Source organism: Oncorhynchus kisutch, linkage group LG27 (assembly GCF_002021735.2).
Source record: "Oncorhynchus kisutch isolate 150728-3 linkage group LG27, Okis_V2, whole genome shotgun sequence".
Classification (NCBI taxonomy): Eukaryota; Metazoa; Chordata; class Actinopteri; order Salmoniformes; family Salmonidae; genus Oncorhynchus; species Oncorhynchus kisutch.
This window is the reverse complement of record NC_034200.2, coordinates 10,910,236-11,198,593: the sequence shown is the minus strand read 5'-3', so window position 1 is coordinate 11,198,593 and position 288,358 is coordinate 10,910,236. Positions and strand designations below refer to the sequence as shown.

At 44.0% G+C, this 288,358-nt stretch overlaps 5 protein-coding genes and 1 long non-coding RNA gene across 8 annotated transcripts in view; 2 read left to right on the top strand and 4 right to left on the bottom strand.

The window, feature by feature from the left end:
• LOC109872227 (zona pellucida sperm-binding protein 3) overlaps nucleotides 1-123 on the bottom strand; it is a 2,055-nt gene extending 1,932 nt beyond the window's left edge. Inside the window, exon 1 of the mRNA XM_020463388.2 lies at nucleotides 1-123. This exon is cut by the window's left edge and continues 11 nt beyond it. Within this exon, the coding sequence (XP_020318977.1) occupies nucleotides 1-59 (59 nt within the window). The 5' untranslated portion in view covers nucleotides 60-123.
• A 14,280-nt stretch (nucleotides 124-14,403) lies between these two features.
• Nucleotides 14,404-18,047, top strand: LOC109871719 (NEDD8-like). The gene is made up of 4 exons (XM_020462686.2): nucleotides 14,404-14,577; nucleotides 14,877-14,924; nucleotides 15,070-15,152; nucleotides 17,781-18,047. Exons 1-4 carry the CDS (start codon nucleotides 14,560-14,562, stop codon nucleotides 17,896-17,898), a joined length of 267 nt encoding a protein of 88 aa, XP_020318275.1. The 5' UTR covers nucleotides 14,404-14,559; the 3' UTR covers nucleotides 17,899-18,047.
• Nucleotides 18,048-18,167: 120 nt separating this feature from the next.
• Nucleotides 18,168-30,561, bottom strand: ap1g2 (adaptor related protein complex 1 subunit gamma 2). Its single transcript, XM_020462685.2, has 22 exons — nucleotides 30,352-30,561; nucleotides 29,611-29,816; nucleotides 29,394-29,518; nucleotides 26,212-26,353; nucleotides 25,872-25,968; nucleotides 25,569-25,645; nucleotides 25,262-25,357; nucleotides 23,885-23,965; nucleotides 23,377-23,475; nucleotides 23,121-23,176; nucleotides 22,290-22,403; nucleotides 22,015-22,155; nucleotides 21,662-21,716; nucleotides 21,300-21,422; nucleotides 21,068-21,157; nucleotides 20,819-20,946; nucleotides 20,523-20,627; nucleotides 20,191-20,335; nucleotides 19,899-20,043; nucleotides 19,525-19,679; nucleotides 19,254-19,352; nucleotides 18,168-19,180 (listed from the first exon to the last, which is right to left on the bottom strand). The coding sequence occupies exons 2-22, from the start codon at nucleotides 29,809-29,811 to the stop codon at nucleotides 19,082-19,084; spliced, it is 2,373 nt and encodes a 790-aa protein (XP_020318274.1). The 5' UTR covers nucleotides 29,812-29,816; nucleotides 30,352-30,561; the 3' UTR covers nucleotides 18,168-19,081.
• A 9,545-nt stretch (nucleotides 30,562-40,106) lies between these two features.
• LOC116357813 (uncharacterized) lies at nucleotides 40,107-42,494 on the bottom strand. The gene is made up of 3 exons (XR_004205829.1): nucleotides 42,000-42,494; nucleotides 41,723-41,914; nucleotides 40,107-40,872 (listed from the first exon to the last, which is right to left on the bottom strand). It is a non-coding gene; the product is annotated as an uncharacterized LOC116357813 (long non-coding RNA).
• A 3,713-nt stretch (nucleotides 42,495-46,207) lies between these two features.
• On the bottom strand, nucleotides 46,208-55,880 carry prmt5 (protein arginine methyltransferase 5). 2 transcript variants are annotated; one of them, XM_031807095.1, is made up of 17 exons: nucleotides 55,681-55,880; nucleotides 51,746-51,864; nucleotides 51,498-51,583; nucleotides 51,097-51,231; nucleotides 50,843-50,955; nucleotides 50,711-50,760; nucleotides 50,440-50,603; nucleotides 50,175-50,336; nucleotides 49,128-49,205; nucleotides 48,948-49,006; nucleotides 48,708-48,830; nucleotides 48,286-48,461; nucleotides 47,747-47,950; nucleotides 47,487-47,597; nucleotides 47,330-47,400; nucleotides 47,056-47,232; nucleotides 46,208-47,025 (listed from the first exon to the last, which is right to left on the bottom strand). In XM_031807095.1, the coding sequence occupies exons 1-16, from the start codon at nucleotides 55,776-55,778 to the stop codon at nucleotides 47,080-47,082; spliced, it is 1,902 nt and encodes a 633-aa protein (XP_031662955.1). In that variant the 5' UTR covers nucleotides 55,779-55,880; the 3' UTR covers nucleotides 46,208-47,025; nucleotides 47,056-47,079. The 2 variants fall into 2 exon arrangements, with proteins under 2 accessions (XP_031662955.1, XP_020318564.2); XM_020462975.2 differs by having other exon boundaries at nucleotides 47,330-47,394; nucleotides 55,681-55,879.
• Nucleotides 55,881-121,659: 65,779 nt separating this feature from the next.
• On the top strand, nucleotides 121,660-259,175 carry cdh24b (cadherin 24, type 2b). 2 transcript variants are annotated; one of them, XM_031807197.1, is made up of 14 exons: nucleotides 121,660-122,041; nucleotides 172,519-174,336; nucleotides 186,510-186,804; nucleotides 188,353-188,472; nucleotides 203,729-203,896; nucleotides 225,512-225,693; nucleotides 240,279-240,535; nucleotides 248,034-248,170; nucleotides 249,530-249,651; nucleotides 251,521-251,638; nucleotides 252,051-252,374; nucleotides 252,767-252,971; nucleotides 253,306-253,771; nucleotides 253,985-254,499. In XM_031807197.1, exons 2-14 carry the CDS (start codon nucleotides 172,783-172,785, stop codon nucleotides 254,003-254,005), a joined length of 3,969 nt encoding a protein of 1,322 aa, XP_031663057.1. In that variant the 5' UTR covers nucleotides 121,660-122,041; nucleotides 172,519-172,782; the 3' UTR covers nucleotides 254,006-254,499. The 2 variants fall into 2 exon arrangements, with proteins under 2 accessions (XP_031663057.1, XP_020318060.2); XM_020462471.2 differs by having other exon boundaries at nucleotides 121,661-122,041; nucleotides 254,382-259,175.
• Nucleotides 259,176-288,358: the final 29,183 nt, after the last annotated feature.

Below are 288,358 nucleotides of genomic sequence, written 5' to 3'. Positions count from 1 at the left end.
ACAATGGTCACAACAGCCATGCCTAGGAGGACCGCACTGGGCCAAAAGTAAGCCTTCATGACAAAATTGTATTCATTGAATGACAATGTTCAGTTGAAGAGACATATTTATACCAGCCAGCAAGTGCTCAAGTTAATCACTGTCATCAGTGTGTTCGCTGTTAACAACCTCCAGCTGCAGGCGATCAATCCCTGATTTGAAACTCATCCCATTATCCTCATTTATTTCTTATCAGATAAGCTGCATTTACACAGGCAACCCAATTCTGATCTTTTTTTCCACCTGTTTGTCTTTTGACCAATATGATCAGCAATGAAAAAGAGCTACTGTGAAAAGATCTAATGTGATTGGTCAAAACACCAATTACTGGAAAAAAATATCAGAATTGGGCTGCCTGTGCAAAACAGCCATAGTTCCTAAAGCAAAAGGATCAGATGGTTTTCATTGCAACGTGTGTTGCACGTTGCAAAGCCAAAAATACTTTTTTACCGAAACTAAAATAAACAAACAAAAGTATATACGTTTATACATGTAGATTTTTTCGTTAACGAGAACGGTAGAAGATGAACGTGGTACTACTTCCGAACTAGTGTGTTGGGCCAATGTGTCGGGTGGAGATTATAACAGAACATGGCCAAGATGTTCAAATGTTCATAGATGACCAGCATGGTCAAATAATAATAATCACAGTAGTTGTCGAGGATGCAGCAAGTCAGCACCTCAGGAGTAAATGTCAGTTGGCTTTTCATAGCCGATCATTCAGAGTATCTCTACCGCTCCTGCTGTTTCTAAAGAGTTGAAAACAGCAGGTCTGGGACAGGTAGCACGTCCGGTGAACAGGTCAGGGTTCCATAGCCGCAGGCAGAACAGTTGAAACCCGAGCAGCAGCATGGCCAGGTGGACTGGGGACAGCAAGGAGTCATCATGCCAGGTAGTCCTGAGGCATAGTCCTAGGGCTCAGGTCCTCCGAGAGAGAGAAAGAAAGAGAGAAAGATAATTAGAGAGAGCATACTTAAATTCACACAGGACAACGGATAAGGCAGGAGACGTACTACAGATATAACAAACTGACCCTAGCCCCCCGACACAGTGACTCAACCCACTCAAGTGACGCACCCCTCCTAGGGACGGCATGAAAGAGCACCACTAAGCCAGTGACTCAGGCCCTGTAATAGTGTTAGAGGCAGAGAATCCCAGTGGAGAGAGGGGAACCGGCCAGGCAGAAACTGCAAGGGCGGTTCATTGCTCCAGACCCTTTCTGTTCACCTTCACACTCCTGGGCCTGACTACACTCAATCATATGACCCACTGAAGAAATGAGTCTTCAGTAAAGACAAAGGTTGAGACCAAGTCTGCGTCTCTCACATGGGTAGGCAGACCATTCCATAAAAATGGAGCTTTATAGGACAAAGCCCTGCCTCCAGCTGTTTGCTTAGAAATTCTAGGGACAATTAGGAGGCCTGCGTCTTGTGACCATAGCGTACGTGTAGGTATGTACTGCAGGACCAAATCAGAAAGATAAGTAGGAGCAAGCCCATGTAATGCTTTGTAGGTTAGCAGTAAAACCTTGAAATCAGCCCTTGCCTTAACAGGAAGCCAGTGTAGGGAGGCTAGCACTGGAGTAATATGATCAAATGTTTTGGTTCTAGTCAGGATTCTAGCAGCCGTATTTAGCACTAACTGAAGTTTATTTAGTGCTTTATCCGGGTAGCCGGAGAGTAAAGCATTGCAGTAGTCTAACCTAGAAGTAACAAAAGCATGGATACATTTTTCTGCACCGTTTTTGGACAGAAAGTTTCAGATTTTTGCAATGTTACGTAGATGGAAAAACCTGTCCTTGAAAAAGTCTTGATATGTTTGTCAAAAGAGAGATTAGGGTCTTGAGGACGATAAACGAGGTGTGTTATAGGTTACAGCTTCCTTCTTACTACCGTATTAACCCCTCGTTTCATGTGTCTCTCCTCAGGCCAGTGGTTGCTTGTCCCCTGCAGGAAGGTGAGGTGCCGGATGTCCCTCCACCCCCTCTGGACATCGAGGGGTCCCCGACGTACACTGTACGTTCCATTCTGGACACGAGACGCCGGGTGAGGGGCCTACAGTACCTTGTGGACTGGGAGGGGTACGGTCCGGAGGAGAGGTGCTGGGAACCGGTGGAGGACATCACTACTGAGGGAGTTCCACCACCTCCATCCGGATCGCCCTTCGCCTCGCCCTTCGCGCGTCGGGGGGTACTGTCACAACTCCCACCGAAGGTGGCTCCCCTGCCTGTTCGGGCGGCGCCAGTCGTCACCGGTCTACTAGCTGCCACCGATCCTCTTTTCCTTTTCTGTTTGTTATGTCTTATTGGTTGCACATGTTTTGTGTTTGAGTTTTTGATTCAGGACTATTTAAGCCTGTTAGGCCCGCCTGCTTTTGTGCGGGCTTGTTTTCTGTTAGTCGAGATTTGTTGCGTGTTGTGTTCCCTGTCTGTTTGTGCCCAGATTTGGGTTGGACACTTTTGATTATTTGCCTGTTATTTTGGGACTTAATATTGGAGGCCAAAATCAAGTCCGGTGTCACGACTTCCTCCGAAGTTGGCTCTCCTGCCTGTTCGGGCGGTGCTCGGTGGTCGTTGTCACCATCCTACTAGCCACTACCGATCCCTTTTTCGTTTGTGTGTTGGTTTTGTCTTATTAGTATCACCTGTGTGTATTTTAGTTTAATTAACGTCCTTATATGTAGTAGGTTGTCCCGCCCTTGTTTTGTGCGGGATTGTTTTTGTATTCATGTCATTTGGTGTAGTACTTGTGTTTTATTCTCCGGTCTATTTTGATCCTGTGTTGGATTATTCACCCTGTGTGTTGGGTTGACCGTGTTTTTTGTGCGCTGGAATCACTGAAACCTGCTCTCTGCGCCTGATTCCACCCACCTTGATAAAACGTGACATCCGGTTTCCCCATTATCCTCTGCTCTCTGTGCTTGACTCCGCACCCACCACTCCTGGCTATGTGACAGTTGGATTACTTCACGGAGCCAAACATTTATTTAATTTAATAATGTAGCATTTAAGTCAGGAATTGAGAAAGTGTATCGCCAAGTAAAAGTTGGTCAAATTCTTTGTGCTATGCTTTACAACCCCTCAAACTAAACGCTGGACCTCGAAGCCAGTTCCAATAAGTTTTTTATTGTTTAGAGACCTGGGACACCAGGTGGGTGCATTTAATTATCAGGTAGAACAAAAAACGAGCAGGTTTCAGACGGTTTCAATGGTAAGAGTTGAATAGCCATGCTTTACACTACCAAAGTCAAATCAAATCAAATTTTATTTGTCACATGCCCATGGTTAGCAGATGTTAATGCGAGTGTAGCGAAATGCTTGTGCTTCTAGTTCCGACAATGCAGTAATAACCAACAAGTAATCTAGCTAACAATTCCAAAACTACTACCTTATAGACACAAGTGTAAGGGGATAAAGAATATGTACATAAAGATATATGAATGAGTGATGGTACAGAGCGGCATAGGCAAGATACAGTAGATGGTATTGAGTATAGTATATACATATGAGATGAGTATGTAAACAAAGTGGCATAGTTAAAGTGGCTAGTGATACATGTATTACATAAAGATGCAGTAGATGATATAGAGTACAGTATATACGTATACATATGAGATGAATAATGTAGGGTATGTAAACATTATATTAGGTAGCACTGTTTAAAGTGGTTAGTGATATATTTTACATCATTTCCCATCAATTCCCATTATTAAAGTGGCTGGAGTTGAGTCAGTGTGTTGGCAGCAGCCACTCAATGTTAGTGGTGGCTGTTTAACAGTCTGATGGCCTTGAGATAGAAGCTGTTTTTCAGTCTCTCGGTCCCAGCTTTGATGCACCTGTACTGACCTCGCCTTCTGGATGATAGTGGGGTGAACAGGCAGTGGCTCGGGTGGTTGTTGTCCTTGATTTTCTTTATGGCCTTCCTGTGACATCAGGTGGTGTAGGTGTCCTGGAGGGCAGGTAGTTTGCCCCCGGTGATTCGTTGTGCAGACCTCACTACTCTCTGGAGAGCCTTACGGTTGTGGGCGGAGCAGTTGCCGTACCAGGCGGTGATACAGCCCGACAGGATGCTCTCGATTGTGCATCTGTAGAAGTTTGTGAGTGCTTTTGGTGACAAGCCGAATTTCTTCAGCCTCCTGAGGTTGAAGAGGCGCTGCTGCGCCTTCTTCACGATGCTGTCTGTGTGGGTGGACCAATTCAGTTTGTCTGTGATGTGTATGCCGAGTAACGGCTACCAGCCAGCTGGAACAGTTGTAATGGTCTCACTAGCCCAGGGTTCCCCAACTGGTGGCCCACAGTTGATTTTCTCAGCCTCCAGTATTTATGCTGCAGTAGTTTATGTGTCGGGGGGCTGGGGTCAGTTTGTTATATCTGGAGTACTTCTCCTGTCCTATTCGGTGTCCTGTGTGAATCTAAGTGTGCGTTCTCTAATTCTCTCCTTCTCTCTTTCTTTCTCTCTCTCGGAGGACCTGAGCCCTAGGACCATGCCCCAGGACTACCTGACATGATGACTCCTTGCTGTCCCCAGTCCACCTGGCCATGCTGCTGTTCCAGTTTCAACTGACCTGAGCCCTAGGACCATGCCCCAGGACTACCTGACATGATGACTCCTTGCTGTCCCCAGTCCACCTGGCCATGCTGCTGCTCCAGTTTCAACTTCCACCTGACTGTGCTGCTGCTCCAGTTTCAACTGTTCTGCCTTATTATTATTCGACCATGCTGGTCATTTATGAACATTTGAACATCTTGGCCATGTTCTGTTATAATCTCCACCCGGCACAGCCAGAAGAGGACTGGCCACCCCACATAGCCTGGTTCCTCTCTAGGTTTCTTCCTGGGTATTGGCCTTTCTAGGGAGTTTTTCCTAGCCACCGTGCTTCTACACCTGCATTGCTTGCTGTTTGGGGTTTTAGGCTGGGTTTCTGTACAGCACTTTGAGATATCAGCTGATGTACGAAGGGCTATATAAATAAATTTGATTTGATTTGATTTGATCTTATGTTGCCCCCCCAAGTTTCTGTGCAAAATAAGTAGATTTTTGAAAATTATTTTTTATTATTGTTGGACATAAAATACATAAAAGTAGGTAAAAAAAACCTGAAAATCAGCTTTTGGAAATCTGTTACAAAGTATTCTCACACATAGAGAAATATACAGTATGTGAGTGTATACAAATGTAAGCAAGGTTTGGAGTTATTCTGTTTTATCTGTATGTGCTTCTTGCTGTCAATTTGCAGTTTGCAAATGATTTGTAATTATGTTACTGCAGTACAACTGCAGTTAGAGTGCAGTATGACTGCAATATGTTGCAAATACCATCCACTCAAGAAAAATTGTCTTGAGGCTGAATCTAGTTAATGATCCCTGCACTAGACGATGTTTTGATCCCTGCACTAGACGATCCAGAAGGCGAAGTCAGTACAGGTGCATCAAAGCTAGGACTGAGAGACTGAAAAATAGCTTCTATCTCAAGGCCATCAGACTGTTAAATAGCCATCACTAGCACATTAGAGGGTGCTGCCTATATACACAGACTTGAAATCATTGGCCACTTTAATGAATGGAACACTAGTCACTTTAATAATGTACTCATCTCATATGCATCTGCTGTATTGTTTTCCATTCTACTGCATTTTAGTCTATGCCGCTCTGACATTGCTCATCCATATATTTATATATTCTTAATTCATCATTCTTTTACTTAGATTTGTGTGTATTGGGTATATGTTGTGAAATTGTTAGATATTACTTGTTAGATATTACTGTACTGTCGGAACTAGAAATATAAGCCTTTCGCTACATCTGCTAAACACGTGTATGTGACCAATACAATTTGATTTGAGTTAATTAATCAATTAACATCTTATCATGCTTAGGGTCATGTATAAAAATGCTGGGCAGGCCATTATTTTGGCTCCCATGGCTATGCTCCCATAGGATGAAGATGCCCCCATTCACAGGGCACGCGTGGTCACTGAATGGTTTGATGAGCATGAAAACGATGTAAACCATAAGCAATGGCCATCTTAGTCACCAGCTCTCAACCCAATTGAACACTTGGTTTCTGGAGTGGCGCATGGGACTGTGTTTTCCGACACAGTCAATTAACATAAAATCATGGAATTTCTAGGATAGGGTCTGTTTGGCATAGCACCGAATTTACGACCAACCTTAACTTGGCGATACTATCTTCGTTCTCGATACAGCCAAACATGTATCTTCTAAAATGTCAGTGTCCAGTTGCAAGTGGTTTGTTTGAATTTTGAAAATGCTCCAGTATTAAAATACTGTAAATGATTGTTTTGCTCCTTGAAGGAATCCAACAATGTGTATGCCTCCATTGCCGCCATTCAAATCTTCTGTCATTGATCGAGACAGGCGAGAGTCATCATGACATGAGGCACTTTGGGGTGGACTCACCTGTCTTAATTAATTAAGAGAAGATTTGAAAAAGACAAGATGGGGGTGCACACATTGTCTGATTACTTCATGGAGCAATGAAAAAATATAGATTTTCATAACATGCATCTTCTGAAATGTCCGTGTCCACAGTTTAAAAGATGCGTGTTTGGCTGAATCGAGAACGAAGATAGTATCGCTTAAATAATCTTGGTCAAAAATTCTCTGTGCTACGCCAAACAGTACCTATCCTGTAATGACTAATGGAGCATCAATCCGCTATCTAGATTTGAACCAGCTGTGTGCAGCATCTCCTTTTCTAGGGTATCTGAGTCACACTCACCATTAAGGATTGCAATGTAAACAACCAATCCTCCATGAGCCTCGGTACTACCAGATGCAGGGATAGGTAGCAAGGGCATCCACCCCTCTGGTCTATAAACAAGGGGGAATGTTTGGATGTATTATTTGAGTTGAAAAGGTGACAAATGCTAAACTGGATCAACACTGCACCCCATACATAGTTACCTTTTGTAAGCACACAATTGGGTGATTCAATAGCAGCAGGTTTAGGCCTAAAGTCAGGTCTGTTAGTCAGGTTGGTTGAATATATATGTTTATTTCCAGTCATCTGGGGAATAGGAGGAACAGTCTTTGAGGGATCCAAGATAGCATACATTGGGTCAATATACAGTGCCCTTTACTTTTTCCACATGTTGTTAGGTTACAGCCTTTTTCTAAAACTGAGCAAATAGTTTTTTTCCCTCATTAATTTACACACAATACCCCATAATGACAAAGTAAAAATGGGTTTAAAGAAATTTTAGAAATGTACAGAAATGTATTCAGGCCCTCGAGTCTTCTTGGGTATGACTCTACAAACTTGGGACAACCGGTATTTGGGGAGTTTCTCCCATTCTTCTCTGCAGATCCTCTCAAGCTCTGTCAAGTTGGATGGGGAGCGTTGCTGCACAGCTATTTTCAGGTCACTCCAGAGATGTTCGATTGGGTTCAAGTCTGGGCTCTGGCTGGGCCACTCAAGGACATTTAGAGACTTGTCCCAAATCATAGACAGGTGTGTGCCTTTCCAAAATAATGTCCAATCAATTGAATTTACCACACATGGACTCAAATCAAGTTGTAGAAACATCTCAAGGAAGATCAATGGAAACAGGATGCACCTGAGCTCAATTTCGAGTCTCACAGCAAAGGGTCTGAATACTTATGTAAATAAGGTATTTCTGTTTTTAATACATTTGCAAAAATGTCCAAAAATTCTGTTTTTGCTTTTTCAGTATGGGGTATTGTGTGTAGATTGCTGAGGAAATTGTTTTATTTAATACATTTTAGAATAAGGCTGTAATGTAACAAAATGTGGAAAAAGTCAGGGGGTCTGAATAGTTTCCAAAGGCACTGTAGAGTTGGGGACACAAACTTCCCGTTTCTGGATGGTGCAGTCATGGAGGTTGTAGTGTAATGTTGACTCCCCTTCGCTATTGGGCAGAACATTAAAGAGTAAAGGAAGGTAATAAACAACTTATCTTGTAGATAACGGCCTATGTGGCATCGATATTAGTCAGAAACATTCTAGTGTCAAAATTTACTACAAAGTGTAAATAGGATTATTTTGGTGATAAAGTCAGTCTCGTCCAAAATTGAGATTTGAGAGATAATTAGGGGGGAAAATGGTATGTCATGGAATGAAGGGTACCGTAAAAGGTTTATTTTAATCCTGCCCACATGCCCACAGCTGACAGCACCAAAGTAATCATCAATTTGGAGCGTCGCTGCACGCGACCCGATGGTAATGCCCATGGTAAATTTGGTTTGACATTCAATATCCCGAATGGGCTAGTTAGGGACCATTAGTAAATAACACATTTGTGCCCCAAAAACAAGAAGCTAGCTTTGCAGTGGGACCGGTTTGTCTGGATGAAACATGCGGATTGGAGATTGGGAGGTATGCGCAGGTCTACTATATACAGTGCTAATTTCATCCCAGAAAACTTTGGTTGGCTTAGTATAACTAGTGGAAGGCAGGATTCAGAATGAACAGAGCGTGAATGTGAAGCCTGCAACCTCTATATCCTACCAACCTACCGGTACATCGCAAGTGTCATCGCGAGTGGTGAAACGGCCTCTCCCTCTGAAGACCTCTCCTTGGCTCTTCTTTGATTTTGGTAGGTAACTCAGCCATCAATTAGTAAGTCTCCGCTCTCTCTACTTCATATCCCCTTACAAAAAAAGATTGCCGTTTTGATACTGCAGTAAAAGGGCAGTAACTGCAGTCAACTGTGGTATTTTGGCGCAGTAATTGAAGAATAACTACAGTGTACTGCAGTTGACCTGCCGTTATACTGCACTAAAACTGCAATTATTTTGGATGCAGTATTTGCAACATACTGTAGTTATACTGCACTCTAACTGCAGTTGCAGTATACTGCAGTGTACTGCAGTTATACTGCACTCTGACTGCAATAGTGTTTTGTAAGGATGCTGGTTTTGTTGTTGTTCTGTGGGTTCCTGCCTGTGCTAGACTAGTTATTCTCTGGCTTAACGTTACTACTTAGCTATGTTGACCGTAGTGGCTGGCTGGCTAGGCAAGCTGACAGACTAAAATAACTCATTTTAGCTGGCTGGCTTGCTGGCTAGGATAACTGCATATACCGGTAACATTATTTGATAACTGGTTAGATTGCGTATTTCCAAAACTTTAGTTTACATTAATGTAGCTGTAAGCTATTGTGTTGATAGCAACTGGCTAACTCACGCAGTGCTAACATAACATTATCGGGCTGGTAGGGCTAACTTTAGCAGGCTTGTAGGGCTAACACTAGCAGTCTAGTTGGCTAGCAACCTTGCAAGGAGATTTGTAATAATAAATTCATTAAGTATTTACTTGTATGTTGGCTGAAAATGTAATTGAAACAAATAGTCATGAGTGCAAATTATTTGGTTTAATTTGAAGTTATTTCTGTTGGAGTTTACATTATAGGGAATAGGCTGGCTTGACGGGTACTCCATATTACGTCACACCCCCCAAATGTTTTTTCCGGTGTGACATAGGCATTCTTTGGAATTCGGATCAGTTTTATGTAGTAACTAAAAAAATATAAAAGTGAAGTGTAACTTTGCATTGGGACTTTTGATTCTTATGAAAATCCATATGTTACATGTGGTTAAGTTTATTAAATATATTTTGTTATCATCACTGTATGTCTAATAAATCAATGTGTGTGTTTATTTCATGAAATTAATTCAAAATACATTTGTAATCATTTATTTCCCTGAGCCTCCTTTTGTCATTGAAATGCTCAGTCTGATCGTGTGGGCGTGTTGATAAAAATGTTTATATATTTACATAAATAGCCCTGATTGGCGGATAGGATCATCTAGACTCTAGCAAGCCTAATCCATTTCTCCTTTAAAGTAGAAGGATAAAAATGCAAATAAAAATGACTGGTTCTTGGTCAGAATAATCAGATCAGATTGTGGGCCAAAAACTCCCATCTGAAGAGGCTGAAATTCCAGGCACATTTTCCAAAAAGATCGGGCTTTTTCTTCATTCTCACAATTTCACAATGTTATTTCGATCTCATAGTATGGAAATATCTCTTTTCTTCTTTTTTTTTTTTTTTTACAGCAAAATCACGTTTTTGACTGCACTGCCCCTGTAACAAAAAGCACATCTCAATAGGTGGTCCAGGTCAGACATGACATGGCACAAGTGGTGGGGTGGGCCTTTCCTCTTTTGTTCTCCTCAAGGGCGAGGCTGATGACATCACATTCGACCATCAGATCAACTCCTTGAATGCCTACTCCTTGAAGTTTGGAGTTGTTTTAAAAAAACACTATTTGGCTCAAAACATTTGTGTGTGTGTGTGTGTGTGTGTGTGTGTGTGTGTGTGTGTGTGTACTTTACTGTATTTATGCCAGCATTGGGCTCAATTAGAATTAGGCAGTCAATTCAGGAAATAATCTAAAATTCTAATTAAATTATAAAAAAAGAGCATTTATTTTCAATGACTTCTCAATAACCTGAAAAGTATAAGCTATTTGTTTCAAAACAGGGCCGGCTCCAGGCATAAGCGACATAATTGGTCACTTAGGGCCCCATAAAAACCCCATAAATGGAACTCAGTCAGGGTCTCAATTTACCGTTGTGAGTTCAAATAGTAGAATACACAAGGTGCAAATTCTAAATTTGGTTTTGCATCAGCAGTTTTTCTCTTGTTTTGTCCATCACTGACAGTCACTCAATTAGCCATGTTAGCTAACAATTTTTAGATTGATAAGTTAGTCTAGCCGGTTATCTAAACGTGGGGCACATGCCCAGGGGCCCTGATCTCCAGGGTGACCCTATTGATTTTGTTAGTCACTCTCACTCAGATATCCTTATCGTGGCATACTGTAAGTCATGGCAAAATTTGTAAAGTTGTAGAAAACTTTCTTTAAAACTGCACACATTTCTCTCTGCCCCATGGCAAAATGAGTAGAATTGCAGGCAATTTGCTTTAAATGACCAAGAACCCGATGGTCACTCTGACAGAGCTCCAGAGTTCCTCTATGGAGATGGGAGAAACTTCAAGAAGGACAACCATCTCTGCAGCACTCCACCAATCAGCCCTTTAAGGTAGAGTGGCCAGACGGAAGCCACTCCTCAGTAAAAGGCACATGACAGCCCGCTTAAAGTTTGCCAAAAGGCACCTTAAGACTCTCAGACTATGAGAAACAAGATTCTCTGGTCTGTTGAAAGATTGAACTCTTTGGCCTGAATGCCAAGCATCACGTCTGAAGGAAACCTGGCACCATCCGTATGGTGAAGCATGGTGGTGACAGCATCGTGCTGTGGGGATGTTTTTCAGCGGCAGGGACTGGGAGACTAGTCAGGATCGAGGGAAAGATGAACGGAGCAAAGTACAGAGAGATCCTTGATGAAAACCTACTACAGAGCACTTAGGACCTCACACTGTGGCGAAGGTTCACCTTCCAAAGGGACAACGACCCTAAGCACACAGCCAAAACAATGCAGGAGTGGCTTCAGGACAAGTCTCTGAATGTCCTTGAATGGCCCAGCCAGAGCCCGGACTTGAACCCGATCGAACATCTGTATAGAGACCTGAAAATAGCTGTGCAGCAACTGTCCACATCCAACCTGACAGAGCTTGAGAAGATTTGCAGAGAAGAATGGGAGAAACTCCCCAAATACAGGTGTGCCAAGCTTGTAGCGTCATACCCAAGAAAACTCGAGTATGTAATCACTGCCAAAGGTGCTTCAACAAAGTACTGAGTAAAGGGTCTGAATACTTATGCATATGTGATATTTAAAAAATATATAATTTACATTTGCAAAAATAATATATAGATTTTTGCTTTGTCATGATGGGATATTGTGCGTAGATTGATGAGGAAAACATTTTTACATTTACTCCATTTTAGAATAAGGCTGTAAAGTAACAAAATGTTGGAAAGGTCAAGGGGTCTGAATACTTTCCGAATGCACTGTATGTGAAAACGGCAAATTCCTATGTTTTGAAGAAATATATACAAAGTTAAAAAGTTCTAACCAATGAAGTCATCAAAACTCTAGAAACTTGTTACACGTTTTGAAAATCAACGTTTTTTATTTTAATCCAACCAAGTGATGTTACAAAGAAGCATTGTTTTAGGACCATATCTTTTTTAACCATAGATCATAGAAATGTCTCTGCCTGGCCGATTCCCCTCTCTCCACTGGGATTCTCTGCCTCTAACCCTATTACGGGGGTGAGTCACTGGCTTACTGGTGCTCTTCCATGCTGTCCCTAGGAGGGGTGCGTCACTTGAGTGGGTTGAGTCACTGACGTGATCTTCCTGTCTGGGTTGGCACCTCCCCTTGGGTTGTGCCGTGGCAGAGATCTTTGTGGGCTATACTCGGCCTTGTCTCAGGACGGTAAGTTGGTGGTTGAAGATATCCCTCTAGTGGTGTGGGGGCTGTGCTTTGGCAAAGTGGGTGGGGTTATATTCTGCCTGTTTGGCCCTGTCTGGGGGTATCATCGGATGGGTCCACAGTGTCTCCCGACCCATCCTGTCTCAGCCTCCAGTATTTATGCTGCAGTAGTTTATGTGTCAGGGGGCTAGGGTCAGTCTGTTATATCTGGAGTATTTCTCCTGTCTTATCCAGTGTCCTGTGTGCATTTAAGTATGCTCTCTCTAATTCTATCTCTTTCTCTCTCTCTCTCTTTCTTCCTTTCTTTCTTTCTCTTGAGGACCTGAACCCTAGGACCATGCCTCGGGACTACCTGGCCTGATGACTCCTTGCTGTCCCCAGTCCACCTGGCTGTAGTGCTGCTCCAGTTTCAACTGTTCTGCCTGCGGCTATGGAACCCTGACATGTTCACAGGACTTGCTATCTGTCCCAGACCTGCTGTTTTCAACTCTCTAGAGACAGCAGGAGCGGTAGAGATACTCTGAATGATCGGCTATGAAAAGCCAACTGACATTTACTCCTGAGGTGCTGACTTGCTGCATCCTCGACAACTACTGTGATTATTATTATTTGACCATGCTGGTCAATTATGAACATTTGAACATCTTGGCCATGTTCTGTTATAATCTCCACCCGGCACAGCTAGAAGAGGACTGGCCACCCCTCATAGCCTGGTTCCTCTCTAGATTTCTTCCTAGGTTCTGGCCTTTCTAAGGAGTTTTTCCTAGCCACTGTACTTCTACACCTGCATTGCTTGCTGTTTGGGGTTTTAGGCTGGGTTTCTGTACAGCACTTTGAGATATCAGCTGATGTAAGAAGGGCTTTATAAATACATTTGATTTGATAGAAATGCAATGTTTTTACGTATGTAGACGCTGGTTTGGTGCGGAAGATGATGAATATGAGGTTGAAAAGTGGTGGAATTGCCCTTTAAAACTGCAATAATTACTCTACACCCCATGGCAAAAAGTGTAGAACTGCATGAAAACATTTTTTTAAACTGCAAAAATTTCTCTCCACCCTATGGCAAAATTAGGAGCATTGCATGAAATTTGTTATAGAATTTCTAAATGTTCTCTCCGCCGCATGGCAAACTGTGTAGAACTGCAGAAATGTGCTTTAAAACTGAAAACGTTTCTCCCTGCCCCATGTCCAAATGAGTAGAATTGCTTGAAATGTGTTATAGAATTTCTAAATGTTCTCTCCGCCGCATGGCAAACTGTGTAGAACTGCAGAAATGTGCTTTAAAACTGAAAACGTTTCTCCCTGCCCCATGTCCAAATGAGTAGAATTGCTTGAAATGTGTTATAAAACTGCAAAATTATCTCTCCGCCCCATGGCAAAATGAGTAGAATTGCAAATTCCCTTTAAAACGTAAATACTTCTCTCCGCCATCAAGATGGGGCCACAAAAAATGTTTGCCTGCTTGGTGGAGGGGGGGCCTCTGTCCTCAGTTGCAACACTCACTACCGAGTTTCAAACTGCCTCTGGAAGTAACGTCAGCACAAGAAACGTTAGTCGGGAGCTCCATTAAATGGGTTTCCAAGGCCGACCAGCCACACAAAAGCCTAAGATCACCATGCGCAATGCCAGTGGTGTAAAGTTCACAGCAATTGGACTCTGGAGTGATGAATCACGCTTCACCATCCAACGGACAAATCTGGATTTTTCTGGATGCCAGGAGAACGCTATCTGCCCGAATGCAATAGTGCCAACTGTAAGGTTTGGTGGAGGAGGAATAATGTTCTGGGTCTGTTTTTCATGGTTTGGGCTAGGCCCCTTGGTTCCAGTGAAGGGAAATCTTTAACGCTACAGCATACAATGACATTCTAGACAATTCTGTGCTTCCAACTTTGTGGCAATAGTTTGGGGAAGGCCCTTTCATGTAACAACATGACAATGCCCCCATGCACAACGTTTTTTAAAGTTAACTTTATAACGGTCACATACAGTATTTTCCCATAAAGTAATTATTTGCAAAGCGGAACCTATGTCTCACAAAAATACGGTAGATGGACAACGGACAAAACAGTGACTTACACAGGAAGTACATTTTAATCAGAAGGTTTGCTCAGTTTGACAACAATACCACAACACTATACTTGTGGATTAGATATTTCATCTTAAATTGATTCAAAACGTATTTAAATTCAAAATGCTGATCAAGGTTAAGGTAAGACCAGCCATTTAATTTGTGGCCATGCCCTCTAGTTTACAGACTGTATGGTCGTATTTCACCATCGTCGGGCTAACGTTAGTTGGATTGTAATATTAGACGTCATTTACATGTTATTTATACATATATTTGGGAAATGTATTGATCTGAACAGCGCTAGTTATATAGTGGACATTACAGATTTTGAACCGTCATCCCCGTATAGCTACAATGCTGTAACAACAGCCATGTTAGTTAACTAGCTAGCTATCTAACATAACGTTAGTTAGATAGTTAACGTACTTTTTCTGTTTCAGACTCTCACTGGCAAAGAAATAGAGATCGACATTGAGCCCACAGACAAGGTATGAAACATCATTACTCTGAAGGTTGATTTTAATCTAATGCATTTTATTTCTATGTGTAATATAAGGATCAAGTTGCTCATGTCAGTAATACATTGGAGAGTCATGTCCAGTAATGCTTATATCCTCTCTTGTACGTATGAAGGTGGAGAGAATTAAAGAAAGGGTGGAGGAGAAAGAGGGGATTCCACCTCAACAACAAAGACTAATCTACAGTGGGAAACAGATGTAAGTGATAAACCCTTTAACACCAGAAGCGCCTGGCCTTTCTGCCTATAAGTAGAGCAGTTGTTCCCAAACTTTTGATAGTCCCATACCCCTTCAAACATTCAACCTCTGCTGCGTACCCCCTCTAGCACCAGGGTCAGCGCACTCTCAAATTAGTTTTTTTTGCCATCATTGTAAGCCTGCCACACACACACACCATACGATACATTTATTAAATATAAGAATGAGTGTGAGTTTTTGTCACAACCCGGCTCGTGGGAAGTGACAAAGAGCTCTTATAGGACCATGGCACAAATAATAATAATAAATAACTTAGCTCTTTATTTAACCATCTTACATATAAAACCATTTGTTCATTGAAAATTGTGAATAACTCACCACAGGTTAATGAGAAGGGTGTGCTTGAAAGGATGCACATAACTCTGCAATGTTGGATTGTATTGGAGAGAGTCTGTTTTAAATTATTTTCCACACACAGTCTGTGCCTGTATTTAGTTTTCATGCTAGTGAGGGCCGAGAATCCACTCTGACATAGGTACGTGGTTGCAAAGGGCATCAGTGTCTGAACAGGGTGATTGCCAAGGCAGGATACTCTGAGCGCAGCCCAATCCAGAAATCTGGGAGTGGCTTCTGATTATATTCCATTTCCACAGAACCGCTTGTTGCAATTTCGACGAGGCTCTCTTGTTCAGATGTCAGTAAGTGGACTGGAGGCAGGGCATGAAATGGATAACGAATCCAGTTGTTTGTGTCATCCGTTTTGGGAAAGTACCTGCGTAATTGGGCACCCAACTCACTCCGGTGCTTCGCTATATCACATTTGACATTGTCTGTAAGCTTGAGTTCATTTGCACACACAAAAATCATACAATGACGGAAAGACCTGTGTGTTGTCCTTGTTGATGCAGACAGAGAAGAGCTCCAACTTCTTAATCATAGCCTCAATATCCATGTATAAATATAACATCAATAGTTATTTGTTAGTCGTGGATATGTTTTAAATTATTCTACGACGTCCTCGTGAAAAACGTAGGCCTAAAGCCAATTTTCGACACTTCCAGCCAATGACCCATCAGCATTATAACAGTCTAATAAATGCATTTAATATATGCAATCTGAAGAATAATCATTTGGTTGTGTTTATAAAAGTCTTAGCTAACATTAGAATACTAAACAATTATTTCAAAGAGCATAATAGCATTTTCATTAGTTTGTCAAAACTAAAAACACTAGTTCAAGTCCATCACAAATAAGTCCTTTTATAATTTAGTTTTGGCAGGTCTACAGAAAATGGAAATAAGAAAATGTATTTAAACTTAAACAGAATACCATATTTTAAGTTTATTATGTTACTCATCTTGTCTTAGTAGCCAGAGAAATGCTGCCTCCGAGTGGGCATGTGCTGAGTGCATGGGCAGCAGATATTCTTTTAAAAAGTGACATTTGGAAATAGAGCTGCACCTCTTGAATTTTGAGTTATTTGACAAATGTAAGTGTCATAGAAACTGCACAATATGATCTTTCTGATACTATATAGCAATCCAAACGTTTTACCTGCATGTGATGAAGTAATGCTTCTTTCCCTGCATCTGTCAATTACAAAATGTGCCCGTCTCTTCGTGTGCAATTCGACAACTGATAATATTGTCACTCAGACTGTCAATTTAATCTTGTCTCTAGGCTGTGTGAAATTAGTTTCGGTGTAGTTTCGATGGGCCGGCTACGTAGGCTGACTGGCATAGTTTCTTTCTTTCCCCTCGCTGATCATCTTGGATAGAGTCAAGGATGTGTTTTGCATTATTCTAAAGGCCTAATGCAACACGTAGCATGTTTTAGTTGCCCTTACAATAAATATGATTTTAATAATAGTTATCGTAAATAAAACAGTCCCGTATCAACCAGCAAATTATTAACATGAGAGCCAACGCTGATTAAATAGGCATAACACGAACTCATCATTACACTGTTGTTCTAAATTAAATCAACCTGTTCACCCTCCTTATCATTTAGTTAGGCCTATTTTAAATTCCATTGTGAAGGACTGTGCAATTATCGCCCATTCATTCAGTGGGCTGGCATCGTTTGAGTCCCTTGGCTCAACAACTTAGAATAATGCCAAACATATCCTTGAATATCCAAGGACCTACTGCAACACATAGCATGTTTTCCGTTCTAGTAAATAAATCAGTACTGTAACAGCTTCTTTTTACAAAGTAAAACGTGAAAGAATGATATACCCCGCAAGGAGCACGGTCAATTTAAATTCAGTTGTGAAAGTGCACAATTATTGTCCATTCATTGTTAATTTAGTCAGGAGAGTGACACGCATCAGCACCTGGCTGGGTACCAACGTCTTACAGAGCATTGTCTAGGCAGGTTAAGTTGGGAATACGTGTGAAAAGAAATGTGTGTTTGTGATTTTTTTTTTATGGACAAATGAGTAATGTAAAATACAACAGGAAAATGTCAGGGAAGGAGCAGGACATAGCTATGGGGAGGTGGATTTATTTTATTTACAATATCAAACACTGTTGGTTTAGGGTGGTTCTAGTGTTAATCAAGTGGCAGCATTACATCTTGGATGCAACACTTGTTTTATCTGCTCTGACTTAATCCCGTCCCTCTCAGGAACGATGAGAAGACAGCTGCGGACTACAAGATCCAGGGAGGCTCAGTGCTGCATCTGGTCCTGGCGCTAAGAGGGGGGCTAGTCTGCCACTGTTCCAGCATACACCTCATCTCCTAGTGGGCAGAGTTTGTCATCGTCACACCATGTTGCAACACAGAGCAGCAATGTTGACGGCTGTAATTCCTCTGTTTTTGTAACCACTGTTGGAATTTAAGCAAGTGGGACACTGAGTTTTTTTTGGGCTTGTGAATAAAAGGTGAAATGTACTGTTTTCCTTTTGAAGTACATGCATGGCTGCTATTGCGCGAGTGTGTAATTTAGCAGTAAAGTGTAAAAACAACTTTCCATATAGGCAGTTATGAACTCTGAACATAATGCATTCACAATTCAATTTGATAACCTTTAATTACAAATGTCAAAGGCAATGCACACAAACTGAATTCTCTTTCCCGGTACTACACGTCGTTCACAGATATAACAGCAACTCCCACCTCAAAATAAAGTCTATATACACACATAGGTGATAATACCTCAGCTCCAAAAGGGGTTCTGAGTGACAGGCACAGGGGAAGAGAGGAGCAGTTGGTAAATAGAGGTAGGGAGGAGGAGAGTACACCAATGGAAGGCATGTACCGTTAAGTATGGATAAGGCGTAGTGTTAGTGGATGCTAATCACACGGCTCAGATTGACGAGAGGGAACTGTAACAGTGAGCCACAACAGGTAGGTAAGGTAAGTAGTCCTGGGGTGAAAGAAAAGTTGTCGCGGTTGCACGGGTCAAGACTTCAAGGGACTCTCTTAAATGACTATCCCGACAGACGCCTTTCAGGGGGACAGTCTTGGTTGCACAGTTCTCAGGATAGATTTATCTTCTGATTGGACAAGTCCCACAGGGCCAGGCAGACAGCTGCATATTACTATTGTTGGTTGATGTGACACCAAATACACACTAAAGATAGTGCCATTAATACTGTTGGTTATGCTACGGGAAATGTAATACCGGTAGTCCAATCAGAAGCTGAAAAGGTAATGGTGACAATGGCTTTTAGGGTGACAGTATCAAGAGTTTATCTACATAAATCCCTGCCAACTGTAGGGGGACATTTTCCACAGTTCTTGAGGGTCAGCCATTTAGAAAAATAAAGAAGAGTCATTTGGAAAAAACATCAGGTTGTACTGTAGAATAGTTGATTGACAGGCAGCTGTCAGGTATAATGGATGACCACTCCTGGGCCTGGTCAGTTGTCGATCCTTCCATGGTCTGATGTCAGTGTTGATGGACAGGTTGATTTCAGCTGTCATTACCAGGCGGGGCTAGGAAATGAGTCGATCTGCACCGTGTCCTGGCAGACAAAGTCCTGGCTGGTGTAGCACACGCGCACCCTCATTTTCAGACTCACCTAGTTGGGAAGGAAGTGAATGTTTAGCTCATTGTGAGTGTGGCAACCACGGACTGACTGAACGAAGACCCACCTTGTTGGGGTTGTTGAGGAGCACAGTCTGGGTCACCTGACCTAAGCCGTGTGCGGGGATGACGTCACCACTCGGAGCCTTCATCTGTAACTGGACACTCTGAGGTGGATGGGAGTGAGAGACAAAGGTCATGAATAACCTATAATTAGGGCCCAGGGTTTTTCCTGGTCTGGTCACATGGTCTAGAGGGGCCTACTCATAACGTACAAGTTTGGAATACCAAATAAGGTAAGGTAGCCTGACAAGCGGACCCAAAGACAGACAGACAGACCTTGGGTACTGCTGCTTGCAGGGTGAGGCTGGTGATCTCCCTGTCAGTAGAGTTGGTGGCAGTGAGGGTAATGGTCATGCCCGTGTCTGTCTGTCTGTCAGTCTGTAGTTTCAGTGTCACGCCGTTCTTCTCGTACACTATAACACTAGGTGGCACTATGGAAACACAAAGAAACATCGGTCACACTGGGGGCCCATGAAATTCAGCACCACAAAACAGACCATCACTAAATACATTATGAAGATGTGGTGCATCTTTCGCATGTGTTCATTCAAGTACATCTTCATAATGTATTTCTGATGGCTTTGTCCATCTCTCTGAAAAGCCCCATCTCCGTTTCTCGTTCACTCTCACTCAGCAGCTCCGTGTCTCACCAGGTGTGACGTCCAGGCCTCCCAGCAGGTCCAGTAAGTCTCCCCCAGCCGTGCTGCTAACAGGGCCTAGCGCTGTAGTGGACAGGGCGGGGCTGGGTTGGGGAGGCTCCCCAGAACCACCTAGCAGGTCCAACAGATCACACACCTTGACAAGGGAAAATGAGGGAAATATTTCCAAATTTAGTTACTTTTGAGAGGTTTAGCTTGAGAAAGGACACTATACGTCAAGTCTATACTTCATATCCAGATAGCTGAACTACCAAAGTTTATTGTAGTCATTTTCATCCCTTACCTGGTTAGCAGGTTCCTGGGGTAATGCTACTTCCTGTGTCCGTTTGGTTGGCTCCATCTCTTTGATAGACCCCCCTGCTGATTCTCCATTGGTATGTCCCGGTGAGCTCTTGTCAATCACTGGCATTCTCTCCAGAACGGCAGCCCTGCGAACACAGAGCTCTCTTAGCAGTGTAATGGGCAAAGTAAAAGTGGCTACCATGACGAAGACCATAATTGAATCACCGAGGGGCTGCCATTTCCCCTCAGCATTGTATTCATAGATATAACAATATATGTATACATCATTGGCTATCACTGACAATACACTGTATGCATATGCATATGGACTACCTCATATGGTCGTATTTCTTAAACAGAGCGTTGTATTCCACTGCCCTCTGCTGGAGTTCCACGTCGATGCAGCTGCCGTAGATGCTGACGATGCTCCTAATGCGACTGCCGGACAGGGCCGAGGAGAGGAAAAGCAGCAGCAAACAAGAGCTATTTTAGTATTCTCTACATCAGCAATGAGAGTCACAAGTCCCAAGACCCCCACTCAGTGGGCAAAACTGACATACGCAGTTTTCAGTGGCTGCTGTCTAGCGGTTGAAGCTGTGTTCTGAGGGGTGCGAGATAATGATGCTTACTCCACGTTGTGTGTTATGCGTGTGCTGAGTTTCATTGTCGCTGTGAGAGCGAAGCCCCTGGTTGCCGGCGACGACATATGCGACTGTAGAACCGTTTCCAAGGCGTCCAGGACGTCATCCTCTGCCACCTAATGGCAAGACAGAGGACACAACAAGAACCGTCTCGGTTTTATGACAGTTAATATTGTATCGTCAATGGGTATTAACCATGCCGGTGTTAAAACGACCACAGCATCCTCCCTCATGTACCTGAACAGGTTCTGTCTCCTCACACTCGCCTCTCAGAAGCAGGTCTCCATACTCCCCAATACACCAGCATGCCACCTGTACCAGGGATTGCTGCACACACAAACCAACAATGTTGCACAGTTCCACAGCTGAGAATAGAGGTGAACCAGGGCATTGAGGTCTTCCGGACTGCTAACACAAATCCCATTTCGACAGAGCGTGGCACACAAACACATTCACACTAAAGCCATACCACTGAGATGTCTGCAATCAGGGCTCTGTACAGCTTGTGGACCGTGTAGCAGTGGAGTTCTGTCGCTGTGGTGATGAGCTGGATCAGGTTGGGAACCGTCTCGTCCCTCACGTCGCCCCCTGCCTAAACGAGATGGTACTACTGTCAAACACAGGAAAGGTCTCGACTAGTCCAGACAGGGCAAAAAGTGGCAATGTGTGCGTGGCCACCCAGACAGCTTGAAGTACAGCGGGGTCATATAAGTAGGATACATCTTGGGGTTATTTACAATAGCTGGTCATAGTTAACACAAGTCGTACGTTAGTTAAAACCAGTTGTGCAGTCACCAGGTGATTGTGGTGCAGTAGAGTGTCAGTATTTACCGTGGTGAGGACATGCAGGATGGTGTCAATGTGCCAGCGCTGAGAGGGAGCATACCTGACAGAGACACGAAGACAAGAGACTCAGTGGTGTTCAGTGCTGCGGCTCAGACACAAACACAGACAGTGACACGCAGCGAGGGCAGGCTACTGGCTAGGCCTGTGTGTGTTCAGTGGTAGAACAGCCCGATGGCAGTGAGACACATACAGACACAGAGAGCAAGACAGAAACACAGTACCACAACCTGACACAGGGACAGGGAAACATTCACATAGACAGAGATGCAAAATGAGACACCCAGATACGCAGAGACATTTAAAAGCCCCCTAGACAGATGACGGGGCCAGCCCAGTACCTCTCTGCAGCGTTGAAGATGCCTGAGGTGGTGTGTGCTCTGAGCTCTGGGGGACAGCTGGAGAGGAAGAGGAGCAGCTCTTTCATCAGAGAGCGGATGTTGACGGCTGACACCAGGGCCAGAGAAAGCTCCAGTGCCCGGCTGAGGGATAAACATAAAGAAGATGGTAACTAGATACTGTTACTCTCTACAGTCATATGCCACCGGCCATTGTCGCTCATAAATAGGTGACACGTGGCTAACTGGCAGTGCACGCTCAGAAATCAACACAGTACCGTTTGACAGAGGCATCCTGGTCCTTCAGGCAGTCCACTATGGTCCCTCTGTGACGCTGTACTGCATTGTGGTCCGTCTGAACAATCTTCTGTAGGGAAGTCATTGAGATGTACCTGTGCACAAACAAAAAAGGTTTTGGACATAGAAAGAGAAAAACGCGTTACATTTGTGTGTGTTTCTGGATGTGTAGAAGGGCTGTGATAGTTTATCAACACAACTGGTGCATGGACACATTTCACGGAACAAACTTTCCTTCTGCAACTATCATTTCCAAGGTCTCCCTCAATCACGCATCTTAAGGCAAACATTTTTAGCTGTGTGCTGCCTTCCCGGATGGGGAGCCTGACCGCTCTCCTCTTAAGCTTAAGGTCTTTGAAATGTATATCGGGTGTAGCGATCTGCGATCCCTCTGCATGCGGAGAGAATGGTCACATCTGCTCTGAGCCAGTCTAGCAGCGTTCCACCAGCCACAGGGAGGACGCGCTTTAAGCCTGGGACCAAGACCAGAATAACCTGCTGGGCCAGACAGGCCCCTACGGGAACAATCCCAACAGGAACAGACTGATAAAAAAAAGGAAACTTATATGTGATCGTTAGCCCACACAGGGTACAGACAGCCCCACAACCCTGTCTGTCACTGTCAGGCCTCTAGCTCAACAATCACAGGAATAGACATTACTGACTGTATTTAGATTCGTTAGAACGCACAGGTTTGTCTGCCTCGAGCAACAATAAGCTTCTAAGCAATGGGTTAGAAACCATGAAGAAGGACCAAATCAGGACCAGATGAGATAAAAGGGAGAGACAGAGGGAAGGAGGGGGGCACTAACCGGATGTTCCTATCGTTGTTCAGAAGAAATCGCCCCAGGATGTTCACAGCTAGGACCTGTCACACACACACACACACACACACACACACACACACACACACACACACACAGACAACAAAACACAACCTAGACATACGGCCTCTGATGTACATCCATGTTAGATACATTGGCCTCTACCACCTGTAGCACATTCAAAAAGATGTGAACACATACAAACAACAACTGACTTGATGATGGTATCACACGCGGCACTTACCCTCAAGCCACTTTCCGATTTGATGTCCATGACAGTGAGAACTGTTTCATACAACACAGCACTGCCTGCGGTCTTACTGCTGTCTGTGTTCGTGGCCACCTGTATAAAGAAGCAGTATATAAATATTGAATCATAAACTGGGAGGTTTGAGCTCTGAATGCTGATTGACTGACAGACGGTGCTATATCAGATTGTATACCACAGGTATGACAAAACATGTCTATTTTTACTGCTCTAATTACATTAGCGACCAGTTTATAATAGCAATAAGGCACCTCTGGGGTTTGTGGTATATGGCCAATATACCACGGCTGAGGGCTGTGTCTAGGCACTCCGCGTTGCGTCGTACATAAGAGCAGCCCTTAGCCGTGGTATATTGGCGATATACCACACCACCTCGGGCCTTTATTGCTTAAATAGAATCATTTCAACAACAACAACCCTGCAAGACTATTTACTGGTGAAAATCCTGCCGTGTGAATCCTTGTGTGTGGTTTCATTACTGTACCTGGGCCAGCAGGTCATTCACGGCATCACTAGCTGTTTCGTTATTACGACCCAGGATCCTCAGCAACCGAAGAATGCGCACCTAGTGATGGATAGACAGAAAGAGAAATACACTATATATACGTAAAAGTATGTGGGCACCACTTCAAATAGTGGATTCGGCTATTTCAGCCGTTGCTGACAGGTGAATAAAATCTAGCACACAGCCATGCAATCTCCAATAGACAAACATTGGCAGTAGAATGGCCTCGCTGAAGAGCTCAGTGACTTTCAACGTGGCAGCGTCATAGGATGCCACCTTTCCAACAAGTCAGTTTGTCAAATGTCTGCCCAGGTCAAGTGCTGTTATTGTGAAGTGGAAACATATAGGAGCAACAACAGCTCAGCCGCAAAGTGGTAGGTCACACAAGCTCACAGAACATGACCGCCGAGTGCTGAAGTGCCTAGCGTGTAAAACCCATCTGTCCTCGGTTGCAACACTCCCTACCGAGTCCCAAACTGCCTCTGGAAACTATGTCAGCACAATAACTGTTTGTCGGGATCTTCATGAAATGGGTTTCCATGGCCGAGCAGCCACAAACAATCCTAAGAGCACCATGCGCAGCAATGCCAAGTGTCGGCTGGAGTGGTGTAACTCTGGAGCAGTGGAAAGCAGTGGAAACACGTTCTCGGGAGTGATGAATCACACTTCACCATCTGGCAGTGCGATGGACGAATCTGGGTTTGGTGGATGCCAGGAGAAATCTACCTGCCCAAATACATGGTGCTAACTGTAAAGTTTGGTGGATGAGGAATAATGGTCTGGGGAAGTTTTTCATAGTTCAGACTCGGCCCCTTAGTTCCAGTGAAGAGAAATAATACCACTACAGCATAAAATGACATTCTAGACAATTCTGTGCTTCCAAATTTGTGGCAACAGTTTGGGGAAGGCCCTTTCCTGTAACAACATGACAATGTCCCTGTGCACAAAGCAAGGTCCATCCAAAAATGGTTTGTCGAGATCGTCTGTGGAAGAACTTGACTGGCCTGCACAGAGCCCTGACCTCAACCCCATCGAACACCTTTGGGATGAATTGGAAAGCCGACTGCGAGCCAGGCCTAATCGACCAACATCAGTTACTGACCTCACTAATGCTCATGGCTGAATGGAAGCAAGTCCCAGCAGCAATGTTCCAACATCTAGTGGAAAGCCTTCCTAGAAGAGTGGAGGCTGTTATAGCAGCAAAGAGCGGACCAACTCCATATTAATCCCCATGATTTTGGAACGAGATGTTTGAAGAGCAGGTGTCCACATACATTTGGTCATGTAGTGTATGTATGTTCAGTCACAAAAGTGACTCCAATTCACCTGGTAAAATAAATTATTTAAATCACTGACCTGTAGGAATGGGTCACTGATACCAGCCACGTTGTGTTCTGGAGAGTAACCAGACATCACCAGGCCTTTCATTATCTGGACCAGCTCCGGCACCGCCTAGTCCAAACACACACACACGGAGTCAAAATCACAGATGTGGGAGAATGTGCAACCGTGTACCATTTTTCACAAGTATCGATTTGGCATTTGTTACAGCGTATAACCAAATCTATACTTTTCAAGGGGCTGAAATGTAATGTCTCAAGTTGAGTGGATGTACTGGAATGGGGTGAGATGAGCTGTGTGAGTGTGTGTATGTGCATTTTACCTTGCGAAACTGCTCTAGTGTTTCTGGGTTGCGCTCACACAGCTCAGTGATCAGAACCACAGCTCCATGTAACACCCCTGCAATCAGACCAAACCACGAGGGGAATAATTGCCACACGGACACTGTTTACTAAGCTAAAAACATACATAGTAATGGCTAATCTGTCAAAATACAAGACTACATACTGTACTCAAACGTAACAGACTGTGAAACAGTTAGGCACAGATTGAAGATTGACAGAAAGGAGCAGACAGTGAACAGCCGGTAATATAAGAAGAGCTAAACAAATGACGACAGACTCACCGTGGTTCTTTTCAGAGAGCAGGGATCGAGATGCAGGGGTAAACAGCTCTCCTAGTTCTGGTACTTTCCTCACAATGTGCACCGCACAAAGAGCGGCCTGAAATGTCAGTGTCATCGCAATCAGCTTCGTAACAAAGATAACCTTCAATGTCAGCGCATCACTTTACGTCTCACCCTCAGTTCAGTCTGCATGACGGTTTCCCTTAGTCTGTTGCAATGCAGTGTTTTACAGTAGTGCTCAAGATGGATTGGTTTGGGTTTCTGCATTACCAAGGTCAGCCATGAAGGCGTGATGAAAGGAGTGGCATTGTGTGTGTGTGTGTCTACAGAGACTGCTCACCTTCTTTTTGATGTAGGAGTTAGAGGCTCTGAGGAGGCGGTCGATCTCTGGGGCCAGGTCTCGACACATCTCAGCTGAGCCCATACAGCCCAAAGTACACAGAGCCAGAGACTGGACATACTGACTGCTGTGGGACAGGTCACTGAGATGGGGGTTTAATGAGAATTCATCAATTGCTTTGTGCTCAGGTAGAGGTTACTAGACCACTAGTTCAATGTTTATGTATGGCAACATTGATCATACACAGACTAGACATGATCATGGAACTGTATGAGAATGCTGTCTGACTGTCTCAGCGTTTCGTCCGTCTGTGTCAGCATTCCGTCCGTCTGTCTGACTATGTTAGCGTTCCGTCCGACTGTCTCAGTGTTCCGTCCGTCTGTCTCAGCATTCCGTCCGTCAGTCCGGCTGACCGTCTCAGCGCTCCGTCCGTCCGGCTGACCGTCTCAGCATTCCGTCCGTCTATCCCGTCTCAGCGCTCCGTCCTTCCGACCGTCTCAGCGCTCCGTCCGTCTGTCTGACTGTGTTAGCGTTCCTTCCGTCTGACCGTGTCAGTGTTCCGTCCATCTGTCTGACCGTCTCAGCATTCCGTCCGTCTATCCCGTCTCAGCGCTCCGTCCTTCCGACCGTCTCAGCGCTCCGTCCGTCTGTCTGACCGTGTCAGCGTTCCGTCCGTCTGTCTGTCTGACCGTGTCAGCGTTTCGTCCGTCTGACCGTGTCAGCGTTCCGTCCGTCCGTCTGTCTGACCGTGTCAGCGTTCCGTCCGTCTGTCTGTCTGACCGTGTCAGCGTTCCGTCCGTCTGTCTGACCGTGTCAGCGTTCCGTCCGTCTGTCTGACCGTGTCAGCGTTCCGTCCGTCTGTCTGACCGTGTCAGCGTTCCGTCCGTCTGTCTGACCGTGTCAGCGTTCCGTCCGTCTGTCTGACCGTGTCAGCGTTCCGTCCGTCTGTCTGACCGTGTCAGCGTTCCGTCCGTCTGTCTGACCGTGTCAGCGTTCCGTCCGTCTGTCTGACCGTGTCAGCGTTCCGTCCGTCTGTGACTGTCAGCGTTCCGCCCATCTGTCTGACTATGTCAGCGTTCCGTCCGTCTGTCTAAGCAAGCGTTCCGTCCATCTGTGACTGTGTCAGCGTTCTGTCCGTCTGTCTGACTATGTTAGCGTTCCGGCCGTCTGTCTCAGCGTTCCGTCCGTCTGTCTCAGCGTTCCGTCCATCTGTCCGTCTCTGTCAGTGCTCCGTCCGTCCGACTCAGCGTTCCGTCCGTCCGACTCAGCGTTCCGTCCGTCCGACTCAGCGTTCGTTCCGTCCGACTCAGCGTTCCGTCCATCCCAGCGTTCGTTCCGTCTGTCCGACCGTCCCAGCGTTCGTTCCGTCCGCCCGTCCCAGCGTTCGTTCCGTCCGCCCGCCCCAGCGTTCGTTCCGTCCGCCCGCCCGTCCCAGCGTTCGTTCCGTCCGCCCGCCCGTCCCAGCGTTCGTTCCGTCAGTCCGCCGACCGTCCCAGCGTTCCGTCCGTCCGTCCATCCCAGCGTTCGTTCCGCCCGCCCCAGCGTTCGTTCTGTCCGCCCGCCCGACCGTTCGTTCCGTCCCCCCAGCGTTCGTTCCGTCCGCCCGCCCCAGCGTTCGTTCCGTCCGCCCGCCCCAGCGTTCGTTCCGTCCCCCCAGCGTTCGTTCCGTCCGCCTGCCCGTCACGGCCCAGCGTTCGTTCTGTCCGCCTGCCCGTCACGGCCCGTTCCGTCTGAACGAACGTCCCAGCGGCCCAGCGTCTGCCCGTCTCAACGTTCGTTCCGTCCGCCCGCCCCGGCGTTCGTTCCGTCCGCCCGCCCGTCCCGGCGTTCGTTCCGTCTGCCCGTCTCAACGTTCGTTCCGTCCGCCCGCCTGCCCCGGCATTCGTTCCGTCCGCCCGTCTCAACGTTCGTTCCGTCCGCTCGTCTCAACGTTCGTTCCGTCCGCTCGTCTCAACGTTCGTTCCGTCCGCCCGTCTCAACGTTCGTTCCGTCCGCCCGTCTCAACGTTCGTTCCGTCCGCCCGTCTCAACGTTCGTTCCGTCCGCCCGCCCGTCCCGGCGTTCGTTCCGTCCGCCCGTCCCGGCGTTCGTTCCGTCCGCCCGTCTCGGCGTTCGTTCCGTCCGCCCGTCTCGACGTTCGTTCCGTCCGCCCGTCTCGACGTTCGTTCCGTCCGCCCGTCTCGACGTTCGTTCCGTCCGCCCGTCTCGACGTTCGTTCCGTCCGCCCGTCTCGACGTTCGTTCCGTCCGCCCGACCATCCCGGCGTTCGTTCCGTCCGCCCGACCATCCCGGCGTTCGTTCCGTCCGCCCGACCATCCCGGCGTTCGTTCCGTCCGCCCGACCATCCCGGCGTTCGTTCCGTCCGCCCGACCATCCCGGCGTTCGTTCCGTCCGCCCGACCATCCCGGCGTTCGTTCCGTCCGCCCGACCATCCCGGCGTTCGTTCCGTCCGCCCGACCATCCCGGCGTTCGTTCCGTCCGCCCGACCATCCCGGCGTTCGTTCCGTCCGCCCGACCATCCCGGCGTTCGTTTCGTCCGCCCGACCATCCCGGCGTTCGTTCCGTCCGCCCGACCATCCCGGCGTTCGTTCCGTCCGCCCGACCATCCCGGCGTTCGTTCCTTCCGCCCGACCATCCCGGCGTTCGTTCCGTCCGCCCGTCTCAACGTTCGTTCCGTCCGCCCGTCTCAACGTTCGTTCCGTCCGCCCGTCTCAACGTTCGTTCCGTCCGCCCGTCTCAACGTTCGTTCCGTCCGCCCGTTCGTTCCGTCCGCCCGTCTCAACGTTCGTTCCGTCCGCCCGTCTCAACGTTCTTTCCGTCCGCCCGTTCGTTCCGTCCGCCCGTCTCAGCGTTCGTTCCGTCCGCCCGTCTCAGCGTTCGTTCCGTCCGCCCGTCTCAGCGTTCGTTCCGTCCGCCCGTCTCAGCGTTCGTTCCGTCCGCCCGTCTCAGCGTTCGTTCCGTCCGCCCGTCTCAGCGTTCGTTCCGTCTGACTTTTTCAGAGTCATGTCTCTCTGATTGTCGTAGTTACGTCTGTCTGTCTTATACAAGTTTCAAGATTTGTTTTCACGTTCATAAGTACAGTGAAATGACTTTCTTGCTAGCTCTTTCCAAACAATGCATTAATCACTTCAAATTTTCATACTTCCAATTTCATGGTAAAATTGCTGATAAAACTGTCCTTACTTCTTGATGGAGTTAGTGATGAGAAGGCTAGCATCCTGCTTCTCATCTAGAAGCATCATGGCACCCAGGTACCCAACACGCTTCTCATTGTACCGAGGGCTGGCAATCAGACGCACACACTCCATCTGAGATCAGAGAGGGAGTTGGGGAGTTGTTGGGATACAAATATAGTAAATATACCTACACTACAAACATCTTAAGAGACACTTTTCATTACCTGACCGAAGTGGGCGGGGTAACCCAGCATGTGCACATACAGCAGCTTTGCCAGATTGTGAGAGCGCGTCCCATTGTCAGCCTGTCTGAACTGCGCCCGGATTGCAGCACACTCCCTCTGGATCACACCACGCTCCTCTCCCTGTGTACGGGCTCCTCTGATCACCCTGATCATCTCCTGCAGGCGCACAGACGGAGACATGGCTCCTGTGTGTATGTGTTTGTGTGGGACAGAAAGAGGGAGGTTGCAGAATTAAAGATGTTCAACAGACATACAAAAAGACCCACACATACTAACCTGAATAAGAAAATGCATTGACTGCAACGTAGGACAACAAAGCAGGTAAAATAACGAATAAGTTATTCATGAGCACCTGTAAAAGCATTAACATTTACTGTACAGTCATTTGAATAGAGAGATAATACTCCTGAAGTGCAGGGGCTGTTAATAAATTACAATGAAAAGTGAAACACGAAACAACCATGTACAACCATAAACCTTATAAGATACAGGCAGCCGTGACGTCAATATTATCTTGATACAATGTATCGAATGAATTCACCTAGCATTGCTAGCCACAACACACCGCAGCAATTGCCTAGAAATGCAGTTCATTAGGCGATCTACTTTTACAACATGTTTAGGGTAAACCCTACCAAAGCGATGTCAACTATGCATTTATTTAGCCAATTAATGCTCGATAACCTCGGATTACATGAGAGCTCGATGCTAGTCGCTTACCTTCAGAAAGTGAAAACGCCCCTAGAAAAATACCAAGCAGTGTCTGGCCTCAATTAACAACGATGTTGTCAACATTAATTAAACTCTTCCCTCAGAAATGAATGGGCAACTAAAACTACTCGGCGGCTATCTTGGATGGACGCCTACTGTACGGTCCCCAAGCTTCATGTGAAAACCATAATGGCAGCATCACTTCCGCCATCTGATCTCTGACTAGACTTGAACTCCGCCCCTTAGGAAAACTGTAGGCGATCTACGTGGAGGTCGGTGTCCTTGACAACAGGTGGAAGATGGATGAGGTGGGGGTGCAGTTACTGATGGTGCATGGTCAGATAGAGAAGTGATCACCGGAATAATTACAATTAAGGTAAATGGTCTCCTTTACAATTATTTTCATACATAAAATGTGCGTGCCGTGTGTATATATATTTCAGTGTGTGCAAGAGCAGTGAGATGATTTTGTGATTTTTTTTTAAGTTTAAAAGTGTGCAAGCACGGACTTTTTCCGTCTGCTTCCCTGCCACTGCAGACATGTCAGAATATTCAATAAACACATTTATGTGGTGTGGGCCAAGAGCTCTATTACATCATGTTGTTTCAAAACAGTGGTGACACATCATATATTGCATAGTGTGATAACATGAAAGTGGTGCTGATTATCTAGGGCCTGTCCTGACTGTTCTGCAGCCCTAGGCAAGACAGAGGAAATGCCTTCTATGATTGGTTCGGACGGGACAACAACAAAAAACATCTGTGGATGTGGAAATCAAGACAAGTCTGGACAGGGTCGGGCCATGCTTACTGAGGTGTAGCCTACAGTGTCGCCTGAAAAACAAGCGGTTGGCTCTATTAGTCCTGATTCCTGTGACTATTCAATTTGGCTATTTAAGCTCTGCATATCAGCTACCCAACTTTATCAGGAGTTATCCTGAACCTATTTGCAATGTGTACACAGTGAGAAATCAGAAGATTTTTCCTTTTGACCATGATCAGCTCATAAAAAAATGGACAGATACAAACTTGAACCCACTGATCATGACAATTTACCCCACAGGGTGAAACTCCTGGACAGCAGTTGGGACCAGCCTCTTTAGGATACGTTGTTTGCTAACATGTCAGCACATTTTTTTTTGATTGGGCGCCATTTAAGTTAGGCTATTTGATCGGAGAAACATGCACGATGTAAAAAAGTGTCATTATTGTCATACATTTTATCTCCAGCCTGTAGGCTACAAAAAGGCCACATACTCTTTCTACCATATGGTGTATCCAGTGGGGAATGTATAATTCATTTCTTCCCAGTACGGAACCAAGCGCATGTACCAACATTTACATACACAATCCCTATTAATTCAATAGGATCCATGTGGGCCTAGTCGGACATCCATCCACTCGCAACATATGAGGTGAATGGAAAAAGACATCTGTTGCACAAAATGCTAAATTTGGCTGATGTTTCAGGTCAGAATTTATGCAATCCACTGGCGCATTTCAGTGTCGGCCATTCATCTCTGCCTTGGCAAAATTGGACTGTTCTCGTAGAACCACATCGCATTTGAGAGTAGTCTATACCACCCATTTTCAAGTCCATTCGCTCATGTTTCATGACTCTGACATGCAGTAATGATAAAAAGTGATGTAATGGCCTGAAGTTCTTGACATTTTGCTATAACTATTGTGAATGTTTTACCCTGGCTATATCTGCAACATGCTTTTTGATAGCTTATTTTTGGGACTCTCCAACATCACCCTGGAGAGGAGCACTGGGAATGGACAAGCAAATTATTTTGCTCATCTGCCTTTGACCAAGTGGGCACTGCTTATCACAGGGCGGCATCAGTGCTCACCTAAAAAGCCCATATGCCACTGGTTGAGAGAAATTGTAATTGTTTTGGGGCACAATTATGTGAGGTTTTATGTGTTGTTGGGAGGTGCATCTTGGTCAGTTTAGCTCAGAAAATGCTGCCCTCGTCAATCATCTTGGTCAGTTTAGCAACAGGCGGGAACCTATTCCTGCCTAATGAGCGTGAATATCATATGGAAAGTTAAGAAATGTCCTCTGGAGCATACACGTGACCACATAAATGGAGCAGAGGTAATTGTGTTTGTGGGAGGATTCTAATGTGAACTAAACTATCAGTATGGGGTTTCCCAGCATCACAAGGAGGCTGTGTGATTGGGCATGTTCATTTTCACATTGAGAGGTAATATTGTCATGGAGCAAGCTGCCTGTTTGTTGTTGCATTGCAAACTGGGTAACAAAGCATGTGAGATTCAGTGGCAGTTCACAGTGAGGGATTACTTCTATTTTTAAGTTACTGTGTGTTTCAGTGCAGGTTTGTATTGATATTTTTAGAATACAAAGAGGGTAATGAAACTCGAAAGTAAGTGTCAGGAAATAGCTAGAGTTCAGCACCACTGTAATACCAAAAATGCCAATCAATGCTAAATGTGTACAACCAAACAGAAATACATTATTATTAATCAATTATTTTTATTATTACATTCAGTGCATTGGTCATGCTCGCTCTCGAAAACTAGGCAGCATTCTGCCTTCTCACTACAGTTCTCAGGCATTAACGTCATCCGCGAATGCCTTATGTGAACTATAATTCCGAAGCGGAGTTATAACGTCAAGGTCAAATAATCATCTCTTGCGCTACAGCTTTTGAAACATATGGCATTATCTTTCATCAGCGAGGAAGAATCCTTCAAATAAAAAAAGATGCAGTTTTGCACAGATCCATACATCAATGGGTGCTTCCATCCAACGAAACTTCTGCTACACTTCCCGAGCATGCTGAATAGCTACTAGCACAGGTCTACCTCGTCTTCCATTTTCCGTAAACAAGCGCTGTAACATGGATATAGGGCCGTGTGGGAACCCTAACAAGGTGTATCAATTTAACCCTTTTTTGTATGATTATTTCTCGCTGATATGAAATATAAACATCCTTGTGCTTCCAAAACCGTACCGCAAGTGATGCATATTAATGTTCTGACTGAGCGTCGGGGATCTTAACAAAACTCCCCCCTCCAGAAGACTCCTTCGTCCAATGACTCTTATGTGTAATGTAATGGAACTGAGCATCCTGATCAAGGGCTAGTGGGTCATGCTATTTCTTTTGCAAGAGTGAAAAAATAAAATCTTGAACATCAATGCATAATGACAAGTTGTGGGAGAGAGAACTTTAAAGTGGCTTTATCATCACATAAAACGATGTGATCATTCAGGAGTTTTCCATACACCTGCCCTCTACAATACAGTATGTTGAAGAAGACTCCATAAAATATATTACACTCATGTATAACCATAACATAAGCCAATGAAAAGGGGTGATAACAAAAGAAACACAGTAAAACCAACACATTTAGGGAATTACAATTTCTTTGGTGTCTTGTGGTAGACAATACATTTTAATACCACTCTTAAACATAAGAACAACTTTGCCACAACTAACAGATACCAAAATAAAAATAAGACAAAACATAATTGACCCGCAAAAAATAATCGATTGGGACCCCAAGGGGTGCATGTTTTGATTTCTGCCCTACACAGCTGATTCAAATTATCAAAAAAAACTTGGTGATAAGTTGATTATTTGAATCAGCTGTGTAGTGCTAGGGCAAAAAAACAAAATGTGCACACCTTGGGTTCTTGAGGACTGAGTTAGGGAAACCTGTCCTACGGGAAATGATCGTTACATCTGAATATCTAAAAAAAATATATACATTTATCCGTCCAATATTGACCTTGCACCTCAGATTCCTGGGAATGGGAGGTAGAGTTGCACTGAGGCAGATGTGTAAAGTCTTAAAGCCAGTCAACATTTAAGAGAGAGCCCAGTGCTATAGCATATCTTGTCCATCTTTTGAAATCTCCCCCTCTCTCTCGGTACCCCATTACTAAATGTCTGTGTTTCGGTCTGTGCCATTGTTCATTCAGATGGGTCCAATGCCTTCCACAGTAGTAGTAGTACTTCTTCTCCCTGTTCCGATCGCTCATTCTGTACGTTTCTGCTTTCACCAATGTCTGGGTGCACCACCACACAGAACTTTTGACACACGTGGGTTATCTTTCTTGGGTGGGATAAGGAAGTGAGGAGATACAAAGAGAGCGAAAGAGAAGTGGTGTGTATTCATGGATGCCAAGGGAAGCTAGGCTTCCTCCAAAAATTTACACAAAAAAATGAATAAAATACTTCCAATAATATTTTCTTTCATCTCTGTGTTTCATAATTGTCCTTCAATTCACAAGAGGCTGAATGTATCTCACCGGAGAAAGCATCTGAACGAACAAAACAGTGCCCCTCTGTCTCTGTATGTGTAGGCCATTTATCGGATGCTGTCTGGTCCAAAAGAGTATGACATTGTTGCTGCCCATAGCATTGAATGCAAAGGAAGCCAGCGAGCATTTGGCCTCCCTTGATAGAAAAAAAGTATAAAATAATTTAAGCGAGCTCAACTGTGAACGGTCCTGGTTCCACCAAAAAAAAAAGTTTCAAGGGAAGCCCGTTTGGATTTGGCGTCACTCCTATCAAATCGCATCGAGAGCATACGTCATTGACAGAAACAACTTGAATTATTGCATGTCATTGTGTTGTTGTCCTCAAGGGGCTAGCTAGCTAGCAAAAATTTGCCCTCTCCTAAATTAGCCATGGATGGAGATAGAGATTTGGACTTGTGGTTTTACTTAATTCTCTGTACTGGCCAATGATTATAATGGCAATTCTTATCCAACCATTAATTCATACATTGTTGTGTCCCTGGCCCGAGAGGATGGAAGTTCAATATGTAGCTAGATGTAGAAGGTTAATGTTAACTAGCTAACGTTGCCCATGAACGGAAGTTAGGATACCTGGCTAAAATGCTTGCTCGCTAGCCTAAGACAACAAAAAATAAAATTGTGTACTGTATGACAGAGTGATAAACCGCTTCGTCAACATGAAAGAGAGGAGGATGGCATTGGCGTTTCTCTACAAGGCGAGTCAGAAACATGGACAGTCACATCATATTTAGCGTACATATATTGGACTAAATCATTTTTTAATCACTTTTAGTTGTCACTGTATTAGATTAAGCATTGGTGATTTGATGATGTTGAGATGTTGAAGTTGAAATGGTGCTGGAATAGTGGAGGCAGCTCCTGTTTTCTTTGTGACTTGCGGTAACTCTCCATGGTTCTAAGTCAATAGTTGTTTAGTAGTCTGAAAATGTCGGAAACATTAACAGCTTGACCATGCTGTAGGTCATGTAACTGTTTGTTACATGCAAAATGCTTTGTGGACTTCACCGGTTTTGCACTCCGGTTTTGTGATGAAATAAAAGGTGTGGTTTAATTTAGTCTGCCACTGTGTCTTCTTATTGTCTCAGCCTTCAGGCCTATATATCACGGTCGCAAGGCATTTCAACTAACAGGTTATAGAACAAACAACACAATTATCACAACACATAGGTTATAATATGGCTTTTTTTTTTTTACTTCCCCATTGATTATACCCACACAACAAGAGAGATTTAATATCAATGAAAATGTTATGAGCTACTTCACTAGGTTCTCAAGTTTTTCCTGACCACATGACCTGACCAGGGAGAACTCGGGGGTCCTAGTAATGAGCCTCATCAGTACTGAATATGGTTGTCATACCCATGAAGGTGTTGAAGCATTGGGGCTTGGACTCCAGATGGTGTCCAGGCCGATACCACACACCACCGGCTCAGAGTACAGCGAGAAGACAAGCAGGAAGGCCCAGAACAGCAGGTAGATGACTGGCCACACCGGGCTCACCCGATGACAGGACAGCCAACAATCTATACACAAACTATACACCATTCAGCCGCAGGCCGATTTTTGTCAGAGCGGATGGTTGGAGTCCGGAACATAATGATAATAATTTGTACATGGAAAGTTATCTCCCACAGGCAGCCTGTTGCAGACCCCTGCTATACGCAATCTTGTACGTCAATTAATTAATGAATCTATACATCTAACACACAAACATTCAATTAATTGTAATACAAACAAAGTACAGAGTACAATTGAAAAATGCACAGAGAACACAACACGCGCTTTGAACATGATGGCATCGTGCATGTGTCAGCGTGTACTTGTCATAAAACAAGAGTAGACCCATTACTCAATACTGTCCTGACCGCAGTCGGGATGATGAAACCAAGATTGAACTCTTTGGCCTAAATGCAAAGGGGATGTTTTTCAGTGGCAGGGACTGGGAGACGAGTCAGGATCGAGGCAAAGATGAACGGAGCAAAGTACAGAGGGATCCTTCATGAAAACCTACTCCAGAGCACACAGGACCTCAGACTGGGGCGAATGTTCACCTTCCAACAAGACAACGACCCTAAGCACACAGCCAAGACAACGCAGGAGTGGCTTCGGGATAAGTCTCTGAATGTCCTTGAGTGGCCCAGCCATAGCCCGGACATGAACCCGATCTAACATCTCTGGAGAAACTTGAAAATAGTTGTACAAAGAGATGCTCCCCATCCAACCTGACAGAGCATGAGAGGATCTGCAGAGAAGAATAGGATAAACTCCCCAAATACAGGTGTACCAAGCTTGTAGCGTCATACCCAAGAAGACTTGAGGCTGTAATCGCTGCCAAAGATGCTTCAACAAAGTACTGAGGAAAAGGTCTGAATTCTCATGTAAATGTGATATTTCCGTAAAAATAAAAAATAACCGTTTTTGCTTTGTCATTATGGGGTATTTTGTGTAGATTAATGAGGAAAACATTTTTTCTCATCAATTTTAGAATAAGGCCGTAACGTAACAAAATGTAGAAAAAGTCAAGGGGTCTGAATACATTCCGAAGGCACTGTACATATCACTGGTACACAGCAACAGTATGGTTGACATACACTGAAAATAAGATAGTGGAACAAAAAAGATCCATTCATTTCCCGGTCTAATTGGGCATTAAAAGTCTACCCTTGAGAGATCAAAGTACATAGAAAGAGAAGCACAGAGTGAACTGGTATGATATGTTTGATGATGTGTTAGTGTGTGTGAGAGACTGAGGAAGAGCGATGCATTGTTGTCAGGTAGAGTAAGTAGGACTGAACAGCAGGGCTGGGATCAGGGTGCAGCGTTTCAAATAAATCATGGCCAGGAGTCGAGGGAGATGGCCTTCAATTGCTCCAGCGAAAAACAGCCAGAGAGAGAGAGAGAGAGAATGAGAGAGAGAGAGAGAGAGAGAGAGAGAGAGAGAGAGAGAGAGAGAGAGAGAGAGAGAAACAACATTAACAAAGTCAGCACTGAGAAACTGGAAAAACAGTTGTTTCTTTTGGGCACACAAAGAATGAAGAAACAGTCCATTGATAAAATATACAGGTGATGACAAATTAGATATTAAAGTTTAGAATATTTGCATGAACAGATTTTCATGCAAATATTCTAAAAATCTGCATAAAAACAATATGCACATTTTCCCACCAGAGAGATGTTTCCATCAAACTGACTTGTCGCGGATAAAAGTCTGTGCGTGATGACATAGTGCACATCAAATTAACTTTTGCAGTTAAATTCCCATGTACCGAATAAAAATACAAGATAAATGGGTTTCCACCGCATTTTAAACTCTGCTGATTTGTCACCATAAATGTTTGCATTATATTGCGAATGTGCCCACTCTGGTCTTGGTACGTGTGCTCTAGCCAACAACTTGCAGATACAGTGCGGGTAGGTTACCTACAAAATGTGATTATTATGAACAAAAGAGCGAGATTATTTGTATTTGTCAAACGGCATGTCAGATTCATGTCACCAGAATAAGACTCTCGATATCTACTGGAAAGGAGCAGCAAGATCACTGTGCACTTTCACCACCCTGTGAAGTTCATTATAACTTATTTCATTTGTAGCCTTATAAACTGCATGATTCCCGAGTCGTAGTGGAAGGACCACACAACAGTATCATGGTTATTATATCAATATTTAATCATAAAGGCATTTCCACAGCCATGTCACATAATACATTTTACAGACACAAAAAGATCACCTTGTCTAGTGGAAATTTGTTTAGTTAACATTTGGAAAGTACACAGACAAATTTTCCGTTTTCATCAGGCCTGTCGTGACATTTCTTTTATCCGACATGTACTTTACTTGCATAAAAAGGTTGGATGGAAACCTGGTTATTAATGGATATAGTGGCACGGAGAAATGAAACACAAGGGACAGAAATTGAGAAAAGATTGCACAGGAAGTACAAGGAACTGAAATGTGACCATAAGGGTCATGTATTTTCGTCACATTGATTTCGGTCAAGTTGGGGTTCTAGCACACCTGTAGGGGTCGACAAGCTCCTCTGTGACATAGTTGAGGAAGATCCATCCCCCGCAAGCAAAGGAGCCCTGCAGGAAGGAAAGGGCTATCTGGCCAATGTCGTAGGGCTGGAAAGTCTCGAACGCATGCGCCGGCTCCAGACAGTAATACTTTCCTGGGTACACACACAACACAGAGTGGGTGGGTGGTGGAATCAGTGTGTGTGTGTGTGTATTAAGTTTGGCCGGATGTATGGAGCGTGGTCAGGGATTATGAGTGGGAAGAAGAGGTATGTGGATTTTAATCCTCTCTTTCACATCACGATAATGCAATCCCCCGGAAAGCACGAGTTAACAGTACTGTGGTGTTTTTGGCACTACATTAAGGTTCTTTAGCCATTTTTTCCCCCTCTCACATCTTGGGATTACTACTGAGCGTTTCATATTTTCTGGGTGAATTAGAGCCGACTAGCTGCTCAGTCTTAGTGGCCTCAGACATTTTGTCCAGCAGGGGGAGACAAAGATTAAGGCTGTAAAGTGTGTAAGTGGGCCCAGAGTCGACTTACAGATTAAATGTAAATGTGAAGTGAGTGATAAAACAAAAACAGTTAGAGATATGTAAAGTGAATGAGTGAGACAGTGACAGGGAAAGCCTACCTTTGCTGATCTGCACAAAGCCCATAGTGATGATAAGCCCCCAGGCCAGTAGCTTCCGATTATGGCGGCCCCCCCCTGCACCTCTCTGTTTCAGGTTGGGTTAAATGTGGAAGACACATTTCAGTTGAATGCATTTAGTTGTACAACTGACTAGGTATACCCCCTTTCCCAGTGGTGAAGACATCCTGAACACGCGTGGCCCAGTTCACCCATGTCAGCAAAAAAATGTGAGGAAGGGAGGAAGAGAGTCACATCTCACAAAAATAGCATTCAGCAACACATCACACGTTGCCTACAGTAACATCATACTAGATTGGGTAATATGAGAGTAATTCTGAGAAAGAGAGAACAAAACTGACATAAAAATAAAAAAATATCCTCATATCTTTATTGTCCATGTTACAGACAACAATGGAAATGTGTCTTCTGCTCGTTCTCAGAGCGCACTCGTTTACCTGAACTGTTTTTGTTTCTGACTGTTGGGTGATCTTCTGGTAGATAATTGCAATAATGACCTCTGATGCTGTAGTACTCTGAGGGACTCACGTAGACAGATGGGGGGAGGCCGCTCTCTGGGGGGGGGGGGGGGGGGGGGGGGGCAGCAGCAAGGCAAGTGTGGCTGCAGGACGTAGGTGGAGAAGGTGAGGGTGATTACAGTCTGGTTGGTGGGGTAGATCACAGTGGGTGGACAGACTAGAATTGTTTAAGGTCATCCTATTTTCCCAAGTAAAATGCTCACTAACAGGGATGTAAACACATTTGTGCACAGAATTGAAGTGAAATAAGCTTTTTGTGCATGTGGAAAATGTCTCTGATCTTTTATTTCAGCTCATGAAACCAACACTTTACATGTTGTGTTTATATTTTTGTTCAGTATACTTCACAAGAATGAGTAAATAGCATTATAAATGACAATATGTTCAGAATTGAATGTATTGATCAGACAGTTATTTGCTAATTTACAATAGGCCAACATAGCCAAAATATTGATCAAATTGAACACCCATGAGAAATAATGGTAAGACACAAATATAGTAGAGGCATAGAGCCTAATATAGGCACTTGGCACTTGGCCACCCTACAGTGTGCAGGATCTCATTCATTTGTACAATTTGTAACACTCATCTCCCATTCGAATACTTGAAAAAAACTATAAAAACTAACAAAAGGTAATATCTTATGACGTAAAAGTTCATTGCTTTAGCAAATGCAAACAACTACAGAGATTGATGGGAGGGGAGCGGGAGAGGAGGGGGACCCATGTACACTGCTTCAATTATGCAGGCTTCAGTCACACACTTGGCTTCAGTCATTCCCAAGATTGAAGCGGGAGACAAATCCAGCTAGGGCTTCCTCCTTGTCAGGCCTCTGTCGTGGAGGCCTCTCACACTGGGCACAGGGGTTCTGCGATGGACAGCTTGCACAGCTTCCCCACATACAGCGCTGGATCAAGGGTGACCTAGTTGAAGAGGAGGTCCAGGAGCCTGTTCTGCACAGCTTCCCAGGCAACCATCACAGCAGGAATGCCGTCATACAAAAATCAGCTTTCCCAAGGTAAAGAAGGGGGATATGCTGTGAAGCCTGTGAAGACGGACCCAACATGCTGTCAGTCATAATTTCAAATCAATTGAGCATTTCCAGGCACGCATATTCCAAATACAAACACTGCAATGTTTCACCCAAAAAATGCATGTCCAAATATTTTCTCAAAAATACCAGAAAACACATTGTAAAATGAGTAGATCACTGCACAAACAACTTGATAGCATTATATCTCAGAGCAGTAAATTAAAGGAGATTAAATTCACTAGCCATTTTAACAAACATTTCCCCTCTCAAAAACATTACAGGCTGTGCGCACACGTGACATGATTGTAATTTTCGGTGCAGCCCGTCCACCCATTATGAAAAGCAGCCACTAAACAGTTTGCTTTTTACGGCATGCTGGTAAGTAACGTGCTAGCTAAAAGTCACTACACAGATGAGAAGGGGTTTAGTTACCAGTATCGTTCTGCTTGCGCAATTTTTTCGGTTTGTAAACAAAGCCGTATGACGAGCACATGCGATGAGTGTTTTAAGGTGTTAACAATACATATTTAAATTAGTTCAGATTATAAAATGCTACCATTGGTGTATAAAATTACACGGGGGATGGGGGGGACTACTTGCTTTATGATAAACTGTGTAAATGTACCAGCTACAGTCATTTTTCATACTTGGGTCACCCAACTATGAACTGGATTCATCAAAATATCATCCAATGTGATGAAAAACATTATTTTCACTATTTGGGACCTTTAAGTTGGACATGTGCTCTTCATGACAGAATTGTCAAATAAAAAGTTCTCCCACCAAGTTACACTATCCAAAAATGGATTCATTTCGTGGAATGACCCACATGCATTATCTCATCACCGTGCATTTCTCTCACCTGACAAGTCCTCCTTATATATAAGTAGTCTCCTCCAGACTTGGGGATAGTGGCGCCCAGTTCAGCAAAGCAGTGCACCAATGGCTGTGATTACTCCGGTGACAATCCACACTACGAGAGCCAGCCCCACAGAGCTGGCATTCTCCATAACACCCTCTGGGCTCACAATGATCCCTGACACGATTATGTTACCTGAGACAAAGCCAAAGAGACAGGGAGGATTAGGAAGGTGGAAATGCTGCATCAATCTTTCAAAACGGGTGAGTAAAATACTCACTTTCCTCTTCCTCATTTATATCAGTATCAACAACTACATCTTCAGACTACTGGTTGTGATTCAGAAACATAAAATCAGGATTATCTGAAAGATTTTGGAGATCTCATTATCTGGGTTAATACGGTAGCTCAAAACAGGGCAGCGGCGTAAGACAACCAACTGCTGACCGTGATCAGGCCCCACGAACAGTCTGGGACATCACATTTTCTCTCGGGTTTATCTGACCGGCCCTTTGGCCACAAAGTCCCCCCATAGGCAAGCTCTCAGACTAAGACTGCAAGTCATTCTAAAAGATTAGCTCAACGTGCAGAGAGAATGGTTGTAGTTGTGAAGTTTCTGATTCTACAGCTATCCAGTAAAGAGCTTGGTTTTCCCCCCCAAAAAACCGTATCACCCATCGGTCTAGCCCAGGGCTCTCCAACCCCCGCACCTCTCTGATTCAGAGTGGTTGGGTTAAATGCAGGAAGACACATTTCAGTTGGACAACTGACTAGGTGCCCCCCTTTCCCTGAAGAGCTACTGCTCTGTAGGTTTTCGCTCCAACTTTAATCTAGTGCACCTGATTCTAATAATTAGCTTGTTGCTAAACGGAATCAGGTTAGTTACAACTGGGGAGAGGGGAAACCTACAGGGGGTAGCTCTCTAGGAACAGGGTGAGCGAGCCCTGGTCTAGCCTATTTTATAGAACTGAGTGAGGTTATTATCTTGTCTCGGTGCAGGAGATTTGCAGCATGCTTCTTGTGAATGGTGCGGCCTTGGCCACTATGCTGATGATGTAAAGTGCAGCCGCTACACGGGCCAAGCATTAGTGAGATGACTTTTTATCTACTTTTGTCTGCATGTGGGTGGGATGGCTGCTACTCTGTGACAGCCATTTAGAACAAATCCACATATTGGTGAAATAGACACGACTCACACGAGAACATAATGCGTTATGTTGGGCCCTGTGCATTTCCTTGCTATGACAAAAAAAAAAATGTCCGAAGGATGTTGTCTGGTCAATAAAGAACAGACTGGAAAAAGAGAGGTTTTGAAGATCCTGTTCAGATCAGCTGTGAAATGAGCACTGTTAACTGTGCAATCTGTGAAAGGTTCTTTACTCTGCTAGGTTCTGCAACAACAAAGAATCCATGTCAGAATCCATGACTTTTTAATTTTTTATGTGGGTCTATAGCAAAACAATACAAGTCTTAGCTCCTGGACTACTAAAAACACATTTCCAAATAGCAAGAGTCAGATTATTCTCTATATTCAACTAATAGAAGGCGTTCAGACGTGCCTTAATGCCTGCCCAGTAGCGTTTTCCTGCCAGTCAGAGTGTGTGTGGATTACACTGAATTACTGCAATTATTAGAAACTACATCACTTCGTAAATAAGGAATGCAACCAGCCAGCCCAGCTCCAACTAGCAGAAATAGGCCGCTGAAGACAATATTGTAAGCCTACTGTACTCACCAGCTGGTGCACATCGAAAATAACAATGGTAGGCTGGCAATGGCAAGCAATTTACACTATCAGTAAACTACTTATTTCCAAGAACGCATGTTGTGCCAGATCAATATAACTTGCCAATGATGAAGTTTATTTTCATTTGTCCCAAAGTGATTTGTTTAAAAAATATATGCATTATATAGCTTAGTTATGAGTGCGATTCAGATTGGATGTTAACAATATAGCCTACGCCATTGCAATCTTTGACAGCCTCAAATCAAAGTGCTTGACCCACATCATTCTCAGAGTTGCCGTGATTTTTAAAATGAAGAATCTCCAGCAACCTGTTGTCAGCACACTCGACAGCTGTTTTTTTCTGGCTAAATGAAAAAATGTAACACCATTTGCTTGAAATGCTAATTTCGAACCAATCAACATGCAGGAAATCAACAATGTATTATTTTATTGTAAGAATGCTTCTGCATTAACTCATTTTTGTTTCTATTAGTTTGGGAAAATTCAAGCGGAGGTAGAATGATAGAAAGTATTCTAATAAATGAAATAGGAGGGGATTAAGTAGCCACCACATTATAGCACTAACACTGAATAATGCCAGCGTTATCTGTGAGTTGTCTGGAAACTAGACTGATCTAATATACAAAACAGGTTCCTCTAAAACAGACAGCATGGAGTCAACCATGTCTTCTGGGTGGAGGCTACATATTACTCAACTAGAACACCACAGCTGGAGGTTTGTTTTTCTCACAGCAGGAGCCACTCAGTCATTACAAAACTCCTGCAAAAAACCTTATTACGGTCAACAACAAAAAAACATGCATCTTATACATGTCATTCTGACTGACTGCCATAATGACACTGATCATGTATGCACACTTTGCTTACACGCACCGAGTGACTACAGTCATTTTCAATCTCTCCCTATCCCAGTCTGCTGTCCTCACTTGCTTCAAGATGTCAAGGGGACAGATAGACATTTCACCTTGTCGAAATATATAAACTCAGCAAAAAAAGAAAAGTCCCTTTTTCAGGACCCTGTCTTTCAAAGATAATTTGTAAAAATCAAAGTAACCATAGATCTTCATTGTAAAGGGTTTAAACACGGTTTCCAATGCTTGTCAATGAACCATAAACAATTAATGAACATGCACCTGTGGAACAGTCATTAAGACACTAACAGCTTACAGACGGTAGGCAATTAAGGTCAGTTATGAAAACTTAGGACACTAAAGAGGCCTTTCTACTGACTCGGAAAAACACCAAAAGAAAGATGCACTGGGTTTCCTGCTCATCTGTGTGAACGTGACTTAGGCCTGCTGCTAGAAGGCATGAGGAGGGCAATAAATTGCAATGTCTGTGCTGAGACACCTAAGATAGTGCTACAGGGAGACAGGACGGACACCTGATTATCCTCGCAGACTGTAACAACTGCACAAGATCGGTACATCTGAACATCACACCTGCGGGACAGGTACAGGATGGAAGCAACAACTGCCTGAGTTACACCAGGAATGCAAAATCCCTCCATCAGTGCTCAGACTGTCCACAATAGGCTGAACTGGGGGCTTGTAGGCCTGTTGTAAGGCAGGTCCTCACCAGACATCACCGGCAACAACTTCGCCTATGGGCACAAACCTACCGTCGCTGGACCAGACAGGACTGGCAGAAAGTGCTCCTCACTGACGAGTTACGGTATTGTCTCACCAGGGGTGATGGTCAGATTCACGTTTATCGTCGAAGTAATGAGCGTTACACCGAGGCCTGTACTCTGGAGCGATTTGGAGTGTTCATGTTCTGGGGCGGTGTGTCACAGCATCATCGGACTGAGCTTGTTGTCATTGCAGACAATCTCAATGCTGTGCGTTACAGGGAAGACATCCTCCTCCCTCATATGGTACCCTTCCTGCAGGCTCACCCTGACATGACCCTCCAGACTGACAATGACACCAGCCATATGGCTCATGATTTCCTGCAAGGCAGGAATGTCAGTGTTCTGCCATAGCTAGCGAAGAGCCCGGATCTCAATCCTATTGAGCACGTCTGGGACCTGTTGGATCGGAGGGTGAGGGCTAGGGCCATTCCCCCCAGAAATGGCACCTGCAAGTTCCCGGACTTGGTGGAAGAGTGGGGTAACATCTCATAGCAAGAACTGGCAAATCTGGTGCAGTCCACGAGGTGGAAATGCACTGCAGTACTTAATGCAGCTGGTGGCCACACCAGAGACTGATTGTTTCTTTTGATTTTGACCCCCCTTTTGGACACATTATTCAAGGTCTGTGGAACTTGTGCAGTTTGTTATTGAATCTTATGTTCATACAAATATGTACACGTTAAGTTTACTGAAAATAAACACAGTTGACAGTGAGAGGACGTTTCTTTTGCAGAGTTTATATTAGCGGCCTTTCGGTTACTGGCACAACACTAACCGTTAGGCTACCTACTGCCCTTTTGATAGGTTTACCTCAATGCACATTACATTCAATGCCAATATGGCATCCTGCCCTCTCCTACTGGACACTAAACAAATCAGTATATCATTCAATGGTGGTCTGTTTAGACACTTTAGGATGAGGATATATTTTATAGACATACATGTGTACAAGCGTGCATTCAAGTTTGAAATTCCAAATGGCTTTTGATATATGCGTGGCAATGGAATAGGGACCTTGTCACAGCCTGCCATTTTACTCATGGAGGGGACATGCTAAATAAGTAAGTCAATGGAAGAAGCACATACAAACAGTGCAGAGACCAGCAAATATCTAGTAGTATTGTCTTTATTGACAACATGGCTCAGACAAAAACAAAAACAGAAAATGAACACCCGAAAAACATACATCCTGACAAGCCCGTCTCCTACACCCTGCAGTATCGGAGTTGTAACCAGGTAAGTGTTGAGTGACAATATAGAGCCATCTCATCCGAGTTGTAGCTTGGAATGTGTGCTCAGCGGACCTAGACCAAATAAATACTTGTTATATTTCAATTACTTGAGGTACGCTTGATTTAGCTTGCTCAGCATGCCAGAGTTCGTGTTTTTGGGACTATTCCATTGGCACCTAAAATATTAACCATAACAAAAACAAGTACATGTTTGACCCAGGTGTGGTTGTCAGTAAGGCTGAGGTCCTGTTGGCAAGTCTGTAACTGTGATGCCAGATGACTGAAACAATATATATAAAAAGAAAGATTCTCTTCAGAGGGAGGAACGGATGACGACCCACGTAGACAGAAAAGGCTGACAGTCTATGAGATCCACTCTCCTAAAGAGATCTTGACTGCCTGCTATACAAGTAACTTCATCTCAGTAAACATTGTATTTCAATGATGGTCCATGCCTGAAACTGACTCCTCTTAACAATACTGTAAAATACTCAAAATCAGTCCCATCTAAACCATTGATTGGATTCTCATTCGCAGATCTAAAGCGTCACCATGATCCTGGTTCGTATGTTTCATGGTATGAGCAGGCTCATTATTACAGGCCAATTGGTGAAATGCTGGACATTGTGAGAAACGACCTGCACTTCATTAGCAACAAAGTGCCTGTTTAATAATGTATGTGTGTGTATGTGTACATATATATATATATATATATATATATATATATATATGAGAGTGTGCGAGGTCTTCACAGGCCGATGGTGTAGGACCTTCCTGCTGGGTTGTGGATAGCGGAGCATGAGGGCTCTGTCACGGCCCACTCGTACCACACCTTCTTCCCATTGTTACACCTCCAGAACCTCACCACGACATCATCATCCCGCGTCACTGGGATCGGTTGCTGCAGGTGGAAGAAACGGGTCAATACACTACATTCTTTTGGGTAATAAAAATGTGCTAAATGTAAAGTATACATTTTACATGGACAGTCAACTGACTTTGAGAGGGAACAGGATGGGGAACCAGGAGAACATTCCGGGAGAGTGGGTCTCTGGCTTGATACCTTGACCAAACAGACACACACATTGATGTTAACGATATCCATCCATCTTATACTTCAAAACATCACCATTCCCACCCACTCTTGGTACTTACTGAGTGTGACGTCTCCGTAGAGAGTGGTCTCGAAGTATCCAGCAAAGCCATGCAGCACTGTGTTACATCCCACAGAGAATCTAAGGCACTGGTACCTATTGTTGTTCATATCTAAAAAAGGAAAGGAAAGTGCATTTATTACATATCTTGTGTGATCGTTACCCGGTGTACCTAGGGTGTGTGTATTACCTATGGCTGGATGTGTGAGGGTTGGTGTGCAAGCGTTAGCCATGCAAGGGGGTTTGAAGCGTGTATGTTACCTGTGGTGGGGTGTACAAAGGTGAAGCAGGCTTTGGGCTCAGCCAGCTGGTGGAAGTTGTGGAGTCTGACGACATAGGGGGTCTCAAAGTGGCACTCGGGGTCCTTGTCCCGCTCCCTGCACCCCCTAACCTCATTATACAGCTTGGAGGAGGAGAGGGGGGCAAGGAAAGAGGTGTAGGAACAGGGGATGCTAACCCCACCATCTGAGGAACGAGATAAATCAGGTTTGGATGAGAGAGTATAGTCAAAAAAAGTGCATTGAATGACATATCGTCACTGTCTGGTGAAAGCCTCTCATCTCCAAAACAGAAACTTTTCAATAAAATGTAGGGAAAAAAATTAATTCCATATTTTCCCCATTAACGAATATACAATGACATTTCAGAAGCAAGTTATTATCAACTTTGTTGGTCCTAGTCATGAAATGTTCAGAGTACAATGAGTGGAGTTACTGCTTACGAGGTTGTCATGCCCTTTCAGTAGTGTGACATTTCAATATCAACGAGGTGCACTGCAGAAGTGCAATATTTACACCTACCTTTGAGAAAGTGCTGTGCTCCATCTAGACACTCCGGGGAGAGCTCGTTGTCCCCGAAGGACCCGAGCAGCTCGCTGACGATGATGTCCGCCTTCTCAGGTGCCGCCCACTCCCTCATGTCACACGACACCACGGTGACCTGATCGCCCCACTCCTCAAACTTCCAGTTCTCAAGCCTGGGAGAGAGTGGCAGGATCAGTCTCACAGACAGAGGGTGGAGCTCAATGGAGATTAACGTTGCCAACCTTATATAGTCCTGTAATTTACCTGCCAGAAAGTATTAAACCTAACCAGGCGATTACTCGTAATACAGGAATTAAATGATTACATTAATGAAACTATGTTGAAGGAGTTCTATAATCTCCTTGAATGAGGTTGGTGAACAACGGAAACCCCATTAGAGGGTCAGAGAGTTCACTCACGTGACAACAGCGTTGGGGTTCTTTTCAACAGCGTAGATACGGAGCTTCCTGTCAGCCTGCTTGGCAGCACGCAGGGAGGCATTGACCAGAGGACCTCTCCCAGCCCCCAGCACCATCAAAACTCTAAGGTCACAGAGCATACATACTGTTATGCACCAGATACAGAGGGGGGGGGGGGTCATTGTCAGGAGAATAGATACTAAGAGAGATGACAGAGAGGTAGGTGTTGGAGCTACTCACTGTGTATTGGTCGCCTTCTGCTCCTCCGGGACTCTGTCAAGCAGACACTTGTACACAGCCTGCAGAAATATCAGGAGAACCCAATCAGTACTTCATTATATTACCCTACCAGCCACAGCACCATTGCTAGCTGTTACAGTGTATTAGAATGGGAAGAGATCTGTGTCAACGGCTCCTTACCTGCTGGTACTGGGAGTATTTGATGGGATCCTTCTCGAACACTTCATAGGTCTGAGACTCCAGATTGTCCATGAGCGGCTAATGGGAAGAGAACAATTAGAGACAAAGATTCCAATGCATACACACAAAATATAATAGGGGTGGGAATCGCGATACTGATACGAATTGCGATTCTATACTGCTTTATTTTGTTTTACCTTTATTTAACTAGGCAAGTCAGTTAAGAACAAATTCTTATTTTCAATGACGGCCTAGGAACAGTGGGTAAACTGCCTTGTTCAGGGGCAGAACAACAGATTTCCCCATTAACGAATATACAATGACATTTCAGAAGCAAGTTATCATCAACTTTGTTGGTCCTAGTCATGAAATGTCCATGACTAGTCCAACGCTCTAACCACTAGGCTACCCTGCCGCACTACGATTTGATGTTAAACATATTGCACTCTGTATGTCTGCTACTGAAATTAGAAAATTAGTTTTGATCACTCAGGGAAATAAGTGCTGAAAAGTTGGCTCACTAGTTAAAAAGAAGACAGAGCAAGCTATAGGATGAAAAATACCGGCGTTTTGGCGCAGGTACAGCCAACTAACGCTCGCTTATGCTACCTAGCTAAAATGAATACAAAAATACAATTTATTTTTTACTTGGTGTCAAAGTAACAATATAATATTGTCTAAAATTGGCAAACTATTAATTCCCCGCCCATCACTATAATATACAGTACCGGTCAAAAGTATGGACACCTACATTGTAGAATAATAGTGAAGACATGAAAACTATGAAATAACACATATGGAATCATGTAGTAACCAAAAGTGTTAAATCAAAATACATTTAATATTTGAGGTTCTACAAAGTAGACAACCTTTACCTAGATGACATCTTTGCACACACGTGGCATTATTTATTTCATAGTTTTGATGTCTTCACTATTATTCTACAATGTAGAACACAGTAAAAAAATAAAGGAAACCCCTTGAATGAGTAGGTGTGTCCAAACTGGTACTGTAGGTATGACTATTTGCAAGCCCCGACAAGCATACCTGGAGAGGAGACTGTAGGTAATCCTCGTAACCCTTGGCAAACAGTTCATAGGCATTGGGGGCAGGGCGGTTCTGGTTGAGGTATTCAAGGTACTGCAGGTAGGAGCGGAAGTCCTTCTCACTGTGACGACTGGTGCCAGTGAAGATGAACTGGGCCTCAAGCTGGGAGAAGAGAAAATGTTTTGTAAAATACATAATCAAGGACAGAGTGAAGATAATACTTTTATTTGCTATACCAATTGCTATAGCCTAGAATTTACAGTACCTTGAAGAGACGGAAGATGATTTTCTGGTGGGATTTTGAAAGGACTGGGAACCCTTTCTTGTTGGTCAAAAAGATGCTGGTGGGAAGGACGGCTGCTTTGATTGGCTCCCCAAGCCACTTGTCAATCACAGCGTCGGAGGGCATATTTTCTCCAACCTCAATGGCTTCAGCAAAAGGAAGGGAAGACAAATCAGGAACAATTGTGACCAAAACAATGACTTATCCGTTTGTCAACACCACCCCAACATGTTTCCCCATCCTGCTCCCTTACCTAAACAGATTCTCTTGTTGTAGTCACACAGAGTTCTGAATGAATGCCACCTGAAAAAGGAAAAACCAAAAAGGTACATTTAAAACTAAAACTAAAAAAATCTGCAGTTCCTGGTCACAGCACAAAACTTACCAGGCCCAGGTCTTCTCGTCATCACTTCCATCATCTGTGTGTTTCGTCGGCTCGTTCTCGATGATGTCATCACGCATGTCGTCAGCAGAAATCAGGGGGACCCGGATCCAAAACTGATATGAAACAATCCAGTTGCTTAGTTTTAAGTTAACCGATTTACCTTAACATTGCCCGTCACAATACAAGTCAAGGATTAAGAATGAATTATAATTCGTATATGCTATAGATAAGGAATGTTTGAGTGCTGTAGTCACCATGCAGGAGTGGTGTCCCGTCTGGATGTGGTTGAGCAGCACACGGGCCAGGTTGGCACAGTGAGGGCCCTTCAGAGGGACCATGAAGGCTGGCAGACCCAGATATGCTGAGAAGTTCAGCTCCTGTACCAGGGCCTGAGACAGGACAGAGGGATGGCAGGACAGAGCAACAATTAAACTTGTAGCTAAGATGTTTAAAACTTTCTGCTTGAACTTGTCTTAGTTTACGAACAAGGCCGGGGGTGTATTCACTAAACCAAACGGAAGAAAATGGGGAGGGATCCAAGATAACTTTTTCCAAAAGACAGTCGTTCTCATTGCAAAAAGTTATTTTGGGAAAAGTTTTGCAACGGTTTACTACGTTGGAAGTTAATGAACACACCCAAACTCTGTCAACTCACCGCTTCTGAATTCCTGCGTTCTGTCTCCACCTCTGAGTCGGTCTCGATCCATGGAGAAAGCTTTCCAACAACCAGAGTGTTCCAGTCTGGGTAAGGAAGAAGTGAAATTCAATATCCTGATACTTAATTAAATATACATACTATAGAGCCATTAGATGGCCCTGTAAGTAGACCCCTGTGCTCAGTGGAACTGGGGCATGTGCATGAGACTGAACTGTGGTCAGTATGAATACAGGTAGCCTACTCACCTCTCCCACAGAGCAGAAGGTCAGAGCGCGTATGTGCTCCTGATCGGACTTTGGCGGGGTCCAACTCAAACTCCCTCCTGAACCTCGGGTGGAAGAGGGGCATGCACAGGAAGTCAAACCTGAAAGAGACAAATGGGACATTAGTTGACACTTGATCTAACGTTAGTTCCGTTTGTTAGGATCCCCATTAGTTACTGCACATGCAGCAGCTACTTTTCCTGGGGTCCACATAAAAATGTACAAATACATGACAAAGTACAGGACAGTTAGACAAGAACAAAAGATATTGGATTTTAATGTAATAAAAAATAAAAACACTTGTTGAAAAGACAAATTACAGTTAAAGTCAGAGGTTTACATACACTTAGGTTGGAGTCATTAAAACTCGTTTTTCAACCACTCCAAAAATGTCTTGTTAATTTCTTATGGCTGGGGGGCAGTATTGAGTAGCTTGGATGAATAAGTTGCCCAAAGTAAACGGCCTGCTCCTCAGTCGCTAATATATGCATATTATTATTAGTATTGGATAGAAAACACTCTCAAGTTTCTAAAACTGTTTGAATGATGTATGTGAGTATAACAGAACTCATATGGCAGGCAAAATCCTGAGGACAAATTAACCGGAAGTGAGAAAACTGAGCTTTGTATGTATTCACCAGAGTCCCCAATGAAATCCCCTTGAGATATTAATGATGTTGCACTGCCCTGGGGTTCCACTAGATGTCAACCATCAATAGAAATTGTAATGAGACTTCTATGGTGTTGTGGGAGTGAATGATAGCAGAATGCATCAGGTGTCTATCAAGCAGCCCTTTTCTGATCACGCTTATTCCTCATGGTATTCACTTGCGTTCCATTGCTCACGAAGACAAGAAGGAATACTCCGGTTGGAACTTTATTGAAGCTATGTTAAAAACAGATGCTATGCAAGATCACTGGATGTTTTTGGAACTAGTGAATAATGCGCCAATGTAAACTCATATTTTGATAAATATGAACTTTATCAAACAAAACATACATGTATTGTGTAACATGAAGTCCTATTAGTAAAGATCAAAGGTTAGTGATACATTTTCTCTCTATTTGTGCTTTTTGAAACTATTTGGCTGGGGAAAAAAATGGCTGTGTTTTTCTGTGGCTATGTGGTGACCTAACAATCGTTTGTGGTGCTTTTGCTGTAAAGAATATTTGAAATCAGAAACCGTGGTGGAATGAACAACGAAAATAGCTTTAAAATGGTATGAGATACATGTATGTTTGAGGAATGTTAATTATGAGATTTGAGTTTTGAAAATGGCACCCTACACTGACTGGCTGTTGTCATATCGCTCCCGTTAACGGGATTGCAGCCATAAGAAGTTTTAACAAACTATAGTTTTGGCAAGTCGGTTAGGACATCTACTTTGTGCATGACAAGTCATTTTCCCAACAATTGTTTACAGACAGATTATTGCAATTATAATGCACTGTATCACAATTCCAGTGGGTCAGAAGTATTACATACACTAAATTGACTGTGCCTTTAAACAGCTTGGAAAATCCAGAAAAAATGTCATGGCTTTAGAAGCTTCTGATTGGCTAATTGACATTTCAGTCAATTGGAGGTGTACCTGTGGATGTATTTCAAGGCCTACCTTCAACCTCAGTGCCTTTGCTTGACATCATGGGAAAACCAAAATGAAATCAGTCAATACCTCAGAAAAAACATTGTAGACCTCCACAAGTCTGGTTCATCCTTGGGAGCAATTTCCAAATGCCTGGAAGGAGACACGTTCTGTCTCTTAGAGACGAACGTACTTTGGTGCGAAAAGTGCAAATCAATCCCAGAACAACAGCAAAGGACCTTTTGAAGATGCTGGAGGAAACCGGTACAAAAGTATCTATATCCACAGTAAAACAAACCCCATATTGACATAACCTGAAAGGCCGCTCAGCAAGGAAGAAGCCACTGCTCCAAAACCACCATAAAAAAGCCAGACTACAATTTGCAACTGCACATGGGGACAAAGACAGTACTTTTTGGAGAAATGTCCTCTGGTCTGATGAAACAAAAATGGAACTGTTTGGCCATAATGACCATCGTTATGTTTGAAGGGAAAAGGGGGAGGCTGCAAGCCGAAAAACACCATCCCAACCGTGAAGCACGGAGATGGCAGCATCATGTTGTGGGGTTGCTTTGCTGCAGGAGGGACTTGTGCACTTCACAAAATAGATGGCATCATGAGGCAGGAAAATTCTGTGGATATATTGAAGCAACATCTCAAGTCAGGAAGTTAATGCTTGGTTGCAAATGGGTCTTCCAAATGGACAATGACCCCAAGCATACAAAGTTGTGGCAAAATGGCTTAAGGACAACAAAGTCAAGGTATCGGAGTGGCCATCCCAAAGCCCTGATCTCAATCCCATAGAACATTTGTGGGCAGAACTGAAAAAGCGTGTGCGAGCAAGGAGGCCTACAAACCTGACTCAGTTACACCAGCTCTGTCAGGAGGAATGGGCCAAAATTCACCCAACTTATTGTGGGAAGCTTGTGGAAGGCTACCTGAAACATTTGACCCAAGTTAAACAATTTAAAGGCAATGCTACCAAATACTAATTGAGTGTATGGAAACTTCTGACCCACTGGGAATGTGATGAAAGAAAATAAAAGCAGAAATAAATCTCTATTATTCTGACATTTCACATTCTTACAATAAAGTGGTGATCCTAACTGACCTAAGACAGGGCATTTTTTTACTAGGATTAAATGTTAGGAATTGTGAAAAACTCAGTTTAAATGTATTTGGCTAATGTGTATGTAAACTTCAACTGTATATCTACACAATTAATATACAGAACCAGTCAAAAGTTGGACACACCTACTCACTCAAGGGTTTCTCATCCAAGAGTGTGTAAAGCTGTCATCAAGGCAAAGGGTGGCTACTTTGGATAATCTCCAATATATTTTGATTTGAACACTTTTTTGGTTACTACATGACTCCATGTGTCATTTCATAGCACATATACAGTACAGTTAAAACAGATATTTAGAAAGAGGATGACACTGATACAAGATGTTGTTTTAAAGCTAAACGTGCCTTTTGCCTGAGTAACCTCTGGTGGCAGAGCATTCCATGACGATATGGCTCTATACATAACTGAGCGAAATATTAAATCGGCTTTTGGTTTTGGGACAGTGAAGAAACCCATAGCGGCGGGGCCTGTTTGAAGTGTACGCAAATGTATTACTCAAGTTAAGCATTTAACACACAGATGTTTATTAAAAAGACTCGGAGAAGTAGTCCATTTCAGCTCAACCATGAATGACTATCATGTGTGTTGTTGATGTTAGTTTTGTGTGCAGTTAATATGGGCAAGGCATGCGGCTTTGTTTTCGGCCAGCTGCGGCTTTACACGGGCTTTCTTTGCTGCACCTGACCATTACTGGACAGTAAATCAAGATGATACAAAATTATAGCCTTAACAACTAGCACAGTTGATCTGTGTCAAAAAATATTTGTATAAAACATACATACCTCGCCCCATCTTTACAACAACTTAGTCAATGACTTGATAACGATTACTGGCCATTGAAATAACTTGACGCTCTTGCATAAAGTTGACTGTAGCTAGGCATATTGATGTAACTACAAACGTTTAGGGTTATTTACTTGGATGATACATTCAAGTAACGTCATGGCTCCACTGTCAAATGTATTCTCATCAAATCATATTGGGGTCGTGGTAAAGAGGATCATCTCGTTGTTAGCCATTGTGATGGTGCACGTGGTAATTCACCATCACCGGCAAATTCACCTAGCTAGCGAGCTACGAGTAAAATAGCTAGCAACATCACATGCAGAAATGAAGCCGAATGGTATATACTAGCCTTGTCGGCTCCTGTCTTGACCTCCACCTTCCTCCAAATAATTGCTGGAGCGAAACAGTTTACTTACCCAAGTTTAGCCACCGCCGCAAGTGTGTCAGCAACCTCGGGCACACAACTCAAATCTCTCCCGCAGGACACCCTGCCTCCTGTGTTGTGGGACGCCATCGTCAGCCGAGTGAATGGGAAAGAAGAGAGTTGCAGTTTAGTAAAAGGGAAACTGACGCCATTTTGGGTCGGGTCATGTATTTGCTATCATTGGAGCTGAGAGTCAAAATGACTTCCTCTGGAATGCAGTTTCATACGTTTCGAGAACTGTCGCGATACTTGCACGTCCAGTGAGATTATGGTAGTTTGAGGCTGTTGTTCGAAAAACACTTGGGATCATCTTGATCACGTTCAAAATAATTGGGAACTCGGCAATCTCCAACGTCAGTGCGTTCAACTCAACTGGGAATTCTGAAAAAAAGCTAGCTCCGACTGGAAAAATCTTTTGAATGGTCATCCAATTCGGGAATGTTTTTATTTAACCTTTCTTTAACAAGGCAAGGCAGTTCCTCCTTTGTTTTCCCCCCCTTATTATTTACAATGACGGCATACCACAGCCAAACGCTAACCCAGACGACGCTGGTTCAATTGTGTGCCGCCCTATGGGACTCCCAATCACGGCCAGTTGTGATACAGCCTGGAATCTAACCAGGGTCTGTAGTGACGCCTCTTGCACTATGATACAGTACCTCAGACTCCTGTGCCACTCTGGCCTCTTTCTAGAGAGCAGACCAATGACTGTATATATATATATATATATATATATATATATATACACACACAGAGTTCCCAAGCCGCGTTCAAAACAACTGGGAGCTCTGAAAAATACAAGGTCGGATCATGATGTCAGTGATCTTCAGGTCGGTAAGTTGGAGATCTAGAATGAGGCCAGAGTTCCTGAGTTGGAATTCTGAGTTGGATGATCGTTTAAATAATTTTTCCCGGTTTGAGTTGTTCCCAGTTGTTTTGAACGCACTGAAGACGGAAGTCAGAGATTTCCCAGTTCCCAGTTGTTTTGAACGTGGCACCAGTTGTCTTGAAAGCACCAATAGAGGGATTGGCTGACAATGTCACGAAAATGATGGGAGGCTTCAATAGGGCTAAATGGCTTGTGTTCGAGAGGATCAAAACTGCAATGTGTCATGGGTAAATTGTGACTGACTGACTGATCTACAAATAATAATGAGTCCTTATTTATGATACAAGGTGATTTGTTGATCAGTCAGCATGCACTCGTTTTGATGCTTTCAAACATGGCCGGTGTGTTATTGTGATTCTGGATGGAAATGTAGCTAGCAACAATGATAATAATTAGTTGATGTTGCTGTACGTGATCTAACACGTTCATAAAAGCGTAGTCAACAGAAGTCCAATGGCACTGTTAAAACAAGTAGATCACATGCATTTCACTGACTGGTCACAGTGCATTTGACTGACAGCTCACAGTGATCACTAGTTTTTTTCCACCTTTGAAATGTAGAATTACATTTATTGTGTTAGTGTGTTGAATGGATAAATGGTGCTGGAGGGAATAGCAGCTGTTTTACGGGCTCCTGACCAATTGTGGAATGTTTTGTGTTTTTCTTCTTCTTAAAGTTTTTTGTAATGTTTCCGCCATCACTTCCTATGACTAAAAAGAGCTTCTGGACATCAGAACAGGATTTCTACTTCAATGAGTCAGAGGTTGAAAATATATTGCTCATCCTGGACATGGCCCAAGTCCCCGATTCGCGGAAAAGGAAGAAGCGGCATTACAGAGGCCGGCGTGCGGGATACCTGATGAGACTTCGTCGGCGCGTTGATAAAACGCTTTTGCACTCCAATCTATTGGCGAACGTGCAATCACTGGAGAATAAACTGGACGAACTCCGTTCGAGACTATCCTTTCCTTGTGATCTGAAGACTGTAATATCCTATGTTCCTCCGATTCGTGGCTGAACAAGGACATGGAAAATATACATATTTTCTATACATCGGCAGGATGTATAGGGGTGGTGTTGTGTGTCTCTTTGTTAATCACAGCTGTCGCTCGATCTCAAATATTAAGGACTATTTTTATATTTTTATATATTATATTTATATAGTCAAGCTACTCCATGCAAGCATCTGCAAAACACTTGACCCTATGTATGTGTATGTTTGTGTGAGGGGAGGTGAAAAGGTTGCCTCAGTCTGTTGCAACTGAGTGAGGACAATAGGGGCCAGAATGACAGGAAGTCACTCCAGACATACCACCTCTAACAGTAGCTCAACGGTTCCCCCAAGTTGGGCAAGCAAGTGCCTTTGACTGTCGGCCCAGATTATGTATGGTCGTACTAGTCACACACACACACACACACACACACACACGCACACACATGAATCTGTGGCCCAGAAACAGGCTCCAAACAGAACAATAGCTTTATCATTAGTGTGCAGGAAATAACCTTTTCTCTGTCTCCAGTTAACTTAAGAGGAACCAGTGAGTTTCTGTCTTGGCTGAGTGCCCAGACATCATGGGGTCATTCCACACAGAAAGAACAGCTAGAACAGCCTTCACAGAAGTCTCCAGGTTCTGCTTGCCTGAGTTACAATTCCTCCCGATAAGCTGTAGACCATACTATTTATCAAGATAGTTTTCATAAATATTTTTTTTTGTAGCTGTCCATTTACCACAACAAACCAATGCTGGCGCTAAGATCGTACTCAACGTGCTGTATTGGGCCATAAGCAAACAAGAAAATGCTTACCCAGAGGCAGCGCTCCTAGTGGCCAGTGATTTTAATGCAGGAAAATTGAAATCCTTTTTACCAATTTCTAAGCAACTACAAGCAAAAACTCTAGATCACCTTATCTCCACACACAGAGACGTATACAAAGTCCTCCATTGGTAAATCTGACCATAACTTTCTCCTCCTGATTCCTGCTTACAAGCAAAACAGGATGTACCAGTGGCACACTCGATACAGAAGTGGTTCGATGAAGTGGACGGTAAGCCACAGGACTGTTTCACTAGCACAGACTGGAAAATGTTCCGGGATTCATCCAATGGCATTGAGGAGTTTACCACATCAGTCACTAGCTTCATTAATAAGTGCATTGACAATGTCATCCCCACATTGACCATATGTCCATATCCCAACCAGAAGCCATAAATTACAGGCAACATCTGCACTGGGCTAAAGGCTAGAGCTGCCACTTTCAAAGAGCAGGACACTAATCCAGACGCTTATAAGAAATCCCCCTACACCCTCCAATGAAACCATCAAACAGGCAAAGCGTCAATACAGAACCAAGATCGAATCCTACTACACCGGCTCTGACGCTCGTAGAATGTGGCAGGGCTTGTAAACTATGATGGATTACAAAGGGAAGCCCAACTGCGGGCTGCCCAGTAACGCGAGTCTACCAGATGAGCTAAATGCCTTCTATGCTCGCGTTGAGGCAAGTAACACTGAACCATGCATGAGAGCACCAGCTGTTCTGGATGATTGTGTGAACACGCTCTCAGTAGCCAACGCGAGTAAGACTTATAAACAGCTTAACATTAACTGCTTAAGGCTGCAGGGCCAGTGGTGGAAAAAATACCCAATTGTCATATTCATTAAATAGTACCCGCAAAACACCAGTCTCAACATCAACAGTGAAGAGGCGACTGCGGGATGCTGGCCTTCTAGGCAGAGTTGCAAAGAAAAAGACATATCTCAGACTGGCTAATAAAAAGAAAAGATTAAGATTTGCAAAATGACATAGACACTGGACAGAGGAACTCTGTCTAGAAGTCCAGCATCCCGGAGCATCCTCTTCACTGTTGACGTTGAGACTGGTGTTTTGCGGGTACTATTAAATGAAGCTGCCAGTTGAGGACTTGTGAGGCGTCTGTTTCTCAAACTAGACACCCTAATGTTCTTTTGCTCTTGCTCAGCACCAAAAAATATTCAATAAAAGTCCATATTGTATTCTGTCTCTGTTGTCATTCAGTTAAGCCTGTACTTGATTGAAGTGCCACGTGCAACTACTTCGAAGTTTGTAATTGTCACGCCCTGACCGTAGTTTGCTTTGTATGTTTATAGGTTTTGTTTGGTCAGGGTGTGATCTGAGTGGGCATTCTATGTTGTATGTCTAGTTTGTCTGTTTCTGTGTTTGGCCTGATATGGTTCTCAATCAGAGGCAGGTGTTAGTCGTTGTCTCTGATTGGGAACCATATTTAGGTAGCCTGTTTTGTCATTGTGGGTTGTGGGTGATTGTCTATGTGTAGTGTTTGTGTCAGCACATTTCGGCTATAGCGTCACGGCCGTTGTTCATTTTTTTGTTTTGTTCAGTTTACTTTGTGTTCTTGTCATCCATTAAAATTACATGCATTCACACCACGCTGCGCTTTGGTCCGCTTCTTACTACGATCGTGACAGTAATTGTCTGATGCGCATTTTAAGACAGAGGTCTAAGTTCAACCCTCTTTCTAATGTTCACAACAATGTGTTGTTGTTGTAGGTGCAGAAATGTAAGAATTGTCATGTGAAAAGAAAACAAACTTGGCCCCGGACCCTAGATGAGCTGTCAAGGACCCTGAATAATTCAGTCAAATGTTATTTGTCACATGCTTCGTAAACAACATGTGTTGACTAACAGTGAAATACTTCTTACTTATGGGCCCTTCCCAACAATGTAATATTTGTAACGTGAAAAAGTAAACAATCTAGGCCCCAGCCCCTAAATCAGTTGTCAAGGACCCTGAGAAATCAAATCTTATTTGTCACATGCTTCGTAAACAACATGTGTAGACTAACAGTGAAATGCTCACTTAAGGGTCCTTCCCAACAATGCAGAGAGATAAATAGCAAAATAATAGCAAACATAATAACACGAAATAAATCCACAATTCGTAACGATAACTTGGCTGTATACACATGTACCAGTACCGAGACGATGTGCAGGGGTGTCATGGAAATTCTTACACAGGGACACTCAAAGTCAATCTTAATGAATTATTGTTTATTGTCAGCACACCTGAGAGGTTCCAACCAACTCAATGCACCATAGTACACATGTCAATCAGGAGCTCTGCCGGGGCAGTCCCAGCAGTTGTCTTACGGCTATACACAGACAAGTTATATTTGCATGATTTAGCATAATTAATTAATCATTACCGTTTTGTTTCATTCATGTGACCGACCAATACGATTTCATAACATGTAACAGACCAATACCTCACGAGGCTTCTTCTCTTAAAGCTGAGACCTTGAAACTGAGATATCTTTAGTTCATTCTCAAATCAAGGTCTGGGCGTACTGCCAAATTGCAGATACTGATAAGTGAGGATTCGTTAAATCAGTCACTTGCATGAACACAGAAATTGGTTATTAGAACAGCACATAAATAGAATGCAGAAATTAGTTATCAGAAAAGCACAAACATAAAAAATCACATTACAGGGGTGAGAGGTAATTGAGAGTGGCAGAGTGGCTGATGTGTTGTTGCCTACCCTCACCACCAAGGAGCAGCCTGTCAGGAAGTCCAGGATCCAGTTGCAGAGGGAGGTGTTTAGTCACAGGGTCCTGAGCTTAGTGATGAGCTTCAAGAGCACTACAGTGTTCCACACTGTCAATAAACAGCACTATGACATAGGTGTCCCTCTTGTCCAGGTGGGGGATGACTGTGTGGAGTATGGTGGAAAAATTACAATATTATGTTATAATACTGTTTCTGCATCAACTAAGGTTTGATGAGTACTCTCTCATCTGTGTCTGTGGGACTGAGTTGGGCCTCTGGGGCTTCGGCGCTGGCAATTGATTTATGATTGGGTTGGTGATAGAACCTACAGCCTGCATTCCATAGACTGAGTTGGTGTGTGTGACCCGAGACAGAGATAGCCTGTTGGAGTAGAACAAACCCCTCTTTGTTTCTAATCAGCCTTGCATCTGGGAAACTAAGATGGGTTGGTGGTAAAACAACACTGGGTGCAGTTAACCACAAGATGAACCCAAGGTGGCTTATATGATGCCCTGATCTGCACGGGAGGTGTGGGACCAGCCATGACTAAGCCGTTTCTAGGTTTACTATATGTTTTTTCATTAGCGGGGAGCTCTCGGTCCAACACTCAAGAGTGTGGGATCGACCAGATTCATTACTGCAATAATGAGTCAATATTAAATAAAGATGATTGATTGAAGAAATTACAATGTCTCTCTCACTTGTTTAGAGTATTCCACAACAATATTTGGCGACAAGGAGAGAATGATAATCTTCATTTTGCTGATTGTTCCAGGGGGAATCCAGGTTAACTGTGCAACAGGAGTTGCATTAGATGCAGCCGGGAAAGCCATACTCCACTAGACGGAGCAGACTGGATCCCCGCCTGTCTGGGAGCGTCAGTGGAATGGATACGTCATTTCAAACAGAGACAGAGAAATAGGATGAGACTGACGTTTGTATGTGTGTGTGTGTGTGTGTGAGACACATGAAAGAGTAAGGCAGCAAAAGGCATCACTAAGAAATATTCAGTGCCTCATAAATCAGTGCTGTACTGGTGCATAGCTTGGAAACAATTATTAATTGTATTTAAAAAAAAAAAAGGGTTCTGAGTGAACTGCCATCTGACGTTTAACATCCAAACCTACCGGATGTATAACTAGAACCTGTGGGCAGATGACATCCAAAGCTGTGTGTACCGGATGTATAACTAAACCTTGTGAGGACTAGTTAAGGCCTAAAAGAGAAAGTCCTGTGTGGGCTAGAGACCTGTATGGACTCAAAAGCACTACAGAGATATTAGAGAATGTATTACAATGATATTCTATAAGATAATAAGGTGCACCTGTATTTGTTTTGAACCAAACCCCATTTTAGAAATAAGAGACACGGAGTCCTGAAGGCACTGCCATTTTAAGGTTATGATATCCTGATCATGATATCCTGTCATGATAAATAGGAAGTCGTGATCATACTGTGCTGAAGTAAGACATTATTTGGAGTCCTACATGGTATGGCCGTGATGCATTGCAGTAACATGGGTTAGTATTGTAAGATGCAAATGTATGAGTTGCTTATCCCAGGAAGTTACCCTGAGATAGAAACTAGAAAATATTTCTGCAGGTTATAAAAATATTGTACAAAAACAAGTAATTGATTAAGTGTGTTTTGGGAACCGTACTGTGTAAATTGTGATATGAGAGTTGTGTGAGTGTGGAAATAAGTGTGAATCTGAAGTTTGGATAATAAGATATAGGAATGTGTATAATAAGCTGATTTAAATTAGGATAATTAGTATCTTGGGGTTCCATCCATCACTGCCATTATTGAATATCTGCTTGGTGGCGTCGGAGAGTCGTTGAAAACGCACATGGAGTGGTTGAGTGGTTGACCTAAGAATTTCTTATGTTATATATGGATTCTGTGAAGATATGAAAACATGATGAATTGTATGTGTGTATAATCGATTACTAGAGATTTGATAAAGTAATAGTGGGAATAATTATGATATGCAACTTCAACAACCCATACGTAGACATACGTAAAGGGTGTACAAAGTTTTCTGAAAGGTTCAGAGTGTTCTCTTTATGGATCATTTGATAGAGATCAGGTTCAAGCATTATATGACTGTCTACAGGATCTGGGAGGTAAAGGTTGGCGTATGTCCACTTTTGGTACAAATATCGGGAATTGACTTGCCCAATGACATTATAAAGTTGATGGGATTTTCTCAGTCCGGGTAATACTGTACATTTGAAGAAAACTGCCCATAAGGCCTGATTTGTCTAAATAAACTATTTTTCCATACAGTTGGAGCGAATTAAGACGGAATGTAATGACGTTAAAAAAATGATTTAGTTTTTTCCATCAAATGAAGAATCATTGTGGAGCAAATGTGATGTAATAAAGGAATTTCATTATGTCACAAGTGAAAATATAATCTGCTTTTATTGACCTCACTAAATCAATGGAAACTCGATGACCGCTAAATCCCCTTTGCGCATGTTAAATCTTTGCAAAGAAAGACTTTTCTGGTAATTATGTCATTATTACGTGCCAGACGTTAAGACCGCAAACCATTATAATTGGGTTATTTGCAGGATTTACTTGTCATTTCAATAGCATTGGGTCTATGGTATTGACAAAAATCTGGGTTTCTGATTGTAATTCAACTATTGTCATGGTTTGCTTAGCTAGAAACAGCAGCCAGTGTTTATTTTACGATGTAAACTGAACGATTTAGCAGCTTGTTTAGTTCAAATTGAAAGGTTAATTTATTCAACATGAATAGCGAGGCGATTTCGAGGTAATACGTTTTTGTATTTGGTATTTCATTAGGATCCCCATTAGCTGTTGCAAAAGCAGCAGCTACTCTTCCTGGGGTTCACACAGAACATGAAACCTAATACAGAATGACATAATACAGAACATCATTAGACAAGAACAGATCAAGGTCAGAACTACATACATTTTTAAAAAGGCACACGTAGCCTACATATCAATGCATACACACAAACTATCTAGGTCAAATAAGGGAAAGGAGTTGTGCTGTGAGGTGTGGCTTTATCTGTTTTTGAAACCAGGTTTGCTGTTCATTTGAGCAATATGAGATGGAAGGAAGTTCCATGCAATAAGGGCTCTATATAATACTGTATGTTTTCTTGAATTTGTTCTGGATTTGGGGACTATGAAAAGACCCCTGGTGGCATGTCTGGTGGGATAAGTGTGTGTGTCAGTTGACTATGAAAACAATTTGGGATTTTCAACACTTTAATGTTTATTTTAAAAATAAGAAGTGAGGCAGTCAGTCTCTTTGCCCAGAGAGAATGGCATGCATAATATTTATATCAGCCCTCTGATTACAATTAAGAGCAAAACGTGCCGCTCCGTTCTGGGCCAGCTGCAGTTTAACTAGGTATTTATTTTTTATTTAACCTTTATTTAACCAGGTAGGCCAGTTGAGAACAAGTTCTCATTTACAACTGCGACCTGGCCAAGATAAAGCAAAGCAGTGCGACAAAAACAACAACACAGAGTTACACATGGAATAAACAAACGTACAGTCAAAAACACAATAGAAAAATCTGTTTACATTGTGTACAAATATCGTGAGGTGGTAAGGCAATAAATAGACCATAGTGACGAGGTAATTACAATTGAGCAATTAACACTGGAGTGATAGATGTGCAGATGACAAATATGTAGCGAGGGCCAGCCAACGAGAGCATACAAGTCGCAGTGGTGGGTAGTATATGGGGCTTTGGTGACAAAACAGATGGCACTGTGATAGACTGAATCCAATTTGCTGAGTAGAGTGTTGGAGGCTATTTTGTAAATTACATCGCCGAAGTCAAGGATCGGTAGAATAGTCAGTTTTACGAGGGTATGTTTGGCAGCATGAGTGAAGGAGGCTTTGTTGCGAAATAGGAAGCTGATTCTAGATTCAATTTTGGATTGGAGATGCATAAAATATGATTCTGGAAGGAGATTTTACAGTCTAGCCAGACACATAGAATATGTGGACAACTACAAATACCTAAGTCAGAACCGTCCAGAGTAGTGATGCTAGTCAGGAGGGTGGGTGCGGATAGCAATCGATTGAAGAGCATGCATTTAGTTTTACTAGCGTTTAAGAGCAGTTGGAGGCCACAGAAGGAGTGTTGTATGGCATTGAAGCTCGTTTGGAGGTTTGTTAACACAGTGTCCAAAGAAGGGCCAGATGTATACAGAATGGAGTCGTCTGCGTAAAGGTGGATCAAAGAATCACCCGCAGAAAGAGCAACATCATTGATATATACAGAGAAAAGAGTCGGCCCGAGAATTGAACCCTGTGGCACCCCCAAAGAGACTGCCAGACTGTCCGGACAACAGGCCCTCCGATTTGACACACTGAACTCTATCTGAGAAGTAGCTAGTGAACCAGGCGAGGAAGTTATTAGAGAAACCAAGGCTGTTGAGTCTGCCGATAAGAATACGGTGATTGACAGAGTCGAAAGCCTTGGCCAGGTTGATGAAGATGGCTGCACAGTACTGTCTTTTATCGATGGCGGTTATGATATCGTTTAGGACCTTGAGCGTGGCTGAGGTGCACCCGTGACCAGCTCGGAAACCAGATTGCATAGCGGAGAAGGTATGATAGGATTCGAAATGGTTGGTGATCTGTTTGTTCACTTGGCTTTCGAAGACTTTATAAAGGCAGGGCAGGATGTATATAGGTCTGTAACCGTTTGGGTGTAGTGTCTCCCCCTTTGAAGAGGGGGATGACCGCAGGCGCTTTCCAATCTTTAGGATTCTCTGACGATACGAAGAGAGGTTGAACAGACTAGTAATAGGGGCTGCGACAATGGCGGCGGATAATTTTAGGAAGAGAGGGTCCAGATAGTCTAGCCAAGCGGATTTGTAGGGATCCAGATTTTGCAGCTGATGAAGACATTGATAAGGAGGATTGATGTCAAATTGGTGAGGGTTGACAGTATGTGAATGGTAATGTGTTGTTAGTGTTTTTTTTGGATGACACTCTAATTATGCCATGTTTTAATAAATTGAAGAAGCTGAGGTTTCAACAGAAATGATGAGTAGAGGGATGGAGCCTTGAGATTGAAAAATAGATTAGCTGCGGTTGAAAGCAAGCGGGCTGTAAGGGACGCAGTGGGACATTTGGAGCAGAGGTATGAGACCAAGGTAAAGTTGGTTTTATATTCACACAACACAGACATTCAACAGACATTCATCATTTACAAGGCACAACAGTCATTTATTTATACGTCTCTAATTGAACAGCAAAGAGTCCCCTTCCAATCATTTTCTATTTTGGCTTTGTTGAAGTCCTTCTTTGTCATTCCAAGACAAGCTGAATGGTACCATCTCCTGAGGAAATAGATTCAACTGTTCAACACTTACAGTCAAATGTTTAATACCCCGGGTATTCCCAGAACACATTCTGGAAAGTCTATAGATCCAGTGGTCAGTGGTCACTTTATTAGGTACAACCCCCTTTGCATCTGGAACAGTGTGAATTCAAAACTGTTGATGAATCTGGGAAAGGAGAAAACATCATGACCCCTCCTATACACCCCCCCCCCCCCCCCCCCCCCCCCCCGTTTTATTATTGCATTGTGATACAAAAAGCGGCATTGGTGTGCTTTAGGACCATGCAGCCTCAGAGCGGTTGAGTTGAGTTAATAAGTAACAAACCCCTTTGTTATTGCAAGCCTAAATAAGATCAGGAGTAGAAATGTGCTTAAGAAGCCACAAAATAAGTTGCATGCACTCACTCTGTGTGCAATACTAGTGTTTAGCAGGGTTTTTGAATGACTACCTCATCTCTGTACCCCACACAATTATCTGTAAGGTCCCTTAATCGAGCAGTGAATTTCATACAGACTCAACCATAAAGATCAGGGAGGTTTCCTAATGCCTTGCAAAGAAGGGCACCTATTGGTAGATGGTGTATTCATACACCCAGTCACTACAAAGCTACAGGCGTCCTTGCCAGAAAGGAAGGAAACCACTCAGGGATTTCACCATGAGGTAAATTGTGACTTTAAAACAGTTACAGAGTTTAATTGATGTGATATGAGAAAACTGAGGCTGGATCAACAACATTGTATTTACTCTACAATACTAGCCTAATTGACAGAGTGAAAAGAAGTAAGCCTGTACAGAATACAAATATTCCAAAACATGCACCCTGTTCGCAATAAGACACTAAAGTAAAACTGCAAAAAATGTGGCAAAGTAAATCACTTTATGTCCTGAATACAAAGCATTATGTTTGGGGCAAATCGAACACAACACATCACTGAGTACCACTCTTTATAGTTTCAAGCATGGTGGTGGCTGCATCATGTTATGGGTATGCTTGTCATCGGCAAGGATTAGAGTGTTTTTTAAATAATAAAAATAAACGGAGTAGAGCTAAGCACAGGCAAAATTCTAGAGGAAAACCTGGTTCAAACATGGAAAAACCAGCAAGATGTATACTGAACAAAAATATAAACACAACATGCAAAAATGTATACGATTTTACTGAGTTACAGTTCATACTGTATAAGTAATCAGTCAATTTAAATGAATGAATTAGGCCTAATCTATGGATTTCAAATGACTGGGCAGGGGTGCAGCCATTGGTGGTCCTGGGAGGGCCACTTGGCAGCCAGTCCTACCCACTGGGGAGGGAAAGCCAATCAAAATGAGTTTTTCCCCACAAAAGGGCTTCATTATAGACAGAAATACTCTTCAGACAGAAAGACAACATTTGAGAGAAATAAGCTTTTTGTGCTTATGGAACATTTCTGGGATTTTTTATTTCAGCTCATGAAACATGGGACCAACACTTTACATGTTGCGTTTATATTTTTGTTCAATATATATTATCCATGACCTGGTTCACCCACGACTCCAATAAACATGGAAAATGACAGTTCTTCAGGCACTGTTGATTGAATAGTCTCGAGTGGAGCTCGTCCAGTTTGTTCCCTAGTGATCAGTAGTGTGCCGTGGTTCTGGGGCCTGGGTCTTCAGTGAAGTCCTACACAGTCCCACCCGAATTAATCCACCTCTTATTACCATCATTATGATGCCATGGCTCTAGACACTATACATTTAGACAGAAACGCAGTATAACCAGGCGTTGCGTCACCTTGAAATTGACATTTTTATTCGGGGGTATTGCAGGGGAAGAGTACAATACCTTTTCATTGTGCAGCTTCGTTGCCCTGCGTGCTTGTTCGTTGAGCTGTAGATCCACTCGGGTGTCCCCAAAAGTTTTCAAAAGCACCATTGTTTGTAAGTGCCCAGCCGTACTTTGGTGTCTCGTTGCTGCCTTGGTTAGACAACTCAGGTTTGCAAAGCCAGTGTGGCTCCAAACACCAAATCGATCACTTGCAAATAATAGGCATTCCCAGCAGTACAGTTTGCAGTGCTTCTCGGAGCCTGTGAGTCATTCATAGTTGAAAGTGGGGAACGAACCCCTTTCCCGCCTGTGACAGGCTTTGTAGCGTCTGCGTCTACCTCTCCTGACAACGTCTAACTTTTCTTGAAAAGTTTGTCTTGAGAATGCCGTTATAATTATATCTTCTCCTTCCGCCATTGTGGGTTGAAAAAACAGCTTAGTAGTACGCAAATTAATTTGTTGATCAATTTCAGTTTCACAGTTCTGAGACCTGCCCATATAGGACCTGCCTCTCAATATTGGTAATCCAATCAAAAGACGTGCACGCACTACGCCTGCTAGCTGGCTCCTGTGTAACACTGGAGCCAGCCAGCAGGCGTACAATAGCCAACTCTAAAGCTGATTAGTTGACACTACATTTTTATTTCCATTCACTTTAAGCTACAAGCGCCCGCACTGTTGATTCTGAAGGCCTGAGGGCAGATTTTAGACCCCTGGCAACACATGATGGCTGAATATGATTGGATAAAAGATCTAACATAAAGACCAGCCCTCCAAATCTCAACCTGGGGCTGGAAGCAGTGCAACCAAGAGGAAAGCTATGAAATGAAGAGTGTAACTCTTACTCTGGGGAATAATTTAATACATATTTGTGGGAAAATATATTTGAAAAAAAATTATATTCTGATCATGTTTAGGCCAGCAGAGAAGGCCTTGCTGGCCCTGACGGCCCACCACTGCTAGTGATTGAATGTTCGCCAATAGAACGGAGGGTAGAGACGGTTTATTTGATTGTCAGGATGACGGCTTGTTTGCCTCTCTTGCACTGTCACTTCCTCTTTCTGCTGATTCAGCAGAATAGACCCTGTAAGTTAGTGTTTGTAGAGTCGCTTCTCTGCATCATATTACTCACCATCAAAACAGAAGCACTATCATATATCGCTTATCAAGCGAAATGCTTGTAAAAACAGATTCTCTGTGTGTGTGTGTGTGTGTGTGTTTATGTCAGTCCCCTATATGAAAATACTTCAAGTTCACTGTCATTGTATTTGGGGAGAGTCAATACTAAGCAAGACTGTCATATACAAGGCCGTAAAAATGGATTCCACTGGGAGAAAAATAGAACAATCCTATGGACAGTTTCTCTGGTTTCTCTGAGCTGTTAAATTCTACTGCCCCTCTCCCTGTTAAGAGATTGCACTGAGCATCAACCTTTTACTCAAACTCAAGGGACAGCGAATCTGTTTTGTCGGGACATTGAGTCTGTTTTGTGATCAACGTTTATTGCACTGATGTCAACCACAATCCATCAGCCAGAGACAATCACAATGGCTTTACAAGACGTCTGTAGTTTTCAGGACACCCCTATGTCTCACAGGTGGAACACTCCTGCCTCACTCTCTAGACCTATGGGAGATACCACTCCTCTCCTGGACATGGCTGATGGAAAGGAGCCTTGGTTGGGGTAGATTTAAATCTGAGAGAGGTGGAGGGGTCCCTCTGCATTCTTTCATACCTACCCCTCAGAGCTCTGTTCCTTTCCGCTGTGACAACAGACACTCGTCCCTTTCCTCCCTGTCCACCTCTCCATCACCGCCCACCCGCCGCCCATTCCCTTTGTCTCACGGAACCACTACCCTGGCCTTTGTGTTCCAAGGAGGTGTTATAGCAGCGGCAGACACACGTGCCAGCTGCTCGGGGCTTGTCTCCTGTCCCTCTGTCCAGAAGATACTGCCCATCCACTCCCATTGACTGGTCACCACTTCAGGCAGTGGTGCAGACTGCATGCCATTGGAGAGAATCCTGGCTAGAGAGATCCGCACTTTACCAGCTACGCCACGGCTGCTGCTTGTCAATCACTAGCTCTGCCAAGCTCCTCTCTCATATATTGGAACCATTTAAGGGGACTGATGTGTGTGTGGCAGCCATTCTATCTGGCTCGGATGTAGAGGAGGTTAGGGTGTAGAAATTCAGGGAACAAAAAGTTGATAGGATAGGATCAGGCAGAGACAGCATCTCTCCAGCAAAAGTACCCCTTGAAGAGACAGGAATGTCTGCATGTGATTCTTGTAGTCAGGATGACTTGACTGGCAGGGCCAGTGACAGAACAAGACATGCAGTAACTGACGGGAACCCGACAATATCCCTTGCCAGTGATCGTTGTGGCCCAAAGCTCTTCTATGTGTGCAGTGACGGCACCCGTCTGCAGGGAGAGTTTTTCTCAGTGGGCTCAGGTTCGCCCTATGCCTATGCAGTACTGGATCGGTGGAGCCTGAGTGAGGAGGAGGCAATCTCATTGGCCAGAGAAATTGTGTACAGGTCCACACACAGGGATGCATATTCAGGGAATTGTGTGGACCTCTTTCACATCACTGCCCAAGGATATAGCCACAGAGACAGGGAGGATTTGAGAGAGGAGTACCACAGAGAGAAGGGAGAGGGTGCTGAAGATGGTGAAGGAATGAATGAAAGGAGGAGAGGGAGGGAGGGAAAAAGGACGTTTGAATAGGGAAAGATGCATGGGGAAAGGGAGAGATTAGGGCTGGGGAGAGCGTTGCCTGACAGACTGTGATACCTTTTGGTTGTTGTTTGGAACATTTCCTCTCACAAGCTCTTACAAGCCAGAATGTTGAATCAAAGGTCCTTTCAACTTACTCTACCAGTTGTCTGTGCGGTGGGTAGGAATTTGAGAAAAGATATCCACAGGAAAGTATTATTAAATCGACTTACCAAACACTGGTACTTACCGTTGAGATTTCGAGCACCTGGCACATGCACAAAACAATGTAAACACCTACATTACTTCAGTTAGTACGCATGCATTGCTTGCATGTACTTCCATCTTAGATGCCTTAGATGATGAGCAAAGAAATTGTGATAGCCACACACGGAGACCCGTGTTTTCAAGTCAGTTTAATAATACTTTTCTGTAGATATTTAGTCTCACATTTCTACTCACAAAAGGACAACGTCAGTGTAGAGTAAGTTCAAATGAAATTTGATTCAACATTCGTGACAGACAAGGGATGTCAAATACAAATGAACCTGACTATGTTGTCCAAGGGTCAGCATTGGAAAGTCAGGGCTAGGGAGAGGGTAGGTGTAGATTAGGGAAAAGAATTTGTGACAAAAGAGGATCAAGAAGATGGAAGAAGACTGGCCACTTTATGGGAGAGAGAAAGTCAGACGCCTGCATGTATGTCTGAGCACTGTGAATCGTAATGTAATGCGTGTCAAAAAATGTTTTTTCTGTTATGTAATATTATGCATAAAAGTACCATGCATGCAAACATTCATTTGTAACAATTCAGTACAGGGTGAGGGTAGGCAGGGATGTCATGCACCCATTATTTTAGAGGGGACACGAATTACGCGAGCATAGGGGGTGTCGGAGAATGTACCATTTTACTAACAAGTGAAACAGATTTTTCATACAATCTAAAATCATAATCATTATGCTTAATTCTTTGTAAAAAATAAATAATAATTCTGCGTAGGTTATCTAAGCATTCAATTGTCATTTTAATTAATAATGCACAAGACGTGCCAGACGTGTCCCCCTGCTTAAGCCAGTACATGTCCAGGCCCGTCTGAAGTTTGCTAGAGAGCATTTGGATGATCCAGAAAAAGATTGGGAGAATGTCATATGGTCAGATGAAACCAAAATATAACTTTTTGGTAAAAACTCAACTCGTCGTGTTTGGAGGACAAAGAATGCTGAGTTGCATCCAAAGAACACCATACCTACTGTGAAGCATGGGGGTGGAAACATCATGCTTTGGGTCTGTTTTTCTGCAAAGGGACCAGGACGACTGATCCGTGTAAAGGAAAGAATGAATGGAGCCATGTATCGTGAGATTTTGAGTGAAAACCTCCTTCCATCAGCAAGGGCATTGAAGATGAAACGTGGCTGGGTCTTTCAGCATGACAATGATCTCAAACACACCACCCGGGCAACGAAGGAGTGGCTTCGTAAGAAGCATTTCAAGGTCCTGGAGTGGCCTAGCCAGTCTCCAGATCTCAACCCCATAGAAAATCTTTGGAGGGAGTTGAAAGTCTGTGTTGCCCAGCAACAGCCCCAAAACATCACTGCTCTAGAGGAGATCTGCATGGAGGAATGGGCCAAAATACCAGCAACAGTGTGTGAAAACCTTGTGAAGACTTACAGAAAACGTTTGACCTCTGTCATTGCCAACAAACGGTTTATAACAAAGTATTGAGATAAACTTTTGTTATTGACCAAATACTTATTTTCCACCATAATTTGCAAATAAATTCATTAAAAATCCTACAATGTGATTTTCTGGATTTCTTTTTCAAATTTTGTCTGTCATAGTTGAAGTGTACCTATGATGAAAATTACAGGCCTCTCTCATCTTTTTAAGTGGGAGAACTTGCACAATTGGTGGCTGACTAAATACTTTTTTGCCCCACTGTATTTGTATCTCCCTATATAAACAGGTTTATTCAGGCAACTGAGCTGTTCCCCATTGTCATTTCTGACCATGGAGCTGTCCTGTATAGTATTTGACTTGATAGCTCCAAACAGAAAGGTGCCAGAAGATGGAGCTTTAACACAACATTGCTGCGGAATAAGGCTTTTTTTTTGCACAATTTAAGAATATTTATTGCTTAATTAATACAGATACAGCCACATCCCACCGGTCACTTTGGGAGATGACAAAATGTTTGAGGGGAAACAAGGCTTAAGCAAAGCGAGGCCTTTCATTGTATCAATACAATTCAAACACCATCTGGTAAGATATCACATGACCTGGCAGAAATTAATGATACATTTAGGTAGTTTTGTTCCCATCTATCAATCATGCATTAAAACATGGAGAATTCCATAGAGACCAAAACACCTCACTGATTATAGTTTTGTTAAAAAAGGGTAAATCTCCCCTAGACTGTAAAAGTTGTAGGCCTTTAAGCCTTATTACAACAGAGCTCAAGTTGTTTGCAAAGGTACTTGCCATCATATTGGAACTGTTTGTAGGAAATCTAATTAGCGATGATCAAACTGGGTTTATAAAGGGTCGTTTAGACTCAGACAATATTAGACGTCGCTTCCATATCATAAATGAAAACGACCCCTGACCCTGCTGCACTTTTTTTTAGTTTGGATGCAAAAAAAAAGCCTCCGATATGCTAGAATGGAACTATTTATGGTGTGTTTTGGAGGCCTTTGGTTTAGGTAAAGGATTTATCTCCATGTTAAAAATGTTGTATTCTGCATCCCAAGCAGTTGTGCAGACGGGAGACATTCTATCCAAGACTTTCTGTTTCCAACGTTCCACAAAACAAGGATGTCCATTATCACCAATGCTCTTTGCACTATCTTTGGAGCCCCTTACTCAATCAATTAGATTGGACCCACTTACTTCACCCATCAATATTAAAGGTACTCAGCATAAAGTGTCACTCTATGCCAATGACACCTTATAGTATTTTGCAGACTTCTCAATTTCCCTTCCACAGATTCTGAAATGATTGACTATTTTCGGTTCATTCTCTAGAGATAAACTGGGAAAATCTATACGGGTGCCCCTTAATAGCCCTGTGAAATGTTTAACTTTGCCTGCTGTATCACCAGTGCAGTGGCATAAGGCAGACTATTTATTTGGGGATATGCATACCCACCAAATTTTCCAAAGTTTGCAGAAGGAACTCTCTTAAAATATCATTACAAGGTAGGATTGCTATAGTAAAAATGAAAAGGACTCGTACTGTCTGTTAAATGCTCTACATTGGGTGTCACTCTAGTATGGAACCGTGTAATGCAGGGATTGGTGCACGACCTGAACTGGGATACAATTTGGGAATATGTATTTGTTACCTCTAAGAACCCACATTATAAGCTTATACATAGAAGTTATGCAACCCCATTTAGACGTTTTAAGATGAAGCTGATTCCTACTCCAGTATGTGATAGATGCCGTACGAATAGTGTTGGAACACTAATGCACATGTTTTGGGAATGTCCTGTGGTGTCCCAGTTCTGGTCACGTTTCAGATTTCCTTACAAAAATAATGGGTGTCCCTGTGAACAAAGATCCAACATTTATTTTTGTCGAATGATGACTCTTAATTTTTATTGCAACTGGTTCAGAAAATAATAATTTAAGCGAGGTTAACAGCAGCAAAAAAGGTTGTGCTTGGATTACCCCTACAATCTTCTCGACTCAAACATGATTACCATATTTTCAAGATATTGTTCGTATAGAGCGGTCAGTGGCCGTGATAAACAAAGCTCGGGCAAATCCAGTTGAGGCATGGAATGTATTATGCTAAACTCTATCAGATATCAACAACTCTTGACCAGGCAATGGACCTACATGGTAGGGGAGTGGGGGGGAATGTTCTTTTCTGAGAATAATATAGAATATTTTTTATTGTAAACTCTACTTACTTTCTGTAAATGTCATATTGTGCACTCAAATAATTGACTCCTGATAGTATGTGTCACATGTGCTCCCTCTCCAGGTCACCAGGCTGCTCATTATGGCGCACACCTGTCACCATCGTTACGCGAACCTGCGTGTCATCGCTCACCTGGACTGCATCACCTCCTTGATTACCTGCCCTATATATACCACTCCCTTTGGTTCCTTCGCCAGTTTCATGTTTGTGTGCTGTTCGTGTTTCTTGTTTTGTATTATGTTCTGTTTATTTTATTAAAACACTCACTCCCTGAACTTGCTCCCCAAACTCTCAGCGCACATCGTTACAGTATGTAAATAGTTGTATTTTATGTTAGTGTTGTCTTGTCGGCTAGTATTTGTAACGTGATCCTGCCTTGTGTGTTGTATATTGTGCAAAAAACATTTTGGGATAAAAATATATAGGTCTGTGTAATTGGACTGACTTGTTTAGTATTTACACCAGGGTAGTCCATCCGCCTTCCTGGATATCTACCCACTGGTAGGTCTGCTAATTTGAAGTGTAAACCGTCAAGAACATAGATAGAAAAGAAAACGATTTAGTAAATCATTCTAAAACCTTTCCAAAAGTACAATAAAGACTATAAAAGACTATAACATGTATTGTTTCTCAAGTTTGTTGCCCACACAAACTTCCCTTATTTATGTTTGGTTGTAGGTCCACCTCTTTCAACAACTATTCTGAGTACTCTAGGTTTTCACACGTCTGAAAACAGGGAAAGCTCCGATTCTTCCCAGCTCAAAGATGTGCTTACTGCACCCTGTGTTGCTTGGCGACTTGCCCTCAAAGTTGTAGCAGCTCAGGCGTTGGTGGTGGCACTTCAGGGAGTCTTGGGTCATCTGTTCTAAGGATCACTCTCTTAAGTAGCTCCATATAAGAGTCTTCTCAAAACTGCTCTCTGAAGTTCTGGGATGTCCGTGTAGTCCTTTGCAGTTTTCTATGCGTAGACGTAGACACTTTTGAGACTTATTGTCGAGTCTCCTTTAGCTGAAAGAGAGAAGAATATTTGGTGAGTATTTTGTCTATAGAATTAACTATCACACCTGATTAAAGTAAGTACATTCTAAACTGAAGACCATGATTAGTTGATGATTGGAGTCATGTGTTGGCTAGGGCTTGAAAACAATCAAAACAAGTAATCCTACATATTTACAACTAAATAGCAACATTTCACTTTATATCTAGCAATATACACTACCAGTCAAAGTTTTAGAACAACTACTCATTCAAGGGTTTTTCTTAATTTTTACTATTTTCTACATTGTAGAATAATAGTGAAGACATCAAAACTATGAAATAACACATATGGAATCATGTAGTAACCAAAATATGTTTTATATTTGAGATTCTTCTAAGTTGCCACCGTTTGCCTTGATGACAGCTTTACACACTCTTGGCATTATCTCAACCAGTTTCATGAGGTAGTCACCAGGAATGCATTTCAATTAACAGAATTTCCTTAACGCGTTTGAGCCAACCAGCTGTGTTGTGACAAGGTAGGGGTGGTATACAGATGATAGCCCTATTTGGTAAAAGACCATGTCCATTTTATGTCCAGAAAAGGTCAAATAAGCAAAGAGAAACAACAGTCCATCATTACTTTAAGGCATGAAGGTCAGCCAATCCAGTTCATTTCAAAAACGTTGAAAGTTTTTTAAAGTGCAGTCGCAAAAACCATCAAGCACTATGATGAAACTGGCTCTCATGAGGACCGCCACAGGAATGAAAGACCCTAACAGGCGCACCTCAACATCAACTGTTCAGAGGAGACTGTGTGAATCAGGCCTTCATGGTCGAATTGCTGTAAAGAAACCACTACTAAAGGACACCAATAAGAAGAAGAGACTTGCTTGGGCCAAGTAACAGAAGCAATGGACATTAGACCGGTGGAAATTTGTCCTTTGGTCTGGAGTCCAAACTGGAGATTTTTGGTTCCAACCACTGTGTCTTTGTGAGACACGATGTGGGTGAACAGATGATCTCTGCATGTGTATTTCCCAATGTAAATCATGGAGGAGGAGGTGTGATGGTGTGGGGGTGATTTGCTGGTAACACTGTCTGTGATTTATTTAGAATTCAAGGCACACTTAACCAGCATGGCTACAAAAGCATTCTGCAGCGATACGCCATCCCATCTGCTTTGTTTTTCAACAGGACAATGACCCAACACACCTCCAGGCTGTGTAAGGGCTATTTGACCAAGAAGGAGAGTGATGGAGTGCTGCATCAGATGACCTGGCCTCCACAATCAACCGACCTCAACCCAATTGAGATGGTTTGGGATGAGTCGGACCGCAGAGTGAAGGAAAAGCAGCCAACAAGTGCTTAGCACGTGGGAACTCCTTCAAGACTGTTGGAAAAGCATTCCTCGTGAAGCTGTTTGAGAGTATGAGTGTGCAAAGCTGTCATCAAGTCAAATGGTGGCTATGGTGGTTACTAAACTCAGCAAAAAAAGAAAAGTCCCCTTTTCAGGACCCTGTCTTTCAAAGATAATCCAAGATAATCCAAATAACTTCACAAATCTTCATTGTAACGGGTTTAAACACTGTTTCCCATGGTTGTTCAATGAACCATAAACAATTAATGAACATGCACCTGTGGAAAGGTCGATAGGACACTAACAACTTACAGACGGTAGGCAATTAAGGTCACAGTTATGAAAACGTAGGACACCAAAGAGGCCTTTCTGAAAAACACCAAAAGAAAGATTCCCAGGGTCCCTGATCATCTGCGTGAACATGCTTTAGGCATGCTGCAAGGAGGCATGAGGACTGCAGATGTACCAGGGCAATAAATTGCAATGTCTGTACTATGAGACGCCTAAAACAGTGCTACAGGGAGACAGGACGGATAGCTGATCGTCCTCGCAGTGGCAGACCACGCATAACAACACCTGCACAGGATCGGTACATCCGAACATCACACCTGCGGGACAGATACAGGATGGCAACAACAACTGCCCAAATTACACCAGGAACGCACAATCCCTCCATCAGTGCTCAGACTGTCCGCAGTAGGCTGAGAGAGGCTGGACTGAGGGCTTGTAGGCAGGTCCTCACCAGACATCACCGGCAACAACGTTGCCTATGGGCACAAACCCACCGTCGCTGGTCCAGACAGGACAGGCAAAAAGTGCTCTTCACTGACGAGTCATGGTTTTGTCTCACCAGGGGTGATGGTCGAATTCGCGTTCATCGTCGAAGGAATGAGCGTTACATTGATTTGGAGGTGGAGGGTCCGTCATGGTCTGGGGTGGTGTGTCACAGCATCACCGGACTGAGCTTGTTGCCATTACAGGAAATCTCAATGCTGTGTGTTACCGGGAAGACATCCTCCTCCCTCATGTGGTACCCTTCCGGCAGGCTCATCCTGACATGACCCTCCAGCATGACAATGCCACCAGCCATACTGCTCATTCTGTGCTTGATTGTCAGTGTTCTGCCATGGCCAGCGAAGAGCACGTCTGGGACCTGTTGGATCGGAGGGTGAGGGCTAGGGCCATTCCACCCAGAAATGTCCGGGAAATTGCAGGTGCCTTGGTGCAAGAGTGAGGAAACATCTCACAGCAAGAACTGGCAAATCTGGCACAGTCCATGAGGAGGAGATGCACTGCAGTACTTAATGCACCTGGTGGCCACATCAGATACTGACTGTTACTTTTGATTTTGACCCCCCCTTTGTTCAGGGACACATTATTCAATTTCTGCTAGTCACATGTGTATGGAACTTGTTCAGTTTATGTCTCAGTTGTTGAATCTTATTATGTTAATAGAAATATTTACACATGCTAAGTTTGCTGAAAATAAACGCAGAGTTCATATGATACAATATGTGTTATTTCATAGTTTGTCTTCACTATTATTCTACAATGTAGAAAAGTAAAAATAAATAAAAACTCTTGAATGAGTCGGTGTTCTAAAACTTTTGATCGATAGTATACATTATCTAGCTTGTGTGCATTCGACCCCTTCACTTGTTCCACATTTAATGTTACAGCCTTATTCTAAAATTGATTACATTTAAAAATGTTTTCTAATCAATCTGCACACAACACCCCATCATTACAAAGCAAAAACAGGTTTTTTATAAATGTTAGCACATTTATAAAAAAAAAACAGACCTTATTTACATGAGTATTCAGACTCTTTGATTTGAGACTCGGAATTGAGCTCAGGTGCATCCTGTTTCCATTGATCATCCTTGATGTTTTTACAACTTGATTAGAGTCCACCTGTGGTGAATTCAAATGATTGGACATGACTTGGAAAGGCACACACCTGTCTATATAAGGTCCCACAGTTGACAGTGCATGTAGAAGGAATTGTCCATAAGGAATTTACCCTAAGCACACAGCCAAGACAACGCAGGAGTGGCTTTGGGAATAGTCTCTGAATGTCCTTGGGTGGCCCAGCCAGAGCCCGGACTTGAACCCGATCTGACATCCTCTGGAGAGACCTGAAAATAGCTCTGCAGAGCTTGAGAGTAACTGCAGAGACGAATGGGAGAAACTCCCCAATATAGGTGTGCCAAGCTTGTAGCGTCATACCCCAAAAGACTCAAGGCTGTAATCGCTGCCAAAGGTGCTTCAACAAAGTACCGAGTAAAGGGTCTGAATACTTATGAAAATGTGATATTTCAGTTTTTTATTTGCTTTGTCATTATGGTGTATCGTGTGTAGATTGATGAGGAAAAACAATTCAATCTGTTTTAGAATAAGCCTGTAACGTATCAAAATGTGGAAAAAGCGAAGGTGTCTGAATAGTTTCCGAATGCACTGTATATCTTACCTTTTCAGCAGCAGAAAATGCTAATTCTGTGCCGGTTTTGAATCCCTTCAACTCCCTTCGTTCTCTCCACTGTTTGAGCGCAAATCCAAGAATTACTCTCGTCTTGGCCCGGGTTCTATCGCTTTCCCTTTTTTGCCTGTCTGCTCTTCAAATTTCTAGGTTTCTTTAGCTTAGATTGAGGAGTAGTTGCTGCTAGGTCAGGTCGTTTGCCCCTCACATCTGCAGGTGGAATGTAAGAATTTGAAAAAATGATTCCGTTATTAAATAAAAACTTGTTTTGCTCCATGATGTTATCCAACAATGTGTATGCCGCCATATTGTCCTTTTGAGATATTTTCTCATTGCTCGAGACCAGTGAGTGTCATTCAAAGCGATGCTTGATGTCTGAGTCGGGGTCATGATGTGCATCACTTTGGAGTGGATACCCACCTGTCTTGAGCAAGGAGAGAAGAAACAGACAATATGGCAGCGTGCGCATTGTTGGATTACCTCATGGAGCAAAAATGGCTGCACAGGCTTTACACTAAACTGTAATGGGTATGGAGCATTCACATATCATGATACTATTCTGTAGCTACATGGTCCTGTCCAGGGCTCATGTTAGTAAGTATACATTACATGCTGGCCTGCACTTTGTTCATGAGAATTTGTATCCTTCAAAAAGTGGATAAAACTCTGACGCTAGTAAGGCCACCATTCTCAAGTCAAGTGCAGCTCGCCCTCCCTAACTAACCTAAAATCCCATTTGTCATCATTCCACAGTTCCAACATGGCATCATCGTGGCAGTGGACTCTCGGGCCACAGCTGGTGCCTACATCGCCTCCCAGACAGTGAAGAAGGTGATAGAGTTCAACCCCTACCTGCTGGGCACCATAGTTGGAGGTGCAGCTGACTGCAGCTTCTGGGAGCGCTTGCTGTCGTGTCTACGAGCTCCGCAACAAGGAGTGCATCTCTGTGGGAGCCACCTCCAAGCTCTGGCTAACATGGTATACCAGTATAAAGGCATGGGCCTCAGCATGGGCACCATGGTGTGTGGCTGGAACAAGAGAGGCCAGGTTAATAGTTTCACACATTAGTAACCCCAATTGACTTGAATCCCATTCATGCATGTATATGTTTAAACCACCATCAGCTGAACTATGTACGCACTGTTTTTCACATACTCAGACCAAGGGTAGCAATATGAGCATGATTTAGAAGCTGCTCAGAGCGTAGGATATCTTTATTGTATCATATTTCCTAATAGGAGTAGTTAGCAGTGACTGAGCAAACCTCCCCTGTCTCTGCTAAACTCCGGATTAAGTACAGTTTTGTCGGCTGCCACTAGATGGCACTGCTGCCCCACTCTTGTTTACCTGTTGTGGATTTGACTTGTGCTATTGGATACTGTGCAGTAAGAGGCAGTACATCACTGGAGATGTGCTTAAAGAGGGCTGCACAGTGACACCGTAATGGGAAATCAATAGGGCTGGGACTGTGGGCCAGGGAGTGCCGGCGCGGTGATGGACGCAGGGTCTCGGCCCTTACAATTGGGTCGCATGCATAATGTTGTTCTGCTTGATCGATGAGCTTTGTTCATAGAGCGGGGGAGTATGTGTGGACAATAACTGGCCTCCAGACAGCCTGGGACCTAACTGACACGTGTTAAATCCTGCAGTCAATCAGGAGAATAATGATCTCAGTATTAGTTCAATAGGAACTGCGGCAGCTACAATGCCAGTGATTGAATGGTGAGGTAAATGTCATGTAAATTAAATTAATCTCGATTAAGAGAAGGCTCATTAGCGGCTACAATGATGTCAAGCACAGTTATTCTGGTGATTGGGTGTCTTAAGCGGCACGTGAAATAAATTGAATAAAGTACAGTTAAGAGCTTGACAAATATGTAATGCCATGATACTCATTTGGTGAAATGCTTAGTGCCTGGTTGCTAGGCAGCGAGTGCACGTACTCCACTCGAAACTAGAGAACGACCAATATGTTTGTTTTTTAAAGGGCCGACGCGGTCACTGATTTGTGGGTGTCAAGGAGGCCGGTGGCCTGTTATTGTTATGACACATATTCTCTTTTCATTTGAACGTTTTGATGATCCATTATCCCTGAGACCACCATGTATGGATTAACAAATACATTATACAACAACCATACAATAGATTGGACATGGTTTTTAACTACATCATGGTAATAACTTATTTGAATGGTAAACTGGGTAAATCAAGACGGTATAGGCCTACTCACAATACAGTTGAAATCATATTCTATAGGACTGTGTGCATGTCTTGAGTTATTGAGCTAATTTTGGTTGATTTCAGTGGTCTATGGGGCTACAGATGACATGACCTTCTTCCCTTTCAGTTGTAATCATGTTAGGCCTTCGTCTGGCTATCTTTTCAAATCTCTCTGGCCAACTGACATTTCTTTTCCACGACGAGTCTGGATGTCTTACATGCGAACACATTCAGTCCGTTCTGATTGGTCCCAGAAACCGCTGGGTCGAGCCAGAGCCACTCTACATGATGACGTTATCAACTTCTTATTTTGAAGTTGCACTAATGACTTCTAGGATGGCAGTTTCAGACGGAGTGTATGTAGCTAGACCAGCGGAATTAAATCCAGGGAAGTTAGCCTACTGATCAACATTTTCATAGAAGCAGCCTATGGTCTTCTAGAGAAAGACACTACTCGCAAGTCATGTAGCCAGGCAGTTCAGCAAGGGAAAGACAAGTCATTTAGCTAACAAGTACCAGTGAATTAACAACATTTATGTTGACATTCAGCTTTGAAAGGAGAATATCTAGACTATTAGCTATCACAAATAAAGTTCTAGAGTAGTGAACTGACATTCCAGTGCCTTCGGAAAGTATTCACACCCCTTGACTTATTCCACATTTTGTTGTTCAAAATGAAAACATGTTTTTAGTATTCACACCCCTTGGTATGACACTGCAAATTGAGTTCAAGTCCATCCATTGTGATGTCACAACAACTTTATTGAAGTTGACAGTGCATGTCAGAGCAGAAACTATACCATGAAGTACAATGAACTGTCCGTAGATATCCGAGAGAGAATTGAGCTGAAGCATATATCTGGGGAAGGGTATAAAACTATATAGATAGATAGTTTCCAAGAGCACAGAGGTCTCCATTATTGGAAAATTGAAAAAATATGGAACTACCCAGACTGCCTAGAGCTGGCCGTCCAACCAAAATGAGCAACCTTGGCAAGAAGGACCTTGGTCAGGGAGGTGACCAAGATCCCAATGACCACTCTGACAGAACGACAGAGTTCCTTGGCTGAGATGGAAGAACCTACGAGAGGGACAGCAGGCACCACCAATCTGGGCTTTATGGGAGAGTGGCTAGATGGAAGACACTCCCGAGAAAAAGGCACATGACAACACGATTGGAGTTTGCAAAAAGGCACGTGAAAGACTGAGAGCATAAGGCAAAAATATTCTGTGGTCTCATGACACAAAAAATGTAACTATCCAGTCTGAATGCAAAGTGCCATGTCCGGAGAAAAATGGGTACAGCTCATCACCCGTCTAACGCCATGCCAACCGTGAAGCATGGTGTTGGCAGCATCATGCTATGGGGATGCTTTTCAGCGGCAGGGACTGATCGAGGGAACAATGAATGGAGCCAAATACAGGCAAACCCTTGATGAGAAGCTGTTTGAGAGTGCAAATGACCTTCGACTGGGGTGAATATTTACATTCCAACAGAACAATGACTCCAAGCAAACTGTCAAAACGAATGCTGGAATGGCTTCAGAACAAGAATGTGAAAGTCCTTGAGTGGCCCAGCCAAAGCCCAGACTTGAATCCCATTGAATATCTGTGGAAAGACTTGAAGATTTCTGTTCACCTCGCCTCCCCATAGAACTTAACAAAGCTTGAGAAAATCTGCAAAGAATAAGGGGAGAAAATCCTAAAATCCCGATGTGAAAAGCTGATAGACACAACCAAGATGACTCAAAGTTGTCATCGCTGCCATAGGTGCTTCTACAAAGTATTGAATAAATATCTGAATGAGATTTCTGTTTTTCATTTTCAATAAACTTTTCTAATATCAGGTATTAGAGGGGTTTCCGGGCCCACGATTTTGATATTTGAACATTCTCACTACCCCAACCACCTGAGAGAAAAAGATTCAGTAATTCACAACCAAGATTTGTTCATTTCAAATCTAACAGTATTTCTGATTGTATTCTCCACTCACCATCATATACTTTTAATGTGGGGCTATAGCAGTCAATTACAAATGAGTCTGACATCATTTCTTATCTCACTAATGAGATGGGTGTGCTAGACGCATAGTCGTGTTGGGCGCTTTTCAATGTCAGGGGGTATAGTCGACAGTGCACTGTCACATCTCTCCTGTCACATCCAACCTGGATCGATATTTGTTTTTAATGCAGAGGAGAGCACTGAATCAGGACCGTGAGTTTTAATGCTCTGAGGGAGACTGCACAGTATTCCCTTTGAGTCAGGAACCAAAATTCCTCCATAGTGACCGTGAATGAGTTGCCTGCAGCATTCGGTCACATGACAGCTTGATAAACTGTGGATTTCACTTACCGGCATCTCAACTGAGCCAGGATCCCATTCAAATTGATTTCGCTGATTCGGTCACTCGTCTGTAAAAAATTCTAATATTTCCCTTAAAAGTCAACAGTCTGATTTTTACATCCATTGCGAATGACAACAGTTACTCTCTCAATTCAACAAAATATTTCCAATACTCCCCCTCGATAACCACCAAGCCTAAAATAGAACATTGTCATGCTCTGATCCCATTTCTCCACATAGTTTTGCGAACAGATGTGCGTGATGTAGTTTACAATCAAAGTTACCTGCTGCATATCTCCCGAGTTCTGAGCTCAGCTCTTTTGCCGCCAGTTGCTCTCGGTGTATCCATTATAGCCCAGTGGGTGTATCATACAATGCGTCCATATGGCAGAGGGAGACACATTCATAACTAGAGTGCAGAGGCCTGTCTGCCGTCCCGTGATAGATGGAGCCCCATCTGTGCAAAAGCCCACCATTCGATCCCATGGAATCTGTTATTCGTCAATATAGCCTTGCAGCACACTGAACATCCCATGTTCCGTTTCATGCTCAGGAATCGTGAGATGGAACAATATGTTCTTGTGAATAGCGTCCCCGAAGATGTAGCGAACAAAAGTCAACACATCTCGGCCCTTCGCAGCTAGCGTCCATTTAGAGAGCATATGGTGGGGTATGTTGAGTCATTCAGTCAGAGTTTCCTCCTGATTGCTAGCTATAGCATCAATTCTTAGTTTCACAGTGTTATCTGACAAAGGTATTGTGGAGAGTTTCTGTGCCTCTGCCTTCCCACACACTGTTTTCACTATCAATTGCGGCTGGTAATATCAAAGTCTCTGCAACAGTGTTTGGTTTCATCTTCGTGGGCTTAGCCATTCACCGTGGAAATGATTCAAGTGCAACCGTCAAGTGCGGACTTCTCCTGTGACCTAAGCACGCTCTCTGGTTGAATTTTGTCTTTTAGATTTGAATCATTTTCATTTTAGATTTTTTAATTAAGGGGTAACCACATTACAATGATTTTGAGAGACAAAAAAAGTACACTACATGACCAAAAGTATGTTGACAACTGCTCATCGAACATCTCATTCCAAAATCATGGGCATTAATATCGAGTTGGTCCCCCATTTGTTCAGCTATGGGCATTAGTGAGGTTGGGCGATTAGGCCTGGCTCGCAGTCGGCATTCCAATTCATCCCAAAGATGTTCAATGGGGTTGAGGCCAGGGCTCTGGGCATGTGGGGCATTGTCATGCTGAAACAGGAAAGGGCCTACCCCATACTGTTGCCACTAAGTTGGAAGCACAGAATCGTCCAGAATATGAGTATGCTGTAGAATTAAGATTTCCCTTCAGTGGAACTAAGGGGCCTAGCACGAACAATGAAAAACAGCCCCAGACCATTAATCCTCCACCAGAAAACTTTACAGTTTGCACTATGGATTGGGGCAGGTAGCGTTCTCCTGGCATCCGCCAAACCCAGATTCCTCTGTCTTACTGCCAGATGGAGAAGCGTGATTCATCACTCCAGAGAATGAATTTCCACTGCTCCAGAGTCCAATGGCAGCGAGCTTTACACCACTCCAGCCGACGCTTGGTATTGCGCATGGTGATCTGCTCGGCCATTGGAAACCCATTTCATGAAGCTCCAGACAGTTTCTGTGCTGACTTAGCTTTCCTGATGCCGTTTTGGAACTTGGTACTGAGTGTTGCAGACAATTTTAACACACTATGTACTTCAGCACTTGGCGGTCCCGTTCTGTGAGCTTGTGTAACCTACCACTTTGTGGCTGAGCCGTTGTTGCACTTAGACGTTTCCACTTCACAATAACATCACTTACAGTTGGCATACCATGACGGTGCCATGTTGAAAATCATTGAGCTCTTCATTAAGGCCATTCTACAGCCAATGTTTGTCTATGGAGATTGCATGGCTGTGTGCTCGATTTTTATTTTGTATTTTTGTATATATATTTTTACTTTTTATATGGTTACACTGTAAGAACAATGAAGCAACACTAATACATTTAGTTTACGTTACATTTTGTAACGTTACAGCCTATTTAGTGTTTACACTGTTCCAAATTGTCCAAAAATTCATATTTATAATAATAATATATTTTTTTTTTAAATCTCCTTTTTATTGTTGTTATTATGATCATCATTATAACAATAAGTATTATATTGTAATGTCATTATAATTAGTAAGCTTAGTATAGCAGTTTTGTATAACCACAATCGAACTGTAGGCCTAAGAGCACATTCTGTTTAGTCTTAATACCGTAACTTACTTAGGTCTATATTTCCGTAGTTATATATGCTTCTGTATCAATCAGCAATTTGTTTATGTCATCACACAGCATATGAGTCATTCATGATTTGAAATGCAATCAAGCATTTTAGTTTAATATAAAATAAAAATGCACACTTGAATAATTTGCGTAAATAATAATCCATTCTATTTCGGAAAACTGCATTCAGGAATGAATGAGACTTTTTTTAGTCTATGATGTAATAAAGTATTTTCCAAAAGAAAACTTTACAACAGACTCTCTAGTATGCTTCTCATTTATTTAGTGTTTACATTGTTCCAAACGCCCAGACAAATTATGTTGTAATCTAACAGCACCTGTTTGTCACACACAATATACACGCAGCACTTGCTCCTTACATGACCTTATTTTTCTTGATCTCCAGTACTTTCCAGGAATAGTCAAATGTATTCCACACATCTGACTTCCCCTTTAACTCCCGAGCAACCAGTTTAACATTTGCCTTTTTTAGTTGATTTGTCATGTCCTCTGCATCCATTTTGCTGTCATTGTGTTACGGTGTTCTGAGTTTGTTATAATCAATTTGTTGATGTGATTATAATAGGCTATAGGTCGTGTGTGCGATGCATACATGTCACGTAAAGAGAGCAAGGGCTGAGTGAATAAGGAATGCTTTTCGTAAACATATGAGGGTATTTCGGTGACCAAACTTTTTAGTCAGAAATGGCTGTAATTATGTTGCAGCTTCAGCAACACGGACAGCGGGATTAACACTGTTGATGTTCTGTGGAGGCTGCTGCAGCAGGGAGGAGAGACAGTGGGTGCTAGTCAACCGCTGCCATTTATTTTGTATTTTTTTACACAGTGCAGGAAGTCTGGGCCCTGCACAATCAAATCAATTGTGGTCGGACCCGCTCTTGTCATTTGTGTGTCTTCATTATTTAATCAAACAGTGCACTTAAAGCATCAGACAAGCTCAGCGCATAGAGATGATTTGATTTAAACACATAGGATGTCTATATATGGAAGAATACACTTAACATTTCGACCAATCGATTGGTCGAAAGAACAGACGACTCTCGGTCGACCTAGATTTATTTTTGCCCCTGTGGCTGTTACACAACAAAATGTAAGAGCCCGCTTGCAGTTTGCCAAAAGGCACCTAAAGGATTCTCAGACCATGAGAAACAAGATTCTCTTATCTGATGAAGATTGAACTCTTTGGCTTGAAAGCCAAGCCTCACGTTTGGAGGAAACCTGGCACCGCTCAGCACCTGGCCAATACCATCCCTATGGTGAAGCATGGTGGTGGCAGCATCATGCCTGGGTGATGTTTTTCAGTGGCAGGGACTGGGAGACTAGTCAGGATTGAGGGAAAGATGAACGGGGCAAAGTACAGAGTTCCTTGATGAAAACCTGATCCAGAGCGCTCAGGACCTCAGACTGGAGTGAATTTTTACCTTCCAACAGGACAACGACTCTAAACACACAGCCAAGACAACACAGCAGTGGCTTTGGGAAAGTCTCTGAACGTCCTTGAGTGGCCAAGCCAGAGCCCGGACTTGAACCCGATCAAACATCTCTGGAGAGACCTGAAAATAGCTGTGCAGCGACGCTCCCCATCCAACCTGACAGAGCTTGAGAAGGTCTGCAAAGGAGAATGGGAGAAACTCCCCAAATACAGGTGTGCCAAGCTTGTAGCGTCATACCCAATGAGACTCGAGGCTGTAATCGCTGCTAACAGTGCTTCAACAAAGTACTGACTAAAGGGCCTTTCCATCACAAGTCAAAAGTTTGGATTTACTTACAGTACTTACAGTACCAGTCAAACGTTTGGACACACCTACTCATTCCAGGGTTTTTCTTAATTTTCACTATTTTCTACATTGTAGAATAATAGTGAAGACATCAAAACTATGAAATAACACATGTGGAATCATGTAGTAACCAAAAACAAATGTATTTTTATATTTGAGATTCTTCAAAGTAGCCACAGTTTGCCTTGATGACAGCTTTGCACACGCTTGGCATTTTCTCAACCAGCTTCATGAGGTAGTCACCTGGAATTAATTTCAATTAACAGGGGTGCCTTGTTAAAAGTTAATTTGTGGAATTTCTTTCCTTATTTAATGCGTTTGAGCCAATCAGTTGTGTTGTGACAAGGTAGGGACAAGGCAGAAGATAGCCCTATTTGGTAAAATACCAAGTCCATATTATGACAAGAACAGCTCAAATAAGCAAAGAGAAACAACAGTCCATCGTTACTTTAAGAGATGAAGGTCAGTCATTCCGGAAAATTTCAAGAACTTTGAACTTTTCTTCAAGTGCAGTCGCAAAAACCATCAAGCGCTATAATGAAACTGGCTCTCATGAGTACCGCCACAGGAAAGGAAGACCCAGAGTTACCTCTGCTGCAGAGGACAAGTTAATTAGAGTTAACTGCAACTCAAATGGCAGCGCAAATAAATGCTTCACAGAGTCCAAGTAAAAAACACATCTCAACTAGGGATGCACTGATATGCCATTTTTGGCCACAACTGATATCCAATATTTTCCTTGCCAAAAAACACGCAACCAATATTTAAAATTTTAGCGGCCTTTTAAGCATTCTAGCACAGTTAAATAGTTGACACACTCACTCACTCACTCACCCAAAAGTTATTTTGTTGGCATTTACGTATGTCCCCATTACCAGTAAAATATAATCAAAACCGTCCGTTTCCATCTTGTCCAGCTGTGTCTGTAACACTTCACATAAACCTGTTTCTTGTCTGCATCGAAGTAGCGGTTCTTGTACCTAGCATCGAGCATGGTGGCGACACAGTAAAGAGGCTCAGAGAGAATGCCACCGACTCGCTTGTTCACAGCCTCTAGTAGAGTACTCTTGCAAGTTTTAACTCACGGTCTGTGTATAACCTGTGGTAAACTGTATCGTGTTCAGTACTCTCGTGAATAAAGGCTGCTATTTGACTTTAAGACTGGGCTCTGTCCATTTCTATAAAATCAGGGTCATACAAATTCTTATGAATGGACAGAGTGTTTGATTTTAATTGGGAATTAAAACAGAGGAATTAAATTCCTGCAACAATCTGTCATCAGTTTTGTTGAGCAGGTGTTTCAATGACATGACAGAGGGCATCATCACGTCTGCTGCAGACGCAGTTGATGAGCTTATTTCTCGAGTCAGTTGTTCAAATGGAGCTAGGAGTGTGTTCATGTCTCCAGGTTTCAAACATGTTCTCAAATGCCATTGAGATGGCAGCAGCGGTATGAGAACCAGCACATTCTTGAGCATGCAATACAACGTTCCTCTACGAAATCCTCATCGACCCACTGGGGGCTCACAACGCTGGTCCCAAATGTCAGTTGTGAAGCTAATAGCAGTGTATAGCAAGTAGCCCAAAGCAAGTAGCTCATGGATGTGAGTTTCAATGATACTCTGTAACTCCGGTAGGGCAACATCTGAAAAATATCCCCTACTTAGTAATGTGTACCGGGGCTCGAGGTGCTCAACCAGTCGGCGAAAGCCAACATCATCCACAACAGAGAATGGTTGATTGTCAAGGGCAATGAATTCCATTATCTTGGCGTTAATGGATTTCGCCTTTGAGTTGTCTCGCTGAAATTCTCTTACTCTTTCCAATGACTGCTCGACTTGAACTTGTTAGGTTGTTGGAAGTGTGCGTTTAGTTTTTCTGCTTTAGTTCTAAGTAGTCGCTGAATGTTTGGGGGTGATGCACTTTCAAATGAGTAATTAGATTAGTGGTATTGAAAGATTTCACTTTCTACCCTCCTCGGGAAATAATAGTAGCACAAACGCTGCATATGGTCCTTTTGTTATCTTCAATTTGAAACTTCAAAATAGATCCACATTGCAGACATTGTGGGCTAGGTTAGGAATGCTGCATTTTTCGTGCCGTCATTACGTCATCTACCTACGTTATATAGGTATGCACGTCAGCTTTGATATTGGTTTTGCACATCGGTGTTAAACTAGACATTGGGCCAATAGCGATGTTGGCTTTTGTAGCTAATATCGTCCGATTCAGATATGGTTACCAATATATCATGCATCCCTAATCTCAACATCAACTGTTCAGAGGAGACTGCATGAATCAGACCTTTGTGGTCGAGTTGCTGCAAAGAAACCACTACTAGACATCAATAAGAAGAGGAGACTTCCTTGGGCCAAGAAACAAGAGCAATGGACATTAGACTGGTGGAAACCTGTCCTTTGGTCTGATGAGTCCAAATTTGATATTTTTGGTTCCAACCACTGTCTTAGTGTGGCTCAGAGTAGGTGAACGAATGATCTCTGCAATATGTGGTTCCCACCGTGAAGCATGGAGGAGGAGGTGTGATGGTGCTTTGCTGGTGACACTGTCTGTGATTTATTTAGACTTCAAGGCACACTTAACCAGCATGGCAATGACAACATTCTGCAGCGATACGCCATCCTATCTGGTTTACGCTTAGTGGGGTCTATCATTTGTTTTTCAACAGGACAATGACCCAAAACACAACTCCAGTTTATTTGAAAAAATAATCCAGAAACCTGTTTTTGCTTTGTCATTACGGGGTATTGTGTGTAGATTGAGGGGAGGAAAAAAATCAATGTCATCCATTTTAGAATAAGGCTGTAACATAACAAAATGTGGAAAAAGTGAAGGGGAAATGTAAACTTAAGTAAGACGAGATAGTGTATTGACGGCCAAATACTGCACTTTCAAACCAAACCGCATAGGATTCTGGAGTGAGTCAGGGGATTTGCTCAGATAGCTGGCACTACAGTAAAGGCAAGCTGCTGCTCCCATGTGTGTGACGCTGTGCGTCTGTTTTTGAAGCATGTTCTTTTTTTCACTTTATTTTCCTCCTCGGAGCGGAGCCAGTGATGTGTTCTAGTGAGAAGGACAGACAGACATATTCAGACAGACAGAAACTGCTCATCTGTGATGCCAGCCTCTGCTCTTCTGAAGGCTGTCACTCTGACGCTCCTCAGCGTTGACGTGAAAAAGAGCTTAACCACCTGCCACCTGGCTGGTGGAGTGGAAGGCGAGGCGTTACGCCGGAACGTTCCGTTGCGCACAGCCCGCTGCCTTACTGCAGGTTTCTGTTGGCTCATGAACTTAAATTATTTTGTTCTGCCACGACAAGTGTCACCCTCATCTCCCCTCCTTATCTTCTATGCCGCTTCTCAGGGAGGCACTCTCCCTCCCTCTCTTTTTTTCATCCGATCCTGTTTTCTCTATATAGATTCCAGGTGTGATGTGAAAAAGTGTTGATGCTTTTATCCCTGCCTGGCCCAAAGAGCTGTCCTCCTCCTTCCTGTGTGCCTCTTAGCATAAGTGGTTGATTTTAGAAAAGTCTCCCCTATTACATTTTTAACAAGTCCTTCTCAGTCTTCCGAGTCGTAGCTCAAAAAACGGCAAATTATGCCAGCGCAAAGGTAGGAGCTCAGTGATTATCAGAGGGAGGAAGGGGCAATTTGCCAGTTGAAAGCAAATGTGACTTCCTAGAGCAGTTTCTTAAAGAACAGTTCTCCAATTGACTGGCCTTAACTGGCCTGGGAACTGTGCTCTGACCTGCCAGGAGGATTTGTATGAGAGATGTAAATCAAATCAAATTTTATTGGTCACATACACATTTTTAGCAGATGTTAATGTGAGTGTAGCAAAATGCTTGTGCTTCTAGTTCTGATCGTGCAGTGATATCTAACAAGTAATCTAACAATTTCACAACGACTACCTTATACACACAAGTGTAAAATAATTAATAAGAATATGTACATATAAATATAAGGATGAGCGATGGCCGTAGATGGTATAGAGTATAGTATATACATATGAGATAAGTAATGAAGGGTATGTAAACATTATATAAAGTGGCATTGTTTAATGTGACTAGTGATACATTTATTACATCCAATTTTTAATTATTAAAGTGGCTAGAAATTTGAGTCAGTATGTTGGCAGCAGCCACTCAATGTTAATGATGGCTGTTTAATAGTCTGATGGCCTTGAGATAGAAGCAGTTTTTCAGTCTCTCTGCCCCAGCTTAGATGTACCTGTACTGACCTCGCCTTCTGGATGATAGCAGGGTGAACAGGCAGTGGCTCGGGTGGTTGTTGTCCTTGATGATATTTTTGGCCTTCCTGTGACATCGGGTGGTGTAGGTGTCCTGGAGAGCAGGTAGTTTGCTTGTGATGCGTTGTGCAGACCTCACTACCCTCTGGAGAGCCTTACGGTTGTGGGCAGAGCAGTTGCCGTACCAGGAGGTGATACAGCCCGATAGGATGCTCTCGAATGTGCATCTGTAAAAGTTTGTTTTTGGTGACAAGCCAAATTTCTTCAGCCTCCTGAGATTGAAGAGGCGCTGTTGCGCCTTCTTCACCACGCTGTCTGTGTGGGTGGACCATTTCAGTTTGTCCGAGAGTCCAGGACCCTGTCAGAGAGTCCAGGACCCAGTTGCACAGGGTGGGGTCGAGACCCAGGGTCTCGAGTTTGGAGGTTACTATGGTGTTAAATGCTGAGCTGTAATCGGTGAACAGCATAGGTATACCTAGGTATTCCTCTTGTCCAGATAGAATACGGCAGTGTGCAGTGTGATTGCGATTGCGTCGTCTGTGGACCTATGGAGGCGGTAAGCAAATTGGAGTGGGTCTATGGTGTCAGGTAGGGTGGAGGGGATATGATCCTTGAAATCGATAGTTGTATTTTTGCTACATTATTTGTGGACGATCTATCAATATTTGACTCAAAGTATCAATAAAGAAGAAAGATTTACATACCGTAGGTAGCGTTAGCTGGCGCTAGCTGACTGTACCTGCGCCAAAACTCCAGTATTTTTCATCCTATAGCTTGTTCTCATCTTTTTAAATAGGGAGACAGCATTTCTTTAGCACTTCTATTTCCTTGACTGATCAAAATTCATTTTCTCATGTCATCTTGTCTCTTTGCAGCAGACGTAAGCTGAGTATTCAGTATACGCTGAGTATTCACGAACACCTTCCTAATATTGAGTTGCACTCACTTTTGTCTTCAGAACAGCCTCAATTTGTCAGGACATGGATTCTACAAGGTGTCAGAAGCGTTCCACAGGGATGCTGGCCCATGTTGACTCCAATGCTTTCCACAGTTGTCAAGTTGGCTGGATGTCCTTTGGGTGGAGGGCCATTCTTGATACACACAGTAAAATGATGAGCGTGAAAAACCCAACAGCATTGCAATTCTTGACAAACTCAAACCGGTTTGCCTGGCACCTACCACCATACCCTCTTTCAAAGGCACTTACATATTTTGTTTTGCCAATTCACCCTCTGAATGGCACACATAAAAAATCCATGTCTCTATTGTCTCAAGGCTTAAAAATCCTACTTTAACTTGTCTCTTCTCCTTCATCTACACTGATTGAAGTTGATTGTGTAATGACAACAATAAGGGATCATAGCATTCACCTGGTCAGTCTGTCATGGAAAGAGCAGGGGTTCCTAATGTTTTGTACCCTCGGTGTATAGCAAGCAAGACATTTTGAACATCAAATCGCAATAAAATTGCAGTATCGAAGCATATATACATATAGAATTGTGTGAATTGCAATACATATCTTATCGCACATAAGTATCGTGAGGTCCATGGCAATACTAAACCTGGCAATGGTTTATTTGTTAATTATCACGATACTCAATACCATCATGATCCTCAATGCCATCATAATACTCGATACTACGGCAAAAAAAAGCCTATTAGCCAAAGTCACAGAACAGCACATGATCCAGACAGAAATTCCGCTACTGATCTGTTCAGTCATTGGGCATCTTTTGAGATCATTATCATTAGATGTGCTTGCTGAAGGCAAAGCACAACTCTAGATTTCTCTTATAGTCTTATTATAGAGCTTCAATGATTTAAACTATTAACACGAAACCAACTTCCAAATGTCCAGACTGCCCCAGTTCGGATAGCTTGAGAAAATATTTTTGAAGAATTCAAACTTTTTAAGCTATCAACTCCAAACTAAAGTTGAGATGATCAGACTGCCCCTACTTAGATTTCTATGTATGCTTTTTAACTTTAACGATTTTACATTTGCAAAAATGAACATGTTTAAAAAATACAGAGATATATACACTACCGGTCAAAAGTTTTAGAACACCTTCTCATTCAAGGGTTTTTCTTTATTTGACTATTTTCTACATTGTAGAATAATAGTGAAGACATCAAAACTATGAAATAACACATATGGAATCATGTAGTAACCAGAAAAGTGGTAAACAAATCCAAATATATTTGAGATTTCTTCAAATAGCCATCCTTTGCATTGATGACAGCATTGCACACTCTTACCATTCTCTCAACCAACTTTGAGGTAGTCACCTGGAATGCATTTCAATTAACAGGTGTGCCTTGTTAAAAGGTCATTTGTGGAATTTCTTTCCTTCTTAATGCATTTTTAGCCAATCAGTTGTGTTGTGACAAGGTAGGGGGGTATTCAGAATATAGCCCTATTTGGTAAAAGACCAAATCCATTTTATGGCAAGAACAACTCAAAGAAGCAAAGAGAAACAACAGTCCATCATTACTTTAAGAGATGAAGGTCAGTCATTCTGGAAAATTTCAAGAACTTTGAACTTTTCTTCAAGTGCAGTCGCAAAAAACATAAAGCACAATGATGAAACTTGTTCTCACGAGGACCGCCATAAGAATGGAAGACCCAGAATTACCTCTGCTGCAGAGGATAAGTTCATTAGAGTTACCAGCATCAGATATTGCAGCCCATATAAATGTGTCACGCCTTGGTCTTAGTATTTTGTGTTTTCTTTAATTATTTGTTCAGGCCAGGGTGTGACATGGGCTTATTGTGTTGTGGTATTGGGGTTTTTGTAGGCATTGGGATTGTGGCTGATAAGGGGTGTGTCTAGCATAGGCTTGGCTGCCTGAGGCGGTTCTCAATCAGAGTCAGGTGATTCTCGTGGTCTCTGATTGGGAACCATATTTAGGTAGCCGGGGTTTCACTGTGTATTTTGTGGGTGATTGTTCCTGTCTCTGTGTAGTTTCACCAGATAGGCTGTAATAGGTTTTCTCGTTCCGTTTGTTGTTTTTGTTTATATATAGTTATTTCATGTATCGCTATTCTTCATTAAAGAACATGAGTAACCACCACGCTGCATTTCGGTCCGACTCTCCTTCAACAGACGAACGCCGTTACAAAATGCTTCACAAAGTTCAAGTAACAGACACATCTTAACATGAACTGTTCAGAGGAGAATCAGGCCTTCATGGCCGAATTGCTGCAAAAAAAAACACTACTCAAGGACACCAATAAGAAGTGTCTTGCTTGGGCCAAGAAACACGAGCAATGAACATTAGACCAGGGGAAATTTGTCCTTTGGTTGATGAGTCCAAATGTGATATTTTTGCTTCCCAACCACCGTATCTTTGTGAGACACAGTGTGGGTGAACGGATGATCTCTGCATGTGTATTTCCCACTGTAAAGCATGGAGGATGTGTTATGGTGTTGGGGTGCTTTGCTGGTGACACTGTGATTTATTTAGAACTCAAGACACACTTAACCAGCATGGCTACCACAGCATTCTGCAGCGATACACCATCCCATTTTGTTTGGGTTTAGTGGGACTATCATTTGTTTTTCAACTGGACAATGACCCACCACCAGGCTGTGTAAGGGCTATTTTACGAAGAAGGAGAGTAATGGAGTGCTGCATCAGATGACCTGGCCCCCACAATCCCCCGACCTCAACCAAATTGAGATGGTTTTGGATGAGTCAGAGGAAAAGCAGCCAACGAGTGCTCAGCATATGTGGGAACTCCTTCAGACTGTTGGAAAAGCATTCCAGGTGAAGCTGGTTGAGAGAATGCCAAGAGTGGGCAAAGCTGTCATCAAGGCAAAGGGTGGCTATTTGAAGAATCTCAAATATAAAATAAGTTTAACACTTTTCTGGTTACTACATGATTCCATATGTGTTATTTCATAGTTTGGATGTCTTCACTATTATTCTACAATGTAGAAAATAGTCAATATAAAGAAACCCTTGAATGAGTAGCTGTTCTAAAACTTTTGACCGGTAGTATATTTAACAGGGAAGATATACTGACATATTAAGTCTCTTATCCAAATGTGCCCTGTATAATGCAATATATATGTCACGTCCTGACCTCAGTTCCTTTTGTATGTTTCTATTTTAGGTTGGTCAGGGCGTGAGTTGGGGTGGGCATTCAATGTTTTTGTTCTATGTTTGGTATTTCTATGTGTTTGGCCTGGTATGGTTCCCAATCAGAGGCAGCTGTCAATTGTTGTCTCTGATTGAGAACCATACTTAGGTAGCCTGTTTTCCCACTCTTGTTTGTGGGTGGTTAGTTTCTGTTTAGTGTATATCACCTTACAGAACTGTTTTGTTTCTTCTATTTCACTTTGTTATTTTGTTTTGTGCGTTCAGTCAATAAATTATGACGGACACTTACCACGCTGCATATTGGTCTGATCCTTCTTACTCTTCCTCAGACGAAGAGGAGATTCGTTACAGAACCACCCACCACAACCGGACCAAGCAGCGTGATAACCAGGAGCAGAGGGTTCTTGACTCCTGGACTTGGGAGGAGATTTTGGACGGTAGGGGACCCTGGACACAGGCTGGGGAATATCGCCGCCCCAGGGAAGAGCTGGAGGCAGCCAAAGCCGAGCGGCGGCGATATGAGGAGTTAGCACGGCAGCACAACAGGGACGAGAGGCAGCCCCAAAAATTGCCAACTCCCTGTGCTTACCGTGGAGAGAACCGTGTTATGCCGAGGCGCATGGTGTCCCCAGTGCGCATAGCCCGGTGCGCTACATTGCAGCGCCTCGTATCGGCGGGCTAGAGTGGGCATTGAGCCAGGAGAAATGAGGCCGGCTCAGCGCATCTGGTCTCCAGTGCGTCTCCTCGGGCCGGGGTACATGGCACCAGCCCTACGCATGGTGTCCCCGGTTCGCCAGCACAGCCCAGTGCGGTCTGTTCCACCCCGCCACACTTGCCTGGCTACAGGGAGTGAGGCCTCCACAATCCGGTCCATCCGGTGCCTCCTCCACCGCACCAGGCCTCCTGTGGCAGCCCCATGCACCAGGCTGTCTCTCTGTCTCCTCCTGTCCAGGTGCTATATCTCACACACACTCTCACACATTAAAATCCAATAATACAGTCATGGTAAGCACAAATTGTCACACCCTGATCTGTTTCAACTGTCTTTGTGATTGTCTCCACCCCCCTCCAGGTGTCACCCATCTTCCCCATTATCCCCTGTGTATTTATACATGTGTTTGTTTGTCTGTTGCCAGTTTGTTTTGTTCGTAAAACCGACCAGCGTTTGTTTCCCTACTCCTGCCTGTTTCTTGCTCATGTTTTCTAGTCTTTCCTGGTTTTGACCGTTCTGCCTGCCCTGACCCTGAAACTGCCTGCTGTTTTGTACCTTACCCCACCTTACTGGATTATTGACCCCTGTCTGCCCTGACCCTGAGACTGCCTAAAGTCCTGTACCTTACTGGATTATTGACCCCTGTCTGCCCTGACCCTGAGACTGCCTAAAGTCCTGTACCTTACCCCACCTTACTGGATTACTGACCCCTGTCTGCCCTGACCCTGAAACTGCCTAAAGTCCTGTACCTTACCCCACCTTACTGGATTACTGACCCCTGTCTGCCCTGACCCTGAGAATGCCTAAAGTCCTGTACCTTACCCCACCTTACTGGATTACTGACCCCTGCCTGCCCTGACCCTGAGAATGCCTAAAGTCCTGTACCTTACTGGATTATTGACCCCTGTCTGCCCTGACCCTGAGACTGCCTAAAGTCCTGCACCATACCCCACTTTACTGGATTACTGACCCCTGTCTGCCCTGACCCTGAGACTGCCTAAAGTCCTGTACTTTACTGGATTATTGACCCCTGTCTGCCCTGACCCTGAGACTGCCTAAAGTCCTGTACCTTACCCCACCTTACTGGATTACTGACCCCTGTCTGCCCTGACCCTGAGACTGCCTGCCGTTCTGGACCTTTTACACCTTCTCTGGATTATTGACCCTGCCTGCCACTGTTGTAATAAACGTTTGTTACCTCGACACAGTGTGCATCTGGGTGTTACCTAAACATAAAACATCACAAATCACCCACACAGTTACATTCCTCCAAAAATAAGTTCCCAATAAATACTTTAAATTGCCCGAACGGTACCAGAACATCAAGATGAAATGTATTTAGAATTTTGTTCAGGAACACGGTACATGAAACTAAAAGCAGATTTGCGTAGTGTTGTCTGTAATAAAGCTCTTTTGTGAGGAAACTCATTCTGATTGGCTGGGCCTGGCTCCCAAGGCCCAGCCTTGACTGCGCCCCTGCCCAGTCAAGTGTAATCCATAGATTAGGGCCTAATTTATTTATTTCAATTGACTAGACTCCCAGCCCCTGCCACTAAAAAACAGCATGATGCTGCCACCACCATGCTTCACAATAGGGATGGTGCCAGGTTTCCTCTAGACATGACGCTTGGCATTCAGGCCAAAGAGTTCAATCGTGGATTCATCAGACCAGAGAATCTTATTTCTCATGGTCTGAGAGTCCTTTAAGTGCCTTTTGGCAAACTCCAAGCGAGCTGTTCTGCCTTTTTACTGAAGAGTGGCTTCCGTCTGGCCACTTTACCATAAAGGCCTGATTCTGCTTATTGTTCTCCCATCTCCACAGAGGAACTCTAGAGCTTTGTCAGAGTGACCAAGGCCCTTCTACCCTGATTGCTCAGAGGCATATGGTTTGAGTCTTTGATATTTATTGTAATCCAAAAGGTTAAAACCAGTTCAGAGTCCAGGAGGCACAGAGTGGCTGGCAGGCTTGAGGTCAAGGCATGCAGGCGGGTACAGAGTCCAGAAACAGGCAAGGGTCAAAACCGGAGGACTAGCAAAAAGAGAATAGCAAAAGCAGGAACACGGGAAAAACATGCTGGTTGACTTGAACATACAAGACGAACTGGCACAGAGAGACAGGAAACACAGGGATAAATACACTGGGGAAAATAAGCGACACCTGGAGGGGGTCGAGACAATCACAAGGACAGGTGAAACAGATCAGGGCATGACACTTGGTTGTTCCAAACTTCTTCCATTTTAAGAATGATGGAGACCACTGTGTTCTTGGGGACCACCAATACTGCAAAATTGTTTTTGTGGTACCCTTCCCCAGATCTGTCCCTCGACACAATCCTGTCTCGGCACTCTCCGGACAGTTCCTTCGACCCAATGGCTTGGTTTTTGCTCTGACATGCTCTGTCAACTGTGGGACCTTATATAGACAGGTGTGTGGTGGCTGGTGTGTTTACGGACATATTCAATCAATCGTTGGGCTAGTAACCGGAAGGTTGCAAGTTAAAATCCCCGAGCTGACAAGGTACAAATCTGTCGTCCTGCCCCTGAACAGGCAGTTAACCCACTGTTCCTAGGCCGTCATTGAAAATAAGAATTTGTTCTTAACTGACTTGTCTGGTTAAATCAAGGTAAAATAAAAAACAATCCTTATCCCAGTCTGCTGTTCCCACATGCTTCAAGAGGGCCACCATGGTTCCTGTTCCCAAGAAAGCTAAGGTAACTGAGCACTCACTTCCGTCATCATGAAGTGCTTTGAGAGACTAGTCAAGGACCATATCACCTCCACCCTACCTGACAGCCTAGACCCACTCCAATTTGCTTACCGCCCCAATAGGTCCACAGATGACGCAATCGCAACCACACTACACACTGCCCTAACCCATATGGACAAGAGGAATACCTATGTGAGAATGCTGTTCATCGACTACAGCTAAGCATTTAACACCATAGTACCCTCCAAACTCGTCATCAAGCTCGAGACCCTGGGTCTCGACCCCGCCCTGTGCAACTGGGTACTGGACTTCCTGACGGGCCGCCCCCAGGTGGTGAGGGTAGGTAACAACATCTCCACCCCACTGATCCTCAACACTGGGGCCCCACAAGGGTGCGTTCTGAGCCCTCTCCTGTACTCCCTGTTCACCCACGACTGCGTGGCCATGCACGCCTCCAACTCAATCATCAAGTTTGCGGACGACACTACAGTGGTAGGCTTGATTACCAACAAAGACGAGACGGTCTACAGGGAGGAGGTGAGGGCCCTCGGAGTGTGGTGTCAGGAAAATAACCTCACACTCAACGTCAACAAAACAAAGGAGATGATTGTGGACTTCAGGAAACAGCAGAAGAGGCACCTCCCTATCCACATCGACGGGACAGTAGTAGAGGGTAGTAAGTTATAAGTTCCTCAGCGTACACATCACGGACAAACTGAATTGGTCCACCCACACAGACAGCGTTGTGAAGAAGGCGCAGCAGCGCCTCTTCAACCTCAGGAGGCTGAAGAAATTTGGCTTATCACCAAAAGCACTCACAAACTTCTACAGATGCACGATCGAGAGCATCCTGTCGGGCTGTATCACCGCCTGGTACGGCAACTGCTCCGCCCACAACCGTAAGGCTCTCCAGAGGGTAGTGAGGTCTGCACAACGCATCACCGGGGGCAAACTACCTGCCCTCCAGGACACCTACACCACCCGATGTCACAGGAAGGCCATAAAGATCATCAAGGACAACAACCACCCGAGCCACTGCCTGTTCATCCCGCTATCATCCAGAAGGCGATGTCAGTACAGGTGCATCAAAGCAGGGACCGAGAGACTGAAAAACAGCTTCTATCTCAAGGCCATCAGACTGTTAAACAGCCACCACTAACATTGAGTGGCTGCTGCCAACATACTGACTCAACTCCAGCCACTTTAATAATGGAAATTGATGAGAATTGATGTAAAAATGTATCACTAGCCACTTTAAACAATGCCACTTAATATAATGTTTACATACCATACAGTACTCATCTCATATGTATATACTGTACTCTATCATCTACTGCATCTTGCCATCTTTATGTATACATGTATCACTAGACACTTTAAACTATGCCACTTTATGTTTATATACCCTACATTACTCATCTCATGTATATACTGTACTCTATACCATCTACTGCATCTTGCCTATGCCGTTCTGTACCATCACTCATTCATATATCTTTATGTATATATTCTTTATCCCTTTACACTTGTGTGTATAAGGTAGTAGTTGTGGAACAGGATGCACCTGAGCTCAATTTCGAGTCTCATAGCAAAGGGTCTGAATACTTACAGTAACCGTCAAAAGTTTGGAAACACCTACTCATTCAAGGGGTTTTCTTAATTGTTAGTATTTTCTATATTACAGAATAATAGTGAAGACATGAAAACTATGAAATGTCACATATGGAATCATGTAGTAAACAAAAAAGTATTCAACAAATTCAAATATATTTTAGATTCTTCAAATTAGCATAAAATAACCCACCAACCTGAACCGTTGAAGGTAGAGACACTAAACCAATGTTCAAATGTTCAGGCTATCCTGACTTCTCATTATTAAACATTTATCAAATCTAACTATATACATTTGCATTATCAGCATAAAATTGTCACACCCTGATCTTTTTCACCTGTCCTTGTGCTTGTCTCTACCCCCTCCAGGTGCCACCCATCTTCCCCATTATCCCCTGGGTATTTAAAGCTATGTTTTCTGTCTTTCTGTGCCATTTTGTCAAGTCAACCAGTGTGTTTCTCCCGTGCGCCTGCCTTTTCTATTCTCTTTTGCCAGTCCTCCCGGTTTTGACCCTTGCCTGTTTTCTGGACTCTGTACCCGCCTGCCTGACCGTTCTGCCTGCCCTGACCTTGAGCCTGTCTGCCACACTGTACCTCCTGGACTCTGAACCGGTTTTGACCTTTTGCCTGTCCACGACCATTCTCTTGCCTACCCCTTTTGGATTATTAATAAATATCAAAGACTCAAACCATCTTCCTCCCGTGTCTGCATCTGGGCCTCGCCTTGTGCCCTTATAAAAATAACCCACCAACAGCTGTTGAACCGTTCAAGCCCGAGACACCAAACCAACTTTTACACGTTAAGGCTATCCAATCAATCAGCCAATTAATCAATACATGTTTAAATCTACCTACTTTTTCCAACTATAACCAGACACTACCACTACTATACAATCTAGCAAGCACACCATATTTTCTTCAAGAAATGCACTTTTCTAGTAAAAAAAATGGCTCTCAAAAATGTTGAAATTTGATGTACATCTATGCATTAATGAATCAATCATAAAACCTAACTACATAATGGCAATGTATTTGAATGGTAAATCTCTATTGATTAACTGGGTAAATCAAGATGTAGTCTTGGCCTATTCACATTACAGGTGAATTAATGCATACTCCTATTGAATATGTTTATGCATGGAGTTGAACTTGTTTTGGTTGATTTCACGGATCTACAGATGATAAACAATCTATTTCCCAGTGTTTTCCACCAGCGCCGGTTACACACATTTTCAGCCGGGTACTTTTCCCATTTAAATGAACTTGGACACTTTTTAACAATTCGCAAGTCAGAAAAAAATTCAGCTGTGCACTCTCTCGCTACAACGAACGATATAAATGATCTATGCTACTTTTGAATTCGGAAGACCTCTCCCGCTAGAACGAACGATAGGCATATGCATCTTCTAGCTATCTATTGATAGGACAGGCACCTGTCAATCTGCTGTCTGTTCCGCCTTCTGGTACTTCGTGTGTGTTGTGTACAGTGTGGTTGCAGGCTAATTTATTTTCATGTAGGAAGAGAGCATGAAGCTCCTTCATCGTCTGCGAGTCAATTTGCACGTCCGGTGTAATGTGGTAACGACGAGTCGAAATCCGCTAAGCCTATTGTTTTCTGGCACCAGTTATTCAATTTAGCGCGTTTAATATTCAGCCACGAAGCGCTGGCGTATAGGCTTACTGTGATTTGATTGACGAACAGGAAGCTTGACTCGTTTATAAATGGTGTCGAATTGACTGAATAAAGTCAATTTCATATCGTCGCCATTCATACATCATACAACGTAGTTACATGTCAATGGTATTGCATCGCGACAAGTCAACTAAAGAGCTAGTTAGTATTTTCGGTATGAAGTCAATCATGACTTGCCAGACAATGACGTTAAAGTGAGTGACTCGTCAGTAGCCTACCGAATCCCATTTGTAAGAGCCGGTCATTTGGCTCCCTAATTTGCATACTAGTACGCTTTTGGCCGATTATCTGCAGATACATTATGAAGACGTTCAATGAAGATAGTGAATCATCCTCACTGCAGGAACAATAGTTAGGCTGGTGGAGCGATATCCCCACTCTGGTCGAAAATATGATAAAAGAAAATTGTTTTAAAAGCTAATAATACTATATGGTATTTTCTAAGATATTGATATAGGTCTACTAATTGAATCAAAGTGTTGACAATGGAGTAGTAAACTGCTGCTTTCTGTGTAGCAAAGCCAATGATTAACACTTGCATCATTCCTCAATCATACCTGTAGTGCAGATAGCTGACAAAATGCCTCTTAAAAGGAACCTTGAAGCCTGTGGAAGTTCAGACTCTTACAAGGTTCTTTATGAAGAAATCTGTGGGTTAGTTAAACACACTTTCTATTTTTTTTAAATGACACTGCAATTCACAAAGAGTTGCAGACACATGTTGAAATTATTTCACTAATTCAACTGACACGCATTTATCTCTTAACACATATGGGCCCAAAACCTAATTGAGCATCTGTTCTGTTTTATTTTAGTCCCATTTTTCCATTTGATAAAGTTTTAATAAAACACTTAATTTGAAGAACAAACATACTGTAATTGTGGCAATTCATATCTTGCAGTAAAATTCTTTAACCTCAACAGAAGACAGGTTAAATGTAAAAATTTTTTTTTTTTAATGTTCTCTTAGAAAATAGCCATGATCATATAAATCAAATCAAATCAAATCAAATTTATTTATATAGCCCTTCGTACATCAGCTGATATCTCAAAGTGCTGTACAGAAACCCAGCCTAAAACCCCAAACAGCAAGCAATGCAGGTGTATATAGGCCTAGATGATATCCCCTAAAATGAACAATACACTGAATGTATACATTTTCAGTCATTTTAAATTGTAAACATGATACCGCAACGCATTTTCTTAAATCTGGGAGGGAAACTCAATCATTTCAGTGTGTTTCAGATGGAATCAAGGCAGTAGAATGTAACAGAGGACACCAAAATAAAGCTGGTTTGGCCCCAAAAAAACATTTTAAGTTGTAATTTTTCAGAGGGGGGTTATGGGTACAAAAACAATCAATGCATAAAATGCAGACAAAGATAACCCATCCACCCACCCTCCCGCTTCCCAACAATGTTCTCTCTAAGCTACGCATGTGCAGCCCATGCAGAGAAGCAGCAGATTGAACTTCACTCAACTTTCTTCACACAAGTTTTCTCCTTTAGTTAACACTATCAACGTTTCGCACTACTGTGGAAATTGTGCTCAAAGAAAAACAGTGTTTCAATGTAACATACCGAAACAAAACAAACTATGCAAGATTTAGTATGCAAAACTAACTGTGAGAGATTTTCTTGTAGGTCGAGTGTATTGGAGTAGGATTCTATTGCTTTGACAGGCATGACTCAGACCGGTGCACCATAACCAATCAGAGCTGCATTTAGCCAATGTGCCATATATGGATCTGTGCCATTCAATTTGAACTGGACTGTGTTTATAGCATGAGTGGTTGTGAGTAGATGTGTTTGTTTTGATATCAAAGTGAGAGCTGCATGTAGCCACCTGTGCACATTTGTTCATATTCTTTGCTAGTTAGTGAGTTATTAGCCCACTTATTTCTAGTCAACAATTGGGGAGTGATTGATTCCTAAAAGAGCACAAAATGTGTGCATTTCAATCCATCTTTGAAAAGCAAGTCAGGTAAACAGCTTTTTTATGTCTTAAAGGGGCAGTGTTGTATTTTGAGACAGTATTGAGTAAGCTAAGTAGACAATAGGCAAAGGGTAGTGTAATTTGTCTGTTTCTCTATTAATGGTATGAGAATAATGATGCATTTTATTTTGTAAAGTGGTTTCTTGCATCAAACCCAACATTTTCAGTCACCTTGTCTGAAGGACAAGTGGATAACCAGGTTAATGTCAAGCCCGGCATGTTCTTTTCTTTTCTAATGTCTCATGAAATGTAGGCTTACATTGAACACCACACATTGGCTGCTATTGACAGAGCTAGTACCAAACCGTTGTTCTAGTTTCGGTATACAGTGCAACACTAGCCTGTGTGTGCGATCCACAATTCTCACAGGTTCACGTTGTGATGGTATTGAGATAAACAGGCCTTTCCCTTCCTGATTCATCATCTGTAGGTTGGCTCTCTGGTGGAGGAACACAACGCAGGCTGGTGGTGCCAGTCACTCTGCCACTGCGTCACTGTGATCAAGCCCTCTGTGAGTCATGTTGGGGAACAAACTGTCTCACAAGTCATCCTTGCAGATACACCAGCCTCCATCATGACTGTGTGTGTGCATGCTTGTGTAATACCCTTGTTAGAATCAAGTATTTTGTTTATTTGTTATAATTACTTGGTAATGTATAAGTGAATAGGTTGGTTTACTTTTAAGTTTACGTTTTGACCAATAAGGTCGCTTGTTAAGCTGTGGCCAATGGGAGAGTTGACCTGGTTAACGGGAGGCCTGGGGGAAAAAAGAGAGGGAGAGAGAAGTTGAGAAAAGGATGGACATTACATTATGACCCTTGGTGAAGAAAAATAATAAAAGAAGACGATAAAAATAGAACCAAACCCATACCTACCGAGTTTTGAAGGGAAATACCGATTTTATTTTATAAGAGAGTTGTTATAATTTTGTTAAGAAATACTTAGTCAAGACTGAAGCTACCATCTCATCGTGGAGGTATTTGACAGCCTTGAGGTTAGCCTAGAATCGTGTCAAACCGAGAGAGAATTGCTTGGGAAAGATTAACGAGTTCATGTTCCCATGGGATATCGGTTACTGCTAAAGAGTACTGTCTGCATTGATAGCTTTGCTTGCTGTGGATCTTGTGAGGAAATCTGCACAGAACTGCCACACTTCGCTGAGGGAATATATACGAGTAGTGAGTAACCACAACGGTGGGGTGCTTCTGGACTTTATGTGTGTTGTCATTTTTTTTAAAGCTCCAACACTCTAGCGTTTTTTAGCTCTAGCGAAGTTAAGGAAGCTTGAAATAATTTGGACATGGGTTGTGCACGACTCATTGTTTTTTTTATTATTTTTTTTATTCTGATGTGGTGCATTGAAAATGTAATAATACACATATTGAACCTTATGTACGTGGCCTTGGTGGAGTCATTTCCTGTTTCAATTTCATTTAATGCATGGGAAAGTATATCCTTATACAATAACAAAAATCTATAATCATTCCATCTGAAGTTAACACCCTTAGTTGTCATCACCCTAGATAGTTGACAATGGGGATTCTTATTTGAGATAAGTTAAGTTAATATCGTAAGTTAATATCGTGAGAGTCAAATTCGAGCCTGGTGAGAGGGTTACACTTGCATTATCAAGTGTAGCTTATGTGAGTGGGCGAGTGTAAATATGAATATAGTTGTTATTGTGTGGATGTTGTTCTTTGGCCATCTCTTTCTCTGTCTTTCCTCTGAGTTCCGAGGTCAGGTCACCTGCTTGGACCAGGTACGGGTCGATAATTAATTTGGATGTGTTGGGAGGGATCAATAAGGCCTGGAGCAGTTCCCCGGGAAGGGAGGGAGGACAGACAGGCAGTGTGTCGGGGTGCGCCTCATCAGCAGGTTTCTTTGGGCTTGGTTTACTCGGAGAGGATGCAGCTGTTCACATTCCCTCTGGAGGGCACCGCACCGCACTGTGTGTGTGGATCTATTATGTGTGTGTGAGAGAAGTGTGTGTGTGTGTGTGTGTACACCTTCTCAATTTCCCTGACAAAGTTCAACACCTGAGTCAGAATTCATGAAGCCTGTGCAACGAACCGTGCTGCTTTCTTACCTTGCTATACTCCCCGCCCCTCCCTGAATGTCAGATGGTACAGACTGACTCCCGTCTCCTACCTCTTTAGGGCTGTACTACGTGGACTCAGAGGGGAACCGTGTGTGTGGGGACCTATTTGCGGTGGGCTCTGGCTCCATGTATGCGTATGGAGTGGTGGACAGCGGGCTGAGACAGGGTATGTCTGTAGAGGAGGCGTGCGAGTTGGGCCGCAGAGCCATCTACCAGGCCACATACCGAGACGCCTATAGCGGAGGACAGGTCAATCTGAACCAGGAAGACGTATTGAAGCTGCACCACCAATACCAGGAACAGAACATATAGAGAGGGGAAGGAGGGATGGATTCATTTCACGAACAGTTTGCTGCAGTTCCCACACACAACGTGTTTCAGATAGGGGGTGCCGTTTTCTAGTGAAGAGGCTGATGAGTCAAATCCCTCTTACTCGGCGTAGGAATAGTCTGCATCTCTTACAACGTTACAGATCTACCTTCTAACAAAAACTGGGAAAGCAAATCTTTTCTCAGTAAACCTTTGATGTTTTTGTAAACAGGAAATGTGTTTTTATTTGATTTAGGTCCTCTTGTTTTTCCTCCTGTGTTTACTGTAGATGTGTATTTTATTCATACACACAACACATTCTCACTTCTGTCATTTGATCTTTTTCTTCTTTTCTCCATCCCTTGATATAGCTCCTTTCCCCATTTTCTGTTGGTATTTTGTCATCTGTTGAGATCCTGAGGTATTCTGTTGCTCAACCGACAGCTATAGCTCTAACCCTGCTCTGTGATCATTGGGGAGTAGCTGCAGTGTTTACCTTTCAACTATAGGAGATGCTAATTACATATCTATCACTAATTGTGCTTCCTGTGTGGAAAACGGTATATTTTCCCCCTCACTTAACTTCCCCTCCAATGGTTTTATATATATTTTTTTCATTAATTGGAAGGGAAATTTATTTTTATTTTATTTCTCTCCGACACACTTAGCTTCTCAATGCTAATGTTATATGCCGCTCTGTCCCTGTGCTTTACAATGTAATGATCTGCGCGGGGCTGTGTGAGTCCCTTCAGTGGTTTTATGGCGGGAAATAAACACTAATAAAAGCGATTGGTAGCCGTCGAAGCCCCTGCACCTTCCAGCCATGGTTAAAAACTAGTTTCACAAGTGGATAGTTAGCAGATGGAATATAAATGGGATTTCAATAAATGGAAATGAGCCTTCCTTTCCAGCTCTCTGCGCTGAGTAAATGAAGAGATGAGAATTACACCATGGTGGACCCACACAATCACAATGGCAAGCTGGAATCATACAGAGCACTTAACTTACTGGTAAGTAGACCACTTTGATATGACACTGAAAGGTAATGTGGGTTATAGACTATTTTAAGGATAAGTGCAGGATTTGTAATACATGATTCCAGTATTAAACTAATGTTGGTCTTCTCTTACGAGCATGATGAGCTTTCTTGTATGGAAGAACTGGAATGGAAGGCTTATACAACCTGTAGCCAGCCATGACCGGAGGTCTTCACCCATGGTATAGGGCCATAGCTCTCAATGTCTGACATTTTTCAGTGTCACCACCTCCGTTATGATTTGCTCTCTCCACTCTCGCAATGCTTTTAAAATCGACTACTGGATTGTGACATCGGGGGATGGCGTGACAAATGGTGAAAATAACATTGTTTGAACCTAAATGAGAGTGAGCATTTAGAAAAAGACCAGCTGGCAATATTGGAAGGTGCCAGCATGATGATTTTCAGTGTCAGAAAATAACCTCTGTGCCCACGTTATGCCATCTGTCAGGTGGTCATATGTGATTTTGGTCTCAGCCACTCGATCTGATTAAGGCCAAGACTCCTGGGGGAGGAGAGTCTTGGATGAGCACATATCCACTTCAAACTTCATGTTTATCTAAAACCGTTATCACATTGAAGGTGTGAGCTCCAAGATCATAGAGAAAAACACAAAGATACACGAGTGTGTGCCGTCGGTGATGATTGAGTGTACCAGAGTAATAGCTATTAATTTCTCTCATCCTGGATGCTGTACGTACATCAACCAAACAAATGAGAAGTGTTATTTGGCTGAGGTAATGTTTCTGGGCGCGCTGTCTCGTGTCCACCCCGAAGGCCCTTGGGGCGTCGTGTAATCAGCGCGCTCGAGTCCTTAAACTCATGCCAGTTTCGAGGGATAATTGTGTTCGTGCTTTTTTGCGCATCCCTATCATCGGTCGCGCAAGAGGCTGCTGCTCTCGCCTCATTTGAGAGGTGCCGTTTTTCATCCCTCTGGGCTCGGCAGTGGCGGCTGCTGCTGCTCGGTGTCCTCTAGCCTGTTTTCCCCTCTCCTGGTTTTGGCAATGGCTTTCCCATCAATTCATTTGGCTGCACGAATGAATAAAGCCTCACTGAGATAAACATTGGCGGTCTCTACGTACAGTCTGACAGGGCCGGTCCCTTCTCGAGTCGGGTCCTTGTCCTTTCTAGGCACTTAGAGTGGGTTGCTGCCACAGTTGCTGCTGCATGCTGCTCTTGATGATGGTGATGGTGATAATGATAGCTCCACTATTAGCACAGCGTGTCCCAGAGGAGCCCCGGGGCTCAGGGCTGTTTGGCCCTTGTCATGACACCTGACTGTATAAATGTGGCATGTCTGTTTTAAGGGCCTCCCGGGCATACAGACAGGGGGTCAAAAGGAGCCACTAAAGACATGGCAGTAAGAGCGATGGTCTCTGCCACGGCCAGTCCACTTACTCCTACGTGGCACTTGTTTTTTTTATTGCTGTTGTCCTTTTAATATGTGGCGACCATCATGCCCTGTAGGACTGGAGAGTGGATTGCGTCTCGATTCTTTTTTTTTTTTTCAGGGTATCAAGATGGTTTTAGCGCTTGGTATTGTTTGTATGTACTAACGTTTGTCAGGGCGACACATCGCTTAAGTTGCTGTGTGTCTGACCTTGTATGTGGGGGTGTGCACCAAATTCAAATGTCTTTTTAGAATTTTGTATATGCTACATGGATGGCAGTGTGGTGTACGGAGCACCGTGTTCATGTATCCAACATCAAATGACTAGTTTATGACATACACGATTAAATGATTTCAGTTTAGATTCATCACATCATCGGCCGTATTAGTTATGGAAATAGGCTAGCTCTCTGCCTGCCTGCATGTATCTGGGGGAAGTAAAGTATAGTGCTTTTGGAGGTTTGAAATTTCTCGAAGGACTGCAGGGTTTTTGACATTCATTGCCAGGCCTCTGCAGACCCATCTCAGCCAGAGCCAGACTCTGCAGCGAGGCGTGAAGTCCTCTCTCTTCTCCTAGATTTCCACTTAATCTCCCCCAGGGCAACCTCGGTCCATCGCCCACCTCCCCCTCCACCAACCCCTCAGGTCCATTCAGGCCCAGCCCGATCAATGCCATCTCCCTCTGGCCTGAACGCCCGCCCAGTACACCAGTGGAAGGGGAGGCATTAATTAAACACCTCAGAGCTCATTACTCAGGCCCAGCCCCTCGGCTTCCTGCCTGTTTACTGACTCTGCAATTGTAATTCAGGCTGGAAGTGGATGCGAGGGTAATGAGAGAGGAGGGGAGGACGCCATTGACAGATGATCCGGAGGGATGGACGTGGCAATGGCACTGCCGACTAACACAGGCTCTAGTGGCTCGGACGGCGTGATTGACAGATGTTCTAGGGTTCTGTGTAAGTACCCACTCACACAGAAAGTAATATATGATCATGTATGGCACCCTACTCCCTATATAGCGCACTACTTCTGGTCAAAAGTAGTACCTACACTATATTGTAGGTTATAGGGTGCCGTTAGAGACGCAGCCTATGACTGTTCTACGAAGCGGACATCGGGTGAATTATAGAAGCTTAAATTGCAGTGTGTGTCCTACATTGACTCTGCGTCTGACACTCTAATGACACTAAACAGCAATGAAGGAATAATGACGGACTCCATGGCTATTCTAAATAATACAAAAGTCCCCATAGAGGAGTCGAGTAATGGAACACCCAACACTATCCAAAAAATGTAAAAAGGAGAAAAAAAAGGAAAACAATAAAATACAATTGATAAAGAAATTAAGTACAAATACACTACCATTCAAGACAGAGAATGTTGTACAATAATTAGTATTCGACTTTCTATTAATAGTATTTATAAATAGATAAAAGACAGCATTAGAAGAAAGGATCATTATTGAAATAATACATCTTCAAATATATGGAACTGGAACAGAAAAGTACTCAAAAGCCTAAAATAAGGTAGGAATCAACATGGTACGGATTGAAAAAGACAGCCAACAGAGGACATCGAAGCCACAGTCTGTGTGTATGTGCAGGTGTATTGTGATGGAAGGTGGGGTGTGTGTTGTTTTCGGGTTTGGAAAAGTGAGTGCAAAAGGAAAATGGTTGCAAATGCCAGAGCCCATGTGTGTCTGCGATTGGGAGTTGTGACCGAGAGAGCTTTCCATTTTCTGCGGACATGGGATATACTGTACATTTGAACATAAATCATAACAATAGGTTATTTATTGTCCTATCGTGATGGAACAGTCCCCAACCCTATACCCTAGACACCCAACTGAGCGACCTCATACACCAAGGAGAAGTCCTTAACTGTTTATATAGGCCTACTGCAAGTAGCCTATACGCAGCCTAGATAGAAAGATAAATGCAGTCAGAGACCCACTAAAGCAGCACTGCCCCTTCAAGAGTGTGTGGCTGCCTGGCAAAGTTGGTCCTACAAAGCCAATGCCCCCGGATGGGTGAGCATAATATACAGTACAAGGAAATTCTCAAAGCTACTAAAGAGAACCTTGATTACTTTGTACCTACCCAGTGGGAATTCCAGTGAGGTGCCCCCACCCAGGTAGTGGCAGTGATGCCAACACTAGCTGCAGTAACCCATGGGGAGGGGGTCACACTCAGACAATCAGAGAGGGGTCAAATTATTGTGGCCCCGGTGGCACAAAATGATCAAATGTCTGACTGCACAGAGATCTTTTTTATTTAACTAGGCAATTAAGTTAAGAACAAATTCTTATTTATAATGACAAAACCAGGACAATGTTGGGCCAATTGTGCACCGCCCCCATGGGTCTCCCAGTCACGGCCTGGATGTGATACAGCCTGGATTCGAACTTGGGACTGTAATGACATCTCTTGCACTGAGATACAGTGTCTTAGACCACTGCACCACTCAGGAGCCCAAGGTGCTTGGGAAATGGTCCCAATGGTCCAATACGTTTGGCCCGTTAATGTTGTAAATTAATGTTGTAAATTACACCCAACTTATTGTGGGAAGCTTGTGGAAGGCTACCCAATACGTTTGACCCAAATTAAACAATTTAAAGGCAATGCTACCAAATACTAATTGAGTGTATGTAAACTTCTATGCCAATGGGAATCTGATGAAAGAAATAAAAGCTGAAATAAATCATTCTCTCATTATACTATTATTCTGACATTTCACATTCTTAAAATAAAGTGGAGTTTTTACTAGGATTAAATGTCAGGAATTGTGAAAAACTGAGTTTAAATGTATTTGGCTAAGGTGTATGTAAACTTCCGACTTCAACTGTATAGCCCCGCTATTGTTATTTATTGCTGCTCTTTAATTATTTGTTATTCTTATCTCTTACTTTTTTGGGGGTATTTTCTTAAAATTACATTGTTGGTTAAGGGTTTGTAAGTAAGCATTTCACTGTAAGGTTGTATTTGGCGCATGTGACAATTACAATTTGATTTGATTTGAATGTGCCTCGGGGCCCCAAATGCCGTAGTCCGGCTCTGCCTTGCCCTTTTTGCTCTCTGTTCTTGTCTATTCCTTTTGACAGTTGGAGTTGGAGTGCCACAACCTCAAACACCCAGCAGTCTTCAGTGGTATCCAGCTTCTGCTCCCTCGTCAGAACTGCAGCAGAAAGCCATACAAATATTTGTATCACAGTCCCCATAGCCCTCTTTTCCTCTATTCCCTCTCTCAGCTCTTTCTGTTTTTCTTTGCTCTCCCACACACTCTCTGAATCCCTCTTCCCCCTCTCCCTTTCCCTCCCTCTTTCTCTCCCTATCCCTCTCTCAATCCCTCTTCCCATCCTGTTCTCTCTGCCCCACTCTCTCTCTCTCTCTCTCTCTCTAGCTCTCCCTCTCCCGCTTTTTCTATCCCTCTCCCTATCATCTTCTCTCTGCCCCCCTTTTCTCTTCCCTTTGATCTCTCTCTCCCTCGCCTCTCTCCCCCTCCTCTCCCTTACTTTCTCCCTACCTACCTCCCTCTCTTTCAATCCCCCCCCCCCCCCCCCCCCTCTCTCTCCTCTGTCTCAGGACAGATCTCCTCTCATTACAATGATGGTGGTGATGATTCAGTTCACTGGTGCTCTGCTCTCTCTCTCTCATCAGCACCTCTCCAAGGCCTTTTTCAGCAGTCTGCTCATGCAGCCCTTTTCGCTTCAAGGGCACAGGGGCAGCGTTGCGCCTGGTCCTCTGCCCCTCTGTTCTGTGGATCCAACGTAGGCACTTGACCATTAACATAGCACTTGACCATTAACCATGGTAAGCAATGCTCTCTAACCACCTAGAACCACATTCAATCCATTTAAATGAAATTATTTTTACTTTATTCTCTGTGAACTATAACAAATGGAATATGTGCTGTCTTACCTGTGATCCTCATGGCTGCTGATTACCAAAGTTCCCTTGATCTAACGGCTCTGTACGGCTGATCCTTATGTGAGCCTTATTATGGTCCCTTGTTTCTGATCTTTACTGAGTAGGGTACTGCGTCTCTGCCTCTAGCTGGCTGCTGTCCCTCCTCTCTCTGTTGTTCTTAAGCACTGCCTTGTAAAGATGCACTGCGACTCTTCGTTGTCAGTCCTTCACCAGCGTCGTCCCCTAACATGAAACATTAAAGGCTTTTTCTCACCTCCAAGCAGAATTACTCCTCCTGTTCTTTTTGACTCGTTTTCTGCTTTCATCTGTTTATCTGTTTACTGCAATCACAACGACCCTCACTACTCCCACAACGACCCTTAGACACAGACACTATGCACACAGACCTTCATCCTCTTTCTCTGTGTTTGTGTGTCGCTTACACACACACACACTTCATCTATTCTCCATCTATCTCTCCCTTTTCACACACACACACACACACACACACACACACACACACACACACACACACACACACACACACACACACACACACACACACACACACACACACACACACACACACACACACACGCACACACACAGTTGATTGTTGGGATTCATTTGTTTGTTTGTTTCACCTGAGTCTTGTAATGCCTGGCTCAGATCTGGCTGATGTAGCCTTGGCTTTTATCTCTCTAATTGGCACTGAGCTCAGCTGGAATCCCACCAGAGGGCCGTGTGTGGCAGGCAGGGCTCAGTCAGCGAGAGGTTAAACACTGAGTGGGTTTAATGAAGGGTTAAAGCAGGAGATGAGAGGATGGGGCTGGAGGTCCTCGGCTCTACGCTGCTCCTCGTCCGTCTGCTCCGAAACAGTAAGGTAGAGCCAGGCTGCCCAGGGCGATTTGGGCAAGGTGTTGTGTGGGGTGTGACAGGCTGCTCTTGGTTACAAAGACATTGTTTTATTTGATTAAGTCACAGACACACAGGGTTTTGGGTGGTTTTGTTTATTCCACATGAATACAGCCGACCCTGTACACACGACCCCTCCATCCTTCCTCTGGAAATAGCTTTAGCCACACCTGAGGTCTCAGGTCACACACTGTTCTGTCCAGGTGTGTCCCTGGTAGCAGCTGTGACACATGGACACACGCAAATGGACACACACACACACATACGCTTACACACACACACACACACACACACACACCATCAGTGTATTTTATTTTTCTACAGAAACAGTACACCGCCTTTCTCTTTGTTCAATGTTTCAAGTACAACCGTGGCATCGGGAAAGCATTCCTGTCAGAGATTTCAATTTTCCCCATCTCTCCTTGTAATTCTCTTCTCAAGAGTAGGCTGCACTTCTGCAAAACTTCTCAGTCCTTTCAAATCTCTCTTTCTCACTGAAGCTATGCTATTTACTGGTGTGAGAGTGTGTGGGTGTGTGTGCTGAGTGGTTTTATAATTATGTGTCTGTCTGGTTGTGTATTGATGTCTGTGTTTGGGAGTATTTGTATGTTCTCTGCGTGCCTGTCTGTCTGTCTATCTGCCTGCCTGTCTGCCTCTCTATGTCCTTGTTGACTCTCACTGCGTGTGTCGGAATTGATCAGTATCCTATACCTCCCTTCACCTCGGGCTAATTGTGTGTGTATGTCTGTATCTGAGTGTCTCTCTCTCTCTCTCTCTCTGTGTGTGTGTGTGTGTGTGCGTGTGCGTGCGTGTGTGTGCGTGAGTGTGTGTACTTGCTCATCTCTAGAAGTGTATCTGGTGTCGTCTTCTCACCTGTCAGTCAGAAGCCTCTCTCAGCAGGGCTTTAGCTATCTATAAAAGGAAGGTCACAGACAGAGATGAGCTAGGACTCCACTGCCTTATGATTACAGCACAATACCCCTGCACTCGCTCTGGGAAACTTCTGAGCACATGGCAAGGATGAAGAGATGGGGTGAACCAGGGGATAGCCGGACACAGGCGCGCGCACACACACACACACACACACACACACACACACACACACACACACACACACACACACACTGGTTCAAGCTAAGCCAAGGTGATGCTAGGTTTAATAGTAAGAAGAGTAAATTACTCCCCACATACGGCGATGGAGGATCTTGTGTACAGGAGAGCTTGGATTTCTTCCATATGAAACATGGGAGTTATGGGGAAAAAGAGATTGAGGTGGAGAGAGAGGGAAAGAGAGATGGAGCAGATGGGTCAGCCATCTGGTGGATGGCGAAAAAGCGAGGGAGATGAAAAGAAGAGGGAGGGAGCGCTGGAGAGAGGGAGATAAGGGAGCGATGCATGGGAAATATCCATGTGTACAAGTTTGAGTGTGTCGGGGTGTGTGTGTGTGTCTGTGTTTATTTAGTCAGAGGAGATTCAGGTGTGAGCATGCAGCTGAGTTCATACCGCACACTGTTGAGCGCACTAACATACACACATTAACGACAACACGCTACAGCAAGGTTTCCCAAACTCGGTCCTCGGGGCCCCAAGAGCTGTACGTTTTGGTTTTGATCTGATTCAAATGATCAAAGCTGGATGATTAGTTGATTATTTGAATCAGCTGTGTAGTGACAGGGGAAAAACAAAACGTGCACCCCTTGGGAAACCCTGCGCCGGAGGCAGGAGGACACACCCCACACACAAGGGCACACGTACAGGTAACTGCCCCCAAAAAATGGAGTAAATGAGGGATACAAAGTATATTGAAAGCAGGTGCTGCCACACAGGTGTGGTTCCTGAGTGAATTAAGCAATTAACATCCCATCATGCAAATTCTGGGCAGGCCATTGTTTTGGCTACCATGGCTATGCCCCGATAGGATGACAATGCCCCCATCCACAGGGCACGAGTGGTCCCTGAATGGTTTGATGAGCATGAAAATTATGTTAACCATATGCCACGGCCATCTCAGTCACCAAATCTCAACCCAATTGAACACTTATGCAAGATTCTGGAGTGGCGCCTGAGACGGCGTTCTCCCACCACCATCGACAAAACACCAGGTGATGGCATTTCTTGTGGAGGAATGGTACTGCATCCATCCAATGGAGTTCGAGGCACTTGTAGAATCTATGCCAAGATGAGTTGATGCTGTTCTGGCTCGTTGTGGCCCAATGCCCAGTTTCCTTTATTTTGGCAGCTACCTGTAGGTCCACACTAAAACAGACATGGGCAAACCACACAGTCAGAAACCTTACATGCACAGCAACAAGGGCAGCCATGTTAGCCATGCTTCATGCACTGTCTATATGGAACTCAGAGACGTAGCCCAGGGCTGAGACAAGCTACGTTACAGACCAGCACAGCTAATTCACAGAGACAAGGACAGAAAGGGGGGAGAGGGAAAGAGAAGAGACCGGCAGATAAAAAGAAACGAAAAGGGGGGACGAGGCAGAGAAAGAGAGATGATGAAAGAGTACGAGACGGGGGTGAGACGGGGGAAGAAAACGGGGAGAGAGAGACGAAGATGAGGATGGATGAGCAGACAGACTAAAATAGCTAAGTGATGGTGAACCTGAAACAGATCAAAGAAATGATCCTTGTAAAAGACCAGATGTCAGGAAAGTAGATATCAATGTATTTGCGGTGGCAGGAGCCTTGAATAACCCTTAAATTGCACCATCCCTGTGGTGACAAATTGCTTACATGGTGGCAAAATAAAGGGATGGTGGATTGAAAGTTATAAATGCTCGTTCACACCACACTTACTGTAAATACATAATGCCGCGACTTAATTATCTATAATATAGTACAACAGAGTGACGATAATATGTGGACAGCCATGTCAGTCATAAAATGGTGAACGTAGATCATGAAATTCACATTCACTGCAAAGATAATGACACAATTATTTGGAATTCAATTACAGGTACAAAACATGTTATCGGTGTAAATGCAGGCACAGTATTGCCAACTCAGTGCTCTGCATGTGGTGGACACAAAAAGCCACCATATAATTTGGGAAACTTTGTCATTTTCTCTCTGCTTGGATGATAATGATGATTATCGTCATTACTGTCCTGGTAATAATCATCAATTTGGCTGTTGTTGTTTTTGTCGTCAGCACTTTGTTCTTCGCTTGGCACACATCTGCGTCCCAAGTGACCTACATTGTGTGAATTTTTCCTGTACATATTATTTCTTTGTGCAAAGGATAATGTGCCTGCGTATATATTTATCCTTTTGTTGTCTAAGCAGTTCCGCTGCAGTGGAGTACCTTTGGGGAAAAGCAGCGCAGTCTCTTTACCTGAGGGAAGTGGGCTAAACAACGTACGCTTTAAAGCCACATAAGATCTGGTCTCAGGTGAGTGAGGCAAAACCAGGTATATCTTGTGTTTTCTGAGGGACATGAGTGGTTGAGGAGTCATTTCATGCCTAAAGAGACATTGAGGCAGATCGGGGCTCAGCAATAGCTTAGCTGAGCTGTGCAGGATGCGAGCTGCTTTCTCATCCACTCCCATCATCCTCCTCTCTCCATCCATTCTTTCTCTGACCACGCAGGAGCAAAAGGCTGAAAGAGAGGAGCAAAAGGAGCTATGACATTGGGATGACTGTCGGAGTGAGGGATGCAGAAAAGGAAAAACAAAAGGAAGGACCCATATATGGATAGATGTAAATCCAGACAATCACACACACTCATGTTGACACACCACACACATTGTCACATTTTTCCCACTTTTGGCGTAATACACACACACACACACACACACACACACACACACACACACACACACACACACACACACACACACACACACACACACACACACACACACACACACACTGTCACATTTCCCCCACTCTCCATCCCGTACGCTTGATCTCACATATATGCAGACACACACTAACTCCTCTCTTCCCCTCTCCTCCCTCGACGACATGCACATATAACACACACCTACTGTGCTCTCCTGTACTCTCCTGTACACACGTCCCAGTATTTGTGCTGCTGTCTGCCATCCTGTGAAAGGGAAGTCCGAACAAATGAGCAGACAGGTGGAGAGGGGGAGACACACCCACCAGGTGGAGGAGAGGACATCTGTCTGTCTGTCTGTCTGTCTGTCTGTCTGTCTGTCTGAGTGTTCGTCTCTGTGTATCATACATCACAAGTCTATGTCTGTCTGTGACTGCCTGAGTCCGTACTGTACTCTATGTCTGTCTGTGTATCATATTACCTGTTTATGCCTGACTGTCTGTGTCTTGCTGTTTCTTTGTCTGCCCCCTGTTGCTCTTTGTCCTTGCTATTTAGGAGAGGCAGAGATACAGTTGAAGTCAGAAGTTTACACACACCTTAGCCAAATACATTTAAACTACATTTTTCACAATTCCAGACATTTAATCGTAATATAAATTACTAGGTCAGTTAGGATCACCACTTTCTTTTAAAAATGAGAAATGTCAGAATAATGGTAGAGAGAATGATTTATTTCAGCTTTTATTTCTTTCATCACATTCCCAGACTAATGTTAGTTTACATACACTCAATTAGTATTTGGTAGCATTGCCTTTAAATTGTTTAACTTGGGTCAAACGTATCGGATAGCCTTCCACATTAAGTTGGGTGAATTTTGGCCCATTCCTGCTGACAGAGCTGGTGTAACCGAGTCAGGTTTGTAGGCCTCTTTGCTCACATACGCTTTTTCAGTTCTGCCCAAATTTCTTCTATAGGATTGAGGTCAGGGCTTTGTGATGGCCACTCCAATACCTTGAGTTTGTTGTCCTTACACCATTTTGCCACAACTTTGGAAGTATGCTTGACGTCATTGTCCATTTGGAAGACCCATTTGCAACCAAGCTTTAACTTCCTGATGTCTTGAGATGTTGCTTCAATATATCGACATAATTTTCCTTCCTCATGATGCCATCTATTTTGTGAAGTGCACCAGTCCCTCCTGTAGCAAAGCACCCTCACAACATGTTGCTGCCACCCCTGTGCTTCACTGTTGGGATGGTGTTCTTCTGGCTTGCAAGCCTCCCCATTTTTCCTCCAAACATAATGATGGTCATTATGGCCAAACAGTTTTATTTTTGTTTCATCAGACCGGAGGACATTTCTCCAAAAAGTACGATCTTTGTCCCCATGTGCAATTGCAAACCGTAGTCTGGCTTTTATATGGTGGTTTTGGAGCAGTGGCATCCTCCTTGCTGAGCGGCCTTTCAGGTTATGTCGATATAGGACTAGTTTTTCTGTGGATATAGATACTTTTGTACCTGTTTCCTCAAGCATCTTCACAAGGTCCTTTGCTGTTGTTCTGGGATTGATTTGCATATTTTGCACCAAAGTACGTTCATCTCTAGGAGACAGAACCCGTCTTCTTCCTGAGCGGTATGACGGCTGTGTGGTCCCATTGTGTTTATACTTGCGTACTGTTGTTTGTACAGATGAACGTGGTACCTTCAAGCATTTGGAAATTGCTCCCAAGGATGAACCAGACTTGTGGAGGTCCACATTTTTTTTTCTGAGGTCTTGGCTAATTTCTATTGATTTTCCCATGATGTCAAGGAAAGAGGCACTTAGTTTGAAGGTAGACCTTGAAATACATCCACAGGTACGCCTCCAATTGACTCAAATTATGTCAATTAGTCTATCAGAATCTTCTAAAGCCATGACATAATTTTCTGGAATTTTCCAAGCTGTTTAAAGGCACAGTCAACTCAGTGTATGTATACTTCTGACCCACTGGAATTGTGATACAGTGAATTATAAGTGAAATAATCTGTCTGTAAACAATTGTTGGAAAAATTACTTATGTAATGCACAAAGTAGATGTCGTAGCCGACTTGCCAAAACTATAGTTTGTTAGCAAGAAATTTGTGAAGTGGTTGAAAAATGAGTTTTAATGACTCCAACCTAAACTTCCGACTTCAACTTTATACGAGAGCCACACCCTCACTGGAGGAAAGACTCCTCCCACATCCATCTCGCTCACTGATGCTGTCCTTCAAACACAGACACACACACACACACACACGGTCTGGAAGGATTGAGATTAGCTAGTGGATAAATCATTTGAAGGTGTTTCAGTGATAAGGAGGTGCATGGGGTGGGTGTGTCTGTACGCATGTGTCCTTCTGTGTGTGTGTGTGTGTCTGTGTGTGTCTGTGTCTGTGTGCGTGCGAGCATGATGTTACACCTCATAAATCCTAGGGCGATAGAAGTGACCTGGGTTATTGGTTGAGGAAGGGTAGTAGGGAGGCGTTCAATGCCACGCTATACCCGTTAATGCCGGAGGGACTCACACTCTCACACGTCCATAAAGAGAGCAGAGTGAGTGCACACACACACACACACACCAGTGGATAAATCAGTCTTTTCATCATCTGGCTGGCCCTGTTCATTCTGACCGTGTTTATGTAATGGAGGAGGAACAGTCTCTCTTACAATTCTAATGGACATGCAGAACCAGGGCTCTCTCTTCCCTCAACAGGAACTGTGGGCTAGTTATTCAATATGAACATCAAATAGGCAACAATAATGAAAATGAAAATAAGTTGATTACATTTTTATTTGACTGATGATGATGTCTAGTTGATGGACAGGCTACTACGATGATGATGATGATGTTGACCTGAAAAATGGTGGTGTACTGTTAGTAGGCTAAAACGGAGGAGATGGGAAGAGAGAGAGAGAGCGAGTGTACATGATGAGAGATTAAGACAGTGGTCTTATTATTGGAGCGCGAGGGACAGATGCGACAACAGCGTTTGCCCTGTTCACATTTGACTCAGTGTGACTCTTGTCACTAGAGACGGGCAGATACGACGAGAGGCAAGAAACTTCAGACAATATTCAAAGATCGACCTCTGAAGGTAAATGAATTCTTAACATCACCAAAAGGTAATAAAGCATGGCGCGCGGTGAGTCGGAAGAATATGTTTTAACCGCGATATTATAGAAGCAAATGAAGATAAAATCGTATTTTTAGTGGGTCGATAGTACTCTCAAATGCATTATTTCTTTGTCAGTCTGAATGCATTAGACTAAATAGACTAAACAATTATATTATTTCTTGAAAACGTTCTTCGAGATTAATTGCATGGTGGTTTTATAGTGAACCTTGTCTGTGCATAATTGCGGGGCTGAAAGAGAGAACGGCTTTTCTTACATTTTATGTTGAAATGTCAAAAAGTGTGTTGGCTACTCCACTAGATTTTGGGCGATTTCATACAACAACAGCCAATGTCTACAACGTCTCTTAAACAGACTTGACAAACCCACACATGTTATTATTTTGACTACGGGCTAGACTACGAGTGCAATTAATTTAGACGGAAGCACATCTTTGTAGGTAATTTGTCTTCATCTATTACAACCGCATAACTCAGTTAAGTGAACAGGGCACGCGCACGTCTCGGGGTCACTTGGGAGAGATGGACCAGTGCAGATTTCACGTGACTGAACCGAGTCCGAGCAGATGGTGCGCGCACTTCTGTCTGTCACGGTTAAAAGATCCGCGGGGTAGCGGCAGACCAGACACGTAGCCTACCAAAAATCGACAGTGACACCCGAGTGTGAGCGAGGCAAATATTTTACCTGCCGCATGCGCAATGTCTACGAGGATCAGCGCGTTCCTAATGAAGGTGATCGGCTCAGTATCGCTTCATAATACCAGCTTAATTGTATCCATTTATTATTTGTACCAAATCGGTTATAACAAGTGTTTGGCTTGATATTGAGGGGTGTCGGTGTGAGCGCGCGGTGACAAGACTGGGCTGTGTTCGGGACTGTCTCTCCGATATGGTAATGTAATGAGTGTTCAATCAGCAGTGTGTATGTGTGTGTGTGTGGGTGCGCGTTTCACTGTCCTGTGATAAACATTTTCTGAGATTTATGATTGCCCTTTAGCAGTAGGCTGCTGTCAACAATTCTGTCCATGTTTGAATGTGAATGTGTTTTATTTGCGGTGTTTTACCATTGTGTGTACAGTAGCCTAAAGTGGGTTGAATAGTATGCTATGTATTTGATGTTGTAAAGCCATGCCAGATTTTAATATAAGCCTCTGTAGCTGGCATTTTTCTCTGTGGGAAAAGGATGCATGTCCCCTGGATTTGTGCACTACTGCCACCCCCCTCTCCCCCTTTCCAACACACACACACACACACACACACACACACACACACACACACACACACACACACACACACACACACACACGTATTTATAAATCCTTCAATCACTTTTCAGTACCTTTGTGTGGGTTTTAGTGCATCGTCGTGAGCCTTTGGCTCATCCATAATCACTTCAATCACTGCAGTATGTATCACACCATGTATTTTACTGATGAATCAGTGTGCTTTACATGGAACACAGGTGGGCTATATTTAACACTTGTTAATATTAAAAGCATATAGGTTTGGCTGATGATCAATGACTATGCATGTGTGGATCTTTTCTTTCTTTCTGTGCGTCTCTGTGTTTGGCTGTGTGCACAGTTTTTCCTGTGCTTTTGCACATTGGATTTCGACCTGGCTTTGCCTTGGCAGCGAAAGGTCTTGTGAGAGCACGTCATCGGACGTTAGACAAAATGCTCTCTGCTAATTTGGTTAAAATAGAGCAAAACAATCTGTGTCAGAATTAAAGCTCGTAATTGTTTACACCAAAGAGCTTTTGTATTTACCCAGAGTGAGACGCCAGAGGGGGAGAGAGAGAACTGAGAGGAAGGGTAGATGTGTGTGTGTATAGACAAGACATTGACTCAGTGACTTGTGTCAGCTATAAAGCGGCTAGGAGAACGGAGGCTGAAAAAGAGGTGCTGCTGTTGTGACAGGGAGGACTCACCACCTCCCATTACCAGACATGACTGTTTATTACAACAGACATCGAATGGAGGGAGGAGAGAGCGAGATGGAAGGACACCAATAGTGAGATAGAAGGGTCAAGGCCAGAAAAAGAAGATGAGTGAGGGAAAGAGACAGAGAGAGCAACGAGAGCGGTGATATCGTGCAGGCCCGGGCAAATCGGAAACCTAACCTGGCTGTTATTCCACAGTTTTGCTGTTACGTAACAACACGGCAACCCTTATCTCAAGAGTGGCTAAAGAGTTTTGCTTTCCAGATATATGAAGTTATTCTCTCTAAGAGAGCCACGTCACCAGTGGCGGCCATAGTAGACAATGGAGGGGCCGGGGACAATCTCGAATGACGCATCCTCTCCTCTGGCTACTCTCTGTAGACGTTTAAGAGAGCGTTTAAGACAGACAGCACCCCCAAGGCTCTTATTCAGCAAAATGACTGTTAGACATGCAGCCGAGTTGGGAATGCACCGTTCACTGGGGGGATGATCAATTGCTTGTTTTCCCTTTGTGATACCAAACTAATGACTATTAAAGACCTACAGTCTACCGCCCTTGGGTTTTGTAGTTCAGGGAAGGGAATTGACTGCTGTTTTAGACATCTACCAGTTCAGTAGCGTTCAAATCAGCTAAAGAAGTTAGACGCCGTGCCGGGACCCTCCGTTAGAATAGCGACTGTTGAAGACTCTGAGTGTTCCCCGGAGGTATCTCAGAGAGAGAGAGAGAGAGAGAGATGATTTCATTCTCGTGTTCCCACTCCAATTGTTGTGGGGGAAATGGGGCTTCTGAGTCCCACGTTGCCAGGGTTACCCACACTCATGTACTCATGCTGTTCAGTCAGAAAATGGAATTAGCTCTTCCACATTCTACCTCCCTGGTGGCACCTTTACAGAACGCTAACTGATAAAGAAACATAAGCAGCCTGTGACGCTTCTGCCTTCACACATGTGATTCAACCAGACAGAGATCTTCCCAATGTCTCTACCTATACAGGGGATGGTTGAAGACACGCAGTATGAATACCTGGGTGACTCCCCTCTCAATCAGACTGGTTAATCAGGAAGACATATGTCTTCCCTGGGGTCCCCATTTAGAGAAATGGCTGTGGAGGAGCCCGTGTTCTCCTCGTGGATGGATGCTGCTGCTGGGGCTTGTCACGGTCTGATTGTACACAGGCGACCGTGGCTGTTCTGCCGTCGCCTGAACACAGTGTGGGAGGATGCAGCTGGCCCACTGTGCCAAGCCCAGGGAGGAGGTCTCTTTTGTGGCTGGAGCATGTAGGGATGTGGGGCTGGAGTGTGGCAGGCACGTGAGGCGCCAAGCCTCTTCCTGCCTTCAGAGATTGACGTGAACCACCTCTCACGCTGGCCGCTCGGATTATGGAGGATTTTCCTCACGAAAATGTACACACAGCGGTCCGCTCTGCTGGAGACATTATTGCAAAGGGAACGAGAGGGAGGTTTTCATTTTAAGGAATAGAGGGCACATTCATCGCAGCGGGGGCTCACCCAGGAGTGTGTCTGATGCAAGTGCGGGAGTGTGTGTGTGTGTTCGTATTGGGTAGGCTTGCGGCGGTGTGTGTGGCCGTTAGAAAGCAACTCCAAGCTCTGACATGGGAGTCCAGAAGGAATTGGGGGAAATCCTATTGTAAATTTGTCTACTCCACAAAGATAATTGGCTTATTCCAGTGTTAAATTGGCCTGTCCTATAGGACATTGAGTGGGCTTAACATGCTCGGTGCAGACACTGCCTGCTCCTCTGCTTCGCAGGGACTTAGACGGGTATTACACACTGAATTACTGTATGACAATGATGAACCGATAGCTGCAGTGCATTCAGCAGTGCAGAGCCGTAGCCATTTAAAGTGTCGTTCACACACACACATAGACCGACAGGTTTGCTGACACAGAGCTTCTTTCGTTATAATGTAGGCTAACTAACTGCGGAAGTGAACCCTTTGACACGTACGAACACACAGGAGTGCTCGTTCTACAGTGGTCCCCGCAGCGTATGCTCAAACCGGTGTGATCAGAACACTGCACTTAGAGCGTCCAGTTACGACTGATGCAACAGTCAGCGTTTCAGCCACACTGCTTTTTCACATAAACATTTTTCACAAACGCAGTCTTTCCAACATTATGTCCTCAATGTGAGCAGTTTATTTTTTGGATGCAATGTTCAGACATTCACAGAAGTAGCGACACAATGACACAATTCTCATCCAAAACCGGAAAATTCAGGCTACATTTAGTCGTAGCGCTAACTGAGGAAAGATTGACCTAACACGAGCGGTCATATTTAGCTAACTCTCGGCTGAAAGAAACCATAATATGAATTAGCTAATAGCAATTACAATTTACATTTTATCACATCACGGGTGACCTCACTCACGGGTGTGTCGTCTACCATCATTCACTTCCGTAAGTTTACTCGAAAGACGATTGAACCATCCCTTCATCTCGTTTTTGTTATAACATCTTTGGTCTGACAGACATTTACGTGACAACCATGATGCATTGTATGATGTCAACAAACATGGCGCCACATTGAGCTGGCAATTAGCTTAGCTCATCATAATCAGTACAACCTTCAAAAAGGTATTTTACACTTATCATATGTGTCCATTACAGTGTATGCAAGAATCGGAATGCATGATTTGTCACCAGAACTTGAAAACGTGAATAAAACAATAAATACATACAGCTCCATACATACAATACCAGTCGAATGTTTGGACACACCTACTCATTCAAAAATGTTTATTTATTTTTCTTGGTTTCTTGGCCCAAGCAAGTCTTCTTATTGGTGTCCTTTGGTAGTGGTGTCTTTGCAGCAATTCGACCACAAAGGCCTGATTCACTCAGTCCCCTCTGAACAGTTGATGTTGAGATGACTGTTGAACTCTGAAGCATTTATTTGGGCTGCAATTTCTGAGGCTTGTAACTCGAATGAACATATCCTCTGCAGCAGAGGTAACTCTGGGTCTTCCTTTCCTATGGCGGTCCTCATGAGAGCCAGTTTCATTACAGCGCTTGATGGTTTTTGCGACTGCACTTGAAGAAACGTTTAAATTCTTGACATTTTCCAGATTGTCTGACCTTCATGTCTTAAAACCTCTACAGGATTGGTGAGTCCCCCTCGGGATGGTTGAGCTAACGTAGGCTAATGCGATTAGCACAAGGTTGTAAGTAACAAGAACATTTCCCAGGACATAGACATATCTGATATTGGCAGAAAGCTTAAATTCTTGTTAATCTAACTGCACTGTCCAATTTCCAGTAGCTATTACAGTTTAAAGTAATGATGGACTGTCGTTTCTCTTTTCTTATTTGAGCTGTTCTTACAAAATCTTCTGTATACCACCTCTACCTTGTCACAACACAACTGATTGGCTCAAATGCATTAAGGAAAGATATTCCACAAATGAACTTTTATCAAGGCACACCTGTTAATTGAAATGCATTCCAGATGACTACCTCATGAAGCTGGTTGAGAGAATATGTGTTATTTCATAGTTTTGATGTTTTCACTATTATTCTACAATGTAGAACATTTTTTTAAAATAAAGAAAATCCCTGGAATGAGTAGGTGTGTCCAAACTTTTGACTGGTACTGTATATACGGTGTGCTACTGTCTAAATGTTAACAACTAGATATACAGAAACTATAATGATCATGTGATAAGGCACTTACTTTTATAGGAACGCGCACATGTCCAAAGTTATTATTATTAGTGAAGTCAATGTGGTCACCAGCAGGAAAATATGCCGGGGAGGAAAACGTTTGTGCTTGGACTCTTGTAGAAGAAATAACTTTTGTCCGGCTCAGTAATGCCTCAAACGTAAATAGGCCCGAAACAGTATAATGGGCTACTACTATGTGAATTAATGAGGAGGTGGAACACACCTCAATTTAAACCGTTTTTTTTTTCATTTTTAAATTGACAAGTTGAAACAGCCTATAGTTAATTAGAAGGCGTGCCTTGGTTTAAGGGCAGCATGGGTCAATTGTCCTGTTGCGTAAACAACCACATTTTGGAACAGTGAGAGCATTCTGACATCATGCGCATAAAAAAGTCTTGCCCTATGGTCCAGGGACAGCTCTGTCTCTCTCGACCTCTTGGTTGGCCAGTCCAAGCGGATTATTATGTCAAGATGGTGACAAAAACAAATATATACAAAAAGGAAAACTACATAGACGCATAAAGATGACTTTTTAAAATGTATTTTAAATGAAGGCGTCACGGCCACCAAACAAACCAACAGCCTCACGAATTGCAAGCTGGGACACTGACTGGCGATCACCTTAATTGGCAGCACCTGTCCTTTTCAAGGCTTGGCAGCACAGCACTTGGACATGGTTGCTGCTGCCCCCTGGAGGAATGGCGTGTGAAAGTGGTAGTGAGCTGTAGTGTGCTCTCTTAACTACCTAACCTTCCCCATACATCAAAACACCAACCAAATGCCACCAGACTTCTCTTTCAGAACTTCCTTGTTCAGACATCCGAGCAGCAAATCTCATGCTTGTAATATTCATCAGACTCTCCAAATTTCTGGTTTCCAACTCACAGCCCTAAATGAGGGTTTCCAGGCCCCATTCAGGTTGGCATGGAAATGTCTCCTTCTCAGGCAGCAGCATACCTAAATCATTATCCTCACATCAAACACCAGCCTGGCTTCGCTTTGCCACTTTGAAGATTTTTCTCATCAATCCATCGTCTGAAGGAGACACACGATAAGTGTGTGTGTGAGTGTCGTCTGCATGTGTCTTCAAGCTTATTTTAACCCATTCAATGCCTCTAGTGTAACCCTTAATAACAGCACCAGCCAAGTCCTGGCCCAGGGCAGCTGCTTAGCAGCTAACACAGCTGATCCGGAGGCGCAGGGTTTAGTGAAAAGGCTAAAAACCAGAAAATGAGAGCAGAAGAGACGGATGAATTGTCAGTGGATGCAGCCGCTCGTGTGGGAAAAAACTAGGCAGGCAGCACGCATAATTCTGGGGAAGTGACCGAAAACTGTTTCGTTAGAGTGCATGCATAAAATGTCAAATGGATACAAGCAAGAATTCCCAAAACATAACAAAAAAACGCTCAAATGCCTGTAAGTGTCTTGAAGCCTGGTAATGGAACCAAAGAGAACTAAATGAATGAACCAGTTTAATTCCTGTTTCAAACCAGCGTTGTTCTTCATGTGGCATGCTCTGCAGGGAATTGGCTGAAAACATCCTTAGAGGCCGTGCATTTGAAGCTTATGTAAAATGGCTGGAATGAGATGGTGAGATTTAGGGTTTCTTGATGCTACTAGGCAGTATACAGAGACTGTGTTTATTCATGATTGTTTAAGCATGGCATAGATTTGATTACTACAGTACATTATGATGTATGCCATTGTACTCTATGATAAAGTACTGGATGTTTTGTAATATAGTGAGCCTGCCTTCAATTGTTTGTATTTGACAGCATCGTGTTCTTTTAAGTGACTGTCCTTGTAAAAATGTGTATAAATTATGAATATATTTGTTTGTTGGAGTGTGTGTGTGCGTGCGCTTGTGCACGTGTGTGTGTGTATGTGAGAGAGGTGTGTCAGTGTGTGATTTTTTGTTGTTGTCCACTCAAATCAAATCAAATCAAATTTATTTATATAGCCCTTCGTACATCAGCTGATATCTCAAAGTGCTGTACAGAAACCCAGCCTAAAACCCCAAACAGCAAGCAATGCAGGTGGAGAAGCACGGTGGCTAGGAAAAACTCCCTAGAAAGGCCAATACCTAGGAAGAAACCTAGAGAGGAACCAGGCTATGTGGGGTGGCCAGTCCTCTTCTGGCTGTGCCGGGTGGAGATTATAACAGAACATGGTCAAGATGTTCAATGTTCAACACACTCCCGTGTGTGTGTGTGTGTGTGTGTGAAATGAGTTTTAATAGTGAGCCAGCAGGAGAGTGTGTGTATGCGAGGTTCATCAGTAGCGTTATTAATGTAGTGGACTTCAGTTGGTTCATGCCTGATATTTCAGTGCTGGATCTACTTGAGGAACTCTTTTGATGAATGGGCAATTAAAACCAGCCTACTCATGCCTGGTAGTTGACTGATCACTTTTTAATGGTACTCCTGTATCTTTGATAAAACACAAAATGAATCATCGATAACTTCATCCAAGGAACGCTGAGCTTGTGATTTGAAGTGTATTAGAGTGTAGCTCACAGTACGCACGTGTGTGTGTGTGTGTGTGTGTGTGACTCCTGTTGCTATAGTGGTCAGTCTTTTTCCCCCAGCTCCGGTGCACATGACTGTTTTTGCAACACATCATATAAAAGTGTCTCCTCATTCAAACTGTTCTATTCCGTGCCTTAATCCATCCAATGCACCCCATACAATGAACAAAAAAAACATGTTGAGTACGTGTGAGTGAATGTGTGCGTTTGTTTCTATTTGTGTTTTGTGTTTCGGCTGCGTGGATGTGTGTGTGCATGTGTGCGTTTTTTTTGTTTTTTTTGTGCAACTGTTCAGCTGTTATCATCAATCGCGCCAAGTGACGAGTCAAAGTATCAGCAACATGAATTGAAAAACGTTGTTTTTTGTGTTTCCTTTTTAGTCCTATCTCATCATCTCTCGTTTCTTTGTTTTATTTTTATTTTTTTTAATTAAAGCGTATCGTCTCTCACTTCAATTAGCGAGAAAAGTGTTGCCTCCAGAAGCATGAATCATGTTGTTGCGTTTTTGGATTCATTTTATACATAATTAATGATACAGCTCAGAAATGGAAAAATATAAAAACATCCTTAAACGTTGAAAGAAACAGAAATCTGTTTTGCTTTCCACATTTCCTGTTCCATGGGAGATTGCTGATGTGCTCACTGATTCTTAGAGGGGAAACAAAAGATGCGTTAGAACGGAAATGCTGGAACAAACGCGGGGGTAACAATCGAACAAGCTGGTACCACCTCGAACTTAAACCGCCCACCAGGAGACGTGGACCTCCTGATGTGCATTCCTTAGTCAGAAGTCAGTCCATGTGTCTCTCTTTCATGGTGTCATGTGCTTAACGCCAGATCGGTACTGCCTCTAACTAAATGGAGCATTTGGAATTAGATGATTCATGTTTTCAAATGCCAATGAAATAGCTGCTGGTTGGTTGAATGGATGGTTGATGGCATTTTGGGGGGGGGAATTCCACAGTAACAGCCATAGAGCTTCTGCCATGGAGGTGGTCTGTTGAACTACATGCCCGCTTGGTGAGTGTGAGTAACCTTTTCGTGAGACCTGGGTCTTGTGTTAGCTCCTGGAGATGGGCTATCATACTCTTCAGATGCTCCAAATGAACTGGATTGGATTCTCGGTGGCTCTGCTCTGTAAATAATTACAGAGTGGGCTGCTTCGTTGTGCGGATTTTGGGGTTTTCATCCTCATTGACCTTGAGGTTAGAGCTGCTCAGTTGTGACCACAATCTGTCAGGAGTCTTCGGGTTGGAAGTACCATCACGTATCTCTGTGGCAACGGGCAAATCGGCCCGACGTTTCTGGATTCATGTGTGCATACGGAAGTGTGTTTGTCTGAGTGTGTGTTTTGTTGGCATGTCTGTGTGTGTGTGTGTTCGAGTGTGTGGGTCTGTCTCCGTATTAGGGCCTTGCTGACTCAGTCATTTTAGCAGCCTGTTAGAAAAGTCAGCATCTTTCTCAAAAAAAGTTTCTTGACTGTGCCACTGCCAGAATTAAACTGTGTCAAACATTAATGTAACAACCCAGGCTGTTAGAGTACAGATTGGCTGTTGAATCCGGGCCAAATGGCCTGGATGAGACTTTCCCACCACTCACTGCATTCTCTTTAGACAAATTATCTTTGTCACACTTTACACAGTGGCTCATTTATTATGCCATCATGATCGGACATTTGTATTGGCTTCATGGACATGACAATAGCTTGAGGGTCCCACTAAGTAAATGTCCTACTGAATAGAGGGAAATAGTGGACACGTATTAAATAGTACACCATCTTCCTGAGCAAAAAAAGTAATATGTTTTGTCCAGTAATCAACTAATCATGATCTTCAGTTTAGAATGCAATTAGTTTAATCAGCTGTGTTCGCTAGGGATGGGGGGGAAGTGTGACACCTCTCTGGCTCCCGAGGACTGTAGTACCACACTCCTGTTCTAAAGTAACTGTGGCCAGGATTTCATTTCTAGTCTTCTTAGTTGTGGTTTTCTTACTCTTAAGTCCGGTTCCTATCTTCTAGACCAGGGTTATTGAACTCTGACCCTACGAGGTCCAGAACCTTCCGGTTTTCTGTTCCACCTGGTAATTTATTGCGCACACACCTGGTGTCCCAGGTCTAAATCAGTCCCTGGTTAAGAGGGAAACGAGGGGGGGGGGGGGGGGGGGAGCAGTGGGACTGGCTTCCAGGTCTAGAGTTGACCTTGAGAGTTTTAGACTGACCCTTGTTCTGGTGTCGTCTCAACACAGACGCTGTTTAGTTTCATTTGATACGTCTTCCTATTCCACGACTCACACATACATTGGCTGTTATAGCTACACACAGGCAGCACACTATTCACATGCACAGATAGAGCTTGCATACACATAAGGGAATCCAAATCACACACACACACACAATACCCAGGATTGCTGGAGATAAAAGGGGAGGTGTTGGTGACACATCTGGGTAAAGACAGAGGTGTTCCTGACAGATCTGGGTAAAGAGAGAGTTGTTCCTGTCGTGTTCTGTCACTGAGGTTCTTCCACATGCCTGCTGCTACATTTACAGCTGCACTGTTAAAAGCACTAGTGACATATGGCCACGGCTGTCATCACCACGAGATGAGCATGAATCTCGGCGCGAGTCTCCGTAGGGAGAGGGTAAGACATGGAGGGAGAGCAGAGGAGAGGAAGAAGAGAAATGGAGAGTGAGAGAAGGCAAGGTATAGCATACGGTGGGAATGCTGATGACGGGTTGTGGTTTGTGTGATTTGAGGAGAAAGTGCTGTTGATGAGAGTGTACATGTGTGTGTGTGTGTATTCTAGAATCTATGGTCATGACACTGAGTGACTGTGTGCTCCTGGGCTTTGTGGTAATGTGAATATGCTGTTTATGACAGTGTGTAGTATGTGTGTATTTTTGTGTGTTGTGCCAGTGTGTGTGTGTGTGTACGAGTGTATGAGGGATCCCTGTGGGGATTGTATTTCGGTCGGTCAGGCACGTCTGATAACAGCCCACCAGACTCGTCACATCTATTATTGAGGGACGGGAAATTGATCGGCACTAACAGTGCCTGTTACCCTGTCTCTCATATACCGCTGGGCTTCTCCTGCTCTCAATTCCTCCTCTCACCGCTTCACTCCTTCTCTCATTTGTCCTCTATCCCTCCTTTCTCACTGTCTGTCTCCCCTTCTCATTTGTTCCTTCATGCCTCCTGTTTCTTTTGTCTCTATCTCTTCTTTTCACACATATAGCAATACTCTTTAACCCCCTTCCTTCCTTCCCTCGCTCTCTCTCCTCCCTCCTGCTGTCATCTAGCTTTCTCTGACTCTTTTTTTTCACTCTGTTTCTGACTCTCTCGCGCCCATACATTGCCGGGGTCCTCTGTCCTTGTAATCCCCCCCCCCCCCCTTTGTATCTCCCCTCATACCGCATTTCTCATCCTAAAACTTATTCTACTTCCACGCTGGTACGTAATTGCGCATGCCTGAGCATGGTCATTTCTGTGCTGATGTCGTTGCGTGTTTCCTAGGTGTAGTTTTGTCATTTGACAATGTTCACATTTTCTAGTCCCCTCAATTCCCTCACTTTTCTCCCTTGTCTTGTAGCACTGTCTCACCCCCCCCCCCCCCCAATCAATCAGCTAGAGAACCTCTCACTCACTCTGTTCCCCGTGACTTCATTCACCAGTTTAATGCTCCCTTCTCTCCCTTCATCAGTCGTCATCAGTGTTCTAGCTCATCTTTGATAACGCTTCACATTGAGCGTCTGTTTCATCGTTCGCTGTGGAGTGCTTTATTTTTCGTTGCGTGACGTCTCTGCACGACAACTCACTCCGACACTGTGCTGCCAACACGCCTTTAGAAGGAGAGAATGAGAAGAAAAGCTCATTTGAGCTCGATTCATCGTGCAAAGATTGCCCTGCATTTATTGAAAATGGCTTTTTTCCGTTTTTAAAGAGACGCTGTTAAAATGCCAATCGTGTAAAGTCAGAGAAATGCAGCTGTCGTCGCAATTAACTTCTCGCTTTCCCTAATGAAAGACTTAATCCACCAGCAAATCTCCCCGGTCTTTACGCAGATCGATTCAATGTGCTTTCAGTAGAATAAAAGCAACCCGTGTCGGGAAAAATACAACTATCTCAAACCTGAGCCAAAAGTCACATTCATCCGCGCCGCTTGGCACCCCATCAGCCTCACCCTGCATCATTGTAACGAGAGACCCTTGAACTCTGCTGTTTGATCCCAGCTTCCTTAGAGCTGCTGAGAGGAGAGCTCATCTAAGTGTGTTTCCAACCCTTTTTTCAAAACATTCCTTGTCTTGCCTTCCTGCTCGCCTTTTCTCCCTCGCAGTGGTGGCATCTTATTTTGAGGATAAAAAAAATAAATAAACGGTGCAAATCTCAAATACCACTCTATTCCCTGTAGTGCGCTACTTTAGGCCAAAACCGCAGAGTCGTTGTTCTGGCCAGATGTACTGCTCTACACAGGGTAGGGCTGCACAATTCGGATCGAAATTGCGATATTGACGTGTAATATCAATATCGCAAGAGGCTGCAATTTTCCCCCTTTCTTTGACACAATGCAACAAAAACAAGGCTACGGCACCTCCTCCAATGAGACGCCCTAGACTCAGTCCATTCACTCTACACGCACAGAGGATGCCTACCAATCACCAGCGGATCTTATGGTGTATGGCAGTATTTCAGCCGCCCGGCAAACAGATGTCAGTCAACCAAATGCAAGTGTTGTCTAAAAAGTGCCTCAGAGTTGTGGCGACAACACAGCAAATACATTCAACTATATGAAGAAGAAGCATAACCCTACTTCATGACGATTGTATGGTGAAGAAAGCGCCCGGAAGCAGCAAAGCCCCCCCCAGACACTAATGTTAAACAGGGATTGGTTGCCGAAGCGTTTTCAAATGTAACGCCCTGTAAAGAAAACACACCTGCAGACAGGACAGGAGATATGACACGCCGTCTCGCATATATTTCTCCCCAAGTCACCTTAACAACACTGTATAACATAATCGTGGGACAAGTTGAAACGGAGCTCACACGTGTGGGTTATAACACGGCTGCAATGTACCATTGTTCGAGTAGATTCTGTTAGCACGGCATGTGTTCATTCGTATGATCTCTTTTTTTTTTAGAAGTGATGCTCTCTACCCGGACACTTGTTTTAACCATGTCTGACGGAATTACCACGTTACCAAGGGTTTGAAAAATCCCAATTCATCATCCCAATTGCAATATCTAGCCCTAAAATTCACAATGAGATATTTTGTCCAAAAGCTTGCAGCCCTAATACAGGGAATAGGGCTATCAAATGGTAGACAAATCCATTCTCTCTCTCTCATCCTTCAAAATGGCTGCTCAGTCAGACCACTGACAGACAGTTCTTCTCATGGTGAATATTTTGGCCTGTGTGTGGGGAGTGAATGGCTGTCTTCTGTCCTGAGTAAGACGTGCTCTCTTGGCCAATCATGAATGTTACACCACTGAGAGGTGAAGAGAGCTTACTCTAAATCACTAGTGCCCTCCATCCCGGTATTGATTGCCAGGTTTTTACCATGAGGAGATGGAAGGAGAAAGACAGAGGGGGCTTGACCAGATAGATTAGACAGTTGAAAAATGCCAATCCATTCATGGTTTTCACTCTACCCATCAATCAGCAGTGTGGGGACTGACTGCACTTGTAAGACACATACATAGTGTTGCTCTAGTTCAACTTGGCTTTAGTGTTGGGTAGGCTTTGTGGGTCAGTCAAGACTAATACTGTAGAGGCTCTACCTTGATTGGGGTTGACTCTCTCAGTATGACTCCGCGGCTGGGCTTTCTTTTTGGAACAAAGGGCCTGGCCGGGCGCTGGGTCTGGAGGAGATTAGACAGATGAGGACCAAAATAACCTAGGTTGGTTTTTAAAGAGTTTGGTCGGTCATTGCCTTGTCATTTAGAATTGGATATAGGCCTATGTTGAGCTCAGTGTGTACCCGACTCGATGAAACAGGATGCAGGATATGTTCTAAGTCCACCGTCAGAGAGGCCCTTGTTTTCTAGGCCTTCTCCTCCCGGACCATTATAATTTCCTTTATCTCACTGTCGCCTTTCCAATCTCTCTGTCCATGCTCCCATCGCACACCCAGACCCTAACTCCCACCTCGGCAGTGACCATCTCATCTAGAGCCCAGATTATATAACTGCTCCTCTCTCTCTCTATATATATATATATATATTTTATTCTTCTTCATCTCTCTCTCTCTCTCGCTCTCTTTCTCTCTTGTAATCCCCACGTCTCTTATCTTTCACCCTTGACTGTCTCCTGTCTACCAAATTCTCTCTCTCTCTCTCTTGATCTCTCTCCCCCTCTCTGCCTTTGCTGTTGTGGTAGAGGCGCTCCTCTCTTCGTTCAGATTTGTGTTAAGATTGACTTTATTGGCATGACAGGAAATGATCAATGTAAGCTACAAAGTGTGACAGGCACACATACACACACGCGCGCGGCTGAGAGAGAGAGAGAGAGAGAGAGAGAGAGAGAGAGAGAGAGAGAGAGAGAGAGAGAGAGAGAGAGAGAGAGAGAGAGAGAGAGAGAGAGAGAGAGAGAGAGAGAGAGAGAGAGAGAGAGAGAGAGAGAGAGAGAGAGAGAGAGAGAGAGAGAGAGAGAGAGAGAGAGAGAGAGAGAGAGAGAGAGAGAGAGAGAGAGAGAGAGAGAGAGAGAGAGAGAGAGAGAGAGAGAGATTCAGAACCTTTCTCACAGTTGAATGAACATTTTGCTTCTTCTGTAGTGTGTGCCTTAAGTGGAAACCCAGGAATTCTTAGCAGTAGATATAAACTAATGACGGGTTGATTCATTTATCAGCCCAACACTTTCATCCCTGGTGGAGTCACAAGTGTTTAGCTTTTTTTTTATGTGGGCAAACCCACTTACCCGTTTCTTCTTTCTATACGCAAGTCCTCTGGGAAAACAAAATGTGTCCGGTGTTCAGAAGCATATGATATCGAGGCGAGAAAGGGTCCTGGGCTGTTCTTCGCGCCGTTTCTTCTCCGATTTGATCCCTCATTTTGAACTAATCCTATTCTCTGACCACTGCAGGCCTCTGCAGACCTGTTATGAGGCGGCTCATTAGGATTTCATGTGTTATTTATTTTGCCTGAGCACTGAGAGTTAGGCTGGCTGCTGGGTGATCTTTTCAACTTCATTCTCTATTCTGCTGCATGGATCCAATCAGTGTCTTCCCAAAAACTCCCTCAATGCAATCAGATTGATCAGCCTGCTGATTGGCGCTTGTAGCTGCCCCTCTACTCATTTATTGGTTAGACCCGTGAGGCAGTTCTCTTCCTCTACTCCCATAGGCTGAGGGGTTGCAGAGGAAGATGAAAGAGCACAGACCTGTCACTCAGACTTTTCTACACATGTTTAACTTTTTGAACATCATTGGATGAGACCTTGGCACATGCCTCTGAGGACAGAGACCCGAGAGAAAGACGGCGGGAGGGATGCGCAGAGAGAGAGGGAGAAAGGGAGTGCGTTAGATAAAGAGAGATGGGTAGAAAGCCAGAGAACCAGAGCAGAGCAGGCCCTAAATGAGAACACCAACCTGTAGGGAGAGATAAGAACAGGCGGATGGGGGTAGATAGATGGAGAGACCGATGGGTAGTCAGATAGAGCAGGGGGCTGGTTGAGGGATGGAGGAAGAGAAAGGTAAAGAGAGAGAGAGGAATGCTTATTCCGGGTAGGGTAGAGTCTATGACTTGGAGTCTGAGGGGCTGCTTCCCTGCATGCTTCTTCCTCCTCCGCCTGCCTGCCTGTGCCTTTGTCTCTGCCACCACTGCACTTACAGGCTATTTTTAATAGAATTAGGCTGGTCTCGTTATCAGTGGAGCGGACAACCAGAGAGTGAGGCGAGATTGAAACAGCGATTTCCAATTTGAGATTGTGTCACACACACCTCCCTGCACTGAGATAACATCAGCAAATCACCACCACCATCTCTCTTTCTCTCTCTCTCTCCTTCGGTCTTTTACCCCCTTCCTTCTCATCTTCTACTCTCTCCTCTCTCTCTCTCTCTCTCTCTCTCTCTCTCTCTCTCTCTCTCCCTCTCTCTCTGGACTCCCTCAAACACCCTTACAGGTTCTCGCTCTCTCTTGTTGGACTACCTTCTGACAATATGGTGCCTCGATATTTCTCTCTCGCTCATCTTGGCTCTTTCTCTTGCCAACTCATGGTGTTGCAAAGTACCTCTAAATGCTTGCTTTCCCATCTATCCCTCCATCCATCCTCTCTCCTCCTTCTGCCTTTGCAATGTTTCTCTCCCACTCCACCTCCCACTCTTGTTTGTCACTCTTCACCCCCGTCTCCAACCAATGTTTCTCTCCTATCACTCCTCGGTTCTTTCACATATCTTTCTTCCCACCTCCCTTTTCCCCCGTCTCACCTTCCTCACTTTTTTTTGTCTAATCTTATCATCCTTTACTCTCTCTGTTATTTCCACCCCCTTCTTCCCCTCCTCATCGTCTCCTCTCCATCTCTGCTACCTCTAGGCAGTGGTTCCTTTCACTTTTCTTGACAGCCCTCCTCTCTGCTTCTTGATGTTTTCCACCTTTGTTTGTGCGTACACAGCCTAGTGTGTGTGTGTGTGTGTGTGGGGGAGGGTTTGTCAGGGCCTTGCTGGTTTTCCTTCACCCTTATGCTCCAGAGCTTTATTGTTGTGCACAATGCCATGCCTCCGCATTGAGGTGCTTTGAAAGACTTCAGAGAGGCATAGCCTTGCCATGATGGCCTTTCTAATAGCCACCGTTCGCTGAGCTAGTGCCAAAGTGCCTTGAAGCCTTGTAGTCCAGCAACCTTGAAGCCTTGTAGCCTTGAATCTCAGCACACACTCCTTTATTGGACATTCCCTTTGCCTGGCTGAGATTTCTCCTGCTTCATAACATGCAATGAATGTCTTTCTTGTCACGGGCCCTTCTATTCTAGAGTGTCTCTAAGTGTTCATTTAAAATCATTTTATTTCACCTTTATTTAACCAGATAGGCCAGTTGAGAACAAGTTCTCATTTACAACTGCGACCTGGCCAAGATAAAGCAAAGCAGTGCGACACAAACAACAACACAGAGTTACACATGGAACAAACAAACATACAGTCAATAACATAATAGAGAGAGAGAAAAAAGTCTATATACAGTGTGTGCAAATGAGGTAAGATAAGGGAGGTAAGGCAATAAATAGGCCATGGTTGCGAAATAATTACAATTTAGCAATTCAACACTGGAGTGATAAATGTGCAGAAGTGTGTTTTTTACCTGAGAGTCCTGGGCTCCCGAGTGGCGCAGCGGTCTAAGGCACTGCATCTCAGTGTTGTAGGCATCACTACAGACACCCTGGTTCAAATCCAGGCTGTATCACAACTGGCTGTGATTCGAAGTCCCATACGGCAGTGCACAACCTGCCCAGCGTCATCCAGGTTTGGCTGGTGTAGGCCGTCATTGTAAATCAGAATTTGTCCTTAACTGACTTGCCTAGTTAAATGAATATCCAACCTCTTCAGGATGACACCCTTTGTTTGAGAGCAGAACTTCCTCCTTTTCTTCAACCTCAGTTTCCTTCTCGTGGTGTGTGAATGGAGGCGGTCATAGAGTCGTGTAGATGACATCTTTATTGTCTCAGACGTACGCATGAAGACAATGGGGTTTGTTGTGATGCAAAGCTGGATGGAAGGATCTCGAACAAACTCGTGTACAGTATATATCATAAGGACTTTGAAGGAAGATGAGGCTATGAATACTTACAGCTTTCATGTTTCTAGTGTGGCGCGCAAATACATATCCACATTCCCATCACATGCACATTTGCACGCACACGTGTACACACACACACGCACGCATGCACACACGTGTAAGATTTGATTCTGATATAACTGATTTGATTACATTGACAGAGCCAGAGGGTGGAAGGATATAGCACCTCTCTCACATTGGCAATCTATTCCCCAAGTGAAAGTGCATTGTGAGCAGGTTTATGTCTGGGTAGCATGGCTTGGATCGATGGATACCAGAGTGGTGGAAAACGATAATTTACATCGTATGTAAGTTGAACACTCCAAGTGAACACACTGCTTGATTTGTTGGCACGTTATGAGACGCAGTCACTTTTGGCGTGGAGCTGAAGCCCTTTTTTCAGTTTTTCACTTGGTGATCCTTAGCTTATTGCCATTGTCGTTTGGAGAGTGAAGTTGGAATCAAAACTGGGGAATTCAATACACACTGTGGGGGTAAAAAAAAAAGCACAGTGATAATGTTTGCGGTAAATCTTCGAGAATTATTTGGACAATGTTTACGGTTGAAACAGAGCGAAACCTCATTTAGATATGAAGTTAAAAAAAAAAACTTTCATTGTTCTGGCCCACGTTTTTTTTCTCATAATCTTTTATGGCTTTCTTATGGTTTGATTGAATTCTTGCCAGAGCCATTACTGTACAGTCAGCTCACTCAGGCTCTTATAATTACTCTCCACCCATATTCAGTCCGCTGCCCCTGAACATAGTGGACAGCAAACGAAGCATGTTCTATTCTTTGGCAATGGTGGTGGTGGTGGTGGAGGTGTATGGAGGGGCTGAAACAGAAGAACCACCATGGGGCTGTGGCAGTGCTCAGTGATCAGCCCTGTCCCTCTATCGCTGTGCCTGCGGTGCTCAGTGATCTATCCACACCAGCTGGCACCCGCTCAGCAGAGCTCCAGCAGAGCACCAGTGGAGGCCTATCCCAGCCCGCAGCCACCCTCCCGCCCCAGAGCAGCCCTGATCTGGCCACTGAGCCAGCCCACCAAGGGGGATAGCCGTGGAGGACGGATTATCTTCCGGGGAGGGGCTCAAATCGGCCCTGGAGGTGTGTGGAGGAGTGGAGCCAACATTGGCGAGTCAAGCCCATTTCCTCCCAGCAATGCTCTGTCACACAATCACGCCACAGGATCAGGAACACACACATTTCACACAACACACCTGAGAACATCCACACACGCGCATACACACAGAGACACACAAACTTCAGAGTCAGAAAAATCCACCACACACTCACGCAAACAGACATCGAATTTGCACATCTCCTCTCTCTCACACATACTGTAACACAAACAAATGTAATGTGACATCCCGGGGACTGGGATGTGTGTGAGTGTGGATATCATGAATATGCCACAGTCAGAGGGAAGTGTTAGAAACAGTGGAGAATTGTTGTGAGCAGTGGGATAGAACTGTTATCAGAGCCGTCACCCACAACTGTAGGTGAGGGCTTCTCCCTCTCTCCACCTCACCTCACAGGGACTAACTTGTCGCTGTGGTGTTAGAGCCAAAATGTCAGCTCAAATGAGCAGATCCAATGACTTTTTGAGCCCTCTGTGTGCCCAGTTTCATATAGGCCCTCAGGGTTAACATAGACCTTCAATCTCCCCATGCTCTGCCAACACCCCCCCCCCCCCAACCCCTCAGGCTCTGTGGCTAACCAGCATTCACCCCTCTGGCACTCCTCTCTACCTCCGGGAATGCTTTACTCTATCTCTTCATCTCCTTCCATCTCTCCAACTCTTTATCTCTCACCACAGCACAGTGCATTTTAATCATGCCCTCGAATGGAAGATACTTTTCCAATTAAGAAACCTCTGCAAGGGCTGCACCATGACTTTAAAGAGGGTTAGAATTACCGGGGCTTTGTGAACAGGGGAAAGGAGGTGAGCGCTAAATGAAAATGTTTTCGATTCTATAACTCCTCTGTATCTTTATTTTGGGAATCTGTGTGCCTGTGTGTATTTTTAACTTTGGTTTCTTTCCAGCTTAGACAAGGAGCTATCACTTTCCCAGAAACTAGCTCGGCAAAACGACGGCAATTTGAGAACTCTGTCGTGTGTGTCTTTGTGTGTTTGTTTGTGTGTGTTTGCATATATATGTGTGTGTGTGTGTGTGTGTGTGTACGTATGTGTGAGGAAGCACATTATGATAAGGTGTGGATTTGTGACCGTGTGCAATATATTTTTTGGATGTAATCAGATGTGTCTGTTTCCGATGTGAGGAAGCTTGTATTCAAATTTCCTCAGGAGAATATGAATGAGTAATGAGGGAATTGGTCATTTCAGGAGCTTTCATTTCAATAAAATGAGGTGTGTGCTTCCGATGAACGTGTATGTCTTTCTATGAGTCCATGAGTGTGTGTTTGTGTGTGTGTTTGCATGTGTGTGTGTGTGTGCGCGTGTGTGTGAGAGAGAGAGTTAGAAACCCCACTGTTATGTGCTCTGCCGTTATTTGGCCTGTTTGTGGCCCCGCCTGTTAGCCTGCCCGATTCTTGCCATTATCCTTCGACATCTCCCATGAGCAGTTTTTTGCCCACAGGACTGGAGCTGACTGGATGTTTGTCGTACCGTTCTCGTTAAAACCTAGTACATGTTATATAAACTGAATATATTCATTGCTATTAATATTGTACCTGTAACCCCCCCCCCCCCCCCCCCAATACAAATAAATAGTAGGCTGCTGATGTGTGTCCCCACATCCCCCATATGGTTCTTTGTATTTAAGGCTCCCCACATAGATGTGGTAAAGGAGTCAATGGAATGCAGACGTTCCATTGACCAGATTGGCGCACATTCAACAAATCTGATCTAATAATGTTGATATTCGTCAAATCCGACATGGTTTATGTATTGCAACAGGCCCACAGTGTGGCTACTTCCGATTTGGATACATCGGGCTGATTTCACTGCTTAACATGTAGAAGCTGGTTAGCATAGCTAGCATACAGAAGTCGGCGGTGGTCGTCAAAATCGTTTTTAACCGGAATACAGACGACTGGTAACGATGACATGAACATGTGTTGCGGTTGACGTCCATACAAGCATTATACACAGATGTTTACCTCAACACAGTGTAAAATGCACATACTAACAATAGCCTAAATGTAGGCGCATTTTGCTGGGGGGGGCAATGAGGCGACTGGGGATCTTTCCCCCACGGCCCATTTCCCCCACGTGTTTCCATGGCAATTCCATTGTTTTGGTCGAGTTCCATTAACCTTTTTACCGCATCCATACACTATTTCTATTGAGGGATTTCCTTCGGTTTTTTTTTGTAAACAAATCACACGTCCCTTGTGATTTCCTGTACTACATTGCCCTTCCACCAATCGACGTACAACTTCTGTACGTGACATGCATGCTGTTTGAATATAACTAGACAGATAGATTCCCATGGCTTCCCCTTTATGTATTGTAGCGATCGCAGCTATACATTCTGTACTTTATCCTTCCTCTTTTGTGTCAAGACATACTCTTTCTAGCTGTATTAGTGGGGAGATCTGTGCGGTTGGAGAGGTTAGTGGTGGGGGGGGGGGGGTATTAGGCAGAGGTAATTGAATGTAAAAGTTACAGTGCTGCACAGTTTAACACTTTAATTAACCCTCTCACCTCTGTGCTTTGAGCCATGAGCTTCGAGAGATATAATAAGGCATTGGTGGAATGAGACTTGAGCTTGGCCTGTGTTCCAATTCTCTCCCCTTCTCCCGAAGTGTGCACTCGATCACTCCCGTCATGCACTTAGTCTTTTCCTGCGGTGGCCTAAAATGGAGCGATTGCATTCGTTTTTTCCGCCTTAAATGAATCTGAAAAGGAATTGTACCGGTGTCAGAATTATAGTGCAAACTCCTTCCAGCCCATCCCTAACACTCATCCAATACTTTCAAGACTATGAGGAAGAGTGATCAAGTGCATACTCCAAGGAGAAGGGTTTAGGGAATCATAGCAAAGCCATAGTACACGTAGAAGAGTAGAACATTGGAACACACAGCCTTGGGTCCATTGGGACCAGTGTGGTTCAACTCAGCCTGTTCTCACCAGTCACTGGCTGTGTTGCGCCAACTGCCAAGCTTTGATCCGCAGCACTCCCTGTCCCTGTCTCCCCGATATGTTTGGCTTTTCCCCAAGGAGACGTCAGAGAGGACTATCCATCCTGCAGATAACTGGTTTTAAAGAATAATGAACAAGAGGCCAAGTCTTTGTTATAACAGGTTAACACAGAGAGGGAGGGAGAGGGGAAAAGAGAGAGAGGAATAGCTGTCGAGCAAGGAATAGAGAGGGCAAGAGAGAGAGAGACAGAAACCAAGAGAAGGTTGAGGAATAGAGAAGAAGAGAGATGAGATGGGAAATGAGAACGAAGGATGAGAAGCGATAGAATAGGGAAGGAAAGAAACGCTGAGAGAATTACTCTGTTTTCTCCATTACACAAAACTGGTCATTTCCTCCTCACAAGCTAGTTTCCACCAATTTACGTTCGTCAGTGTCCCTTGTCCAGAATTCAAAATGCAACACAGCCTTCAGGGGTCTGCAGCAGTCTATCCTTACCCATTCTCGGCTCTGTCTCTCTCCCTGCCGCTCTCATTCTCCTGACACACACAGACACAAACACCACGCAGGCACGCTCACAAATCCGCCTCCCTCTATCTATCGCTCTCCACCAACGACTTCCTCTCCATCTCTCTCGCTCTCTTTACCTCAGGCACTCCATCCATCCACCCACCCCGACTCCAGCCATCTCCCTGTATCTTTGGGCCTGTGTGCATCCTCCTCGTCCCTACTAGTGATGATAGTAATGAAAGGGCTGATTGCAGAGATGGCGATAAGGGACAGTGGCTGTGATGAGTGAAGAGGTGACAGGCAGCCATGAAAAACAGAGGGGCTCTATTATTAGCCATAACAGTAACAACACTGGGCCTTAATTGAATGAAAGGCGCCGCCATCCTGATAGGATGGCGAGAGAAAGATCAGAGAGGTGTGAAAGCTATTGGCCCCAGACCAGACTACTCTTCTAGCTACTGACTGTCTGTGGAAGACTGCTGGGGTGAGAGGTAGACCCGCATGGACAATTACTGGAGAAAAAAAATGATTGAGTTGGGAGAATAATAAATAATTTAGAAATGTTGCTGGTGATGAAGCAAGGTCTGGGGGTTAAAGGAAAGGAGAATCCTCTGTGGAGGTTTTTCTTAGTGGACAGCTTTTATGGGAGAAAATGGAGGAACCTGTACTGCCACTGTAGCTCAATTTCCACCTTACAAAAGTGTGCATTTATTTAACCATCTTCTCATTTAACTTCTCAAAGTATTGCCATACAGGACTGTCACTTACCTGCTTCATTCGCCACCATTTTCCCAACTGCTAACGACGATGACGTGCGGAGTGCACTTATATCCATGGCGAATCATTTGAAAGATGCATATTTCCTCCTACTAACGTTACACCATTGGTTCATTAGGTATTTGTAAAACAAATATTTTTCCCTTTATGATGATGTTTGGGAGCTGTTAGTGTTAGTTTTGTGATAACTACACTGCGATTTTTCATTTTTCTAAATGTTAACGATCCCAATGTCGTTTAAATATCCACACCCCTACTGGAAATACAATCAAACAAACCGCTCTACAAACTACCTGGCTCTAGAGGGAGAGTAGAGGTGGATTCTCACAGACCATCGCTTAGTGTGTGTGTGTGTTTGTACTTATTTTTGTCGGTCAATAAATCCCTGGCTTGTCCATTTTGACAGACCTGATTTACCAGGGAAAGGGCTGCATGTGCAAAGCCGCTAATCAGAACATGCTAACAACGTCCTCAAACTCGCTAAGGACCATGCTAACCACATCATCAGTCACATTTGCGCCACGCATGGCTTCAGATGCCCTTTCTCAGCAAAAAAAAAAAGCATCGGCAGCTCTTTGTATGAAGAGAGAAGCCAGGCATACAGATACAAATCCCGCTTGATCAAAAGAGAGGAGCCGGAGCGATGAAGGGGAGAAGAGAGACGGTGGGAGGGGGGCAGAGGATGAAGGGTAAAGGGCACCAGGGAAGTGGAAAGCTTTAAAGGGAAGGGAGAAATGGGGAGAAATTATGGATACATAATTAGGAATGTTTATCTTTCCCTTTCAAGACGATTAGATACATATCTATACTGCACAAACATATAAATGCAACATGCAACAATTTCAATGATTTTCCTGAGTTACTGTTCTTACAGTATAAGGAAATCAGTCAATTAAAATTTATTCATTAGGCCCTAAAAGGGCTTTATTACAGACAGAAATACTCCTCAGTTTCATCAGCTGTCCGGGTGGCTGGTCTCTGACAATGCCGCAGGTGAAGGAGCCGGATGTGGAGGTCCTGGGCTGGCATGGTTACACCTGGTCTGCGATTGTGAGGCTGGTTGGATGTACTGCCAAATTCTCTAAGTGATGTTGGAGGCAGCTTATGGTAGAGAAATGAACATTCAGTTATCTGGCAACAGCTCTGATGGATATTCCTGCAGTCAGCATGCCAATTGCAAGCTCCCACATTGTGTTGTGTGACAAAACTGCACATTTTAGAATGCCATTTTATTGTTCCCCAGCACAAGGTTCACCTGTGTAATGACCATGCTGTGCACCTGTGTAATGAAAACCTTTTCACGTGTTGTCAGAATGTGCTCACTGTTCCAAAATGTGATTGTTACGCAACAGGACAGTTAACCCACGTTGCCCTCAAACCAAGGCACGCTGCCTGCTAACTATCTATAGGCTATGTTTCAAGTCTTCTAACAACAGTTTGAATTGAGGTGTGTTCCGCCTCCTCATGAACGTTTTGGGGATAGGGGGCAGCATTTTCACTTTTGATTATAAAAAAGCTTTACGGAAAAAGCAAACCATATAATAATCTGAGTACGGCGCTCAGAGACCAAACCAGCCAAAGAAATATCCGCCATGTTGTGCAGTCAACAGAAGTCAGAAATAACATTATAAATATTCACTTACCTTTGATCTTCATCAGAATGCACTCCCAGGAATCCCAGTTCCACAATAATGTTTGTTTTGTTCAATAATGTCCATCATTTATGTCCAAATAGCTACTTTTGTTGGCACGTTTTGTAAACAAATCCAACCTCATGAAACGCATTCACTAGGAGCAGACGAAATGTCAAAAAGTTATGTTACAGTCCGTAGAAACATGTCAAACAATGTAAAGAATCAATCTTTAGGATGTTTTTAACATAAATCTTCAATAATGTACCAACCAGAGAATTCCTTTGTCTGTAGAAAAGCAATGGAACAGAGCTCGCTCTCACGTGAACGAGCGTCACAAGTTTCTGGCACTCTGCCAGACCACTGACTCAAAGAGCCCTTATGAGCCCCTCCTGTACAGTAGAAGCCTCAAACAAGTTTCTAAAGACAGTTGACATCTAGTGGAAGCCTTAGGAAGTGCAACATGACCAATATCCCACTGTATCTTCAATAGGGAATGAGTTGAAAAACGACCAACCTCAGATTTCCCACTTCCTGGTTGGATTTTTTCTCAGGTTTTTGCCTATCATATTTTTATTTTTTATTTTTTTATTTTACCTTTATTTAACTAGGCAAGTCAGTTAAGAACAAATTCTTATTTTCAATGACGGCCTAGGAACAGTGGGTTAACTGCCTGTTCGGGGGCAGAACGACAGATTTGTACCTTGTCAGCTCGGGGGTTTGAACTTGCAACCTTCCGGTTACTAGTCCAACACTCTAACCACTAGGCTACCCTGCCGCCCCAGGGCGGATTTGGCCTGTTATACTCACAGACATCATTTAAACAGTTTTAGAAACTTCAGAGTGTGTTCTATCCAAATATACTCATAATATGCATATATTAGCAACTGGGACTGAGTAGCAGGCAGTTTACTCTGGGCACCTCTGGGCACCTGATTCATCCAAGCTACTCAATACTGCCCCCAGCCATAAGAAGTTAATATTAACAGGGGTGTTAACAAATGTGTGCACAACATTTGAGGGAAATATGATTTTTGTGAGTATGGAACATTTCTGGGATTGTTTATTTCAGCTCACAAAACATGGGACCAACACTTTACATGTTGCGTTTATATTTCTGTTCAGTATAGATACTGAATACCGATCCGATATGATACAGGAATGATATATTTGAGTTTGAAACGATTCGGTGCGATTCAGTTTGATCAGAGGAATGAGTCAATGCGATGTGATATGATGCACCAACATTTGTTGCATAAACACATTCATTTTCCATTTTAAATTCAAATATGTTGCCATTGGACCTCATGAGCTTGGCCTCTGAGCTGGATTTGTCTGAGTTGACTTCTCTCTGTGTGTGTGTGTGCGCTGGTATATGTGTGTAATGTAAATGTACATGTACACTCAGTGGACAGTTTATTAGGTACACCACCGTTCACGAAAATGGAACGCTTCTACAGACAGTGAGTCACATGGCCATGGCTTGCTATATAAAGCAGACAGAGAGGCATCGAGGCATTCAGTTACTGTTCAATTGAACATTAGAATGGGCAAAACAAATGACCTAAGCGACTTTTAGCGTGGTATGATTGTCGGTTGCAGTATCTCAGAAACGGCTGCCCTCCTGGGCTTTTCACGCACGACAGTGTCTAGGGTTTACTAAGAATGGTGCAACAAACAAAAAACATCCAGTCAGCGGCAGTCCTGTGGGCAAAAACTGTTTGTTGATGAGAGAGGTTGAAGAAGGATGGAAAGAATCGGGCAGGCTAACAGGCGGTGTCATGTGGAGCGGAACAGATGAACCCAAGAGCAGACGAGGTAAGGTACTTATTGAAACACGGCCAGGGGAAGCTCGGGCGGGTTGCCGGAAACCAGGTGCGGAGGCTGAGGACAGGGTAAGCAGGTCCGGAGAGGAATCCAAGGAAGTGTAGAGTGGGGAATCCAGGACAGAGTAGCAGGACTGACGAGAAGTCGGACTGGAGACAGGGACCAGAGTCAGAGCGGGCAGAACAGTAGGAGAGAGGAAAACAGCATCAGGCAAGGGAAAACAGGCACAACAGGAACAAATGGCTAGAAACATGGACTGACTGAGCAGAGATTACGATCTGGCAGTGTGGAAGAGGCAGGACTGAGTATATGTAGAGGTCTTGATTATGGAACAGGTTGCAGCTGGTGCTGATCTGCTCTGACTCCAGCACACCTGTTTCCACCCACGCAATCACACACACACACACACACACACACACACACACACACACACACACACACACACACACACACACACACACACACACACACACACACACACACACACACACACACACACACACACACACACACACACACAGAGAGAGAGAGGGAGGGAGAGGAAGAGAGCACTGGGGGAGTGGTGGCAGGTCAAGGAGACACAGGATGAGCACAAGAGGTCATGGAAGGAGCAGATGTGACAGGTGGGTCACAAACAGACAAATTATGGCGCAGTACAACTGGTATGCAGAATTTGTTGATCCTTGTCACGAATGGGCTATTGCAGCAGACGACCACACCGGGTTCCTCTACTATCAGCTAAAAAATAAAAAGAATTGGCTCCAGTGGGCACACCATCACCAACACTGGACAAATAAGGAGTGGAAAAACATTGCCTGGTCCGACTAATCACGATTCCTTTTGCGTCATGCTAATGGCTGAGTCAGGATTTGGCCTAAGCAGCATCGGTCCATAGATCCATCCTGCCTGGTGTCAACGGTACAGGCTGGTGGCAGTGGTGTACTGGTATGGGGAATGTTTTCCTGGCACGTTAGGTCCTTTGATACCAATTGAGCAACAATTCAATGCCACAGCGTATCTGAACATTATTGCTGACCAGGTGCATCCATTCATGGCAAAGGGGGGTCCGACCCGGTACTAGATGGGTGTACCTAATAAACGGGCCATTGAGTGTATGTGTGTATGTAGGCAGTTGAACCATAAGGGAAACTGGCATCTACCACCCCACTATCAGATTAGGGGGGCAATGTTTGCTTTTTGTCCCCCCACTTTTGATCTGAAATCACCACCACCAACTAATTAATTTGTCCTTTTTGCAGATTCAAAGTGTTTGAGCTAGTAATGTATCTTAAAAAATGTGCTATACCATAGCTAATGACTATGTATAATATCTTTTGGATTTAACCCTGGTTTAGTTACAACCCTGTTCCTGGAGAGCTACCGGCCTGTAGGTTTTCATGCTAACCCTAATCTCACACACCTGATTCTAATGATTAGCTGATTGATAAGATTAATCAGGTTAGATACAACTACAGTTGGAGCAAAATCGTACAGGAGGGTAGCTCTCCAGGAACACGGTTGCAGAGACCAAATTCATTAGTGGGTGATGGTGATTTCAGATCAAAAGTGGGGGGACAAAAAGCAAACAGTTTTTCTCCTGCTTTGACCTCTTTGACCGTGCAGTGCGGGTAGAAAAAGCAATTGTTGTCCTCGTTAAGAAATTCTAAACTTTACCCTCTAAAAATGACCATATACAGTGCATTCGGGAAGTATTCAGACCCCTTGACTTTTTCCTAGTTGTTACGTTACAGCCTTATTCTAAAATTGATTCAATTGTTTTTTCCCCTCATCAATTTACGCACAATACCTCATAATGACAAAGCAAAAACAGTTTTTTGTTGGGATTTAAAATATATGTATATATATATATATATATATATATATATATATATAAAACTGAAATATTACATTTTACATAAGTATTCAGACCCTTTAGTCAGTACCTTGTTGAAGCATCTTTGTCATCGGATTACATTCTCGAGTCTTTTTGGGTATGACGCTACAAGCTTGGCACACCTGTATTTGAGGAGCTTCTCCCATTCTTCTCTGCGGATCCACTCAAGCTCTGTTCAGGTTGGATGGGGAGTATCGCTGCACAGCTATTTTCAGGTATCTTTAGAGATGTTCGATCAGGTTCAAGTCCAGGCTCTGGCTGGGCCACTCAAGGACATTCAGAGACTTGTCTGGAAGCCACTCCAGTCCTCCATATGTGACGCTTGGCATTCAGGCCAAATAGTTCAATCTTGGTTTCATCAGACCAGAGAATCTTGTTTCTCATGGTCTGAGAGTCCCTTAGGTGCCTTTAGGAAAACTCAAAGTGGGCTGTCATGTGCCTTTTACTGAAGAGTAGCTTCTATCTGGCCGCTCTACTATAAAGGCCTGATTAGTGGAGTGTCGCAGAGATGGTGGTCCTTCAGGAAGGTTTTCCCATCTCCACAGAGGAACTCTGGATCTCTGTCGGGATCTTGGTCACCTCCCTGACCAAGGCCCTTCTCCCCCGATTGCTCAGTTTGGTCTAGGAAGAGTCTTGGTGGTTCCAAACTTCTTCCATTTAAGAATGATGGAGACCACTGTGTCCTTGGACCTTTAATGCTGCAGGAATGTTTTGGTATCCTTCCCCAGATCTGTGCCTCTTCAGAATCCTGTCTCTGAAAATTCCTTCAACCTCATGGCTTGGTGTTTGCTCTGACATGCACTGTCAACTGTGGGACCTTATGTAGACAGGTGTGTGCCTTTCCAAATCATGTCCAATGATGGAGTCTAATCAAGTTGTAGAAACATCTCAAGGATGATCAATGTAAACAGGATACCCCTGAGCTCAATTTCGAGTCTCATAGCAAAGGTTCTTGGTCAGGGAGGTAATTCTGTTTTTTATTTTGCAAAAATGTCTAAAAACTGTTTTCGCTTTGTCATTATGGGGTATTGTGTGTAGATTGATTAGGGGGGAAAAAGTGAAGGGGTCTGAATACTTTCCGAATGCACTGATTGTTGATGTTGATATTGCCTGGGTTGTTCGGCATGCAAAATGACTTGTTGGTCAATGACTGGTTGATCAACCCAGTTGCATGCTTAGTTCTGAAGGAGAGGATGCATCAGTTGTCAGAAAACAGTAGGTGTTTTTGGAAGGAAGAAAGAAGGTAATATGAGCAAAAACATGTAGAGAACCTGCGGTTTAAAGGTTTAAAATCGATTTTATGACTGATGCATGCTATGTTTGGATCTGTTTGGGGTCCCGTAGACCGATGCACTCTCTTAACTCTAGAACTGCTGGGCCTCGATGGAAATATCTAACAATTCCACAACAAAACCTAATATCTAACAAATTCCATAACAAAACCTAATACAGACAATCTAGTAAAGGAATGGGATAAGAATATATAAGTATAACATATATGGATGAGCAGTGACAGAGAGGCTAAGATGGAATAGATAGTGAAGGATACAGTATATACATATGAGATAAGTAATGCGAGATATGTAAACATTCTTAAAGTGGCATTATTAAAGTGACTAGTGTTCCATTTATTAAGTGGCCAATGATGTCAAGTCTGTAGGTAGGCAGCCGTCTCTCTCTGTGCTAGTGATGGCTGTTTAACAATCTGATGGCCTTGAGATAGAAGCTGTTTTTCAATCTTTCTGTTCCAGCTTCGATGCACCTGTACTGACCTCGCCTTCTGGATGGAAGTGGGGTGAACTGGCAGTGGCTCGGGTGGTTGTTGTCCTTGATGATATTTTTTGCTTTCCTGTGACATTGGGTGTTGTAGGTGTCCTGGAGGGCAGGTAGTTTGCCCCCGGTAATGTGTTGTTTAGACCGCACTACCCTCTGGAGAGCCCTGCAGTTGTGGGCGGTACAGTTGCCTTACCAGGCGGTGATACACCCCGACAGGATGCTCTCGATTGTGCACCTGTAAAAGTCTGAGGGTTTTCGGTGACAAGCCACATTTTTTCAGCCTCCTGAGGTTGAAGAGGTGCTGTTGCGCCTTCTTCACCACACTGTCTGTGTGCGTTTTGTTTTGCTGACGTTGAGTGAGAGGTTACTTTTCTGACACCACACTCCGAGGGCCCTCACCTCCTCCCTGTAGGCTGTCTCATCGTTGTTGTAATCAAGCCTACCACTGTTGTGTCCTTTGCAAACTTGATGATTGAGTTGGAGGCGTGCATGGCCACGCAGTTGTGGGTGAACAGGGAGTACAGGAGGAGAGTGAGAACACACCTTTGTGGGGCCCCAGTGATGAGGATCAGCGTGCTGGCCAGACAACTTGTTCGCCACTAACCACGTTTCCATCCACAGTTTCTTTATACGGATTCCAGAATATTTGCATGAAAATCTGTTGCCAATTGGATGGAAACCTAGCTAATGACACTGAAGTGAAGAAATGATCCATGGTGATGTGTCTCCTCTTGCCAACGCAAGGTTCCACGATGTTGGGCGTGGCATGACTTGAAAATGTTTTTGTTTTTTTTATAGTAAAAAATGTAATATAATCACGAGCCGTCAAAATGACTGCTTTAAAAAAACATTTGAAACAGGGAACGATTGCGTTTTGGTGAATTGTTACATTCCTATAGGTAATATAATAATATGTGCCATTTAACACATATATAATAATATGTGCCATTGATTCCTGGGAATCAAACCCACTACCCTGGTGTTACAAGCGCCATGCTTTACCAACTGAGCAACAAAGGACCAAAAATACATACACGTGAGCAGACCCGGAGAAGAGGGGCCAGGATGAATATTGATGAGAGATGTGATAATGTGTGTTGTTAAAGTGCTGCAGAGAAAGGAAGAAAAGACAGGCTGGGCTACTTTGGTCTGGACCTGTGGGCATGGTGAGTGGCAGCATAGGCAGGAGTTCTCTGTTGGCTGTAATACCGGCCCTGAATTTTTCATAGGGACTCTATGGCTAGATCTCCCAGGGACATTGCGCTAGTTAAACAATTTAAAGGCAATGCTACCAAACACTAATTCAGTGTATGTAAACTTCTGACCCACTGGGAATGTGATGAAAGAAAGAAAAGCTGAATTAAACACACACCTTAGCCAAATACATTTCAACTCAGTTTTTCACAATTCCTGACATTTAATCCTAGTAAAAATTCCCTGTTTTAGGTCAGTTAGGATCACCACTTTCTTTAAAGAATGTGAAATGTCAGAATAATAGTAGAGCGAATGATTTATTTCAGCTTTTATTTCTTTCATCAAATACACTCAATTTACATACACTCAATTAGTATTTGGTAGTATTGCCTTTAAATTGTGGAGGTCTACAAAAAAATTTCTGAGGTCTTGGCTGATTTATTTTGATTTTCCCATGATGTCAAGCAAAGAGGCACTGAGTTCGAAGGTAGGCCTTGAAATACATCCACAGGTACACCTTCAACTGACTGAAATGATGTTAATTAGCCTGTCAGAAGCTTCTAAAGCTATGACATAATTTTCTGGAATTTTCCAAGCTGTTTAAAGACACAGTCAACTTAGTGTATGTAAACTTCTGACCCACTGGAATTGTGAAACAGTGAATTATAAGTGAAATAATCTGTCTGTAAACAATTGTTGGAAAAAGTAGATGTCCTAACCGACTTGCCAAATGTATAGTTTGTTAACATGAAATGTGTGGAGTGGTTGAAAAACAAGTTTTAATGACTCCAACCTAAGTGTATGTAAACTTCTGACTTCAACTGTAGCATGGGAATAGGGAATCTGGACACACTGTGGACACGGCAGACACATTTAAATGTGACTTTGACTTGTATTCATCCACAATCTGCATTCAGAATGACTCCCAGGGTTAGAAAGATTAATACATGAGACTCCCTAAACCATCTAAACTGGAACAACCATTTCAATAAAAGGGTGCAATAAATCCAACTAACAGATTGGATTATTTCAGAAAATGTATGCTTTTTGTCTTTGTTTAGCATGAAAGGTAGAATAAATACAATTGTGTAAATGTCTAGTCCTCAGACGCCAACGTTTACTGACACCAGCTGTATTCAACGGTGTTGAGTGTTCATAAATCTGCCTGAGGATGACAATTATGTGGATATATTGAAGCAACATCTCAAGACATCAGTCAGGAAGTTAAAGCTTGGTCGCAAATGGGTCTTCCAAATGGACAATGACCCCAAGCATACTTCCAAAGTTGTGGCAAAATGGCTTAAGGACAACAAAGTGAAGGTATTGGAGTGGCCATCACAAAGCCCTGACCCCAATCCTATAGAAAAAGTGTGGGCAGAACTGAAGAAGCGTGTGAGAGCAAGGAGGCATGCAAACCTGACTCAGTTACACCAGCTCTGTCAGGAGGAATGGGCCAAAATTCACCCAACGTATTGTGCGAAGCTTGTGGAAGGCTACCCGAAATGTTTGACCCAAGTTAAACAATTGAAAGGCAATGCTACCATATACTAATTGAGTCTATGTAAACAGCTGACCCACTGGGAATGTGATGAAAGAAATAAAAGTGGTGATCCTAACTGACCTAAGATATGGAATTTTTTGTTGGATTAAATGTCAGGAATTGTGAAAAACTGAGTTTAAATGTATTTGGCTAAGGTGTATGTAAACTTCCGACTTCAACTGTATTTTCAAATGCCAGTAGGCATTCTACAAACTTAGCTAGGGCTAAACTAGCGCTTAGCATGAGGCTAGCTAGCAAACTTCTAACCGATAATAACGTCAAACTAAAACATCTAACTACAAGGATTCAACAGGACAAAATATACAGGGAGTTTATACATTTGAGCCTTCGTTTAATAAAATAAAGTCATCCTTAAAAATATTTATTTATTCAAAATGTCCGCAACGCCATTTTGCTAGGTTCACCTCCATGTTAAATCCTATAATGGGGAGACTTAGTATTTTCTAGCTTGGACAAAAACAACAACAAAATGCACCATAAACATCACACAACCCCTTCAATAGTTAGTGAAACACGTTATCTTATTATTTTGAGGTATATTTTGTATTGTTATACTTTACAAACCTGTAAAACAGGAGACAAAAACTGTCTGGTTTCAGAAAAAGTTCTGTCAATAGAATGAGGAAGGGAGGTCACGATCACCAGTGTAAAGGCCACTAACCAACAGATCTGCTGGCTTCACCTAGTTGTACCAATACCGTTCGGGGCATATTAACCTGAAGGACTCCAATAATATCAAAGTAATACAATTTATGCCTCACAAATAATAAAACCATTTTTAAAAATCCATAACATAATAAACACAAAACTGTGACCATACATTTGGTAAGTGTCACATATTCATATGGTATCTGGGGGACCCCAACCCCTTTTTTAGGGCGAGGTTGGGGGGAGGCCTTGCGGGAAGGTGTGCTACGCCACTGACTGAGAGATTGTGAGTTTTGTGAGGTTGACTCCCAAATAATCTGAATTTTGCTGGTCTGCAAAACCATGCCCATTTTTATCATATTTCCCAGCATGCTCTATTGCAGTTAGAGTTCTTTCTTTCAATGTCTGGGTTTTTGCATGTACATTGATTGACAGTGGCGTAACGCAGTTTCGCGGGGCCCACTGCAGGTCTGAGCAAGGTATAGGTCTGAGCAAGGTATAGAGTACCACAGTATGAGTCATAATACCCATAATACCTAGCGGTCAAACAGGGAAATGGTTCCAAATGTTTTTCCACCATTCATTCATTTAATTTTTCATTTTAGTGGTTTGTAAAGGCTTAACATGGCATGACATTCTGTGACACAATACCTGTTAGCAAAGGTGTCCACTAGAGATGACGTGCAGGAGCTTGCAGGGATTTGTAGATGTCTAGTTTGATGCTAATTAGCATTTCAAAATCTGAGAATAAATAGAGCCGAATATATTGATAGAAGTCACCTTGTCCAAAAGAGATTTACATGGTTATCAAAAAGTCATGCCAGGCTTAACCTACATGAAACACAGTCCATATTTTAAGCGTTTCTAAAATCCCGTATGGGAAATATTAATGGTGGAAATACAATTGGAACCATTTCCCTGTTTGACCGCTAGGTTTTAAGGGTGTTATGACACCTCCACTGTGGTGTCATAATAGCTAATCTTATACTATTTAACACATTTGGCCATCAGGCTGAAATAAATGATTGCTGTTTTAAAGCAACCTTCCTGCATTTCTACACATATTCCCTTGGGGCGGTGAGAAAAATGTGCAGTTTTCAAATAAAATCAAATCAAATTTCTTTTGTCACATACACATGGTTAGCAGATGTTAATGCGAGTGTAGCGAAATGCTTGTGCTTCTAGTTCCGACAATGCAGTAATAACCAACAAGTAATCTAGCTAACAATTCCAAAACTACTACCTTATAGACACAAGTGTAAGGGGATAAAGAATATGTACATAAAGATATATGAGTGAGTGATGGTACAGAGCGGCATAGGCAAGATACAGTAGATGGTATTGAGTTCAGTATATACATATGAGATGAGTATGTAAACAAAGTGGCATAGTTAAAGTGGCTAGTGATACATGTATTACATAAAGATGCAGTAGATGATATAGAGTACAGTATATACGTATACATATGAGATGAATAATGTAGGGTATGTAAACATTATATTAGGTAGCATTGTTTAAAGTGGCTAGTGATATATTTTACATAATTTCCCATCAATTCCCATTATTAAAGTGGCTGGAGTTCAGTCAGTGTGGCAGCAGCCACTCAATGTTAGTGGTGGCTGTTTAACAGTCTCATGGCCTTGAGATAGAAGCTGTTTTTCAGTCTCTCGGTCCCAGCTTTGATGCACCTGTACTGACCTCGCCTTCTGGATGATAGCGGGGTGAACAGGCAGTGGCTCGGGTGGTTGTTGTCCTTGATGATCTTTATGGCCTTCCTGTGACATCGGGTGGTGTAGGTGTCCTAGCTAATCTCATGCTGTTCTACACATTTTGCAATGAGGCTGAGAGAACATGGGCCCCTCTTCCTTGCGGGGGCTGAGGGTGTGTTGATTGGTTAATTAAGCAATTCATGTATCTTATGCTACAGAAAGATAAATAACATATATTTTTCTAAACTAATACAATCTGGACAGGGTTGTGGAATGGAGGGCAAGCATGAGTTCTTGACTGGACGACATTGACACTTGACCATCAGCAATTTCAGCACAGTCTCTGACATAAACAGTACCATTAAAAAAAACCTACTCATTCAAGGGTTTGTGACCTCTAAAACCCTCACAAACCTCTACAGATGCACAATTGAGAGCATCCTGTCGGGCTGTATCACCGCCTGGTACGGCAACTGCACCGCCCACAACCGCAGGGCTTTCCGGAGGGTGGGCGCAACGCATCCCCGGGGGAAAACTGCCTACCCTCCAGGACACCTACAGCACCCGATGTCACAGGAAGGCCAAAAAGATAATCAGGGACAACAACCATCCGAGCCACTGCCTGTTCACCCCGCTATCATCCAGAAGGAGAGGTCAGTACAGTTGCATCAAAGCTGGGCCCGAGAGACTGAAAAACAGCTTCAGACTGTTAAATAGCCATCACTAGCACAGAGAGGCTGCTGCCTACATACAGACTTGAAATCATTGGCCACTTTAATAAATGGAACACTAGTCACTTTAATAATGTCACTTAAATAATATTTACATATCTTGCATTACTCATCTCATATGTATATACTGTATTCTATTCTGCGCTATCTATTGCATCTTAGCCTATGCCTCTCTAAATTGCATAAATCCATATATTTATATATTCTCATTCTATCCCTTTACTTAGATTTGTGTGTATTAGGTATTTATTATGAAGTTGTTAGATATTACTTGTTATATTATTGCACTGTCGGAACTAGAAGCACAAGCATTTTGCTCCACTCTCAATAACAGCTGCCAAACACATCTATGTGACCAATAAAGTTAGCTTTTCAATTTGATAATAGTGAAGACATCAAAACGATGAAATAACACATATGGAATCATGTAGTAACCCAAAAAGTGTTAAACAAATCTAAATATATTTTATATTTGAGATTCTTCAAAGTAGCCACCCTTTGCCTTGATGACAGCTTTGCACACTCTTGGCATTCTCTCAACCAGCTTCACCTGGAATGCTTTTCCAACAGTCTTGAAGGAGTTATCACATATGCTGAGCACTTGCTGGCTGCTTTTCCTTTACCCTGTGGTCCAACTCATTCCAAACCTTCTCAATTGGGTTGGGGTCAGGTGATTGTGGAGGCCAGGTCATCTGAAGCAGCACTCCAAAACTCTCCTTCTTGATCAAATAGTCTTTACACAGCCTGGAGGTGTGTTTTGGGTCATTGTCCTGTAAGCGCAAACCAGATGGGATGGCGTGTCACTGCAGAATGCTGTGGGAGCTATGCTGGTTAAATGTGCCTTGAATTCTAAATAAATCACTGACAGTGTCACCAGCAAAGCAACCCCACACCATCACACCTACTCCTCCATGCTTCATGGTGGGAACTACACATGCGGAGATCAACCGTTCTCCTACACTGCGTCTCACAAAGACGCAGCGGTTAGAACCAGAAATCTCAGACCAAAGGACAAATTTCCACCAGTCTAATGTCCATTGCTCGTGTTTCTTGGCCCAAGAAAGTCTTCTTATTGGTGTCCTTTAGTAGTGGTGTCTTTGCTGCAATTAGACCATGAAGGCCTGATTCCCGCAGTCTCCTCTGAACAGTTGATGTTGGGATGTCTCTGTTACTTGAATTATGTGAAGCATTTATTTGGGCTACAATAATCTGAGGCTGGTAACTCTAATTAATTTATCCTCTGCAGCAGAGGTAACTCTGGGTCTTCCTTCTCTGTGGTAGTCCTCATAAGAGCCAGTTTCATCAAAGCGCTTAATGGCTTTAGTGACTGCACTTGAAGAGACTTTCAAAGTTCTTGAAATGTTCCGGATTGACTGACCTTCATTTCTTAAAGTAATGATGGACTTTATTTTCTCTTTGCTTATTTGAGCTGTTCTTGCCATAATATGGACTTGGTCCTTTACCAAATCTTCTGTACACCACCCCTACCTTGTCACAACACAACTGATTGGCTCAAACGCATTAAGAAGGAAAGAAATCCCACAAATGAACTTTTAACAAGCCACATGTAATGCTCCGGGTGTCGTGGGTGTGGAGTCAAATGCAGGAGACAGAGAGTTCAATGCTGTGCGTCTTTTAATAGCACCAACGCACCACAGGGTGCTCACAAAAGTTACGTTCCCAAACACAGGGAATCAAAATGTACAATGGAACAAATCACGACCAGGCACAAACACGTACCTCTACAACAGAGCCGAAGGTTACATTGAAATAATCCCGCACAACAACCAGGCTGTCTAATAAAGACAAACTAATTAACCATACACAGGTGCTACCACTAAACATACAAGGAGGGGGAGGAAAAACAATCAGTGGCAGCTAATAGGCCGGTGACGACGACCGCCGAGCGCCACCTGCCCGGGAAGGGGAAACACCCTCGGTCGGACTCGTGACACCACACCTGTTAATTGAAATGCATTCCAGGTCACTAGCTCATGAAGCCAGTTGAGAGAATGCCAAGAGTGTGCAAAGCTGTCATCAAGGAAAAGAGTAACTACTTTGAAGAATCTCAGATATAAAATATTTTTAGATTTGTTTAACACTTTTTTGGTTACTACATGATTCCATATGTGTTATTTCATCGTTTTGATGTCTTCACTATAATACTACAATGTAGAAAATAATAATAATTAAAAAAAGAATATCCCTGGAATGAGTATGTGTGTCCAAACTTTTGGCTGGTACTGTGTATATACATATATATTTTTATATATTGAGTTGCTTCCAGAAGGGATACCTCAAAAACCACCATCAGTCCACCATTGCAATGAGAGCGCAAGTAGTACAGTTCCTGTATTGATGTCTATGGCAGAAACACATGGAGTATTGGTGGTTGAATCCTAGGGTCTCCTAATGATCACTTCTAAGAGACTGTAATTCTATACAGCGAAAAGAGAGACCCAGAGAGAATGTATAAGCTTTAAAAAACCACGTTCCTATGATCTTGAAAGTCAAAACCATTCCCTTTCGTCCACAATCTTTAAAGAGGTGCAATTAAGGAGGTAAAATTTAGATATTTTTGTCTTTAGTGTCCCTCTGGTAAACATAGCAGTTTGGAGCAATTAACCAACAGCTAATGAGCAAAGTGGGGGTCTGCCTCAATATCACACCATTGTTCATTTGCGTTTTTTAATTAATGGGGTTTGAAGTAAAAATCTCAAAAGTTTTTAATTGTTTTTCTTTAGGGGGGGGGGGGGGATCAGACCGTTAATTATAAGAAGGGCTTTAAAGTGTGGAGGATTTAGGGTTTTAATTAAAGAAGAATTTGTCAGGACTGATGAGACCAATAGACTGAGTTCAAATACGACACAATCCTCTGTTATTCCCCCCTTTCCCATCCATCTTTCTTTTACTCCACCTCTCTCTCTGTTTCCCTTGCCAACTTTCTTCCCCCTCTCCTTCTCTTTCATACTCATATCTTTCCACCATCTCATGACACACCTCTCTCTCTCTCGCTCTCTCTCTCTCTCTCTGGTGTTGTTGAATCTGTCTGTGCTTTGCAGGGTGTGGGTATCAGAAGGAGGATTAGGAGTTTCTCTGAGCTCTATTCTGAAATGGGAACGAGGAGGGGTGGATGGGGGAGGGGGGCTCAGTCACTCAACTGGATTCCCCAGATTGAATTAGTGAGGTTTTAGAAGAGTAAGAGTTTTTGGAGATGTACACAATGTTCCACTATTTTTTTCTCATTTCTTTTCTTCCCCCACTGCTGTTTTCTCTCTCACTCTTGCTCTCTCTCAAGTCATTACTTTCCTGCTCTCCCTTGCATTCACTCTTCTCGTCCCTATTTTGTTTCCCTCTCCCTCCTATCCCTTTCTGCCTCCCTCCCTCCCTCTCCGTTAATAGAGTATAAGATTGTTTTCATACCAATGATACATTAAGCTGAAGTGATTAACACAGTGTGAAACGTGATTACATGGCGTTGCTGATTGGCTGAGCTGATGCCCTTTACCAGAGAGACTTTGCTGGGTTACATCTTTACACGTAGCTCTCCACACAGCTGGGATCTCACCAGAGGAATCCAGGTTAATTGCCTTGATTGCTTGATTGGGGATATAGACGAGTTTTTCCAGAGGGAATTGAACCTTGAATCGCCTTATTATAGCTGACACCATCTCTCCCTCTCTCTCTCGCTTTGTCTGTCTGTCTGTCTCTCTCTCTCTCTCTCTGCAGCCTGTTTGCAAAGTCAATTTCAGACATAAACAAAAACAAGTTGCTGCTGGGAAGGTGGTCTGGTCTGTCTAGGTTTCCGTGGCGACAGAGGACAGGGTCGTCCCTTTACAGTGTTTGCCAATCACTGGGATTAATGGGCCGATATTACCGCACCCATCAGCGTCAGGAACAGTGGCACACCACCTCTCCCTTTCTCACTCTGGCTTATCAGCAGGGGAGGAATAATATTAAAGGATAACAACAAGGAAAATGGCTGACCTCCTGTTGTTTTCATGCCCAGTGCCAGTGTTATTACTCCAATCAATGTCATTACACATTCCAATAGATGAATGTTTGTTGTATGCATGATAATGTTGCCTATACCAGTTCATTTCAGCCCAATCTAATCTAGCAGCCATTTAAAACACACACAACCACATTGGAGAGACATGCCCCCTCAAGATATACTGTATTTCCACTGAAAACAAACTGCAGAGCAAATGCAATCATGATTAAACAACCTGACCCAGCATTCATCCACGACCTAATCAGCAGCAATAGGTTCAGCTCTATGTTGACCCCCCTCTCCCTCTCCTCCTAGCCATCTCCCTCCTCCTCATTTGCTGTCCCTCCTTTTTCCCTGGGAATGGTAGGGAATGGGGAGGATTAACCCATGTCAACCTCTTCCCTCATCCCTCTATCGTTTTAACTCTGTTGCCCATCACGTACTGGCGGCCCTTATCTGTTTATCCCTCTCCCCCTTATTCTTCATTTATTTCACTACATCTTTTTTTCTCTCTGCGTTCATGTATTTTCTGACCTTCACCGGGATCTTTCTCTCTCGTGTTTCTTTATGACTCTGTTCACGGGGTCTATTTGAACAAACCTAACGCAGGCGGTTTCGCTATAGGTTCAGGGGTGTGTCAAATGTTTGAGCTATTCCCACTGCCACAGTTGTCATCGCACTTGCTGGCGGGGGCACGAAAGGACTGGGTTTTTGATGAATCAACAAGTTGTGGGTGTGTCAAGTCTTGGCCCCTCACTGGCCAATCAGAACGTGGCTCCATGGCAAAATATGTAGTTGCTTCAGGTTGTGTATTTACTGTCTTTTATGTGTCACCTTGGAATCAACTCCAATTCCAATGTTCATCCGTTATAGCTTGTTAAATGGCTTACAGAAACTAAATAACAAAATGTAGACCTGTCCCATCTTTGCTAAATAGGTTAACTTGAACCTGTTTTCAGTCCTCATTGTTCTAAGTAATTGCATGCCAAACATTGTCAATAAGCAAGATTAAATTCATTATTGAAAAGGCCTAAAAAAAGAGACAGAATAATTCTAATCAAATTCTAAACAAAAGAAAAGAACAACTTATTTAAAATAGGCTATGTCACACTTACAGGCACCTTACTTTCTCCCCGTGGGCATATAATATTACAACAATGAAGACTATGGAGGGTTTTTACACACATCCAAACTTTTAACAGTAGCTGGACAAAGATCCTATATAAGAGAAGGGAGAATGTCGACTCACCGCCTGTACGCTGCTCCTAAATAGGCCTATGTTTTCTGAACATAATCGGAACCATTTACAGATCAGATCGTAGTCACACATCTCCATAAGCCGCACTGCAAGCGTGCCACGGACGTTGTCAACATAAAACCAGGAAGGTGAATCATTCTAACAAGTTTGGTTGTAATACAATTTTCTGACAAAAAAAAAATAACCCAGCAATCAGTTTGAACAAAAAACAACAACAATAAATAAATGTCAAATGTAATGACATCATCAAATCCCCAGGATCAAAAAAGACACGCATTTCTGTTGAACTGGCCTTCGTTATAGTAGATCTAAGGGAGGTCTTGGGTTTTTAACATACGAAACAGAAAAATAAGCTATTTTTACAGATGACAAATAACTTCTAAATATAAGGTTTCATCGGTATTCACTGAGGTTCTCATCTCTCCTTTCATGATGGGCATGGACAAATAGCCTACATCCATGCATAGATCAAAAGGGAATGTCGGCTCGCTGTTCTACTTGATATTTTAATAACGCATTGGTGATTCATATTGATTTCCAATTGGTCTTAGGAGCCAAACCCTTCGTCGGCTATGCTTGGTTTTTAATCAAATAAAACGAAATGGGGAAAAAAACAAGTTTTTTATGTTTGTAAATACGTATACAGGCACCAAAAGCACATTAGTCTACTCTTGTTCCATGCTCATATTGGCAGTGTGTGTCCCGGGTGTATAGGCTGTGTTTCCACTGTCAAAATTCATGTTGCCATAACCAACTGTGTTACCGCTAAAACCAGCTTTTGGTTGACCTTAAATATCCATATCAGCGCTGCCTAAAATTAGCACTTTGGATCATGTTTTTAAGGACACACCTCAAATATTTCCACCCCGCCCATCTGAGTGCAAATGAGCTGATATAAGACAGTAAATTGCCCGAAGCCTGGTGTTAGGGCCGGGAAAATGCCAGTGCGCCAGTTTTTACACGAGGCAATAGCTATCTAATGTGCGTTTTGACGTTAGCGCCACCTTAACGCCAGCCGATAATATAGCCCCAAGGCTGCTAGTACAGCAGATACTGTACATTCCTTACAGTAGCTATATTTTCTACAACAATAGCAAATGTGATTGAGGCCTCACTTCGGTCAATCGCAGGAGTATTTATGCTGTAGAGGATGTGTTACCGGTGTTAAAACTGACACCTGCAAGCTGTTCCTCCTTGGAGACATTGCTAGTGGATAATGACTCAAAAGTACACCTGTCCTTGACATACAGCGTAAACATTCTCATTGTACCTGCAGTGAGCTTGTTTTCTTTTTGGTGTCGTTTAATTGGGGCCCAGAATCTTGAAAAACACAGTGCCATGTTACAATTGCCCTATACAGTGACAGGTTTTAGTTGGACAGTCTGTCATATTGTAAACAACAGGAAGTGCAGGGTGTATTTCCTGTGTGTGTCTGTGGTCTGAAGGCCCTCTGTAGGGGACATTATCTAGTTATGACCTAGTAGCCTGACAAGGGAAGTTTTGTTTTGAGGGCAGGATAGCCCATTCCTGTGCTTTTCTTTCTGTGGAGTGATTCACAATGGAGGATGGATGGAAGTCATCATGTCTTTACCCTCTGACTGGCTGGGGCCATGCGGGGGGTGGGGGGGGGCGGTGGCAGGGTGACAGAGAAGGACACACTGCAGGGTTAATCGACTCACACTGGTCGACTTTGCAGGGAGGAGAGAGGAAGAGGGATGGAGGGAGATGGGATAGGGAGAGAGAGGTGTTCAGTTAGAATAGCAAAGGGGGGAATGAGAAACGAAGACACGGAGAGAGGAATGAAGCAGGAATAGTGGAGCCCGGGAATGAGTGAGAAAGATGAGGAGAGAGGTGAAAGAATGGGAGCGAGTGAATGAGGGAGGGAGACAAGGAGAGAACGAGAGAGATGGTGAAAGGGAGGGGAAAGGTGCAAGAGATTGATGAGAGAGAGTGAGAAACTAATTCTCACTTCACTCTGGCCTGGAAGATTAACGGAGATTAGAGAGATAGAGAAAAGGAAGGGAGAGATGGACTGATAACTTCTACCGCATGCCAGCCAGAGAGAGATCTTTGAATGCCTAATACCCTGAGAGGGAGCGGGAAAGAGAGAGAGGGAGGGAGGGAAGGAGAAAGGGAGGGGGAGAGAAAAGGAGGTAGGGAATGAAATGGAAGAGATATATTGTGTGTGTGTGAGAGAGATAGAGAGAGAGAGAGAGAGAGAGAGAGAGAGAGAGAGAGAGAGAGAATTGGAGCGATAAAAGGATGGATGGATCAAAAGAAAGAGTGAAATGCTGGCTCAGAGGACCCTTAATGGTAGTGGTCCGTGAGAGTGATGTCCTTGTATTAGTGGCCATTTACATGAGTGTGTAGTAATCCTGGCTGGTCTGTGGGGTGGAGATAACAACAGAGGTACAGTATCCAAGTCCTTTATAGCTGCAGAACTCTCTGCCCTCTCAGTCTAATACTATCCTCCAGTCCAGAGGATGCCCACTTGTCCGGTCGGTTAGTGGAAATGTCAGCACCTTTGTCCATCTGTTTTTTTTCTACTCCGAGAACCGAGCCTTCCCTTCTCTTGGCCCGTCCTCATGCCCTCTTCGCCATGCCCAAACACAGACACCCACTAATGTGTTCCCTCTTATTCTATCGTATGTTCTCCAGCTCCAGGTCCATCCCCCAAACATAGGCCTTTGCCCAATATTAGGGAGAGCGTTATACTGCACGCACACATCCACACTTGAACTTACACACACACACAGACACACACACACACTCTAACCCTCAACTTAGTCTCAAAGGCCGCCATAGCAGACTCAATCCTTCATGGAGGATTACAGCTTAAGCTTCTCCACGGCTATAGATGCAGTTTTATGGAAAAGCACAGGGCTTTTTCGAAGAGCCCTGTGATCTGTACATTAGCAGAAGGGGGATTCTCCACCTCTGCAGTGTCCTCATTATCGTCACGACCCCCCCCCCCCAGAGCTGACCGCAGGCTACGGTTGGTCTTTGACAGTCCCCCTCTGCGCCCCTGCCACCTGCCCCTTGCCCTCTGGGATGATTTCAACCGTGCTGAGGAATTGACCTTGTGGTAGGGACGGGATTGGTACTGAATGTGTGTGTCTGTCTCAGTGTGTGTGTGTCTCGACATCTTGAGCTGCTTGCCGGAAGCGAGCCGGAGAACCTGCACACCATCACCCAGCGTGACAACGCTCAACACAGAAAACGGCCCTGATAAACAGCACCCAACCAATTTTGATCTCATGCACCACCGCATGCCACAAGGCTGAGCTGACCAAACTCGGAAACTCGCAGCTCGGGAAATCCCTAAGGTTTATCCTCTAACCCAACCGACAACTCTGAGCTGAAAACATATACAAAATCAAAATCAAAGAACTCTGAGACAAAACCCAACACAAGCCACAGAGGAAAGGGAAGTAGAATCCACTGAACAAAGGTCATTTATCATTGTCACTTTAGCTACCTCTCCTTGGTTGCCTATCTGTTAGCACCCAGCGCACACGGTGCTACCTGGCTAGCTGAGAGCACAAAGAAAACACTTAACTGCTCCCTCCGATACAACAGATCGAGAAAATAAACAAACAAACTGACCCAAATAGAAAAAGACAAAAACAAAATGCATTTGAGATTGGGGCGAAGTCATTAGCATTACAAAAATATCTGTCGCCGGTGAAATAAAGCTGAGGAGGACCGAGGGAGCATAAAAGTCAGACAGAAGGGGAGATATATGCTAATAAGGCTGGGACTTTGTGACTCCAACAAGGGGGATTAAAAAGTGTGGCAGCAGAGAGAGAGAGCGAGAGAGGCTCCGAGGCCCAGAGCACAACACATAACTAGCTCAGCTCAACAGTACCATGCAAATATAATAATATAGTGCTACAGTAATATGGCATGACAACATAGCAACTCTCCAGGCTATAGCCTACTGACCAACGCCAAACTAGTGCAATGGCGCGCAACTAAGGTAAATGATTCATCAGTTGTTACGCAGTTCAAACAAGTACTGACATAGGCCCTGCACAGACCTCAAAGCCAACTACATGATATAACATTTATGGCATCATGCTAGTTATGGTCTAGTCTCGATTGATGTAACGATCACACAAGACAAGTACAGCGTGGCATCAAACACTAACACTGATCACAAGACTCGTTTGACTCCGTTTAAGTATAGCGAAACATGAGTATGTTACTAGGCAACAACCCCTCACCACTATTAACAATCAATTAAAGATATAGCTGAGGGAGTTCTGGAAGAAACGTTCTATTGAGCAGCACATGGTGCGGAAGACTATCGATCATGATCAGGCATTAGACTGCGGTGCCATTGTGCTCCTTTCACTGTGCTGCCCATGGAGATAATATTGAGTTTTTTTTTTAATGAAAGCGAGTTCTACTGTAAATGGATTTGTGCGTACTTAAAAAAAATATCAAGTGTCATTATTCGGGCCTCTTCTTCACAGCTGTGGCCTTGTTGTGTCTCTTTTTATAGTGCCGTCTCCTGTCCATCGGTCTGCGATGTATTCGAATTCCAACCTTGGGCACTTTGGTGTTTTTTCATCTCTGAAATGTTTCCCCCTCGACCAGCTGGGCCGGCAAGCTCCCCGGCAACGCCCTTGAAACGTAAACAGGCGAGAAGGAAGTCGAGATTTTGTCTTTTTAATAATTTTTAATAATCAACGTACAATATATCTATCGTACCTCCCTTTTCTATGAGGAAGGACAAACTTTATTTTGTTGATGTACGAGGTTTGCAATGTTGCAATGTACCGAGTGGGTTGGGGATGCATCAAGGATATTGTTAGACAAAATCTCCTGTGCATTAGCAACATTCTGTTCACACACACACACACACACACACATACACACACACACACTTTGCCTGCAGGGAGAGTGTTCATAGATTACGGGGACATTCTCTAAAATGTCAGGCAGTTTTGAGAAGATCAGATAGCTGTTTGATGTGCGAAAACAGCCAGGCAGAAGATGAAGAAAGGCAGTCTTGATGGGCATCAGGTGTAATTTCTGTAAATGCCTCTGCTGCCTGAGTGACTCACCACTCCTCTGTGTCCATGTGGTGAATTTCTACCCAGGAGACCTTGACACAGACCAGCAGAGCTGTCTGCTACAAAAACACCCCTCTGACCTTAGGTTATCATTGTGCAGGTAGACCACTGAAGCTTCTACTTTTGTTCTTGAAATGCAGGAGAGGTACAGTGCCCAGGTGTAATGCTTGTTAGTCGGCGTCTGAGTATAGAGTCATATTATGTGTGGGAAAAGCTTGGTAGCTCGTTCCACCGTCCAAATACAGACTTTTCTCTCCTTGTTAAAAACATAGATCTCTCGTGGTTTCCCCATGAGAATGAACTCAGGCAGTGCAGGGAGGGAATATGTTTATTCATTATCTAACACTTGAATGGATGTGAACGCTGAACATGAGAATTTGCTACATCACATGGTTCGAGGGGTCATGGTATATCCCTGTACTCAAACACTTAGCGCTAAACGTGTTAAATTCAAAGTAATCCGATTAGTAATGATTTTAGATCATGCCAGTGGGCTGTAGTAGTGTAGGAATGGATTCTGAGTGAATGATCTTTTCCCTAGAGGTTCTTAAAGCAATGCGAGGATGTTGTGAATACTCTGCTAATCCTGGTACTGTATATAGTCTCCTGTGAACAGTTTCACTTGATCCAATTGTTAGCTGGAAATGTTCTTTTGCTATAACCTTTAACCCAGCTATAGAACACTCTGACCAATCTGGGACCCTTGTGGATCATAAGCCCTTCTTTCTCTTTGTATTACAGTGATGAGTCTGTATTCTAAGCTCGGAGCCGGCCCTGAAGTGGACTTATCGTTCTGCACTTATCAAAACGAGGACTTCGTCTGGATGACTGGATTACACTCTTCCGTTCTACTCTCCGTTGGTTCCTTTGTTGTTTTCCCTCCTTTTCTTTCTTCTCTCTCTGTCCCGAACGAACCCACCTCTCAGGGGATTTGCCTCTTCAGGCCTGGCAGGGAATGGCCGGTGACTGGTTCCCAATGCCTGTGCAGCTGTGATGCTCACCGTTCACATTTACCGTCTTGTGACAGATTTCACCTGCAGCCCAGACACAATCAGGGCATGGATAGATGAATTCCATCTGCACAGATTTATCCTCGACTCCTTCGTTGAGGAGGAGCGAGGAGGAATGACTCCTCATCCTCCAGATTCACTGTGCTGATTTATAAAGCTCGACAGGTCTGCTTTTATCTGCTGAGGTTCAAGACAAGGCCTGGGTTATGTGTGTTCAATGGCTTTATGCTCTTAAAACGTAGCGATGGTCTCCCAAGACGGGCCTGTTTTGCTCGTGGCTGCCTCTTCTATCTCCTCTTCTCTCTGTTGTTTGTTTCTCCATGCATAATTATAAGGGCGACTGTTCTTGGACTACCTTTCCTAGAAAGGCGAGCTCTCTCTTTCTTCTCTGACTTTTGTGGGTCCCAGAGGTGGTCCCCTGAGCTTTCCACCGGGAACAGAACGACACACATATGTGTTGTTGTTTGTGTGGGGTGTCTTTCTTGCAGTCTAGCGGTGTGTGTGTTGAGAAGAGACTGTGTTTGTGTTTTCATGTATTTGTATATCAATATTTTCTGAGTGTCTGGAATTAGGAGGGAATGGCTATGTTTTAGTTTTGTGTTTTTCTGCACCCGTGATAATATATATGTATGCGATTGTGTGAGAGATGGGGCTCCAGAGAGGAAAGGAGAGCTAGACAGCACGGACCGAGGTGAATCGTAATTAAAATGTTCAGTCTCGTTAAGTTGGTGACAGCCTTCACTGCAACTCGGCTTCCTGCGATCGATGGCAGAGATCTGCCTCTAATACTAACGAACCAAACGATCGTTTGAGTTTGGGGCCCAAGGAAGGGAAAAATTAATTAAGATATTTATGGCCCCAATTAATCAGTTCAGCAAGAAACTCTGTGCACCCGAGGGGGTAAATGGAACACGGTAGGAAGCAGCGGAAAGTTAAAAGACGAGAGGGTGTTCCACCGTCTACATACCGCATGCCCCCTACTCACCTTTAACCCACTGTGAGGAGCCGTTAACTCTGGGGTGGCTGCTCTCATCCCAGGGACACTATAGCTCATCAGCGTCTGAATGAGGAAGTAAGGGAGGCAGGGCCTGGTAATCACACAGGTTGGTTGTCACAGTGATTATAACCTGGACAGTGCTCTGAATTGTGTTAAATGTAGAAATGTGTCTTATTAGAGATGAAGTCTATTGGAGAGCAATGTCGTTCACACGTCGACATCCCACAACTTTGAGATGAGGAAAAATACCCTCCGGAGGCTCCAGATTTGTAGTTATGAGCACAGGGACAATCAGCCTGTGTCTCCCCTGCTGATACCGTGGGGGATATCAAGCGCATCACCTGGAGCAGAATGAGGGTGTATATTGATGGGTGTATTGCCATTAGACACAGCATGAGTAACACATTCAACCTACTATCATGAGTAACACATGCCGTGTTTTCAACCAATGCATGGTACTACATGTTACATCATCCACTCATTAGAACAATGAGTCACACTCCATAGTCTACTCTGAGCCACTCTGTTCGACAGAAGAATGCAGTCCAGGTACGTACAGGGATCAGTTGAAGGACTGCAATGACCCCATAAAGTCACTGGGAAACCACAGTCTGACACAACATCCCAGATAGACACCAGTAATGAACCCTTCTCCCAACCACTAACAATCCACGCATCGATATTCTGACCTGCTACCTGCCCTCAGCCCGTTAACAAGGTGCCCATGGCAACGACTGCCTGGCCCGACAAGTTCCCTGACAATATGTTCATCCTGGACAGAGCGGGTGTCATTGAGCTTGGGTGAGAGGTCGTTCTGATTGGATCTTCAAACTGCAGTAGCCTGCATGTGTAGTAACGCTCCCGGAAATACAGACATATTCAATGAATGATACCCTGTTAACTTGTGTTGTGGTACTTCTAGTCAGTAAATACTGTGACTGTGAATACGAAATGTTCCACTTGATATATGAGTACTATATGGGTTTTATAATGGTATGTTGTGTCATCAATATGGATGCCAGACACCTGTCAATTCCAATGTCACTGGGCCGTCAAAGGGAGAGGGTTGGCTGATTGATTGAAGTTAGAGAGAGAGCACGGAGGGTGAGGGACGCTACGACAGCATCTCATGATTGACAGGGAACGAGGAAAGGACAGGAAAGACGAGCAGAGGAAGGGATAGCATACTAAAACAAACCTGGGGCGGAGAACGATGGAGAGACTGCGATGGATAGATAGGCAGAGCTAGAGAGACGGGTGGTGAGTGGGAGAGGTGGTAATAGGAAAAGACGAGGAGGAGGAAGTGTAAGGTTTTTTCTTAAGAAAAACGATTTGTTTAAATGGGGAAGGAGGGCAGGAGAGGAAGGGAGAAAGGGTGAAGGAGGAGTCTTTTGGGATTATTTGGACTTTATTCATGCCCCAATGAATGTACTGACAGGGTCTGTCTGCACCACAACACTGCTCAAGTGTCCTACACACCAACGCCACCACACTGCACAAGACAGCACACAGTTAAACAAAAACAGTACACAACTCACAAAGCTCGAAACAACAAGAGTGCACAAAATCAAAGGCATGAATCCGTATTGCGCGTGGCAACACAGTGCGACCTACAGGAACACTTTCGGCACTCAGCGTAACAACAACTATCTGACTGTACCTCGCGACGCACCACTGCTTGTGTAAATGTGATTTCTGCCCCGTTAGTTGATCTGTCCTGCTTGTTCATCTGTGAGTTATCCTACCTACCTTGCTGTGTCGCTCCACTTTTAATTAACACAGTGGGATGATTCAAGTTCTAACTGAATTATCTCTATCCTTTCTCTCAGGGTGTTCAACCCTCCCTGGGAAACTGAACGAGACATTCTGCAAGAGGGGGGTGGGGGGGGAAACAGCAGAGAGGAGCTGTGAACAGATAGAGAAAGATATTCAACGCGGCGCCTGTCCTCCATCTCAGTGTGAAGGGCACGTAATGGAAGAGTGAGAGGGAGGATATAAGGGAAAGTGAAATAGAGAGAATGAAGACAGCCGGAAAACAAGTGTTTCCTTGCACCAAGCATCACTCAAACTAGGACATCTCACCACAGGACAAGATGATCACCAGGAATCTGCTCCTATTGGTCTCACTGTGTCTGTGGGAGGAGCTTATGGGAGAAGGTTCAGCCGCTAAGATTGTCCGGAGAAGAGGGGTGGGCGGGACTCACCTGCTGAAGCTAGGGGAGAACAGAATAGCGGACCAATGGGATTCAAGCGTGAATTCAAACATGATGCCCATGGTGACTCTTAGAAACTCAATTGGACATGACCTGGGTGGTGATAGTGGCTCTATCTCTCACCCCAAAATACCCCAGAATCATGCAGCCATGCCATCTAATAAGGAGAGGCAGGCTTTTAAACCTAATCCAGTTCTGGACATGGAAGAAAACCCTATCAAAAAAGGAGAATCAACTCTGTCGCCCAATAACATGGAATCGGTCCAGGAGAAAGAACTTAAAAAGATCAAGAATGGTACCAATAATGCTGGGACTCCCACCAAAACAGGGAGGAGGGAGAAAGCATTCCTAGTTCACCGTAGACCAGACCTACACTCCAATAGAACCAGATTCAAATCCATTTCCCGATCCAGAGTGAGACCAGATCTGAGCATTCACACCACAGGGCTGCAAGGCAAAGGACTCACTATGGATTCAACCAGAAAATTAAATGTGACCGGCAGCTACAGTGTCCTAAAACTGCTGTCAAAAGAGAACCTGGTGATGATTGTGAACTCACAGATGCAGAGTGTTCCGAGTCTGAATGATTTTCAGAGCAAGAGCAGTCGAAGCAGAAAGAGAGATTTGATTGATGTGGATCACAGCCCGATGGAGGCCCTAAAATTACAGAAGCAAGATTTGGCTGTTACTCAAAACCACTTCGCATTGGATAATCCAACTGCACTGCCGCATATAAACCCTGTCACAAATCCTGATCCAAGTCTAGAAAAGGCTGTTCACACTTTAAGTGAAGTCACTCTAGATTCTGGTGTGGGAAAAGACAACTCTGAGATGAGGGCTGCAGATAGTACAGTCACTTGGAAGAGCAAACACACCTCTCACCCTCTGTCAACACCTATGAATGAGGTCAGTCTCGACACTGACAGGGAGGTGACCATCAGTAAGACCAGTAAGACTGACCCTCCGGCCATGACCAAGCATCTCCCCTCAAGCATCTCTTCTCAGACAAATGCTGGCCCTCCCTCAGTGTTCACCTCGCAGCCCCAGGGAGAGGGGACTGGGAGTGTGGCAGGGGATTCCCATAAGGAGAGTTTTCTTCACACAGCCTCACCAGGACTCAAAATCCTCAGTCCGATTGCCACTCAAGACCCTGAAGGTGGCGCCACAGAGCCAATCGATAGCAGCCATGTCCTCAAACTCCACCCAGACACACACTGGGGCTTCAACCAGGACAAGGCAGCCGGTGGGGGGATGACAGTTGAGTCCCATCCCGGGAATGGGCGGGGCCTGGTGTTCCAAGAGGCGGATGAGGAGGAGGGCCGTGGTCAAATGGATGGGGAGGGGGCTCGGTCACGCAGCAGGAGGAGTTGGATCTGGAACCAGTTCTTTGTGATTGAAGAGTACAGCGGGCCTGAACCGGTGCTCATCGGACGGGTAAGGAACCTTTATTAACTATTCATTAGAGTTATGAATCACTTTATGTGTAACTTATTCCAGCCAAGGGTCTCTAACTCTAACTCCTACTCTCACACCTGGCTCAACTAATCGTGGTCCTGACTGAAGACCATGATGAGTTGAATCAGGTGTGTTAAGGCTGGGCAAGTACAAAAGCCTGCACACCAACTCCAGGACCAGAGTTGAAGAGCCCCAAGTTCTGAACTGTCCTAATTCAACCCTAACATTAACTAACATTAATGCTCTTTATGTCCACTGGTGGTACTATCTCATTGTCCTCAGCAGCTGCAGGGTTTGTTTTGTATGTGTCGTAAACCTTTCAATTGGAATTGATTTACAGCAGACCAGTCTACTGTGGTGCCCTCCAATCCTCATGAAGACTTAGATGAATCAATGAGGCACTGAGGCTCAACAAAACCCCTTCATCCATATGGGCCCCTGGGACCAGTCATGACTAGCACCAATCTACACACACCAATGGGAAATTACATCTTCATTCAAATTAATGTGCTCAGTTTTTCATTACATCATTGATCCCGAAGGCAGTAGTAAAAGTTTTCTCTCATTTCAGACCAGGTCAGGACCTGTCAATTCTTCTCCCTCGTGGCCAGCAGTCCAGTAGGCCCGGTGGAATGATATTTCAATCAGGTTGATTTACATGTACATTTTAGTCATTTAGCAGACACTTTTATCCAGAGCGATTTACAGGAGCAATTAGGGTTAAGTGCCTTGCTCAAGGTCACACCGATAGATTTTTTTCACCTAGTTGGGTCGGGGATTCGAACCAGTGATCTTTCGGGTTACTGGCCCGACGCTCTGAACCTCTAGGCTACCTGCTGCCCTTGATACATCTTACGAACATAGATTTATCACGACTACATCAACCACCTCAAAATACTACCAGGGGCTGTATTTCTCCCCCTACGCTCTGGTAATTCATTATAGCAATCGTGTAGCCGACTCATCCTGCTCCATTGGTTTCCAAAGACTACTGTGGATGTGACTTAGGCCATGTTGGCTGGACATGAGCATACCCAAGCTCTCGCTGTACTTAACCTTAGAGTTGCACTGTGTTGATACGCTGCAGTGTAAGATGGCTAATGTATAAGTCACTGTGGCCAGTTTGCTGAGTAAATGAATAGTAATGATTCTGTGTGAGTGCTGCGGGCTGTCTGACAGCACTGAGGGAAAAAGAGAGAGGGGGGAAGAAGCCCCGCTCTGTGGGAAATGTCTCCCTGTCTGCAGATCCTATTTTACAAACGCTTAGGCCAAATTGCTTCACGGTTTATATCTTGCTGTACAGACTGTCAGGCAGGGGCCCTCTCCGACTGAGACCGGAGTCTGTAAGTAGCCTACTGACTATTAGGGAATGCTTAATATGGGCACCTCAATCAGGCCTTCCAGGACATGATGTATGATGGATGACAAATTGCCCAAATTGATACAGAACGGGCAAGGACAGAATGCATGAGCTGAATGTCCAGTGGTACAGATGGCCAGCATTGTAAGTCATTAGTTCCAATATGCTCTGGTGAGCAGGTATTTACGCCTGCAGATTGTATTGAGCTCTATGAGGGAACACAGCCAGACCACACACGCGCGCCATATGATATCGCTGACACATGGAGTCCCCCCAGAACACCAATTGTGTGTGTTTTCATGTGTGTGTGTGTGTGTGTGTGTGTGTGTCATTCATTTCAGGGTGTATCAGAGCTGTACATACATGCATAATGCTTTTATACATCTTAATACGTATGAATGTTTCACCTTCCTACTCTGGCCCAGTATATGCTACAGGCTGTACAGGCTGCAGGCTCAGCTGCAACACACTGAAGATCAATGGGGACATGATGCTTTGCGTCTCCTTAATTAGAGAGATGATCATGGTTCGATGATGGAGACTGTGATGACGGATATACTGTATAGACAGCCGGTGCTTGTGCCAGATGCGTTGCAGTTCATGGTTTTAGCCGTCAAAGACACACACACACACATACACATACACACACACACACACACACACACACACACACACACACACACACACACACACACACACACACACACACACACACACACACACACACACACACACACACATACTGTACACACACGCACACACACACACAAACAGACAGACATGTACGCAAACACACACACACATATTACTATATATTGCTATATACAGGAGGATCTGAAATGACTGACACCCTTGATAAACATGAGCAAAAAAATACTGCATAAAATAAATCATTCAAATACTGAGCTATATTGTATGCTCAAAGAAATTGGCAAATTATACTATTTTATACGAATACAATTGATCAAAGGAAGAGATTTTGTTTAACAAGTAATACTTTTTCTCTCTCAAAAAGTTAGGGGTCAAAATGATTGTGAAGATAACAGCACTGAGTTGGAGAACACATTGGGAGTAATCATAGACTATTTCTCCATACAGAATCCTTCCTAATCCTTTGTATCCTTCGTCTGTGCTTATGAACTGCCCTCTTCAATTCAAACCACAGGTTTTCAATGGGTTTCAAGTCCGGAGAGGGAAATAGCCATTGCAAAATGTTTATTTTGTGGCCAATTAACCATTTCTTTGTGGATTTTGAAGTGTGCTTGCTGTTATTGTCCACCTGGAAGATCCAATTAAGGCCATATTTCAGCCTCCTAGCAGAGAAATCCAGGTTATTGTCCACCTGGAAGATCCAATTAAGGCCATGTTTCAGCCTCCTAGCAGAGAAATCCAGGTTATTGTCCACCTGGAAGATCCAATTAAGGCCATATTTCAGCCTCCTAGCAGAGAAATCCAGGTTATTGTCCACCTGGAAGATCCAATTAAGGCCATGTTTCAGCCTCCTAGCAGAGAAATCCAGGTTATTGTCCACCTGGAAGATCCAATTAAGGCCATGTTTCAGCCTCCTAGCAGAGAAATCCAGGTTATTGTCCACCTGGAAGATCCAATTAAGGCCATGTTTCAGCCTCCTAGCAGAGAAATCCAGGTTATTGTCCACCTGGAAGATCCAATTAAGGCCATGTTTCAGCCTCCTAGCAGAGAAATCCAGGTTATTGTCCACCTGGAAGATCCAATTAAGGCCATGTTTCAGCCTCCTAGCAGAGAAATCCAGGTTTTTGTCCTGTTACTGGGTAAAGTTCATGAGCAAAATGGCCCCATAACATCAACGATCCACCTCCTTAATTTACAGTAGGTATGGGGACCTTTTGTGTTTATTCATTGTCATTTCGACGGCAACCCCACCACCGTGGCCAAAGAGCTCTATTTTCATGTCATCTGACCAAAGCACCCGTTTCAATCCAAGTGCCAATGCAGTTTAGAAAACTCCAGGTGTTTACATTTGTTGGATGACGTGGAAACAGAGCTCTTTGGCCACGCACGCCAGTGGTGGGTTTGGCGTCGAAAACTAGATAGTGCCTCTTAAACAAAATCTCTTTCTATGAGCAATTGTATTAGGATAAAATAATATAATTTCCCATTTTTTTTCGAGCATTCAATAATGCTCAGTATTTGAATCTTCTTCTTTTTTTACACTGTCATTTTTTGCCCATCTTTATCAAGGGAGTCAATCATTTCAGACCCCACATATATAACTCATGTCCCAAACATTGATTGTTGTAACATTAAACATGGTTAACGCCACAGTACCTTGAGGACAGAAAGTCTGTACACAGCACAGCGCTGGATGTCTATGTGCATCTGGTGGAGCCAGCATCTCAGCCATGTGATAATGAAGGATTTCATTGACGTTGTCATCACATGTTCCATAATGGGTTTTTTAAGATTCTAACAGTGCCAAGGGGGAAACAGAGTACTGACAGAATGCAGAGTGGATAGGCGTGTAGCAAAGGTTTGTGTTTGCCTCGGTAGTGCTCGAGTGAACTATAACACTGCTCTCCTCTCTCTGTGGGAGCCTCACTAAGCTGAAATGGCATTTCAAAAGTATTTATTTGCTGAGCCCAGTGCATATTCTATCTACGCTGCCTGAGCTGTCGTTCACCTGCATGACTCAAAACCCTCTAGCTGTCTGGATGGGCGTCATTGTTAAACCAGGGGCGAAGTAGGAGATGGTCTGGTTAGATTTGATCAGTATTTATATGATCCCTGTCCCCCAAAACAACCTACCTAGATCATAATACTCTCCATGCACACACAACACTCTGAACTGATCTGTCTGTAAAAAAAAATATTATCTTAAAAGGGATCTTCATGAACACACTCTGAATCTTTATCTAATTGGATTTGTATAACATTTCTGCATTTCCATAAGATGAGAACCAATCGGGATTGAGAGCGGCGGTTTTAAGTGCATTATATGTTGACGGCGGTAGTAGTGTTTAATATGTCTTGTGAGGGCAGGGGGTAGTAGTCTTTGTTGTGTTGGCGCTGGTATTTGGTGGCTGTCGCGGGGGGGTTCGCAGGGCTGTGTGGTTCTCTGGAACTCAGTGTTTCACAGCTCTTTGTTCATTGGCTCCTTGGCCGTGAGCGGGGGACCATCTCCTCCTTGTCCCTTAAATGGAGACCAACATGTTGGTTTAACTCAGCAGCCGCTGTGCACTCAGACGCACCCCTGCACTCGCACGCACGCACACAAATAGGTCACAAATGCCCCTACAAAGTCACGAAACACAATTATACGCATGTACAAGGAGCTCATTATGCGCAAAGTGCGAGGAAAAGAAAGAGAGAAAGCAGGGGAGTTAAAGAGAAGAGGAGCTCGTAGGGGGGCAACAGTTACAGCACGCACCTGCTGGCAGGAAGCTCATCAATAATAATCCTAAAATGTCTCATTCCAAACTGCTTTGTGTTTTCTTTACGTTTCCTCTCTCCCTGGGAATGTCATTTAGCCTCAGGGCTGAAGCACAGCAGGGGCGAGAGAGCAATTAGAGACAGAGGAGGAAGATGGAGGGAGGGAGAGAGAGCGAGAGAGATAAAGGAGGCAGGAAGGGAGCGAGAGAAGGAAAGAGAGGTGGGGGGGGGGATCAAGGGCCGGTGGAATGGGACTGGGGCGAAGACAGATTTAGAGACCAGAAAGGGTCGAATGGAGGGTTGGAGAGAGGGGAAAGGAGGGATGGAGAGAGGGGAATGGAGGGATGGAAAGAGGGGAATGGAGGGATGGAGAGAGGGGAAAGGAGGGATGGAGAGAGGGGAATGGAGGGATGGAGAGAGGGGAATGGAGGGATGGAGAGAGGGAAAAGGAGGGATGGAGAGAGGGGAATGGAGGGATGGAAAGAGGGGAAAGGAGGGATGGAGAGAGGGGAAAGGAGGGATGGAGAGAGGGGAAAGGAGGGATGGAGAGAGGGGAATGGAGGGATGGAGAGAGGGGAATGGAGGGATGGAAAGAGGGGAAAGGAGGGATGGAGAGAGGGGAAAGGAGGGATGGAGAGAGGGGAAAGGAGGGATGGAGAGAGGGGAAAGGAGGGATGGAGAGAGGGGAAAGGAGGGATGGAGAGAGGGGAATGGAGGGATGGAAAGAGGGGAAAGGAGGGATGGAGAGAGGGGAAAGGAGGGATGGAGAGAGGGGAAAGGAGGGATGGAGAGAGGGGAATGGAGGGATGGAGAGAGGGGAATGGAGGGATGGAAAGAGGGGAAAGGAGGGATGGAGAGAGGGGAATGGAGGGATGGAGAGAGGGGAATGGAGGGATGGAGAGAGGGGAAAGGAGGGATGGAGAGAATGGGAATGGAGGGATGGAGAGAGGGGAATGGAGGGATGGAGAGAGGGGAATGGAGGGATGGAGAGAGGGGAATGGAGGGATGGAGAGAGGGGAATGGAGGGATGGAGAGAGGGGAAAGGAGGGATGGAGAGAGGGGAATGGAGGGATGGAGAGAGGGGAATGGAGGGATGGAAAGAGGGGAAAGGAGGGATGGAGAGAGGGGAAAGGAGGGATGGAGAGAGGGGAAAGGAGGGATGGAGAGAGGGGAAAGGAGGGATGGAGAGAGGGGAATGGAGGGATGGAAAGAGGGGAAAGGAGGGATGGAGAGAGGGGAATGGAGGGATGGAGAGAGGGGAATGGAGGGATGGAAAGAGGGGAAAGGAGGGATGGAGAGAGGGGAATGGAGGGATGGAGAGAGGGGAATGGAGGGATGAGAGAGGGGAATGGAGGGATGGAGGGATGGAGAGAGGGGAAAGGAGGGATGGAAAGAGGGAGGAAACGGGGGAAGCGTTTAAGCAGAGAGGATAATGCAAAGAGGGGAAAATGAGGGAAGAAAGTGTGTAAAGGTTAATGGCGTACAACTAACAGAGTGGAAGAGCACGTGAGGATAAAAGAAAGGAGCGGGGGCACGTTCTAGAGTTGACCCTCACAGTCTATCAACCCTACTCAGCCAGACAGAGAGGATGGAGACCAGAGGAGAGAGGCTGTAAAGGAGGACAAGTAAGGAAAGAGGAAGAGGCAGCGTGCATGGCGAGAATAAAGGAAGGAGGCAGGGGAGAGGGAGTGGAGCAAACGAGAGAGTGAGAGAGAGTGTGGTTTAATATTAAAAAACCCAGTGGAGAGCAAATTCAAACAACTTCTGTGCTGAGTGGGAGCGGAGAGAGAGGGGAGCGTGTGAGAGAGAAAGGGAGAGAGCGTGAGGAGAAACTGTGGAGTCTATTAAAGGTGAAATTCAAAAGCGTACAAAAGCCTGCCTTTCTCTACCTTTGTTCTGCTCTCCTTTCTCTTTTTATAGCTTGTGTTTAATCTCAGAATAATGTCGAGCAAATTTGCAAAGTGAGTGTATGAATTTAAAGCATTTACCATAGCTAAGTCTCTAATGTTGAGAAGGGAGTGTTTTACCTGGAGAAACTCACAATGATACCCGTCATGGTGTACCACCATTCTACCTCAAGATAACCCACTGATTACATACATTTCAACCGGGACCAGAATGTCGTACCATTAACATGTACAGTATGAAGTACACATAAAGCACATGTATCGAATATAACGTACAGTAAGATATGTATGGAGGTGAAATAGTGACTTAAGTATACAAGCATGTGATATGGTTTGTTAAACAGGTGCGCTATGTTATTATACAGTTGAACCCACATGAGGGTTAATTGTGCTATTATGGAACTAACAGCATATTCAGGTTAAACTCAGCGATTTGATCAAATTAAACACACCGCGTGGGTAAAGCCGTGATTATATGAAGTGAAGGCCCTAGCTGGGGTGAACTCCTGATTATGCATGGCCTGGTGTGAGTGCAGCTCGTGACCTTGAGCTAATATTTATTCACTGGCCTCTGAGCTGAGAGTGAGACTGCATGGCCATCCGCTCCACTTCCCCCAGTGCCCCTGAAGGAGGCCAGTGAGTTGGGTCGGGTCGGAGGGGAGGGATAGGGCACTGTGCCCATCTCTCTACACACGCACGCACGCACACATACACACACACACACACACACACACACACACACAAGCATGGGTGCATAACCAACATACAGATCCACACGCTCATTTGCTGTACATGCAATGCAAAAATACACAAATGCACCAATGCACACAATGCACACAATGCACACAATGCACACAAACAGATTCATGCTAAATGATTGGGAAAACATTCAAACAGTGCTGCAAGACCCATTTTTTTTCTATTCCCCTCTGCTCTCTCTAAAATCCCATTGGCAAGGAGCAGTCCTCTTGGCAGTGGCACGCGGTGGCATATATGTGGGCGATTTGCCCTTTAAATGTACAGACGTGAATTACAGTAGGCCTCCGGTGGCCTTTTCCCACGTTGCCACTTGCCCTCCTGCTAAAAATATGATGTGGAGTATACATCATCAGAATGGGCATTGGGCGATACAAAACGATCTGCACTGAGCACCACACGGTTCTCTCTCATATATCAGCTGATTAGGATAATCAAAAGCAGGATTTGCGTAGTCTAGAGCTAAAAGCTAAAATCAGTTTTGTTGTGAATAAACTATCATGATGGCAGGGCATAATAACAGTATGTGTAAAGAGGCTTGTGGTGATAAGGTCTGAGGAATAATACATGTTGGCCAAAGTGTGGGGGGGGGGGGGGGCATGTTGCTGCATAACCACTAACACTGGACTGAATTAGATCACAACAGACCAGGACAAACTGTCCACAACACAACCACATTATATTAAGAATCCAATACAGGCCAAACACAAGGCTGGAATCAATCTTGCTCACAAGGCACACGATTGACCCCATACCTGCTGTTCTGTTGACACTTAGAGAGAAAGATCAGAAAGAAACCAGACCCCCAAAAATTACAGAAGCCAAGTGTAAATCCGGTGAGGGGAGTTTCCTTGGTATTTTTACTGAACCCAAATCTATGGTGTGATTGTATGAGGCCGTGTGTGTGGGGGGGGGGGGGTTGTGGCTAAGTAACAGACCAGAGCTCTACCCCTCTGGGCCAGCTGGTTATCTGGAGTATCCAGCTGGGATAAAGCGTCCGATGATGATCAGACTCTCTCTCACAGCATCTCGTCTGATAGTGTTGACTTTAATTATGTGTCACTGGGTAGATTAGGCCTCTTCTCTCTTGGCCCCTGTCATGGCTCCAGAGCCCTGGCCCGCACTCAGCTGTTTCCTCAGGCTGCAGGTGCTGGGGGGGGGGGTGGGGGGGGGGGGGGGTAGAAAGGGTGGAAGGGGGGGTGGGGAAGGCTGTGGTCACGGATATAGGCTCACAGTCCCGGCCCTGGGGCCTGCCAGCTGGAGGGTGATCTGGGGTGAAGACCCGTCTGACCCTCTGTCATTAGACAAGTGTCTTTAAGATTAGTTCTTTGGCCAGCCAGGCCACGCAACACACTGGAGCAAGAGCACTGTGTTTCATTTCTGGCATAGTTACACTTTGATGTGTCCTGCAAGGGTAAGAAAGACACACTGAGAGGCTGTCTAGAACATGGCTCCGAGCACATTCTGTATTTAGCCACAAGGCTAGTTTATAAAGTTGGCTCTGAAGTGAAGTTGTTGCTGGCCACATCCCAAATTGATACCGTGCCCTTCTCCCCTATGCCCTTGTTGACTCCCCCCCGAGGACACGAAAGGAGTGGGTTGGTATGAACGGCACGGAAACAGCCCTAGACGTCTAGACACTTGGTATACATCGATCATGGGACACTGGCTCTTTGAAGTCATGATGTGTACAGTGGTAGTCCACCAAACAGTGCACGAGGAGACCATTCTCCACAATGCAGTTGAAGATCTAGGCATATCCTCCCTCACGCTGTCTCCAAAGCCTTTGATTCTTCTCCCTAGTGTGATGGGGATTGAACCTCCCACTACAGTAGTCCCTGTGTGGTGGAATGATGCCTCGAGTCCCCCGTGCCACTGGAGGCTATTGCTCTTTTCCTTGAGTCAACACCAATTTCCCATAACCATGCTTTCTCCTTCTACACCCCCCCCCCAGAATGTGTGCTGAGGAAAACATATTCATTAGCCTAATGCGCAGATGCAAAGTGGATTTTCTTACTTCTTGTGTTTTTATGATTTATTGTGAGGCAGAAATGTGATATTGAGTATACGGCTATAAGTTATTTAAGTGATTTAGAGGTTGACACGGAGTGCTTTTTCTGTGGTTTATGATGTATGGTTATTGCAAAAATGTGAAATTGAGTATATGAGTATAAGCATATTACCTTATCATAATATAAGTAATTTAAGTGATTTAGGGGTCTGGGAGCCAAGGTTTGCATACACAGTAGCAGGCGCCTCAGTCAGTACTGCCACTGCTGAAGTCTGAGTCTGATTACTCTGGCAGGTGATACTGTGGTGAGTTTGGTGATTTCTCTGATGTGGTCTGTGGATGACTTGTTTTTTTCCCCAATGGATTTGATGAAGCAGCTGGCTGTTTTGGGCTCTTACAGTGGAAGTCAAGGGGCGTTATTGGTCGTGGTGAATGTCAATAGGTATGTGTACTACATGATAGCGTTGTTGTACTGTAATGTTAGATGAGATCATTCATCTATGCTGTTATTGGTTGAATGAAAGGTATGTGAGTTAACGGGAGTCCATATAAAGCTAATGGTTAATGTTATGAAGACAGGTTAGATGGTGTTATGGAGGGCCCTGTGTTGTACCATATACAGTGCTGTGTGTTGAACAGTGGCGGACAGGTTAGATGGTGTTATGGAGGGCCCTGTGTTGTACCAAATAATGCTGTGTGTTGAACAGTGGCGGATAGGTTAGATGGTGTTATGGAGGGCCCTGTGTTGTACCAAATAATGCTGTGTGTTGAACAGTGGCGGACAGGTTAGATGGTGTTATGGAGGGCCCTGTGTTGTACCATATACAGTGCTGTGTGTTGAACAGTGGCGGACAGGTTAGATGGTGTTATGGAGGGCCCAGTGTTGTACCAAATAATGCTGTGTGTTGAACAGTGGCCGACAGGTTAGATGGTGTTATGGAGGGCCCTGTGTTGTACCATATACAGTGCTGTGTGTTGATCAGTGACGGCCAGGTTAGAGGGCACATCTTGAGAGGACTCTTCTCCTCACCTCCCGGGCCAGAGATTGGCCGGCCTTTTGTCATCACAGACACCACTCACTGTGGTAATGATGGCAGGAGCTTCATTAAGGGCCTCGTTAAGTCCCCTCGTTAAGCCACGTCGTTAAGGCCGTTAACGACCCCTTCGTTAAGAACCCTGAATGTGTTTAGTTTTGTGAGTGTGAAACCTTCACTTCTGGTGGTCTTGACCAGCTGAGTGTGCCGCACAGGAGGCTGGTGGCATCTTAATTGGGGAGGACGGGCTCGTGCTATTGGCTGAAGCGGGAGGGATGGAGCGGTATCAAATACATCAAACACATGGTTTCCATGTGTTTGACGCCATTCCATATGCTCCCGTTCCAGCCGTTATTATGAGCCGTCCTCCCCTCAGCAGCCTCCACTGGTGTGCAGACCAGGCGGGCCAACCCAAAACATCCAGGATGAAGATAGAAGTCCTCCAAGTTAAGATTCCCCAAATAACTAATACCGGATGTACTGCAAGGGCAGTATCCGTGACAACCTTAAAGGACCCCAAGGCCAGCTGCCATGTGGTGACTCAGGTCTATTTGCGGGTCTCAATCCGGCACCCTTCCCACGAAATCGCTTCACTGCCTGCCAATTTATTTGTAGACATTGTAATTTACATAGAATTAATTAGTAATTCCTGGAATAGAGTGGTAATAGTACTAAGAGTGTTACCCTCTGTTGTGGAAGGAGGAATGGTCAAATATATGGAAACATAATGCATATAGAATTGTTCAGCTCAAATTTGCAGACAGTGGAAACTTAGAAAAAGGTTATATTTGGTTTACAGGCGCAAACAGTCTTGTCAACATCCATGTGAATTGTTTACCTCCTGGGAGGTCATACATCTATACAATTGTTCTCCTTGAAATGGGATTCTGTAAAAACCTAATGAATATTTAGAATCAGAGTATCCATTTTCATTTCGTTTAGCAAATGTGCTTAGCTGTTGCCGCGCAACGATGCTTCCAAGCGCTCCCCACTCGCACTTTTCTCACAATGTCACACTTTTCTGGAGTAGGGGCTAATTTTGCGCTCTTTTATCAGGGTTCCTATTCCGTCCACGTTTGAGCGGTAATGAGAATGAATGCTGATGTGTGGAGTGCATCCCCTGAGCAGGGCCAGGCAAACCGTTGAGGGGGAGATGGAGGGCCTATTCTGCTATTTCCCCGCTCTGCTTGAGAGAGCCCCAGCCACCAACCAGCCAGGGCTGATCCAATAAACCAGCAGCAGTCAGGAACAATACAGCATGGTCCTCCTCAATAGTTGGGGAATAATTGATTAGGCCTCAACTTAATATCTGCTAAATTCCTACTTTCATTCATTGTTGCAACGGTATAGAACTGTATTTCACAGTTTGATGAGCTTTCAGAGACAACTGTTTGTGAGAATAGCAGGCCTAGCTGAGCTGGTGCATCATAATGGATATTGAGATTATGATTATCCTAGTTCATGGCCATTGCCCCATGGATGGATCGGAATAGATGAGAGGGTGTTTGTTTGGATGTGTTCCAGTGTTCTCGTCCTCAGACAAACTCATGTCCTCAAGCACTGTGTATAATCCCCTTTATTTCTCTTGGATGCTTTCTCCTTTATTTTCTAGCTTGTGTTAACCCCTCTTGCTCTCTCTACATCATTCTCTCTCTCCTTCTACCTCTCTTTCTCAGCTGCACACTGACATGGACCGAGGTGATGGACGCACCAAGTACGTGCTGAGGGGCGAGGGGGCGGGGGCGGTGTTTGTGATTGACGAGAAGACGGGCAACATCCATGTCACCAAGCCTCTGGACCGCGAGGAAAAGGACGAGTACCGCCTCATCGCCACAGCAACCGACCGGCAGACCGACCGGGCCCTGGAGCCCTCGTCCACATTCATCATCAGAGTGCAGGACATCAACGACAACCCACCTCTGTTTGAGGATGGGCCCTACAGCGCCACGGTGCCTGAGATGGCCAACATAGGTACTGCATGGGGAGCCGTTGTCTTTTTTAATTTGCTTCCTTTAATAATCATTTGAAAATGTTGATGTGTGCTTGCTTTTCAAAGCTTGGTCCCAGATTGAGTTGTTCAGTCAATCATGGCTTCAATATTTACCCGGGATTCAATATTTACCAAGTTGTTTTTCAAAATGCACGGTGGGTTGCTGCGAGACTAGCACATAGTGGCGCCGTGAGAGTCTTATCAAAGAGCTGTTACATAAAACTGGTAATATCTTCCACCGTCAATGCCACAGTGGTGATGGAATTGGATAATGATAGTAGTCACACTGACACCACGTCAGCCTGCTGAAGAGATTGGTTGAGATATCTTTCATCATCTCCTTTCACTATGAATCGAGATTGAGTTTGCCTCCCCTAATTGCTCCAAACACATTGTGTCATATGAATTTCAGCCCTAAGCCTAGTTTTAAGTGGATCCAAGGATTTGATTTCTACCACTACTTTAGCATTACAGTATTTCACATGGAAATAATCCACTATGGTATTCACACAGTAGCCGTTCACTGGTAATACATCTCAGTCTGAATGCATCATCACTCCAAATTGTGACTGTGTTTTAGCAGGCTGCATATCAATAGGTTTCTCTCTCTCTTGTGCTTGTTCCGTCAAACTCACCAGTCAAACTTGTTTGATCGGTCTATCTGATCATTCTTGTACTGCCGCGTGCATCAAAACAATCGCTCCTCTCGCCCTTCCTTTCTGTCTCCATCTTCCATTTGCCTTCCCTATGCCTGTTAACTACCTGTGCTAGATCAGTAGTCAGACCCAGTTTCTCCCGCGCCTACCTGTCTCCCTCACCTACCTACCTCCCTCCCTCACTCACCTCCCTTTCTCTCCTTCCCTCACTCACTCTCTCTCTCTCTCTCTCTCTCTCTCTCTCTCTCCCGGTGACACTGTCAGGGCTTTGATGTCAGAAAACAGCAACAGCTGCTCCCATAAATCCCCTCTACCCTCAGAGCTTGTCAGCCCAGTGTCCCATGGGAAACGTAGTTCCCCTTTCCAAACTGTACATATCTTTTTTTGCAACAATTTAAATTTCTCACATGAAGCTGACGGTCTTTGATTTATTTGGTGGGGAAAAAAGTCCATATCTGTCAGGAAAGGCAGAGATTCAGGACAGGAGGGAGTCAGTGGGGAGACAAGAGGGGCAACCGACAGACAGGGAGATTGAGAGAGGGAGCAAAAGGGAATTGGAGACGGAGATGAAGAGAAATGAAGTGAGACAGACATAATCGAGAGAGAAAGAAGGTGAGCAGCAGGGGAGAAAGAAAGTGAATAAAGTATTTGTCACGCTGCTGCCGAAAGAGAGTGAGGGGGGTAAGAGAGAGAGAGAGAGAGAGAGGGAGGGAGATGGAGAAAGAGAGAGGTAGGAGTCAGTCAGTCAGTCAGTCAGTGTTTGGCTCTCTGGTTGTTGTGCTGTGCTAATGTACCGCTGTGTCTGGTCAGTGTGTGAGTGTGTGTGTGTTATGTTGTTTTAACGCTCCTCTGCTTTCTCCCCTCCTCCCTCAGGTACTTCCATAATCCAGGTGACAGCGACAGATGCTGACGACCCAACCTATGGGAACAGTGCCAGACTGGTGTACACACTGGTGCAGGGACAGCAGTTCTTCTCTGTGGACCCACAGACAGGTGACTGCCTCTCGCTCTCCACTTGGTGTGCACGCGCTCCCAACCACCTTCCTCCCTCTTCAAACCTCTTTGCAGTGTTTATCCCCACAGCGCCTTCTTTCTCTCTTTTCCCAATCCCTTTCTCTCCCTCCTTCGATCCCCCCTTCTCAGTCCCTCACACTCTCTGCCATGCATACCGATCCCTCTGCCCCCCCCCCCCTGCATTCCCTCCTCTCACCTCCCTCTCCATCACCCCCCCTCTCACTTCCCTCACATTCGCCCCCATCTCTGTTCCCCTATACCTTCTCCCTGTGTGTCGCCCTCCTGCTCCTTCTCAGCTAATCCAGTTCAAGCTGGCAGAAATGTATTCAGACTGCTAGAGTCTCTGAGCATCCAGCAAACTGCAGCAACCGCCTTCAATTATACTTTCTGAAGGAGGAAAAACAGAAAGACGTGTATTCAAAGGAGATGTCAGGAAAGGTTTGTGAACTATTAAAGGCGGTGATTAAAAAAGGCTCCGAGGACCTGTCTCCTCACTAAAATCTACTGTGTGTTCTGGGGGGGGGGGGGGGCTTTGGTGTCAACCCAGGGTCCCTGAATTAGATGGGAAAGTCTTCTATTGAGTCCTCTGCCGCCTCCCTACGTGATTGACAGCCTGCAAGCTCGTAAACGCTAAGGGCGTTTTCGCGTACGAGATTCGGTACCCTGGTTCGGTTTCCTGGAGCGTTTGTGAGAATTCTATAGAAAGCGTTTTGCTTTCACAAGACTTGAATATAACCGTTTCAAGGGGGCCAAGATCAAGATGCACGCTCTACACGACGTTAGCAAGGTAGCTTGTTTACAATGGGCAAAAAAAAATGTTCCATGAGACTCGAGCTGCCACATCACAACACCTGGTACTCTGGTCCTGGTCCTTGGACCCACTACTCACACAGGTCCCGTATTTGTTTCAGCCAGGGTTCGTTTGCCTTTCACCCATGCTTTATAGAACAGATCAGGGTATCAAACGCTCCAGGATTCGGATCGTAAGGGGATATGTGAAAACGCCCAAAGTTTTCTAATGTAAATATTACAGTATGATTAAGCTATGAGTGTGTCACCTACAGTAGGTATACAGCATCTGCAGCATCTTCATTCATTGTGTTGACTGAAAGGGACTGATATCCTGAGTGAAGAGGGTTCTGCTGGTGGGTTTTTACATGGTGATTGGTGATATTAGCCTAATTCTGCCCAGTGTGTAAACTACAACTCTCATCCACTAGGGATGGATGGAAATGTACAGAATGGGTGGAGGAAAATGGGGGAGGGTCATGCTTATGGCTGTGTCGGTAATTGGATATCCGTGACATTGGCGGTTATGGATGAAGACCGTCATGGAAATAAAATAGAGCCAAAACTGTTAAAACGTTTTTTATTTAAATAAAAAGTTTTAGCAACTTTTTAAAATATATATATACAGTTGAAGTCGGAAGTTTACATACACTTAGGTTGGAGTCATTAAAACTCGTTTTTCAACCACTTCACAAATTTCTTGTTAGCAAACTATAGTTTTGGCAAGTCAGTTAGGACATCTACTTTGTGCATGACACAATTCATTTTTCCAGCAATTGTTTACAGACAGATTATTTCACTTTTAAATAACTGTATCACAATTCCAGTGGTTCAGAAGTTTACATACACTAAGATGACTGTGCCTTTAAACAGCTTGGAAAATTCCAGAAAATTATGTCATAGCTTTAGAAGCTTCTGACAGACCAATTGACATAATTTGAGTCAATTGGAGATGTACTTGTGGATTTTTTTCAAGGCCTACCTTCAAACTCAGTGCCTCTTTGCTTGACATCATGTAAAAATCAAAAGAAATCAGCCAAGACCTCAGAAAGAAAATTGCAGACCTCCACAAGTCTGGTTCTTCCTTGGATAGAAATGTCCAAATGCCTGAAGGTACCACGTTCATCTGTACAAACTGTAGTACGGAAGTATAAACACCATGGGACCACGCAGCCGCCATACCGCTCTGGTAGGAGACGCGCTCTGTCTCCTAGAGATGAACGTACTTTGGTGCGAAAAGTGCAGATCAATCCCAGAACAAGAACAAAGGACCTTGTGAAGATGCTGGAGGAAACAGGTACAAAAGTATCTATATCGACAGTAAAAGAGTCCTATATCGACATATAGGCGCTCAGCATGGAAGAAGCCACTGCTCCAAAACAGCCATAAAAAAGCCAGACTAGGGTTTGCAACTGCACATGGAGAAATGTCCTCTAGACTGATGAAAATAGAACTGTTTGGCCATAATGACAATCGTTATGTTTGGAGGAAAAAGGGGAAGGCTTGCAAGCTGAAGAACACCATCCCAACCGTGAAGCACGGGGGTGGCAGCATCATGGTGTGGGGGTGCTTTGCTGCAGGAGGGACTGGTGCACTTCACAAAATAGATGGCTTCATGAGGATGGAAAATTATGTGCATATGTTGAAGCAGCATCTCAAGACATCAGTCAAGAAGTTAAAGCTTGGTCACAAATGGGTCTTCCAAATGGACAATGACCCCAAGCATACTTCCAAAGTTGAGGCAAAAAGGTGAGACCTGAGATGAGTCTCAATGAGAGCTGATTGAGTCAGGGCTCTGCCAGAGTGGCATGAGCTGATCGCGAGCACTCACGTGAGAGGGACCTGCGTTCCATCATTTCTACAGACAAAGGAATTCTCCGGTTGGAACATTATTGAAGATTTATGATAAAAACGTACTAAAGATTGATTCTATACTTTGTTTGACATGTTTCTACGATCTGTAATATGACTTTTCGTCTGAACTTTCACCTGGACTTGCCCGCGCCTCGTAAGTTTGGATTGTGTACTAAACTCGCAAACAAAAAGGATTTGGTATTTGGTCATAAATGGACTTTATCGAACAAATCAAACATTTATTGTGGACCTGGGATTCCTGGGAGTGTATTCTGATGAAGATCATCAAATGTAAGTGAATATTTCTAAAGTTATTTCTGACTTCTGTTGACTCCACAACATGGCGGATATCTGGATGGCTTGTTTTGTTGTCTGAGCGCTGTACTCAGATTATTGCATGGTGTGCTTTTTCGGTAAAGCTTTCTTGAAATCTGACACAGCGGTTGCATTAAGGAGAAGTTTATCTAAAACATAACACTTGTATTTTCATCTATTGATGTGGCTCTCTGCAAAATCACAGGATGTTTTGTAAGCAAAACTGAACGTAATGCGCCAATGTAAACTGAGAGTTTTGGATATAAATATGAACTTTATCAAACAAAACATACATGTATTGTGTAACATGAAGTCTTATGAGTGTTATCTGATGAAGATCATCAAAGGTTAGTGATGAATTTGATCTCTATTTCTGCTTTTTGTGACTCCTCTCTTTGGCTGGAAAAATTGATGTGTTTTTCTGTGACTAGATGCAGACCTAACATAATCGTTTGGTGTGCTTTCGTTGTAAAGCCTTTTTGAAATCGGACACTGTGGTGGGATTAACAACACGTTTATCTTTAATGGTGTAAATGGTGTAAATACTTGTATGTTTGAGGAATTGTCATTATGAGATTTCTGTTGTTTTGAATTTGGCGCCCTGCACTTTCACTGCCCGTTAGCGGGATCTAAGCCATAAGAATTAAGGACAACAAAGTCAAGGTATTGGAGTGGCCATCACAAAGCCCCGACTTCAATCCTATAGAAAATCTGTGAGCAGAACTGAAAAAGCGTGTGCGAGCAAGGAGGCCTACAAACCTGACTCAGTTACACCACCTCTGTCAGGAGGAATAGACCCAAATTCACCCAACTTATTGTGGGAAGCTTGTGGAAGGCCACCCGAAACGTTTGACCCAAGTTAAACAATTTAAAGGCAATCCTACCAAATACTAATTGAGTGTATGTAAACTTCTGACCCACTGGGAATGTGATGAAAGAAAGAAATGCTGAAATAAATCATTATCTCTACGATTATTCTGACATTTCACATTCTTAATATCAAATCAAATCAAATCAAATGTATTTATATAGCCCTTCGTACATCAGCTGATATCTCAAAGTGCTGTACAGAAACCCAGCCTAAAACCCCAAACAGCAAGCAATGCAGGTGTAGAAGCATATAAAGTGGTGATCCTAACTGACCTAAGACAGGGACTTTTTTACTAGGATTAAATGTCAGGAATTGTGAAAAACTGAGTTTAAATGTATTTGGCTAAGGTGTATGTAAACTTCCCACTTCAACTGTACTTGACCCATAGCGGGAGTGTTAACTATTGATTACATGGTATTGTTTTGCTAACTTCAAATCACATTTTATTGGTCGCATACACATATTTAGCAGATGTTATTACGGCTGTAGCGAAATGCTTGTGTTCCTTTCTACATTGTAGAATAATAGTGAAGACGTCAGAATGACAAAATAAAGCTTATGGAATCATGTATTTACCAAAAAAGTGTTAAACAAATCAAAATACATTTTATATTTTATATTCTTTAAAGTAGCCACCCTATGCCTTGATGACAGCTTTGCACACTCTTGGCATTCTCTCAACCAGCTTCATGAGGAATGCTTTTCCGACAGTCTTGAAGGAGTTCCCGCATTTGCTGAGCACTTGTTGGCTGCTTTTTCTTTATTCTGCTGTCCAACTCATCCCAAACCATCTCAATTGGGTTGAGGTCGGTTGATTGTGGAGGCCAGGTCATCTGATGCAGGACTCCATCATTCTCCTTCTTGGTCAAATAGCCCTTACACAGCCTGGAGGTGTGTTTTGGGTCATTGTCCTGTTGAAAAACAAATGATAGTCCAACTAAGCGCAAATCAGATGGGATGGTGTATCGCTGCAGAATGCTGTGGTAGCCATGCTGGTTAAGTGTGTCTTGAATTCTAAATAAATCACTGATAGTGTCACCAGCAAAGCACCCCCACACCATCACACCTCCTACTCCATGCTTCACGGTGGGAACCACACATGCAGAGATCATCTGTTCATCTACTCTGCGTCTCACAAAGACACGGCGGTTAGAACCAAAAATCTCAAATTTGGACTCCAGATTTCCACCGGTCTTCTTCTTATTGGTGTCCTTTAGTAGTGGTTTCTTTGCAGCCGTTTGACCATGAAGTCCTGATTCATGCGGTCTCCACTGAACAGTTGATGTTGAGATGTGTCTGCTACTTGAATTCTTGTGAAGCATTTATTTGGGCTGCAATCTGAAGTAAAGTTAACTCAAGTGAATGTATCCTTCTTTTCCTGTGGCGGTCCTCATGAGAGCCAGTTTCATCATAGCACTTGATGGTTTTTGCGTCAAAGTGGTTTTTGCGTCAAAGTTCTTGATATTCACCGGATTGACTGACCTTCATGTCTTAAAGTAATGATGGACTGTCGTTTCTCTTTGCTTCTTTGTGCTGTTCTTACCATAATATGGACTTGGTATTTTACCAAATAGAGCTTTCTTCTGTATACCACCCCTGTCACAACGCAACTGATTGGCTCAAACGCATTAAGAAGGAAATCAATTCCACAAATTAACTTTTTACAAGGCACACCTGTTAATTGAAATGCATTCCAGGTGACTACCACATGTAACTGGTTGAGAGAATGCCAAGAGTGTGCAAAGCTATCATCAAGGCAAAGCGTGGCTACTTTGAAGAATCTCAATTTGTTTAACACTTTTTTGGTTACTACATGATTCCATATGTGTTATTTCATAGTTTCGATGTCTTCACTATTATTCTACAATGTAGAAAATAGTAAAAATATAGAAAAACCCCTGAATGAGTAGGTGTGTCCAAACTTTTGAAGGGCACTGTATATACAGTATATGTGATGGGATGTATAGACAATATGGACAGTATATGGATTAATATAAAGTGTATCTGAAGAATAGTATATGTACAGCAATAGTTACATAGGATAGGCCTTGACTAGAATACAGTATATACATGTGAAGTGGGTAAAATAGTATGTAAACATTATTTAAAGTGACCAGTGTTCCATGACTATGTACGTAGCCAGCAGCCTCTAATGTGCATGGTAAAGTAACTGATTGGTAGCCGTCTACTGACAGTGACTGAAGTTCATAGCAGGGTATGGGTGGGAGCTGGCTTTTGGTGAGTATTTAACAGTCTGATGGCCTTGAGATAGAAGCTGTTTTTCAGCATCTTTTTCCCATCTTTGATGCACCTGTACTGACCTCGCCTTCTGGATGGTAGCGGGGTGAACAGGCCGTGGCTCGGGTGACTGAGGTCCTTGATTATCTTATTGGCCTTCCTGTGACACCCTGTGCTGTAGATGTCCTGGAGGGCAGGCGGTGTGCCCCCGGTGATGTGTCGGGCAGATTGCACCACCCTCTGGAGAGCCCTGCGGTTGCGGACGGTGCAGTTGCTGTACCAGGCGGTGATGCTGTAAATGGTGCATCTGTAAAAGTTTGGGTTTCCTTCGCCCGAATCTGAGTTCCTGAGCGTTCTGGAGCAGGTTTTCATGAATGATCTCTCTGTACTTTTCTCTATTAATCTTTTCCTCGATCCTGACTAGTCTCCCATCAGACCAGAGAATCTTGTTTCTCATGGTCTGAGAGTCTAGGTGCCTTTTGGCTAAGTCCAAGCGGGCTGTCATGTGCCTTTTACTGAGGATTGGCTTCCGTCTGGCCGCTCTACCATAAAGGCCTGATTGGTGGAGTGCTGCAGAGATGATTCTGGAAGGTTCTCCCATCGCCACAGAGGGAGCTCTTTCAGAGTGCTCTATCAGAGTGACCATCGGGTTAATAGTCACCTCCCTGACCAAGGCCCTTCTCCCCTGATTGCTCAGTTTAGCTGGGCGGCCAGCTCTAGGGAGAGTATTGGTGGTTCCAAACCTCTTCCATTTAAGAATGATGGAGGCCACTATGTTCCTGGGGACCTTCAATGCTGCAGACATTTTTTTGGTACCCTTCCACAGATCTGTGCCTCGACACAATCCTGAATCGGAGCTCTACGGACAATTCCTTCGACTTCATGGCTTGGTTTTTGCTCTGACATGCACTGTCAACTGTGGGACCTTATATAGACAGGTGTGTGCCTTTTTAAATCATGCCCAATCAATTGAATTTCCCATAGGTGGACTCCAATCAAGTTGTAGAAACATCTCAAGGATGATAAATTGTAAATAAACAGGATGCACCGGAGCTCAATTTAAAGTTTCATAGCAAAGGGTCTGAATACTTATGTAAATAAGGTACTTCTGTTCTTTATTTTTTTTAAACATTTGCAAACAGTTCTGAAAACCTGTTTTCATTTTGTCTTTATGGGGTATTGTTTGTAGATTGATGAGGAAACTGTTTTATTTAATCCATTATAGAATAAGGCTGTAACGTAACAAAATGTGGAAAGGGGAAGGGGTCTGAATACTTTCCAAGGGGTCTGAATACCCCCCCCCCCCCCCCCCTATTTCTAAGATAGCTGCTGGGATGGTGTAAATAAAACGAGTCTGCATTACACACTGCAATTGAACTCTGAGCACCATCCTGCTCTTGCTGATCAAAACGTGTGTACTGCCTAACTAATGGCTGTGATGTGTAGGCCTGTGGTGGCAGTTCAGGAGGAGAGTCAAAGGCTTCTTCCGGAAATAATTTTTGATTAGGCCTATTCTCGCGCGCGGACAAGTCTATAGCCTGAGTTTTCGAAGGAGAGCAGGAAGATGAGGAGGACCGGAGGTCAACTTTGATAACATGTTACTGTAATTGGTTTTTATTGAAAACAACATGTTTCTTGACCGTGATGTATTTAGCAGAGTTATTGACCTCACAATAAGTCAGATTTGAGTAACTTACATTGTGGTTGCTTGAAGCAGCAATCAATTGAAAATGAACGTCTCATGGTGCTAAAGGTAAGCAAATTCGAGTAGGCATAATTCATTTCAATAGTCTTAATTGTAGTTAGACTTCACTAACAACAAGAGAACTTTGTGTTGGAGCCTATTTCTTCATATTTAAGAAACAATAGGTAGGCCTACCTGTTTGACAGACAAAATTAGGCTTTAGGCTGCTATATCCATAGATTTGTCGGTCAATTCCTCCACCATGCACTCCTTAAATAGCCTACCTACGAGTCAGTGAAGGGTTTTTAAGTTAAAAACAAAACTCGAATTGAGAGGGTATGCCATAGGCCAGGGTTCCCCAACTAGGGGAGATTTACCTTTAAAAAGAAAAAATGAGCATACATATTTCTGAGCATACATATTATTATTCTTTATTGAACACAAAATACTGTAAAAACACCAGCAAATCAGCTCCGCGTTATTTTAATTGAGGAAATCTGTTCCAAAGTATTCCCACGCATAATAGAGAGATACAGCGCCTTCAGAAAGTATTCACATCCCTTGACTTGTCACTGGCCTACCCCATAAATGTCAAATTGGAATGAGGTTTTTCAATTTATTTTTACAAATGAATTATAAATGAAAAGCTGAAATGTCTTGAGTCAGTAAGTATTAAATCCCTTTGTTATGGCAATACTAAATAAGTTCAAGAGTAAAAATTAGCATGGACTCACCCTGTGTGCAATAATAGTGTTTAACACTATTTAACATACAATTATATGTAAGGTCCCTCAGTCAAGTAGTGAATTTCAAACACAGATTCAACCACAAAGACCAGGAAGGTTTTCCAATGCCTCACCAAGAAGGACACCTATTGGTAGATAAATATAAACAAAACAGACATTGGATATCCCTTTGAGGATGGTGAAGTTATTAATTACACTTTGGTTGGTGTATCAACACACCCAGTCACTGCAAAGATATAGGCATCCTTCCTAACTCAGTTGCCGGAGAGGAAGGAAACTGCTCAGGGATTTCACCATGAGGCCAATGGTGACTATAAAACAGTTAGTTTATGATAGGAGAAAACTGAGGATGGATAAACAACATTGTAGGTACTTCACAATACTATTGACAGAGTGAGAAGAGGGACGCCTGTACAGAATAGAAATATTCCAAAACATGCATCCTGTTTGCAAAAAGGCACTAAAGTAATACTGAAGAAAATGTGGCAAAGCAAATGTACTTTTTGTCCTGAATGCAAAGTGGTATGTTTGGGCCAAATCTAAAACAACACATTACTGAGTACCACACTCAATATTTTCAAGCAAAGGGGTGGCTGTCACGAATCCCGTTTCCTGAGTCTGTTTTTGCCAGTGTTCTGTCCTGGAGTGTTTTTTCCGGCGTCCTGGAACGCACCCTGTCTGGTTGCCGGGCAATGTAGCCAGTTGGGAGTTCTGATTACCCACACCTGTATCCCATCAGCTATCTGCACACCTGGTCCTGATCATCATCTCTCCTCTTCATAAGCCCGGACCTGACAACCATTCCCTGCCGGATCGTTAGCCATGAACAGTATGTTGTGCCATAGTATCAGCCTCAAGTTGGATAGAATTTGTTTTGTTGTTTTGTACGTCTTGCTTGCCTTCAACTTACCTCCGTTTGTTCTGTCTTCAGTTACTCACCCGGATCATTTACCCCATTCCCGCCTGGTCGTCGGAGGATTCCGCTTCCCCATTGGATCCACCTATTTACTCCCATCAACTCACCACCGCTGCCCGCTACGCCACCTGGATGTATCTACCCACTCACATTCACTTGTAAATAAATACTCACCTTCTTCCTACTCTCCTTGTCCTGGTCTGCTTCTGGGTTCAATTTTGAAGAAACGTGACAGAACGATCCGGCCAAGGATGAACCCAGCGGACCTGGATTCCGTTTGCCATGCCATTACCCAGCAGGGGAAGACACTGGGACAACACAAGACGGCGCTACAGGAGATAGCGGGTGCAATCCAGAAGTTATCTGCTAGCTTGACACAAATCCAGGATCAGCTCAGTTTGCTGGCGATTCATTCACCACCTGTTTCACCCATCTCACCTGCCGTGTCTGATGCGGTTTCCTTCCGTGAACCCAAGGTACCGACGCCTGATAAATATGAAGGGGATTTGGGAAGATGCTGTTCGTTTCTTATGCAGTGTGGGTTAGTGTTTGATCTGCAGCCCCATTCTTACGCCACTGACAAGGCTAGGATAGCCTTTGTTATTGAACTGCTGCGTGGAAGAGCTCTGGAATGGGCTTCAGCCGTTTGGGAACGACAGGAGACCTGCATGGCTTCATACCAGGAATTCACGGGAGAGATGAGAAGGCTTTTTGACCATCCAGTCCGAGGTAAGGACGCAGCTAAACGTTTGTTCACTCTTCGCCAAGGAGCTCGCAGTGTGGCAGACTTTATGATCGAGTTCAGGACATTGTCTGTGGAGAGTGGTTGGAATGAGGAGTCACTACAAGCGGCTTTTTACCAGGGGTTGTCGGAGCAACTCAAGGACGAGCTGATATCTTATCCAGAGCCTAGTGACCTAGACAGCTTGGTCACTTTATCTATTCGGGTAGATAATAGAGTCCGAGAGAGAAGGAGGCAGAAGCAGTGGGGCCCATCCAATCAATCAGCAACTCGGTTACCATTCGGTTCAGGAAGTGAACCAGAACGTATTGATCGTTATTCCCCACACGGGATTAGTGGAGGGGTCTTGCCACCAGATCCTGAACCAATGCAAGTGGGGAGACAGAGGCTAACTAAGGAGGAGCGCCAACGTAGACGTGAGACCAACAGCTGTCTCTACTGTGGTAGCTCAGGACATTACATCTCCGCTTGTCCACAGCGCTCGTTAAACTGCCCGGCTCGCTAGTTTTGGGAGGAATTTTAGCGAGCCAGTTTCAACCTCTCAAGAATCCTGTCAGACCCCGTTTTCCTGCGACCCTTATGAATAAGGATCAGAGCTTAGAGATGAACGCTTTTATCGATTCAGGTGCCGATGGCAGCTTTATTGATGCCGACTTGGTGGAACAGCTGGGGCTTTCCAAGGAGCAATTGCCGGAAGCCATTGAAGCAACCACTCTGAACGGCAGTAGTCTGGCACGGATCACTATGAGGACTGAACCGGTTGTTGTCAAGGAATCATTCAGAGTTTATCTCCTTCTTCATTCTGTCCTCGCCCCATGTTCCTCTGGTTCTTGGTTACCCCTGGCTGAAGGAACACAATCCCTCGTTTGATTGGGTGACGGGTAAGATAACTAGTTGGAGCATTGATTGTCATGCTAACTGTCTTAGGACTGCCTGTTCTCCTGCCGTTTCCAGTCAGGTCAGTGCCTCTGCTCCTCCTGATTTGTCCCTGGTTCCAGAAACATATCACGAGTTGGGTGAAGTATTCAGTAAACAGAAGGCTCAGTCCCTTCCTCCCCACCGACCTTATGACTGTGCGATTAATCTGTTTCCTGGAGTCGCCTTTCCCAAGGGACGGTTATACAGTATCTCTCGACCTGAACGTGAAGCCTTGGAGACCTACATCAAGGAGTCTCTAGCTGCAAGTCTCATTCGGCCCTCGTCATCACCTCTGGGAGCAGGATTTTTTTTTGTGAGCAAGAAGGATGGCTCTCTTCGACCGTGTATTGATTATCGGGGTTTGAATGATATTACGGTCAAGAACAAGTATCCCCTGCCCTTGATGAGCTCGGCTTTCGATTCTTTACAGGGTGCTACGGTTTTTACGAAGCTTGATTTACGTAATGCTTATCATTTGGTTCGGATCAAGGAGGGGGACGAGTGGTTGACTGGGTTCAATACTCCGATGGGACATTTCGAGTACCAGGTGATGCCGTTTGGACTGACCAACGCTCCTGCTGTGTTCCAAAGTATGGTGAATGACGTTCTGAGAGATATGATTGGTATTTTTGTGTTCGTTTACCTGGATGATATCCTCATCTTCTCGAAGGAGCTTTCTAGCCACGTTCAGCATGTCAAGCAGGTCCTGCAGCGGTTATTGGAGAACCGTCTGTTCGTGAAGGCTGAGAAGTGCGATTTTCACGCCCACACAACGTCCTTCCTCGGGTACATCATCTCCAGGGGAGAGATCAAGATGGACCAAGAGAAGGTTCGGGCGGTTCGGGATTGGGTCCAGCCCGGTACGAGATTGCAGCTCCAGAGATTCCTGGGGTTTGCAAATTTTTATCGGAGGTTTATCCGTGATTACAGCTGGGTGGCCGCCCCTTTAACTGTACTGACGTCTTGCACCAGAAAGTTCTGTTGGTCTCCTGAGGCAGACCGAGCATTTCTAGATTTGAAGAGCCGATTCACCAACGCCCCGATTCTCTCTCAACCTGACACTTCCCGTCAGTTCGTTGTGGAGGTGGATGCGTCTGATGTGGGGGTGGGCGCCATCCTGTCCCAGCGTAGCTCCACTGACGGTAAACTCCATCCCTGCGCCTTCTACTCTTGTCGTCTTTCTCCAGCTGAAAGAAACTACGATGTGGGTAACCGGGAGCTTCTCACTGTGAAGCTCGCCTTGGAGGAGTGGCGTCACTGGTTGGAGGGAGCGGAGCAACCGTTTGTGGTCTGGACTGACCACAAGAATCTGGCTTACGTGCAATCGGCTAAACGTCTCAACTCCCGTCAGGCCCGGTGGGCTTTGTTTTTTGGACGCTTCAATTTTTCCCTGACGTTCCGACCTGGGTCGAAGAATGGGAAGGCGGACGCCCTGTCCCGGATGTTCTCCAAGACGGAGGAGAGTGGGGCCAAGACTGAGACGATTCTTCCCCAGAACGTTGTCGTGGGAGCCGTTACATGGAGGATTGAGGAGGAGGTGATGGCGGCTCTTCGGACACAGCCCGGGCCCGATAACGGTCCACCCGATCGGTTGTTCGTGCCTGAGTCGGTTCGTTCTGCTGTCCTTCAGTGGTCCCACGCCAGCAAGATAGCTTGTCACCCTGGTGTTGCTCGGACTATGGCGTTACTGCGCAGACGATTTTGGTGGCCTGCCATGGGAGAAGATACCCGGAGGTTTGTTGCCGCTTGTCCTGTTTGTGCGCAGAATAAGAGTACCAATCGGGCCAGCTCTGGGCTTCTTCACCCCCTACCTATTCCCCGGCGACCTTGGTCGCATCTGGCCCTGGATTTTGTCACGGGGTTGCCCTCTTCTGTTGGTAACACGGTTATTCTGACCATTGTGGATAGATTCAGCAAGTTTGCCCACTTTGGGGACGCCCGGTGGCGTTCGTCGGAGGGGGAGTACTGTCACGAATCCCGTTTCCTGAGTCTGTTTTTGCCAGTGTTCTGTCCTGGAGTGTTTTTTTCCGGCGTCCTGGAACGCACCCTGTCTGGTTGCCGGGCAATGTAGCCAGTTGGGAGTTCTGATTACACGCACCTGTATCCCATCAGCTATCTGCACACCTGGTCCTGATCATCATCTCTCCTCTTCATAAGCCCGGACCTGACAACCATTCCCTGCCGGATCGTTAGCCATGAACAGTATGTTGTGCCATAGTATCAGCCTCAAGTTGGATAGAATTTGTTTTGTTGTTTTGTACGTCTTGCTTGCCTTCAACTTACCTCCGTTTGTTCTGTCTTCAGTTACTCACCCGGATCATTTACCCCATTCCCGCCTGGTCGTCGGAGGATTCCGCTTCCCCATTGGATCCACCTATTTACTCCCATCAACTCACCACCGCTGCCCGCTACGCCACCTGGATGTATCTACCCACTCACATTCACTTGTAAATAAATACTCACCTTCTTCCTACTCTCCTTGTCCTGGTCTGCTTCTGGGTTCAATTTTGAAGAAACGTGACAGTGGCTGCATCATGTTATGGGTATGCTTGTAACCGTTAAGGACTTTTCATGATACAAAAGAAACAGATGGGAGCTAAGCAAAGGCCAAACCCTAGAGGAAAACCTGGTTCAGTCTGCTTTCCACCAGACACTGGGAGAGGAATTCACCTTTTAGCAGGATAATAACCTAAAACACAAGGCCAAATCTACACTGGAGCTGCTTCCCAAGAAGACAGTGAATGTTCCTGAGCTTGAAGAATTTTGAAAATAATAAATATTGCATAATCCAGGTGTGGAAATCTCTTATATATTTACCCAGAAAGACTCACAGCTATAATCGCTGCCAAAGGTGCTTCTACATTGTATTGACTCAGTGGTGTGACTACTTATGTAAATGAGATTTCTGTATTTCATTTTAATTAAATATACTAAAATGTCTAAAAGATTGTTTTCACTTTGTCATTATGGGGTATTCTGAGTAGATTGGTGAGACATCTTTTTTTAAACTATTTTGAATTAAGACTGTAACAGAATGTGGAAGAAGTGAAAGGGTACAAATCATTTCTGAAGGCACTGTATATGTGATTGTGTACAAATGTAAGCAATGTTTGAAATGATTATTATTTCGTCAAATATTATACATGTTTGGGCTTCTTATGATCAATTTCCAGTCTACAAATGATTTGTAATTATGTTTTCGGCCCCCTGACTATCCGCTCAATTATTTTGGGGGGGATGATCCCTGCCGTAGGCCTGCCCCCCCTTTTTATTAAATAAAATAGCAAAAGGCACAAGCCTACCCCTTTGTCAGCTTAAGATTTTGAAGAAAACATTTATAAATGGTCTGCGATTCTTTATGCTAACAACAAGCTGTAAAATACCCCGGACAGACGTGACGTTGATGCATACTATACGGGGGGGGGGGGGGGGGGGGGGGGATATCATTGTTTCGTTTATTTGACATTCAGAGGCTGAGTTACATCCTCTATAACCAAAGAGAAAAAAAATGAAAGACTTTGCTTGGGAAGTAGTCTAATTCTGTCGCTCTGATTTGATTAAGCTATTCAATTTCTGTACAATAGAAGATGTTTAAACCCAGACAGCTTTTAGGGAAAGACTTGTGACCTCTCGTTGGGTTAAGCCACTTAAGAAGAGTAGCCAGCAGTTAAAGCTTACATTTGTCTGCGTCGGTCGGCCTACTCACAATGTATCATGCTCAGATTCCTAATGACGTCTCAGATTTTATTATTTGCCAACAGGAACAGTTTCGTTGCAAACAAGACACACTGATTTGGCGTTGGAGATAAATGATCAGATGGAAATCTAGGCCTATCTCTCTGTCCGTTCATAGCCTGTAATTTCGGTAACTCACACACCCCAGAGCCACATCACATTTGCTCAGATGGTGTCTTGTTAATTCCCTACATACTGCATACAGTACCTCAGCAAAGGCTCTTATTTGTCACTAGCTTTAGAAGAGTATTCATATTTCAAGGTGATTTAGCTACCTTGGCTCCTGGTTCGGCTGCGTTGGTGAGCGGTGCACAGCTAGAGGCAGACGCTGTTCAACCAATCGTGTGAAGCAGAATCAGGTCATTCTGCATCGTGGAAATGATTGATCTTGAACTCTTTTTGTCTTTGGCGTGTGTGTTTTTCCCAGGTATCCTGCGCACAGCGGTGCCTGATATGGACAGGGAAACCCAGGACCGGTACCTGGTTGTTCTGCAGGCCAAGGACATGGGGGGCCATCTGGGAGGTCTCTCAGGGACCACCACTGTCACCGTGAGGCTGAGTGATGTCAACGACAACCCCCCTCGCTTCACACAGAGTAAGTGGCACACACAAACATATCACATGCACACATGCTCACTTACTCCGGGACATGCACACACACACACACACACACACACACACACACACACACACACACACACACGCGCGTGTGTGCCCGAACATGCACACAAACTCACACACCTGTCAAACCCACACACACTTTAACAGGTATACTTCACGCATTGATCGCTCTGAGCTAGAAAGACAATTTTTCCAACCTGGGGGCAGTTCTGGTGACCCCAGTAAGATTGTGGCTGTGGGCAGGGTTCTGGGAGGGGGAGAAAAGGGGAACCCAGGGATAAATGCTGCCTTTTAACCAGCCTTATTCCTCCAGCCTGTCCAGTGCTTTTAGTGCCCCTGTTGCTGCAGTGTGTGACAGGAGAGGGTTAGAACGCCATCAAAGCCTGCCTCCCAGCCGCTCTGCTCAATTACATACCAGGAATTAAAAGACACCGGCAATCCAGCTCCTTTCTCCCAAATTCAGTGCTGCTTACTGAATTTCACATGGCGTTTACTAGCGATGGAGGCTTAAATTAGAGGGATTGAACCAGGTGTTTGTGAATATTATTATAGTCCCTAACAAGTTGTAAAGGGATGGTTTGCGGGTTGCAACACTAAATGCTTCTCTAACGTCACAAGACTTTTGAAAGCATCCTGGGTTTTGCCTCCGATCCCACCATTCATGACTTTCTTCAAGGAGCCAAGCAGCACTGTCAAGGGTATGTCTTTAACGCAGGAACCTGACCCTCCTGTAGAGCTTGTGAGCCCAGCAACATGTGGGAATCCACCTTGTGACGCACACCTCTACAATGTTCTAGGAACCAATACGCGGGTTTCTTCTTAGCCAGGGTGGAACATTGATTCATAGCTCAGTGGCTGTTGGCTATTAGGGTGTTACACATGCGGACTCAGGTGCTCCGCGTCCACTCTGTAGTTTTATTCACATTTAAAAGCCTTGGCTGCCAATGGGGAGTGGAGACACAGCCTGTGCCAAGGTGATGGATGGATAGGTAGATTGTCTGATGGATGACTACATAGGTAGTAGGCCTGATAAGATCAGTGTCTTTTTTTTATGTGACCACGAGATTAGAGACAGCGAAACAGAGAGGGATTTCATCATAAATATTGCTGTATTTATTTCACCCTAAAGGGCTGCCAGTTACTGAGAAAATGAGACTGGGGAAAGAGTTAGAGAGATGGTGGGATGGGGAAAGAGAGAGAAATTAGAGACAGAGGGAGAGAGAAAGAAAGGGAGAAAGAGAGAAAGAGAGAAAGGGAGAATGTGAAAGGAAGAAGGAGAGAGAAGAAAGAGAGGGGTACAGAAAGACAAATAAATAAAGAATATTGTCATTGACAAACACCATTTTTCTACTTCATATTCATCATTTCCAGCACCACCCCAACATTAATATATGTGAAAATGGGGGGAATGTTGTTGACCTTTCCTTTCTTAAACTACTGTGACAATTTCAGAATGTAAAAGCTGTTGCTGCAATTTCAGGTGAAAACTCAATAAAAACAAGTTTCAAATATCATGAAAATGTCCAGCTGTCCAGCTGTTTAAAAATATTGCTCTGCTATTAGTATTTTTACTGTATGACTTTTGGGCTCAAGGAAACAATTCTGTTTACATTGCCCTGCTTACTTCGGGCAACTATCGGGCAAGAGTTGTACGTGACCTCCGGAGGTAGCATTCCAGACTTAAGAAATAGGCAAGTTTACATTGTAATGTCTCTCGAGAATCGATACCGCTCGAGAATCTTGAAATTCTCCTTAATTCTCGATAAGGAGAATAGACCCACAGAGGGGGAGAAAGAGAAAAAGAGAGGCCTCCCAAGGGAAAGAAAGAGATAAAGACCAGCGTGTGGGACTGGATTATTAAAAGGAATGAGGGAACAGGCAGAACAGAAAGAGGGAGGAGGTGAAAGAAAGATTGGAACAGGACACACAAAGACTGCCAGAAGGAGAGAAATACCCACAGTGTGAAATCTATGAAAAAGGGAGTGAAAGAATGGAGCGGAGGGAGGTGGGATGGTAATCATGGTAGTTGTCCTCTGAAGAAATGAGTGAGAGAAAAAGAAGAGGAGAAATAACAAAGAAGCATGAGTGGGTGATGTGATGAAGTCGCAGGGGAGTGAGACTGGCAATGCATAACAGATTAACCCTGTGTGTGTGTGTGTGTGTGTGTGTGTGTGTGTGTGTGTGTGTGTGTGTGTGTGTGTGTGTGTGTGTGTGTGTGTGTGTGTGTGTGTGTGTGTGTGTGTGTGTGTGTGTGTGTGTTAACCTTTATTTAAGCAGGAAATCAGTCAGAAAAGAGTCAGAAAATCATTCTGTATCTAGTGTGACCACCATTTGTCTCATGCAGCGCGTCACATCTCCTTTGCATAGCGTTGATCAGGCTGTTGATTGTGACCTGTGGAATGTTGTCCCACTCCTCTTCAATGGCTTTGCGAAGTCGCTGGATTTTGGCCGGGAACTTGAACACGCTGTTGTACACGTCGATCCAGAGCATCCCAAACATGCTCAGTGGATGACATGTCTGCTGAGTATGAAGGGACATTTTCAGCTTCCGGGAATTGTGTACAGGTACTTGCGACATGTGGCCGTGCATTATCATGTTGAAAAATGAGGTAATGGGGGCAGATGAATGGCACGACAATGGACCTCAGGATCTCGTCACGGTATCTCTGTGCATTCAAAATGACATCGATAAAATGCAATTGTGTTCGTTGTCCGTAGTTTATGCCTGCCCATACCATATCCCCACCGGCCACCTTGGGGCACTCTGTTCCCAACTTTGACATCATCAAACTGCTCGCCCACATGACGCTATACACGTGGTCTTCGGTTGTGAGGCCGGTTGGACGTAGTGCCATATTCTCTAAAACGATGTTGGAGGTGTCTTATGGTAGAGAAATTAATATTAAATTATCTGGTAACAGCTCTGGTGGACATTCCTGCAGTCAGCAATCCAATTGCACGCTCCCTCAAAACATGAGACATCTGTGGCATTGTGTTGTGGTGACAAAACTGCACATTTTACAGTGGCCTTTTATTGTTCCCAGCACAAGGTGCACCTGTGTAATGATCATTCTGTTTAATCAGCTTCCTGATATGCCACACCTGTCAGGTGGATGGATTATGCTTACTAACAGAGATGTAAACACATTTGTGCGTAAAAGTTGAGAGAAATAAGCTTTTTGTGCATATGGAAAATTACTGGGATATTTATTTCAGATCATGAAACATGGAACCAACACTTTACATGTGGCGTTTATACAGTGCATTCAGACCCCTTGACTTTTTCCACATTTTGTTACATTACAGCCTTAATCTTAAAAAATAATAAAGAACTGAAATATCACGTTTACATAAGTATTCAGACCCTTTACTCAGTACTTTGTTAAAGCATCTTTGGCACCGATTACAGCCTCAAGTCATCTTGGGTATGGCGCTACAAACTTGGCCTGTATTTGGGGAGTTTCTCCATTGTTCTCTGCAGATCCTCTCAAGCTCTGTCAGGTTGGATGGGGAGCTTTGCTGCACAGATATTTTCAGGTCTCTCCAGAGACGTTCAAATTGTTTATAATGTTTTTTAATTTCACCTTTATTTCACGAGGTAGGCCAGATGAGAACAAGTTCTCATTTCCAACTGCGACCTGGCCAAGATCAAGCAAAGCAGTACGACAAAACCAACAACACAGAGTAACACATGGGATAAACAAATGTAGAGTCAATAACACAATAGAACATCTGTATACCGTGTGTGAAAATTAAGTAAGGAAGTAAGGCAATAAATAGTCCATAGTGGCGGAGTAATTACAATTTAGCAATTAACACTGGAGTGATATATGTGCAGATGAGGATGTGCAAGTAGAAATACTGGTGTGCAAACAGCAGAAAAACAAAAACAAATATGGGGATGAGTTAGATAGTTGGTTGGATGGACTATTTACAGATGTGCTGTGTACAGCTGCAGTGATTGGTAAACTGCTCTGACAGCTGATGCTTAAAGTTAGTGAGGGAGATATAAGTATCCAACTTCAGTGATTTTTGCAATTCGTTCCAGTCATTGGCAGCAGAGAACTGTATGGAAAGGCGGCCAAATGAGGTGTTGGCTTTGGGGATGACCAGTGAAATATACCTGCTGGAACGCGTGCTACGGGTGAGTGTTGCTATGGTGACCAGTGAGCTGAGATAAGGCGGAGCTTTACCTAGCAAGGACTTATAGATGACCTGGAGCCAGTGGGTTTGGCGACGAATATGTAGCGAGGACCAGCCAAAGAGAGCATACAAGTCGCAATGGTGGGTAGTATATGGGGCTTTGGTGACAAAACGGATGGCACTGTGATGGACTGCATCCAATTTACTGAGTAGTGTTGGAGGCTATTTAGTAAATGACATCGTCAAAATCAAAGATCGGCAGGAAAGTCAGTTTTAAGAGTGTATGTTTGGCAGCATGAGTGAAGGAGGCTTTGTTGCGAAATAGGAAACCAATTCTAGATTTAATTTTGGATTGGAGATGCTTAATATGAGTCTGGAAGGAGAGATAACATTCTAGCCAGACACCTAGGTATTTATAGTTGTCCACATATTCTAAGTCAGAACCGTCCAGAGTAGTGATGCTAGGCGGGCGGGTGGGTGCGGGCAGCGATCGGTTGAAGAGCATGCATTTAGTTTTACTAGCGTTTAAGAGCAGTTGGAGGCCATAGAAGGAGTATTGTATGGCATTGAAGCTCTTTTGGAGGTGTGTTAACACTGTGTCAGATGTATACAGAAAGGTGTCGTCTGCGTAGAGGCGGATCAAAGAATCACCCGCAGCAAGAGCGACATCATTGATATATACAGAGAAAAGAATCGGCACGAGAATTGAACCCTGTGGCACCCCCATAGAGACTGCCAGAGGTCCGGACAACAGGCCCTCTGATTTGACACACTGAACTCTATCTGAAAAGTAGTTAGTGAGCCAGGCGAGGCAGTCATTAGAGAAACCAAGGCTGTTGAGTCTGCCGATAAGAATACGGTGATTGACAGAGTCAAAAGCCTTGGCCAGGTCGATGAAGACGGCTGCACAGTTTTTTCGATGGTGGTTATGATATCGTTTAGGAAATTGAGCATGGCTGAGGTGCACCTGTGACCAGCTCTGAAACCGGATCTCATAGAGGAGAAGGTGCGGTAGGATTCGATATAGTCGGTGATCTGTTTGTTCACTTGGCTTTCGAAGACTTTAGAAAGGCAAGGCAGGATGGATATAGGTCTGTAACCGTTTGGGTTTAGAGTGTCTCCCCCTTTGAAGAGGGGGATGGCCGCGGCCGCTTTCCAATCTTTAGGAATCTCAGACGATACGAAAGAGAGGTTGAACAGACTAGTAATAGGGGTTGCAACAATGGCAGTGGATAATTTTAGGAAGAGAGGGTCCAGATTGTCTAGGTCAGCTGATTTGTAGGGATCCAGATTCTGCAGCTCTTTCAGGACATCAGCTGTCTAGATTTGGGTGAAGGAGAAGGGGGGGCTTGGGCCAGTTGCTGCTGGGTTGCAGAGCTGTTGGCCGGGGTTGGAGTAGCCAGGTGGAAAGTGTGGCCAGCCGTAGAGAAATGCTTATTGAAATTCTCGATTATCGTGGATTTATCGGTGGTGACAGTGTTTCCTAGCAGTGGGCAGCTGAGAGGAGGTGCTCTTATTCTCGATGGACTTTACAGTGTCCCAAAACTTTTTGGAATTAGTGCTGCAGTATGCAAATTCCTGTTTGAAAAAGCTAGCCTTTGCAATCGGGTTCAAGTCTGAGTTCTGTCCTGAAGCCACTCCTGCGTTGTCCTGGTTGTGTGCTTAGGGTCGTTGTCCTGTTGGAAGGTGAACGTTCGCCCCAGTCTGAGGTCCTTAGCGCTCTGGGGCAGGTTTTCATTGAGGATCTCGCTGTACTTTGTTCTGTTCATCTTTCCCTCGATCTTGACTAGTCTCCCAGTCCATGCCGCTTAAAAACATACCCACAGAAATGATGCTGCATCCACCATGCTTCACTGTTTCGTGTCTTTAGGCTATACAAAATTGGGTTTAATTATTTAGTTACTAAATACCTAACTAATCACTCAGAATTACACATACACATATTTAAATCATAACTTGATTACACATTACGTCATACAGGAAAACGTCCCTAGCGGGCGGAACAGATATGACAGCTTGTTACACAAAAGAAAAGGGGCTGGGTTTGAGTGAAAGAGCTGCTGTTGCTAACTCAACGGCTAGGAGGTATCACTTCTGTAGTTCATACCATTCGCAACCAAAGCTCACGCTGATGTTGGCTTCGTTCTGTAGTTATTATCTGAACCATTCTAGGACCGTCGTCCTACATCCCCGGAACAGGTTATATTGTCTTCAAGGCTTTATATAGGAAGGGAGAGGGCCACTGAGTGAGCAGCCTATCTTATGAAAACCCAAATCTCTCATTTTAGAGGCTAAAATCACATTTCATCCCTTCACGAATAATTTCGTATTCAAACATTTAAATTGAACAACAATTCCAAGTGAATCTGATAACTCTGTGTAGACTTTCCACTGTAGAGTTTATGTCATTTTATCACTGATGAGAATGTCTCAGATGACAACCGAACTGACATCATATTCATTAAGTACCACCGCATATGGTTCCGTTGGTCGGATTACCAGAATATAGTTCATTTCCCCCCCCCACCTTCTGACATTCCCAGAATCTCTTTGTTAACCAAGGGTTTTGCAAATGTAACCTCAGTAGGGTAGAGAGAGGAAAAGTGGGGAAGAGGTATTTATGACTGTCATAAACCTACCCCCCAGGCCAACGTCATGACAACTGTAAGGATGGTGCCAGGTTTCCTCCAGACGTGACGCTTGGCATTTAGGCCGAAGAGTCCAATATTGGTTTCATCAGACCAGACAATCTTCTTTCTTGTTTCTTATTTTAGGTGCCTTTTGGCAAACTCCCAGCAGGCTGTCATATGCCTTTTACTGAGGAGTGGCTTCTGTCTGGCCACTCTACCATAAAGGCCTGATTGTTGGAGTGCTGCAGAGATGGTTGTCCTTCTGTAAGGCTCTCCCATCTCCACAGAGAAACTCTGGAGCTCTGTCATTGTGACCATCTATTTTTTGGTCACCTGACCAAGGTCCTTCTCCCCCGGTTGCTCAGTTTGGCCGGGTAGCCAGCTCTAGAAAGATCCACTGTGTTCTTGGGGACATTCAATGCTGCATACATTTTTAACGCACCTTTCCCCAGATCTGTGTCTTGACAGAATCCTGTCTCGGAGCGCTACAGACAGTTCCTTCGACCTCATGGCTTGGTTCTTGCTCTGACATGCACTGTCAACTGTGGGACCTTGTATAGACAGGTGTGTGCCTTTCCATATCATGTCCAATCAATATAATTTCTCACAGGTGGACTCCAATCAAGTTGTAGATACATCTCAAAGATGACCAATGGAAACAGGATGCCCCTGAGCAAAATTTCGAGTCTCATAGCAAAGGGTATGAATACTTATGTCAATTAGGTATTTCAGTTTTGTTTTTTTCAATAGATTTTCAAAAATGTCTAAAATCTGTTTTTGCTTTGTCACTATGGGGTTTTGTGTGTAGATTGATGCACTGTATATACACATCAATTACAAAGTACATGAAAAGCAAACACAAATCACATCGTTCAGTAAAAAAAGGCCCTATAACATTAAGTTAAGTATAACATCTGTCTCGCTCAGTCTTGATCTCCCCTCTTTCTCCTCTTGACACACAGCCACATGCATGTGCACACACCCTTTATCTAAAATATGGTTCACTGGCTAGAATATGTTTAATTCAATCATTAAAGAAGACTATCTACATGTATTGAATCTGCAGTTTCCTTTAGCGCGGTGCATCACACGGATGCTTGGCAGTTCGTCAAACCAAGAGGAGACAGGGAAGCGAAAGGTGACAAGCTTTGTCATCTCACTTCAGGGCCAACCCCACCTCCTGCTTTCTGTCTCTCTCTTTTTTTCTCTCTCTCTCTCCTTTTCACTGCCTCTACCGCTTTCTGCATCTCTCTCTCTCTCTCCATTAATCCCCCCACTATCTCTCCCTTTGTCACTCTCCCACACACTCCCACTGTCCCCTGTCACCCCCTTCACACTGTCCTTTCACACTCCCCATCTGTGCCTGTTTCAGAGCACCACAGAGAGCCAATCACTCTCTCTGATTGTTAAACAGAAGTGTCCATGCGGGATGTCTCCCCTCTGTCCTTAAAATCCTTCACAGTACACTCCAGTCACCATAAAACTGCATTTATTAACCAACCGTTATTCTCCTATCACGCCGTAAATTAAATGGCGTACCCAAGCTTGATGAGGGCCACAGAATGCTCCAGAATGTTTTCAGTGATGCTTGTGGCTTGTTCGTACAGTCCTGTAAAAATGTCTGACCACAGGGATCATGTGTATAACACGAGTACTGCATTGGGAGCCACTCTTGAGTTTTGAGTGCTGCTATTTCAAACACCATGTTCAGGGAACTGTCATTTAGTCATATGGTCAGTAAGCACAGACAAAATGTATCCACATCAGTAAACATCACATATAGCAACTCCATTATTGACTAGAGCGGTAGTGGTAACCATTGGCAACATTTCCATCCCATCAGTGATATACAATAGCAAGTTGCAACTATATGCTCTATGCAACATTGCATCTAATGTTTTGCTCAATATGACATTGAAAAGGCATTTGTGATTCGACCGCCTCATCATACGCTTGAGCAGGCCATGTCGTATGGCATTGAATATGTAATCTGAGCTAAAGAAGCTGATTCATGTATGTTTGGGAAGCCGTAATGATCTGAGGAGACGTTCATCCTTTTCTATGTGACTACCCTCTTCCCATATTCTTCTGTATCACACAACGCCCATCTCTACCCGTCATTTTCCCAAGGTGTCCGACTGCTTACCATCTCCTCTCTGCGTCTTTCCAATGTGACCACCCACTTTCTGCTTCTCTATGCGTTTTTCCAGTGGGCGCCCCCCACACAGAGACTTTAGTTATCACTGTTTTCCCTGTGCATGACATGATAAAGACATGAGATGCTCATTTGAATGCACGAAAATGAGTCCGGAGTGCAAGTTCACTGAGCGTGAAGGAGGGATGGGGGGGGAGGATGGAGGGAGGGAATAAGAGTTAAGCCATGAACTGCCTCGTCCCAGCCATAAGGACAGCTGCAATCATGTGAGCCGTAATCATTTCATCTCATTCTGCTTGTGGAAACAGTGCATTGAAACGTCGCTAGTCCTATCTCTGGTTCAGGGCTAGGCTGCAGGGCTCTGGGGCTTTGAAGCGTGGATGGGCCTTGTCATGTGACCGTGGAGACGTGGCTGCCTGCTGTACTGTATGTCCTGGGAGGATGATTTATGGACTTATACAGCTGATTGGGTCGGCTGAGAGAATGCAAATAAGCAAGCAAGCACGCACGCACGCACGCACTCTCTCACACACACACACACACACACACACACACACACACACACACACACACACACACACACACACACACACACACACACACACACACGCACATGCACATGCACACACACACACAGAGTATACACACAGGGCTCCCCTCTGATAGAGAAGCCCTCTGGGTGCTATAGTTAACAATGGGCCATGAAAACGTCCCTGAAATCGCTCCATCGTATCACAACGCACAATTAGGCCCGGAATGGCATTGCCCCAGAGTTAGTGGTGTGGTATGGTGCTGCCTGGATATGCTCCTCTTGGGCAATGCCTGCCTGCACTACCCTTCCTTCGTGGTTATGCCCACAGGGTTGTGAGGGAGGGAGACATGGGGTCGGTAAGGTCGCAAGCGCCACTGCCTCCTGGGTACAGGCTGTTTGTTGTGATTATAGGCCTGGGCGGTGAACACTCAGACTGGGGTACTGGTTATAGCAACAGCAATCCAGCTCCAGTCCCTTAGAGGAATACACTAAGAGCAGTCTTCTAGAGGAGATTTTTCCTCCACAGACCCCATGCAGCTAAAGAGCCCGTGGGGAGATATTCATCTCACAATGTAATCGCACAAGGTAGAATAGGCATACATGCCACTGTGGCTATGGAAGCCCACGAGTGCATTCTGAGACATCCAGGACTTCTTGAAAATACGAAGGAATCGGAAGAGGGGCGAGGGGAGAGTTTGAAACATCATTAAAGCCAGAAGCAGCCATTTGTTCTAGTTTTCAGGAGGAACAACCTTGGGCCATCATCGTTGTCTCGTCACCCGTGTTGAAATTAAATCCATCAAGAAGCGCCTCCGTGTCTATCCGTCTTCGAGTGCACGAGCTGAAAGGAAATGGCATCCGTTTGTTGTTGTTGCCTTCCTTGTCATCTAACGTGGCAGTGTGCCCTCACGCAGAATATAAGGAGTTAAAGCCATTCTTTTTGTGCCGAGCCATCAGTGGACGGAAGGCAGAGCGGAAAAGGAGAGAGAAGTGATTTCCATGCTAATGGGAACGTTCGCGGCAGGGCTTTCTCTCTCTGCCTCTCTCTCTCTCTCTCTCTTTCTCTCTCTCTGTCTCTCTCTCTCTCTTTCTCTCTCTCTGCCTCTCTCTCTCTCTCTCTCTGTCTCTCTCTCTCTCTTTCTATCTCACTTGTCTCTCTCTCTCTCTCTTCCTATCTCGCTGTCTGTCTGTCTGTCTGTCTGTCTGTCTGTCTGTCTGTCTGTCTGTCTGTCTGTCTGTCTGTCTGTCTGTCTGTCTCTCTCTCTCTCTCTCTCTCTCTCTTTCTCTTTCACTTTCTCTCTATCTCACTGTCTGTCTCTCTCTCTCTCTTTCTATCTCACTTGTCTCTCTCTCTCTCTTCCTATCTCGCTGTCTGTCTGTCTGTCTGTCTGTCTGTCTGTCTGTCTGTCTGTCTGTCTGTCTGTCTGTCTGTCTGTCTGTCTGTCTGTCTGTCTGTCTGTCTGTCTGTCTGTCTGTCTGTCTGTCTGTCTGTCTGTCTGTCTGTCTGTCTGTCTCTCTCTCTCTCTCTCTCTCTCTTTCTCTTTCTCTTTCTCTCTATCTCACTGTCTGTCTCTCTCTCTCTCTCTCTCTCTCGCTCTCTCTCTCTCTCTTCCTATCTCGCTGTCTGTCTCTGTCTGCACATATGAATGTAGCTGCTGGACTGTGAGAGCCATGGGGGGGGGGCTTACCCATCCACGGCTCGTGTGGGGATGCTGCTGGCTGGCTCACGTGGGCACTGTCACTGGCAGGGGGTAGAGTTAGAGAGGAGTGGGTGGTGGTGGTGGAGGTAGGGTTAAAATAGAACCTAACTCGAAAAATGGAACTCCCCGAGGGGACGTGTGTAGTTGACGGAACTTTTGCATTTGCCACTCTTGCCTCTGTGGGGTTTCAGTAGGGGGTTTGAGTGGCTGCCTGACCATGTCCAACCAAAGACATTCCCTGGGGTCTGTGTCCAACTGAGCACTTCCCTGGGGTCTGCTGCTCAAATAGGAAGACGTGGAAATGTGCCAGTGATGTCAAAGAAAACATTCTGCCAGCGACAACGGTAGTAGAGGTGAAATCGCCTCAGTCTGTTCTCTCTCATCTCTTATGTATGAGCCTGGCTGGAACCCCGATGCCACATATATGCTGGTAATACATAGTGCATGAATCCACATCAACAACACCCCCCCCCCCCCCCCCCCCCCCCGAATGCTTGCATTGTTAAACAAATGCTCACCACTTCAAAGTGTATACAGTAGATTATATACAGTCAAATATGAAGCTAGCAAATGAATCTGCAAATGAAGGCTGTTCTGCTGTGCTCTCAATGCCTTCGGTTATGCAGGGCTCCCGTCCAGCTGTTTCAGTGGGTCAAAGAGGAGTGATGATGTGAAGTAGTTATTGGTGAATAAACACAGCCATTAGACTGTTATGATTGGTTATGTGGGCAGGGGAGCTGACCTCAGTTGCTACGCAGTCACTCAGGAGAGGAGAGAAGGCCTGGAACACTATAGCCATGCCAGATCTGTATGTGCCAACTCTGACCCTCGTCAGTGGACTAAAGCACATACTTCTGGACAGGCTATGATGAACACTGCCTCTAAGGCCAAGAAGAAGCCAGTAGAGAGGAGAGAAGGTCTGGGTCATGGCAGGAAAATGTGAGGAAACGATTGTAACGATTTGACCTTTGACTCTTCCTCCAAGGGCTTGAAGAACTCACAGAGCTCATCAGAATATGATATCGCCCTCTCTCTGCCCTTCATAATCTCATCTGCACTCTACTGAACACAACTACACTGAGTGTACAAAACACTAAGAGCACCTCCCTAATATTTAGTTGCACCCCCCTTTTGCCCTCAGAACAGCCTCAATTTGTTGGGGGCATGGACTCTACAAGGTGTCGAAAGAATTCCACAGGGATGCTGGCCCATGTTGACTCCAATGCTTCCCACAGTTGTGTCAAGTTGGCTGGATGTCCTTTGGGTGGTGGACCATTCTTGATACACAGGGGAAACTGTTGTGTGAAAAACCAAGCAACGTTGCATTTCTTAACACAAACTGGTCCACCTGGCACCTACTACCATACCCCGTTCAAAGGCACTTAAATATTTTGTCTTGCCCATTCACCTTCTGAATGGCACACATACACAAACCAGTTTCAATTGTCTCAAGGCTTAAAAATCCTTCTCTAGCCTGTCTCCTCCCCTTCATCTACACTGTTTGAAGTGGATTTAACAAGTGACATCAATAAGGGGATCATAGCTTTCCCCTTGATTCACCTGGTCAGTCTGTTAACGTTTTGTACACTCAGGTGTTTCTCAGTATGCATACTACCGTGCTCCACACTCTCATGCTCCGACTGCATTCTCCGTCCACGCTCGAGTACATTCTTGCCGAGGACGAGAGTGTGGAGAATGCATAAAACAATACACTTGTTGTATTACTGTATTACCTCATGCTTCACCTCCCCATTCACTGAACCTTCTTCCAGCCAGGACAATGGCAACAATAGAGACGAACCAAGATATACACAAAGCAAGCGTTTTACTTCATAATTATCAGCTAGATATGTGAATTGTAATAATCTAGCTAGACAGCTAGTTAAACAGGCAACAATGACCTAAAACTTGTTTTATGCAATATAATGTCCATTCTTCATGGGTAGCTAACTAACAATTATTTGTGGCTATCTGGCTAGCTAACAGTACTAGTAGCTAGCCAGTTAGCCCTATTGACTTATTATGGGCTTGAGATCTATGGTATGTAGGCAGGTAAACATGCCAAAATTAACACAGCATGTATTTATTAACATAAAATATTGTTGTCAGGCAGCATTTCATTCCGAAGTTGGAGTGTATTTATATAGTTATTTTTTTTATGTTTCCCGAGAGGCGCAGCAGTCTAAGGCACTGCATCTCAGTGCAAGAGACGTCACTACAGTCCCTGGTTCAAATCCAGGCTGCATCACATCCGGCCGTGATTGGGAGTCCCATAAGGCGGCGCACAATTGGCCCTGCGTCGTCCGGGGTAGGCCGTCATTGTAAATAAGACTTTGTTCTTAACTGACTTGCCTAGTTAAATAAAGGTTCAATTTTAAAAAATATATATATATACACTACCCTTCAGAAGTGTGGGGTCACTTAGAAATATCCTTGTTTTTCAAAGAAAAGCACTTTTTTTTGTCCATTAAAATAACATCAAATTGATCAGAAACACAGTGTAGACATTGTTAATGTTGTAAATGACTTTTGTAGCTGGAAACGGCAGATTTTTAATGGAATATCTACATAGGCGTACAGAGGCCCATTATCAGCAACCAACACCCCTGTGTTCCAATGGCAAGTTAGCTAATCCAAGTTTAGCATTTTAAAAGGCTAATTGATCATTAGAAAACCCTTTTGCAATTATCACAGCTGAAAACGGTTGTTCTGATTAAAGAAGCAATAAAACGGGCCTTCTTTAGACTTGTTGAGTATCTGGAGCATCAGCATTTGTTGGTTCGATTACAAGCCAGAAAAAAATAACTTTCTTCTGAAACTCGTCAGTCTATTCTTGTTCTGAGAAATGAAGGCTATTCCCTGGGAGATTTTGCCAAGAAACTGAACATCTCGTACAATGCTGTGTACTACTCCCTTCACAGAACAGCACAAACTGTCTTTAACCAGAATAGAAAAAGTTGTGTGTATGATTTTTAACTAAGTTTGACCAATTTAGTTGGGCATCATTGCTCAGTGGCAATTACAAAAGTAATAGTGATAGTGACGATAACAAAACAATTAAGTAATTAGCAATAATTCCAATAATTGTTATTGCTAATTAAGTTCCTCATCCTCAGAAGAAGTCCTAATTAAAATAGAGGTGATTAATATTGTCCTCCTTTTTATCATTGTATTTTTCTCCCCATTTCTTTCCTCTTTATTAATATTTCATCTAAAGTTCAGCGCTTTCTGCTTCAATAGACAGTAAAATCACTGCTGGAAACATTACTCTCAGACTCTCTTTCTCTCCATTTTTCTCTCTCTCTTTCTCTTGCTCACTACCTCCCCCTCTCTGGCTCCCCATACCAACTCCCTCTCTCACTTTTTCTTTATTTGCGTTCAACCTGTGTCACCCTCGCTCTCTCTCTCTCTCTCTCTCTCTCTCTCTCTCGCTCTCTCTCTCTCGCTCTCTCTGTCTCTCTCTCTCTCGCTCTCTCTCGCTCTCTCTCTCGCTCTCTCTCGCTCTCTCTCGCTCTCTCGCTCTCTCTCGCTCTCTCTCTCTCTCGCTCTCTCTCGCTCTCTCTCTCGCTCTCTCTCTGTCTCTCATCTCTCCCTCATGCATTCCCACTTCCACTCTCCCGCTCTCGTCCTCTCTGTTCCCTATCTGCGTCCCTTTCTATGGCCAGCCGCGTGAACTAGTCATACTGATTCTGTCCATTTATAGTGTTCTCTCAGCAATACCCATCAGTCAGTCAGTGTCCTCTGTGTCCCTTGGGGACTGTTCACTTCCTCCTACTCATGACAGCGTGAATGTAGAGGCCCACCCATTTACGAGGTAAATAGAGTATGTCATATATATCCTGTCTCTCTAAGTGTGGCAGTAATGTAGTGGAGGATTCATTCATCCTGCAGGCACGCTATGTTAACCCTTTGTCGCCTGGCCCTGCAGTATCAGAGTGGTGCTGGGATGTCCAGTTAGTCTGCCAGTCAGTTAGCCACGCCTCTCTCCCTCCCCCTCTCTCTCTCTCTCTCTCGCTGTTTCTCTCTCTATCTCTCTCACTCTCCCCCAGGCGATCTCTCTGTATTAGGCTACTACTATTTCTGCCTACATCTCTCCCACTCTCCGGCCTTCTCTCCCTCCCTTGCTGTTCTCTTCCCTTAAGCCTCATCCACTGGAAGTGCCTGTGTGATGGACTCTTACTAAACGGATGCAGATTTTATTCAGGGTATTTTCAAACAGTGCACTTTAGCCAGCTAGACACTTTTTTTAATGACTCGCCTTACTCCCACCACTTCAGAGAAACAGAAAGCCTCCTACCCAAATAAGACGGGTCCTACCCCCCCACCATCTCTCGGCCCCCTCCTCTCCTAGCGTTATTACTGTAGCCTACCATGCAGTGAGTCTGCAATTCACTATCCCTGTCCTCATTTCCATTTTCCTTTTGGTTTCATTTCACGGGATTCATAACCTATGTCCCCCTTTCAGAATCTCTTTTACTAGGACTAGTCACCTCTTGTCCATTTATCCTTCTCCCATACCTCCTCCTCCCTCTCTCCCCAGCTCCCTGTCCTCCTGTCTCAGTGTGATGTCACAGATAAACCTGTATACACTACAGCCACCCCTAATTAACTCCCACTGGCTGTCACTTCACTTCCCCTTTACACTAATCTCCCGTTAATGTGGCTTGTTTCAACCAATCACCACGCTTTGCCCAGGTGCCCTGACCAATCACGGTGTTCGTTATTTAACTGTTGAAAACTAAAAAACAGTTTAGTAGTCTGGGGGGAAAGTATCTTCTGTTATCTCCAGTGAGGTGAGGGGGAAGATGGCGAGTTGAAGGTGTTTCTCTTTGAAGTGCATTTGAGCAGAGCACAATGGAGGGGTTTGAGCAGAGCACAATGGAGGGGTTTCAGCAGAGCACAATGGAGGGGTTTGAGCAGAGCATAATGGAGGGGTTTGAGCAGAGCACAATGGAGGGGTTTGAGCAGAGCACAATGGAGGGGTTTGAGCAGAGCACAATAGAGGGGTTTGAGCAGAGCACAATGGAGGGGTTTGAGCAGAGCACAATGGAGGGGTTTGAGCAGAGCACAATGGAGGGGTTTGAGCAGAGCACAATAGAGGGGTTTGAGCAGAGCACAATAGAGGGGTTTGAGCAGAGCACCGTGGAGGGATTTGAGCAGAGCATAATGGAGGGGTTTGAGCAGAGCACAATGGAGGGGTTTGAGCAGAGCACCGTGGAGGGATTTGAGCAGAGCACCGTGGAGGGGTTTGAGCAGAGCACAATGCAGGGGTTTGAGCAGAGCACCGTGGAGGGATTTGAGCAGAGCACCGTGGAGGGATTTGAGCAGAGCACAATGCAGGGGTTTGAGCAGAGCACCGTGGAGGGGTTTGAGCAGAGCATAATGGAGGGGTTTGAGCAGAGCACCGTGGAGGGATTTGAGCAGAGCACAATGGAGGGGTTTGAGCAGAGCACAGCGGAGGGATTTGAGCAGAGCACAACGGAGGGGTTTGAGCAGAGTACAATAGAGGGGTTTGAGCAGAGCACAGCGGAGGGGTTTGGGCAGAGCACAATGGAGGGGTTTGAGCAGAGCACAGCGGAGGGGTTTGAGCAGAGTACAATAGAGGGGTTTGAGCAGAGCACCGTGGAGGGATTTGAGCAGAGCACAATGGAGGGGTTTGAGCAGAGCACAGCGGAGGGGTTTGAGCAGAGTACAATAGAGGGGTTTGAGCAGAGCACAGCGGAGGGGTTTGAGAAGAGCACAGCAGAGGGGTTTGAGCAGAGTACAATGGAGGGGTTTGAGCAGAGCACCGTGGAGGGATTTGAGCAGAGCACAATGGAGGGGTTTGAGCAGAGTACAATAGAGGGGTTTGAGCAGAGCAGAGCACAGCGGAGGGATTTGAGCAGAGCACAACGGAGGGGTTTGAGCAGAGTACAATAGAGGGGTTTGAGCAGAGCACAGCGGAGGGGTTTGGGCAGAGCACAATGGAGGGGTTTGAGCAGAGCACAGCGGAGGGGTTTGAGCAGAGTACAATAGAGGGGTTTGAGAAGAGCACCGTGGAGGGATTTGAGCAGAGCACAATGGAGGGGTTTGAGCAGAGTACAATAGAGGGGTTTGAGCAGAGCACAGCGGAGGGGTTTGGGCAGAGCACAATGGAGGGGTTTGAGCAGAGCACAGCGGAGGGGTTTGAGCAGAGTACAATAGAGGGGTTTGAGAAGAGCACCGTGGAGGGATTTGAGCAGAGCACAATGGAGGGGTTTGAGCAGAGTACAATAGAGGGGTTTGAGCAGAGCACAGCGTAGGGGGTTTGAGCAGAGTACAATAGAGGGGTTTGAGCAGAGCACAGCGGAGGGGTTTGAGAAGAGCACAGCAGAGGGGTTTGAGCAGAGTACAATAGAGGGGTTTGAGCAGAGCACAGCGGAGGGGTTTGAGCAGAGTACAATAGAGGGGTTTGAGCAGAGCACAGCGGAGGGGTTTGAGAAGAGCACAGCAGAGGGGTTTGAGCAGAGTACAATGGAGGGGTTTGAGCAGAGGGGTTTGAGCAGAGTACAATGGAGGGGTTTGAGCAGAGCACCGTGGAGGGATTTGAGCAGAGCACAATGGAGGGGTTTGAGCAGAGTACAATAGAGGGGTTTGAGCAGAGCACAGCGGAGGGGTTTGGGCAGAGCACAATGGAGGGGTTTGAGCAGAGCACAGCGGAGGGGTTTGAGCAGAGTACAATAGAGGGGTTTGAGAAGAGCACCGTGGAGGGATTTGAGCAGAGCACAATGGAGGGGTTTGAGCAGAGTACAATAGAGGGGTTTGAGCAGAGCACAGCGTAGGGGGTTTGAGCAGAGTACAATAGAGGGGTTTGAGCAGAGCACAGCGGAGGGGTTTGAGAAGAGCACAGCAGAGGGGTTTGAGCAGAGTACAATAGAGGGGTTTGAGCAGAGCACAGCGGAGGGGTTTGAGCAGAGTACAATAGAGGGGTTTGAGCAGAGCACAGCGGAGGGGTTTGAGAAGAGCACAGCAGAGGGGTTTGAGCAGAGTACAATGGAGGGGTTTGAGCAGAGGGGTTTGAGCAGAGTACAATGGAGGGGTTTGAGCAGAGCACCGTGGAGGGATTTGAGCAGAGCACAATGGAGGGGTTTGAGCAGAGTACAATAGAGGGGTTTGAGCAGAGCACAGCGGAGGGATTTGAGCAGAGCACAACGGAGGGGTTTGAGCAGAGTACAATAGAGGGGTTTGAGCAGAGCACAGCGGAGGGGTTTGGGCAGAGCACAATGGAGGGGTTTGAGCAGAGCACAGCGGAGGGGTTTGAGCAGAGTACAATAGAGGGGTTTGAGCAGAGCACCGTGGAGGGATTTGAGCAGAGCACAATGGAGGGGTTTGAGCAGAGTACAATAGAGGGGTTTGAGCAGAGCACAGCGGAGGTTTGAGCAGAGTACAATAGAGGGGTTTGAGCAGAGCACAGCGGAGGGGTTTGAGAAGAGCACAGCAGAGGGGTTTGAGCAGAGTACAATAGAGGGGTTTGAGCAGAGCACAGCGGAGGGGTTTGAGCAGAGTACAATAGAGGGGTTTGAGCAGAGCACAGCGGAGGGGTTTGAGCAGAGTACAATAGAGGGGTTTGAGCAGAGCACAGGAGGGGTTTGAGCAGAGCACAATGGAGGGGTTTGAGCAGAGCACAATGGAGGGGTTTGAGCAGAGCACAGGGAGGGGTTTGATTCTCTCTCCTGAGCGCAATTACCAAGGCCTGGTGGGGGGAACTGTATCAGAGAACCACAAAGTATTGAGCCTGTGTCCACCCATGGTGCTTCACCACACCTCTCTAGAGAGGCCAGAGCCAGGAATTTCAAGTGATGTGCGATTATTGTTGCCTTGGCAGCCTGTCCTCATATTATTTTGAGCTGTCGCTCCCTCTCTTTCCCTCTCGCCGACTCCATCGATCTCCAGTGGACATGATGAATGATTTCAGTTGCCCGCTTGACTACATGGTGAGAGGAAAGCTGATAATGACTACTTTACCATCGCCATCACGCCTCCCCCCATTCACTCCTACAGCTGTGTGTTTGTGTGTGTGTGTGTGTGTTGCACGCGCCTGCATCACTGCTCTTGTGTAACACAGCTCTAAGATTTATGATTGCCTTCCAGCAGTACATCGACATATAGACAACTGTTACAGTGAGTGTTTGTTGTGTATGTTAATGAGAGCGAGAGAGAGTTTCTCTGCGTCTGTGTGGGTCTTGATAGTTTCTCTTTTTTGCTCACTTGAATAGAACTCAGCTAATTTTGGGGTGTCATTAGTAATATGAATGTTTCGTGGGATGGTCTGAGTCTTTGCCTTCTGGTGCCCAGTGTCCCAGATGGTTGATTCGTCGTCATGGCAAATAAACTGATATGTAATGTTGATTCATTGGCACAGTATCCCCTTCAGTAGGCAGGCCCGGGCCCCGGAGTCTCTGTGGGCGTAAGCATGCTGAGTTTCATGTTTCGCTGCCTTAGGAGACGGAAATGTACATTTATATCCTGTAATATACACGGTTTGTCCTTTCTTTAACTCATTATTAGAATACAAAGAATATGTCTTTATTATTCAGAGCCAACGGAGCATACATTTATATTTTTTGCTGACATCGTGCCCAGCCAATCCCTCGGGACACCACACCCACACACGAGGGCCCCCAGGGACCGGAGTTGTTCCTGACCACATGCCCTGATGAGGAAACCATGAGTGGTCAGGAAAAACTCCTGGCCTCTTACTCAAACATGTCAGTGATAGTACTTAAATCAGGTGTCATAAGCAGATTGCTGCTAGAAGGAGAAGGTGGTCGTTGGGCCAGAGGATCAAAGAGCAGGTGAATGACCAGGGAGCCGTTTACTCTCAAGGGCCCGGGCACTTGGGAGGTTGTACTGTAGAAATGAGCTTGATGACTTATAGCTGTGGACATGATGCCGCTTGATCGATGTCAATTGTGGTGGCTAACGCCACGTTCTCCTTATGTTTGAGGAAACATAGGACACAATTCTGGTGTTTGTTAAAAGTGATGGCAAACATTATCTTCCACCGTAATTCATCGATTGGATTGATACAATTATAATTGAACATTTGTCCTGTGTTTTGTTGGGAAGGATAAAATCCTTATCGAACATTGTGTCTTACTCTGATGTAGGCGGATATAGACTATCTTACTCCATGTCTATTTGATGTCGTCCCGATGTTGTCTGGCTGAAGTGCCGGTTATCCTTTTTTACTGTCACAAAACACTTCTTACAACGTTATTCTGTCTGAGCCCCAGTGTTTATCAGATTTTCCCGAGCAATAGCAAGGTGTAGATAGCTGCTCTGCTGAATGGGCACGTCCGTTTTGTGTATGTATGGCAAAGATATATATTTCTTTCTCTCCCACCTCCCTTGATCTTTGTGACTTGAGTCGACGGTCCATGTGTGTGTGCGGTATACACCAGTTTGCCAAGCGACTGTGAAGTGGAAGAAACGGACGGTGCGTGAGCAATGCAGACCCGTGACTGACTAGCTAGCTACTGCCTCGCTCTGTGCTCTCTCCCAGAAAAGATTGAGTTACGGGAGCAGTGTATTTGTCTGTAATATAAACTGCAGCTCCAACAAAAAGGGCCATTTACTGTGGTGATTTAATGTGAAGGGCACTAAAAGGTAAAGTCCCCTTTAAACATATCTGAGTGGAGGAGAACCAAAGGCCTGTTATCTGTCCTTGATTAAAGGCCCAGTGCAAATCCAAAACGGGATCTTCCTGAGTTTTAATGTATATATTTCAACGCTATGAAGTCGGAGTAACACTATGAAATAGTGCAAATGATGAAAATGCGTTTTCAGTGTAAGAGCTGTTTGAGAAGGCCGGCTGAGATTTCTGCTTGTTTTGGAGGAATGGGAGTTTTGGCCTGCCTGGTGACATAACCATGCGGTAAATGAGTTAATAGACCAATAAAAAAGACCGTTCCAAACCTCTCTTACCAATAACAGCTTGTTTTCAGATGTCCCCTCCCCACTCAGACCACTCCCATACACTCCAAGCTAAATTCTTGCTTGAGTAATTGCTCTTTGCTAAGAGACTATTGTTGTTTATTTTTGACAATTTTTATTGAAAACAATCACCGTAAGGTACTTAATTGTTACCCAGAAATGATTTGATATTGAGATAAAAACAGCTGCATTGGGCCTTTAATAATCAAACTTGTTAGCAGATAAGAAATAACAGCAGGAGACAACCACAGACATTGACATTTATGAGTCCTCTCTATCTCGTCTCACCAAACACAAACAACATAGGCAAGCAGAAAGGCGTGTCATGTAACCTGTGATATGTCTCTCTCCCCTGCCATGGCCTCTTCCCTCTCTCTATCCTTCTTTTTCTCACTCACTCCCCCTCCCTGTTTTTCACCATATCCCTTATCTAAATCTCTCTCTTTCTCTTCCTCCCTCCTCTCTCTCTCTCCAGGTATGTGGTCGTTCTCTGTGTCCGAGCTGGCTGTTCCGGGGGCGGAGGTGGGCCGTATCTCGGCAACAGATGCTGACCTGGGCGACAATGCCAAGCTGGAATATACCATCCTGGAGGGAGAGACGGGGAACACCTTCAACATCAGCGGAGCGAACCAAGAGGCTGTGATCACACTGAACAAGGTGAGAGGGAAGATAGATGTGGGAGTAAGCGAGGGAACGTGTTTGGTGTTACCCGAGAGAGAGGGTTGGAGGGAACGAGGGAGGGCGGAACAGGGTGGAATAATGGAACAGATGATGAGGAGGAGGAAAGGAGGAGAGAGAGGAAACAGGTGAGCCTGCTATGCTGGATATCTAGTGTTTTCTCTGTGAGCCAGACGGCCATATCTGTGTGTGTGCTTGTTGAATCAGCTCACATTTGCCTTGATGCTGTCTGATTCTAGATGATTCCCCCCAGAGCTGACTGTCACTCTGGGTTATCTACTAATGAAGACGTGTGGTTGGGGATGAGAGCTGACACTGTGTTTGTTGCGTGGAACATGTGTGTGTGTGTGTGTGTGTCTGTCTCACGCGTTATTACTCACCTGTGAGTGGGCCTCTCTCACGTGTGATGTTGATGTTGACTGACATCAATAGCAGCAACACCAAAGACCTCTAGTCTGTCTCAGAGACACGCATGAAATATGCTATTTGAAGCTAAATTAGCCTTTCAAAGAAGCGCTTACACAGTGTGTGAGTGATAAAAATATACTCTGCTCTTTAATATAGCCTGTCACTTAGATCTGAGATATGAGAGACTCTGAGGCGCCTCTGATGGTCATCCAGTGTGAGTGTGTTTTACTGTGTGTGTGTGTGTATGTGTATGTGTATGTGTATGTGTATGTGTATGTGTATGTGTATGTGTATGTGTATGTGTGTGTGTGTATGTGTGTATGTGTGTGTGTGCCTGCGGATGTGTGTGTCACTGTGACAGCCCCCCCAGGGTTTGTGAGATGTGTTAAAAAAGCCTTGGCCGGAGGTAGGGTTGTAAAGGATTTCCAGGCCTGGGAAGTGTTACTTTGATAAGAGAGAGAGGGGAGGGAGGGGGGAAGAGACAGTGAGAGGTGGAGAGGGAAGGGGAAACAGAGAGAGGGGGAGGGAGGGAGGGGGGAAGAGACAGTGAGAGGTGGAGAGGGAAGGGGAAACAGAGAGAGGTGAGGGAGGGAGGGGGGAAGAGACAGTGAGAGGTGGAGAGGGAAGGGGAAACAGAGAGAGGTGAGGGAGGGAGGGGGAAGAGACAGTGAGAGGTGGAGAGGGAAGGGGAAACAGAGAGAGGTGAGGGAGGGAGGGGGGTAGAGACAGTGAGAGGTGGAGAGGGAAGGGGAAACAGAGAGAGGTGAGGGAGGGAGGGGGGAAGAGACAGTGAGAGGTGGAGAGGGAAGGGGAAACAGAGAGAGGTGAGGGAGGGAGGGGGAAGAGACAGTGAGAGGTGGAGAGGGAAGGGGAAACAGAGAGAGGTGAGGGAGGGAGGGGGGAAGAGACAGTGAGAGGTGGAGAGGGAAGGGGAAACAGAGAGAGGTGAGGGAGGGAGGGGGGAAGAGACAGTGAGAGGTGGAGAGGGAAGGGGAAACAGAGAGAGGGGGAGGGAGGGAGGGGGGAAGAGACAGTGAGAGGTGGAGAGGGAAGGGGAAACAGAGAGAGGTGAGGGAGGGAGGGGGGAAGAGACAGTGAGAGGTGGAGAGGGAAGGGGAAACAGAGAGAGGTGAGGGAGGGAGGGGGAAGAGACAGTGAGAGGTGGAGAGGGAAGGGGAAACAGAGAGAGGTGAGGGAGGGAGGGGGGTAGAGACAGTGAGAGGTGGAGAGGGAAGGGGAAACAGAGAGAGGTGAGGGAGGGAGGGGGGAAGAGACAGTGAGAGGTGGAGAGGGAAGGGGAAACAGAGAGAGGTGAGGGAGGGAGGGGGAAGAGACAGTGAGAGGTGGAGAGGGAAGGGGAAACAGAGAGAGGTGAGGGAGGGAGGGGGAAGAGACAGTGAGAGGTGGAGAGGGAAGGGGAAACAGAGAGAGGTGAGGGAGGGAGGGGGGAAGAGACAGTTAGAGGTGGAGAGGGAAGGGGAAACAGAGAGAGGTGAGGGAGGGAGGGGGGAAGAGACAGTGAGAGGTGGAGAAGGAAGGGGAAACAGAGAGAGGTGAGGGAGGGAGGGGGGTAGAGACAGTGAGAGGTGGAGAGGGAAGGGGAAACAGAGAGAGGTGAGGGAGGGAGGGGGAAGAGACAGTGAGAGGTGGAGAGGGAAGGGGAAACAGAGAGAGGTGAGGGAGGGAGGGGGGTAGAGACAGTGAGAGGTGGAGAGGGAAGGGGAAACAGAGAGAGGTGAGGGAAAGGGGTGGGGGCAAAAAGGTATAAAAGGACTGGATGCTGCGTCCAAGATGTCCGACCGTTGTTTTCAACGTAATCTACTCACGTTTGCACACGGCAATTCGTGGACCGTCTATATCCGGGTTGCATCTGGTTTACATGACCCAATATCACATGCGCACTAGCACTCGGTGAGCACGGGGCAGCGAGCAGCGTCGAGGTCGTCACATCATCCATAAACATGGCAGACATTGGGTGAATATAAGATTTTAAAATCTTCGGTGATACAACAAAACAAAAAAAATCGGCCTCAGCGACAATTATTTGAATTATTCAATGGATGTTTTGTGGACTAAGGTCATGACTCAAGTGTCTTATTGGGAATTTTCAAATCTGACTTCTCTATGTGGCTGTCAATGGAAATTGTATTTCTTGTCTGGGCGTCAGTTAAACTGTAGTACTGAAGCAAGACTGTAGGTGCAGTCGAAACCGTGCTTCAAGACCAGAACCCTGGCCCCCTGGGTGGGGGTGTGTGTGTGTGTGTGAGGGGGGGGGGGTGGATGGATGGAAGGAAACAGGGAGGAAAAAGAGAGTGAAATTAGCGAGACAGCCAGAGCAAAAACAGATGGAAGAGATAGTGAGAAAAAGAGGAGAGAGAAAAGAGAGAGAGGCACAAATGAAGCGGAAAAACACACCCAAAAGAAGACAGGCAGGCTGAAAAATAGAGGTTTGTTTGAGAAAAAAAACGACAAGAGTTCGAGAGAGAGAAATAGAGAGAGCAATAACATAGAGAGAATGTCTAAGCAGCATCCGGCAGAGGGAGATAGAAGTGATCAATTCACAGTGTGCTCAGTCACTGGAGAAATGAGAGGGAAAATGACTTGTAAACAAATACACACCTCCTCTCACATCCCTCTCCAATCACATCCCTCTCCTATCTCCCCTCGGATTCCGACTCCATTGCACTGAGGACGCCAAACAAAACCTAAAATGATTTGTCCAATATGGAACGTTGTCTCCCTCCTTCCCCCAAAAGATATTCTGGAAAGAAATAGAAGAGATGGACATTTTTATGTCCGTCTTCTCTAGAGCTCTTCCAAATTGGCTCAGGGAACACACGGTTGTCGTTGTGACAGAGGGAGGATAAGAATGATAGGTGGGCGCTAGGTAGGTGGGTGTAGCTGAGAAGAAGACTTGAGGAGGTTACGAGGGATTTAGCCGTTCAGAGAATCCACACGTAACTAATGGAAGACATAGAAGATACCACAGTAATAGAAAAAATAAACAAAGCCTAAAAATGGCGCTAACTCCCGCCACGATTTGCACAACAACAAAACGTGTGTTTGGGTATGTGTTGTATGTGATAAGTGTGTGTGTACTGAATCACTCACTGTCGATGGCCAGTTTATCTGTAGGGAAGGGGGGGGGGGGGGGGGGGGGGTTGTGGGAAGAGATGATCTTTTTGCCCTTGAGGAAAATATCTCCAACTGGAACAATCTCTGCTACCACTGAGTCTGCCCTGACCTCGATGTGGGAAGAATCTCTCTACCGTTGATCTTAGACTTACAGCCACACACACAGCCGCACGGACACACACACACACACACAGGAACACTGGAATACATACACAGGCGAACACACAGACACAGGCGCACACACAGACACAGGCGCACGGACACACACACACAAACATTGTTGACCTTGGCTGGCAGCTATCCCTGTTAACAATCAGTGGGATGCGAAAAAGGTGGTGTGAAGGAAGGTGTGAAGGAATACAGTCATTTGTTTAAAAAAGGGGAAAAAATGGTGGCGCCTTCCTAAAAGAATGAGGTTCAGCACTGTGTGATGTGACAGATGACAGAGGGGGGGGGGGGGGGGGGGGGGAGAGTGTGTGTGTCTGTGTGTGCTTGTGTATCTGTCAGGGACAGACAGCGACAGGCCCATAGGCAGTGGTAGAGAGTGGAGAGGTGGGGTGAGGTGAGGGTGGTGGAGGGTTAGCCAGGGACGTGCAGAGGAAGCTGGGTCGTTACACTCCGGCAGTCAGTCTGGGTAAAGACTGGAGACTGCCTGTCTCTTATCACTGCTTATTCACAGCCAGTCTCCCAGGGCCACAGCAAACTCTCTCTCTCCTCTCTCTCCATCTCTCTCTCTCTCCATCTCTCTCTCTCTCTCTCTCTCTCTCTCTCTCTCTCTCTCTCTGTCTCTCCCTCACTCTCCCTATGCCTCTCTCTTTCTGTTTCCCTTTCTCTCACTCTCTCTCTTTCTCTCTCCTCCCTTTGTCATCCCCTCACTCATCCTCCTCCTCTCCTTTTCTCTTTTCTCAGGGGCCATTTTGTTGAATACTAGCCGTTTTTGTCTCAGTCTGACTCATTGTTGTGATTCCCCCTCTTAACTGCCTGGGCATAGGTCACTCTAATTCAACCTCTAAACGGTGGCTGGGGATTTGAAAAATTGACAACTATTCATTTATAGGCTTATATGAGCACACCAGTAGTTTTTTTTTAAATGGGGTTTTCTGAGGGCAGTGGACTGAGATGAGATCTAGTCCCTGTGCACACAGGCCTAAACGCAGAGAAAGGGAAGGTTCGAAGCCAATAGAATGTGTTTGGAATTGGGAAATACAATTTTGCATCCAATCTCTCAAGTCTTAAATTGACAACACTTCCACTCTCATACTGTTGTGTTTGGTACAAAGTACAGGTCTACCGGGTAAACATCTCAATACCATTGATGTTAAATATATATTGGAGTTCCTTGTTACTGCTCTGCAAAGCTGCCACCCAGTGGTGGATATAACAGCTGTAATCGGAGACAGTTCATTGACATGGTGCCCTCTACTCACATGTGGTAGTGTAGGGGTGGTAAGAAAACGTCAAACTGACCTTTAGAGCCGCTACCCCCTAGGCACTTTTAGGAATGTGTAACCTACCCTGTCAGAGGTCAAGGTGGAGCTATTACTATATTGCGTATACCTACGGTATCCAATCCTTACACATCTACGTGAAGTCAAAGAGCTTGGGACTATAAGGTTCTATCTGCAAAAAGATGATTCTGAGATAAGTGGCTATCAAGGTCCAAACCCTCATTGGTTTGAAATGGTGTCAGACATTTTTAGGTTGTATTTTTAAATGTATTCACACCACTTAACGTTTTCCACATTCTTTGTGTTTCAGCCTGAATTTAAAATGGATTTAACGCAATATCCCAGAATGTCAAAGTGAAATGATGTTTTTTAAAATGTTTACAAATCAATTAAAAATGAGAAGCTGAAATGTCTTGAGTCCGTAAGCATTCAACCCCTTTGTTACGGCAAACCTAAATAAGTTCAGGAGTAAACATTTGCTTAAGTCACATAATAAGTTGCATGGACTCTGTGTTCAATAATAGTGTTTAACATTATTTTTTGGAAGGACTTCCTCGTCTCTGTACCCCACACAAACAATTATCTGTAAGGTCCCTCAGTCAAGCAGTGAATTTAAAACACATATTCAACCACAAAGACCAGGGAGGTTTTCAATGCCTTGCAAAGAAAGGCACCTATTGGTAGATGGGTAAAAATAACAAATAAACAGCTGCCTCTGATTGGGTAATCATACCAGGCCAACATAGATATATAATTACCTAGATGACCCACCCTAGTCAAACCCCGACCTAACTAACAGAGAATAACAGGCTCTACACTGGTAGATGAATTCACCTTTCAGCAGGACAATAATTTGAAACAAATCTACACTGGAGACGCTTACCAAGAAGACAGTGAATGTTCCTGAGTGACCGAGTTACAGTTTTGACTTAAATCTACCAGAATAATGGGCAAATGTTGCACAATCCAGGTGTGAAAGCTCTCAGAGACGTACCCAGAAAGACACAGCTGTAATTGCTGCCAAAGGTGTCTCTACAAAGTATTGACTCAGGGGTGTGAATACTTTTGTAAATTCATATTTCATTTTCAATACATTTGCTAACATTTCTGAAAACATGTTTTCACTTTGTCATTACGGGATATTGTGCGTTTTTTATTCAGGCTGTAGCACGACAAAATGTGGAATAAGTCAAGGGGAAGGAATTATGTATAGGTAGAGAACATTGAACAGAACAAGGCGAGGGCAAACTCTGCATTTGGACAAAAAAATTAAGATAGAACCTTCTAGTCACACGCTCTGGAAGTGCCGAGGGGTAGTAAAAGGCCTAGCTGAGTCCAGAGTGTGCTGACTACACAGCTGCATGCTACACAGGTCTATGACACTGATCCTCAGCAACATTTGGAGTCCAATGAGAAATTGTCCTCAGTTGGTAGACCATGGCACTTGCAAAGCCAGGATATGATTTCAAATGTACGCACGCGTGACTGTAAGTCTCTTTGGATAAAAGTTCCTGCTTAATAATATATGCTACATCACAAAAGACGATCATCTTTCCCCAATATATACATTCCCTGATTTCACTCAAGGTATGTTTTTTTGGGGGTGTGAGCTGTGTAAACCTTCTATTCATATATCTGTGTGATTCCACCTAGGGACACTTTAATTCCATTGGTTAGCCATTATTTCCATATGCTCTCACTTTAAACGGCTGGCTGATCCACGGTCACCGGCTAGCAGCGCTCCGAGGATTATCTGTGTTTGTTTTCTCACTGAGAAGAGAGATTGTACTAATCTCCTCGGAGAGAAGGAGAGAGAGAAAGGAAGAGCGTGCGAGAGAGAGGGAGGGGATAGAACATGGGACATGGAAGCGAGAGAATGGGAGATGGGGGAGAGAGAGAGAGAGAGAGAGAGAGGAAAGAGAAACAGAGGGATGAAAGAGAGAGAGGAAAAGGGGGATATACCCAAAATATAGGGATGAGTACACAGATAGAGGGCAGAGGGAGAAAAAGAGAGGAAGGAAGGACATGAACAGAGTGAGTGACAGAAAGGAGGGAGAGAGAAAGAGCAAAGTGTGGAGAGAGGATAGAGGATACTCTGTTCCAGCAATACTAAAGTTGCATGTCTGTCTGCAAAATTGCTCAGAGCTAAGTCTGCAATCTTAAGTGAGTAGTCAGACAAAGACATAATCTTGATGTAAAATGTTGAGAATTGAGTAAAACCTCACATAGGCTACGCCAGCAGGTTAGAGAAGGCTCTTATACAGCATCATGCAGTTAAAGAGATCATTTTTCACTTGCATATTCCCCTACGGTAAGATGGAAACGCTGGCTACACATATACAATAGCTGCAAAGAAGTCGGATTCAGATCATTTAAAGCCTCACTGATCAGCCCCCCCCCCCACACACACACATATGAGCATGAGCCGTATTTGATGCCGTATATGACTATTGTGCCATACTGGTTAGTTCATTAATTCCGTGCTTAGTCTGTAGCAAAAGGCAATTGTTACAGAGAAAGAATTAGAATTTCAAAAAAGAGTGAGTGCAGGACAGGACAAGAGAAGGTTGTACTAAGAGATGGAGAGATTGGGAGAGAGTGAGTGAAAGTGAGTGGGAGAGTGGGAGAGTGAGAGTGAGTGGGAGAGTGAGAGTGTGAGAGTGAGAGTGTGAGAGTGAGAGTGGGAGAGTGAGAGTGGGAGAGAGAGAGTGGGAGAGAGAGAGTGTGAGAGTGGGAGAGTGAGAGTGGGTGAGAGAGAGTGGGAGAGAGATAGTGAGAGAGTGGGAGAAAGAGAGTGAGAGTGGGAGAGTGAGAGTGAGAGTGGGAGAGTGAGAGAGAGAGAGTGGAAGAGAGAGAGTGGGAGAGAGAGAGTGAGAGTGGGAGAGTGAGAGTGGGAGAGAGAGAGTGGGAGAGAGGGAGAAAGAGAGTGGGAGGGAGATAGAGAGGGAGTGGGAGAGAGAGACAGGGAGAGTGGGAATGAGAGACAGGGAGAGTCGGAGAGAGAGAGAGAGAGTGGGCGAGAGAGAGAGTGGGAGAGAGGGAGAGAGTGGGAGAGAGAGAGAGAGTGGGAGAGAGAGAGAGTGGGAGGGAGGGAGGGAGGGAGGGAGAGAGAGAGAGAGAGAGAGGGAGAGAGACAGGGAGAGTGGGAGTGAGAGTGGGAGAGAGTGAGAGATCCAGAGAGAGAGAGAGAGAGAGAGGGAGAGTGGGAGTGAGAGACAGGGAGAGTGGGAGTGAGTGAGAGATCCAGAGAGAGAGAGAGGGAGAGTGGGAGTGAGAGACAGGGACAGTGATGGGCATGATACACTAGCACAGGATGCCGCGTTGGTGAAACACCGCTTCCCATTCATTTCGATGGAAGGAAAGTGGTGAGAAGCAGAGAGGGCGGTGACCTTGGTGGTGCGAAGGTGGCGTGGGATACGGTGAAAAACCTTTCCCAACTTTATGCAAATCACCAGTGGCGACCTCTGGGACGATGACCAATCATATCGAGTGGTTCCCATGACAAATTTGACGCTATGCGACCCAAGGTTGGAGACTTTCTTCAGCAAAGATGGCTGACAAAAATACTAGGATGGAAGCAAATGCAAGTGATTATAGCGTCATAACGAATCATGCATAAAATTGTACAGTAAACAGGAATATGTTAGTTAATGACAAACAATTATGCATATTTTTTTTATCATAAAGTTCATTTACAAAAATTGCGATTTAGCAAGCTAGCTGGCTAGCTTTATGCATATGAAATTGTAATTCTGGTTGTTTAATGTTTTAGGGACTCCTGAAACTACCAGCAAACCAGGCTGTCGTCTTGTGAAACAGTGGATGTAAAGAATCTAGTTAGCTAAAGCATTTACTGCAAATCGAATGTACAATTTTGTAAGCTTGCCTTGCTGATATTTGCCTCGCAGATAGATGAAATAACATAGCTAGCTATGTTCTTGCTTATTGTGCAGTGGAGGATTAAAATACCTGTATGCCTATGGATGTGTAGCTAGCTATGTAGACCATCTGTGTCTGGACCCTAAAGCGTTTGGTATACAAATTAGTTCAGAACCTAGCTATGAACCTCAGCTACTATAGGCAGTTGTATCAACTTCAAAACAGTCTGAATGACATTAATGAAGCCTATGGATTGAGTAGAATATAATAGAACTCTGTGTCAAGGATGCAAGTTGTATATACATGTAGTTATTACCATGCATGAGATCCCCACATTGTAGCCTGTACATTTAATATATTCACTGATCATGTACTCTACTTTGGAAAATAGAGGTGCAGTTCAGGTGTGAATGTCTTTGAGATTGTTTTTCAGTCATATCCAATACCAGGAGTATCAAATTCCAGTCTTCGAATGATGCTGAGTCTGCATGTATGTATTACAATTATACACTTCAACAGTGTTTACCACTCCTGCTCCTGGGACATCAATGATTACACATTGTAACTATGCAATAGACTAGAAACATGATTTAACTAGTTCAAGGCTGATTAGTAATTCATATATACCTAAACATCATTTTAAAAACAGTACACTACACTGCTTATGCATCACGTAAATACTCTAAAACCGTCTCATCTCAATATCTAATGCCCTTCATCTGCATTGATCTGATAAACACAGGACAGGTGTAGTATTTCATCAAATGAGAGACTTCATTTCAACCAGTGGAGAATGTGAAACGCTTTATTGAAAGAAGTTCATTATCCAAGTGTTATAAATACATTATAAATATTATCATCGTAATAGTATAAATACACGTTCAATCTGTACTTCGATGCACATCTGTTGTGCATTATAAAAACAGAGGAAGAAAGAGGTGGAGAGAGAGGTGTAAAAGACAGAAAGGGAAAGAGGTGGAGAGAGAGGTGTAAAAGACAGAAAGGGAAAGAGGTGGAGAGAGAGGTGTAAAAGACAGAAAGGGAAAGAGGTGGAGAGAGAGGTGTAAAAGACAGAAAGGGAAAGAGGTGGAGAGAGAGGTGTAAAAGACAGAAAGGGAAAGAGGTGGAGAGAGAGGTGTAAAAGACAGAAAGGGAAAGAGGTGGAGAGAGAGGTGTAAAAGACAGAAAGGGAAAGAGGTGGAGAGAGAGGTGTAAAAGACAGAAAGGGAAAGAGGTGGAGAGAGAGGTATAAAAGACAGAAAGGGAAAGAGGTGGAGAGAGAGGTGTAAAAGACAGAAAGGGAAAGAGGTGGAGAGAGAGGTGTAAAAGACAGAAAGGGAAAGAGGTGGAGAGAGAGGTGTAAAAGACAGAAAGGGAAGAGGTGGAGAGAGAGGTGTAAAAGACAGAAAGGGAAAGAGGTGGAGAGAGAGGTGTAAAAGACAGAAAGGGAAAGAGGTGGCGAGAGAGGTGTAAAAGACAGAAAGGGAAAGAGGTGGAGAGAGAGGTGTAAAAGACAGAAAGGGAAAGAGGTGGAGAGAGAGGTGTAAAAGACAGAAAGGGAAAGAGGTGGAGAGAGAGGTGTAAAAGACAGAAAGGGAAAGAGGTGGAGAGAGAGGTGTAAAAGACAGAAAGGGAAAGAGGTGGCGAGAGAGGTGTAAAAGACAGAAAGGGAAAGAGGTGGCGAGAGAGGTGTAAAAGACAGAAAGGGAAAGAGGTGGAGAGAGAGGTGTAAAAGACAGAAAGGGAAAGAGGTAAGAACATACGGGCAGGGAAGGCAGCACATGATTAATGAATCACAGTGCTACCCAAATATTCTCTCAGTTCATCACAATTACATAATAGTGTCTCTAGTCAGCCCGAAGGTTACCTTAAAAGCAGGTGAGGTGGCGATGATGGGACTGGGGGTTGGCATCCTCTCACATCAAAACACATCTGCAGAGTAGAGGCAGATGGAAAGAGAGAGAGATTTATTATTGATTTTTTATTCTAACGTTGTTATTCATCATAAAAATCAGGACGTGAAATGCAAAACTGACCTTGGATCATTAACTCTGGGACTACTGCATCTCTATCTCTATTTCAATGTAAAGCATCTCTTTAAAAATACCTGACCAATTGACCTCTCACCTCTGATCATGCTGTGTCCTCTATGTAGCCAGTTCAGATGCGGGGATTTAGGATGCGGGGATTTAGGGAGAAGAGGAGAGAGGGATGAAGTGAAGGAGTGAGACTGTTATTGAGAAAATAAAGTAGTTAAAGAGACAGTGTTTAACAGAAATCTGTGTGTGGCCTCACCTGGTGTCCACACCACACTAAGTGGCTGCAGAGAACTTTATGCTGAAAACATGAAACAATATAGTGTAGTTCTAGGTTATAATGAAGTGTCTTACTATTCTCCATGATTGGCCCTCTTGCCTAGTCTTTGAAGGTGGAAGGAGCCACAGTTATACACCTGAGCCTGCTTACTGCACAACACAATCCATTCAGCAGATTGATACATGAGTGTGTAGGTGTGGGTTATAGGGTGTTCTAAATCTTTTTTCAATATGGGTGATTTAAAATAGCCTGTTTTGTTTTTGTACAGACGTCACACCTTTACCTAAACAGCACCCTCACCTGAGAAGTAGACATCAAAGGGAGAGAAACTGGGAATTGAATAACTGCAGTTGATGTAGCTAAGTAAATGGAAGAATACTCTCATTGCAATGTGAATGGCTCTTTAAAGAGCCTTTGGTTGTGCATAGTGTAGTATATGGTGTTGCCAGGGAACAGCACCCTCTTCGAAGAGGTAGGAGGTGAAGATCTCCCACACGGATTGCCTCCCCTGCTGTGTTGTTGGACCCCATCCTTGAAACATCCTGCTGAGCAGTAGACTTCTCCTCTGGCACATGCCGGCGAGCTGCAGATCCCCTCCTGGTCCTCGTGTCCATCCTCGTGAAGTTATGCAGGACACAGGTAGCCTTCACACACCTGAATTCCTCAAGGAGGCTGTCCCAGATGGCCCTGGTCACCCAACCGTGCAGTGCCCTACACGTTAACCGTAGGCAATCGTTTTGAAGGAATCTCCAGTGACAAGGTATCTGTAGGAATATGGAAGACAATGTAATTATTAGAGACATTTACATCACCAGGTCATTGTGGATTACGTTGGATTGATAGATGCTTAGACACACATATGTGCATGTGTAGCATGTGTCAATAACAGGATCATTTCAATCAGCTGTGTAGTGCTAAGGCAAAAACAAAAACGTGCACCTCTTTGAGTCCCCAGGACCAGGACTGAGAACCACTGCTCTTCATTGGGCCCTCTTCATCTGCAGACAGCTGTCTTTATCTGAGGCCAGAAAACCTCACAAGAAATGACACCGCACTGAATATTATGTTGCTATCATCTCCGTCCTCATTTCTAGGGACTGGAACTACACAAAAGTACCTGCCCTATCCAGAATAACCTACGCTCTCACTGACAGTTGGGGCTGCTATCCTTTCACCCTCCTCCATGGCTGTTCGCTAGCTACCTACAAATGCATTTGGAGTTTGTTGTTTTACAGTGATAAATACATCAAGATAGCTAGCTAATATGAAGTTAGGTAGATGGTGATATTTCATTCACTTGGCTAGCTATCTATACAGTATGTGAAGTTGGCTAGATAGCTAGCTAGCCAACCAGCTATCTCATTTAGCAGCTCATCTGATTTAGCCTGCACTGTAGCTAGTCTAATAATGCATCTTTTTTTTTCCAACATTTTCAACATGTATTTACTTACTTGAATAGGTTCTCCCAGCCATGTGGACAATTGGAAACAGGGCAGCAAAGTTTGTTTGTCACCAGAGCGTTTTAGAGGATATTACTATTGAACTATGTACCCAATAATAACCAGACCTTCATACAAACTTGCCATGCTGAATTCTTGACACACAATCAAACATGCTGCTATATGCTGCCAGCACGTCAACAAGCAAGTCACAATGTGCTGCCTAAGCGGCACGCTGCAATTTACCGCTATCTAGTGTACATGCACCGGGAGAGTGGGAGAGTGGGAGAGTGAGAGAGTGAGAGTGAGAGAGTGAGAGTGAGAGTGAGAGAGTGAGAGGGAGAGTGGGAGAGTGGAGAGTGAGAGTGGGAGTGAGAGTGGGAGAGAGAGTGGGAGTGGGAGAGAGAGTGGGAGAGAGAGTGGGAGACTGAGAGACAGAGAGTGAGAGAGTATGAGTGGAAGAGTGAGAGAGAGAGATGGAGATGGAGAGAGAAAGCAGCATATAGGATGAGGAAGTGAGACAGAAAAAGGGAGGTGGTGGTTGTGATAAGTGCTTCTCTAAGCCTGAGTGAGAGAAAGAGATGAGTGTGTGTTCTGGGTGTCAGAGATGGACCTCTACACACTAGGATGGGAGTGGAGACGGTGATGGAGTGCATGGGAGAGAGGGAGGGCGGGAGGAATGAAGGGAGGGGGAAGGGAGGGAGTGGGTGATAAGTGTGTGTTCACAGTGTAAGTGACATCTCTCCTCCTCAGACAGATTGTCTCTCTCTCCCTCTAATGGGATCCTGTTAGAGAACCTTTCTCTCTGTCTACCCCCTCATTCCCTCCCTCTCACTCTCCCTGGCTCTCTCTCTCTCTCTCTCTCTCTGACATTTCCCTTTTTCCTGCTTCCAAATCTTTCCGGTATTGCCTATATTTCAATATCTGTGCCCTTCAATTCCCCTTTTCTCACTGCATCGTTTTTAATCAATCTCTGTCCTGTTAAGATTACAGATTTCTTGTAAGAGAATGCAGTTCTTAACAACTGTGAGAAAAAAGAAAAAAAAAGAGGGGAGATCAGAAAGAAGAGAAAAATATCCATATTTTCCTCCAAGAGGGACATTCAAAGATAGTTTTTTTCACTCATGCATTGAATATTGCTCATACCAAATCACTGTATTTATTCATAGTCCAGTCCAGTCTGCATGTTTCTGTCAATCATACTGACTCCATCCAATATTGGCATGTAAGAAGACCTCAGAACGCTGTTTTTAACCAAACCCAGCCGTGTCGCTCTCCAGAATGTAATCAAGGTAGGGCTTTGCCCTCACTAGCAATCACCTCTCCTGATCTGATCAGAGACGAGCTCATTCCTAGAGGAACCCTCCTGCTAAGAGAAACCACAATGAGCAGCCAGCCAGAAAGATAGACAGGCAGACAGTCAAAGCGTCTCAGCAGATGCCAGATTCAGACGAGATTGGAGCTGTATCATGAAACCCTCACAGCTTCCTACTTGTCTGACTACATCTGTGAATGTAATAGCATGGGTACATGATATGCCTGTACGTAACCAGGTCAATGCATCATACTTGATGCTGATGCTTAAGTTTCTACCTCTGAATAAAACATACCTTTGCGAAATGTCAATATGATTTTATTTTCACAGTCAAGGTGAGCTTATTGCATTTGTATGGAAATGTGTATGTTTCCACACCATACCCAGGAGCATACATGAGAATGTGAACACATTAACTCCCGGTGTTGTAAAGGGAAAGTGTGATACAATATCACTTGGCAATGTTACACTACAGAACCAACATGTAGTTACTGTAACCTCTCTCTCTCTCTCTCTCTCTCTCTCTCTCTCTCCAACCAAATCAAATAGTATTTGTCACATACACATATTTAGCAGATGTTATTGCGGGTGTATCAATAACTGTCCCTCACTCCCTCTCTGCAGGCTGTGGACTATGAGAGTCGTAGCTCCTACTCTTTCTCCGTGGAGGTGTTGAACCCCATGGTGGACCCTCGTTTCCTCCGCCGTGGGCCCTTTAAGGACCGCGCCTCCATCCGGGTGGCCGTGCTGGATGCAGACGAGCCGCCCCGCTTCTCCCGGGCTCGCTACCGTATGGATGTGTCGGAGAACTGCCCTCCCGCCTGCACCGTGGGACGGGTTAGTGCTGTGGACCCTGATACTGGACTCACCAATAACATCAGGTACTGGACTAGAGTGGATCCTATACAGACCAGGGGAGAACTTCTGTCCCCTCTCATTGAAGGCCTGAAGTTCAAGGCCGACCGGGATCCTCCATTATAGTGAACTGGAAAACCTCATCTTTGTATAAATCAGGGATGGGCAACTTTGATGGGGGTGGGGGCTATCATGAGGGGCCTCAGTATCCATACCCACACATACTCAGAGCCAGCCTTAGTCTTTTGGGGGCCCTAAGTTAAATATAGGTTTTGGGGCCCCCCACCTTGAAAGCAAAACATTTCAGCGGACTCTTCTTGCAGTTATAATTCTATACATTTTGTCATGGGGCGGAGAGAAATTTTGCAGTACAAGTATAGATAGCTGTACAAGTGTAGATAGCTGGCCGCTAGACTAATTTACCAATCTCATTTTTTTTTTGCTGATATGGGCTAATTTTGGAACTGCCAATGACTGACATAACAAGAGAAAAACCCTGACCGAGGGTCCACCCTGGTCGGCCTTCAACTTGAGATCCTCAATGAGAGGGGTCAGCACTGAGCTAGCCTGCAACGTTAATTCCTGGACTAGCTCAAACTGCACGTTATATCTTGAAAATATTCCCCATGAGATGCCATCTTAGTCGCTAAAATCAACTTCCTTGGCTTCAAGTGCGCTATTGAGGCTTCACATAGAAATGAATGGTGTGACGTCATTGATGGGTTTATCCATTTATGTATGCCATCTATGATATAGACAGACAGACTGAAAGACAAACAAGCAAGTGCAAACGCACACATGCACACACTAAGAAAGGTGCAAGGCAAAATGATCTTTATATGTACAGTGCCTTCGGAAAGTATTCAGACCCCTTGGTGTTTTCCAAATTTTGTTAAATTACAGCCTTATTCTAAAATGGATTAAAAAAATATATGTATCCCTAGTCTACACATAATATCCCATAACGAACCAAGCGAAAACAGTTTTTAGAAATGTTTGCAAATCTATTAATTTACATAAGTATTCAGACCCTTTGCCATGAGACTCGAAATTGAGGTGCATCCTGTTTCCATTGATCATCCTTGAGATGTTTCTACAACTTGATTGGAGTCCAGCTGTGGTAAATTCAATTGATTGGTTGTGATTTGAAAAGGCACACACCTGTCTATATAAGGTCCTACAGTTGACAGTGCATGTCAGAGAAAAACAGATCTGGGTACAAAAAATGTCTGCAGCATTGAAGGTCCCCAAGAAACAGTTTCCATCATTCTTAAATGGGAGCGGTGTGGAACCATCAGGACTCTTCCTAGAGCTGGCCACCCGGCCAAACTGAGCAATTGGGGAAGAAGGGCCTTGGTCAAGGTGGTGACCAAGAACCTGATGGTCAATCTGACAGAGCTCTAGAGTTCCTCTGCAGAGATGGGAGAACCTTCCAGAAGGATAACCATCTCTACCAATCAGGCCTTTATCTTAGTGGCCAGACGGAAGCCACTCCTCAGTAAAAGGCACATGACAGACCTGCTCCAAAGCTCTCAGGACCTCAGACTGGGGCGAAGGTTCACCTTTCAACAGGACAATGACCATAAGCACACAGCCAAGACAACGCAGGAGTGGTTTCGGGACAAGTCTCTGAATGTCCTTAAGTGGCCCAGCCAGAGCCCGGACTTGAACCCGAATAAACATCTCTGGGGAGACCTTAAAATAGCTGTGCAGCAAAGCTCCCCATCCAATTTTACTAGGCAAGTCAGTTAAGAACAAATTCTTATTTGCTTAGGAACAGTGGGTTAATTGCCTTGTTCAGGGGCAGAACAACAGATTTGTACCTTGTCAGCTCGGGGATTCAAACTTGCAACCTTTTGGTTACTATCCCAACACCCTAACCACTAGGCTTCCCTGCCGCCCTGATCTGCAGAGAAGAATGGGAGAAACTCCCCAAATACAGGTGTGCCAAGCTTGTAGCGTCATACCCAAGAAGACTTGATGCTGTAATAGCTGCCAAAGGTGCTTCAACAAAGTCCTGAGTAAAGGGTCTGAATACTTATATAAATGTTATGTTTCCATTTGTCTTTTTTAAAATAAATTTGCACAAATGTATAAAAAAAAACGTTTTGCTTTGTTATTATGGGGTATTGTGTGTAGATTAATGAGGAGGGGAAAAAACAATTTAATCCATTTTAGAATAAGGCTGTAACGTAAAACTAAATGTGGAAAAAGTCAAGGGGTCTGAATACTTTCTGAAGGCACTGTATGTTCTCTTCAGAAATGCTTATGTTACCTCTGTTGCCTCCCTGTTGTGCAGTCTGTCTTTGCATCTTCTCTGCTGTCACTCTGTCTGTCTGTCACACCAAAGTGTTAATGGCTGTTTTCTTCCTATGTCCACTGCACTCACCTCTGACCTGTCTCTGCATAGCATCCTTTCCCCACAACACTGGTATCAGAAGACCACACTGCCAGTGCTGGGCCCAGCAGCATCCTAGTTGTGAATGAATAAACACATTTATTAGATGAAGAAGAACGATTACTAAATAAATGCTTAATAGATGAGCATTGGCTCATAATACCTTGTGAAAGCCTTACTACTAATATTGCTGTAATACATGTCCCTCCCTATCCTAAAGGTTAAGTATTATTACATATATAATATAGAGCCAAAATATAAATTAACTGGTAGTACATGCGTCAGTGTGTGTGTGTGTCTCTCTCTCTCTCTCTCTCTCTCGCATGCACTTTCTCTCTGGTTTCTCCCTACGTCCACTACACTTGACTGTTGCAGCTGAGCTGTCTGTGCTGTTAAGCCTAGAATAACTGGGACCAGGGGAACACACTACACTGGCTGTGCTGTGTCCAGCAATATCCTAGCCTAGGTGTACCTTGTTGAAAGTTCATTTGTGGACTTTCTTTCCTTAATGCATTTGAGCCAATCAGTTGTGTTGTGACTAGGTAGGGGTGGTATACAGAAATTAGCCCTATTTGGTAAAAGACCAAGTCCATATTATGGCAAGAACAGCTCAAAGAAGCAAAGAGAAACGACAGTCCATTACTTTTAAGACCTGAAGGTCAGTCAATCCGTAAAATGTAGAGAACTTTGACCGTTTCTTCAAGTGCAGTTGCAAAAACCATCGGGCGCTATGATGAAACTGGCTCTCATGACGACCATCACAGGAAAAGAAGACCCAGAGTTACCTCTGCTGCAGAGGATAAATTCACGTGAGTTAACTGCACCTCAGATTGCAGCTAAAATAAATGCTTCACAGATTTCAGGTAATAGACACAAATTCAACTGTTCAGAGGGGACTGCATGAAACAGGCCTTCATGGTCGAATTGCTGCAAAGAAACCACTACTAAAGGACACCAATAATAAGAAGAGACTTGTTGGAAAAGCACGTTCCTCATGAAGCTGGTCGAAAGAATGCCAAGAGTGTGCAAAGCTGTCATCAATGCAAAGGGTGGCTACTTTGAAGAATCTCAAATATAATATATATATATATATATATATATATATATATATATATATATATATATATATATATGTATTTCATAGTATTGATGTCTCCACTGTTATTCTACAATATAGAAAATAGTACAAATAAAGAAAAGCCCCCTGAGTGAATATGGGTTTCCAAACTTTTGACTGGTTCTGTATATTAGACAAGAAGAAAATCACGGAATAAATGCGTTGTAGATGACCATTGGCTTATATAATACATTTTAAAAAGCCCAATTATCAATTTAAAAGTAGTGCATTTCAAGTGTTCCTCCCTGCCCACATAGCTAAGTGTTTACAGTGCCTTAAGAAAGTATTCATACCCATTAACTTATTCCACATTTTTGTTGTGCTACAGCCTGAATTCAAAATGGATTAAATAGATATATTTTTATCTCTCACCCATCTGGACACAATACCCTACAATAACAAAGGGAAAACATGTTTTTAGAAATGTTTGCAAATGTATTCAAATGAAATACAGAAAATACTTTTGAGTCTTTTTGGGTACGTCTCTAAGAGCTTTGCACACCTGTATTGTACAATATTTGCCCATGATTCTTTTGAAAATTCTTCAAGCTCAGTCAAGTTGATTGTTGATCATTGCTAGACAGTCATTTCCAGGACTTGCCATAGATCTTCAAGCCGATTTAAGTAAAAACTGTAACTAGGCCACTCAGGAACATCCAACATTCTTTTTATCCCAAAAAACTTCGTAGTCCTTGCCGATGACAAGCTTACCCAATACGTGACACAGCCACCACCATGCATGAAAATATGATGAGTGGTACTCAGTGATGTGTTGATTTGCCCCAAACATAACACTTAGTATTCAGGACAAAAAAACACATTTCTTTGCAACAAACGGGATGCATGTTTTGGAATATTTTTGTTTTGTACAGGCTTTCTTCTTTTCACTCTGTCATTTATGTTAGTATTGTGGAGTAACTACAATGTTGTCGATCCATCCTCCATTTTCTCATATCACAACCATTCATCTCTATAACTGTTTTAAAATCACCAATGGCATGGTGAAATCCCTGAGCAGTTTCCTTCTTCTCCGACAACTGAGTTAGGAAAGACGCCTGTATCTTTGTAGTGACTGGGTGTATTGCCCCAATTGACCTTTATACATGATGACTTGTGTTTAGCAAAAAAAGCACTGTATAAATGTCTAATAGATGGCTATTGCCTTACCTACATAAAATGCCAATCTAATGGCTTGTTAGACTATTTTGCTGGTAGCCTAGTATCTAAATGTTCCTCCGAATCCCCCCTTCACTAATTAGCCTACTATAATAGGTATGAAATATATTTCATACAATATACAGACAAAATATTAGGCCTACCTGGCAGCAGTAGGCTACATGGTCTGTGTCAGTATACGTAAATGTGTCTTTCTCCTTTTTCTTCCTACCTCGACTGCACTACAGTAGCTTATCTGTCATTTATCACAGACAGAGCACTCAAACCAGCAGAGCCTGAACTTGTAGCAAATAAGTTGTTTCATTTCACACATTCAGCAGCATCAGCCTCAAGTGCTTTTTTTTTTGCTCTCTAACTTTTTCGGCAACACCTTTCCGTTTTGACTGAGTGACTGACACAGTGGCGATTTTAGCATATAAATCTTGGTGGGGCAAACCAATTGTTTTTTTTAAATGCATGCCAGGAAAGCCACTACACAACACAACACTAAACAATACATGAATTGCACTATAACGTTGACAAATGGTGCCCACAAACTGTTAGGGCCTACATAAAACTGTCCCAACAGCAGAGCTTTATTTTCAGCACCATGTAGTGAATCCTTACCACTGCTACACCTGGCTATCAGCAGAGCCTTGTCTGGCAGCGAAATAGTTTATTCAGCCTCATTTACTGCCTTTTAAAAAAAACATAGCTGATATGGCTGACTTGCTTAAACAAATGTGTTTTTTTCTACTGACAATTGAGATGTACAAACTAAGGCATAAGGGGCAATCCATAATTTTCGATTAAGACAATAATGAGCGAGTTAGGACAGACTTAGTCAATATAACTATTTGTTCAGCACTTTTGAAATGTACAGTGACAGAATTCAGAACTTGGGCCGTTCTTACAGTATTCTCCCTGTACCCCAAGTCAGAACTGTATGATAAATAAAGGGGGCATATAAGCAGACAATGAAAGCTCTTACAATATTTCATGATGACATTTCTCTAAAACAGGCTCTAGGCTACATGTGCACCACCAAGTCAGAACAGTAGGCTAAGTTATGAGGGGAAAAGGGAGCAAATTATTAGGGTGAGGCTCATGGGCTCCTAACAGCTTTCTACACAACATACACTTGATATTACTTTGTTAGCTACAGTATGCATATCTCCATGACATATTACAAAATATATGCAGCAGCATGAAATACCTTTTTGGACTCACCTTGTTGTGCTGTGCTCACTTGAATGGGATGATGATGTGGCAGTCCTTCTTGTTGGCAAATTCTGTCATGAAACTTTGTCATCAAAGTCTGGCATTCTCTGGATTTTATGGCGCTTTCAAGACAACTGGGAACAAAGGCGAATCATGACGTCAGTGATCTTCAGGTCGGAGCTCTAGAAAGAAGCTTCAGTTCCCAACTTACAAATCCGAGCTGGATGACCATTCAAAACGTATTTTCCCAGTAGGAGCTTGTTTTTTTTTGCGAATTCGTTGTCTTGAACTCATTGAAGTCTGATATTTCCCAGTTCCTAGTTTCCAGTTGTTTTGAGCGCGGCAGAAGTCATGCTGGATTGACAGCATGGCCAATGTTTAATGTTTATACTTTTAAGCTTGGAAAAGAGACCCTTAAACCCAGACTTTAACCACACACCCTCTCCACTGTATAGCAGGCCACTGATTCCTTCCAAACCACTCATTGTTGAATTTGCAATTTACAACTTGTGTAATGTTTATGTCCAATGGCCTATGAGCACCGTTAGGCTTTATCTATAATTTCTCTTCATATGACAATTTCTCTTCATATGATTGAGAAGGATTTTCCAATAGATTGTCGACTTGATTCATGATGATGACTGCTAGCTTGCTTGCTAAGATTTTGAAAGTATGATGTTGACATGATCAGTCCGGTTATATCAAAGCTACGGTTGATATAATGTCATTTTATGTTGTTTTATCTGTGTCCAATGACCTTGAGCCTTAGTGGGCATGGATTTTTGAGCTCTCCCTGTAGATTTTGCAGTGACGTATTGTCCCCATGAGTGACAGAACACTGAGCCAATCCTGGCACAACTATTTTATTTTATTTATTTAACCGTTATTTAACTAGGCAAGTCAGTTAAGAACAAATTCGTATTTAGAATGACAGCCTACCCTGGCCAAACCCAGACACCGCTGGGCCAATTGTGCACAGCCCTATGGGACTCCCAATCACAGCCAGATGTGATACAGCCTGGATTCGAAAAGAAGTAAATGGTGGTCACATTACAACCAAGAATTGTAGTGATGCCTCTTACACTGAGATGCAGTGCCTTAGACCGCTGCACCACTAGAGGACATTACCAACCCCCACGCTCCGTATTTTCCACTGGCTGCCCCACCACAGAAAGCACTGAGCTAGGCTGAAACACCAATCAGAAAACCGTTGCCCACTGATTAGCGAAACGCTCAATGTGGATGATCATGACAACATGACAATTATGACAAAGTCATTAAAAAAAGTGGCTCATGGGCTCCTGACCATGTCCATTTTTTAAAGTGTTACATGTATCAATGTTTTTTGGTTTTTGGACCCCCAATAAAATGGTCCGGCCCTTCTGGCATTTGCCAGTATTGCCAGACGGCCAATCCGCCAATGAACGGTAGTTAGAACCTTCATTGAGATATTTAGATAAGTCAGATCCACTTCAAATGAGTTCGTATCGACTACGATAATTTGCGATAGTAATTCCCCGGCCATTTATATCCTCTCATCCTTATCTTCCTCTTTCTCTCTCCCTCTCTTCTGCCCCTCTCTCTCTCTCTCTTGGTCCGCTCCCACCTCCCCATCTCTCCATCTCTCCCCCAGGTTCTCTATTGATCCCCAGTCAGATCCAGAGGCTCTGTTCCGTATCACCCCGGACAGCGGCCTCATCACCACGGCCATGGAGCTGGACCGTGAGCGCGAACAATGGCACAACATCACCGTCATCGCCACACAGAGAGGTCAGAGGGCACAACTTTGTCATCATTTAGGGCTAGGAGTTTTTCCCGATCACTTGATCTGACCAGGATTAACTCTACACTAGCTATAGTCTACCTTTTCACCCTAGTCATTACACCTATAAACCCTCATAAAATGAAGTCGTAGAGAGCTGAAATACAATACACTCCACTAAGCAGATTTACTTGATATGTCTTGGATGGCTTATATTAGCTACACAGTGCCAGTGGTACTATCAGTAGCAGCACTGTAGTGCCCCAATGCTTCATTCATGGTGATAGTAACAGGGCTTATAGCAATGTTAGCACCGAGTGTGAAATTAGGGGATATCAATGGAGGGCAACCACCTTGGATGGGAGACAGCAGATCCTAATTAAACTACCATTTCCACCAGCTAAGAAAAATCCCAAATGATCCCCTTAAAGTCATATCAGTTAGTGGTAACACCGTAGTACCAACAGTAGTGGTTAGTGTGGTGACAGTGCTAGTCTTTATTTAGGCAGTGCTACTGGCCGGCGTTGCAGTGGGTCTTCAGTAGTTGTAATGCTGCTGCCAGAGTTGATTAATGAGCTCCATAGAGTAAACCAGACCGTTGGAGGCGGTATCAGTATTGCTAACTGTCTCTTCTCTCAGTGGCCAGAGGCAGCCTCTCTCCTCTGCTCTCACTGCCTGCCACGACACTAGGAGCTCATTGCTTGCAATGTGAACCTAAGGCTTCCGTCCATTCACGGGTGTTACTGCTCAGAGTGTGTGAACACAGTCCAAAGAGACTGCCCAAAAATGTGTGTGTGTGTGTGTATACGGGACTCATGTGAGCAGTCCAAACTATGAGTCAGTGCCTTCCAAAGTGTGTGTGGGTGTGTGAATGCAGTGTGGACTCCGTCCCAATCCATTTAAACTGCGCCCTGATATAACTGCTTTGCATGAATGCCGGCTCTCCTTACGAGCATATTGTCATTGTTTGATGCTGGCGCTTTGAAAAGTCGGTTTGATGTGGAAAGAGAGCGATGCTTCTGCATTGCTTGCTGTTTGGGGTTTGAGGCTGGGTTTCTGTACAGCACTTTGAGGTGTCAGCTGATGTAAGAAGATATAAATACATTTGATTTGATGGAGGCCCTAATTCCAACGCTCAATCTTAAAATACAGCAATAACCCCCAGATTCAGCCAGATTGATAAAACATCACATGACAAATGCTATGTTTACATTAGATTCAAACCAAATCTATTGAAGGCAGCCATGTAGGCTAGGTCACGAGGACACCTTAGCGGATTGATCAGCAGAGTTGAGATGCGTTGGCCACTCTGCGGTCGTGAAATGCTCTCTGTAGTGACACAGATGTCCCTGGTTCCTCTCCCCCAGACAACCCCAGCCAGGTGTCCAGAGTGGTGGTGACCATAGAAACGCTGGACCTGAATGACAATGCTCCCGAGCTGGACAGAAAATACACAACAGCCATGTGTGACTCATCAGCCACCGGACAGGTCAGTCAGAGAGAGAGTGGGTGTGTGAGCGTGTGTGTGTGTGTGTGTGTGTGTGTGTGTGTGTAAAAAGTCTTTGAATGTTCTTGTCGATTCCTTCGATCATTTCGTCCACGCTTCCGTCTTTCTGCCTCTATTTCTGTCTTGCTTTTTCCACGTTGCCATGTTGTCTCTGTTCCAGTAATTTGTTGTCTTTGTCCGTCTGTTCCTTCTCTCTCTGTTTGTGTTTATTACCTCTTTTGTGTGCCTGTGTCTTTGTTGTTCTGTCTCACGATCTGTGAATCTACAGGAACCGTCTTGCAGGGAAGTAATCCATCAGCCAACTGTTGTACACTGAACAAAAATATCAGCGTAACATGTAAAGTGTTGGTCCCATGTTTCATGAGCTGAAATAAAAGATCCCAGAAATGTTCCATACGCACAAAAGGCGTATTTCTCTCAAATTTGGGGCACACATTTCTTTACATCCCTGTTAGTAAGCATTTCTCCTTTGCCAAGATAATCCATCCACCTGACAGGTGTGGCATATCAAGAAACTGATTAAACAGCATGATCATTACACACGTGCACCTTGTGCTGGTGACCATAAAATGCCACTCTAATGCAGTTTTGTTAGACAACACAATGCTAGAGATGTCTCAAGTGTTGAGCGAGAGTGCAATTGGCCTGCTGACTGCAAGAATGTCTACCTGAGCTGTTACCAGTTAATGTAATGTTCATTTCTCTACCATAAGCTGCCTCCAACGTCATTTTAGAGAATTTGGCAGTACATCCGACCAGCCTCACAACCACAGACCACATGTATGGCGTCGTGTGGGCGAACGGTTTGCTGATGTCAACGTTGTGAAAACAGTGCCCCCTAGTGTCATGTTTCAGCATGATAATGCACGGCCCCATGTTGCAAGGATCTGTACACAATTCCTGGGACCTGAAAATGTCTCAGTTCTTCCCCATGTATCATGCTGCATGAGGCAAATGGTGGTCACACCAGATACTTACTGCTTTTCTGATCCACGCCTCTACCTTTTTTTTAAGGTATCGCTGACCAGCAGATGCATATCTGTATTCCCAGTCATGTGAAATCCATAGATTAGGGCCTAATGAATTTATTTCAATTGACTGATTTCCTTATATGAACGGTAACTCAGTGAAATCTTTGAAATTGTTCCATTTATTTTTGTTCAGTATGTAATGTCATTTTCTAAAGACATTAAAACAGAGAAAATAACGTTTCTAATGTATAAACCCTTTCAAAATGAGAGCCCTTAGCTACTGCATAACTCTGAAACTTTCTAACATCTTAATCCTGGTCTGAATCACTGCACTAGCACTAATGCACTCTAAAGTCCATTAAAGAGGTATGTTGTATTGCCTGTTCTCCACAGGCAGTATTTTAAGAGAGTCCCAATGGTTTAAACTGAGATAATATTCACTAGATCGAATAAGATAATTTATTTTCTAAGTGCATCTTCACAGTCGGAACCCAGGCTTAGTAGATTGTATACGGAAAGCCAACCCAGTCATTCCCTCCTCTGTTATGGCTAGATATACTTTAATTACTTCCTACTTGGTATTAAAGGTTTTATCTAGCAGTCTGTTTGTTTTGATTAGGTAAATGCTGAACTCTTGCACAGGGATGTGGGCGGTAGTTAAAGGAATGCGTTGTTACAAAGTACTCTTTCTCAATCTCTATTATTTTTCTCATATCCCCCTCCTATCTCTTCTACCTCTGCTGCTATCTATCTTTCTCTTTTCTCTTTCTCTTCTTGTCTGTGTGTCTCTCTCTCTCCGACCTCCCCCATCCTCCCTCCACCTCCCAATCGTTCCTCCTCTGTGTCTGGTCTCACATTCTCTCTTATCTCTCCCATTCAGGTGGTGCAGGTGTTGCGTGCGATTGATAGAGATGAGGGAGGGAATGACAGCGCTGTCTATTTCAGCATCCCTCCAGAGTCCAGCGTCGCCCTCAACTTCAGCATCAGGGACAGTGGAGGTGTGTATAGTCTCTCTCCCTTTCTTTCTCTACGTCTCTCTCTCACACACACGTCCCATCTCGCTCCCCCCGCTCTGTCTGGCCCCCTCTCTCCCACACACACTCCTCTCCCCCCTCTTCTCTCTCCGTCTCTACCTATCTCCTCTACCATCCATCTCACAGCCTCCGTGCCTTCAAATGTTTACATCTTTTATCCTCCTCCCCTTTTGTTTCCCCTGTTGTTTACCTCTGCCTCTACTCTACATCCATCTTTTCCCAATGCTTTCGGACACATCCTCTGAGGAAAGCTGTGGGAAGCTATGGGAATAACGTTATATAGTAGAGATTTATTTAAATTCAATTCAGTTGTGTTACTTGTGTTTTTTTACCCCTCTAATGTTGTATTTCCCTCTGTCTCGCTCTCTTCCTCCAGGCCCCACCGCCACTCTGTTGCTCTTGTCGCCCCTGCAGCCCCTCTCCCGCTCGTCCTCCTCCTCCCTCACGCTGCACGTCCCCCTGGTACTAAGGGACGGGACATCTGGCCTGACCTCCACCGGGACGGTCACCGTGTCCGTTTGTCCCTGCCTGAGAGGAGGGGCCCGGGCTGGGGAGAAGGAGAGGCAGGAGAGGCAGACGGAGGGAGACTGGGAGTGGGAGAGAGAGACGGTGTGTGTCCCCCAGCAGTCCACCTCTCCTTCCCCTGGGCTTAGCACCGCCGCCCTGCTGGCCATCCTGGCCTGTGTTGCCACTCTGCTGGGTAAATATACTAAACCCTGGTCTCAGAGACCCAGAACCACAGGGGGTGCACTGCAGGCTTTCGTTACAACACACTAGCACACCGTATCCAAACCAATCAAGACTTGATGATTAGTTGGTTAGTTATTCTACTGGGAAACACAAACCTAATTTACATCAAATTGCATTGGAATTTGACTGGGAATGACCTCCTGAATGCCTACGTCGTTCCAATTCCAATGTGACTGGGTTAGTACAGTACACAGTGTATCTATGTCTGACTGGCTGTGGCTCTAAGTCAATTACTGATTTTAGCATGCAGGGCAGAGATATGCTATACCAACACTCTAATCTGCCCCTTCCAGTGTTTGTTTACTCTCTCTCTCCCTCTCCCTCCCCACCTCCCACCCCCAGCGGTCAGTGCCTTGTCCCTGTCCCTCCGCCGTCAGAAGCGGGACTCTCTGTCCCCCCTGGAGGAGGACGATGTGCGGGAGAACATCATCACCTACGACGACGAGGGTGGGGGTGAGGCCGACACGGCCGCCTTCGACATTGCAGCGCTCCAGAGCGCCCCCCACAGCTCACGCAGGGTATACCGCACCCTGGACAGCAGGAACATGTGAGTGTGTGTTTAATTGAAAGCTGTCCTGGGAAGAAACAAAACTCCAGTCCTCAAGAGTTCTCAGGAGTCTCTCTAAGACTGTATTGATCCACTTAGATCAGTTATTGCCTCAAAACTAATCAGCCTCTAATCTAAAAATAAGGAGGAAAACTATGACACTTTATTCTACACTTTGTTGGGCACCACTAACTTCCACTTTCCCTCAAACATGGTCTATTGTGCTGTGTGATATATGTCTATGTTATGTTATCCCTCAATGGCATTTGTTTTCCGTGTACAGCTGCTGTAACATATAGTCTAGCCTTGTCACACCCTATCTTCTACCCCCCAGACGCTACTCCCAGCACGTCCAGGACAAAGCCCAGTCTTACAGCTGGGCCCAGAACCCAACCCTGGACCCGGCCTACTCCGGCCCTGGAGGGCCCATGTACGGCCGCCTCTGCTACAGCAGCCATACCTTACCTGTTCTCCGACGTACTCCAGGGAGCCAGTTTGAGCCGGGCCTGGCTGAGCTGGCCTACCGCTTCCCCGGGGGCCAGCCGGACCACTCGTTGGTCATCCAGAATCAGGGGGCCATGGTGGGGGCCCTGGAGCCAGGGGCCGTGTACATAGGCCCAGCTGAAATGAGCAGCAGAGAGAGCAGAGACGGAACGGGCCCGCAGAGCGGGGTTAGCACCTCAGATGGAGGGACACCGCGGACCAATGACAGCCAGGAGAGAGGCGGAGGGGGAGCTATGAGCAACTGTACAGAGAACAGCAGCGAGCAGCAGAGCCAAAGTCAGGACTCAGTGGACTTGGTAAGAGACAGACACTGTATATCACAATCAGTGAATAAATGTTATCATTTGGTATGCTTAGTGCACTGCTGATTAAACCGGGTTCTGAGGGGAGATGATGAATATGTATGTTTTTTTATTTGATATATTTTGATTTAAAGAAGCTTTCTGTCCTTTCCTTTTCTAACGTTTTGTCTCTTGATTTTCTCCTCCTTCTTCATCCTCCTCTCACAGTGCACTATTAGCTCTTTCTAGTGCTCAATTAACCTCTGCTGCTTCTCTTACCTTCTCAACTCTGTTTCTCTTTCACTCTGCATCTTGCGCGCTGTCTGTCTATTCTTCTTCCGTCTCTCTGCCTTTTGCTTTCTTCCTTCGCGGCATCTCCTCTCTCTCCCTCATCCTCCTTATCTCCCTGTTTCTTTCTTTTGGCCTTTTACTTACGCTCTGGCTATCTGCTTTAATTATTTCTCCAATTCATCTCTCCATTCGTTCCCTTACAATTCTCTCTCCTCTCAACCACAATATCACATCTTGTTATCCTTTATCTTCTACTTCCACTTAACAGCGCCGTTCCCTTGCCCTGCCCCTGTCCCTGACTGACCCTCCTCCTCCTCCTCAACGTCCCCTGCAGGTCCAGTCTGAGACCCTCCCCCGGGAGAGGGAGCACAGCCTGGTCCTGACCCGCTCTGGCTCCGTGGTTGGTCAGGGAGGTGCTTGGGTGTGTGACTCGGCCACCCTGCCCATGGCGGGCCGCAGAGCCTCCCGCGCAGGCCTCTCCCCCAAACGCTCCGGCTTAGCTGAAGGAGGTTGCTCTGGTGGTGGAGGTGGAGGCCCTGGGGTGAACGGCCCGGACAGCAAGTCTCAGCAGTCAGCCGCCCGCAACTACACCAGTGTCCTGCAGGGGGAGGCAGCGGGACAGAGGCAGGACTACCCTGGGAGCATGGGGAGGGGAGGGCTGGAGATTGGCAGCAACTTTGTGGTGGCCAGGCCGGACAGGGAGGGCGGAGGGATATCTCTGACTGGCACTTCTTGCGGGGGGATGTACCCAGAAGGGTTCATGGCTGACTGGCGGGACAGGGTGGGTATTGGGGCATACATTTTAGGAAGAAGGGATATGACCCCCCAGATGCTGCCCTTCCCAGGGCAGCCCAGGGGTGCATATGGGGGCATCATGGGGTACGGGGCAGGGTGGGTCCCAGGGATAGAGGCAGGGAGAGGGGGTCCAGTACCAGGTGGTCACTCCTTGGCCCTCAGGGTGGGTGAGTTCCTCCGCCTTCGTCTGGCTCAGGTCACCTTTGACCCCTCGCAGCCTCCCTATGATTCAGTGCAGGTGTACGGGCTGGAGGGCACAGGGTCACGTGCAGGCTCCCTCAGTTCGCTGGAGAGTGAGGGAGAGAAGGATGCAGAGAAGGAGGAGTGGGGAGGAGGACTGGAGGAGTGGGGTCCACAATTTCAGGAGCTAGCCAAGCTGTTCCGAGATAGGGAGAAAGAAAAACAAGAGGAGACGGAGAAGGATGGGGAGGGAGGGGTAGAGAACAACAAAAAAGAGGCTGAAAAAGAGGAGGGGCAGAAAGAGGAGCTGTCTGGAGATGAGGGGAAAGACAGAGAGGGAGAAGATAAAAAATGAGAGAGAATGAGGGAAGGGTGGAAGAATGATTAAAAGGCAAGCAGAGTTAGAATAATGGGAAGAGAAGTTAACGGAGAGAGAGATGAAGAGGGAGAATAATAAAAAGAGACAGATAAAAATGAGCCCAGGGAAGCAAGGGCAGGGGAGGGAGTGATTGATGTAATTTAAAGCAATAAGTGGTGAAAGGCTGATACGTGTGAGCACAGATACTGAGACAATGTGCATGATGTTTTTCCACTAAGCAGCAACAATTTGTTAAGTGGTCTGGACAAAGAGAAACAACTTTAACATCCGAGACAGGATTTTCATTCAGCTCTACATTTATAGAAATAGAAAGAGGAGACAGGGAGTGAGCGAATGTGTTTCTTTGTTTGCATGCGTGTGGGATGAGGGTGTGTATGTGAGAGAGAGAAATTGGAAACAAATTATTATTGAAAAAAAAAAATTGGGGGGGGGGTGCAAGCAAAACAATACATTCAACAAGGAAGTATGGAAAATTAGGGTACCACACGGAGGAGAAGGGGACATAAGATGACCAAGACAGAGGGATAGAGAAGAAAGACAAAGAAGGAGAGAGAGAGAGAGAGAGAGGGGAAGAGAGATGATTGTGCAGAAACTGTTGCATTCACACCGTCCGCAGAGGCAGAAAAGTGAATCATTCAACTCACGACTTCATTCCAAATAAAAAACGATGAATCATTTAAATCGCTGAAAAAGTCGTATCACTGGAAAATACACATTGTGAGAAGAAAAAAAGGGATATGATATTCCCAGGCTTAGCTGAGTGTTGTTGTGTTTACAAACACAGGCTAGAAAATTTTTTTGAAACATGTTTATTTTTTTTGTGAAGCTTGCATTCAATTGCCACACTCTATTGCACAGAAAAGCTACCATTCCCCCTGTCACAAGGGGATTTATGGCTGAATTAAGATGAAATTGTCCACCCTGTTACGGTCAACCCTGTTACGGTCAACCCTGTTACGGTCAAACGTGTTACTTTATTTGGAACTTAATAGGCACTTACTATATATGTTTTTCTTAATTAACCTCTTGAGATGGGAAAACATGTTTTTTATCAAGATGAAAAAAATTCTGTAATTAGGTGGAATCAAAGTTTATTATGACCAAGTTACACTTCTCAAAAGGCACCGAATTGATGGAACGACCCATAACACCCACACACACTAAAGACTAATTTGTGTTATCAGGCATTGAATGTATAATAAATCACGAAAGCAAAAGTATTAACAAGATGCATTGAATCTATGTATGAATCTAATAAATCTCTTCTAAATCGATTATTTTACTGTATGTAGGGAGGAGAGGAGAGACATGACAATTTTTTATGCAAAACCTCCATCTGCTCAATCAACATGTCTTGAGGACCAAGTCTGCATGATTTGAGAACAATCTCAACCAATCTCAACCGCCTATTCACACTCTGAAAACTCTTAACCGTCCAATCCGTAACTTCCATTTATCAGTGAAGAGTGTCAGAATGAAAACCAGCAGGCCCAGCGAACAGAAACAACTGGGCCCCGTAATGGTCAAAGGTTAGAGGTCAATTTAAGAATGAGCTGGGATTTCAGCTGGAATGCACTTTTATACTGTGTGGCGTTCAATACTAGACTATGAATAATGTCAGATCAAGTTTATTTTGAACATTTTTTTAAAGAAGATGTCTATGGACGATAAATACTGTTCTACTGTATGTGAATGCATTTGTAAATATCAGTGAATATCCTTGTTAAAAGAGAAGATAATTGTCACCCCCCCAAAAAAATTTAAGTGGAAAAACTGTCACGTTTGAACAGAGCACTGTTGGGACAACTTAGACCTGGCCTAGATTAATATTGACAACCAGATTGGACTTGATTTACCCGACCCTGAACTAAACTGGCACAATGTACTTTACATTAGGACAGACCAGAATATCGTGTGCCTAACACAACAGTCTTGTGGAAAAGCAAAGTATTCCAATAGGTCTTTAACCTGGCAAAAAGTGTCATGCGGAACATGAGCACTCGATTACTTGTGAGGTACTCTGCTTCACCAGCCATGTATCTGACAAGAACTAGAAGCCTGGCGTGCAAGGTTATGTGAGGTAGCTTTCTAAAGCCAGCATTTCGATGAATTCCGTTTCCGTTGAAAACCATTTAACTGGACCGTGAAAACTGCCCGATGCTGTATTCTATTCTCCAATGCAATTGTCACAACCCGCTCGCTGAATTGACTGGAGCTGTAATGGAACTGACCCCAAAGAATACATATAGTGTCCCCGAGGCAGCAAAAAGAGACTCCTGTCAGCTCAGACTTTATGTGCCATGCCCAAAAGTTGGGCACTGTTAACTTAACATTGGCTCAGATTGTGACAAACCCCTAGTGAAAAGAGAAAGTCGACACAATCACCATTAAGAGTCCACAATCACACTGTGTCCCTGTGTAAGGTCCTGTTGAAATACTTTTTAAAAACGCGCCCTTCATCTCTCACTGATTTGACAAGTCAAAGCGATGGAAGGGAACCCTTCCTTTCACCTATCAAATTGGGTTTAGATCCGTGATTATTACTTCGAGGATGGGCGGAAGCAGGGATGCGTTTTGAATGTATTCAAACCGGGCCAAAGACTTGACTGGAACCTGCCAGGACTACTGTAGTAGTGCACAATCTCTGGGAGGGAGACGGGATCGGGACCCTGGATAATGGTCTGACCAGGCTTGGTCAAACTCCAGCCCTGATATGGCTAGCCTCCTTAGTATTGTATAGTCTCGACACCATAGTGGAGGCTATAGACAAGGGTTATTCAATTCTTACCCTACGAGGTCCGGAACCGGCTGGTTTTCTGTTCTATCTGATAATTAATTGCCCAGGTCTACAGTAGTCCCTGATTAGAGGGGAACAATGAAAAACACAGTGGAACTGGCTTAGAGGTCCAGAGTTGAGTTTGAGGACTATAGAGGTTAGCCATACCAGGGCTAGTCAAGGCCTATTCACAGGGAATAACCACATGCACCTGTAAAACACCCTCACATACGCTGTGGAATATGTTATGTAGTTCACACCTATAACTATAGATAATGTAATATATGTGTGTGTCGTAATTATAAACTGATTGGTGCCTCATCTACTGTGACATAATGACTTATGTCCCCCGAAACATGGTTAGCCAGCGCCGATTGGCTCTTGGTGTTTTGCTTGTGCTGATTGGTCTAAATCAGAGTGATGCTCCAGTTGATTGATCTGTAGATGGCGAGGCCTTGGCTTGTAGTGCCGCCGTCACTTAACTACTTGATTGAACTGATTATGTCACCTCCGGAGGAAAGGAATCGAAACACCAAATTGGTCCAATCAAAGGCATGATTAGTTGAATCAGTCGCCTCCTGTCGCAGGGGCACTCCAGGACCGGGGGTTTCCTATTCCTGGTCAACCCCCCCCCCCCCTCACTTTAGTCAGAGAGGAAAGTGAGATTGTCAGGAGATTTATCAAACCATTTACCCACGCAATTAAATGCAAATGAAAATACACTATTTAATGACAGGTCCTGACATGCTTTACATGTAGTGTTTCAGGGGTGTGTGGTTGTATTCTGTGTGTGTTCTGGAGGGTAGAAGGTCATGAACTTTGAACGCCACCAGACGACCCCAAGTTCAGTCTCCCTTTGGGACTTCATCACTCCTGCACGATGTTGATCAAATTCCAAGATGGCGTGCTGAATAAAGTCAATGTATTTATTATGTTGTATTTTTCCTTTTATTTTTTGTAAATTTGAATAAAAAATCATATGTTTTAAAGAGATGTCACACTTGGCAGGTGGTCTTTTCTTATTGGCCTCTCCAATGAAACAATCGCACTAATCAATTGTGTGCTACCTTTGAATGTTGTGTGTGTGTGTGTGTACGCGTACACGTAGGTGTGTGGGTGGGTTACCCACGTAAAACAAATACTGCAGCTTGCTATAGAATACTATAGTACTTACTATAGAATTCGATATAATTATGTAGTAAACTGTATTATACTGTAGAATCTTATACTCCACACTAGTATCGCTTGATCATGTAGTGCTTAAAATAGACTCTGGCACACTGTACAATCTCTTGAGTATTGTGTAGTATACTGGAGAGTAATACACACTGTAGTAGTATCTCTCGATTGTGTCGTATACTATACACTGTCATTTATTTGATTTAACCTTTATTTTAATGGGAGACATATTGTAACGTATACGCTAGGAGTCAGGAAGCAGGTGCAGAAGGTGAGTTTAATAATGAGAATAAGCAGATAAACAAAACAGAGGAAGCGTACCGAACGTGAACAAAACCAACACTGCCTGAAGACTGAAGCTACAGGGATAAATAAAGGGGAAGTAATCAAGGTAATGATGAAGTCCAGTTGTGCATAACGATGGGGAGCAGGTGTGCGTTATCTGGGTTGCCAGGACCGGTGGTTAGTAGACTGGCGATGTCGAGCACCAGAGAGAGGGAACGGGAGTAGGTGTGACAGTATCCTACCCCCAGCACAGCTCCAGCCACAGGACGATGCCAGCCAGGAGGACGGCCCCAAGGGCGAGGATCGGGCCGGTTGCCGGATATGGAAATCCTGGATAATGTTGGGGTCCAGGATGTCGGCCGCCGGAACCCAACATCGCTCCTCTGAACCCAACATCGATGAGCCGGTTGCCGGAACCCAACATCGCTCCTCTACCCCTCCCAGTCCACCAGGTACTGAAGCCGACCCCCACGATGTCGGGAGTCCAGTAGAGACCTGATGGCATAGGCAGGGGACCCATCGATGTCCAGGGGAGGTGGAGGGGTGTAACGGGGGACGGCATCAGCAAGGGGGCCAGGAACCACCATCCTGAGAAGGGAAACATGAAAAGAGGGTGAGATCTGGTAGTTGGTGGGGAGTTGTAAATGTTTTTTTTGGTACCCTTCCATGACTGTAGTATGCTATAATATTTGTTGCGTATTATTCCATGTTTAATGCCCAGTTCACGATCAAACTCACTATCACAGTGGCAACCTGCCTCTCCAAAATGGCCGCCAAGTCACCTGACAAGTCACCTGACTTGTGTATCTGTAATGTTCTCCCTCATCAATACTCATGAACCATTCAGGATTATCCTTAAACATGGTATCGTCTATATTCATATAGAAGTGTTTAGAAACATATTATATTCTTATTTACAATAAAAGTGACTCCAAAATGACACAATACATTATTTACCATTCACTTCTATTGGGAACAAAATTATCATAAACACAACCAAAACAAACAGAAAATGCCTCCAACAAATTGATGTAGTCATTACATGCTATCTATATGGGATCAAATACTTTAATACACATATAAGTGATTTCCTACTAATACTTTTGCTCCACACTAGTATCGCTTGATCATGTAGTGCTTAAAATAGACTCTTGCACACTGTACTGTATCTCTTGAGTATTGTGTAGTATACTGGAGAGTAATACATGTGGCTACATGTGGCTAATACAGTGGCATTACATGTTAATCATGTAAAGCCACTGCAATCATGTCCTTTTGTTTTCAGTTTGTTTGGAGATGATTTTCTGGTTTGAGGTCCAGGTGGGTTATTGGCAGTGCCCTCCAATAGGTTGTCAGTTTTTAAGTAAAGTCATTTTGCAATTCTAAAATATGTATTGTTTATGTAAATGCAGTGGTTAACTGTTGATTTTCTACTATCAGATGTACATTATTGTTTGTTACTGTTTTTGGTCATCTTGTGAACTTGGACAGCTGAATCTCTGTGAAACCACTGTTGTATTTCAGAAAGCTACCTAATGGAAGTAACAGATCTGAGAAGTCATTTTGGTTTACACTTGTTACTGTGTTGTCTGTCAAACAAGCAAACCTGGGTCGTAGCGTTGCTCAGAACTGTTGACCCAACTCAATAGGTGGCCTGTCATGAACCTCTGTCTTATGTTCTGGTTGAGTGAGGTGTTACCCCTCATTAAAAAGTATTTGGCATAGTCATTTTTATCTGACCCTAGTCGGCAGGTGTTACTACAATATACTACAGTCATGTCCACAAAACACAACAGTAAATACTGCAGTATACTACAGTCATGTCCGTAAAAACACTACAGTGAATACTATAGTATGCAGCAGTCATGCCTGTAAAATCACTTCAGTGAATACTATAGCATACTATAGTCATGTCCGCAAAAAAAAGAAAAATTGTAGTGTTTCTGCAGACTACTGTAGAATTCACTGTAGGGTTTTTGTGGACTCAGCAAAAACACTACAGCAAATATTATTGTATTTTCTGTAATGGACATGGCTGAGTCAGCAAGGTAAAAAGTATTTGAAATCGTTTCAGAACAGAGTGTGTGTTCTGACTCCCAGATGTGGGAACACCTTGTGTGTTCTGATCCGCGCTACTCTAGACACGGGATCTAAGTGCAATAATGAAAATCAGAGAGTTTTGGACCAATCACACACTTTCATCTGCCGGGTGATTCATTGGGAGCCCAAGAGAAGGCAGAGAAATAGAGCAAACCTAACAGGGTGCACTGAACATAACGTTTAGAGAACCTACAGCACTCTAGCAGACTGATAGTGATTCATCTGTGTTGACAAACACAATGTGGAGATGTATTTTGAAAAGTAAAGACTAATAAAATGGATTTATTTCGTTTATTTCGTTTTTCCTGAATTATTTCTATGACAGATCTTGCTAAATTAGCTTGTTTCAATAAGTATATATGCCCCAAGTCAGGAGGAATAAAGTAAGGCCTTGATTCAATCAGATCAAGTGATAGCTGATGTTTTGGCAGTGTCAGAGGTGTAACTACAAGATGAGGTGTAAACACACACACACTACAAGATATGCAAGATGGTGCCGACAGACACGGTCGCCCTGTTTCTAGCTCCTAGACAACTTTGCTGTATTTATTTATTTAGCCACTGAACACGGCGATTGGCACGTGTTTTTCTGTTGCTCATTAGTAAAACAAGATTTCTGTCTTGGAGTTTTTTTTGTTGTTGACCAATTCCTCATTTTAATGATGTTTGGCCCCCATGAGAGACTGTAGACATGGAAGCCGATTTCTCTTCTTCAAAATCCCCATAATGAATCTAAGATAACTCAAGAAATCTGTCATTCATTTTGACGAGGATGTTTTAGTTGTGCAATTTTACATTAACTAAAGTGTGTGGTTCAATATTTCTCAAGTAAAAAAAAATGTGCGACGTGTTGTCTGATGTAAACAGTCAGAGCTACTGGGCAGGTCTGTCTCACTGTCTATGCTATTGGATAGAAAACAATCAACACAGCTGTTCACCCCATGTTAATGGACATTGTCAAATCAAAACCCCAAACTTAATTTACCTGGTTATTTCTTACATTATTTTCTAAGAATGTTTCTGGTATTATTACCTACTGCCGGAAATAACTTTTGGACATGAGATAAGAGGTCACTCACCAGAAATTCAATTTCCTGGACCTGGATCCTTTGTTTGGACTTCGAGGCAGCCCCAGTCACCGGGGGTACTACACCAAAACGTTGAAGTCGGAAAAGAAGGAAGAGAAGTGGGGTCCTAGTCAGACTCAGGTGGCGAGCAAACCATTCACTACTTCCTAGTCTATTACTCGCTAATGTTCAGTCCCTGGACAACAAAATAGATGAGCTCTGGGCGAGGATCTCCTTTCAGAGGGACATAAGGGACTGTAACAAACCATTTTTTAATGGAATCAGGGCTCTCTCTGGATATATTGTACACGTCCATACTGCCAGTGAGGCTCTCCATTCATCACATGGACAGGAAGAAAGAACTCTCCAGGAAAAACAGAGATGGAGAGGTATGTCTCATGATTAACAACTCATGGTGTGATTATGGTAACATACAGGAACTTAAGTCATTTTGTTCTCCTGACCTGGAATACCTCCCCATCAAATGCTTACCGAAATACCTCACCGAGATAATTTTCTTCAGTTATAGACGGGTCAGCTGACAACGTCACAAAAACAATGCACACGCTTCATTGAGGCAGAGGCCTGTGTATTGCTGTGATTCTGATTGGTCAGATAGCTAGCAACAATGAAAAGAAGGTGCTATGAGGGGAATCGTACGTGGCTAGTTTGTGCAATATTTTTTTTTGTGTGATACCATGTTGTTTTAAGGTGCTTTGACTGACACATCTATGCTAATATGGCTAAAATTCCCCAGCTAGCGCTAGCAAACCAGCAGTTGTAACTATGTATTTGAGAGACAACACAAGCTCATTGTGCAAATGTATTTATGTTTTCAATAAACATTGGTGGCAAAATATAGTTGACCCGTTGTCAACAATCTAAGCCAAACCCGTCTGTTTTGCCCCATAGTTGTGCACATGTCGGTTTTGTTGCTAAACAACCAACCTGTCTATTGTCATTGCCGTGTATATCCTGCCCCAAACCGACACCGCGATGACTCTCAAGGAACTACACTGGACTTTGTGCAAACTGGAAACTGCATATCCTGAGGCCACATTTATTGTAGCTGGGGACTGAGGAAATCTGAGGAAAACTCTCCTGAAATTCTATCAACACATCTCATGTGCTACACGCGGAGAGAACATTGTTACTCTCCCTTCCGGGACAGCTACAAGGCCCTCCCCACCCTTCCTTCAGCAAATCAGACAACGCCTCCATCCTGCTCCTCCCCGCCAATAAGCAGAAACTTAAGCACGAAGCAATTGTGGTCAGGACAATTCAACGTTGGTCTGACCAATTGGAATTTATGCTTCAAGACTGCTTTGATCATGCGGACTGGGAAATGTTCCAGGTTGCCTCAGGAAATAGTGTTGACGTGTACACTTGGCTCAGTGACTGGGTTCATCAGGAAGTGCATAGAGGATGTTGTTCCTACTGTGACAATTAGAACTTATCTGTAACTGTTACGTTTCCCCCAGTTTCTGTCTTGTTGTGGGTTTGCATGTGTGTGGGTGTATTTCAGGATGGCTTCCTGGATTCCAAGCAACTGATTCGTCGGCCCCATTGCAGATGGGAGGTCTGACAAAAAAACATGGATAGATGGCAGCATTCGTGTAAAACGTGAAAGCGCAAACCACCGCATTTAACCATGGCAAGGTGACTGGGAACATGGACGTGCACAAACAGACCAGCTATGACCTCCGTAAGGCAATCAAAGAGGCAAAACAACAGTACAGGGACATAGTGGAGTTGTAATTCAACGGCCAGGATGCCAGAAAATCCCGGATTATAAAGGGAAAGCCAACCACGCCGTGGACACTGACACCTCACTCCCAGTCAAGCTAAACACCTTCACCTGCTTCAAGGAAAACAGTATGGAGCAGCCAATGTGGGCCTCCGCCGCTCACTAGGACTGTGTGCTCCTGAACTCTGTGGCCGACATAAGACATTCAAGAGTGTCAACCCTCTCAAGGCTGCCGGCCCAGATCGCATCGCAAGCTGTGTCCTCAGAACATATGCAGATAAGCTGGCTGGAGTGTTTATTGACACATTCAATCTATCTCTATCCCAGTCAAGATTTCCGCCATTGTTCCTGTACCAAAGAAGGCAAAGGTATTTAAACTTAATTACTATCACCACGTAGCACTCACTTCTGTCATCATGAAGTGGTTTGAGAGGCTAGTTAAGGATCATATCACCTCCACATTACCCGATACCCTAGACCCACTACAATTTGCATGCTGCCCCAACAGGAATACCTATTAAAGAATGGTGTTCATCGACTACAGCTCAGCCTGCAACACCATAGTGCCCTCCAAGCTCATCACTAAGCTCAGGCCCCTCCCTGTGCAACTGGGTCCTAGACTTCCTGATGGGCCGACCACAGATGGGGAAGGTAGGCAACAACACCTCCGCCATGCTGATCCTCAACACGGGGCCCCACAGGGGTGCATGCCCAGCCCCCGCACATCTCCAACTCAACCCTCAAGTTTGCTAATGACACAACAGTGGTAGCCCTGATTACCAACAACGACAAGACAGCCTACAACTGTGGGCACCAACTGGTTGATTGCGATTGACTAGCTAATCTTCAGGGTATTCCTAGTCAATCATCAAACATTTCTGTAGAAAAGCCAACAAAGGCATAAAGGCTGGCATTCCTATTTTTTCTTTTTTTGTGTGTTGCGCTATTGGTGCACTTAATTCAGAAGCCCTGGGCAACGGGTAGGCAATGTCTCGCCCATTTTGAACCATTTCATTTGTCCGGGCCTACTGCGCTGGCCAATCGGATAGCTCAAATCCCCGTGCCTACAGCTTTCATGACCCCGGCCACAGCAAAGTTTGATACTAGCCTGCGTGAGATTTCAGAACTTTTAAAACCATGACCAGAGAGAGTCTGTCAAAGAATCCAGCAAAGAGCTGCTGTTTTTACGAGTGAGTTCATGTTTTTATTCAGCACTGTCAACACTGTTTTTAATTCAACATTGTTACAAAACATAAAATCTGCTTCTTCCTACTTCCACTCGTGCTGCAATGAATGAGAAGTCAAGTGTATCGATAGCCCTGCATTCTATCATTATTAGCAGCTTGTCGTGTCTATTTTAATATCAAGGAATATTTAACTTTCTCTTGTCATCAGAACACCATTCATTTGTGCATGAGGCAGATGCAGTGCGACTCAAGTTTTGCCTTCAGGTGGAAGATGGTGCTCCTTCTCTCTGGTCAGTCTCACCGGAGGAAAGGAAGGAGAGAGCTGGGATGTGAGAGGACCCTCTGCTGCTCTCTCCCTCTTCTGAGACTAATGTATGAAATAACTGGGAACCCGGAGCTCGGAAATCTCGGACGTCCGACTTCAATGTGGTCAAGACAACTGTGAACTTGAAAAATAGACGCGATGAGACTGAGAAAAAATAGTTTTGAACGGTCATCCAACTCAGAATTCCAAGCTCTGACTTTTCTACCTGATGATCAGTGCCGTCATGATTTGACCAAGTTCGGAAAGCACCATGACCATCAGATGCAGGTACAATCAGTCCAGTAACATTTAAAAACAATTTATTTGCGAATTATTTCGATATATGCTCTGCTGTGCTTTGCAAGTGCTACACCAACTCATTTATTGCAAAATATAATATGGTCTGAGAAGAACAATATTTGCAGACCAGGCATATAGCAAATACGCTGTGACAATGTATTAGACCTACTGCACAAACCTCATTACTACAGAACTGTTTTATTAGGTTCATGTTATATTTTTTGTAAGTCATGGCTTAAAAAATGTGAGAGGTAGAGCTCTGCTTGCTTTTTGACTGTGAAAATGATCTTGACTCAGAAACGTTTGGTGACCACTGGCCTACAGGGAGGAGGTAAGAACCTTGGTGGACTTGTGCCAGGAAAATAACCTCTCCCTCAATGAAACCAAAATGAAGGAGCTGATCATGGGCTACAAGAGACAGCAGAGAGTGCACCCCCCCCCCATCCACATTGACGAGGAGTGTGTCAAAAGCTTCAAGTTCCTCAAGGTGCACATCACTGATGACCTGAAATGGTCCGTTCACACCACAGTGTGGTGAGGAAGGCACAACAGCACCTATTCAACCTCGGGAGGCTGAAGAAATTGGGCTTGCCCCCCCCCCCCAAGCCATGGCATGTTCACCCCGCTACCATCTAGAAGGCAGAGACAGTATAGGTGCACCAAAGCTGGGACAGAGAGACTGATAAACAGCTTCCTTCTCCAGGCAATCAGACTGTTAAGCAGCCGTCTTCCGCCCAGTACCCTGCCCTTGACCTGAGAGTGCTGCTCTATGTAAATAGTCATTAAATGCTGTTCACTTGAATAATGTTTTATGTTCATTTTATATCTGAAATTCTTCAAAGTAGCCACTCTTTGCCTTGATGACAGCTTTGCACACTCTTGTCATTCTCTCATCCAGCTTCATCACTTGGAATACATTTCAATTAACAGGTGTCCCTTGTTAAAAGTTCATTTGTGAAATGTCTTTCCTTCTTAATGCATTTGAGCCAATCGGTTGTGCTGTGACAAGGTAGGGTTGAAATACAGAAGATGGCCCTTTTTGGTAAAAGACCATATCCATATAACGGTAAGAACATCTCAAATAAGCAAAGAGAAATGACAGTCCATCGTTACTTAAAGACATGAAGGTCAGTGAATATGGAAAATGTCTATAACTTTGAAAATGTCTTCAAGTGCAGTCGCAAAAACCATCAAGCGCTATGATGAAACTAGCTCTCATGAGGACCGCCACAGGAAAGGAAGACCCAGAGTTACCTCTGCTGCAGAGGATAAGATCATTAGAGTTACCAGCCTCAGAACAGCAATTCACTGCACCTCAGATTGCAGCCAAAATAAATGCTTCATAGAGTTCAATTAACAGACACATCTCAACATCAACTGTTCTGAGGAGACCGCATGAATCAGGCCTTCACGGTCAAATTGCTGCAAAGAAACCACCACTAAAGGACACCAATAAGAAGGAGAGACATGCTTGGGCCAAGAAACACGAGAAATGGACAGTAGACTAGTGGAAATCTGTTCTTTGGTTTGATGAGTTCAAATTTGAGATTTTTGGTTGCAATCGCCGTGTCTTTGTGAGACGCAGAGCAGTTGAACGGATGATCACCGCATGTGTGGTTCCCACCATGAAGCATGGAGGAGGAGGTGTGATGGTGTGGGGGTGCTTGCTGGTGACACTGTCTGTGATTGATTTAGAATTTAAGGCACACTTAACCAGCATGGCTACCAGAGCATTCTTCAGCGATACGCCATCCCATCTGGTTTATGCTTAGTGGGACTATCATTTGTTTTTCAACAGGACAATGACCCAAAACACACTTCCAGGCTGTGTAAGGACTATTCGACCAAGAAGGAGAGTGATGGAGTGCTACATCAGATGACCTGGCCTCCACAATCACCTGACCTCAACCCAATTGAGATGGTTTGGGATGAGTTGGACCGCAGAGTGAAGGAAAAGCAGCCAACAGTGCTCAGCATATGTGGGAACTCCTTCAAGACTGTTGGAAAAGCATTCCTCATGAAGCTGGTTGAGCGAATGCCAAGAGTGTGCAAAGCTTTCATCAAGGCTATCAAGTGGCTACTTTGAAGAATCTAAAATCTAAAATATATTTTGATTGGTTTAATACTTTTTTGGTTATTACATGATTCCATCTGTTATTTCATAGTTTTACTGTCTTCACTAGTATTCTACAATGTAGAAAGTAGTAGAAATCAAGAAAAACCCTTGAATAAGTAGGGGTGTCCAAACTTTTGACTGGTACTGTATATATATTTCCAAACAATATATGTGGGATTGGAAGTGATGCAGACAATTACAAGCTACAATATATCTGAAATATTAAAGCTGATCTACTCCCTAAAAATATATATAATACTAATAAGAATTAAAAAATAAGAGCTCTCCACAAGGTTTACCAAAACATTCCAGGGCCAGGTTACAAGTTAATCAACTTTCAAAGCAGAATTACTTTCCCATTGCTCCTCAACTGTAGTGTATGATATACAATAGTTCTCAGTCTACTTTTATCCAATGTAAAAACACAATTTCAAATGTTGCTATATAAGTCTGAATCGAGCCGGTTGGTCACCTTTATTATCAATAAAAAACAGAAATACCTTATTTACATAAGTAATCAGAACCTTTGCTATGAGACTCAAAATTGATCTCCGGTGCATCCTGTTTCCATTGATCATACTTGAGATGTTTATACAACTTGATTGGAGTCCAGCCGTGGTACATTTAATTGATTGGACATGATTTGGAAATGCACACACCTGTCTATATAAGGTCCCACAGATGACAGTGCATGTCAAAGCAAAAACCAAGCCATGAGGTTAAAGATATTATCCGTAGAGCTCAGAGACAGGATTGTGTCGTGGCACAGATCTGGGGAAGTGTACCAAAACATTTCTGCAGCATTGAAGGTCCCCAAGAACACATTGGCCTCCATCATTCATAAATGAAAGAAGTTTGGAACCACCAAGACTCTTCCTAGAGCTGGCTTCCCGGCCAAACTGAGCAATCGGGGGAGAAGGGAGGGGAGGTGACCAAGACCCGATGGTCACTCTGAAAGAGCTTGAGAGTACCTCTGTGGAGATGGGAGAACCTTCCAGAAGGACAACCATCTCTGCAGCACTCCACCAATCAGGCCTTTATGGTTGTCGTGTCTTTGCTATGCCGGATTAAGTTATATGACTTGCTATTTTATAAAATAATTTCTCTGTAATTAATATTACCTGATTAAACTAATCATGTAAATGTAATTAACCAGAAAGTCGCGAGGCACCACATAAGAATGTTTATAGAGCTGCTGTCTTCCGAATAAACTCTTAAAGACCTGTTAATCTTTTATATCAATAGCAGTCAATTATTAATCATCACCTCATTCAGTCTCATCTGAACGTCGTAAAATTCTTGGTTATCTTCACGAACCCTGGCTAACAAGTTGAAACAGCAATACAACATTTGGTTTAATTATTTATTTACTAAATAATCACACAGAATTACATCTACACAGGATGGAATCATTCATTGATGACTAATTATGTCATACAGGAAAACGTCCCTGGCGGACAGAACCGATATGACGGCTGGTTACACAAAGAAAGAGGGTTGGGTTTGAATGATAGCTCAGGAAGACTGAGGAACAAAAGGATTGGGTCTCTATCGGACCTATGCTATGGGTCTTTATCGGACCTAAACTATGCTATCGTAAATACAGAATCTTATGCATTCTAAATAACCGCCCATTTGGAAAAGGAAAATGCAAGAAATATTTACTCTGAGCTGCGCTTCGAGCGATTAGTCGTAGATGGAAGGCTGGGTTGCCCAGCAGAGATCTCTCTTGTCCTTTGAAGAATATGTCTTGTGGTAGAACGAATACGATGTAGTACCATTGTCGTGTGGTAGAACGGATCTCTTGTAGTACCCTGTCTTTCTGAAGAGATTGTCTGTCCTTTCCAAACCCACGTTTACAGCTGCTGCTGCTAACTCGATGTCTAAGATGTATCACTTCTTTAGTGAATAAGAGTTCAAAGTTCATACCAAGTTGCCATACTATAAGCTCATGCTATATTCTATATTGCTATATTCTGGCTGGTACAGTCGAAATTCATCCTTCCAGCGTGTCGATCATCACCTCCTCACGTCAGGAACACAATGTTACTTTCGTTAGGTTGTAGTCGTTCAACTATTGCAGTGGTGGAGAGAAGGGTGTGTTTCATAGTTCACAACCAATGTCTGTTCACTTGGGTGGAAACACTTATGGAAACAATTCTCTCGTTTAGAAGCTAAAATTACATTTAATCTTTTCACAAATAGTTTCATATTTAAACATTTAAATTGCACAACAATTCCATGGGAATCTGATAACTAGGATGTGTAGACTTTTCAAGATACAGTTTATGTCATCCTATCATCAGTAATAATGTCTCAGACGACTACTGATCTGACATCATATTCTTTAAGTACCAACGAATATTTTCAACTGGTTGGAATACCAAAATATGGTTCCGTTCCCAACCTTTTGATGTTACCAGACTCTCTCTATGTTAACAAAGGGCTTTCCAAGAGTCAAATACTCTGTCGAGTTGAGAGAGAAAAGGGGAAAGGTATTTATGGGGTCATAAACCTCACCAACAGGGCAACGTCATGACATGGTAGAGTGGCCAGACAGAAGTCACTCCTAAGTAAAAGGCACAACAGCCCGCTTTGAGTTTGCCAAAAGGCACATAAAGGACTGTCAGACCATGAGAAACAAGATTCTCTGGTCTGATGAAACCAAGATTGAACTTTTGGCCTGAATGCCAAGCGTAATATCTGGAGGAAACCTGGTACCATCTCTACGGTGAAGCATGGTGGTGGTGATGTTTTTTAGCGGCAACGACTGTGAGACTCGTTCTGATGGAGGGAAAGATGAACGGCGCAAAGTACAGAGAGATCCTAGATGACAACCTGCTCCAGAGCCGGGGCAGAAGCTTCACCTTCCAAAGGGACAGCAACCCTAAGCACACAGCCAAGACAACACAGGAGTATTGACTGTCCTTAAGTGTCCCAGCCAAAGCCCGGACTTGAATCTCTGGAGAGACCTGAAAACAGCTGTGCAGTGACACTCCCCATCCAACCTGACCGAGCTTGAGAGGATCTGCAGAGAAGAATGAGAGAAACTCCCCAAATACAGGTGCGTCATACCCAAAAAGACTCAAGTCTGTAATCACTGCCAAAGATGCTTCAACAAAGTACTGAGTAAAGGGTTTGAATACTTCTGTAAATGTGATATTTAAGTTTTTTAATTGTAATAAATGTGCAAACATTTCTAAACCTGTTTTTGCTTTTTCATTATGGGGTATTGTGTGTTGATTGATGAGGGGGAAAAACAATTTAATCAATATTAGATTGAGGCTGAAACGTAACAAAATGTGGAAAAAGTCAAGGTGTCTGAATACTTTCGGAATGCACTGTATGCAGAGGATACAGTGAGATGTATACGGAAACATGACATTGCATTGTATTGTGCACTATTGAAGTCACAATTTGTTTCATGGTTTCCCAATATCAACCTATAACACAGGATATTTTGGACGTTTTTGCATGAGAGACTGAGGAATATAATTAGCATTTAAAAAATGATATTTATGACATCACTATTGCATCATGACGTCATCTCTTGACAAATGTAGTAACAAACAACTGCTTTCCTTGGAAAATTGTTGGCAACACTGCATAGGGTTGCTCACAAACTGCGAATTCCTGCTTTAAGAAACAACGCTCTTCTGTGGGAATTTCAGTACTTCACAGCATAATGTTTTTCCTACAGGTTTCCTCATGGTTCTATTTAAAGTAATTTTCTCAAGTTGTTACAAGAACATTAAAGGAAACTTTCCATAAAAAAAATACAAAACTTTAGTAACATTCAGAGAATGTTCTATGATTGTTATTTAAAAACATATACATTCCGTTCTCAACATCAACAAAACTCTATCCTCTATCTTGTTAAGTGTGTTCAGGTCAGTGGCGGTCAGTGCCGTTGAAAACGAGGGAGGATGATCTTTTTTTTATGAGCATGGCCTTATTTCTATTACAGTATATTGGATGACCGTCATTCATATTCCATTCACCCAACAGTGATAGGTTTATGTTACATGATACTCTAAATTTCCCTAAACCCAAGATGAGGTTGCTACAACCTAAGGGCACACAGGCCGAGATAAATGTTTGATGTGACAGACAGTGACACATGGACAGACAATGACACATTCAATAGTGCCTTACACTTTCTTGCCTGCATCTAGCTGATCTAGTGTGTAATCATTAGTCCAACAGTTGCAAACAAGAGTTTCTATTGGACAAATTCAGGTATGTTTAATCAGGTATGTTTATTTCGTTCTGTTTGCGTCTGTTTAAGAAACGTTTTTCAACAGAATCGCCGGAATGAATACACCCCTGATCACACGAAAACAGATTACTTTCATAGCCACATACAAACAGCTTGTGGTATTCCTTCTTGCATCTACTCACAATCCTCCTCTCACCTTTTCCCTTTGCTTGTGGACTTCAATGCACAACACCGCTGTCTGTGACCAGGTGAAAAAACCTTTCCAAGCCAAACCATCATATCATAACCGCTACACACAGGCTACATCGTTGTCACCATATTAGCTAAAGTAACATCATAGTCAACATAGCTAATGGAACTAATGTGTTAGTAAACCCGCTACAATCATGCATTACAGTGTACCGTCAGTAAGCAGTTGTTGGAAATAAATTAGCAAAACGAAAAGCTTACTTGGTAGCATTCCAGTGTTGGATAGCCATAGCCTGCTAGCTGACATCGCATCCCTATGTTTGAGCAAGGTGTTTCGAGCTAAAATATATTAAATATAGAGCTAGCTCGCTCTCTCTCTCTCTTGCTCCTCCTTCATTTTTGAAGAAATTAATTTGTTAAAAAGTGTTCAACTATTGTCTTTCTCTTTGAGTTTTTCCATGTGCCTCATCTGCACCCAAATTTAGCTAGCAGTGTTATTGAAACATGTTACGTTCAAATAATTTCCGTACTCAGAATATTAATAAAACTTCCCAGAACCTCTCTGCAACCTAAAAACTACAGTGGCTTGCGCAAGTATTCACCCCCTTTGTCATTTTCCTATTGTGTTGCCTTAGAACCTGGAATTAAAATAGATTTTGGGGGGTTTGTATAATTTGATTTACACAACATGCCTACCAATTTGAAGATGCTAAATATTTTTTATTGTGAAACAAACAAGAAATAATATTTTTGCATAACTATCCCACACCCCAAAGGTAATACTTTGTAGAGCCACCTTTTGCAGAAATTACAGCTGCAAGTCTCGTGGTATGTCTCTATATGCTTGGCACATCTAGACATTTTTGCCCATTCTTCAAGGCAAAACTTCTCCAGCTCCTTCAAGTTGGATGGGTTCCACTGATGTGCAGCAATCTTTAAGTCATACCACAGATTCTCAATTGGATTGAGGTCTGGGCTTTGACTTGGCCATTCCAAGACTTTTAAATGTTTTCCCTTAAACCACTCAAGTGTTGCTTTAGCAGTATGCTTACGGTCATTATCCTGCTGGAAGGTGAACCTCCATCCAGTCTCAAATCTTTGGAAGACTGAAACAGGTTTCTCTCAAGAATTTCCCTGTATTTAGCGCCATCCATCATTCCTTCAATTCTGACCAGTTTCCCAGTCCCTGCCGATGAAAAACATCCCCACAGCATGATGGATGGAGTTCTCGGGGTGATGAGAGGTGTTGGGTTTGCGCCAGACATAGCATTTTCCTTGATAGCCAATAAGATCCATTTTAGTCTCATCTGACCAGAGTACCTTCTTCCATACGTTTGGGGAGTTACCCACATACATTTTGACGAACACCAAACGTGTTTGCTTTTTTTCTGGCCACTCTTCTGTAAATTCCAGCTCTGTGGAGTGTACGGCTTAAAGATGGTAGCCAATCAGTCTGTCCGTTTGTATGTGGGATCCTTGAGATCAGAGTTTTAAGAGTTTGTATGTTTTAATGACCCTGATCCTGTTAACTGAAGCAAATACATTTTTTTTGAAGGTGGATGCTGTATATACCAATTATTATTTTTAGATCTCAGTCTCTATTTTTTACGAAATTTACTTGTACAAAGATTTCAGATTGAGAAGGCCTATATTTGTTTTCTATACCTTTCTGGAGTTGGAGCTCGCCGTGTCAGGAGTGTCTGTCTGTGCGCAAGGCCTGCTACGCAAGCACAGGTGTGCACTGAAGTGGAGAAGCGTTTATCGGATTGGAAAACCTGATGCACCTGTGGGCGGTGGGAAAATCGACCTTGTTTTACACAAGTTCTACTGGTCGTTGCACACCTGTGCTGAAATATCTCTAAAAACCGGCATTATGTATCTGTTACTGTGCCTGCTCTTTACCCAATGCCATCCTGGATTAAATAGGCTGAATGGGTGAGTGAGTTATCTTCGCCTTATGCCCTACAATTTGCAAACACTCCGACGAGTGTCAATACCACCAGGAACTTGGTCTCTCTCTGCAATTACATTTGTACCACTCTCAAACGCAACTGGACCTACACTGGATGGCATACTTCTAAAATCTCAAACTATTGAATGATTTTTTTTCTGTTTCAAAAGACTCCGTTCATTTTATTGACAATGGTGCTGGCTCCACAAAGTCCTCATGCATTGGGCAACTGAGATATATTGTTATGCTTTTATTGTTGATCTCTGGTAATGTGCGACCAAACTCTGGGCTGTTTTTATTTATTTACTTTTCTGCTCTTTTGCACACCAATATCTCTACCTGTACATGACCATCTGATCATTCATCACTCCAGTGTTAATCTACAAAATTGTAATTATTTGCCTACCTCCTCATGCCTTTTGCACACATTGTATATAGACTCCCCCTTTGGTTTCTACTGTGTTATTGACTTGTTAATTGTTTACTCCATGTGTAACTCTTTGTTGTCTGCTCACACTGCTATGCTTTATCTTGGCCAGGTCGCAGTTGCAAATGAGAACTTGTTCTCAACTAGCCTACCTGGTTAAATAAAGGTGAAATAAAATAAAATAAAAAATAAAATAAAGATACCATGCAATCTCTACTGACTCCCTATGATTTTAAAAACAGAGCAGGTTTTGGCCTCTTGCATGTTAATGTCAGAAGTCTATTTCCAAAAATAGACACGATGGGCCAAAACGACAAATGCAGACGTAATGGTTTTATCAGAAACTTGGCAAAAGAAGTCTGTGTCAAATAACTCAATTTCTATTGATGGGTACACGGTTTTTAGATCGGATCGGATGAGTAAAGGAGTAGGGGTTGCACTTTACATGAAATCCGAGTACCAAAGCCAAACATTTTGAATTGCTTGCGTGTGAACATATATAAGGACTCCTACGTCACTGTAGTCTGCTGCTACGGACCAACCTCGGCTTTGGGACACGCTCCTAACACTCTTTCTTATGTCCTGCACAAGCTAAATGACTCTGAATTCATTATTTTAGAAGATTTGAACTGGGACATGCTTACATCCGTATCGGACTCTTTTAAAGAACTGTGTGACTCTGAATCTCGCTCAATTAATTAATGCGCCTACAAGACCGAATCCCAGAGCATCTAACAAATCAACGCTATTGGAGATTATTCTAACAAATACCTCTCACTAATACACATTGACAGGGATATTCTGTAATGATCTCAGTAATCACTGTGCAATTGCTTGAGTTGGAAATACAAAAATGACTAAAGCCAAACTCCGTTATATTTTTTAAAGACATCTTAGACAGTTTGATGAGCGAGCGTTCTTACATGATCTGTACCATAATATTGACAGAGTAAGTCTGATTCCCGATGTTGACACTACCTGGGACTATTTTTCTGTAACATTTGTGTCGATTTGTGAAAAGCATGCGCCTGTGAAGAAATTTAGAATCAGTGGAAGGGACAATCTCTAGTTTTCAGATTTAATTCAGATTTAATTAGAAAGAGAAATATCTCTTGGGCTCAAGCTAGACATACAAATGCTCCTGTGGACTGGGCCTCCTTCAGAGCGCTAAGAAACAAATGCACAGGACTGATCAGGAAGTTCAAATCAGATTACTATTTAATTAAATGCAGTCCAAGAGAACCTAAACAACCCTACCAAGTTCTGGAAGCTAATCAAATCAGAATCAGGTTCTAATGTATCCTCTGGCCTTCCTGACCATTTAATGATGGATTCTAATGAAGTGAAGGATAAAGCCGATATTGTAGTTTTTTTTAACAAGCACTTCATATCTGCTGGCTCCGTTTTTGATAATGGTGGGGCCCAGACCTCTAATGTAAGCTCTGTTACAGTCAACTGTGATATATGCCCACATGTGAACAATTTGAACCTTGAGCCTGTTTCTTATGCTGAGGTCTATAAAGCACTAAAGGCAATAGACACTAAAAAGTCTGCAGGTCCAGACAACCTGGACCCCTACCTCTTAAACTTGAGTCTCTTGACCAATTCCATACCCAGCATTTGGAAATCAGCTTATGTCTTCCCACTGCTAAAGGGTGGAGATCCCTCAGATGCTAATAACTATCGTCCTATCTCTAAACTCCCTATCCTGGCCAAAGTCTCTGAATCCTAATTGAAAAGAACACACTGAGCGGCATTCAGTCTGACTTTAGATCGGGGCACAGTACCACAACTACAGCTACGGCAGTGGCAAATGACATCATTAATGGACTTGATAAAAAGCAACATGCTGCTCTGTTTGTGGATTTATCAAATGCCTTTGATTCAGTTGACCATGAATTGTTGCTAGCTAGACTCAGAAGCGTTGGTCTCAGTGAAGGGGCAGTAAATTGGTTTAGGAACTATCTTTCTGACAGAACACAATGTGTGTATACTGACAATCACAGGTCTAGCTTTCTTGAGATTAATAGAGGTGTGCCCCAGGGTTCCATTTTAGCTCCTGTGCTGTTTAGCTCCAATTTCTATTAATGATTTGGGAAATAGGATTGAACCAGCAAAGATACATCTATATGCAGATGATACGGTTATATATTCATGTGCTCCTTCTCTGGTTCAGGCTGTTAAAGAGCTCCAGACTGCCTCCCTTTATGGTCTCAAACTGGTCTTGAATATACAAAAAACTACATTCCTGACCTTTACCAGAGCTAGAACTTTGCCAGAGAGCGTTAGCATTGTCACATCTGGTGGCTTATCCATTTGAAAAATGTCATCCTATAAATACCTAGGAATTTGGTTGGATGACAAGTTGTCCTTGACAAGTTGTCCTAAAGTTAATGTGGATAATCTTGTGACAAAGCTTAAATTGAAATGGTGTTTTTATTTTCATAATAAGGCTTGCTTCCCGCTTATGGCTAGAAAGAAGCTTGTTCAGGCCACTTTTCTCTCTGTAATTGATTATGGTGACTTGTTGTATGTGCATGCAACCTCCTCTGTCTTACAGAGACTGGACTCTGTTTATCATGCAACCTCCTCTGTCTTACAGAGACTGGACTCTGTTTATCATGCATCCTTGCGCTTTATCACTCACCCACCATTGCACCTTGTACCAAATGGTAGGTTGGACCTCACTTTATATGCGCTGAAAGATACATTTGTATGTGTTCATCTACAAAGACCTTTTGGGTAAACTCCCAGGTCTCCCTTGAAAAAGAGACTCTGGGTCTCAATGGGCTTTTCCTGGTTAAATAAAGGTTAAATAAAAAAGAATAAAGTGGTCCTATGGACAGGGGGTGAATACATATGCACGCACCACTTTTCCGTTTTAAATTTTTTAGAATCTATTTAAACAAGTTCTTTTTTTTTCATTTCACTTCACCAAGTTGGACTATGTTGTGTAAGCCCATGACATGAAATCCAAATAAAAATCTATTTAAATGACAGGTTGCAATGCAACAAAATAGGAAAAATGCCAAAGGGGATGAATACTTTTGCAAGGCACCGTACGTTCCCAAAACAGGTCATTTTAAAAATTCCTTTCTCAGAACATTTAAAAAACATTCAGTTTTACCGGTCAAGAAACTTACAGCACGGCTTCGTTCCCAAAACCAAAGGGAAAGAAAAAAACGTATGTTCCCATAACTTCCGAGGAACCAAAATGTGCAAGCTGGGAATTGACAAAAATTGCTTTCATTCTTGGGTTATGACACTATATACCAGTGTAGCAATTGTACCAAACCCCTAAGGCATTAAAATTATAATTTAACAGATACAGAGGTATGGTTAGATAGCCTATAGCCTTTTACATAGAATTGTGCATGATAATTATGGCTCTTACATTGCAGAAAAAAAGCTGTTTCAGGTGTTTGAAAAATGCCAAATTCTCCAACTTCCGGAGAGGAGCGCAGCACCGCTACGCCCCTGCCAACTCAATACAGTAGGCTATAGTGTAACTACACATGCTTCTGGATGTACTGTAATGCCTATGTGGATTCTTTAAAAAAAGATGTATTGGTCACATACACATTTTTAGCAGATATTATTGCACGTGTAGCGAAATGCTACATAAATATTAGATTGAGCAATGTCGAGTAGCATTGACTAAAATACAGTCGAAGAGAATACAGTATATACATATGAGATGAGTAAAGCAGTATGTAAACATTATTAAAGTGACTAGTGTTCAATTATTAAAATGGCCAGTGATTCCAAGTCTATTTTTATAGGGCAGCAGCCTCTACGGTGCACGGTTGCGTAACCAGGTGGAAGCCGGCAAGTGATTGCTATTTAACAGTCTGATGGCCTTGAGATAGAAGCTGGTTTTCAGTCTCTGGGTCGTAGCTCTAGGTGTCCTGGAAGGCGGGTAGTTTGAGAAGACGAGGAAACAAACAAAACACTAATATGCTACATCTGTAATGAAATGATCTGTATTAAATGTATACATGCATATGATTGGATACAATTATGATAAACTAAGTCTGTCTTTTTCAGTAGTCTATAGATAATGTCAAGTGATGTTATCATCTGAGTTCCAATCTGAATTTCCAGTGCTGTTCACTCAGATGAAACACTGACTGCAGCAGAATGACAGTAATTATAGCCTGAATAATAGATAATAGTGTACTAATAACAGAGCTGGGCTAGAATGGGAAAGCCTGGGAAGCTGTGCTGCAGGGCCAAGGAAGGCTACTACTCTACACACTTCGCACAGTGTGCGGCAGGATTACATCAGAGCACAGGGCTGGTGTGTGTACAGAGGGAAGCCACGACATGATGGAGATTCTTCATTCTGTTTGATCCTAACTGACACACTAAATCTCACATAACTACAGTACTGCAAGTGTGCGTGTGTTTCTTTGATTACAGCATCTGATGTTATCTGTGTAAACAAATAAACATTAAAAAAATATGGGGTGGAAAAACATGTTGGAAAGTCACTAGTGGACACAGGAACTTCCTGCCCTTAAGACAAGTACAGAATGAATCTCTCTCTCTCTCTCTCTCTCTCAACATGTGTTAACATTGCCAAAGCAAGTGAGGTAGATAATATACAAAAGTGAAAGACATAAAAAATGAACAGTAAACATTACACAAACAGGAGTTTCAAAACAAAGACATTACAAATGTCATATTACGTACAGTGTTGCAACGATATACAAATGGTTAAGGGTACACAAGGGAAAATAAATACGCATAAATATGGGTGTTAAATATAAAGATGGTGTTTGTTCTTCACTGGTTGCCCTTTTCTTGTGGCAACAGGTCACAAATATTGCTGCTGTGATGGCACACTGTGGAATTTCACCCAGTAGATATGGGAGTTTATCAACATTGGATTTGTTTTCAAATTCTTTGTGAATCTGTGTAATCTGAGGGTCTGAGAGTCTCTCTAATATGGTCATACATTGGGCAGGAGGTTAGGAAGTGCAGCTCAGTTTCCACCTCATTTTGTGGGCAGTGAGCACATAACCTTGCTATTGAGAAAGGCCGCCGTAGAGAAGACAGGCTATGTTCACTGAGTCTGTACATAGTCAAAGCTTTCCTTAAGTTCGGGTCAGTCACAGTGGTCAGGTATTCTGCCACTGTGTACTCTCTGTTTAGGGCCAAATAGCATAATAGCAAAATAGCATTTCTCTTTTGTTTTTTGTTAATTCTTTCCAATGTGTCAAGTAATTATCTTTTTGTTTTCTCGTGATTTGGTTGGGTCTAATTGTGCTGCTGTCCTGAGGCTCTGTGTGGTGTGTTTGTGTTTGTGAACAGAGCCCCAGGACCAGCTTGCTTAGGGGACTCTTCTCCAGGTTCATCTCTCTGTAGGTGATGGCTTTGTTATGGAAGGTTTGGGAATCGCTTCCTTTTAGGTGGTTGTAGAATTTAACGGCTCTTTTCTGGATTTTGATAATTAGTGGGTATCGGCCTAATTCTGCTCTGCATGCATTATTTGGTGTTCTACGTTGTACACGGAGGATATTTTTGCAGAATTCTGCATGCAGAGTCTCAATTTGGTGTTTGTCCCATTTTGTGAAATCTTGGTTGGTGAGCGGACCCCAGACCTCACAACCATAAAGGGCAATGGGCTCTATGACTGATTCAAGTATTTTTAGCCAGATCCTAATTGGTATGTTGAATTTTATGTTCCTTTTGATGGCGTATAATGCCCTTCTTGCCTTGTCTCTCAGATCGTTCACAGCTTTGTGGAAGTTACCTGTGGCGCTGATGTTTAGGCCAAGGTATGTATAGTTTTTTGTGTGCTCTAAGGCAACGATGTCTAGATGGAATTTGTATTTGTGGTCCTGGCAACTGGACCTTTTTTGGAACACCATTATTTTGGTCTTATTGAGATTTACTGTCAGGGCCCAGGTCTGATCTAGGTGCTCTCTCTCTCTCTCTCTCTTCAATTAAACTTAAGGGCTTTATTGGCTTGGGAACATATGTTAACATTGCCAAAGCAAGTGAAGTAGATAATAAACAATAACAATTAACAGTAAACATTACACTTACAAAAGTTCCTAAATAATAAATAAAAATGTCAAATGTAATATTGCATGCAAATAGTTAAAGTACAAAGGGGAAAATAAATACACATAAATATTGAAGAAGTGGTTCACCCATACATCTCTGTTTTGGATAGATAACTCTTTGTGTTTGTTTAGTGTTTTCCAATTTTCCCAGAAGTGGTTAGAGTCTATGGATTCTTCAATTACATTGAGATGATTTCTAACGTGCTGTTCCTTCTTTTTCCGTAGTGTATTTCTGTCTTGTTTAAGTGATTCACCATAGCGAAGGTGTAGGCTCAGGTTTTCTGGGTCTCTATGTTTTTGGTTGGATAGGTTTCTCAATTTCTTTGTTAGGTTTTTGCATTCTTCATCAAATCATTTGTCATTGTTGTTCATTTTCTTCTGTTTTCTGTTTGACATTTTTGGATTTGATAGGGAAGCTGAGAGGTCAAATATACTGTTTAGGTTTTCCACTGCCAAGTTACAACGCATGAGATTTTAGCCTGTACATTGAATATATTCACTGATCATATACTCTTCCTTGGCAAATAAAGGTGCGGTTCAGGTTTGCATCTCTGAGACATTATTTTTCAGTCATGTCAAACTCCATTATTTGAATGATGCTGTGTCTGCATGTATGTATTACAATTACACACTTCAACAGTGTTTACCACTCCTGCTCCTGGGACATCAATGATTACACATTGTAACTATGCAATAGACTAGAAACATGATTGATTTGTAATTCATATATACAGAAAAAAACCGATGCGTATCTAACTCCCTTCATCTGCATTAATCTGAGGACACATTATAGTATTTCAATAAGATATTTAATTTCAACCAGTGGAGAATGTGAAACGCTTTATTGAAAGAAGTTCAATATCCAAGTGTTATAAATACATTATAAATGCATTAATATGATGATGATTGTAATATAAATGCAAGTTCAATCTGTACTTCAATGCACATATGGTGTGCATTATTAAACGAAGGACCAGGTGGGGAGAGAGGTGTAGACGACAGAAAGGGAAAGAGGTAAGAACAGAGGCAGACAGCATATGATTCATGAATTACAGTGCTACCCTAATATTCTCTCAGTTCATCACAATTGCGGTGTCTCCTAACCAGCCTTGGGCCCCCAGTTGGCCCGAAGGTTATCTTAAGAGCGGGTGAGGTGACGATCACAGGACTGGCTTCCTCTCTCACTTCAAAACATACCTGCAGACGAGTGACAGATGGATAGAGAGAGAGCATGATTAAGCCTTTTTTTAAATTTATTTTAACACTGTCTCACTCTGGAAGACCCATTTGTGACCAAGCTTTAACTTCCTGACTGATGTCATGAGATGTTGCTTCAACATATCCACATGATTTTCCTGCCTCATGAAGCCATCTATTCTGTGAAGTGCACCAGTCGCCCATGCAGCATAGCACCCCCACAATAGGATGCTGCCACCCCCATGCTTCACGGTTGGGATGTTGATCTTCGGCTTGCAAGCCTCCCCCTTTTTCCTCCAAACATAACAATGGTCATTATGGCCAAAGAGTTCTATTTTTGTATCATCAGTCTAGAGGACATTTCTCCATGTGCAGTTGCAAACCGTAGTCTGGCTTTTTTATGGAGGTTTTGGAGCAGTGGCTTCTTCCTTCCTTTCAGGTTATGTCGATATAGGACTCATTTTACTGTGGATATAGATACTTTTGTACCTGTTTCCTCCAGCATCTTCACAATGTCATTTGCTGTTGTTCTGGGAATGATTTGCACTTTTCACACCAAAGTACGTTCATCTCTAGGAGACAGAACGCATCTCCTTCCTGAGCGGTATGACGGCTGCGTGGTCCCATGGTGTTTGTACTTGCGTACTATTATTTGTACAGATGATCGTGGTACCTTCAGGTGTTTGGAAATTGCTCCCAAGGATGAATTAGACTTATTTTTCTGAGGTCTTGGCTGATTTCTTTTGATTTTCCCATGATGTCAAGCAAAGGGGCACTGAGTTTGAAGGTAGGCCTTGAAATACATCCACAGGTACACCTCCAATGGACTCAAATGATTTCAATTAGCCTATCAGAAGCTTCTAAAGCCATGACATCATTTTCTGGAATTTTCCAAGCTGTTTAATGGCACAGTCAACTCAGTGTATGTAAACTTCTGACCCACTGGAATTGTGATACAGTGAATTATAAGTGAAATAATCTGTCTGTAAACAATTGTTGGAAAAATGTATTGTGTAAGGCACAAAGTAGATGTTAAACGAGTTTTAATGACTCCAACCTAAGTGTGTGTAAACTTCCGACGTCAACTGTATGTGTCTCACCACTTGGTTATCGCAAGGTATCCCCCCCAGGGAAATCATGACTTGGCAGCAACAGATAGTCCAATGAAAATGTCTGTGTATATGTAGTGTAAATCAGAAAATTAGCAGCGGACATCTTAAGGTTTTTTAAATGAATGCATGTGAGACAGTTTCCATGTACAAGACAGGCAGAGATGAAAAGAGAAAAAGAACACAGAACAGTTTAATCATCTGTGGTTATGGACACTTTTGCCAGCAATAAATCTTCTATGTCCTGGTCCTCGGACAGTGAACATCTGGCAATATCTACATTTTCAAACCCTTGATCAGTTCGCTCTTTGAAAGTAGCATATGTCATTTTCAGGATACGTCAATACAGCCCAGTGCTGCTAACCTGAGATTTCATCCTCACACAGTCCTTCTTCGCAGGTGTCCGATATGACTCCTTTTGTGTTGCAAAAAAGTTGCTTTCAGAACAATTCTTTTTTGATTGAAAATAAAAAAGGTTTTGCTCTCGACAAAAAGACACAAATGTACCTCCACAGAATATAACAATTTGCCTGTGAATAACCACACCTTCATACGAACGTGCTACTGTATGCAGAATTCTTGAATAACAACCGAAGATGTTGCCACATCCTGCCAGCACGCCCACAAGTGAGACACTCAGGCACAGAATGATGACACATGGAAGAGGGAAAGGAATGAGATGGGTACAGCAATTTGCTGCAAGTTGGGGATTGGGGCTAATTGCTGAACAATAGACTTTTCAACCTTTACTAAAGAATAGTATATTAGCCAAGCTAGGTGTGAAAAAAAACCTCCTATCACAGACCAGAGTTGCCCTAACGACCAAGGGGTAGCTTGCTACTCAATGTAATAAAGTCATGACTTTTCAAATAAGTTACATTACATGTCATGTTGGCTGACAATTTATTAGCTACGCTGTCCTTACGAACCACATAGCATACCATTACAGCAGTATGTACCAGTATATTAGCTATCTACCTAACGTCAGTAGTTATACATCAAAATTGCCAGTATATTAACTACAAGCTATCTAACTACCCAACGTTTGACTTGATTATTCCCCTCATTCTTAGCTGAGCTAAATGGTATAGTCGTTGTGTTTTCTTAATTGACGTTCGGGTGGTTTCATAAATTCTATCTATAGGCTGGACAATAGAACGAGTCAAAATTCACCCAAGACTGAAAAACGGCTTAAGAACGTTGGCTAAACTGGAACACTAACGCGAACCCATAGCAAATGAACGGAATCGAACATTCGCAGTGCCTGTTTTGACTGTAGTGATGCATAGAATTCCATTTCACCTAAATGGCACAAAAAAATGTATCCATTTTTATTTTACCACTACAGTCTGTTAGTCAGACAAACCTGGGAAAAAAACGACTTGTGTAGAAAGTAAACATCCGCACCTCGATGGTATCAACTGTGCTTATGTCTGCGTAATGAGAAAGTAGGGGAAAAATAAACACTTGACTATTTCTGGTCTAGCGATCGATGACAAAAAAGCTCGCTGCCCAGACTTACATAATTACAAAGAGGAGATTTTCCTGATTAAAATGGTGCCCGACTTGAAAAAAACAAAATATACACAGTGAGATATTTGGTGAAATAGACCGGCATGCATCTCCACAGGAAAACAATGGGGGGAAGCGGAGCTCAGCGTTCCAAGGGGAAAAATTATTTTGGAGGCTAGCATTTGATGACAACCGAGCTAGCTGCCCAGCCTTACATCATTAGAAAGAGGAGATTCATGATTGAAATGGCGTCCGACTTCATGTTATCTCACCACAGTCCAGATTGCAGATATGTCACTCTCTACCTCCAGCTCTCCGGGTCTGGTTGAGGTTTTTCTTGTGATCTGGACTATTTTTTTGTGCTGACTGAAGTGTGTTCACCTGCTGTTCCAGCTCCACCTGCTTTACCTTCAGTTGGGTGAATTTCAATGAGGGAGTAGTACTCTGTGCTGGGAGGTTGACTTTCTTCTTGGGGTTTCTTGTCTGAGTATCTCTTTCATACTGTGAAAGTCCAGCTGAAACTGTTTTGGGGTTGGCCTGTACCATTACTGTTCCAGATTTGTCCAGGTTCACATTGTCTGATTCAGAGTCCTCGTTGTCTAGTATCCTGAGTTTCCACCCATCGCTAACACCCCCCCCCCCCCTTCTTAACAGAGGAGTTTGAATATAGCACTTTGCCATGCCAGGGGATGGTCTGTGTGGAAGATTAAGTTGCTTATGTTCCCATTTTTATAAAATCCTCCTGATTTTCCAAAATTAGCTTGTACTCTTTTCGTGCTTTATCCTTTTATACATCCAGAGGGTACTGTATTGTAATTACCTCTGAACAGCAGGAGTGGGCTTCAAAGGCCTCTGCATTTGGTTGGAGTTTTGACACATCTCACTTCACTCCTCAGTGCTAATTGTAGTTGTATCTGTTCGGTCCTAGCAAGCTTGGTAGCCTTTTCTTAGCATTCAGTCCTTATAAAGTAAAGTATATCATTGTAATGTATTTTTCTTCTTGTCTTTGAAAATAGCTTCAGACTAAACATTACTCACTCAGTTTCAGGTTTCTGTTGTTTATTTGCCAGACCATTTGCTATACAGCTTGGAATCTTTGATGTGGTATGGTATGAATCCGTCCAGGTAATTCTGTCCAAAATCAGGTTGTAGGTTTGTAGTTTTGATTTGGAGTGAAGGTTATGTCGTGGAGGGTATTATCCTGTATATGTTCTTGCAGAAAAATCCAAGTTTATCTAACTCTAAATCTATCTTTTTGTAAAAACATGCTGGAAAATGTGGGAGCTCACATGCAGCTGTGTCTCTCTACCTCTCCTCTCTCTCCCTCTCACTCTCTGCTCTGTGTTCAGTGGTTTGAAGTAGAAAATTAAATCTTCATTAGCAATCTTAATTAGACTTCGATCTCCCGACTGTAAGTTGACAGAGAATCTATAGTGTAACAGGGGAAGACAGGGGTAGGGGTAATCATAGAATGGAAGCTTTAGGGTTAGTAAGTTACACAGGAAGAACTAGACCTACTCTCCAAAGGAAATTAGATGACTGAAAAAGGAGAGAATTAGATTTATAAGCATACAGACATGTTGCCAACTGTATTTTATTTTAATAGGCAAGTCAGATAAGAACAAAGTCTTATTTTCATAGGAACAGTGGGTTAACTGCCTTGTCAGGGGCAGAACAACAGATTTTTGTCAGCTCAGGGATTTAATCTTGCAACCTTTCGGTTACTAGTCCAACACTTTAACCACTAGGCTACCCTGCCGCAGTGTTAATGGGTGATATAGTCTGAACTCAATTATTGGATAGGTTGCTACGTTCTGTTTATTCTGTATTCAAAATAAAAGAAAACATTATTTTGCAAATGTGTTTTTTTTTTTTTATCAAATGACTGCTCCCGTCTTGCTTTTCAGAAATGTGATGTTAGCCGAGGGGACATGATCTTTTATCATGCTTACATAAGCGTAAAACAATTGTCCGATACTAGAGAACGTGAAGAAACTTATGATTCTAATATAAAACAACCCACAACATACTCACCATACTGTGTATGGTACTTCCTACAGGTCCTTTACATTCAAAGTAGAATTCATGGTTGCGTGCATTCTCATTGCCATTATCTGACTCACCAATCAGATATCATCAAGATCTTCATGAATACCTCTTATAGTTATTAGTTCATGCATAGACAACAAAAAGACACACAAAAAAACTGTGTAGAGCTGACTGGGATTTGCCTAGGGGATACCTGTGAGGTAAAATGATACAAAGACATTGCCTGTGCTCTCATGACAGGTACCAAGTACAGACAGCGTCTGTAAAGAATTCCTATGGGAGATACAGCGTATGGCAGAAATCTATATTTATAGATTCCTGATGTTGTCCACATTGTAGAGAAGATAAATAAATATGACCCCAGAACGTTTCGAAATGCTAAGAGCAGTAGATCATGTCAGGGGCTTTTATTTATCAGAGTAGCTGCCTGGGAGAGGTGCTGCACTGTGATGTGTGATCATATCTGTGGTTAAATTTAAATTGTGGTGTGTGTGTGTCTTTGTTTCTGCCTCTATTTGCACAGCTGATCAGAGAGAAAACACAATGACAGGGAAATGATAAACAGCCGCGCGCACACATGCACATGCGCACACACACACACACACACACACACACACACACACACACACACATAGGGCCTATTGTCAAATTGGTTTATTAACAAAATAAATTACTAGAATAATAACTAATAAAAGGATATTGCATCCTCTCTATTTCAGGTAAATGTCCTTAGGAAGACACAGAAACACATGCATTGTAAGTCCTTGTGTAATGTGAATGTCCATTGTTTGAACACAAACAATATATTGAATACAATAAGGCAGATGAAGGAGCTCTGAATCTGTTTCTTCATACAATAACGGAATGGGTAAGCATTCATGTTGTGCATCAATAATTGTAAAAAACAAAATAGTTGTATTAATGTGCTCAATGAGGATAACACTTTTGAACCTTACACACCACCACAGTAAATCACATCTGCACTTAGACTGCCTGCTCCTTACAATGGGTATCTATGCATCTTAGTCATTTAGTAGACAATTTTATCCAGAGCGACTGAGTGAGTATGTACATTTTTCATACTTTTATCCTGTGGCAATAAAATCCACAACCCTGGCGTTGCAAAAGCCATGCTCTACCAACTGCGCCACACGGGACCCAGCAGCATT

Excerpts from the sequence above, each read along its gene's own strand:
- LOC109871719 (XM_020462686.2), top strand. Across the intron at positions 14,925-15,069 it reads ACATTGAGCCCACAGACAAG|GTGGAGAGAATTAAAGAAAG; the intron begins GTATGAAACATC and ends GTACGTATGAAG. Across the intron at positions 15,153-17,780 it reads ATCTACAGTGGGAAACAGAT|GAACGATGAGAAGACAGCTG; the intron begins GTAAGTGATAAA and ends CGTCCCTCTCAG.
- ap1g2 (XM_020462685.2), bottom strand. The coding sequence starts at position 29,811 with ATGTCTCCGTCTGTGCGCCTGCAGGAGATGATCAGGGTGATCAGAGGA. Across the intron at positions 22,404-23,120 it reads AACAACGATAGGAACATCCG|GTACATCTCAATGACTTCCC; the intron begins GTTAGTGCCCCC and ends GTTTGTGCACAG. Across the intron at positions 20,044-20,190 it reads CCCAGGAACCTGCTAACCAG|GTGTGTGATCTGTTGGACCT; the intron begins GTAAGGGATGAA and ends TCCCTTGTCAAG.
- prmt5 (XM_031807095.1), bottom strand. The coding sequence starts at position 55,778 with ATGGCGTCCCACAACACAGGAGGCAGGGTGTCCTGCGGGAGAGATTTG. Across the intron at positions 50,761-50,842 it reads GACGAGAAGACCTGGGCCTG|GTGGCATTCATTCAGAACTC; the intron begins GTAAGTTTTGTG and ends TTCCTTTTTCAG. Across the intron at positions 49,007-49,127 it reads AATACTCCCAGTACCAGCAG|GCTGTGTACAAGTGTCTGCT; the intron begins GTAAGGAGCCGT and ends ATATTTCTGCAG.
- cdh24b (XM_020462471.2), top strand. The coding sequence starts at position 172,783 with ATGATCACCAGGAATCTGCTCCTATTGGTCTCACTGTGTCTGTGGGAG. Across the intron at positions 174,337-186,509 it reads AACCGGTGCTCATCGGACGG|CTGCACACTGACATGGACCG; the intron begins GTAAGGAACCTT and ends TCTCTTTCTCAG. Across the intron at positions 240,536-248,033 it reads GGACTCACCAATAACATCAG|GTTCTCTATTGATCCCCAGT; the intron begins GTACTGGACTAG and ends TCTCTCCCCCAG.